This window comes from Pocillopora damicornis, chromosome 8, assembly GCF_964200805.1.
Source record: "Pocillopora damicornis chromosome 8, jaPocDami1.2, whole genome shotgun sequence".
Classification (NCBI taxonomy): Eukaryota; Metazoa; Cnidaria; class Anthozoa; order Scleractinia; family Pocilloporidae; genus Pocillopora; species Pocillopora damicornis.
In genome coordinates, this window is record NC_142677.1 from 10,695,561 (window position 1) to 10,916,269 (window position 220,709).

A 220,709-nucleotide genomic window follows, 5' to 3' on the forward strand; every position below is an offset into this window, starting at 1 on the left:
TGCTTTTCGACTTTAAGAAAGCATTCGGTCTTATCGACCACGCCATTCTTATGGCCAAGCTTGGGGATTATGAGCTCCCACCTTGGGTGTTGGACTGGATTGCGGACTTTCTTACTGACAGGAAGCAACGAGTGAAGCTCGCCCATGATTGCTACTCGGACTAGGGATCAGTCAGGGCAGGTGTACCGCAAGGGACCAAATTGGGGCCCTGGCTCTTCCTGGTCATGATAAATGACATCAATGTCAATGATGTCAACCTTTGGAAGTACGGCGATGACACATCGATGGCCGAGACAGGGTCAACCAAGTGGAATCCAAGTTGCCGTAAACGAACTGGTTAGGCAAGCCGAGACAGATAAGTTCCAATTGAATGAGACCGAGTGTAAAGAGTTGCAGATAAGTTTTTCAAGATCTGCAGATTCTTTCGAAGCAGTTACTATCAACAACAGACCAATAGAGGTTGTAACTAGCGTAAAACTTCTTGGTCCCCCATTTTTAAACAATCTTAAGTGGAACTCTCACATAGAGAATGTTATCAAAAAAGGATCCTCGAGGCTTTATCAGTTCTTTAGTTTTGGTTTTGGTTTTGTTTTGGTTTTGGTTTTGTTTTGGTTTTGGTTTTGGTTTTGGTTTTGGTTTTGGTTTTGGTTTTGGTTTTGGTTTTGGTTTTGGTTTTGGTTTTGGTTTTGGTTTTGGTTTTGGTTTTGGTTTTGGTTTTGGTTTTGGTTTTGGTTTTTGTTTTTGTTTTTTAGTTTTGGTTTTGGTTTTGGTTTTGGTTTTGGTTTTTGTTTTTGTTTTTAGTTTTGGTTTTGGTTTTGGTTTTGGTTTTTGTTTTTGTTTTTGTTTTTTAGTTTTGGTTTTGGTTTTGGTTTTGGTTGTGGTTTTGGTTTTGGTTTTTAGTTTTGGTTTTGGTTTTGGTTTTGGTTTTGGTTTTGGTTTTGGTTTTGGTTTTTGTTTTTAGTTTTGGTTTCGGTTTTGGTTTTGGTTTTAGTTTTAGTTTTTGTTTTTGTTTTTGTTTCTAGTTTTGCTTTTGGTTTTGGTTTTGGTTTTGGTTTTGGTTCTGGTTCTGGTTCTGGTTCTGGTTCTGGTTCTGGTTCTGGTTCTGGTTTTGTTTTGGTTTTGGTTTTGGTTTTGGTTTTGGTTTTGTTTTGTTTTTGTTTTTGTTTTTGTTTTTGTTTTTGTTTTTGTTTTGGTTCTGGTTCTGGTTCTGGTTCTGGTTCTGGTTCTGGTTTTGGTTTTGGTTTTGGTTTTGTTTTTGTTTTTCAAAGAAGAATTGAAAAAGAAGCGTCAACAAAGGAGGACAGCAAGTAACCTACATTAAAAGAAGTGGGAAAAAAAGAAACTGAACAGTAATAGTTCGCGTGAGGAAGTATGACATTCTGAATACGATTGATTATGAAGATAAACGAAAATTGGTGAAATTAGCCTCAGCTAAATCTTGTAAAATCAAGAACGTACGATGTGTTATGCGAGAAAATAAATTTTGAAATCACCTCCCGAAAAATTCACGTGGGCTTTTATAAAAACAAAAGCCTACGTGAATTTTTCTTTTAAACAACGTTTTATCAAAAATAAGCGTGCGCCTGTGAATAATCGGTTAACTTAATGATTGTGACACATTTTTTCCTGAAATTTCTTTCAGTCTTTTTTCAAACTTGCCCCTGCCAGTTTGAAATAACTCAACATGTATCGAAGAAGCTTCTCATAAAAAACAGTTATACCTTTAACACCTCGATGGCGCGACAAGAGAGTCGTTTAAGGGAATCGTTTAAGAGAATAACATTCACACCCACTTCAGAACTCACGAGTGAGACATTGTGAACCTGTGACAAATTCAAGTTGCCTTGAAATCAAGGTTGAGCAAAAACTGTTTTTTTTTTAATTCAGGATAAAATCAACCTTGATTTCGGGGTTAAAAATTCATGAGTTGCCATGAAATCAAAGTTGTTTTCAAAATGCGCCAGAATCTCCCTCTTATATCTACTCCTTGCATATTTTTAGCCACTCCAACTTTAGATTCCGATGTCTAGTCAACCAATCAGAATATCGAAAAATTCTGACACACTTTTGTTTATTGATGCCTTCTGAATGAGACTATGCAGCCATTTAATTGCTTGTGCTGCTGCATCCGATACCCGATAAATTCAATTGAAGACGGAACTCTTGGTCGTTTCACGCCTTACCGGCTCCTGACACCTCCTAAATAGAAAACTTGCTTAAGTTGTATTTTTATCAAAAACTGCATTTATTAAGCTTTCTTCTGATGTATAGTTTGCTGAGATTTTAGAGAAACTAGCGCGCGTACGAGTTTTTTCCCCGAAGGACACCAGCGAAGGTGAGAAGTAACCTTAAGAAGCTTCTATGAAAGAAACGAAACCTTTGGTTAACAAAACAGCTTTAAAATATGTTTAAGCTTTAGTATGAGGGTGTAATTTTCTTGGTATCTGATTAATATTTTAATTTTGAATATTCTGAGTTCAAGAACCAGGAAAATTTTGTTTTAATACCACTAATGATGAAAATCCATTGACTTTTATTCATCGCGCAATTTCAACTATATCTAGATATTAAAGCTAAAAATTAAAAAAACAAATTGACTAAGAACTATAGAAACCAAAAAGACATTCAAAAAATTTAAAAGCTTTTGCGAATACTGAACTAAGTCAACTAAATGCAGATTGATTGAAAAACTATAGGATTTATCTGTGAATCTATTCAACGAAGTCCATTATACCTCAAATGACCATGAAGAACCACCTAAGCTGTCTTCGCAAAAAGAAACAAAAGATGAAACTAAACAAGTCGCGCGATAGATATTCAGGTAAATACTTTATAATTGCCCAACGCCCTAAATTTGGCGAACCACTGATCCTTCTTGTCGTTAGGACACAAATCTCTGTAGAACTTCAGTCCAGATACTTGAATGAAGCCAGCAAGAATCTGTGACTCCTCGTCCAAAGGGAAGCCTTCAATGAAGGATAAAGCAGCAAGTAAATATATTTCGGAATGCATGACTACATGCATCCTTTTGCAGTTATTGCTCCTTAAAAAATGGAGACAGAATGCAGTTGGCTTACATTTCGGTAGTGCTGTATGCCAGATATCTCTTAGCTAACTATTTCTTAGGAAAATTGACCGTTAAATAAAGGAGTTTCTTATCGTCATTCGACTGAATAATTTTGCAAAAATTCAGGCCCATTTTACGACTTCGTAGCATGTTAACTCTATACTTTTATGAGCAGAGCGAATCTATTCAACCAAATCTTTAATACCTTAAACGGCTTTGAGGAAAAATACAGGCTGTCTACGCAGAATGGGAAACTAAACTAGTATTGTGAGGAAGATACTCAGGTTAACACACCTTACAATCTTGCTAAATTTGGCGAATGACCCTTCCCTCTGGCCAATCGGTAATTCTTTTTGCTTGACTAATCAACGGAACATGGAAATACTGACGTTCCATAACTATTCTATGTGACAGGGTCATGCTCGGTGTTAAGAAGCTTTTGTCTGCATGGCGCCAAGAAATGTTTTTTTCTTAAACTTAATCAGAAGCATATAAGCTTCCTGTCTAACACATTATGCACTTGGAAGTAAACTAAGGAGGCTTTAATCTAAATTCTTCAAAACTTTTTTAAGGCAGGTTGACAAGAATGGACTTACCATGCGACTTTCTATCAAGGACCAAACACACGTGGCATCCATTCTCACCACCTCTCGCATTAATTTCGGTAAGGCTTTTTTGGCTTGCATAGTCGATCATCGCTTCTAGGGCTTTAAACTTAGACTTATTATCCCTTGGTTCTTCCGACTTCTTGACTGCATATTCGACAAAATAGCAGACTTTTGAAGGTTGTATCCGGTGACTATCGACAAGGCTGATTCGACAACCTTAGGCTTGGCCTCACCGTCCAAATCATAGTAAGTTTTTATGGACTCATCGCGGGCCAAAATGCTTAAATAAGCTCTGAGAGTGTAGAGGTCGAACTCTACCCTGAACATATCGCATAACTTGTTTGCAGGAATCAAATCAAACTCCTTGGCCGTCTTCAGTCAGTTAAGTTGATCTTCTCTCAGATACTTCTTTCCCTTAAATACAGACACCTTTTGCCAGCGATTGCTTCAAAAAAATCTGAAAGACTATATAAAACGCACTCGATGATTTTATAGTATCGAAATTTTGAGGCAGTCTGAAGATTCTTGTTCCGTGTGGCCAAGTTTGATCCTACTAAATCAACCAATCAGGGAATTCTTTTTCCTCAGAAGTCAAGGAAACCTTTGGACGCCATAATCCCTGAGTGGGCCGACCTTTTCCCCGAAAATTCTTTTCTAGGAATTATCGAGTTGATGTTAGGTGTTTTCTTGGGCTGGTCTGTCAACAGATGATTTCATTTTTTTCATTTCTACTTTTATTTTTACTTCCTTTTATGTATCAATCCAATCTCGAGCCCAGGGTCATTTGGGCTCCTTGTCAGCGGTATGGTCGCCAAATAACGGACGACCATATCGCTCACAAGGAGCCCAAATGACCCTGGGCTCGAGATTGGTGTCAATCATAATCCTTAGCGACGTATGGTGTTATAAGTTTTGGATGGAAATCGCATTCAATTTCTCAGAAACGTCCTAACCCGGAACTAACGTTGATTGTGAGTTTATTTAGACTTCACGGAAAAAAATTATTGGCATTTAACTTTTAAATTAAAAATTTTCTTACAATCCTTAAACAACTTTAAACACTTCTTGTTTATTAGTATTGCAAATGATTTCACCTAAGTAAACGAAAAGCTGAAAGCAAATGGTCAGAGCATCGAGGTTCACGAAACGAGGTTTAATTTTGGCCGCTATTTTTGAAGATCAAGGGACTTCGAAAGTTCCTCATATGTGGGTTTTATTGAGCAATTTGATCTTCCTTTTAGTACTCTTGGTAGTTTCTCGAAAACTTAACGTTTAGGTGATATTTTCTTCTTGACTTAAGATTATACAGAGCGCAGTTTGGATGAATAAAGGCTACTTGAAAGTTGTTGTAATAGCCGGCCTTTAATGTCGCTACGTTAACAACAAAGATTTTTTCTAAGCTAATTCCATGTTTCCCTTGTTGTGGTTTTGCCTACACGTCCATATTCTAGTCGCCGTTAGGACTGAAGTTAATTTCTTACAAGGCAAATGTATCTTAATAAAAAAGGTTTAAAAGAGATTGCCTCTGTCAAACTCGCCTAATCCTATATCAGATAGTTTTGCGGCGAGTACTCTCATTCCAACTTTTGTAGTATTTTGAAGTCCAGAATACAAATCATCGTTTTCAGTAGCCTGCGTTAATGGCGGTCTGCGGTTTTAGGGGCGGGGAGAAAAACGAAAGACCTTTCATTTTTCAGTAAAAAAATTACACCTATCGTGGGCCGAATTGAGATCTAACAGAAAAAGTTTTGTTCGTTACCAACTGAAAATTCATATGAAGTCGTTTTCAGTGAGGGTCGAAAAACCAAAACCAAATCTGTCACAGCAACCAATCAGAAAAAAGATAAACACGATTACTAAATTGAAAACAAGCAAACCGCTTGAAACGCGGGAAAACACTAATGACTCGGTCGCATTTGTTTTTAATTTTGCATCTGATTGGTTTAAGAGTGTGGTGCGAGTTTTCGAAACCAATCACCAAGTGAAGAAAAGTAAAACCATTACAATTCTGGATTACCATTGACACTCAATTGAAAACAATTAGAAAGCGTTTAGACTCATAAACTATGCTGATAATCAACTATAATTGAGCAATATCCACTGAAAGTGTGGAAAATAATTGTTTTGCTATGGTTACTCAAATAATTATCAGATGGATAGTACTTTCTTTCTTTGTTATCATTTTCTCTTTATAAAACAAAGAAATTGCAGGGTGTTCAGTTTAAAAGGAGTCACCTTGTGTGAGCGAGCTTTTATCTGTGACCAATTAGAATGCACTCATCCCTTTATAGCATCATTTCTAATATATTCACCTCCATAGATAATTAGTTTTTCTTAAGATATCAAGCGACGAGTTGGTTGTCATTCGAGTATTTTAAGTCTTGTTCTTGAGGACCAGTCATTTTTGCTAATTACAGCATTTATAGCAGTGACTGAATATCAAGAATGACCTACAGAAGATTGAGCTCTAATAAATCTCATTTTTCACATTTATTTATTATTCACCTCAGCATTTTTGTTTTAAACCTTCAACCCCTGGGAGACTGGCTTCTAATTTCTCATTACAATATCACCCTTGGATCACACATTAAGGTCACAGGAATGAACAAAATGATCACAAACTAAACAACCTCTTGACTGTTAAACAGATTCACCTTATCAGCACTGTGGGAATGTGTGTGAACAATATCAAGAATATGCATACTGATGTTAGGGTGTGAAAGGCTAAATACATAAATTATACTTAACGGAAAAAAATAGTGTTTCATAAATTTAAAAAGCCATAAACCTCAGAAGAATTTATTGCTTTTGTGCTTTCTGGAGTGCAGCCAATCCTGCTTTCTTTAAAAAGGTACCATTTACTTCCAGTATATGCAGAAATGTGCCATAATGTGCAGAAACAAGTTTTCCATAAGTCCTTATCACTGCTAACAACATTTTTGCAAACTTAAGTGACTTTGAAAGGTGGCACGACTGTAGTTCTAACACTCCAGCAAAGACACCAAAAATATTGCCACTGAATTCTAGCTTTAAATCAACCATTGTCTGTACAACAGAGACAGTATTCTCTGACCATGTGAAAGGATGACCTTGACTATCTGTCCTGATTGCAAATGTTAGTTCCATCAAATGAATTCTTGTATCTTCAGTGAAACATTCCTTGACTATTTTACTGATAATATCTACTTGTGGAGTGTTTAAATCTGACTCCTGAATAAGTTTTACAGCAACACCATCACAAAATGCTCTTGAGTGTTTCTTTGAAAACAGGGTTACAGCCATTAAAAGACCTCTTGAGGCAGCTTGCTTTAATTCCTGTATTTTAGGAAGAAGACACTGAGAGGCAAAAACACATGCATTGCTAAAGCTTGGTTCTGCTTTCAAGTCAACAAATTTTGTACACAAAAAAATTGCAGTGGGTTCTTGCAGGCCTTTAATGTGTAACTGGTTACAGATGTATTCTACTTCAAGACTGCTGCATGTTGAAAACACATCAAGTTCATTGGAGGAATAGTTATCTTCTTTTACTTCCAGGCTAGTAAGAAAGTTTTTTAAAGCAGAAATATTTGGCTGAAGAGCATGATAGAGTTTAGATTCAGCTGTTGCTTCTTGGTCTGTGATCAAGAGTTCTGGAACATCCTCTGCCTCCATATTCCAGTGTTCCGGGGGTGGAGGCACCTTGAGGTGTGGATCTTTAGCTATTATATCTGTGCAGTGTTCAGGACTTTCATTGGTATCATTTATTTCAATATCATTGTCATAAAAATCATGAGGAGCTTCCAAACAAGTTTCAAGCAGTTTTGTGTCAAATTGTGAATCAACATCATCTGTACAAATGTTTGTAACATCAAGCATGTCAACATTGTCTTGATCAATAACTTTACCGTCTCTGTGTAAGGCAGGATGATTTTCTGACCAACTCTTGTTGCTTTTTCTTATCTCATGAACTTGCTGTTGGCTCAACCAAGGAATGCTTCGCGACGATTCAGCCATTTGGTTCTTCTTAATAAGCTCATCAAACCTAGATTTTGACTCTTCCGTGGTGCAATTTAAATAGAAAAAGTTAATGTCTTCTCTATCACCTTGGTCAGAGCGGTTGAGTTTTTCCCTTTGCACTTTCTTCAGATCATTCACTTTTGACTGGAGAATATTAACGTACGCAGCACGCCAATCTTTCAGCTCTTTTATTTCTTCTAGACTGACAATCAACTTTTCCAAAGATTCCGAAGGTAACACATTACTTTGTTGTAAAATAAACGCCAGAGTATTCCTTTGCATGTTCAATGGAAGAAGTAGAAGTTTTGGTTTGAAAAATAGTCTATTATCCAAAACCACAGGAAAATCGCTCGCGAGGTGATTAACGAAATCGGTCCAGTTCGGAGGAATGTCGGACAACCTGTTACTTGACAACTTTTTCTGAAGCCAAAATCGTGCTGCTCGAACTGGTGAGAATTCTGAATTTAAAGCTGCAAATATTCCACGCCATTCACTTGGAAATGATGAAATAAGTGTGTTTAGGAGGTTTACAGGGGGGAAATCACCGAATTCTGCTTCGTGGGCTAAGCAACTAGATTTGTCCGCCATCTTAAAATTGCTACAGTCGAAATAAGCTGGAACTAGCGCGCAATCGAGGTTGAGTTCCAGCTTCCTGTGGGAGGAGTGAAATGTTCACTTCCTGATCATTAGCGCTTGCATCGTCGACCACAATTTTGTCTGCGAACTCTCCCACATCTATTAACTAAATATGCCATCAAGAAGGTAATTAGTATAAGCATCGTACGATATATGTGTTAGTCGTACTTTTCTAACGGAATGGGGTGGTTTTTGCTCGTTATTGTAGATGGTTTCACTCTGACATATCGGGCTTCGATGCCGAGAAGTTGTTGCTTGAGCGAGGATTTGATGGCAGCTATCTTGTCCGGCCTAGTAAAAGCAATCCTGGCGATTTTACACTGTCAGTGCGGTACGTATTAATTTCTTAATGATAAAAAGGGACTTTGTATAAATTCGCGAGTAACCATAGATAAATTTCAGCCTTAAACAGAGTTGTGTCAGTGTGAAATAAAGACCCTATTGACGATTCGAGTTAGGAAGCTTAATGCTGTAGCCACATTTGAGATCACTTCCTTGCTATGCTAACACGACAAGGTACAAACGTTTGTCATTCGTTAGATGAATGATATCTCAATTTCTTATTTAAAGTAGATGTTTTTAGCAACGTTTTCAACAGAGATTATGCGTGCCCTAACACAAGAGTTTTGGGCGAATATTTTATTTCATTTGCATTTTGTAGACACGACCAAAAATTTGAATGTTAATAGTGTTCTATCAGATTACTATCTTACATTATAATTCGTGGTGTTATTTATATCATGTATTAAAAATTCATAAACGGAGCGTCAAATTATCTGATCCAACAGTTCTTGTGGTAAAACCTCGATCTGAAATTCAGCCCTCTTGAATAAGAGGTGAGTGGTGCGGCTGACAGCTCGAGAGATGGAAACATTAAATTTAGAAAACCCACGCATTTCTGCAGATGTCACACCGAGGAAATTTCAATTCGTCACGAACTGAGCAGGCAGCTGTTTTTGTTACAATTTAAAGTATTATCCTATCTTTAACTGCACTATTTGAAAACTGAAACAACCCTCGTGTAAGCAGATTATTGTTATACTGTCTAAAAACCAAGATCGTGTGAGCCATTTGTTTTTCTAAGGAAAAAGACGCATATTTTTCTTACGTTTCAAAAAAATATACCCCACGTACACAAGAAAGTGAAAGTAAAATTTAGTGAAAGTCGAAACATACCTTAATGTCGGAACATTTTGTCTGGAAGTCTCAAGTTATTCCATGGTTTGGAAGATGTAAACATGTTATTTTAATTGGCTTTGTGAAGAATCATTAAATCATTATGTAGATCTCCTTTGCACATTTGCTTTAAAGATAAGAACCGACAATTTTGAGGAGAATCTTAAGAGTTACCCTTCAGTTTGAATGAGGATAATGCCTCCCATACTGAACTTTGCCAGACAACTCTCAGAGGTCATAATAAGAGACTGTGTGAAAAATGCCATATTAACTTTGTTATGAACTTTGTATGTAGCTTTTCACTACTTGAGTCAGGAAAAAAATTCTAAGGGGGAGATACCATGTCAGTAGAATTATACAGCCTTAATTTTTCAGTGTGAAATTTTGTTTTCCTGGAAAGCATTCAAGGAATTGAAAAAGTTGGGTCGGGATTCCCATTTCCTGCTTTTTGTGATCTTATATTCCAGGGATATGAACTCCAGTATGGTACTTTTATTGTATGCATTTAGTAAATGATATCAGATACTGGGGATTCAGAAAATATAATGAAAGAATGACACAATTCCATGCCCAAAACAAAATGGCTCTAAGTTTGGAGAAAATTTTGTGGCATGTTTGTATGTTTCTGTGATAAGTTTGGATACAAGCCTCTCTAGAAATTTTCTTCTGACGAGCATTTCTGAAATGGATGATATTATTTCAGCTTGAAAAACTTTTAACATTTATTTATTTTTTTCTAATTTAAAAACTTGTTTATGCAATGGCACCACATCAGTATTCAAATTTCTTCCTATTGCTTTCAAGAAGCAATATATTCCAACATAATGGAATGATTCAATATTGTTTTCATATACCTTGTCAACTAAGCAAATGATGTATTGAATCACTTAGAATGCATGAACCAATCAAGCTCTCATTGCTTTAAGTTGAGGTAAAATGTACTGTATCTTCAAAAGGCTTTGTTGCTTAACATTCCTTGAAAATGTTTCATTATCAATTCATTTGACCATATGGTAATCAAATGTGATCAAGATTTAGAGTACTCTTGGAGAGGTGGTTTTTACTCCATTTGAAAATTTGTAGAGTGATGTAAATTGAAAATGCACAAATTTTGATTTTATTACAAAAAAATATATATATATTCCATGATTTTACATACTATATTACTATTAGTAGTAGCAGTTGAGTGATTGGAGTGGATTCCACATCAAGAGATCTAGCAGTAGATGTGAGCCCTGGCTAAAGCACTGTCTTTTTGAGCGAGATTGTTTACACTCAGAGTGCCTCTTCCACATGAGAAAGTTAATTCCAAAGATCGGATCATTAATTCTGCTCTCTAGCTACTACTCATTTCTATGTAAATTAGTTATGAAGAATTAGTGTTAGGTTAAGATAACAACTTTTATTTGATAAGTTTGTGTATTCTCATGAACTGTTTGCTGGATAATGTACATGTTTGGTTATTAAAGGGAGAAGTTACAGGTTAATCACTTGTGGGAGCTAAAGGGTTAATGGTAGCTATGAATTGGTGGGGAAACCTGATAAAACCCAGGGGAGGGGGGTGTGGGATAAGCTGTGAAGGTCTGGAATCCCATGCAGAGGTAGTAGCATTCGCATTATCACTAGTCACTGAGCATTACAGAAACTTGAATAAGCTGTAGCTAGATGAGTCATTAGACTCTTGAGCTGACTCGAGTACTTTTTTCCTTACCTTTGTATTGATATGCCAAATACTACCATCAGAAGCTCTGAAAGTTAATTTTTTGACTACAGGCGAGATGGTGAGGTGACGCACATAAAGATACAAAACACAGGAGATTTTTATGACTTGTATGGAGGGGAAAAGTTTGCCACCTTGTCAGAATTGATCCAGTTTTATACAGAAAACCCCGGGCAGCTGAAAGAAAAGAATGGTCTGGTCATTGAGATGAAATTTCCTCTCAACTCCACAGATCCAACAACAGAAAGGTTAGACTCATTGTTTATACTCAGAGTATTATTATAAATAGATTTAGGCAAGCCTAAAAGCAGAGCTTGCATTTTCTTTTTCCTGCACGTCTCTTCAACAAAACCAAAGCCCCTACTATGGATAAAGTGCATGGTAATATTAGTGGATTTTCATTCGCAACTTCTCCGTGTCTGTGTAGAGGACTGATTATAAGATAATGCCCATGGTGCAATTGGCTGTGCATGCTAAAAGTAGGACCTTGTACGGTTGGTCGTATGGTTGTACAGTTGTACTGTCGTACATCCAAATTTTTTCAGCTCGATGGGTTACTACTATTTTGTATAATTATGGGGCTACGCTCTGCGAGCTCCGCTATTAAAGTTATGTGCTGGTGCTGTTTTCATCTGTTCATGCTGGGATTTATAATTATAACTGGTAGAACAGGGGGATGGGAGTATTGTATAGATTCACACATTTTGTGTAAGTTCCACATTTTACATGTTACTAAAAGTACATTATGAAGTTCCAAGTAACTTGGGACCCAAAGAATATCAAGCACTGAAGTCATTTGCACCTGAATAAGAAACTTTATTTATAACATGAATCAAATACTTCTTCAACAGGTTTCACCAATTAGGATCACTATAAATAAGCTAAAATTGTTACTTAAATGTTTAATCAACCTTTCCATTACTGATAGCATTTTTACATCCAAAGTGCCAAAAAAAATGACTAGTAGTGAATAATTATGTCAATTTTTGGGTTTGTACAGATTCTCTTAATCTTGAAAAAATATTTACATTTATTAGAAAGATAGTTTTCAAGCCTTGGAGAAAGTAAGGAAAACAAAGAAAAATTATGGAAAACCAGCACAAACTTGAGGGGTTTTTAATTTTTTTTCTTTGTTTGGTTTTTTTTTTTTTTATTGTAGCATGCAAGAAGTCCTTAGTTATGGAGAGATGCCTCTCTGAAGGAGTGGAAAGTGATATGCAAATGAATTGTAGCAAAAATGTTCCATGAGCACAATAAATGATAATTTTCAATTTTGGGATAAACACTTGACAGAACTATTTTGCTCGGGCCATATGATTACTAATAATAATGTTGAGTCTGAAGGAAGCAAATAAAAATACTGAAAAAGTAGCAATAAACCATTAAATATTGTGTTAATCTGACAGCAGTTTTTGTTGTCTCCAGATGGTTCCATGGCCATATGTCTGGCAAAGAGGCAGAGACCATGATGTTAGACAAAGGAAAAAATGGAAGCTTTCTGGTTAGGGAAAGTCAGAGCAAGCCAGGAGACTTTGTTCTCACTGTCAGGTGAGTTACATGAGGAACTATCTGATTCTCTGAAAGTAGTTTATAGGGGCACTGTGGGCCATAGCCTATTAGGTTACAGGATTTTGTACCATTTTGATTAGTTAATTTGTACCATGAGGTACAAAATCCTGTAGCCTGATTGGCTACATTACTGCTCAAAAGTAAGCCGACAGTCTCAACTTGAAACTCAATCATCCATACCCAAAACTATTGAGGAATAAAGAATTGAGGATGGAGGATCATGGAACTCAAAGAAATATTTAAGGATCTTGATTTCTAGTGTCGAGAAAATATGTAATTTTTGCTGGATGTAGTGCTTGACATGCAGCTCCTCTTTAAACACACAGACTGCCTGCACACTGACAAATAATTTCATATCCTGCAAGACTCAAGCTTTAACCAAGCTCTGTTTTAGTGTCACTCATATTTACATCTAGAAAACCTATTAATTTCCAACACATGACCTTTAAGTGTATGGGTACCAGCAGCATTCTTCAGTTACAGAATAATCATTCAATGGATAAAAATCTAAACAAACATATCTCCACAGAAGCTACATGTATCGTGCTCCCTTACACTTCTTCTCATTGCAAAATTAAATTTTGAAAAACATTTTACATCATAAACAGACTGATAAAGATGGATAAATCTTTTTTCAGTTTTGTCATGCATTTACGATGTTGTAGATGGAAGCAATAAAAAAAAATATTCATTCCTATCATGACTGAAAAAGGAGATGGTGAGCTTGTTTTAGGTATCAGCAACTGAGGATAAATTTAAGGTTGGGCTAACTTTGCTGTTAAGTTGAGATGAAAGCAGAAGGTTATAATGAAGATGTCTGACAAGAATTAGGCCTGTTTGGTTATATTTGGTCCCAAACTTCTTATTAATAATAATTCATTGAAAGTGAGCAGTGGTTGAAACTTTGATAATCATAATTACTCTTAACCCTTTCCGCCTTAACATTTATTTATTATGCAAATTCTCCAAAATATTCTCCATAATTAAATAAAGATCACAAGAATAAAAGAAATGATCATTTCCTCACATTCTTGAAATGACTTCATGGTGACAATTTTTTTATACATAGACTGGAGGACAAAATCACTCATGTTATGATCCGTCATCATGTGGATGGAAAGTATGACGTGGGTGGAGGAGAGAAATTTGATGATTTGACTGATCTTGTGGAACACTATAAAAAAAACCCTATGGTGGAAAAATCTGGCACTGTTGTGCAGCTTAAAACAGTAAGAAGCTGTTTTATTTTTTTAATCTTTTTCTGTATCTATGTTAATGAATCCCTTTCAATCCTGTCTCCATGGAAGGCGTCCAATCTTATTTGTAGTTTTCCCCTCCAAGCTTCTCTTCTTTTCCTGGTAAATTGGCTTGAACAATTAACTAGTATGTAGCTTGTAAATTTGTGCAATAATTTTAATTTGATAGCTCATTCCATATTCCCCTTCTGCACACAATGAAGTCTCTCTATACAACATTTAAATTACTAGTAAAGTAAATGGTTTGAACCCAGGAGTATCAGTAGTTTGTGTAGTGTGATCGTTCGGGTGAGTGTAGTTCTGAAAAGAACTGTTGTTGGTGACTGACGTTTCGACTATCTGTGCGATAGTCATCTTCAGAGTCAAGTAATGAATAGTTGTCAGTCGATGATGTTATAAAGTCTGGTCTGTTGAACGTGATTGGTCTGTTTAGCCGTGATGTGATTGGCTGGAAGACTCGTGTAGAGTACACACGAGTCTTCCAGCCAATCACATCACGGCTAAACAGACCAATCACGTTCAACAGACCAGACTTTATAACATCATCGACTGACAACTATTCCTTACTTGACTCTGAAGATGACTATCGCACAGATAGTCGAAACGTCAGTCACCAACAACAGTTCTTTTCAGAACTACACTCACCCGGACGATCACACTACACAAACTAATTTAAATTACTATCAGTGTTGAAGATGTTATTGGATAATTGTTTCATGCATAAGCTAGGAATTTATCAAGGTACATGTAGGAAGCATTTGGTAAGTTTGGAGAGCATGTAATAAGACACATATAGTTGCTTTCAGCTGCACCTTGAGCAACTCTTGCTTTTTTCATGGCCTCTAACCTGCCTTTGAGCTTCATATCTCAATGAATGCATGCAGACGTATGCATCATGAATTGTTATTTAGTGCCATATAACACCCTCTAGGTGATAAGTTTGCATCCATAAAACACCTGTTCATTGGGTAATGTATTGATATTATGGGGAGGAAGTCACATGTTAAACATTTTGTGGAGTAACAAACCCTCCCTGGGTTATTTTAACCACTAAAAACTTTTTAGAGATTCATTCAATGTCATTGATGGGCTAATGCTTGTAATAATTATTGAATTTTAACCACAGTGGCTACAAACTTTGTAGAGATTTATGTAATGTCATTGATGGGCTAAGGCTTTTCATAATTGTTGAATTTCCAACTGGTACTTGTCAATTGTGGACTGAGACTGCAATCACAGAATTTCTACTCCAGTTCCCAGGTAGCAAACATCACTAGAGACAACAGAGATGTGCATCCTCCATTTGAATCATATGCATGTTTTAAATTTTGAATATGCTGTCTTTCAGCCATTTAACAACACAAGAATTAATGCTGCTGCAATTGAGGACCGTGTCAAAGTTTTACAAAAAGAGAACAAAAATGTGTCAGGAAAGGCTGGATTTTATGAAGAATTTGAGGTAAGCTTTTTCCCATGCTGATTATTTTTTAATTCTTGTTACTTGTGTACTTGATAAGGTAACAATACTGTGGGGAGAAATTGTATATTGATGATTTTTGTCCCTTCTCCACACAGGTTCTACAGAAGCAAGAGAGCAAACATCTGTATAGTAGAAAGGAAGGAGAAAGGCCTGAAAACAAGGCAAAGAACAGATATAAGAACATCCTACCATGTGAGTATTTGTGATAATGATAAGGATACTCAAGCCTTTCATTCCCAAGATCTCATTGATAATTCTCTGTACTTCTATTTTAAGTCTTATGATGTTAGTTTGGAGAATTTTGTCTCAGATGAAAGATCAGCCCCCTAATTGATATTAGACTTAAATCTCATTACTTGTCCACTTGATATTTTGTTGATATTGTAAGGAGAAATTCTCTCTTGGTCACTCATGGGAGTTTAAGGGATAAAACAGGATTTGGCTTCTTTTGAAAGGTTGTTGTAGTTCACTCACTTTGTAATTACATGGTGCTGTTAAAGTTATCCCCAATTTTTATTTTTGAATTCCCTTTACTGTCTGCTATGCATTTCTAGTCATGTTTGTTCTAAGTATTTGGTATTAACTCAAACATTATTTATCTATTGATATAATTCTCTAATACTCTGCACCTGTCTTCTTGATTGTGTACTGATATTTTAAGGGAAAAAAGGTTTTAAACTTGGTCAGTTCAGATAGGAAAGTTTTAAGAGTCCTCACACTGCCTTAGCTGTGTCTCTCCAGGGATTGGAAGGCAGAGAAAGTTAGATAAAGAACTTGTGCTTTGACAAAAAGAATCTCATCTTGAATTTCTGAATGATGGATTACTCAGGTTCGTTTGGGTTTAATTTTAACCTTGCAGTTGATCACAGTCGTGTTATTTTGGATAATGCTGAACCAAATACCATTGGATCAGACTATATCAATGCCAACTATGTTGGGGTAAGTTTCCTGCTTTAGCTGAGTTGTAAAAATAACCAGACTTTGTTTCATTCTTGGTGCATGAACATGCTTAGGTGTTCAACAAATCCTGCATTATCATTGGTTCTGAAAGTGGGAAGAATTTTCCTATCAGCTTACTCACTGTAGGCAGAATGGCCAGGTTGTTGACCTTTTGTGAATAAAATAGTGTTAATCACAAGGGATATATTCCCATTTTTTCAATCTTAAACTTTACACTTGATTTTAATTTAGCTACATCTTACCCTTTTAATCTGTAGCCCAGTGACTCAGAAGAAGCGTCAAAAAGATATATTGCTGCTCAGGGTTGCCTCCCCAGCACTGTGGAAGATTTCTGGCATATGGTTTACCAGGAGAGCAGCCGAATCATTGTCATGACAACAAAGGAAGTTGAAAGAGGAAGGGTAAGAAGCAGCAAATAACTTTTAATTAATAAATTACTTTTAAGTAAGGCTTTAAAGAGCTACCATGAAAATACTGTCTCTATGTATGAGATTTGTACTTTTTCTATCTTGTGCAAGAGACATGATTATGGACTTGGTGAAGCAAAACCTGAAAACAATCACAGATATGGATAAAAATGTTTAAGTACACTCTTTCTTTTGCTTACAAGCACAGAGTAAACAGGTTATGGCAAAAAAGGTTTTCTTTTATGAGACTTCAAAAGTTCTCATTTTTCAATAAAATTTCTCCTTACAGTATGGCCCTTGAATCAAAAGTTAAGTCCATGAGAAAAAGAAAATTATCACCAATTTTAAATGCTTGTGATTGTCAAACAAATTCTCATTTTCTGGTAACACAGGAAATGTACAGAGAACATAATGGAGAATATGGAGAATATGGATACTGATATCACAATAGGGTTTAGATACTAGAGAGCTTTTGTGCTGATACTTTTGCGTGCTATTGTATAAGTGTCCATTTGCAGTCCTTCATTACAGTGACTAATACAAGCCATAAATTTAAAATTTTCTCCTTGCTTTGGATGGTTTTGTTTCAGAATAAGTGCACTCGTTACTGGCCTGATGTAGATACCACAAAGGATGTTGGTCCCTATCACGTCAAGCACATGAAGGAGACAGAGTTTACCGACTACACTTTGAGAGAATTTGAAATTACTTCAGAAACCAATGTGAGTGCTACAACCAAAATCTTACATATGCTGGTTCTTACATTCTTTTACGATATGAAAAATGCTAAATTTGCTTTATTTTGGAGAACAACATGATCGACTCAATTGTTCCCAAAGACAATTTTTACAGTTTCTTTAGTCTAACATTAAAGTTTGTTTTAAGTAATTAACATTAAAACATCTGCAGCATTTTTTGCAACCAAAGCTGAGAGGAGGGATACATACTTTCTTTATCAAAAACATGTAGTTTTTAACTTAACTGAAGGATCATAATATCACTGTTGCTATGAAATTTTGTAAAATTTTGTATCATATCAGGGGTTTCAATAATGACCAGTACTGCTGGTATCCCCCCCCCCCCCATTTTGTAAGAGCTCTCACCACTGTCTGTTTTTCGGACACACCTGCCTGGTACACCATGGGCAGCTGCTTATGGAAAACCGAATTTGGGAATATCTTTAGTACACAAAGTTGTAGTCAGTTGAATGGAAAATAAAAGCAGTTTCTTTGATTAATTTTATTCTACAGCCCATACCCAGCACAATATATCAGTTCCATTACACAGGATGGCCTGATCATGGGGTACCAAAGGATCCAAGTCCTGTCTTACACATTCTCCATGAAGTCAACAGCAGGCAGCAGTCCATTCCAATGGCTGGGCCAATCATTGTGCACTGCAGGTAACACCTGTGGTCATTGATATATCAACTATCCTCCTCACTCTTCTCTAATTTTGTTTTGCCTTTAACCCTTTAGTGGGAGATGTGATGGCCTAATTGTAAGTGTCCTGGACTCTGAGTGGAGAGGTCTGGGTTCCAGACCCAGCCAAGTCATTGTGTTATGTTCTTGGGCTTTAACTCTCTACCCAGGAGTTTAAATGGGTACTGGCAAATTTTCAGGAAAGCCTGATGAAATGCTGGGGGTAGCCAAGCAATGGACTGGTCTTTGAAATCAAAGGGTTGACAGATTTTCTTTGAATTTGCTTTCTAGTGCTGGCATTGGAAGAACTGGTACATTTATTGTAATAGACAGTCTGGTAAACATGATCAAAGAGCAAGGTATTTATTTTTTTTTATTAATGAAGAGTGGCTCTAATTGTTAAGTCTCAGAGATGATTACAGCACAATTATACTTTGGTGATCTGTGGTAAATGGTGTGGACTTGCTGGGAAATGATCCATACTGTTTCTGTTTCTATTTCATCTCAATTGTCTATTTGAAGTATGGTGAAGTGGAAAAAATAACTATAGATATTAGACTGTTTTTGTGTGTATTAAAACTCAGAAAGTTTTGTTTTTTGTTTCACTCTCCATAGGTCTTGATTGTGAAATTGATATTTCCAAGAGTATTCAAAATGTCAGAGCACAGAGGTCAGGAATGGTGCAAACAGAGGTAGATGCAACCATTGCTTAATACTTCTTTGAATTTTTAGAGGCCTGAACTATTTTCACTGGTATTTTTATGTTGAAACTAGGATTTTTGGCTTGTAAGGAAAGGTTATTCTTTTTTCAAGTTCTCCCCATAGCAAGCTTGTCAGCAAAATTTTCCCATTTTTATTGCAGCTGTGAAAATTATTAAAAGCATAGTAATCTGACAAAAACATCTTGGTTTCACCCTACCTTGTTGCAAGACAGGATAACTAAGTGTCAGGGATTTACCACTGACAGTTGCATCAAAATCAATTATTAATGACATCAAGAACTTGCAAAGTACAGTTTAAAATGCACTTGGGGTTCATGCAATTTCATTTGTGTATGTGTATATATATATATATATACTGAATACTGAACTGTTCATGGTCAATAACTGATTGAGGTTTCTCTGATTCTGATTTTAGGCACAGTATGAGTTTATTTACAAAGCTATTCAACACTACATCAGCACAGAGACTGCAAGATTAAACAGTGACAATGTAAGAATAAACCATACCAGTTTCCCTGAAGTGTATCTGTCAACAGTCTTTCCTTTTACATGGAATTATTATTTAAATTACTTTTACTTTGAGGTTTGTGCCTTAGGTGGCTGAAATTTGTAGTCTTTTTTATTTTATTTGTTTGGCACTGCTTCTTTCGCCATATATAAACCAAAATTATCTTGTTATATTTCCCCACCGACGCAACACCACAGTTTCTGTAGAAACTTACCCATTATTCACATTTTCGCTCAGTTGGTAGTAGCGACCAACTCGTATCTAGGAAGTATGGGTTTGAATCATGTCAAAACCTTTTCGGGCTTCTTTTCTGAATTGCTAAATTGCAGTCCGCGTGCGAGGATAATTTCTTTGCTTGATATTTCTCTCTGGTGTTTAGCTACCTATATTTTATTATATTTATGACTGAATTATCGTGTCATGAAATTGTAATACTTCTTTGAAAAGCCAATAGAAACAATTTGAAATCATTTCATTACTGTGAATGTTTTTTTCTTTCAGCCGAATCTTGCTGTCTACGGGAATTTGGCAAACGTCAGAAAGGGAGGTGAAAGTGAAGCTCCCCCTCCGATTCCTGCCTATACTGTGGACAAACCCCAGCCAAGGTTAGCTCTTTTTGACGTGCATTCTGTCTTTCTATTTATTCGCTGCCCCTGTTAGCCGCTCCTCTCTTTTTTTCCGAACACATGTAAGGTTTGTAACTAGAATAAGGAAGATGGTAAGTTTGGGCTCGGTTAAGAAATAGATGCTTGGGACAAGACGAACATCTTTCCTAATTTCTTTACCGAGCTCAAAACTTACCATCTTCCATATTCTATTAACGAACATGCTGCTATCGACATCGCTGATCCAAGCAATGTGCAGGACGCGTGTCATATATGAACTTCGTAACGTTCACCTTAGTCTCTGTAGCTCGGTGGTAGAGCAACGGAGCGCGAAATCCGAAAGTCTGAGGTTCGATTCCTCATGGGGACTCAGAATTTTTTTCTTTGTCCCACGCTCGTGACAAGACAAAAAACATCTTTCTCATGTGTAAGGTTTGTTTCTAGTAAGCCACTGGACGAAGTTTTTTCTTCTGTGACTGGTTGATTGTAACTTGCACCTCTTTCTCAACTAAGTGGCTATAATACCGCAACAAATCGTGGTTTTCCTGGTCAAGGGATTTCTGCTTCAATTTCCTCTTAGATTATTTTTCTGTTTTCTTTTACTGAGATAGATGTATGGAATTACTGCATTACCTGATATAACATTTTTGCGTCCTACGACGTTGTTACTTTCGATCAACAACGCAACTTAAGTGAGAGACAAATCGCTTATGTAGACCGCAACTTCCTGGAAAGGCGTATCATTTTGAATGTTCTGTAACCCCTTACACCCTTAGATCAGTATGCATATTCTTCATACTGTTCTCTGTATATTTCCTAAGGTGCTGACAAGGAGAATTCATGTAACAATCAAGAGCTTCTTTAGTTGGCAATAATCATCTCCTTTATTCTCTTGACCTTAATGTGTGATACATGGGTGATACTGTTCGGAGAAATTAGATGCTGGTCACTTTCAGGAGTCAAAGGGTTAAATTGAACTAGTTGTCAGTCTCATATCAGATGGCTTATAATTGACTTCTGTGTTTATTTTACTTCATACAAATCAGTGTTCCTCTTCTGCCTCTTTCAAGTACTACTAATATTACAGTCGGTGTTATTTTAAAAAAATACAATGATTAAAACAGAGAAGTGTTAAAATTAGCATTAATTCTTTCTAACTTCGTTGTTGGTCACTCATTGACATAATTTTATTTTTGTTATAGACTTCCCGGCGAAGGTGCTCAATCCAATACGTCTCCACAACTTCCCCCTCGAGTAAGTGACGCATGGGTAGATATTGAATGAGTAAGATATCTTACTGAAAATTACTAGAAAGAGGTCGCTTGTAGAGGATTCACGGGAATAGGCATGAATTTTCACAGGATCAATTCAACCTTGTCTATCTCCCAGATACTGATTGACCGTCAGTATCATCTTGAAAATTTGCCACGCTATTAACATATTAGCCAAGGGAGCAATCGGTGTCCAAGGCCTAGGTGCTCATTTACCTTTGTTTCAGTCCTTTAAGGAAGTGAAGTTCTAAGATTTAATAGCACCCTGTGAAATACTTTCATAGAGAAGTGCACCGTGACCGTACAGCTAATGAAAGTTGAGAATTTTACATGCCATCCCTTGTGAATGTTCATTTGCTTTAACAGAAAGCTGCACAAGTAAGTTCTGAGAAAAACTTATGTTAATCTTGAACGACAATAATTGGGTTCCACAAAGTACAAAAAAGCGTCAATCGGCAAAATTTAACTTCGTATAACTTGTGAATTCGCAGAAGCTCCTAAAGACAAAGAAAATGACTTTAGCTTTTTTTCTCTGCCTGAAACTCGTGACAGGCAAAATCCAACTTCATATATTTTATTTCTTCCCTTTGTCTACATTCTTGCTGACATCATCGTGATATCTCTTTCATACGTGTATTTCAATTTCTCTGTTGATCTGAATGATTTTCTTCTCAGGACGGTGATGGAACTCCGCCTCCTCTGGCTCCTAGAAAGATGGCAAATGTGTAGTTTTAAAGAAGAAAATCAGCGCAATTTTTATACAAGAAAACAGTGATGAGTAATTTATACCTATTTGAATACTTGTAGCTCGACCGCAATGTCATGTCACTTTCCATTACTAGTTCGTCATGCAATCCTTCTTGTCACTAATGGAGTTATATTGCGTGTCGTGCGTAGTAACTGCAGGCGTGCTTTTACAGACTAGAAATTATTTGTTTGGCTTGGCGCTGGAACAACATGGGTAATGAAATCGATATCTGCAAATCTGGGAAATTATGACCTTCATAGATTGCAGGTGCACATTTCTGTGAAACTGAGGAACCCTTCCCAGCTCTCTCCACTGTTATGTTTGAGATAGTAACCATGTTAACGTACATGAGGACGAATACAATCTTTTTTCCTATTTTTTTTTTTTGCTCTGCTTTTATCTTTGCATTGATGGCAGTATTTTTAGTTATATAGATGATCAATAACATTTTTTCCACGAATTACGAGCTACCATTTTTATTAACCGTTAAACACCCAAGATCTGATTGTTAATTCTCCTCTCTAGCTACTAGATATTTCTTTGTAAATTAGATACGAGAATTTGGTGTTAGATCAAGATTACAATTTCTACCTGATAAGTTTGAGTATTCTCATTAACATGTTTGATGGATAATATATGGATATTATAGGGAGAAGTTGCATGTTAATCACTTCTGAGAATTAAAGGAAACATGATTGCATGTTAAATATACACAAATTGACGGGCTGGTATAGACATGTAGATAGCAGGTATTTTATAATGTAAATTGAATGCAGTTTACCCAATAATGCAGTTAGACTTGAATTACACTGATTTAATTAAATGAGGAATCTTTTCTCAAATAGTACTCGGATTTGGAAATGAAGCTCTATTGAATATTACCAATGATATAATTTGATGAAATTACAATTAGTTTAGCTAGAATAAAAGCTGCCAAAATGCAGTTACCAACTGATTTTATAATCAGCAAGCGTGTCTGTACAAAAATGTAGTCCTTAAATTACGTCCTAATCATTTTGTTCGGGTGTTTGCAGTTTGTTCCCATGGCATCGAAACGCTTTAAAGGTGCAGTTTGAGTAGTGTGTGAAACCATTATTGGTTACATGTCAGTAAATTTTCATGTTAATACCATATTTTAACTTGCGATTACATTGGCAGATCCAGGTTGGGGGGAGGGGGGAGGTATGAGGTACGAATCCCCCACCTTCCTTATCATACCCGCGCAGGTTTTTTTTACGTGAGTATCCACGTTACGACCCAATATGAAGTATTTAAAATTTGCTTTACTGGAAATATTTCTAAGCTTATTTCGGCTATAGTATTTCCAAAAGCAAAGTTTCTTCCTCCCCTCCCCTCTGGATCCGCCCTTAATAGTCAGAGTTACATGTTTTTTATAGACAAGCTCAAGTTTAGGGTACAATAGATTTTTAAATAAAGAATTGATGCACAGAAGCGTCATAATCAGTGAGTTAATTCTCTAAAGTGATGCTACACACTCTTCGTTATTAACCCTTTCGCGCACACTAGCGTCAGAATGCGTATTCTCTGTACTGTTGTCCATGCACTTCTAAGGGGGCTGGCATGAAGAATTTGTTTAACAATCGGGAGCTTCTTTACTTGGTGATCATTTTATTTATTCTAGTGACCTTAGTGTTTGACTCGGGGATGATAAGTAAACATTGAATGTATTATTAACTCTTCATATTGTAATCACCTCTCACGTCCAGCCTCAAACGTGCACTCGCAGGTTTAGGCAGGACAAGGGCCCGACATTTGAAGTCTGCGAACAAAAAAGAATACAATCCAAATTATGACCTCATCTCAGAACAAAGCATTACATTTTCCTTCTCCTTTCCGGACTTTGGCTCTGAAATCTTTACCCGTAAAAACATGAGATACTGTTGCATCACCAACACAGTATGATGATGCCATTGAAAACCATACACGATTTAAGACCATTATGTTCAAAATGTGTCCCTGTTTTAGAAAGCAGGTCAAACACCGTAGCATGTGGGGTGACATGTGTCTCCCACCCCCCTTGTGCCTTTAGGCGCCAACATAAGCGATGTAACGATAAAGTCTTCTATTTGTGAGCGCTAAGTAACACCAACGTCAGGGTCTATAGTTGACGTCAGGGAATAAGCCAAGAAGTATGAAGACAATGCAATCGGAACTTACAAAGTGAAGCATGTGCATGGCATTGACAGTTTTGTTTTGAAAAGCTTGTTGGTCACATTGTGCTTGAGCTATCATTCCTTATCGACTGCTTTCTTCAAACGCGTCCCAATAACTTCATAATCGTAGAAACTACTGGTCCCGAGGGCTAGAGAATTGTCTTAGTTGTGCCTGGGAAGTTGACAACATTTACCAAAAGCGCGGCAATAGGACAAAAGTTAAGGGAACAGATTACACACTCAAGGAATAGGTTGAAGCGAGTAAACGGCAAAGAAACTACTTTTCTGAACAGACTCAGTTGTAGTTGAAGTTTAAAAAGTTATTAATAAATTGGCAATAGAAACAGGTTTTCCGACTAATTTGAGAAAGTGAGGAAAGGGGAGGAACGCTTATTCGAGGGAGGCGCCTTTTTGACATTTTGGCCAAAAGGGTAGGTGTTTATTCGGGGAAGGACACTTTTTCTGGCGTGGGCAACTATTCGAGGAAACACGGTAAAATTTGTTAATCTACTATATGACGGCTACACCACAAATATTATGTGCCAAAATTGTACAGCGGTGATTAGAGCCCAGCTTCTTAGAGTGTAAGGAAAATCACTGAAGTCTTCATTGCGTAAGAAAGAAGCCGAAGTTTCCTATCCTTCAGTTGGGTTGTGGCATCATTTAGACGTTTTTTTAGCGTTTTATTGGAGTATTTCCTTGCTATGGATGATCCTGCAGTGTTGGGTGAGTATTTTAACGGAAATTACAAACGTATTGGGGCCTCGACATTTCCGGGAAGTAAAGTTTTCGAAATCATGTTTGTATTTGGTGTCATCGTAACACTTACAAAAAAGATTCACCAAAAGCCACTGTATTTGTTCGGAAAACAGTGGACAGTTTTTGTTTTTTTAACACAAACCAGGAGCCATGTACAATGTGACGATTGTTTTAAGCCTAAGTGATGCTTAAAAATCTGGGGTCAAAAACCTGTGACGTAACATTTTATTTCATTCACATTGTGTAAGTAAGATTAGGGGTACCTTAAGAGACAAAATATACAGTCCGTGTACAGAGTAAATTGTTTTTACGCGAGTTTCTGATAACCAGATAAACCACCCCTCTGGAATCAGCACAGGGACCGTGTGTTTTTCATCTCTGTGAGGATAGCGAAGACGAGTACTAATCCTGTTTTACTCATGAATTTTTAGAAAAATCCAGGCTTGATGTATACTTAAAACAGCATTTCATGTGTCGCAAGGTTAGAATGGAGAAGTTCAAATTTCTTTCCTTGTGTGTGAGGTTTCAGGAAATCTTAAGGTTTTCACAAAATGGAAGAAAAAATTCATTGATTACATCATACATTTCAGGGGGCAAATTATACCTCACACTGGTTCACAAATTCATAAATTTAAACATCACATATTTATTTTGGCCTTAATCAGACATCACATGTAATCGTTTGTCACCTTCCTCAGTGAGATGGAATATTCTAATATATGCCCTTCAGAGGGGACCTAATCAGACAACATGTGTTTACTGGAAAAAAAGAACCAAAATAGTAGATACACTTTTCCCTTACCAGTGATACTGTGGTTTATGCCTAAAGGTGAAGGATTCACACCCTTTTTTCCTTTTTTTTTTTTAGTATAATTGTAGAGATTGTACCAACTGGTTTCATCATTTTATTCTAACAACTCTGTTCACCTCTGGAGAAAAAAATTGTTCAAAACCCAACATATTTTCACAGTTATAAGAGTTAGTGACAAGCTAAAACTGCTAGCTTGTCGGCCATCTTTAGCCACTAACTTTAACTTCATTTTATCATAATTGCTAATTATGCAATTATTGAAAAACCATCAAAGAAATTTTTATCACAGCTATTCCCAAGTTTTTAATAACAGGTTTATATCTGTGAATTGACTCCATATTCAGATTGTGCCATTAGGTTTGCAAACTTTGCAAAATGTTTGAGATATTTTTACAGAACAGGTTCCAGTCTTGCATCCAATCTGACAAAACAACATAACATTTACAATGACCTACCTTCCTATTATTTCTTAGCCCTTTCTTTTTGAATTTGGTGTTAAATCAAACAATATCTGTGAATAGATAAGTTTCTCTTTTCTCATCAACCTTCTGCTTAAAACTGTATTGGAACTGTAAAGCAAAATTCTGTTTTGATCCACCCTGGGTGTGAAAGCCCTGTATTTTTTGGCACATTTAGTACTGATCACTCAAACATTTGTATTGTCAGCACTCACTCCCCATACTGTTGATGACCCTGAGTCAGCAGCTACCAAGCAGCTTGTAAACCCTGACCGTGTTCACAGACATGGTGATCCATATGACTTGGTGGTGTTAGCCCAAGAAGTACAAAAAGCAGATCAGTTTGTCAGGTGTGCTGCAAGTAATAAACTGATATTGATTGCAGAGCAGATCCGTCATCTTCAGGAACAAGTAAGGTTTCTACAGACTTACATTTTGGAATTTATTTTCTATTTGTCTTCTAGATTTTTCGACAAACTTAGCAGGGGATATCTCTTTAAACATGTTACTAGTAATCAAAAGTATGTAATGACCATAAATCCTTACTGACATGTATGGTTCATGCTTTTCTTCAGTTCTTTTATTTTTCTAACTCTCTTCCCCCCCTCCTCTTTCCTACTCCCTACAAACTTTATTTTGCACCAAATGAGTTTTACGTTGTTGCTATTGTTATAGAATGTCTGCATTGTTAGTGTACAATCATTAAGATATGGAAGACTTTTGAGGGCCAATTTTGATGATTTTTTTTTCATCTCAAGCTAAGCATTATTATTTTAACTATTGTTTCCAAGATACAGTTATCAAAGAGCAATGTGTGATGTTAAGAGTAGTATTTCTGGATGCTTCATTGAAACAAAAACAAAATGCAGTTGTGCTTGTATGGAATTTTTTTTTCATGGATTCCCTCAATCAAACAGTAAAAAATGTGCTAAACCTTTTTTTCAGGCAAGGAAAGTTTTAGAAGAAACAAAAAGGGATGCAGAACTTCACCATGCTGCTTGTAACTTCAAGAAAAGACCAGGCCAAATGTATTACTTGTATAGACGAAGTAATGGAACAACATACTTCTCCATTCTATCACCAAAGGTAACAAGACTACTTTACACTCTCAAAGGATTATGTGTAGGAAAACATAACTAAAGTATAGACATTCTTGTGAATTAAATTTCAATTCTGAATTTTTCTGGCACTAGATTATCCAACCACAACTCTAAGAATTTTTTTCCATGAGCCCAAAGCTAGTGTAGGCAAGGTTGCACTTAGGAGAGTGCTGGTCAGCTGTTTCCTGCATATTTGTGGAGTAGTTATATCCAATCTCTCTGTCAGAGGTCAAACAATCTTGTTCACTGTGCTGTCTTGTCTTGAGTTGCAGTGAAAGCCATTTGTTCCTCACCCCACCTTTCCTATGGCAAATTAGGGAATTGTTGGAGATTGCTTAACCCTTTGACACCAAGGAGTGACTTGCATCTATTTGTTTTGTATAATAAAGAATTAAAATATACAGAAAAAAAGTTTTAATGATGACCTCATCTATATGTCTGTCCTCCAATAGATCATAAGTGAGAACCAATCAGAATGTGTGCATAACTGAGCTTATTATATAATTTGTCCTGACAACATTGCTCCTGAATCAAAAAGCTGGTCACAAGAGTAAAGGAAATGATCATCTGATAAAGAAGTTCTTGATTTTTAACAAATTCTCCTTGTCAGAACCACAAGAAATGTATAGGGAACAGTATGGAGAATATGCATACTGTTGGTAAGGTGTAAAGGGTTATTGATCAATATGTTGAGGAAAGCACTGATATCTTAGTTAAGTAGCAAGTATATCATAAACTGTAGATGATTGTGGATTATTCCACATTAGATATTTGATTAACTGACTCCATGTTGCCATTGATCTGTTCAGTGTAAGATCACAAATGACATAAAAATTTGGTGAAAAATAATAAGTGACTCGCATGACACAGTGGATTGTATGGCTGATGCTCTTACCACACATTTAAGCCTTTTGTGATTTGTTACTGAATAGAGACATGGCAAATGGAAGCTATTTGTTGATATGATTTAGGAAAAGAAAATTATTAATGATGATGTTATCTGTGATACATATATCCTCAAATAGATCAGAATTAAGAACCAATCAAAATGCAGGTTCTATCAACCCCTAACTCCCTTTAGTGACCAAGACAGAATTTCTCCTTACAACATCAATACAATGTCAACCAGATAAGTGATAAGAATAAAGAGAAATATCCACTTGGGGATATTTAGTTGATCCAACACAAGATTCTCTGAACTGGGAGTTAAAGGGTAAACAAATTGATTTCATGTTGTTGTGCATCTGTTCAGTAGTAGATCACAAATAATATCAAAATGTGGTAAGAATTAAAAAACATTCATAATTGATCATTACAAGTTTTTTTTTCTTTTTTTTTACCACAGGAATGGGGCTCAAGCTGTCCACACGAGGCCTTGGGAGCCTATCGGCTTGAAGCAGACATGTCTTGGACAAAGGCTGAAGATGTAGAGCGACGCAGCAAAGACATTGCTATGGTTGATCATCTACTTTCACAAGAAGTTCCAGCAATTGAATATGTTTTACCTGCACATGACAACAATGGATTTTCAACCAAGCCAGCTATTAAACACAAGACTGTGATTGAAGATGTCAGCAACCAGGCAGATCCAATCGTGGAAGAACCACACTAAAGCACAGGTGGTATTTTGACAGAAGACATTTAATTACAAGCTTTTAAGGACATGGCAATGAAAGAAGGGCAGACACTTAGAGTAAGGATTTAATTTTTGACAATGATGACTATGCCTAGTAGAGCATAGGTGTGGAAGAGACTGGAAAAATATTCAGAAACATTTTAAGTGTGAGGTCCATTTTGAAATTACTCCTGAGTTCTTCAGCTGGGGGTCCTGTCTTCATCTGTGGAAGCTTCTGCAGTGGAAACTGCTATGTTATTTGCAAATATTTGGTAAACAAATTGATAGAAACCCATTAACCTGTTACAGAAGCAAAGAATGGCTCTGAAATTACTCCTGAGTTCTTCAGCTGGGGGTCCTGTCTTCATCTGTGGAAGCTTCTGCAGTGGAAACTGCTATGTTATTTGCAAATATTTGGTAAACAAATTGATAGAAACCCATTAACCTGTTACAGAAGCAAAGAATGGCTTAGGTGTCCAATCACGGGTATCTAACAAGTTTTCATTGACCAGCACAATGGTTATTTGCTACTTCAACAGCAGATATAATAAAAGTCATCAAATCAAGAATTTGATTATATACATAATTAATGCTTTTAGAATCCAATTGATGGTTTTCAGTTTGCTCTGAAGTCTAAATAAACAGAAGACCTTGATTGGATACTAAATGTAAATCGCCTGTTTACCCTTGGTCAGTTCACAGGATTAGCTGTGATTCACTGGAGGGCTTCCCCTTGTACTTTTTTCGGTAGCTCACAAGGAACTTATCCGTCAACAGTCTTATGTTTATCAGTCCGTAACATGCAGTAACAATTGTATTGAAGTAGAAACAGAAAATGGTGATACTTGTAGAAAATCTATTTTGTTTTTGACTTTTAAATTACAATTTATCTCTTTCTCTCCCCTCTTTCTATTATTTTTGTATTCGCGCGCGGGGCGCGTGATTTCACAAATTAGCTGATCACGTCAAAGAGCCGTAACCTTGACATTGAAAACTGACATGGACGTTTTACGCGTACTTTGCTGTTTATTTCACGGGGTTGATATAAGTCGTTCTGATCTTTCGTTCGCGAAAATTTATTACCCTTTTGTTTGGGATTTTAGGAAGTTCGGAAGATTTTGTTTCAACCAAATGTTGTGGTTTATTTAACAAGTTTAATACATATATTTTTACCGAGTTTGGAGTCAGGCATCTTTTTTCGTAAATGGAGTTTTAACATGGTGCTGTTTGCTCAACGAACGTACAACATTCAATAAGAAATAGTTCCGAAGAATAACTTGTTTTACTCATGGCCGAAGAAAAAAATATTTATTTTGTCAGAACCTTGTGCACGGTAACATTAGAATCCATATTCCCCATACACTTCTCCGGACATATCTTAAGGCTCTAACAAGGAGAATTTGTCCAACAATCAACGCATCCGAGATTGGCGATTATTTCCTTTATTCTCATGATCTTAATGATTAGTTCAGAAGTGTTGCTGTAAGAAGAAATTATATGCTGGTCACTCTTAGGATTTAAAGGGTTAGTGAACGCCTTCTTTTTTTTTTTTTTTTTTTTAGTTTTGTTTGTTTTTTTGTTTCTTTTGCTTTGTTTTGTTTTTGTTTGTTTTCTTGTTACTTTAATGTCGCGAGCTTCCTCTGTTTTCATTTCCCTGTCACTAAAGTGTCGCGCTCTCTTTGTTCCTGTTTTCTTGTTACTTAAGTATCTCGCACTCGTCTTGCATTTGATTCTCTTTTGATTGTTTTACGTTAGTGTCGAGCGCTCTCTTTGTTTTGCATCTGATTCTCTTTTTGCTCGACTTACGTCAGTGTCGCGCGCTATCTTTGTTCGTTTGAATGTTTCGTAAGTGTTGCGTGTTCTGTTTGTATTGCGTTTGATTGTTACGTTAGTGTCGCGCGCTCTCTTTGTTTTGCATTTGATTCTCTTTTGCTCGATTTACGTCAGTGTCGCGCGCTATCTTTGTTTCGTTTGAATGTTTTGTAAGTGTTGCGTGTTCTGTTTGTATTGTGTTTGATTGTTACGTTAGTTCCGCGCGCTTTCAGTATCACCCTTGGTTGTGTAGCACACTATGATTTGTGTTGGCATATTAATGTAGCGCACTTTCTGAATCATGTTTAACTGTTAAATGAGTGTTGTGCAGTCTGCTGTCGTTACGTTGGTGGTGTGCACTTCCTTTGTGTTTGATCGTCAACTTTCGCGATCTGTTTGTGCCTTGCTTGATTGAAACGGTGGTGATGCAAGCTTCCTTTGTTTCTCCTGTCGTAATGGCAGTGATGTGTTCTGTTTTTGTTTCATATTTGCCTGTTAGATTAGTGATGTGCCCTTTGTTCATTCTGCGGATTCTGTGGTTGATTGTTACGTTAGTGATGCGCGCTCTCTTAGTTATGTTTGATCGTTACCTTCCGGAGTTGCATGTGCGGTACTTTCGTGTTCTTAGTGATAAACGTCATATTGTTTGTCTTGGATTTCCGCGATGGTAAAGTGCGATCACCCGGCGCCGGCCTTTTATTCTCTTGCATTCCTTGACTCTTAGAACGTTTTACTATAGTTGTTACAGGTGGGTAGGGAGAGAACTGTTAGAGATCAAGGAAAACGTGATGCTCCGACTGAAAAAAAAGGCCATCCCCTTTTTTTCCGTTTAGCGTCGAATGCGTTTTCTGATATTGGGTCGGTCGGTCAGATTGAAAAAATAACCGAAAAAACGAAAGAAGTCTCTGAATAGGAGGCCTGGTACCCCAGCATCATTGCTGTGGAGCCTGGAAACAACAAGACATGAACCCAAACTCAATATGGCGGAAACGTTGGTAGGTGTTAATGTATTATAAAGACAACGTGGGAAAATTGATCAACCACCGAATCTCCTATGCGACATGCCATGGCGATGAGGATGACGTTTAAAGTTATCATTAATATCTCAGTGGATTAACATCGAGGATGACGATAAAAGTTAATATTTACGTACTTGGATTAACAAAATGCACAATATACTGTAAAAAATGTTCCTGTTTTTTTTCCTGTTTTTCTCTGAACTGTTGCTATGCTCATTTTTCAGATTTGAAGAATGATTTAAAGTGAAAAGTTGTTTAACTACGTCGTTACTTTTTTCTTTTTATTTTGAAAATCATATTTTGAAAATATCAAAAATTTGGGTCGGTCGGACGACACTAAACGGGGAAAATAAAGAGGATGGAAAAAGAAAGGAATCAAAGGAAGAGAGAAATTTTGAAAAAGAGAGAGACAAGGATTTAACATTTTTAAAAGCATTTAAAAAAACAGACAATTTTCCTGAGTATCGCAAAAATCAGGGTGATATAAAATATTTTCCTTCTTTTCTCTTCCTTATAATTTCAAAGAGATCTATTTAAGAGGTATGGGTAATAATTATGTGCTGCAAAGATAGGTAACATAGTAAATGAAACGATACCTGGTCATATCCAGAAGAAACATTAGCTAGTGGTGATCGGCACGAGATAAGAGAATTATGACTGACTTCACATGCATCTCACATGGTATTAAAAATCATCAGTTGTTCTGATGTACAGTACAATGTTTAACTTATAACCAGCGTAATTTTCTGATATTCTTGTTCAAACGAGGCAGAAGTCTTATTCAAACTTGATCCTACACTAGAAGTCAGAGTAAAACTACTCAGTTGATATTTTCCCGCTTCGTTGCACAAGCTACAGTCTAAAAGAATTTGATTGGTGTAACGCGGTCATTAAATACCTCCAGGTTAATAAATATTGATGTGATGTAACCACCCTTTTCAGCACTTGCTGTGCACATCCTAGTCTCAAGCGCCTGGTAATCACTGTAAAGAAACATGGCTGAACAAAAGTGAGTGAATATTTCTGTTTCTTTACTCGTTATTCCCGACGACATTTTCGTTAAAAGTTTCGACATTACTGTAAACTAATCGTGTTATGAGCCCGTGATCTTCAATAACTATCATCTCGTACTAAAATGGCATTCCATTCGCTCGACGTGGAGCTCTGAGTTCGAAGAGTCTAGCCCAAAGTTGCAAAATGTTAAGACATTGTCAAAATTCTCAACGTCTTTCTGTTCTCTCTTCTCATTTGCATCGCAGGGCAGACATAGCTTTGATCGGTTTGGCTGTTATGGTAAGTAAAATTATAGATTCTGAAGTTGTCTTGGTCAATATTTTGGCCAAACATGATTGTGCAAATTTCGACACAGCTAGTTGAACTCTGAGATTTTCTTCTTATCTTTTAGGGTCAAAACCTGATCCTAAACATGAACGATCATGGATTTGTGGTAAGTTTTACTTCTTAATTTGCTAAAAGTTTATGACTGCTCAAGTTTAAGTGAGTTTTGACAATTTAGGATTGCATGACATCAATTTATTCGTGTGCTTTTAATAATTATTTTTTCTTTGTTCTTAGTCTTTGTAATTTATTATAATATTTACGCTAAGCGCTAAACATTTATTCTTTCGATGTTTTGGAGTTATGTAGGTATGTCTTGCTCGTATTTGCAGGAGTTTCAAGTAAACTTTTAGTTCAAAATCTTCCATTTTAGAAAAACAGATCATTCTCGCTTCACTGGTTACACATCACTATCATTGCTTTTTTCCTTGTTCAACTTAGCTTTACGTCATGTTGCAATGAAAAGAACAAGGCAGTCTGACTCTTTGACCTGTGGTTTCCCTTAATATCAACATCAGTTGGAAAGATATATAGATAGCCAATCACATGATAGCAATCAATGGCACACTTTTCGAGCCATTGTTTTTTTTCCTTTGTTAGGTCCAATATTTTACACCTAGTTGAATTGAATATTTGCAGACAAGGAGGCTTTGCAAAATGACATAGTGAAAATTATTTGTTTGATTATTTGACATTTTGTGGTTTCTTCTTGTTACATATCAAACTAAAATTCATTCAGTGATATTAATAGATAATGATAGATAATGATATTCAATGATATGAATAGAAGAACTTGATAACTCCTTAACTGTATTTTCCCTGTATGACTAATTGAAAGCAAGTCAGTGACTATTCCCTCAGACTTGATCAGTTTTAACTATATAAACACAATAGATCTTGTCTGTGCAAAGTAGTCAAATTTAGTTACCATTGTATATTGGCATATCACGTTTAGGAACTTTTTGGGGCAGTTTGTTTTTGCATATAAATTACAGGGCTCTCTATGAATTTGAAATGATACAAAATACAGTCACCAATTTTCACGTGAAAGTCTAAACAGAATGCCTCTTTTAATTTTCTATCAACAAACCCTTAGGGAATTTTTTCCTTTTACATAGAAAGTCTTGGTGCTATTTATAAGTATTGAGTGAAAACCATGACATGCTTTGTCAATGTTAAAGGGTGGACATCATGCGACATTAGACAATTTCATTACCTATGACTCACAGAGGTCAACAAACATTCACAAAAAGCTGCCAAATAAACAAGGATGTTAAGCATTTACGTCAAAGAATAGACGATTGAAAGTAAACTCTGAATTCTTCATAATGATTCTATTCTCAGTTTGTAAATATTTGCAATCAGGTAGGAGAACTTAAATGTATGAAATTAAAACAGGCATGGATGGAGAATTAATGAAGATTAAAGCTTACTTAATTCATAAGGGTTAACTTGAAAAACATTTCCTTTCTTTTTCCAAGTTTATTTCAATTTGGATCACTCTTTGTCTAGTATCATTTTGTTTCTTGGAAGTCATCCTTGTTTATTTTAAATTTGTTAATTGGCAAAAAGAAGACAAACTTTGATTAATTTATGAACTATTTTGAATCCATAAATGTGTTTCTTGATAAACAGTAACCAAACAAAAAAGATTTTTTAACAATTTGAAGTAAGGTTATTTTCTTTTCCACAAACAAGTAACATCATTTTACTTTGAATTATACTCATGGAAGATTGATATTTTATTTATTTTCTTTTTTTTTTAAGGTCTGTGCCTTTAACAGAACTGTTGAAAAAGTTGACAGATTTTTAGCAAATGAAGCTAAAGGTAATGATTTGATGTAGACATAATCTTTGGAAAACATTGATTTCAATAGGCAGATGCCTTCAACAAAGATTTCTTATGTGCAAGTGAAATTCAGACCAAAGTGCATTTTACAATCATATGGCACTCACTTGATGCAGACATCAGGCATGTATCAGACAGCTACATTTGTGGGTTGGTGTACCTTATGGAAAAGAAAGTTCACCAGAACCTCATTTGATGAATGTTATTGTTTTTTTTTTCTCATGCATGCATGCATATAACTTAAACATTTCATTTAAGTATAGTTAAGTGGAAACTAGTACTTCTATCAATTGTAGATATTCAATTTGGTAGGATATAAGATATCAAGGATGCATCCAGAAATTTTTGGGAGATGCAGAGGCTTAATAATATGATAAGTTTACTGGACTCTGGGTCAATAGGTCCAGGTTCAAGACCTCGCCTGGTCATTGTACTTTATTTTTGCCAGCAAACTTTAGGGTAAGTGCGATGAAAATGGTGAACCTTGTGGCAGACAGGTATCCCATCCAGGGGGAGAAGTAGTACTCCTAGTTGCTTCATGCAACGGAAACTAAGATAATGCCACTTGGCTCAGGTACAGACTTTACCCTTCCCCTTAAAATTGACTGACCCACACCTGCAGAACCTCCTGTTGTATCTGCTTTGAAAATTTCTTTTATTTGAATTAATTCCCTTGTGTCCCATAACAAATCCTGTGGGATATTAGACTTGCTTCTAAACAACTATCATTTGCACACACCACACTCTCCAGGTACGAAAGTCATAGGTGCCAAGTCAATGGAAGATATGGTATCCAAGTTGAAGAAACCAAGACGGATCATGATGCTGGTTAAAGCTGGTTCTGCTGTGGATGATTTCATTGCACAGCTGGTAAGTTCAGCTGAGCAATAATCCAAGACTAGTTGATTTTCTTATTATTTCTTCACGGTTGTGAAAATACACGAGATAAAAGGGTTTTTTGTCAATTTGGTCTTTTTTTTTCTTTTCATCACCAAGGGTTTGATTTTAACCCTTTAACTCCAGATCAAATTTGTCATTCTCCTTACTGTCAACCATACAATTCTCATAATGTTAGTTCAGAGAATTAAATATTGGATCAACTAATTATCCGCAAATAGATATTTTTCTTTATTCTCATCACTTATTTGTTTGATATTGTATTGATATTGTAAGGAGAAATTCTGTCTGGTCACTCGTGGGAGTTTAAGGGTTGATAGTTTTTTTTTATATAAAGGTTCATTTTCCTTTAATTGTTTTCATCAAAACAGCATGAAGTTAGTCACTCTATTGAGGCAGGAATGCTACTGCAAATATTATACAACAGAAATTCACATCATGACATCTACTTCTATCTGAATAGGTTCCACTTCTGGAGCCAGGTGACATTATTATTGATGGAGGAAACTCAGAATACAGAGATTCAATTGTAAGTGTTGTTCAACAGACCAAAAAAAATGGACTGAATATAAATTCAGTGACCTTCATTTAATGGAAAAAAGGTTCTTAGCAGCATTTTACCTGTTTTAAAAATGGCACACTTTCTGAGGGCTTAGGTTAGGGAAAAGTACAAGCTTTGTGGAAGGAAAATGTATGAATGTATTTTTGGGCCATATAGAGGCTATGATGTTTTATATGCATCAAACATAAATGGTTGGGGGATATCAATCATTAGCATAGACAAAAACTGGTCTTACTTTTCAAAACTATTTGAAAAACAGAGACGCTGCAAGGAGCTAGAATCCAAAAAACTGTTGTTTGTTGGGAGTGGAGTGAGTGGTGGTGAAGATGGTGCCCGTTATGGTCCTTCTCTTATGCCAGGAGGATCAGATGCAGCATGGTATGTTGTGCACAATACTTGAAATGAACTGATCAAACATGTTATGTCTCATTTGCTAGAGACTTTCACATTGCACAAAAGTAGCTCCATCATGCTGTGACAAAGGGCTAACACTTGCAACATCAGCTCTAGAAACTCTTTACAGTGGCTAATTTACATTATTGACTCAGTTGTAAAAAATAAATTATCATGTAATATCCCCCCTGGAGACAAAGAACCACAATTTTTTTAGAAATTTACCCACCTAGCTTCAACAAAGTGGTGCATTTTGAGAGACTACATTTTTCAAGTTTGTGATATATATATATTATTTATATGATTCATGTCATTCTTCTCCATCCCTTGCCTATTCTACCCTATTTGACGTCCTTTTACACCAGGAAGCAATATTGTAGTTATAACCTTAACTACTTTACATCATTTGAAGAGCAATTTTATAACTCAAAATATCATGATTCATTAGTTCCCTTCAATTTTCTTTTCTTGCCAACAATTCTCCTGATAGTGTTAGCATAAGTTGGTTATAGAGGCCCTTCTGTATGCCAGTTATTAGATGCTCAATGAGTAGCATGTCTTCTGTTTGTCAGCCCTGAGTCAGGTCTGACGAGATGCTCTAGACAACCCTAAAATTTAGGGGTAAACCTCGAGTACATGCAAACCTTACAGGAAACCTGATAGAATGCTGGGGTAGAAGGCATATCAATTCTGCTGTTCTTAGATTCGATAGTAAGGCATAACACCTGAATTTGCCTCCTCCATTCTTTAACACAGATTACATTGTATTAGCAGTATTAATTATTACTATGATCTATAAATGTGATGGCACATTTTCATTTGTTATTTTGTGAAGATATGCAGCATTTTAACTCATCTTCCCATGGCCCAAGGTTGTTGCTAAGCCACATAAAGCTGATCAACCTGATGACTATATGTGTGTTTGGATATATTGTCCTGAGAATATTAACTGTCTACTGTTGTCTTTTGTGTTCATTAGGGCACACATCAAACCAATCTTTCAGTCAATAGCTGCTAAAGTTGGATCTGAGCCATGCTGTGACTGGGTAAGGGAAACATTTGGATTTTACTGCTTTTGAGTTACATGATACAAGATTATCTTGATGTGTTTTTGTATTTTTACGTTGCACAAACCTTAACTTTATCTAACAGTTGGATTGCTCTGATTTTTCCAAACCCCTTGTGTTTAGATGTGGCTATGTTAAAGTTCTCTAAGGCACTACAGCTGTAAGATAACTAATTGAATTACTTGTCTGATCAACCCACCAAAAAAATGGGGTGAAAAAATGTTTTTTTGTGTGTGTTTTCATTCTTTCAGGTTGGAGGAGATGGTGCTGGTCACTTTGTCAAAATGGTTCACAATGGCATTGAATATGGAGATATGCAGGTATGTGAAAATTATTATCTTTGTCATTTAGGTGTGTGGATTTTGGATGGCATAGATTCATATTTTTATGAACATAATTGTATTGCTTGTATTTTATCTCGTGTACTTTTTTCACAATATTGCTCCATATCCCATTGATATTTTATCAGGAGCTATTTAGTTGGGCTCTGGTTTCTGCTCTTGATTCACTCAGAGTGACAATTTTTAACAATTGACTCCCTTAAGTGAGCAACTAATTTTCTAAAAGGTCAAGAAATTGCCTCCAGTAGAAACCATTATGGTTGGAAAAGTGTTGCAAGTAACCACATACCACTTTGGGGTTTGGTTGTATTTCATGTAATAGAACACTTGCTTTATTTGTAACCTTGACTTAGTCTGTGGTCTGCAAAACCCTTTTGAAGCTTTTAATATTCCCTCAGGGTTAGGATGTCTTGATCCATTATTCTGCCCCTTTGATTTGCTTATTGTCAACATTGAAAAGCTTTCTATTATTTATTCATTCTTTTTTGTTTGCTTTTTGTAATCTGAAGCTGATCTGTGAAGCCTATCACCTCATGAAGAATGCCCTTGGCATGTCAACAGATGAAATGAGCAAGGTTTGTACATCACCTTATGTCAACCTTTTACACCATAATATCAGTATTCATATTCTCCATACTGGTCTCCATACATTTCCCAACATACTGATGAGAAGAATTTCTTAAACCAACAATCCAGAGCTTTTTCAGTAAGTGATCATTTCCTCTTAATCTTGTGACCTCAATATGTGATTCAGAGTTGATAATGTAAGGAGAAATTAGATGGCAGTCACAAGGATTCACGAATAAGTAGTCAACAACTGTTGAAGAGATGGATAAAGATTTTCTATTTATTTGAAAACAAACCACACAATGAAGCCACAACAATTAACATGTGCTGTTTGCATGACAGGTCTTTGTGGATTGGAATAAGGGAGAGCTAGACTCATTCTTGATTGAAATTACCAAAGACATTCTTGCCTACAAGGATTCTGACGGCTCCCCTCTGGTTGAAAAAATTAGAGATTCTGCTGGCCAGGTAAAGTGATATTGTTTTGGTACTTTTGTAGCTATTAGATGTGAATATGTGACTAGAATATCTGATCATGGTGACTAACAATAATTCTTTATTTATTCAGAAAGGAACTGGCAAATGGACAGCAATTTCAGCCTTAGAATATGGAATGCCAGTCACTCTCATTGGTAATAATAAGTTATTTCAAATTTAATTTATTCAGTGTTTCACCTATTTTAAAGAAGTGTTTTCTCTGTGTGTACTATAGGTGAGTCTGTGTTTGCTCGTTGCCTCTCCTCGCTACAGGCAGAGCGTGTTGAAGCCAGTTCACATCTCAAAGGACCTGCTACCTCAAAGTATACAGGAGATAAAAAGGAATTTATTGAACATATTAGAAAGGTAAATTAATAACAAGTGAACCACAGCTTAAAGACAGATGGGTTGTTCTGAGGTGTAAGCTTAACCCATTAATTCCCAAGATCTGATTGCCAATTCTTCCCTCTTGCTGCTACACATTTCTCCCTAAATAAGTTACAATAATTTGATATTAGATCAAGATAAAAACTTCCACCTGATAAGTTTGAGTATTCTCTAATACTGTAAGGAGAAATTAGATGCTAATCACTCTTAAGAGTCAAAGAGTTAAGTGATTCAAAGTATAGTAACATGACCTGAAGAGAAGGATATGGAAGGATAGCTCCCGGCCAGAAATAACAACACAAGAGGCATGAAGTTGATATTTTGTATGTACGATATACAAATACAAGCAGATACTTTCCTTTGCGCAAGAGTCAGCCACAACCACACACTTTACATTTTATTCACTCAAAACTTAGTACACCTTAGCAAGGTTCAGCAACTTGAGTGAAAAATAATCTAATTTCTGGTTGTAATGAATTTATTTAAATCCATTGAACAGGCTCTGTATGCATCGAAGATTGTGTCCTATGCTCAGGGCTTCATGTTGATGAGGGAGGCAGCCAAAGAGTTTAATTGGACATTGAATTATGGCGGTATTGCTCTCATGTGGAGGGGAGGCTGCATCATAAGGAGGTAAATCCGGCGGTGTGTTCTTGTTTATGAGTCTCTGCGGGTAAATTGATTACTTTTGATATCCTTGTCTTTTTCTGAACATTCGGCATTGGCAAAAGATTTGTTATAACTACTTAGAGCGCATTTCGATTGAGTATCGTATCCCATCAGAGCAAAGGAAATATTACAAAGAGCTGATGAGAACTTAAAGTATATGGAGCAAACTATCATTCAAGTGATTAAAGAGAGCAGAGATTGAAAAGGTGTCTCGTCAGCCATCATAGAGGCAACAAATTGAATTACATTATTCAGTTACAACCTTCAGAGTACTTAGCGTAGGGGAAGGCTCTCTTGTCAAGCAAATCCTTCGAGGTCGTCAAAGGTTTTGAACTGGATGGGGCGGGAGTCTTCGGTTTGCCATAGATAGATGGTAAAGCTCTTACACCAACAAAACCTGAAACCATCACGAATTTGATTTTTTTTTTTTTTGTATCCGCCAGGAGTTGTTGGACTTGCGGAGTAAGATTATCGTAGAGCTTCATGTTCACTAAAGTGCAATCGGCTGGTAAACCTATTAAAGAAGCTTATCGTTCATGTTGATGTTACTTCCTTCTCAACAAGTGGTACTAAGAAATCTCCCATTTTACCTCGTCACTGTTCATAACCTTTTCAAATTCTCTCTCTTTCGTTTATTTGCAGTGTTTTCCTGGGTAACATCAAGGAGGCATTTATCAAGAATCCTTCTCTTCAGAATCTGTTGTTAGACGATTTCTTCAAAGATGCCATTCACAATTGCCAGGTAAGCCATGCACAGCTTCGTTTTTAAATATTCCTTTGACAGCCAATCCGAAAGAAGGACATTTTCGAAAGAGCCAATGAAATCTTTCCGTTGAAACTCGTAACCGGCCTTGAGTGCATGAAAGCGAGAGTGAAAAAAGTTCCATCTGATTGGTTGAGAAGTTGGCGACAGCATTTTAAAGCAGTCTTAGAGCTCATTTGGTCTTACGTAAGCAAAACCATCACATTAACGAATTTCTTTCCCATTTTAAACGTTGCCATCGTTCTAATAAAGACTTAGAACAAATGTTTGAACAATCAAATTTCAAATTTGATGTATTTGAATGTTATAATTCGAATATATGAAGTGTGGCAAGAGATGTGATCAAGGTGACGTGGTTTTTTCTTTGGCTAATTTCTTGATTGCATTTCTTTCATTTTTGTAGGATTCTTGGCGAAAAGTGGTTGCTGCTGCTGTGACTCTTGGGATACCTACTCCAGCATTCAGCACAGCACTTGCCTTTTACGATGGCTATAGGTAACTTAATTTCTATTCTTATGAATTATAAAGATGATGTGAAGTTAACTTAAGTGATCACCCTTGCTAAATGAAACGTTACTCCTCTTAGATTTAAATCAGTGAAATGCATAAATATTTAGGAACAGAATAAGAAAATCCACAGATAAATATTTTTATGTTTTCATTCTGTTTGCAGATCGGCCCGCCTTCCAGCCAATCTTATTCAGGTAAAGGCTAAATTCTGTGCTAATAGCATTTTATTTTTACGACTTTGTAACGCAAGCAACAAACACATACAATTTTGAACAAGATCACTCAAGTAGACTCACTGATTAAAGAAACACGAAAAACAATGCTAGTAAAAAGTTCGATAACTGAGATCAAACGTTAGAATCATCAAACCCTACACACTCCAGTGGTTAAAACTAAAGAAATTTAATGCCACAAGGACTCTCGTACATCCATGGCGATAGGAAATCGTCAAAATTCTCTCTCATTTCCGCTTGCGTTGTAATTCCGCTGATTGTAAAGAAGTTCGTGTTTATTTGTTATCGCAGGCGCAACGTGACTATTTTGGTGCCCATACTTACGAGTTGCTAAGCAAACCCGGTCATTTTGTGCACACCAACTGGACTGGGCATGGAGGCTCCGTATCCTCAACCACCTACCAGGCCTAATCAGCGAGGGACTCAAAACACGGAGAATGATGAGCGACAAATGGTTTTAATTGTAGCGCCGTAATTTGTCTTTGTTGCAGTCCAGTGAATCATCACTCTCCCATACGTAATTCAGTATTTCAATGTTAGCTATGAAAAAAAATTTGCAACAGTAGTGTTTTAGAAGTAATTCGCAGCAAGGAATTAAACAGGAGGCTAAAACACCATCAACTGTTAAAGGAAATTAAACATTTGGTTTTCTAAAGGGTGTAATTTATTTGATTTATTAGCATGGCTGATGTTCTTCCGATTTTAAAGTTAGAGTTCACAAAGTACGGAAATAAGGTGAAGGAAAAAAGAAAAAAGAAAAAGAAAACACTGTTGACGTTTCAAAGTCTTGCTTCTTTCTTCGTTACCTCCGTTGGAAATCTTCTTTACAAGCTCTTTGTCAAACCGTCACCATAGGAACGAGTACTATTTAAAAATTATTCTTGTTACGAATCGCTGATAAATGTTCCAAAATCAATTTATCCGTTCCAAAATACTCCTTTTCTTTTCTTGAAGGTGCTCTTCCATGATTTGTGGCTTGTTCTCGAGCCATGAATTAAAGAAGGAATCGACACCCACTGTGATTTCGACGGCCATCGAAAGTTTGATAAAGCTTTTCGCAAGCGCTCCGTGAACAATTTCAGTGTTCTGTATAGCCAAACCAACCCCTATTCGCAAGTAAACCAATTACAAGTGACTCAGCAGGAATCGTTTCCATGGTTTTTTGCGAGCGACTCGAAAAGAATGTTCTGAGGTTTTTCACAAAGTGGACTGAATGTCGTTAAATCTCTTTAGTAATGCAAATTAGATCGACTCTCTTTGCCGGTGCAGAGAAAGACAGAGATCTAGTCACTTATACTTGCCCATGAAAATGGTTAATAAATACCATTTTCTAGGGATTTCACTGCAACTTTTTGTTCTATTCTTTTTATATCGGCTTTTCTTCGTAAAGGAAACTGTTATTGTTCATAGCTCAGTGTCGGGAAAGTTTTCCAATCCCCAGACGTTTAAAAGTGACAAAAAATTGCGACAGCGGACGGTGGATTTTACCTGGAATAATATACCACGGAGATCTCGGCCCCCTGAAGATGAAATGCACGAGAAGTGGATTGTTCTTACCACTGTAAACCCACCCACGGCAGATGTGAAGAAGTTAGCGGGCATGAAAGACTGGAAGGTTGTAGTAGTCGGTGACACAAAAACACCTACGGATTGGAGGTATGTTGTTAATATTTTGTTACTTGGATGATCTGTTCATTTTAAGATTTGTATATTACAATTTTAAACAACAACAACAACAGAGTCAACAGGTGTCTCTAAAGCTAAAAAGACTCGGGGGAAAAAATGGTGTTTTTCGTGATAAAATCGGAGTTTGTTGTTCAAATAGGATTTTGTTTCGAAATTAAGAGATCCTCGCAACTAAGAACACTATTGAACTAGTAGTCAATAATTGGACCTGAAAAAAATTCAGGCCTGTACGGGATTTGAACCCAGGACCTCTGCGATACTGGTGCAGCGCTCTACCAACTAAGCTAACGAGCCAACTGGGAGCTGGTCACTGTGTTGGGTCCAAATAAACCATCCAAGTGATGAATGATGATTTTAGATGTTTTGTGGAAATCTTAACTTTCTTGTTTTGTTAATATATTTTATTTTGTTGTCAAAATCCGTATATTTTTCTTGTACAAAAAAAAACTCTTGATTTCTTTATGAACTGTATCAGCCCTTTTTAACTCGTGAATTGCGCGCATGCGCAAGAGCGAGTTATAGATACGATGTTGGGAATAGCATTCGCTCGCTCGCTCGCTCGCTCGCTCGATTGGTCGATTCCTGTAAACTTTTTTTAGATTTTAGGCTTTTGAGTACATTTGATAGTTTTTGGCGAGCAATAAACAGACGAAATGGCGACCTTTGTTACTAAGAATAGTGGTGGGGTGAAAAAGAAGCCAATGATAATCTTAAAAGAGTTTTTTTTTTCGTTTTAGTTTCAACAAGCGGCGCCAGCGACTGGCAAGCATTCAAGGATTCACACTGAAATAACAACAACCTTCGTTTTTCATAAAATTGTAATTTACAATCCTTGAACTTGAAAACAATCCGAAGATTCATTGAAAATATCACTTACTGCGAAGCGCTCGGAGTTTACAGATGTTCAAAAGCTTTTTCTGTTATAGCGTGAGATTGAGGACAAAATTGATCATTACGTTTCGTCGCGTGTGCTTTTCCTGTGTGAAGCAACAAAAGATGCCGGCGACTGACTAAATAACAAGTTAACACGAAAATCAAATAACACTTAGACAAACAATTTTAGCTACCGATTTTCAGTGAATTTTTAAAGAACAATTTTCTTGTAAGTTTCAAGACAGTTTGAAGATTCAACATACATACAACGTACTAAAATGCGAAAGTTACACACCACAAAATTGATAAATAGGCCTGAAATGAAATTCTATCTTGTTATTGATTATACGTTGCCTAGCACGTGACTTAAATCTACCCAGGCGGAGATCTAAAATGACGGTGGCAGGCTTGGCTTAGTTATATCACTCAAAACTCGTTCCCGTTTGTCTCATTTGATAAAGAGGGAATCGTTAATGTTTTCATTAAGACAGTATTGCCTTGATTTTCTAATATTTACAACGAAAGACAGTAAATTTCACTTTTCACCCACATTTACTTCCAACCTTTTCTTTTGAACCAGAAACAAAAATGATAGACGTTTGCATATCATATTTGCATATCCACAGTCGAGGCTGACTGTAGGAGCTTGGGTATCCTGTGGTTGGACGTCAAGGTAGATAAAAAAATATATATATTTCCTCCTAAAATTATCTTCATTTTAGCTGGAAACGAACTTTCAATAAGCATCAAGGTCTTTTTGTTTTTAATTTATTTGACTTCTTTTCTTTTACAAAAAAAGTATGGGGTTCAGCAGATTCCGGGGGTTCCGCGGTTTACTGATTGGCAATTTAGTAACACTCACGATCAAGTCACAGTTGGTTTTACTTTGGCGTCTGATTGGTTAAGTGCATAGAGTGAGTTTTCTAGACCAATCACAGACCAGAGTAAAGCAAACTCGAAGCAATCCTTGACTTCTTTCTCCACTCAGTTGATTGTGACGTTTCTTTTTTCTATTTTTACAGTTATCCCAATTGTGTTTTCCTCAGCATTGAAAAACAAAAGACTTTAGGGTATCGCATTCATGATTTGCTGCCCTATAACAGTTATGGTCGTAAAAACATCGGCTATCTGTATGCCATCCAACATGGAGCAAAAATCATTTATGAAACAGATGATGACAACTCGCCAGCAAGTGAAGATATTGCTTTCCACCATCAGCTGGAAACCGGTGATTTCTATGTGTACAAAACGGATTCTACGGTGGTAAATCCTTATGAACACTTTGGACAGACTACTATTTGGCCTAGAGGGTACCCATTGGAGCACATTGCTGATCGCTCATCACACAACTTCCTCAAATGCAGAGGGGCGGACACATCCATACAACAGGGCGTAGTTAATGGTGACCCGGATGTGGACGCCATATTTCGTTTAACAAGAAAAGACAAAGGTGTAGACTTGAAAGTAGAGTTTGATGCTGACGCACCTCCTGTTGTTCTTCCTCCAAACACGATGGCTCCATTTAACTCACAAAACACGCTGTTCTTTTACAAAGCCTTATGGGGCATGTTGCTGCCAATCACCGTGTCATTTCGAGTATGTGATATCTGGCGTGGTTACTGGGCACAGCGGTTGCTATGGGATGTTGGATCGCAGCTGTCGTTTTTCCCGCCAAACGCTGTTCAGTTTCGAAATGCTCACAATTATCTTGATGATTTCATCGAAGAGAAACTGCTCTACCATGATGCTGGGCGCTTGGTAGAATTTCTGGTAAAATGGAGATCTGACGAAAACGATTTCTTCAGCAGAGTTCTAGATCTGAGCATAGCAATGGTTCAAGAGGGCTTTTGGAAGACTGATGACGCCTTCTTGACAGAAGCTTGGCTCGCTGATCTGATTAGCGTTGGGTATGAAATGCCAATTTTAAAAAATTCTCATGAGCCATGTCAAGAAATTGTAGGCGAGATTGAGCTTCCACCGAAAGAACAACCGTCCTCGTATTTACGAGAGGGTGATGATCTGAAACTTTTATAATCAGGCGGAATTCTTATATTGAAGAACAGAGATCTAGTTTCGTCTCACGAGTGAAATCAGAAAAGCAGTCATTTTTGAGCTCAAGAGCAGCTCATTCCCGTAAATTACCCTCAGCTTCCTTTATTTCTTAGCTTGAGCCCAAAGGATGCAAAATTATTACGGGATAGATGCTAAGGAGCGAAGGAACGACTGTTGCCCTCAGAAAGTCAATGTGTTTTTCATTTAAAGTGTTCCGTGCAATGAACTTTGCAAAATAAGGAGCTGAGAACAGTCGATGCTGTTGAAAAATGCATGAAGTTACCTTTTTTGATGGAAAACAGAGGAATTTTTTTATTGCATTTGACTATTATTTTACATGGGAATGATCTTGTCAATCATTAAAGAAAGTCTTGTTATAAAATGGCACGATGTTATATTTGGAAATACTGCGATTAGGTTAGTCAGAGATCAAAGGAATCTGACATTTAGAAGTAATGTTTAACGGGTTTTTATGCCCAATAGTCTCCTTTGCAGCCTTTCCTTTCAGTGCTACGTAACGGAGGGCGAGTTTTCTTGTCCAGTTACGTTTCCCATTCAAAGGCTTTTTAATTCCTATCATAAAATGCAAACCTTGTGCTTTGTTGTCAGTAGTCCAGTTCAAACTTGAAGATTCAACATATTCTTAGAGGCTCTTTCTGGTATTCTTCTTTCGCACCATAATATTATTACAGATGCATACGATAGCCTCCTTAAATGATTATAAGCGATAACACGGCTGTGGAATAAAGGTAAGGATGCCTACACGTTATAATTCTCGCTTTTACTATCCATTTTTTTCTTCAACTTTTATATTATTTTTCTTTCTCTCTCTTTTTTTTATTTATTTATTATTATTTTTTTTTTACGGCACACGCCTACGCTTATGATAATGATCTTTAGGGACCGGTCATTATTTATCGCCTGGGGGGGGGTCGGAGTATTTTTGTTGTCACATCGGAGCATTTACCTGATCCCCCCGTAGAGTATCTAGTTTTTTAGAGATCCCCCCTTATCGGTAGTGGAAAGTTTCATGATCCCCCCCCCCTTTTCTCCCAGTCACCGCCAAATAACTTTTTGAATATGCAAGTGATATTCTAATAGTGGTACTTACGTCTCATGGACCTTGAACCACAACGGTAAATATTTGCTCGTCAGATACGAACTGAATTGTCGAGGAAGTGCCAATCTCAGGCTGTTCATCCAAATCCACGAAAACATAGTCATCGTCGCTCTCTGCCTCTCCACTTTCGGATTCTTCATCCTCGGATTCCACGTCATCTTCATCACTCGACAGTTCTTCTGTTATCACAGTCTCTTTATTCTGTCGGTAATAGTGACATCGAATGGCCTTCACTTTGTCAAGTTTCCGACCCACAGTCATCAAACCATGCTTGTTGAGATACAGGTCTAGTTCTCTTACCCGCAACTTTTCAACTTTGCCACCCTCGATGAGGTTATCCCATTGAAAGTCCTTGTACGTTCGTTCGGCCTCTTGCCTTCTTCGCTCCTGAGCTGCTCTTGTTCTGATGTCCTTTCGGATCTCAATATCCTTCAAATGATTAACATATGCAATGACGTGCTTCTCTTCCACATTACATTTTGAGCAGAAGCTCTTCATGGTATCCTGATCGTTTCTGATACTGTCAGAATGTTCCTCGTACAGATCTTTAATACATTTTCTTGGAAGGTAATCATCTGGTGTCCTGCCCGTCGATTCCGTCTGATAGATATCCATGAAATGTCCAGGATTGTTTGAATCTGGTACAGGTTGCGGAATTCTTTCCGTTTCTGGACCGACCCATCTATTGTTAGAACACCAGGAACAGAGATTGGAACTTTCTTCTCTTGACTCTTTACAGGCATCACGACAGAATTCCATAAAAAGTTCTCCACGAATATAGTGGTCTTCCATAAACGATTCGATCTTTCGGAAGTATGCTGCACCGGGCGCTTGCTCTTTGTTTCGTTCTGATGCACCCCGATAGTTGTCGAGGTAAACAGACCTAAAATTCCTTTTTTTTTGGTCTGATCCCCCCCATTATGCTTGTCAATTACGGCTGATCCCCCCTATAGGTCTTCAAAAAACCATGTGATCCCCCCCTAAATACTCCGACCCCCCCCAGGCGATAAATAATGACCGGTCCCTTAGACCCCTGACACGCAGAGTAGGCTGTGCCTACTGTGCGCGAGATAAAACAGCCCGTGATCAAATGCAGTCTGAGTTACCCTGAGTATGGTTCGCAAGCGAAAAATGGCGTAGCCTGCGTGTACATGTACCCCTCCCTCCCCCTTCAAGGATTAACGGGGGAGGGTACGGCTACACGTTGCCTAAATATAGCGGGACTCTCTCACCCCCTCCGGAAAACTGATCTTCAGCAATCTTGTCAAGGGGTGCGCCGCCTTAATTGGCTATATCGTTATTCTTTCCTTATTCGTTTCCACACCTTCGTAGTGAAATTTCAAAAGTACGGGAAATCCATAGAGAACCAGGCTAGAAACTCACAGAAAGAAACCAAGTTTGTATTAGAAAACAAAAAAAATAAAATAATAAACCTTGCAATTAGCCTCGACCTGATGTACTCGACCCAGTACTAACAAACAGGGTAGGCAGAATGAGAGCTTAGCGTCTAAACAGCACAACTACAAGACCGATCTCTGAGCTAACAATTTGTGATGTCTAGGGCTTGGATTACCTTTATCACGGCATTTGCCGTTGTACTGCTACTTGTTGTATCTTATACACTCATTCGCAAGAATACTACGACTCCTCTCATATCTGCTTCAAAGGATTACCTTGTAAATTGGAACGAACGGCAACGATTGTCGAAGTCTTCAAATAACACCAACTCCGCTGATTCGTTTGTGGAGATAAATTTGAAAGAAGTCAATTGGAAAGAAATCCCTCGATTGCCATCGCCTCCGAAAGGAGAAATGCACGAAAAATGGATAGTTCTGACCACAATAAATACTCCTACAGCAGATGTGAAGAAGTTGGCTGGTATAGAAGGCTGGAAAGTTGTAGTTGTGGGTGATACTAAAACGCCGGCAGATTGGAGGTAAACTATGTTGCTCTTACTTTCCCTTGTAGAGAGATTATATTTATGAATGCAAGCCTTGACGTAACGAATTTAAACTAAAAACTGGGTGTCAGTGTGCGCATTGAAGTGGGACAATTTAATGAACATAGCGTTCCGCGAGGCAATAGACGGTAAAATTTTCGCACAGCCCCATACTACATTATGCATTCAGTTCTGGGATAGAGAAAACAATTACAAAAACAATACATTGCCATTGGGAAAACAGATTTGTTTACATTAGTAGTATGGGGCTGTGCGGAAATTTTACCCAAAAGACAATTTGTGCGATCATAATGGACTTAAATAAGAAAATGCAAAACGGCTGTTTGCAACATGAAATTAAGATTCCTAATACGGCTAAACTTCAGAATACCCCGCAACTTTGGTCCGCCTCACTTACATGTGTCGGGAGGCTTTGAAGATCGAGGCATAACACAATAGACGCTATTCTTATTCAATGACATGTAAATGAGTTGCGGGGTATTCTGAAGTTGCTCCAGTTAAACTGCAAAAGTTGCTAAGAGATTTTGGTTTTCTCTGTGAACTTCAAACCATTATTTATTAAAACTGAAGCAGAGGAAAAATAAGTCAGATACATACTTCAGTTTCAAGTGGCCAAAAGGCTTGTTGTTTCTTCTTGTACAATCAATCGCATGCAGATGCTTTAAATTTTAATGCAATAATTCAAGATTTAGAAATGATGGTAAAACCTAGCAGTAAAGAAAACTTAGTTTTTATGGAAGGATTACTGTTGTTGAAACACTTGACCACTCAAAACTGTGTTTGTTACACATGAGCATAATCTTTGAAAATAAACTAACTGATTTTCAATAATATTTGGGATGGTAATCCAGCAAATGTGAGGTGGTGGTCTTAAAATGTGACTTTTCTATAATGGAAAGAATGTTAAAAAATGCTTGGGTCAATAAGATACAAAACACTTCCAACGCCTCATGGAAAACCATTGCAACCTTTGCCTTTCTAACTAAATGTAATCATAAAATGAAACTGCTTAACCTACAAAAAACCTTGTCCCTTTTTTACCCAGTGATTTAGCAATACAGGCAAGAATTTTATAAGTTTAAACCCTTCAGAGGGAAACAGAACTAATTATGAACCTGAAATTATATTGATCAACAGGCAAATTGTAATCAATAAAAAATCAGTTTTTCTTAAAAAAAAATGATTCTTGAATGACATCTTACATTTGTGTAACTTAATGAATACATGTGGGGAATTCTTCTCATTTTGATAATTCAGACCAAAGTTCCTAATGAATGTACCCTTTTCTACTCACCATGGTTAAATCAATACCATCCCATGCAAATGGAAATCTTTTGTCAAAAAAATGGTCTGACTGAGGTCCAAAATGTGATGCATAACAAGAGCTTTTTTGTGAGGCATATTTATTCTAGAATTCTAAAAACTATTTTGGAACCACCATCAGTTGGAGATAAAATCTTTAGACATGGCTTTTCAAAACTCAATGTACACAAAATATACTTCTTACTTTTTATTATCACAAAAGATGTATGCTGATGATGCTTGTATACAGAATTCATAACATACTTCCTATCACAAACCTGTTTTGGTACAGAATCAGACAATGTCTTCTGCTCTTTGGGCAAAACTGAAAAGAAACCTTAGACTACTTGTTACTTCAATGTGGCATCACAGCAACCTTTTTGGTATAATTTGAAGATTTGTGGCATAGACATAAAACCAAAAGCTTTCCAAATGCTTGACATTTGCTTAGCATTTTATTTAGTGTTTACTAGGCATCTTTTCAAATAAAAGAATGCAAGAACATTAGGACTTATACTAATGAAAACTCTGTGTTGCAGTTTTTACTTAAATTACCTTTCTATATTTCTGTAAAGCTACAAGAAAAATTTTATTATAAACTGAAAAATATCAAAAGTTACCTTTTTTTGTTTTCTTTTACAGTCATCCAAACTGCATTTTCTTGAGTGTTGAAAAACAAAAGTCATTGGGATATTATATTCATGATTTACTGCCTTATAAGAGTTATGCCCGTAAAAACATAGGTTACCTTTATGCCATCCAACATGGAGCAAAAATAATATATGAAACAGATGATGACAACTCACCAACAAGTGGAAAAATAACTTTCCATCAGCAAGAAACTGGTGATTTCCTTGTGTACAGGACTGATTCTGTTGTGGTTAATCCTTACGAGCACTTTGGACAGAGTACTATTTGGCCTAGAGGGTACCCATTGGAACACATTGCTGATCCACCATCACACCAGTTTGTCAAATGCCCTGGGGTGGACACAGCCATACAGCAGGGTGTTGTTAATGGGGACCCAGATGTGGATGCCATCTTTCGTTTAACAAGAAAGGACCAGGGAGTGGACTTAAAAGTCGAGTTTGATGCTGACGCACCACCTGTTGTTCTTCCACCACACACAATGGCTCCTTTTAACTCACAAAACACACTGTTCTTGAACAAAGCCTTATGGGGCATGTTGCTACCAATCACAGTGGCATTTCGAGTCTGTGATATCTGGCGTGGGTACTGGGCACAGCGGTTGTTGTGGGATGTTGGATCGCAGCTGTCGTTTTTCCCACCAAACGCTGTTCAGTTTCGAAATGCTCACAACTATCTTGATGATTTCATAGATGAGAAAATGCTCTATCATGATGCTGGGCGTTTAGTGGAATTTCTGGTGAAATGGAGATCTGACAAAAACAATTTCTTCAGCAGAGTTTTAGATCTTAGCATAGCAATGGTCCAAGAAGGCTTCTGGGAGATGAAGGATGCCATGTTAACAGAAGCTTGGCTAACTGATTTAATAAGGGTTGGGTATGAAATGCCATTCATTCCAACTGAACCAAAGCCATGCTTGAGACATACAGTGGGTGGGGAAACAGTACTGTACTTCAAAGAAAAGCCTTCCTCGTATTTGAGGGCAGGTAAAGAGTTAAAGTATATATTAGAGCAAAAAGCAGGATCAGCTTTTTTCTATAGGGAAAAGAGGGGATGATATGTTTGGGGAATCTTTCAAGTTAATGCCTCCACAGATCTAATACTTTTATGATTATAATTATAGATAACATCCTCCTCATAGTTGTTATCAATTCTCTCCATTTTCATCAGTGTTTATGCTGTTCCAAGTTTGGTGGACTGTTTTGCACATCCAAGAATAATTATTTACACTGTATTGGATAAGGTTGAGTATGATATCTTGAATTATCAAGATCTCATACTCAACTTGGCTGTGGCGGGTAACTTAGACACAAGCTTCTTTGATTCATAATATGTGAAAACCAAATTCAACAATTGCTTTGTCATACTTTTTTAAACAGTCTGCAAAAGAAGACAAATTCCAGTACCAAAGACCATTTGGATTCTAGGTATTAAGTCTATTGTAAAGTAATATTTGAAATGCCCAGCTTGGCACACAAGAGTTTTGCAATTTTCAAGGTTGTTCTGAATGTGCCAATTAAAGATAAGATGACAATTGCCATTATTGTTATTATTATTTTCGTTGTTATATTATCAGTCAAATGTTAAGTCTCATAGCGAGTGACTATAAGGTATCCATTCCAGTCTGTAAAGTAAGAAGGACCTTTTGGCCATGATTGAACCAATGCAAGCTTGACATGTGAATCCCATAAAATTTCTGGTTTTGAAGTTTGGTTTTCCATTTTTTGAGTCCAAATCCTGAAAAGCTGTTATCTCTAAAGGCATGGCAGGGGGTATGCTGGGTAGGCCAGCATATCAACATTTGATGGCAACTTTAAGTAATGCGATCACATTTCAACTACACAGAGTCCCAAGAAATTTGGTATTGTAAGTCCAGGGTGGTTGAATGCCATGCTAGAAAATTAGCATCCTCTGTCACCCCGTTCACCTTGCTATTAAAAAATTGATTAAAAAAGTGAAAAGTTAAGTGGATTGAAAACAATTTCTGGGGACAAGTAATTTAATTTTCTTCTTGAGGTGGATTGAGCTGGGATAGAGAGGTAGGTGGAGATCTAACTCCATTATAGACAGAAATCCATTAAATTACAAGGAATGAAAGTGTTTTACGCCAGCAATGAAAATGTTTTTAAACCATTGTATTTGACCAAGAGAATATCAACAATTCTCTTGAGTTAACTGTTCTTTGTCAAGTATTTAGTATTTGATTACAATGAAATTAAATTCTGAGATATATTGTCTGTGGAGAACAGCTTGGGGTAACCTGCATGGCAGATTTTATAGTGAAAGTAATGAAATTACTTATGGTCGTTGGGCAGATTTTAGGCCGTTTAACTTAGCTTTAGTTCGTTGGTATCCAGTCGTTTTGTACCCACAGTCGTTTCGTTTCAATTCTCAATTGAGAGCGAAGAAGATGAACGAAACTCGGCAAAAACTATTTCCTGATTGTAGGAGATTCGTTGTTACTAAAACAAGGGATGCCCTTAAATGAGAAAAAAAAATGACCTAAAATTATCTTGAGTGGTTTCTGAAATGACCCAAAATGGCCTTAAGTGATTTCTAAAATGACCTAAAGTAACCTTGACTGATGTCTAGACCTAAATGATCGAAAATAACCTTCACTGACTAAAATGACGTTTAAACTTTACTGGAACAATTTGAAATAGTAATTGCCAGCGATATACAACAGAACAACAGAACTGAATGCGCGAGCTGAGAGCTTACCTTCTCGGTTTCACCTAATAGTATGCCACTTTAGATCACTTAGAACAACCTTAGATCATTGTGCTACAACCAGCTACTATTGTGGATCTCTCTAGCTAGACTTAAACGTCATTTTTAGTTATTTTAGACATCAATCAAGGTTATTTTCATTTCTGACCATCTTAGACACCATCAAAATTATTTTAGGTTTTTTATTTTTATTTTAGTTTACTGTGCAAATCACTCGAGGTCATTTTAGGTCATTCCTTGCTTCAGTAATTACGGTCGGAGATTACAGTATCTAGTGATGGCGTAGCTCAGTATCTAGTCTTCTATAGCTCAGGGGCAATGTATTGAGGTGCGAATAGAAATTCAGAATTTTTCCTCTATAACACTCTCGTGACAACAACGACCCAATAATGAAATTACCTAAGGTTAATGTATCGCTGGCAGCATCCGTGGGCAATATGAAGGGAATCATGTGTTCTGATTGGCAGTCCAAGTGGGAAACATAGGCCAAACTTGTCAATATATATTTACTTCCTCTCGGTCCATAAAAACGAAAGAAAAAAACTTGGCCAATATCCAGCCATCTTCAGCCTCACGCTTGGTCAATAACGCATACACAGTAGATCCTCGAAGATTCTTTCTCTTTTAAAACAGAATCGAAGTTAAGGTTGTTGTCAAGAAAATCTGGTCAAAATGTTAAGAAATAGGAATCTTCATCAAACGTCAAAAACAGAGAAAAAGTCGCGAGGGAGCCCGAGCAGCGTGAGGCTTTTACGAAATTCGAAATATTTCTCTCGCGAAGTCCCGGAGCGTGACAACAACCGAGGTATTTTCTATGTTAGCTTATTATCTGCTGAATGATACTCTCCAGTTTCTATGTAGGTCCGCGGTAATGCGGAGGCTTCTCAGTTTTGCGTTTAGAGCTTGCTTGCGCCTTAAGAAAACAAAACCTGAGAAGAATTTTGCTGTTTTCATAAGTTTAACTTTATAAGCTTTACATTTATAAACAGTTTTTTATGGTTTCTGTAGTAGTGCACATAGGACGATTTTTCCGAAAGGCACCTTATTTTGTTGACAGTAACCTTGAGCAGCTGTATGGGAAATGAGCCCGCGTTCCTTCGCCCATACTTGAGCAGTATGTATGGGAAATGAGCCCGCGTTCCTTCGCCCGCGGGTAAGTTTTGGAAAGTTCCAAGTCCGCAACTGAGGAAACAAGGGAAGGCGAACAACAATGTTACTCTGGGATTAAGTAATCACACGATAAGAAAATTTTGGTCAAGCCATGTCTAAATCGTGGGTTTTAATCGCGTTGTTCATTCAATTAATCATCTTAGTTTTCGTGTATCGACTGTTTAAAAATGATTCCGCTCATACTGAACAAGGGAAGATTATTGGTGCGCAGATGGACTCCACTCACACGCGGGAGTTGACAAACTCAGCTTTGAGACAAATAGAAGCCATTGAAATCGACTGGAGTAAAATACCACAAAAACAGACGCCTCCGAAGGGAGATATGCACGACAAATGGATAGTTCTGACTACAATTAATGCGCCGACATCAGATGTGAAGAAGTTGGCCGGTATTGAAGGCTGGAAGGTTGTAGTTGTAGGTGATACGAAAACACCGGCAGACTGGAGGTACACCATATTTATATGTTTATTTATGGTAATAACTCTTTGAGGGCTTCGATATTTTTCTGCGGAAGGAAAAGCTGCCGAATTTAATGAAACTAGTGAGATTTCACGTCTTTTCTTTCAGAAGCAAACAATAATTTGCATTTGTTCAGGTGTGATATGCCACAAGGAATCGAAACAAAAGCTTTAGCCCCAGTGATGCGTAACGCAGAATTATGGTATATTCTTAGAACGTCCTTGATTTTTTAGTTAATGAAGAAATGATTCGATTCACTCTTTCTCAAGGAAATTCGAAAGTTAGGATTCTACTGAAGTTTTGGATGTGACAAGATCAATATCAACCCGACTTTATATTATTTTGACCGCGTGCAACACGTCATCGCCAGATTAGCACGAAATTACCATAGCGCTAGGTGATAGTTATTTCCCGCATTTGGTTTTTTAAGGGCAACAAATACTCACAAAAAATATGCAACAGTAGCCGCCGACTTATATTTCGTTAATTTGCATTAATTAACTAGCAGGAAGATGTACTATTTTCCACAACACGGGCGCACGTAAACTTTGTTTCGTCTTAGAAAGAAATCAGTGTAAATTTTTTGTCTGTTCGACATTCGAAAAATCGAATACATGGTTTGCCATAGTTTTATCCACGTAAATTGGCGCTCGATATCAAGCTGGATAAAATTTGTGAAATGATCGTGACAATAATATGAGTTGCAGAGGATTGTTTTGGAGATAACTAAACATGAAGGGATTTGTCCAAAGGACCTGTCGCATCAGCTTGTTACATGGTAACACAATTTTGTTCACATGTATCCAGTGAAAACGATCACCGAAAACACGTCTTCTCTAAAATGCATTCCAGAGGAGAGGTTTTTAAAAGCGCCATTTTGCCGTGCTCGTGTGGACAGTTAAAACCATGACGGAGGTTTCTGAAAATATATTACTTCATGATTTATTCGGTCGGGCCGCGCATGAAAAAAGACTAAGCAACATGGCGGACGGATGCAAGCTGTTTGTTTCACTCCTAATTGGGCTACTTGCACTATTTGCAAGCATCAAGGCTTGTTTTCAGCTGCATTTTTTATGTCAGTTGTGCCAGGCGATTACGTAGGAAGACGACGCAACATAATCACGCTTCTTTCTGCAGTGGTCTCTAAAACAGGTGGCAAAAGATGATCAATTGAAAATCGAATACATGGTGGCATACCTTTGAATACCAACTAGTCATCGCAAAAGACTGGAGGGAGAATTTGCTATCTCCATATTTTTTTAGCGTAAGATATTAGTGAGTACGCATGCTCATATCAAAGGTGGTTCGGTTTTTGGTCACTGTTTCGTTGGTGTGCGAGCTGGCAAGAACGATTGAAAAACGCAATGTGTAGATTGGAGATTTATTAGTCGAAGGAAAATCCTTGTATTAATTCAAAAACGAATACGTGTAGACGGGACTTGAGAGCTATAAACGCAGGTAACAACAAAGGTCGAGAGGGTCTGGGTATAGGGAAGAGTTGGGAACGGTCATAATAAAGAGCTTGACCATATTTTGCTTTGTTCATTTCTACAGCCATCCCAATTGCGTTTTCCTGAGTGTTGAAAAACAAAAATCTCTGGGATATCGCATCCACGACTTGCTTCCGTACAAAAGTTATGCGCGGAAAAACATCGGGTACCTTTATGCCATTCAACATGGGGCTAAAATTATCTACGAAACAGATGACGATAACTCACCAACAAGTGGGAAAATAACCTTTCACCAGTCAGAGCTGGGTGACTTCAACGTCTACAAGACGGAATCGATGGTAGTTAATCCTTACGAACACTTTGGACAGAGTACTATTTGGCCTAGAGGGTACCCATTGGAACACATCGCTGATCCCCCGTCACACAAGTTTGTTAAATGTCAAGGGGTGGACACATCCATACAGCAGGGCGTAGTAAATGGTGACCCAGATGTGGACGCTGTCTTTCGTCTAACAAGAAAAGACAAAGGTGTGGACTTAAAAGTAGAGTTTGCTGCTGACGCACTACCAGTTGTTCTTCCTCCAAACACGATGGCTCCTTTTAACTCCCAAAACACGCTGTTCTTGAACAAAGCCTTGTGGGGCATGTTGATACCAATCACAGTGGCATTTCGAGTCTGTGATATCTGGCGTGGTTACTGGGCACAGCGGTTGCTATGGGATGTTGGCTCGCAGCTGTCATTTTTCCCGCCAAATGCTGTTCAGTTTCGAAATGCTCACAACTATCTTGATGATTTCATCGATGAAAAAATGTTTTACCATAATGCTGGGCGTTTCGTCGAGTTCTTGATTAAATGGAAATCTGACAAAAGGGATTTCTTCAGCAGAGTTCTAGGTCTGAGCATAGCAATGGTTCGAGAAGGCTTCTGGGAGATCAAGGATGCCATGTTAACAAAAGCATGGTTAGAAGATTTAGTTAGCGTTGGGTATCAGATGCCAGCTTTAAACCCTGCTCATCAGTCATGCGCAAAGACGATAGGAGCAGAAACTGAACTGCGCACGAAAGAGAAACCATCGTCATACCTACGCGCGGGGAGCAAACTACAAAATTTAGAATTATAATAAGGTTATAATTACTAATGTCGAATCAAAAGGTGTAAGAATTTAAATGAATAAATTGGTTCGCTTTTGTAGTCACCGTTGTGACTGCTCCTCCAGTTTTCCAGTCAAGGCAGTACATAGCCCGACATCAGTATGCATATTTTCTACACTATTCACCCATTTCCTATATATATCGTTAAAAAAGGGGGATTTATGAAACAATCAAAAGCTTCTTTACTTGGCGATCATTTCCTCAATTTTCATGTCCTTAAAGTTTGATTTGAGTAATACTGTTTGTGATACTGTAATCACTGTAGCATGTGTAGGGACAATTATAGACACTACATAAATTGGAAGGGCTGTTTATGTTAATGTGATAGAATAGGTCGTATGGTTACATTTTGTATTGTTCCAATTTTTGAGGATAAATTTTTAATAAAAGTCATGAGCAAACTTGTTTTAGTATTTGGTGTATCGATTTATCTTAAAACTCACCGATATTAACGTTAAGCTCACAACTCCCTTGAGTGGCTAAGACAATTTCTCTTCACAATATCAATGCAGCATCAAGCAGACAAATGATGAGAATAAAGAAACATAGCGATCGGGGGTTTATTTGTTGATCCATTTTAAATTCTCCGGACTGACACATTAGAATTGTATGACACACGGTGAGGAGAATTACTAGTGAAAACCTGGGAGGGGAGGGTCAAGGAGAGATTCTTATGAATACTGAACGGTTCCGGTGGAGGCATTTGTGAGAGGGTCTCAGAGGGATGATGGCTTTTACGCTTAACAATTAAGATTTCGGCCACTTTACGGGTAACGGTTGACTTCTTTCCATTTTTTTTCAAATGATAATTTTTACGGTTAACTTTTTTTTACGACCAACGGTTCAAACTCGTCCGTTATTACGCCTTACGGCTAATTTTTTTGTGCCGTCTTATGGCTAACGGTTAACCCTATTTTGATCATCTTGAGAATGTAGTTCATGTGAAAAATTATGTAGGTGCAACGAAGGATAAGGAAACAACACAAAAACACGCTGGCTTTCTTGTTCCTCGGTCCAAATTCAAAAAATTGCGAACGGAATATTTGAAATTTATCTAAATCAAAAAGAAATTAAAACTACTGAAAGTAACCACTGATAGCTTGAGGCAAAAGAGAGGTTCATTCTGATGTTAAATGCAAACAGAAAAACTCAAACTTGACCGTTAGTTTTTCTCAGTCGTGCGTACGCTGGAACGGAAAGTGAATAGGAAATTTTCTGCTTTTTTCCAATAAAGTATAGGTTTAAGGATAGGAAAGTTAACTCAAAGATCATTTTTGCGGTAAGTGGATAACGGAGTAATATGTCTGGCACAGTCTAGAGAGTCTACGCCTCTATCTGCTTCGGTATACATACTGTAAGAATCAGAAAAAGCAAGGACTTATTGTAACAATTTCAATAGTGCGAATGCAGTAATTCGTTCGCATTTAATTCTTGCGCATACTGAACGACTCGCTATAATAAATGCGGCAGAATTGGAACGAAATGGCTGATTTTCTTTATCTTAATTACGGAATTTTGAGTTGTGATTGAAAAGAACATCGACAAAAAGCTTGCCAATAGAATTAGTTTCCAAATATGATATGAATGACGCTTCAAAGGATATTTTGTTAGGGTAGTCCAATCCTGCGAAGAGGGATCCATACCCGCTAGCGGATTTGGACGGGGGGGGGGGGGGTACAAATCAGCGGGGGTCCTAACCGCTGTGACACCGGTAACTAACGGCGTGATTTCATTCAGTCTGTATATATACATACTTTAAGATTTTACGCCGTTAACAAACGGCTTAATCTGGCTCAGTCGGTAAATATATATATACTGTAAGATTTAACGCCGTTAGTTAAAGGTGTAATTTCTTACAGTGGGTAATATATATACTGTAAGATTTTACGCCTTTAATTAATGGCGTAATTTCTTCAAGTCGGTGACACATGATATAACTACTGCAAGATTTTCCGCCGTTAACTAACGGCGTAATTTCATCCAGTCGGTTATGTATATACTGTAAATTTTACGCCGTTAATATAATTTAATTACATATCAATTTATCATAATTAATGTACCGACGCAGATAGTAGGGTAAAAACGTGCAGTCTCTAGACTGTGTTAGTCACACTTTGCGCCGTTAGGCCATCCTTTTTTTCTCCGTTTAGTGTCGTCCGACAGACCCAAATTTTTAGCATTTAAAAAAAAAAAAGAAAAGGCAGTGACGAACTAAGTTAAACCATTTTTCACTGTAAATAATTATTTTAATCTGAGTAATGAGCATTAGAACAGCATAGAGAAAGACAGGGACAAAATCAGGAACTTTTTTTGACAATATATTGTGCATTTTGTTCATCCAAATACGTAAATAATAACTTTAAACGTCATCCTCACTGCCATGGTATGTCGCATAGGAGTTTCGGTGGTTGATCCTTTTTCCCAAGTTGTCTTAATTAATATTCCACGCTCCACGGCAATGATGCTGGGGTACCAGGCCTCCTATTTAGAGACTTGTCTTTTTGTAACTTTTTTTTTTCCCATGCTTTTTCTTTTCAATCCGACCGACCGACCCAATATCAGGAAACGCATTTGATGCTTAATCTTTATTCCCGCAGCCCTCTTCCTTCCTTTTCGATTTAAGTTCAGTAGAAGCTCCTTCCTCTCTTGGTTTATTCTAACACAGGCGGCCCAAGCTCCATCTGTGAGATGATCATCTCGCGAAATAAGAGTCGTGGCAAAGTTATAAGAGTTTGTATGAGAATATTTACGACCGCTTTCAGAATTTAAAAAATACAGTCAAATTCTCACAAAAAGTACCTCACCTTACTTCCGCAGTGCATCGCTTGTTATTTAACCGCTTACTATGTTGAAAAGAACCCATTTTAGCGAGTTATCCATTTCTTGGTTTACTACTTAATTCCCATGTCCCTAAAGTTTGAAGTAGGAGTAATACTGTGATACTGTAATCACGGCAGCATGTCGGGACAATTCATTACTGCGCTCAGCTGGACTGTGAATAGTTTGCAGTTCTGTCGTTTGAAATCCTCTTATACCCTCACGTGAGCTTTATTACGGTAGTTTCGGTTGAAACCTCAACGAGTAGAAAGGATTGTTTTCAGTAACTATTTCGCAAGAAACAAGACAATTTTTTAAAATAAAACCATTAACTCCTTCATTCTTCATCTTGGTAGATATCATTATAAGGTCCGCATTCCTCTAGCTTCCTCCAGCCTCTCAGTCAGGGAAGACAAACGTAAAAATCGGCTGGGCTATAAGAAGGAGTAGCGCGAATCTCTTAGTCTCCTCACTCTTCCCCCCCCCCCCTCGCGCTTTTTCCCTCGCTCACTCTACTCTTTTGCTCTTTTAAACTGAGTCCCTAGACCAAAACAGCTTTTTTTTTATTATACTTTTTATAAAGCAACATCGCGTGATAAAAACAATCACATGTCAGGTAATGTTAAAGCAGCATGGACAGCATTTCGTGACGCCTCTAGATCAACTCTTCCAGGCTTGGATATCGACTTTAAGTGAAAGGGTTGGGATTAATTCGCAAAACAAAACAAACCAACACGCTGTAGTTCTAGATTGCGTCCAAAAGTTCAAATCTACCCATATCCAAAGTCTACATATAAAATTGATCAAAGGTCACGTCATAACTTATTTACAGACTGGCTCCAAGTACGCCTGGGCCTGCACTAAAATTTTGTATTTGAAACGAAGCAAAATGTATAATTTCTAGATTTAAGTACCATGTGCAAAGTTCAATCCTCTTGATTCCAGTCATTCAATCCATCGAGTTTCCTACTTCATGTGTCTCAAAAAGTTCGTGCCCAGAATGAAGGTTATAGCTCTTTCTAAATCGACGGGGTTCAATAATCGTAAGAATGAAGATGCTCCTTGCCACTAAATCGAAAATCCCACCAGCCTCACAGCAGATTTTCTCACTAACTTCCACTCCACGTATTTCATTTTTCTGTTCTTTGTGCTTTTTCTTGCCAGGACCAAACATAGGAGACTAAAACATGAGTACAGCACCAGCGCGAAGGCCGACCATTTACTAACAAGTCCATTCGCAATTGCGAGCCACAGTACGACGATTGTGCCACAGCTGAGAGCTACAGTGTTTATAATTAGCCTGAGAAGGGGAGCAATTCCCAGAAGAATGAATACTACCTTCAAGATTGGCGGCATTTTGAACGAACACAATTCACATTTGTTGGCTCGTGAGCATTTTGTCGTATTACTAGTTTTGATTCCCAGTGTATCCTAAGTGGGTCAGCGGCTAACGTCACGTGATCTCTTCGCACATGCCGCCAAAAGGGAACAATATGGCGTCCTTCTCTTCTACGACCACAACATTTCGTTTGAGAATACGAAAGATGAAACGAGAAAGTAGTTAGGAAAAATATGATATGAAGGGAAATTAACCCTGTTAAACGGATTTTACGATGATGTTCCAGCAGGCCCCCCAACAATCGCTTAAGATTGTCCCAAAGCCTGCAACAACGTCGACAGCTCAACCTGCTACTGCCTCTGCCGAGTCTCAAGATGACAATCGGTTTCGGCAGCCCATTACTTTTGATGGAAAACGGATGAGAAAGGCTGTTATGCGAAAAACTGTTGATTATAACTCCTCTGTTGTTAAACTAATCGAGGTACGACAACTTTTTCTCGCCGTAAAACGGTTGAGTCAGTTGAAATCAGTCCACTTCACAGTGTCATGCTTGCATGACGTTGTGAGCTCTGAACATTTCTTTGTGTTGCTAAAGAACTCACTTTATATTGTCACTACAAAGAAAGTCCTTAATGTGAATCAGATCATAACTCAATCTTAAATAGTTTCTCACGTATACGCAAGTTAAATGTACTGAACGGGCAGAGATCCTTAGTAAATGTGCAACATCATTTACTAGACTTCGATTACACTGATTTCGTGAAAAGGTCAAAATTCAAGGTTACCACGATCTTTGAGTCATCCACGATAAAAGAGAAACTTGCTCTTACCTTTACTGTCATTTGATTTTTAATTTTTTCAAAGGGTTGTTGCAAATTTTTTTGTAGCCAAAATTTCAGAATTCTATTTATTCACAAAAGGCTATTGTTTCCTTTTTTAGAACAGAAAATGGTTCAAAGATTTAAGCAAGAGGAGTGGAATGCAGCCAGATGATAGCTTCTCTTCTGATGTAAATATTGACTCTGACTCCTGAGATTGTCAAGGGAATTCTCCTTACTGTGTGCCATACATTTTGAATTATTTTATAGTTGAGTAATTTATATGAGCTCTTTAACTCCCTTGGGTGACCAACATAGAACATGTCCTTATAGTATCAAACAAGCATGTGATGAGAATGAATAGAAATATCAATTAGTAGATTATTAGTTGATCCAATACCAATTCTCCAATCACAAGAACTATATGGTAGAACTGTATGGAGAATTACTACTGAGATCTTGGGAGTATCTCCTTTTCTTTATCCTGATTTACCATCTGCTTAGCAAACTTGTGATAAGCAAATAAATTTCTCATTCCTTGGAGAGAAAGGGTTTTCTGAGAAAGATTATAATTCAATCGATGTAAACTTCAGAAATAGTTGCTACCAAAATTGAACACCTTTTTCAAGTGTTGTGTAATTACAAAAAAAGGCTAAAGATAGAAATATCTACAAGAGCCATAGCAAACTTAAATTAAAATACAGTTGATCTCAAGCTGGGGAAATTGATTGTCATAAGGGTTGTTAGTGTTGCTCAAAAATGGCTAAGCAAACCACAGAAATTTAAATTTACTCAACTCACTTTGCTAGTAATCATCAAATAGCTTTGTGGTTGGTTTTGTCGGGTGTTTTGATTTATCGTTTACATTTTGGCAGATTACAGTGTTTTCTCTCTTCTTTAGGTGTTCCCACCAGCTTGCCTCATGGAGAATCCCATCAATGCCGTTACCACAAAGTTTGTGCGAACGTCAACCAATAAACTGAGATGTCCAATATTTTGTGTTGCTGTATGTAGCACATTGTTCAAATACTTACTTTTAGCTAAATGTAGTTATCATAGAGTGTATACTTGTAAGCGTAGTTCATTTGCTGTTTTTCTCATGAGCCAATATGAATTATAATGTGAAATGACAAATTAAATTCTGATTTGCTGAGACATATATCTCAGTTTTGGTTAAGCTGAGAATGGTGGCTTTTTATCTGATATATTTTCTAAATATCATTTGAACTGAATGAAATGCACTAATGAAGGGGATGAGTAAGAATCTTCTCATCCAGGCTCTTTCTCTAAGTCCAAGCCTCTTTCAAAGAGTTATGAACTTTGTTTGCTGACCCCAAATTTGTCTCTCAAAAGTTGGAATTTTTCCGGTTTTTAAACAAAATCCCCTATTCTCTTTAGCTTTTTGTCCATTTTTTTGTTTCCTGAGTTATGTTATTAATTCCAAACAGGGTTTTTTAGGATTGGACACTCACACTGGTGGAAGCTTACTTTTTAAAGAATGAGATAAAATGAATATGACCATGAATTTGTGTTGTTTAAGTTGAAATTCAAGCTCTTTTTACACAATTTTTTACTTAAAAATCATGCATTATGATTCAATTTCTAAAGTGTCGTGTCACTTTTTCTTTGGATTTAAATTTCAGTGGACTCCAGAAGGAAGGAGACTGGTAACTGGGGCCTCCAGTGGAGAGTTTACCCTCTGGAATGGATTGACATTTAATTTTGAAACAATTTTGCAAGTATGTAACCAGCAATGAAATGCATATTATAATTTTGAATGAAAGTTAAGATATGGGAATGGTTGGCTGATTGAAACGATTATTTCAGTGACGGCATCCCAGAGAGTGGTGAAACACTGAAGATCATTTGTGAGACATGATATATGTACCTAAGGAAGGTGCAGTAACTAGTTTTTTAAAGTGAAAAAGGGTTGAAAATTTGAAGAAAAATATTAATTGAGGGATTCTTAGTTGATCCAACATGAAATTCTCCAAACTAACATCTTAAGGATTGTATGGTAAACAATAAGGAGAATTACTCAGGAGATCTGTGGATTGAAAGGGTTAAAGGGGTTTTGGGTCCTTACAAGATCTACCTGTAATACTGATTCAACCTGTAAAACCTTTGGCTGATGGAATACTGGTCTTACATGACAGGCAATAGCTTCAGGAAGAAAAAGCATACAGAGGTTTGACTGTAGTGCATGTGGGTGTTAAGATTATGTGCACTGAATTGGATTGCAGAATTTTCAAGTTTCTTTTTTTTTCCCAATACTGTTTGTATTACCAGTGCATGTATGCTTTGTTTGTCAATTTTTCCTATAGGCTCATGACAGCCCTGTACGTTCAATGGTGTGGAGCCATGCAGATAACTGGTTGCTATCATCAGATCATGGTGGATTTATCAAGTACTGGCAGTCCAACATGAATAATGTGAAAATGTATGAGGCACACAAAGAACCCATAAGAGGATTAAGGTTAGACATCAACTCCAGGAACGTGATGGACAGTTTTTAAGAGCTGTTCTTTTCTGTATAGTACAAATTATAAAAGTTTTTGAGAGCTAGATGAAATATCTTTTCCCCCTGCAATAATCTCTGAGAGTACAGAGGTGAAATTATTAAAGGGTAATAAAGAGTATTGCAGGACATTGTTTGAATAAATATTTCTCAGTGATTTTGATTTTAAAAAAAATTGCATACACTGTTTTTACCAATTTTTTAAAATTATCAATTGGTTTATTTAGCTGGGATTTTGCAAACAGTGTCCTGCAGGATATACTACAGTAAATAACAATTTTGGTGGTGTCATCATATTTTTAGAGATGCTTAAGCTACATTAAAAGAGGAGTATGGCTTAAGCATAATTATTTTTGTTTAGGTTATTAGTATTTGATAAATAAAGAAATAAATACATCTGATTTGAATAAAGAAAGTGCAGCTCACAAGATAATTCATTTCGAGAGAAAATAAAAGCAATCAATAAATTTACTGCTATACAAGATCCTTAAACCTTAGATTTTGAAACAGTTATAATCACAAATAGGAATCACAAGAGTTTTAAAGCTGTCAACTTTGATCATCAACATGTTTTTGACATGTTACTAATAGCTTGATCAGATTAGTATGCTTTGTACTGGTTGACCATTCATCCAGTTCGAGCTAACAATCAGCATTCCCACAACTTCCTGCTGAATCCTTTAATAGTGAAATGATGTATATTTGTTGTCAGCAGCTCATTCCTAACAATAACCCCACCAGGAAAACCCTCGCCTAGAAAACCACACTATTGATTTTCAAAATTGTAGCTGTGAGTTCAAGTACAATATTATCACATCAGAATCTCTATCTGGTTAGGCATTTTCAGCCAGGTCTACTACCATTTGAGAAACATAAAATTTCCAAGGCTGCTTTTTTTCCCTTTGTGAAATTTTTTTCTTTGAAATGATTAAGCTCGTTGAGGCTCTGATATTCTCACTTTATGAAAGGTTTGTCTGCAAAAATGAAATTTTCTCAACAAAATTATTAAAACAAGAACCAAGGATTAATTTCCAATACTTGATGAAAAGTTTTAATGTACACTTTTCTGACATATTAGATGAAAATCAAGATATCCCATGCACCTCTGTTTTTAGTATTGTCTCTAAATGAGGAAGCCAAAACAAACCTATCATTGCAAAATTTGAGGTAAGATGGCACTTTCACTTTCCATCTTTGGAAGCCTTTATGGTTGTGCACTGGTTAGCCATTCCAAGTGTAAAAAATAACTTGTAATTTTGTGATGAGTGTGGACTTGATTATCCAGACCTCAATTACCCAGATTTTTCCATGATTGGGGCTTGCTCCACTGTTCCTATTTTAATACAGATACTTGAAATCCATTACAATTCTTTTCCATCAGACAAAGCACTTTTTGAATGTTTAGCTAGTGTTCAACATGGATGGAAAGAAAAAAACCATGTTGAGGCTTTTCAACTAATGCAGCCTCAAAGGATGATGGCGTTAGTGATGCACACTTGCTGTAGCAGTTTGAAACAAACTTATTTATGTCAACATGCTAGGTAGATGTTGAAGGTGGTCATTTTTCCTTTGCCCTCCAACTGATTTGAAAGGTTTCTTGTCATCAGTGTGGAACATGATTCTGTATGTGGTTTTATCAAACTTTGATTTGTCGTCAACTTGCTTGCATTGCTTTTCACAGTTAACAACATGCATGTGATTTGAAAATGCAAGAGATTCGGAGAGTCTTTTTTTAACACAATGGTAAAAAATTACTATCAGAATTGTCAGTTGTTAAAAAAAAAATTAGAATGCACTATCTTTGATGTTTTCCTTACTTTGTCCTCACCACATATCTGTCAGAAGTTGCATTTTTGTGTGTGTTATGTTGGCCACCAGCAAATAGTGCAAAATTGACTGCAAATTTGTTTCTGTGGACAAGCACTAAGTAGAGGAAATTACTGGAGTATAGAGAATATACAGTTTGCCCTGAGAAAATTAGAGAATAAAGCCTTACCTGGCACTTGTTGGTTTCTGCCCCCCATAACTGATTTTTTGGCTCTATAAAAATATTGTTATAAAAAGCTTGATTAACTTTAAGACTGGTCAATGGTCAGGAACCATGCAGATATGTAGAGCTTAATTTAAACTCTCTACCATACAAACTCTGTAAACACAGAGTTTTATGGAAGTTTAACAGGATTTGGTAAGGCAGCCACAAGTAGAAATGGTACTTATGGCTGTGTCTCAGTAAACGTAAGCTCCCATCATAGCCCAGAACTTGGTTGTTGGAAGGGTTGATAATGCTATTTGCTGAACAAATCTCCATCTGGTGAATGGCACAGGATATTTATTTACACTTAAATCTGCTGGATAGTGATTTATCCCTTGAGTAAGCATTATCCCCCTTTTCACAACTGTGTTTGGTTTGTTAGATTTAAGGTAAGTGCAGGTTGATGGATCACCTATTGTTAGATAACGCAAGTTTTTTTAATTTTTCATCAAAATTAAGCTACACTTTATTTCACTTACCCCTGTTAATGGTCAAGAAAACTTACTCAAACTCTCTACTAGTTGCACGCAAAATTCAAATTGATGCTTTGCTCACATCTTTCCACACTACTGGGTATTTCTACCAAGGAATTAAAGGTCACTGACTTTCAGACTTGGATAGGGATCAACAGTGCAAGCAATCATTTGACAATGTGCTATCAACCTATCCCTGTTCAGATTTGTCTTGACCTGGAATATCAGTGCAGCATGAATTTCCTTAAAGCAGGATAAGAAAGAGTACATTAGATCATTCATTGGTTGGTGCATGGAGCATGTAGTGTTTTATACCATCAAGGATGGCTCTCCATGTTCCCCACCCATTTTCAACAGCTCCAAGGGACTGGGAAGGTTAGACAGCTTAAACCAAACTTCCAATCCAATCATCAATGAAAGAACAATTTTGCTTGAAAGTAATACCATCTAAAGGAGTCTGAGAAGATTTTCATAGTATAGTGTTGGGGATTCGGTGAAGCATCATAGGGGAGTGTCTAATGCACTGAACATGCAATCTGTGAGACTGAGTCAAAGTCCTATTCCCTTCTTTTAAATGGCATTGGTACCCAGCCTGCCTCCTGGTGAATTATTTGGGTTTTTATTTTTTGGTTAACACTCAAGTAGGAATTAGTTAATTGGAATAACTTAATTGGTCACTTTCCAAATCTGGTCCAGGGCTCAGTTTAAGTCTGGAACTTGTCCCAGAGAAATTTCCTTTGAAAGTGGACCTTGTTTTGAACCTTGTCCCCAGTTTTTCTGGAAAGAAAACATTTCATCTTGATTTCATACTCTCTACACCTATGAACTCCAGTGAAGAGCTAGTGCTACTCCCCACTAACAGTTCAGACTGGTGTCTTTTCCTCATCTAGGGGGGGAGAGGGATTGAAAAATTTAGTTATCCATAATCTGTGCTGTTACGACCAGAGCAGTATGAATCAATGACATAGAAATTTGCCCAGGTGTCAAAGGTGTATCTGCCTGGTGTGGATCTGGAGAATTGATAATTTCCTTAAAACAACTTGTGATATTCCTCATTCAGAACAAATGTATGCTATGCTGCTGTGTTTGATTTTGTACAAAAGAGTGGAGAATTGTGTTTGGAGTTACTTTACAGTTACAAATGAAACAAGGACAGAGGAAAGGGCTAGGTTTTTTTTTTAACTTTTTTACACCAATTCTAAAAATCACGGATATTCAGTTGTCAATCCACTGCCACCCTTTTCCTTTTTGCTCAGTACTTAACAAAAGTTTTTTCCATCTGCACAGGAGAAAAGTATGCATATGAGAATATAACTTAAGACCATTAGATTCCACCATTTTTTCCCCTAAATTAATCTTTGCTTGTGGATGAAAGTTGCTATGTCCTGTTGAGTTGCAAATTTCAATTTAATGTTGTCCTGTAAAGTGATGCCTTCTTTTCCATCCCAGATGTATTACCTTTTCCTTTCCTAATTTTTTCATTACAACATTGATCAAGACACTGTAACATGAGTAAACCTTTGGTCAGCATCTTATTGGAATTTAAGAGCATACCAGGGTGTATTTCATTCAAAATTCATCTTAAACCAGTTGCATGCACTCAAGACTATCCCTTCTTAATTGTGGCCTACACCCCTTGAAATAAGAATCCAGTTTCCTTTCAACTTGCTTTTCTATTGAGTTTAGAGAACTAAACGGAATACGTAGTGGTTAATGCCTTGTATCTCTCAGTTCTCTGATCAGGTTTTCCCTGCAGTAAACTTGTGTAAGCATTTTCTTATTCTTCATCATAAGAACATGTTTATTGAAGGAAAAAATATTTTATTAATTTTTTTTGAGTGTGTGTTACTTCTCAGTCCTGTACATAATGCTAGCTGATTGTTGCGTGGAGTTCCTAGTTTTCAAACTTTAGATTTAAAAGCAAAAAAAGACAAAGGAGAAGTATGCTCAAAGGACCATATGATGGCTGGATAAAGGCTCTCTTTTTTTGCATATTTATGGACTAAGACAAAATTGCGATCAGTATAAAGACAAAAAAAGGACAAAGTTAATGTCCAACCATCTTGACCCGGACAAGCTTGGTCAGCAGAGGATTTATTGTACTGCAAAAAGATTTGGTTTATTGAGAGTGAGGAATGACTTGTCTATTTGTGAGCTCTGTGAAGCTATATAATAAAACTTAATATTGACTTAAAGGTTATACTGATATTTTCCTTCTTACTGCATTTTGAGTGCCAATAGTAGCTAAGCTAACTCCCTGAAAAATCATTTGCAAATGTGCTTTTATCTAGACCTTGAACACTGACATGAAAACAACTGAGAAACCTTTCTGATCATGCACCAAATGATGGAAACCAAAGCTGGTAGTTCAGAAACATCTGCTGCTTTGGTTACTGTAAATTCTTATATTTTTTTAGATAAAAAATGCTTTTAATATACAGTAGCTCTTAACTGTGCAAACATTGCTAGAGGTGTGAGACTTCTCAACATTGCCGATAAGCAGCCAAGGTACAAGGCAGCATATAAAATCACAACATATCGAGTAGAAATTTTGAATAGAATGAAAGACAAGCTTTTAAAGGTTGGATTACTCTTTTGAATCTGAAAATGCTAGTTGTATGATAATTTCACACAAACTTTGTAAGGCAGAGATATGTAGTTTCTGGATGATACTTTTTCTTTAATAATTGCATCTTAGCATAAAATGAGAATAGCCTCTTAAAGTGTAGCTAGTGTTATTTTTATTTTCCATCTTAATCATAAGAATTACAATTTCCTCAATTGTGATTTATTTGAAAAACTCCTATTTTCCACTTATTGGACAATTTGTTATTGCACATTTTGTTATCAGACGGTTCAATAAGCTAATCACATTCAAAGTTGTAGTTTAAATCAACCAATCACATTCAAAGTTGTATTTAAAAGACTCCTATTTCTGCATCCTTTGTCAGTCTTCTGATGCAAATTTCCTCTTTCTGTTATAACTTGGCTATTCTTCTTTTCTCAGAAATTGTAATTTTATGATCAATTGATAATAAGACTTTTTGACGTCTAATTCAGTCTGTAATCATACTTGCTGCAAACAAATCAGACTCCCCCTTTACAGTCGTCCTATTTTGTTATCACTTGTATCATTACAGACAGAATTGGACTCCAATTATTCCTCTTACCATTACATGTTTGCTGTCATGTCATTCATACATGTTCCTATGTGAGGTTGACTGATTTGCTCCCCTTTCAGCTTCTCTCCAACTGATCAGAAGTTTGCCTCATGTTCAGATGATGGTTTAGTGAAGATATGGGATTTTTACCGCTGTTCAGAAGAAAGAGTACTGAGAGGTAACATTCTCAAGGATGTTTTGTCCTAATCTTGTACTCCCTAAACTCCTAGATGTGATTAATAGGTAACTTCCCCCCTATGATATCCATACATTATCCAGCAAAAAATTAATGAGAATGTTCAAACTTATCGATATCTGCAGGTTGGAGTTGTTATCTTGATCTAGCACCACATTCTGGTAACTAATTAACATGCAAATGTGTAGCAGCTAGATGGGAGAATTAACAATCAGATCTTTGAAATTAAAGAGCTAAGGAGGTTGAGTCAATGTATAGGTTGAAGTATGGAATTACAGAGGTTTTCAGAAGGGGTGGTGGTGGAAATCACACTGTAGGAGCTTGAGATCTCAATTTGAAAAGGTGCTACTGTCCCTTAAAAAAAAACTAAACAAACCTGAGAGAGTGCAAGTAAATAAAATTATTATACTTCTCAGATTCTTCACTAGTAGCTTTTATTTTTTGGTAAGAGGAGACGTGTTCAAACCTTGTTTTTTACAGCTGATCATTTTTTCCAATTATGAACTTCAAGAAATACTCCAGATATATTATAACTTTCCCCTCATTTTTCCCCACACCAGGGCCATATGGCAACCTTTTTTTTCCTCTAATGTTAGCTTGATAAAACTGTCAACAAGAATCTTAACCCTTTACACCCTAAAATCAGTATGTATATTCTTCATACTGTTCTCTCTGCATTTCCTATAGTGCTGACAATGACACTTGTTTCAATAATCAAGAGCTTCTTTAGTTGATAATCATCTCCTTTATTATAATGACCTCAGTAGATATTTGATTTGGCTGATATTGTAAGGAGAAATTAGATTCTAGTCACTCCTAGAAGACAGTGGGTTAACCAGTAGTAATGTTCAACATATCAACCATTTCTTCAGGACATGGAGCTGATGTTAAATGTGTAGACTGGCATCCAACCAAGAGTCTTGTAGTGTCTGGCAGTAAGGACAGTCAGCAGCCAATCAAATTGTGGGACCCCCGCACTGGATATGCACTGACAACTCTGTAAGTTTGATCAATTGCAAAAGACAAGGCTCAAGCAAAACAAGGGTACTGATACTCTTTTTGTGATCCTTAGAGTTACCAATTTATGGTAATTTTTTCTTCGAACAGAGGCATGTAGGGATGTTCCCAACAGAAACTCAACATAGACCAGAATTAAGCATCATGGAAAATTGCCAAGTAGTTAAAAGATTATCAGTTAAATACCCTATTAAACTTTACATTTTTTCTTGTATATGCTATGTAACTTTCCTCTGATGATTTTGGGTAATTTTTTCCCAAGACATGCTCACAAGAGTACAGTAATGCAAATCAGATGGAATCAGAATGGCAACTGGTTATTAACTGCTTCGCGCGATCATCTCTTAAAGTTGTTTGACATTCGAATGATGAAAGAAATGCAAACATTCAGAGGCCACAAGAGGGAAGCCACAGGTAGAAATAATGTGACCTTTGAAATAATTCATTTTATGTTTTTTAAGCATTTCTCTGGGACATTGGACCAGTCTAGGTTGATCCATAGGGGGAAAAGACTGTGGTCTTGGTCTTGAGTACTGTTGTTTTTTTTCCATACAGACCTCCTGCTATCTTTTGTTATTTCATGCTTGTCCAGAAGGCATCCAAACCCCTTTCCCTACACAGTGATTTTTTGGTAACATTTGAAATAGAATAAAGATGAATATTGATTAGGGGATTATTACTTGATCCAGTACCAAATTCTCAGACTAAAATCTTAAGGATTGTATGGCAAATGGTAACATGAATCACAAATTAGATCTTGAGAATGAATGGCCTAAAGGAGTTGCAGACACACTTGTACAGAACATGTTGTAAAGAGTTTGTGGAAGTATTGTGAATACAAGTAGGATTTAATTTATCATTTAAACAATGTAATCAATATAAATAATTCTCGCACCCACTCTGAAAATGAACCACTCTGGTGTAATGAGAGCTGCAATTGCCATTCACCTCTCACTGTTGAAAGGTACCAAGTTATGGGTCTAATGTGTGCTTTGAAATAATTTGAAAATCTAGAAGTTGCTATTTGCAAGATTCCAAGTCTTTACCCTCCTACTTCTAGTGTTCCTTCATTAATTTCCCAGGTGAATGAGAGCAGTATCACATGTTTTAGATTCTCAATAACAAGATAATTTCATCTTTTGTAGCAATCAGCTGGCATCCTGTTCATGAATCTCTGTTTGTCAGTGGTGGTTCTGATGGTTCAATGATGTTTTGGGTTGTTGGGTAAGTTGGCTTGAAACTGGAAAGAGGACCACCTTCAGGGATGGATGTAGTGGAGGGATCTGGGGGTGCACATCCCCCACCCTCTCTGAGAGGACCTTTGGCTTTTTGATATAACCAATATTTTGCCAAAGAAAAAATAATTTTTGGTTTATTTGTGTTGAAGTAAAACATGAGACAAGGTTGGCAAATTTATGCTAACCAAAATGGTATGTTTACAATAAACATTGTGCAGTCTGCTTCAAGGTTATACAAAATCTATGGTATGGTTTGCTATGTATTCCTAGCATTACACAATATGTTACTGCCTTGTTACAAACCTTGTTGGTTGTTTGCTTTTAAAATTTGTTTTGCAACTCATCAATTTTGTTGTTCCATAGAGGTGCACCCTCTCCAGAGAAAAATCCTGGGTCTGTCCCTGAACATATTAACCTTCTCTTTTCATTCAGTGCCTTTACCCTGATTTTGATATTTCCTACTTTTTTAAGTATAGATTTGAAACAATTGGAGATTGTCATTGTTTGATTTAGGGCTGAGAAAGATGTTGGAAACATGGAGATGGCTCATGAGGGAATGGTGTGGAGTTTAGCATGGCACCCATTGGGACACATCCTGTGTTCAGGATCTAATGATCACTCCAGGTAAGACAAGGTGGAGTGTAACAAATTTCAAGCCAGTTGAATGTTGACATCTTGAGATGTAGAGGACTGGGAAGGGCTCTTGTGGAATTAAAGTCTCCATTTGGCTATAGTTGAAGCTGACTCTGTATCTCTGTTAATTTGTTCTTCATGAAGACACGAAGACAGTATAAATAGAGATTTTTCTTTTCCTCCCTTCCCTCAGGCTCCCATTGTTTTCTGTTGCTTGTATTGAATATTAATCTCTATTAACCCTTTCACTCCCAAGATCTAATTAGTAATTCTCCATACTATCTGCCATACAATTCTTATGATGTTAGTTCAGAGAATTTGGTATTGGATCAACTAATAATCCCATAATTGATATTCTTCTCTATTCTCATCACCTACCTGCTTGATATTGTATTGATATTGTAAGGAGAAATTTTGTCTTGGTCACTTGTGGGAGTGAAAGGGTTAATATGAATCTAGACATTGATAACTGAGAGGTCTGGACTGGGTACAGGCAGGGTACATATTAGACTTTTCCTTAAGATTGAGCAATTTGTTCAGCAAGCAATTAAAAAACTTGGATAGTGTTAATGGCTCTGCACCACCCTTGTGCATTTTAATTGCAAAATTACTTAGTATAATACAGCTTAGGTATCTGTACACATGTTATTAGTAATCAAGTAAGCAAGCAAGCAACAAGTTATTTCTAGCTTCTAAGAAAGTTTTAGTTTCCCTCCCACTCACACCATCAACAGTTTTGATTGTTTCTTAATTTCATTTGTGTTTTTAATTTATTTATGATTACTAGACTGTTGATTTAGTGTATTCATCAAATATCCTTTTTGTAATAGTCTTATGTGAAATTTGCGTAGGAAATATACATTAAATAAACTGTATGGTCCCAAAACAAGCCTCTGTCTGTTGTGGTGTTTAGGCAGTTCTTAATATCTTGTCTGAAATTCAGCCTAGCATTACTTTTGGGATGGTTGTAATTGGGGAAACTAGAAAAAACAATAATGTAAAACTAAAAGTGCTATTTTGATTACTCTGATCATCAAGAAATTGAAGCATCTTTGTTATGTCCAAAACACTAAAAATTAATTTTGTGAGATAACCTCAACTCACTCTTCATTTATCTTGTATCACCCCATAGTAAATTCTGGACACGCAATCGACTTGGTGACAAAATGAGAGACAAATACAATCTAAACATTGTGGACGCTGAAGATGATGTTGGTGAGTTCAATGTATTTGTCTGTTTGTTTTAAGCAACAACATTAGAAATGGCCAAAAAAACTGGAAATGTAAATTATTTGCACTTTACTCATTTGTGTTTAATTGAAAGAGATGACAAATAAAGGTTCATTGTGATATTTCATGCCCCTTTTTTAACATTTGTCCTAATTGCAGGCAATTCTCTTTTCTTGTTCTCATTGATGTGTGTGTATATTCTGGTTGGTGTGTTATTTAGCTTTCTTTATCCCTTCATCTGGGGTTTTCATAAATGACTACTCACAAATTTACAAAGTGGACCTTTCTAATTCTTAGTCTTTCACTACAAAGATCTTAATAATAATTCTCCTTACTGTCTGCCATACAATTCTTGTGATGTCATTTTGGAGGTTTGTTATTGGATCAACTACATTTAACTACCCCCTTATTGATATTTTTTAAAATTTGTTGTTACTTGTCTACTTGATATTGTATTTATATTGTGAGAAGAAATTCTGTTGTGATCACTCCTGTGTGCTAAAGGGTTAACTACATAGTACATTCCACTACTTCTTGGTGTGCATGTTAAAATCTTATGACCTAAAATATTTGAAAGCAAAACTACTGACAAATTTAACAGGCTAATTCTGTCTTGCAATAATTCAAATTTCTCCTCTGTAGAATTCAACATTTATTTGGCTTAGAAATGCACAAAAATATAAACTCAGATTTATGAGTTAGGGAGAAGGTCAGATCAAATATTTCTTACTGTCAAACATTCTTTCTGAAAAAAATAGACTAATATTTCTATGATATTATCTCCACAGATGGAGACCACCCAGGTATTACAACTACAGCCATTCCAGGAATGGACACAGCATTGAACCCAACTGAGGATGTTCCAGATATTGACCGATACAATTTGGGAGAAAAAGGTTGGTTATTAAGGGTGGTGCACATGTGTTCTCTTCTTCGGAAGACATCAAAGTTCCACTGAGAGTATTAAGTAACTGGCTACTTTAGTATCTATCATGGAGGTATTGTAAAAATGTTGAGTATGTCAAGGGTCATCCTTGGACTTAAAACTGTTCTGACAGGAAAGAGAAAAATTGATACTCTGGCAAGTCTAATGCCACCACCTTACTTTTTGATATACGCCACTTATTCACTATTTTTCAATTGGCTAATGATAGAAGATAAATATATTGATTAAATTTAATGATTTAATCAATCTATTTATCTTCTATCATTAGCCAATTGAAAAATATCATCAGGTCATCACCTATCACTTACCTGCAGAATTTCCTTATAGTATTGTTTTTTTTTTCCTGTTGCAGGTCCTTCATTCGGCCCTGGTAATTCACTAACAAACAGGGCCACGCCTACCCGACCACGGCAGGTAGAATCACAGAATCCCGGGTTCACTTTACCAAACTTCAAAAATAGTCCAGGAATTCCAGGCCTGGGAGAAATAACCCCAGCTGTTGAAAATGGAAATTCATCTTTAAGGCCAGATGCGCCGGCTTTCAAGCCTGCAAGGCCTGGAGAAAGGAACCACATGGGGCCATTTGAACCGCCGGCTCCCCAAAGACATTTGCAACTCAACAACTTCCAACCAGAGAAAGATCCAAGACCAATTGATGGACCTCAAGGGAATCATTCGCAGTTTCCTCCTGGTAGACCCAGAGGGGACTTTGATGTTGGGAAACCTGGAAGAGAGTCTTGGGAAGAGCCCAGAGGTGCTCCTGATTGGCGTGAGCAGGGCCCTAATGATTTTGGACACCATGGTAGGGACTTCAGGCCCGATGAGGGTGGACCAAATTTTAGAGGGCCTCCTGGCGACAGGTTTCACAGTCCAATGCCTGACAGGCAAGGACTCCTAGGATCACCTCCTAAGAATCTTGAGATAGACTCAAGGCCTGGATTACTTGGAGCTCCACCACCACAGCAGCCCAAACCACTCCTGCAGGGGCCTAATGGACCTCCAGCAGGCACAGCAGGACCAACAGGAAATGACTTCCCACGTCTAGGTACATTGGCAGGATTGTTCCTTTCGCGGAAAAGTAGCAGTTCTTCGTAGATAATAAATTGGTGTAGCAGAGCAATCTATAGTTTTGAATTTTGTTGGGCACAACTAAAAATTTTGTCCTATTCTCGATGCGAGCATGGGAATCAACCAGTTTTTGAGCCATCAAGAGTTAATCATCCACGGGTCGTGGCAAATACTTCCAAATGTGGTATCTTGAGCGCAGACATGCTGAGCGTACAAGCGTGACGTGACCATTTCTCATCCATGCATGCAATCACACAAAAAACTCCATAGAGCGCTTTTGAAAGGATGAATTAATTGCATTTGTGTGGTCTATGCAGTAGTCTCGTGATTAATTTGGTAATCCTCCACATTCATGTATTTGTCATTGACTCTTCAAAGACAAACAATAACGCTAACAGCACACTTGCTAAGGCAATGGATTTACCATCGAATGATTACATCGTTTCTGTTTATTTATTTTGTTCCTTTTAAATGGGTACAGGTCCTGGACCCAACAAGGACCCCAGACAAGACCAAGGATCTTGGCGACCACACCCTAATGAACGTGAAGGAGACAGAAACGAGCTGTCACCGAGATTTGATATGAGTGATCCACGCAGGCCTCATCCACATGACATCAGTTCGAGGGGCTTCAGGAGAGGTGCTCAGCGAGGACGGGGGCATGACTCGCCACCTCGTCATGGCTCTGATATGGAAGGGTCAAATCAAAAAAGCTTCCCTCATCCACAAAGTCATCCATTCCTTAGCAAACTTAGTTCAAGAGGTTTTAAGAGCGGTGTTCAAGGAATGCACGAAAATAGGGATCCCAGATGGGCAGCCCCTTCAGATGAGCCCCCACAGGGAAGGGGCCCTGATGAGCCACCTGGTTAGAAGTGTTTCTGACTGTTATAATGTTTAGTGACTGAGTTTTTGTCTTTGAATCTGCAACGAGTGCAAGGTTCATTTACAACAGAAAGTCGTTGATAAAATCAGCGTCTGGTTCCTGTACTGAGTAGGTGGTTGGATGGACGAGTTTGAAAAAATGGGCCAAATCAGATAACAGAGTAGAAGCTCCCTTCCCTACCCTTCGGAGCTTATCCAGGTTTCAGTGGATGAAGCGACCGGTAGAAGTGTCTCTCGAGTGTGTGCGAATTCTTACTTTTCAACCATACCTATGTTCGTAATGTTAGTTGTGAATTTAACGCTTTTTCCTTTAGGTCTTTTTAGCCGACGAGATAGCTGGGGATCCCCGCACGACCCCCGTGTACAACAGCGAGATGAGCCTCGGGATCCCCGCATGATGAGGGGACCAGGAGGGCCCCCATCAAGACCAGATCAAAACCCCTCTAACGCAAATGAGAATAAACCAGCCATACGGCCGCTGATGAGTCTCAGTCCTCCGCCTTTGCCTCTCGGACAGCAGGGATTTGATTTCGATCTTGGTCTTGGGGAAGACTCGTGGAAAGGACCTCCAGACAGACGGGGCAGGAAGCGGTCCCTGGACCAAGAAGGATTCAGGGACGATCGTGATAGAGGACCTCCCAAGGCCTTGCGACCGGAGGACGAGTGGAGAAGGGGCCCGGGTGAGAGATCATCGGTCTCACAACTCGTGTTGATTTTTTAGTGCTTTGGCTTGCTGTTTTGGCGAAGGGTTATGTTGGTTCTGAGTAGTTAAAGATGTTTAGGGTGATTCATTCGAGTTGCGTTTCGTTTATGTGTTCAGCAGCTGGCTTTTAAAGCGCGTTTAAACTTAATGTGGAAAGTAAACCGGCATTGCATTTTGTTGGCGTAAACTCGCTTAGGGTGGTCTCGAACTGAATATTTTCATGAGGTCTCGGCATTCTGGGAGGACTTTACTAACAGTACTTAATTTTTTTCGAATTAGATGGATATCTAAAAGCTGGAACCATATTTAAATAATTATTGAATAACCAAAAGGAAGAAAAGCGAAAAGGCGGGGGATCATTTCATTAATTACTGACTTGACAATTGAGGTTTTTTTCTCGACTACCGCGTCGTTCGTGGCACGCCGTGTATAGTTAGTGATTTACGTTTCAACGTAAGGAGTGCCGTTTTGCACTGAGTCATTTTCGGATAAGCTGATCCCATACATCAAGGGTATAGCCCTCGCCTGGTGTTTCAAGTTGCTTTAATAAATTTGCATTTTATTTCTGAGACACAAGAGTTTAATTGGCTAGACATTCTATAGTGGTTTGTTACGATACGTGTCAAAGTGATCTGAAGACAAACATGTCGAACCTCAGCTTGCGTCTTAATTGACATAATTTTTTTGTCTCGCTTACTTGACATTTGTAATCTGAAACGTACCTTGCTTTGCTAGAGTGCTTTTCTTTCTTAGAAAAGATAGGAAATGTTCTTTTCTTCTTCTATAGATCAAGGTCCACCGGACGGTTGGAGAGGACCAGATGAACGTATGGACGATGGACCCTGGGGCGATTTTGGATCCGAAGCCGATGGTTCTATGAGAGGGAGAGGAAAGCCACGAGGAGGGAGGAGAGGGCGGGGAGGAAGAAGATAGCAGCTGCTACCAGCCATTACCGTTTGAGTACGTCATGTATGCGTACTCAGTTTTGCCAGGAGGTCTTGTCTCTTTTCAAAAACATTTTACACAGGCTGTGGTGTCGAAGCTTGTAGTGTACATCGTAATACCAGCACCGTTTTTTCATACTCCTCATGTCATAAAGGCAAGCCAACTGACAAGAAGTTACTGCTGAACCTGTGCGACTTAGTGATGAGGCAGACGGTGAACATAACGTTGTTTGCCATATGAGAAAGATCAGTATTCCCGGTATTGTTTTAACTGGATCGTTGTTTTACGGAGCAAATATTGTTTGTTCATCTGCTGTTTGCTAGTAGTTTACTTTTCCTTGGACAGTTTTTTGCGTTAGAAACTGCTTGTTTACTTGTTAAATACGTGATTTAACATTCAATATAACTGAAAACGCCCACAGCAATACAAAACAAAATTCGAAAACATCACCAACTCAAACTGCCTCCAACGGTTTTGAATGGGATATTTAGTAATCGATGTATATGACCACATCACTGGAAACACTGTTCTGATAATATTATAAATTCTCACAGCTAACTTAACAGAAAATATAAGAAATATAGTTGAGAGAATTACTGTTGCAGTCTAGATTACTTAAACGTTTGTCTTCTTAACTTTAGTAAAGCTATAAAATAAACATACCTGAAAGTATCTAGGTGTTTTTTTTAACCTTCGGACGTTCTAAAATATTTCGTAGGAAACACGAAAGTTAATGTACAAGAGAGAACGAAAAGTGACCTCCCTTGCCCCGGTTGTTCGAAGGACGGATAACGCTATCCACTGAATAAGTCGCCATCCGGTGGATAGCTCAATAATATATGTTAACAATTATCCGCTAGTGATGTAGTGATTCTCCGTTGGATAGCTTTGAACTACAGTAGTGGCGGACTTGAGTGAGCTCTGTTTGGAAATAACAGCATGCTTTGGTAGAAGACCTGGAAATGAAGGGCACCTAAACATCTCTAGTCTTTGAAACATATCTACCATCGTTTGATGATATATAGACGAAAGATGGATGGAAACGGAGGTCGTGAAACAAATGAAAGGGAACGCGTTCCTCAGGGGGATATTGAGATGAATGGTTCAATCATCAAGAGGTATGTGAGAAACTCCTAAAAAACTGCGCTGATTTTCGGGTGATAATCTTTTCCTTGTGTTTGATATTTTTTTAGCTAGCTTAGCAACTTGTTAATGTGAATTGTCCCAATAATTTGAAAGGAGGTTTCTTGGAAAGATCTACTTAAGGATACCTTAGGGCAAGAGGATGTCTTGATTTGAACAAAGAAAAAGGGACATTGTACCTGCGGCACCATGCAAATTCGCGCTCATGAAATGATAGTTGCACTACATGACGGGTAGCATGCAGAAAGTCTCTGTTGCTAGCATTATTGACCGATTATATTTTCTATGGATGAACTGGTTGCTGGGCTATCTGTAAGACGGATTGACGGAGTATCTAACCAAGCACGGACTGATTGACTTTCTGACCGACTGAGCGACTGATCGACTGACCGACTGACTGACTGTTTGACTAGACACTTTCGTCTTATTGCGGACCCTTGCGTCCCTGTTTTGAAAAGTTCCTCCACCTATTTCACTCTCCTTTCTTCGTCCAATTTTTGGATACCAGCGTCAGGTTTTAGACGGCTTCGTTCCATTTTGGAAATTTGCATCCGTTGTTGTCTAGGACTCCAGCTCTCCTTGTGGGTTGTTCCTTCCGGGTTTTTGGCGAAAGGAGACTGGTGATGAACGAGAGAATACAAAATGGCAGTATCCCTCATAGAGGAAAGAGACTGGAGGGCGTTATCGATTTTACTTTAGGTTCATATAATCTACAAGATCGATCATGACTGCTAAAAACCCCTTTGTCTTGCTGTTCTTGACTTTAAAAGGACGCGTTTCCTCGCTTCGGTTATATTTGCATGGAAGGAGAGTGCCAACGGAGAGCTCATCCCTACACGAGGAGTAGCTAACGTTCATGTGAACTACATCCATTTTGGCCTTCATCACGCGTCACGTGTAAACCCATTGCCACTCTCATAGAGCTTGAAGCATTTACTATCATTGTTGGGTAAAATAGTTTCGCAATTAGTCATTGATTTAGGACTGCATAACTTATCAATTAGGTAAAAAGTATTTGATAAATGGTCATCTTGGAGCGTGTGACAGATTTCACAACAAATTCCACCAATTTCAACCAGAGAATTGGTTCACCGAAGCGATCGCATTTTGGAGCACTGAAAACGGGAAATATTGGTTTGAAATACGTAGAAGCCTTAAATTTTGTAGACAAAAATGGCTACGAGCCACAACCCTCACCCTTTACCCCGCCGACCCTTCTCACCCCACCTCTGTAGTTACCTACCAGACCCTATGAGGGGGGGGGGGGGGGAGCGGTTTCCTCAAGGCGAAATGATAGGCAACTACAAACCTTTTTCAAATGTTTATAAATAGTAATCCTGTCAAAAATATGGAACCCTCGGAACTTGTTGAACAATTTTTTAAATATCTCCTCAAGCAATAACTCTTCCTTCCTTCACTTTCAAATGTAATCCTACCAAAATGTCTTGGGGAAGATATGAAACCCTCGGAACTTGTTGTGATTGATTTATTCAGGGAGCAAAGGGCGAGATGAAAACTGTCTGTGAAAATTAATTATTCATTCATGTTTGTCTCACACCTTCGGTCAGTGTGACATGTGGTTTTAAGGAATTATACAGTGTTTTGCTTCTTTGAACAGAATCTTGACATATTCTGCAGGATTCTGCGCGCGACTACTTCTAAAAGTATGATTTCTACTACGACTGTTTCCTTAACTCTGGTTAAGAGGCCCAAATATGGAGATACTAGCGGGCTTCTGTAAAATACCAGTAGCTTCACATGAGGTGAGAAAGAAATTCGTCATGTGGTGACCTCTTCGAAGGTCTCGTCCAAACACGTCTCTCAAATGAATCATTTGCAGAATTTTCATAGGTTATTTACTTGTCGTTGTGTTTAATTCTAGTACTTTTCTTTTTTACTTATTCTCAAATGTTGTTTCAATCAAATCTTTGGAAAGTTACATGAAAAACTTCTTCATTAAAATTTATCTCGTCTTAAAATTGTTTGTCCTTCACAGTTTAGCAATACATGTATCTTGCGTCTTTGTGCTCTGGACTTATTTAGTTATCTAACAAGTAAATAACTGTTCCTCTTGCAATTGAGTTTTGTTTTCACAGCTTTATGGTAAGAGCTTCGGTGCTCTTAGTTTCAGAGTGTAACACAGCTTATAAAAATTACATAAGAATAACTAACTTAAACCGACAAATGAATACAGCTTCTCATTCCCTATTCTGAATATATATTTTTTGGTTAATGTCTATAGGACTGCGGAAGAGGGAATCACGTGGACTGTAAACTCTGCGAAGTCAAACATGGATTCAAATATCCGCTCAATTGCAAAAACATTGACAACCAAAAGGGGTAAGCAATGAACAATGAGACCCACAATATTTTCATAATTAGTATTTGGATCTAAAAAGCGTCGTAGAACAAATATAAGTCATTTTTTCATGAATCACGCCAAAACAAAAGATAAGTTACTGTATTTTGAGAGTAGTTTTAAGCACTGTACAGCTCCTTAACACCATCTCAACATAAGTAATATACTTTTTGAACAAGAACAATAATTTTTCAAGAGATTTTAGTCTGATGGTTGGGATAAGGGAAGCTCTGAAAAGAATTGTTGCTAGTAAAAAGACGGACGTTTCGAGAACTTGACGGCGACAGTCTTCTTCAGATTTATTGAGGAAGTTACTTTTATTGGAATGTTGTTAGTCTGGCTACTTTTGTTGAGTATCTCTAACGAGACCACCAATGACACTTTAGAAAACACTGACCTATTCCAACAGACGACTTCTCGAATAATCCTTCCAGCCGACGCCATATAAAGACCCTAACACCCAAACAAGACTAGTAGTACAAGTTTGCAACATACCAGGCAGCTTATCTCCCGAAAAAGAAAAAGAAATAGATAAACGAACTCTTGATGGCGTTTTTTTTCTTTGTTTCTTTCTTATTTGTTTGTTTTCGGTTTATTTGGCTTGTCATGTCGATAATCAACATCTTTATCGGATTTGCAGAATAGAGAGACGGAAATGGAAACTGTTACGTAATAAAAGGACTGGAAACAGGGACTAGGAAATGAATGAAGTGAAGTAAAGAAATCAGTTAAATGTGAGTTGTTCAATTTGTTGTTTTGTTGGTAAATAAAGGCAATCCGTTGCAATGTCATGCGCCGGTCAATTCGAAGCTTCGACATCCCCCTGGGTAAACCCTGGGTATTTGACTGTCGCATGTGCCCGGGGGTGAGAAGTTTAAACCTTGCCTGACTGGGGTAAGGAATAAGAATCGGAAGTGTCAAGTCTCTCCAGCAAAACACACGTTTTTCAGGTGTTTAAAGGTAAAGAGTTCACTTTTGCGAGCGAATGGCTCAGAACAAAAGCGTCAATCCGTCTTACAGATAGCCCAGCAACCAGTTCATCCATAGAAAATATAATCGGTCAATAATGCAAGTTTGAAAGCTTGGTGAATGAGTAGAGTCATGGTCGCTAATTTTGCCTTTTAGGAAAAAATTGACCCTCAAATCCCGCCCTTATGTGTTGGATTTGAAGACAATTGTGGCCCCGGAGGGGGGGGGGGTTGAACGAACAAATCTTCAAAAGTTCAAATGCCTGGGGGCTTGCCAGGGGAAATATTGAAGCTCCGAATTGATCGACGGATAGATCAAGGAAATCCATTACAATGTGACTTGGAGAACCTGGCCAAAATTTTCTACGAATTCTACCATAGGTTCAACTATTACAAATTATTAAGTTGGTGTAAAGACATTAGTTGCCTTTTTACCTCTCATTGCTAAGCTCCAGGAATATTGCAGATTGTTGCAAAAGTTTCAAGACTGAAAAATTAAAAACCATTGTAAATTCCGATTTTCTTACGGTAGAAAAATTTTCAAACAAATAAACTGCAGTGTCGAAGAAATTTGAAAAGTTACTTTGCATAATGGCATGGAAATTTCGTAAAGCAATCGAAAGGTTGGCTTAGAATTACTCAGATGTAACTCAAATATGTGGTAGAATCAAATGTAAACATAAATTTCATCTGAAATGAGCTCATAGACGTGGTAAATTGCTAAATTTCGTGGACGTTTTTAACCAATCAAACATTGATGACAACTAATATCGTTTAAAACCAAATTATATACCGTTTAAACCTTGAAAAGGATTTTTTCGAGATCGTGCAATGCGAGTGTTTTGGGAAGGGCATGTTTCTGGGAGAAAGAAAAACATTTTTAAGCGAAAACGGAAATGTGATATTCTTCAACTTTGTAAGGAAAATCGAGGATATCCTGTAGACAAGTAATTTACTGTTGAGCCATAAATAGTTTTTGGAAATTAATTAGACAAATCGTAATTTCTTTAAATCTTCAGTTTCACAATGAGGCATCTAGTATTTTCAAATAACGGATACATCGATGACGAATTAAAAAATTTAAAACTTCGGGAATGTTTTTGGTGAGGAAAAGGAATTTGTTGGAAAGCTGACAAGTCTTCAGTATTTCTTAGAGAACAAACTAATTTTCCCTTTTTCTGTCTACTTTTCGTGCGGCGCAAGAAAACTTTCGTTAGAAATACAAATACCGTAAACTGCCACTTTTAAGCCCTCCTTCCTTCATTTATAAATTAGCCAATATGTTTATATTCTATGCCTGTCCTTAAAACGGTTTCGGCCAAATAAAAAAATCCATGAATAAACTTTTGAGCTGAGACTGCGATTTTAATCGTTTTGTGTTTATTATTCCGTCCTCCGACTAACACTGCAGCTACACTACAAATCCCTTTCCTTTAATTAAACAAGAATAAAATGACAGATTCTAGAACGACTTTTCAATCACACTCTTACTGACTTTTAAATTGCATCACTAGAGCTAGACTTTGTCAGATTTTGAACAACTTTTATTAGTACCGATAATGCAAGACTTTCAAAGACGAATTTGTAATTTCACTACTGCTTTTAGACTTTTCCAGAATTCTTTACAACTTTTTATTAGTTCCACGACTGCAAAACTTAAATAGATTTGTGAGCAATATTTTACTAGTAATACTATTATTGCAAGACTGGGACAGATTTCTAAATAACATTTCATTTACACTACTACTAGAAGACTGACAGATTTTTAAGCGACGTTTCAATTTCACTACTTCTGTTAAACTTTGACAGATTTATGAACAACTCTTTATTAGTTCTACTACTGCATGATTTTGACAGATTTCAAGCGACATTTTATTTGCACTACTGCTTTTAAATGTTTACAGATTTTTAAATGACTTTTTATTAGTACTACTACTGCAAGACTGACAGATTTTTTAACAACTTGTTATTAGTTCGACTATTATTGCAAGAATGTAACAATTAAACGACTTTTTGTCAGCACTTTACTGCAAGAGTGTGACAGATTTTTGCACTGCTCTTATTAGTTCTACTACTACTGCAAGACTATGATAGATTTTTGAACAACTACAAGACTGACAGGTTTTTGAAAAACTTGTTATTAGTTCTACTATTATTACAAAACTGACAGATTTCTAAACGACTCTTTATTTGCACTACTATTACTGCGAGACAGATTTTTAAACGACCTTTTATAAGCACTACTATTACTGCAAGACTGACAGATTTTTAAACAACTTTTTAACAGTTCTACGACAGCAAGACTGAAAGATTTTTAGACGACTTTTTGTTAGCACTATTATTTTTGCAAGACTGACAGATTTTCTAAACAACTATTATTAGTTCTACTACTAGCGAAAGACTATGATAGATTTTTGAACAACTTTCTATTAGTGCTACTACTGCAAGACTTTAAGATCTTTGAACGACTTTTCATTTGCACTACTATCATTGCTACTGCAAGACTGACAGATTTCTAAATGACTTCTTGTTAGCACTTCTGTAACTGCAAGACTGACAGATTTTTTAATGACTTTTTATTAACACAACTGCAAGACTGCGACAGATTTTTGAACAACCTTTCAGTAGTACTACTTCTACAAGACTGACAGATGTTTGGAACAACTCTTTACTAGAACCACTACTAAAAGACTTTGACAGATTTTTTTAATGACCTTTTATTAGTACTACTGCTGAAACATTTTTTAAATTTTTCTTTAATCGCACATCTGCTTCTATACTTTAACAGATTTTAAAATAATTCTATAGTTGAGCTACTATTAGAACTAAACTGATCTTTGAAAGACTTTTAATTCGCACTTTTACTTGTATTCTTCGACAGATTCAACAAAATGTTTTCACTTGCACTCCTTCAGGTTTGTGAACGAATTTTTATTCGTTCTACTTCTGCTAGGCTTTAATATTTCAGTCTTGAATGACTTTTCACTGGCACTAATGCTGTAGGACTGACATATTTGTGAAGGACTGTTCATTTGCACTTTTATTATAAATTTACCAACTTCTCTAAACAACAAATTTTTTAGAAAGGTTTACTTTCTCCACTAGAATCATATTTCAATACTTTACGTGACAATTCTTGCTATTGACTCAAATAGACAGAGACTTTGAAACTTTCTCTCATTTCTTTCTTCAAGAATGAAATCCAAGCAACCTGTGAAAAAAAAATTACAAGAATGCAAGGTGAACAGAATAGAACTACAAGTCTCAAGAGGGTGATGACAGTTAGAATCAAACACAATTCACAACGTATTGTTCCTATTAACAATGGGAACCAACCTACTTCTAAGGTAATTTTGCTGGATTTTCTTACCAAAAGCCTCTGTGGTCTTGCGGTAGTGCACGTTTAACAACTCAAATTAATCGACGGCCGCCGTCGTTTAATTTAAGTTGTAAAGCAACTCCAAGGGGTCATGGCCCCGTTGGTCGATTTTCTTTTTCCTTTTAATCTTTAAAGAAGCAGAAAATATTTAATTTTAAAGTAAATAAACTTCCGCTCCTTTTAATATTAACCTCGGAGTTACTATATTAAGTTTAAGTTACAACTTAGATTTAAATGACGATAGGAAGATATGGTTGTCGAGCGAGCCATTCAGGCAGTGTGCATTACCGCAAGGCCAAAATGCGAATAGAAAGTAAAGTAAGCATATCATAAAAGAAAAGTGTTTTGAAGAAATGACAAAATGATTGAAATGTGAAAAAAATCATCGTAAGACATCAGACATTCGGAGCATTTCCTCTTTCTAAGGTATTCACAACTTTTTCTTGGAGAGGTTTTGTTTGCTTAAAATTTCTTTGATGACAAACAATTTTGTTCAACGTTGTCTATAGTTGGAGTTTTAACTCCAAATTTAAAAATTTCATCCTCACGAAATTAGACAATTTCAAAAGGACAATTTCAAATTTATTTCAAAAGCGACTAGTTTGAAATTGAACAGTTCTAATAACTTCTTGAAGTTTGTTTTGTGAGTGCTGAGAAATAGGTTAAAATTTTCACAGAAAACTTATTGTCCAAAACTGTTCAAGGATTCCTTTTATTTCTTGAATTTCTCATTGAAGAAAAAAATTCGGCCTTCTTTTAGTTTCAGTTGTTCCATTATCTAGTTCTCATGATCTCTTTGTATTAGTAAGATACAAAATGTGTTTTTCAAATGTCCTTTGAGGCAAATTAAAGTATTTTATTTTTTTTGCATCAAATTTTCACTTGAAAGGACCCTTAAAAATTCGTGCACAAGAACTATTTAGTTAAAAACTATTTTTTGTGAGTAATATTTCATTTCCCATTTGAATTTTCCATTCAACTCGGGAAATATCCTTCTCCATTTAAAAACCTGTTTCTTTCAAATGAAAAAAAACCACCTTTATTAAACAAAGTCTGTTGATCTAGTAATTTATGTTTCAACACATTGCTGTGACGTGACGACCTGAAGTAGGAGAAGAGAACCTTGACTTTGCAGCACAATTTTAATTATTGGCATCCACTGTTAGTGTCGATGCACAGCTTAGGGACGAAAAGAATCATGTGCCACGAGAAGACTACTTTGGAAACCATAGAAACGGGGTAGAAGGTATCCCTAACACTGTCTTAGTTAGTACGAGTTTGCTGCAAGAGATCACGTTCTCGCTCGTCAACTCTTTAGTTGATCTATTTTTTATGTAGCAGACGTAAGGTAAATTTCGGTAATATTTTGGCTTTTCCTAAATGTAATGTGATGAAAAAATTAACTTTTGAAGGACCTTACTTGACAGGCAAAAAAGTTGTTATTCCAACAAATGTTTTTTGCTTTCTGAATTAAAGAAAAGGAGGACCCTCATGGATTTCATTTGCAAATAAATCACGATAGAAAGAAAACATCCAAAAAGCTCCTTCCTTTTATTCAGTGCACTTCTATGATTTTCTCCAAAATTTCTCGTTCGTTTAAAAAATCTTTGATAATGGATACATTATTTGAATCATAAGCTACCTAAGAATGATAATTTTATATATTATCTGTAAATGTACAAGTTGCCTCTAATAGTTTTTGACCCTATTTGTTTGTTGGATTCGAGTTTGTCCGGGATTAGAAACAATAACGAAATTGATTATTTGTCTCTTGCGTCACGTGTTTCTCTTCAAAAGACTTTGCTATGATTTGTTCAGCGACAGTTTTGAGTTACAACTGTTTGAACGTATAACATTTAAAATGACGAGTACTTTCCATGTTTAGAAATCCCAACAGTAAAGTTGTTCTATCTTAACTGAAGTAGCAGGCTTGCAGACACGAATGAGTTAAATACTTTAGGTCCTTCCTAGATGGGTATCTGGAAAGATGACACCTTTCATGAGTGTTAGAGATTTATGGGAACGCATCAGTAATCTCCACAAAATGTCCCTATACTTTCAGGAAAAATAGAGAAGGAAATAAGAAAAATCCTGAAAAATACGGATATTGATCACATTCCTTCGCTTTATTCAGTGCTGCAAGATTTTTCACTTTTTTCTTTGATAACGAATACATCACTTGACACATTAGCTGCCTTATGATGAATTTTTTTTTAAATAAATCAACTATGCAAAATTTCTCCACTTATAGCTCGAAAGTATCGTTCCACTTCCTTGCCACAGTCTCTCGCTCTGCAATATTACCGTAGATTGCATCTTTTGTATTGAAATTTTCTCTTTAAAGGTTTTTTATTTCATTTGTTCAACAACAGTTTGGGGTGATAAGTATGCTCCTTTTCCTAATTGAAAATCTTAGTTTTATTCATAAAAACAAATACTGCCAAGTTGTTGGAAGAGATCAACCCCAAAGGGACGCCGAAGAGAGAAACTCGAGTAAACATATTTGTCATTTCTGCAGCAGCTTTTTCTAACTTTAGGATATAAGGAGACTAATCAAGGATCGTTCGCTAGCAAATCCTCCAATCGATTAAATTACTTCGCTTTACTAAATTCATTTGAAACTTTTCCTTCGACGCTTTTTACGTAAATATACGTTACGTTGCGTAAATCTTTATTCACTTCTTAAAACAGTTTTTTAGAGCGAGTTTCTATCGCTTAGAAATTTGATATTGTTCAAATGATGTCGTTGATATATGAACTTTGTATCAAAATTCGCACCATGCAATCTTGTTTCTGATTTTTAAGTAAAAATAGTTAGCGTTGTAATTTTTATATTTGTGGATTAAAATGCAAATCTTTATCATCAAGATAACTCGCAAATGAAATTGTCTGCTATTTAAATTCAGAACCTGTCCTTCTTGATTAAGAAGTTTTATCAAAAAAGTGAAATTTGGTTTAACGATTGATTAATGCTAAACAAAATCTTCGCTCTAATTAAATGTGCGCACAATGTTCACTCGTTTTTAAAAAAAAAAAAAAAAAAAAACCTGTTTGCTCGATTGAAAGAAAGAGTTATAAATTTCCACCTGGAAAGCATTTCTCTCAAAGGGAAACCAATCAAAAATTTCCTTTTCAGTAAGTTATCATTGGCAACATCAAACATCAATATCAAAATAATTTTCCGATGAACATATAAAGCTACCACCAGAGAAAATAACGTGTGGTTATCTATCTCAATAAAAGTGCAAAACGATATTTTCAGGAAATACACAGCCTTCCTCGTCCAACAATGACTCACTTACTGTTCCTCTTTGTTGTACTGTAGCATATTCACAGAGGCATTTCTTCGCAATGTTTTAAGCTTCTTTTCGGCAGAGGGTGGTTGGAAAACTGTATTCCCTTGGTTATGCTTTATAGAGAGAATTAGGATGCATATCTATGGCAATAGTTTCGTAATAACAACGTCTACTTGTTCTTAAAAAATTGAATTGCTGATTTGTGCATTCATACATTCATTCATTCATTCTTCGTTCCGAGGCATTTAGTTTGCCTAAAAAGTTTTATCTGATGATGGATGCATTTAATGAAAGACAAGATCCATCGAAGAGAAGAGAGAATAACTGAAGTGTAATTCATAAAACAAAAAAAACTGTCATGGTTATGAAGTTAATTTTTTTAAGTTGGTAAATCTTTTGGTGGTTCTCATTACCTTTTTAGAACTATTGAATAATTTTAAATATTTATGTTTAGTATACTATTTGTCACTTGAAAAGGCTTCATTTGTATAGGTAGACACATGATGCTTACTCGTGTAATTTGTGATAAATCAGGAAAAGTAGATTTTTGAAAGGTTAGCGAGCCCTACGAGCCCGTAGGGCGAGTGCAATTTGTTGTCTTCAAATTGAGAAATCATATACCAACACAAAAAAACAAGAAAAGAAAAAAACGATGGTATCATCGGAATATCGAGTATTTTGGCGACATTTTAAATTTTCATTAACATTGCTTTGAATTATGAGGAAAACAAAAATTCAAACAACTCACGCTTAGCCGGGTTCTCCGTCATGTTTCTGTTAGTCTCCCAGTCCATTTATCCAGTGCTCTTTGAATCCCTCTTTTCATCCTCTTCTTTCGACTCTACAATTCCATAATTGATAAATAACATAAAACACATACAGAAAATATCTGAATAGAAATGGCACAAAATACTTGTGTCACGATGAACTGATACAACTACAACATATTTGTATATTTTTGCCTTTTTTTATGTTTCTAGGAAGCCTAATGAAAAAAGGTTTTCGTAATAATTTCAATGAATATGGCAGTTTTATATCTAATGTAAATTGCAGCTATCTGTTAAGGATAGAGCACTGTTAGTAGTGGAGCAGTCGTGTTAGTAAAGCAGTATTGTAACGGAATGTACTTCTGTGTCGGTAATCTATCATTGTACTGAAATGAGTTTGTCGAATCTGTCTCCAGACCTGACACTCTCAACAAATTTGACCCACCACCTCCTCCTCCCTCGCTCTACCTCTTTTAGTTTATTCGTTGTCGGGAATTACGACAAGCAAAAAAACTAAGTGAACAACTAACCTTTGGCTGATTTCTCCGTCATCTCTCTGTTCGCTTCCCACTCCAGGTTTTTCATTCAACTTTCATTCCCTTCTCTGACTCTGCAAATCGAATATGAGGTTTATAAATAACATATCGCACGCCATTAACACTTTAACTCCCAAGATCTTGATGTTAATTCTCCCCTTTAGTTGCTACACATTTCCTCTTAAGTTAGTTATACGAATTTGGTGTCAGATCAAGATGACAACTACTACCTGATAAGTTTGAGTATTATCATTACCTGTTTGCTGGATAATGTGAGGATATGATAAACAGAAGTCACTTCCGGGAGTTAAAGGGTTAAAGGCAGATAGGTGTATAGCAACAACAAACAAGAACGTATAGCAAACGTTCCTCAAAAGACGTTATATCGACCAAATGATTCTGAATAGTCCAAAATAATGGCAACCTCAGTTGAGTATTTGGGCGACGTTCAATAAATTCCCTATTTCAAGGATTGCTTTATATTACAAGCAAAACAGTAAAATACTTAGTTCTCTTACATTACTCTGATTGTATTTTATTCCATTATTGTAACCTTGCAATCCTTCTTATCCAGCGCAGTTTTTATTTCTTCCATTCGACTCTGAAAATAAAATAAATACATGGATTGATAACTTCAAAAGTAAACTTCATCTTCGTCAAATAAGCTTATACCTTTTTCAAGATCAGTGTTCTCTCAAAACATATCAAAATTGGGGGAATATTTAATAGGCTATCAGCGACCAAGAGAGAATTTCTTCGTACAATATTGATACAATATCAAGCGGACAAGTGATGAGAAGTAAAACACACATATCAACAAGGGGGGATTAAGTGCTCCAAGCAGATCAGACGCACAAGTGCAGTTACTCAATTCCTGATAAAAAATTGATTTACTGACCATGTTAAACGTCTCCCAGTTTCTCTTTCCTTCCTCGAATTTGTTGTTTTAAGATGTTATCATTCTGTGTTCGACGTTATGCTGAAGAGAGAACCAAAATAGAAGATATGTACTTTGAATCGATTTCGAATACTTGTATACCTTTCTTTAAGTAAGTACATGTAGTTCATTTTACTGTGAATAATGCTCTACAATTTGAAATTATTTGCAAGGAAAACCGTGAGTCACTGTTCTTGTATTAAATAAAAACTTACACTTTAGTTATGTACCTCAAGAAAATTCGAGACAGAATGACTCTCATCAATCCTCGACGTCGAATTTGAGTCACCCTGCTTAGCAACTTCGAACGAAGAGAGAAACATACGCTGGACTTAAAAGGACGGACCATACTGTATCTAAGGTTGTAAAGTGGAAGTGATGTGTTTTGTGGCCCCAGAAAAGCTGCAAACGACGCTGAAATTTCTTGAACTTCTTTCGCTCTTTCCACGTGCAAGATTGATCGCAAATATGAATATTAACTTTTAAAAATTATTTGTTATTCAAATGAGTTTACGAACTTTTAAAGACCTACCGACAAGTATCGGAGAGCTCCTCGGTCACCGTCGTTCAATCATAGGCAGACTACAACCATGTGTTCGTGGTTAATAATTGTTGACATGCGATGAACGGCGGGCTCAGGAGTTCTTCGGTCTGATCCGTTCAATTATAAAACGAAGCGGTATGCTTTGTATTAAATTTATTTTCAACTTAAATATCGAAGGTCCATAGAGAGCTGCACATAGTGAGTTGAAATAAGTTAAATAACAGTTTGTTTTATGATTGTTTTTCTATGAAGCACATTTTTCTAATGAGCTAGTTCTGACGGAAAAAAATCACATCAAGCCGTGTGAAGAATGACGGTATATCAAATGAAGTGTACTGGTATGTATGTCCGTCAAACCTTTATTTCTCAAAAGTGATTAACATGTAACTTCTCCCAATAATATCTATACATTGTTCAGCAAACAGGTAATGAGAATACTCAAACTTATCAGGTTGAAGTTGTTTCCTTGATCTAACACCAAATTCTTGTAAATAAGTTTCAAGGAAATATGTAGCTGCTAGAGAAGAGAATTAACAACGACATCTTGGTAGTGAAAGGGTTAACTTTTTAAAAACTCATGGTTTTCTCAACGATCGATTGTTTTTCAAAATGGCTCTAAAAGATCCCATCACAAAGTAAACCAATTTTACAAGTCTGTTAGTTTGAGTTGCCTTCCTTGTAATAACCCGTCACTGTGTTGCATTTCGTGTACTACATGACACGCTAAAATTGATTGCTTTGTTTTCTGCTACTGAAATTAAAATCTTGATCAGGAAATTACGTTTCCAATCGTCTAGTATTGTTATTGATTTCCAGAACCATTAAAATTGGAGATTGGAAACAGTGAAATGATTTCCATATTCGCAACATTTTTTCCGAGAGTATGAAGGCCCTAATTTTCTATGCTTGCAGGGCGATTTTATAAAAAAAAATGATGTATCTATGTTAGCGTCGTTCATAAAAGGGAGGTCGCAAACAGCAGCCATAAATCGGAGCCTTCGAATTTTTCAGTCTTGATCAGCTTTCTCACTGGGAAAGTCTGATCAGCACACATCTCTGGGCACGAAATTGGCAATCATCTTGTTAGTGATAAAGTTCTCGCATCTTTCTGAAGAAAGTGATGTCTTGGAGTGTTTCAGAAAATTCTCCGACAATGAACGATACAGCCGTGGAACACGCCAATAGTACAACGAGAGGGAAATCATTTTTCGCGATCGACTTGCAAATGCTTTGTTGGTTGTCCATGGGAGCCCTTGTCCTCGGCATAGGAATCGTTGGAAACGTTCTCTTCCTCTTGATGATCAAGAGAACGCAAGCACTTTACAATCATTTCAAAATAGTTTGCTAGCAAATTTAGCGGCCGCTGATATTACCAGTCTCCTGTTTTGTTGTTTTCTCTCGCTCTCGTGTTGACAGTCCTTCCAGACGGATTCACCGGAACTCTTCTCTGTGTTTTTTCGTCGGCTTCAACACTCCCTTCACGGCCAACATTGCCTCCGTATTCACACTCACGATCCTAGCGTTATAACGCAGTTGAAAGACCCGTAAGTCAGACTGCTCGAGCCATAGGTTTAATACTTCTTTTTGTAAGTTCGCTGGTTAACCCTTTCGCTTTCCACAGCTCAAATTATCGGCACGCTTTCGCGTTATAGAAAATGTAAATAGATGTTCTTCAACAAAAACCTGGATTAGTCATTACCAAAAAAGGTTTATCTAGTTCTATCGGAGAGTACCCTAGTCTTGAAACTCCTAAGACGAGTTAATAACTCACAAAAAATTTAATTATGATTGATCCATGTGTGTTACTGTTATCGGCACCACGCTTTTCCAGCTGCGGTAACAGATCATCGAAGATAAAAAATTTGAAGATTCCTAAAAAAAAAACGATAAACTGGTTAAATGAATGGCCAAACCAAAGAATCATTGCTTCAGGTGGCTAAAGGCACTTGTATCTCATGACCATGTGAAACATAGCAATAATAATTACAATAATAATAAACATTATGGATTACCAGGAAAACCCTGGTAGAATCTTAGAGTTATTTGCTTTAAAACGCTTACTTCTCCTCTGAAGTGCTTGTGCTACTGGATGACCCGAGAAATTTAGCATTTATCGCTAAGAAATTCACAATCTTGTAAACCAGGTTGTTTTCCCTGTTTTGACAGGTTAGTAAAATATCAAAGAATCATGGAATTGAGTAAGAAAGGGGAATTAGCTCAAATGGTAGAGCGCCCGCTTAGCATGCGGGAGGTACCGGGATCGATACCCGGATTCTCCAGTGAAATAGATGATCTATTTTAGATTCTTGTTTTAGTCTCACCAAGAACTTGTCAAGGACTTTGCAGGTTTCCCTCAGCATGCCGTTCTGTTTTAAGGAGGGTAGTCTCTAACTCATCCAATGGCGTACTCCAATGTCAGTGGCCTCTTTCTTACACAACTTCGAAAGAACCTTGAAAGTTACGCAAGTTAACACTTCCAGTTTTAAAACTAGCTTTTAACTCTCTTTTCAAATTTTATTCTGAAGTCCTCTGGTTCATATGATTTTCATTTTTGTTTGTGCCAGTTCTTTCACAGGCGGCCCAAGCTCACGTCTCGAGAAAAAGCCAACGATGAATTCATGAACGCGTCACGCGTTGTGTGACTCGGTGTTAAGTTACGGGAGGAACCGTTGAAAATTTGAACACGTTATAAAGCATAGTATGGGGAACGACATATGGTCGATTTACAACGATAAATATTTCGAAATCTGAATATTTTACACGTAAAATCAATAAAAACTTACTCATGCCCTGTGTATCCGTCGTAGTTTCTAGCGATTTCTGCTGTTTTAAGCTTGCTTTACCATCACTGTTATCCATGTCAAAAGACATGTCTTTTGACATGGATAACAGTGATGGTAAAGCAAGCTTAAAACAGCAGAAATCGCTAGAAACTACGACGGATACACAGGGCATGAGTAAGTTTTTATTGATTTTACGTGTAAAATATTCAGATTTCGAAATATTTATCGTTATAAATCGACCATATTTCGTTCCCCATACTATGCCTTATAACGTGTTCAAATTTTCAACGGTTCCTCCCGTAACTTAACACCGAGTCACACAACGCGTGACGCGTTCATGAATTCATCGTTGGCTTTTTCTCGAGACGTGAGCTTGGGCCGCCTATGGTTCTTTTTTCCTTTTTTCATACGCATTGCGCGTATCTTTCTTTCTAGACCTATACAATTCTTTGCATCACTCGAATGCAAGAAGAGGCATTACTTTACAAGATCCAAGGGTGGCCAGCTAAACGAAACTTCATTATTTTTCCTCAACGCACTTAAGGGTATGCAAACGCTGCCGGAGTGAGAGTCCTATCATTTAGGAAGAGCGTTCAAAGGAAAAATTGATTTCGCACTTGCCTTAGCTCGTGTGAAAGAAACGCAAAAAAATTGAATTCGCTTGTTCCGCAGCCCTTTCCTAAGTTAACCTTTGTTGGTAAGCTGATTGCTTAAGCCTATCCCAATCTTCGGCTCCATCATCGCACAGAGAATTTTACATAAGTAATCCATGTGCGTGAGAGGATAGAGCGCCCGCTTCGCATAAGGAAGTAATCGTGATTGATAGCCGAATTCTCCAATGTATTTAAAAATTTGCATCTTATGCATGAGGCTATACACTGAGAATGCAAACGGTTAATGAACAGAACGTACAAGAGAACCTTTAAGAGAGTGAAAAGGAAACGTAGAAACAGTAGATAAATGGAAAGGAACTGAAAAAGAAGACGCAAAGGAAACACTACAGTCAGAAACCTTTGACCAGAGCAAGAACAAAAACAGTTCATATTACAGTTCATATTACACTCCATATAAGGGGATAAAAAGAAGACTTTATTTCCAGCAGCAGCATTGATGTAACCTTTATTGGATCAAAGCCAGTTTTCCATTTCATTTCTACAAGGCGCACGAGATTTGACTTTCAAGTACAACGGTTAAGTCAAAATAACATTAAAAATAGTAATAAATCATATGGGGAAACGCACGCCAGCTGCTGCCACTTTACGTTACTGATAAGAACTGTAAGAATAGCGACTGAAGCGATCATCTCTACATCAATCCAAACAAATCACGTCTGGATCTTTGTCGCTTTTTTCTCCAGCCTTCGTCGTTTGCTTCTGGTCGGATTCCTCTGCAGCCTGGGGAGCAGTTTGCTTCGGTCCGGGAGAAGCGCGTGTTTCCGTTGCCGAGGGGGAGCTGGGATTAGACGAAGATATCAGACCCATAGCAGATGCCTCTCTACGTATAATAGAAGTAATTTGATTTTCTACGAGTGTAGTTGCTTTCTTACTAAGCATTTTTCCTATACCAGCCCCGATGGCAGACGAGGGAGGAGTAGAGCTGCGTTGCGCTTCCGTTCCAGTTTTCCCTGTGCTTAGACTGTAGACACTATTAATGACGGGAGTCAGAGGAGGAGTTGAACTCACAGCACCTGATATTGGCTGAGGCACCGTTGACACCGCTGCACTACCCGCCGGTTTAGTGATGAGGGTAGTGACATACTGCGTCGGTGTAGGAGAGTTCACGTGATGACTTATCAGAGGAGAACTGGGTTTCGGCACTGACTGCACCAATCCGGACTTCACCGTTGTTGTGGGGGCAGGAAGCAGCAGGGTGGTAGGGGGAGGGGGACGAACTGTTAGGGTGGCACTGCCACTTGACATTGCGGATGGGTAATACAATGGTGGTACATTGAACCGGAAAGGAGGTCTTCCCTTAACACCTGGAGCAGGAGGTATGACAGGTCCTCCGGCAAGTACCAGCGGCTGCACCTTGGGTTGGATAGGAATTGAAGCCGCTGAGGTAGGGATGGGGGCAGGCTGCATTGGATTTCCAGATACCGTGACATTGGGTGGTGGCCCTTCACGTTTCGTTAGGCGGCTAAGGATTCCTCTCTCGGACATGTTAAGTCGAGCTGTGACCGGTGGCATTCGGACTAGAGCCGAAGGTAGCCGATTGACATCCGACTTCATATCGGACAGCAACTCCTCCAGCTGGTTAAGCACTGTAAAGTAAGTATAACTTTGGTAAATAATAAAACTAAACAGTACAAGGTCTACTTTGTACTCGAACCCATTCCTTGAAACGTTTTCATCAATTTTTAAATTACCGTCAAACGAAGTTACAAACCTCTATGCAATTTGCTGTACCTCTAAGATTAATTTATTGAAAGCAATGAAGCGATGGCATTTTGGGAGATATATCGAGAACTGAATGCAATTCATTTGAAAGATATCCTCCATATCTTCCTAATATTTTGACGCTAATTCTCACTAGTTCCCATCCACTCCTTCTTCCAACCTCTTGGCGTTCATGATTAACTCCGAATCTACTCTCGCAAGAGTTGTTCCTTTTTGTATTCCAGGAAACTTTACTTCAAATTGTGTTAGTTATGTTGATTCGGATGATAAGTTTGCTAGCGCCGAAATCACCTTCAACTTCAAGCCCCTTAGGACGCGCCTCTAAGTCGACTATCTATCACTTCAAGAAGTATTTACTAGAGTAATGTTTGAGCTGTGAAAATGTATTGAGAATAATCTCCATTCTGCACCACACATAAACAATGGCGCAAACTCTTTGTAACAGGTACACTAACCTTTATGTAATACAGCATTAGCCGGCTTGTTTCCTGCTAAAGACTCTTTAGAAAGATGTTGATGACTCTCTGCCAGACATTCCAACTCCGCAAACCTGTACAAGGATCCAAACACTAGTCATTACTGCGTTATTTCTATAGAATCAATGCAGCATAATTGCAACTGCATGAAGAGAGGTGAAGAGAAAAGGAAGCAGAATATACAATAATGATAAAAAAAGATAAGAAAAATGTCCGCGAGGATGGAAAGAGCTGAATTCTTGTAAAGTGCACAGAGAACAAACTCTGACTACCAGAAAAAAAGCAAGGATCTATTTACTCCACTTATTCCAGTTCACTTTAAATTTGAACGCAGACTGGTACCGGACTTCTTGACTTCACCCTCTCCTTTCTTGATCCCTTGACAAAATGGTCAGTAATACTCTATATAGTGGACGCTCGGCGGGAACGCGGGTAACACACGCGTGTGGGTCAGACTTGCTAAACTTCGCGCTCGTTACTTCTCGCTCTAACCTCAGAAATCAATGCATCAGATAGATTTTTGCCATATTGCTTACCGTGCATTGAGAGCCATGGCTGGGTGGTTGGCGTCTTGTCTGAGCTTCATGGATTCTGCTCTCCTCAACTGTTCTTCAATCACCAGAGCCTGCTCTAATAACTAAAAATCAAATAGAAGCCGAAGGTTAGACGATTTTCTGTGCTTTGAGAAATCTCTAGCACCAGCAATAGCTTTAAGGTATAATAGGCGAAAAACAAATCAATTCAATCAATTTTATGCCGAAGTGAACTTCCGTTTCACACTGGAACCACGTCGCAACTTCGCTGTTACATTAACTAATAAGGTACTACGAGTGAACATGAGGTGTATAACTAGCGGACTTAACGACACAATAATAATACTTAACGATGATAGGGACAACAGGAATACACATTTCCCCAACGTTACCTTAAAGCGGCGGGCAATAAACCGGTTCTTATATTCCAGAGTGACTGAAACACAAACAATACCAAATGTTAGTAGAAAAAAATATATCAGTAACATGAACAACAGAATTCTGTCGGTTTTGGTCGGACAATGCAGAGAAGTTTCGTGCCCTGTGTCACAAGACCAAGTAGTTGCAATGGAATCTCCAACATCTTAACAGCGCTTGTGAAACTAAAACAACAAGCATTTCTTAAAGTGCTTCTACATGTTTCCCTTTTCGGCCCTGGGACTATGTAAATTGCTATGCTAAGGCAAGCAGATGCAGGCTTTTAGGAAGCTTACCGTTCTTAAAAGGCTCGTTTATCACAGAAAACTTGCGATCATTCGCAATGTCCTGCCATCGACCATATCCGTGTCTAGAGGCAGCAATTCAGTCAAGGAAACCGTATACCAGAAGTCCTGAAGCGAGTCGTTATTAAAAACAAGATATAACTGACAGCGGATCTAAACGTTTAAAACGCAAGTGTAATTGCATGAAAACTTCCTTGAATTTGAATGGCGAGGAGAGTGCGTCTCCACATATTATAATCAGCTCATCTCACTACACAGAAAAAATAAACGACTCTTTCATGTAATAAAAAATGTATGAAAGTTTTCGACTTTAGAGCGTTCAAGTGAGAAGACAGCGAGAAAGGGTGAATAGAAATATTTGTTTTTCAAAGTTAAAGATAAACTATGTGAGAAATAATTAGGATACGTAACAACGCCAGCCAGTAGCCAGTAATCATGGCATCTCCACCAGATATCATCACATTTCCTCTTCTCCTCTACTTCCCACAGAGTGTGCAGCTCAGTAAATCCTCCATCTGCAATATTGAACATAAAGCGACGCTGATCACCAAGCGCGCCTCCTGCCTTGCCAGACACGGCAGATTTTTCAGTGGACTTCTCCTGCTTCACTGTCGCTGCTGCTGCCTCTGGTTTCACAGCAGTTTCTTCTGTTTTCACGGCAGCTTCAGACTTTTCCGAGACTTTTTCTGTTGTTTTCTGGTCTGGTTCAGCAGCACCGTTGGCTTTCATTTCCTCTTTAGCCGAGTCGGCTTCATCTGAAGGTTTGTCGCCATTGTCGTCCAAATGAGGTTTTTCTGATTTCTTCTCGCCCTCTTCAGCTGCCTCTGATGGCTTCTTTGTTACGTCGTCGGGCTCCTTTTCCTCAGCTGGCTTTTCCGTGTCTTGGGGTGATTCTGACGGTTTGTCATCGTCCACTTTGTCTGACGAATCCTTCTCACCTTCAGCTTTAGACTCTTCCAATTCTGTTTTGGGCTCATCGACATTTCCGTTATTTTCACCATTCTTGTGATCAGAATCAACATTTTTGTCGTCATTTTGTTCACAGTTAGAATTTTCTTCTGCCATAACTTTATCCGAATAAACAGTGTTATCGTCTTTTTCGTCATTATCCCCGCTCATGTCCTTTTCTTCCAAAGACTTCTCGTCTTTTTGTTGTTCAATCTCCATAGGCTCTGTTTTGTCTGACGAATCTTCCTTGACCTGATCTTTCCCAGAAGCCACCTTCGGGCTAGGTGCGTCCACCTCCATCTTTGATTCCTCCTTCGTGTTAGATTCGCCTGTCACGTAACATTGCAAAAGTTAGCATACAAGAAAATGGCGCACAAGCCAAGTAACCCGTGGCAATGTATTTCATCCACGTTTCGGTCGCTGCAAGCAACTAAGATCATTGCTTATCTTCTTGCACAAGACACTGATCCATCGCAAGGTACCATACAGCATTTCCTATGGAAACCTTACTTTGTGGTTATATGGTTAACGGCGACTTTCTCTCGCATACTTTGGCATATTTTTTTAAGGGCCTAAATGGAGAAACCAGACATCTCCATCTTAAGTCAAGTACTCCAAGCAGTTCATTGCCACCTCTGACTGTTACAGATTTAAAGAAGAGAAAAATAGCTTCTTTTGTATGGCTGCTGCATATGGGCGGGGTTCAACCCGAAAAATATATGATGTTCAATGTTACATGCCATCAGGAAAGAAGTATCATGGGGAGGTACAACTGTGTTAGAATTCAACTCAAAATTAGAGCTTTAAAGATGTAAGTAAAACTCACTGTAATGCTTTTCAATCTTGATAAATTTAAAACTAACCTTCATCCGCTTTGTTCTGTTTGTCTCCTTCATTTTTGCTGTCTTTACCTTCGTCTTCGGTGGGGCTGGATGAATCCTCACTTTCCTGTTTCACCCCATCTTTCTTTTCGTCTTCAGTTGTTTTAACTGAAAAGATAGCAGTTAAATGTTTCAAGTGAGACAAAGAAACCGGCTCTACCTAATTTTCCAGAAATTCTTCACCTGCCACAAATCTCAAATCGAAAACTTTCTCTGCTCTGTCGGAATTAAAATAAAGCCGCAAACTAAGAGTGAGTCTTCACAATGAAAAAGGTACTGGATTGAGTTCAGAACACGTTGTGCAAACTGTCAATTTATGACTGCAGGGAGCTACGAAATCGTTCCTCATAGTTTTGCATGCTCAGCGACGTATCCGGATGCAACTACTGCTCTTCCGACAGTAATTGACATCTGATATTTCACGAGCGCGCAATAAGTGAATATTAACCAATGGTAACTCTTCTAAAAATAATGAAAAGCGAAACGAAGAGGAGTGAAAGTTGCAGTAAAATTGAGCAGGAAAGTCTGGTAATCGGTGAGAAGAGGTGGCTTGAAGTAGTTTTTAAGACAAAGTTTGATTTCATACCCGGTTCATCTTTATCAACCTCCATGGCTGCAGGCTTGCTTTCAGCAGCCTCATCTTCTTTTTTTTCTGTCTTTGCCTCTTTCGCCTCCGTTTTAACTTCCGCCTCAGTCTTCTTGCTGTCGACTTCCCCTATAGGTGTGGAGACCCTTGATGAGGTCTTACTTGACGACTTATCGGTTGTGTTTTCTTCATCCGGGTAAGCTTCCCAACCATTAATATGAGCAAACTCTTCCACCTGATGACATAAGGGTATGATGCAAATGATTATTAATAACATAATTTTGCGAAAGATGGTTAAGACCGAAAAGTGAACAATTCTCATTGACCACACAAAGTCAGATATACAAAAACTTCTCTATCCAGGTCGGGAAATTTTACTGCATAACGAACGGTTATTATAGCCGTGCAAGGCAGCTGTTGTCCCTGACACTGAGTCAGTACCTACCTTCTTTCTTATCAAGCTCATGATGCCTATCCTGGTCAGCACTTGTGTTCTTTGTAGCCCTTCACGGGGCACTCCATCGTTAAACGTCTCTCTATTGTCTGTGCCCGGCTCACACAAGTGGCGCAGAAACATTGACACGTACGCCCTGCGGGTCGAGAAATCGCAGAAAATGTTTGGCATCTACTACGTAAACTAATGCCAAGGCTCTTTCGTAAAGATCGGCAGTCATATACAGTCTACTAAGTCGTGAGGATAAACGTCGTAAGACGAGATAGGTCGTTATATATAAATCCAAAGAAACGAACTTGTTGAAAAGAGAACAAATAAAACAATTTTACTCACTGAAAAGCTTTATCTGATTTACCGCGTAGATCCCTTGCAAACCTTAAAAAGAGCCAAAGAGATTAACCTTAATCCTTAAACCTTTAAGAGAGATAAAAAGCTAATTTTTCCCACAGTATCAACCCTGAATCAAACATTAACGTTGTGAGAATGAAAGAAGTGATCGCAGACTCACGAAGATCTTGATTGTCAGACAAATTCTCCTTAAAGTACTATAGGAAATTTATAGAGAAAAGTGGAACTTGCTAACTGATGTTAGCGTGTTCAGGGTTGATAAGGAAGAACTGGTAATAATAGACAAGTAAACAAGGTTTAATACTACAAGAATAAGGTAGTCTCACCATTGGGACCTAGGAGAACCTTTAGGTGAAGGCAAACCATATCTCATGATAGCATTCAGGAACGCCTTTCGCTGCCGTAAATTGAAACCATACACCTAAAACCAAACGATGACAACCAAATGATGTTGATGATGCATTTGTCGAGCGCATTCCCCATGTTAATATGCTCTGATGCATTTACAACATATGGCGGGGGACTTTGGCCAGACTTCATTCAGCAGTTTACAGTCTCTTTTCTAAGGAAATTTCACAGGTGCCCACAATTTGAGAAATTGGAAAACGCTTAGCTGTAAAACACACTTCACAAACGAAATTGGAGCCTCGAAAACAATTTAATTGTGAAAAGATATCTTTGTTCATCGTTGTTTTGATAATTAAAAAATCGTTCAATCGTTTGACATTCACGATTTAAAAAAGAGTCAAGCTACCAATTGAAGATGGCTAGGCACTACGTAAAAAATCACCATGAACTCCACCTCTAAAATGCAGTAAGAATATTTGTTAAGAAAGCTTATTCTCCAAAAATATTAAGTGGATGGACAGAAATCCAAACCCCAACTGATTCAACGTCTCTTGTACCTCTAAGTTTCCTTGAACTTTGGCCAAGAGAGGTGGAGTAACATCTTTATCTGAGGCACCGCGGGCGGCTCTTCGCTGACGGCCTATAGTGGACAAGACACGGTCAAACTACCAACGGCAAAAAAGAAAAAAAAAGAGAGAGACAAAAATATGTATTTGAGAATGCTCGTTACCTTCAGATTTTTGGTTGAATTCCTCATCTGATTCTTCCTCCTCGACGTCACTGTATTCCCCGTCGTCGTAGTCTGACAGATTGTTGGTCCAAGCTAAAAAGGCAAAGAGTTAGATGAATGAAAAGCCAGAAAAAAAAAAAAAGCCAGATTTAAATCTGCCTATGAATTATCATGATAACTGAGTGCTTCAAGATGCACATTTTATTTCCACATAAAAATGAGCAGGAGCCAGGAAAAAAAAAATACAAAAAGTATACCTGATTCCTCTTGATCTTCCATGCCTCCGTCCACATAACTGACCTATGAAAGAAAGATTTTTGAGTCAAAGAGACATTTCTTTGCACCCTTTCGTCAGTGTGCATGTAGGATTTAAAGCGCTTGTTAATTTTTATTTATTTATTCGTCCTTCAGTTTTTCAAACCTCCTCGTTAGTGTTTTTTGTTAAGTATGTTAACGTTTTTTACGTGAGCTACACCTTTTATACACGGTTCTCATAATGCGCGTAATTTCGCAGTTCTCTGGTATTTAAAGCCGGTTTCTTTAACGCATAATCAATTTTCAAGTCAGTTACCTTAAGTCACGCTTGGCGTAGTTTTCTATCTAGAAGTCTTCTTCAACTTGAAACTTATTCGCTATTGCAGCAGTTAGAGATTAGGCTTCGTTCATGTTCATTTTTGTTTCTAATTCGTTTATCTTAATCAACTTAACTTTTATCGATGTTTTTAGTTTCAACCTGGTGCTGCTGTGTATTAGCTGTGTAATGAAAATTCGGAGTTGAAAAGATAACGCTTTCGCTGTTACAGTGCACACTCTACATAATGTCCTCTATAAGTTTCCTTTGGTACTGACAAGAAAAATTTGTTTACAGTCAAAAGCTCCGTTGCATGGCGATCGTATATTTTATTCTTATGACCTTAATATTTGGTTCGGCATTGAAACTGCATGTAAAGAGAAAAAAGCCGCAAGTCGATCTTCACATAAGCCACAAGACGAGGAGCACTGCATAACAACCCTGCCAGTGCTACATTCTATTTAACTCTACCTGTTTTCTTATCCTCTTTCCCTTTCCAAGATGCCTTGCCTCATCTTCTTGGAACTGTTCATAGTGGTGGCGCAGGAGTTTTTCCCAGTAATCAGGGTCGGCAGCCTCTGCATCTTGCTGTTAACAAACATAGTCAACATACACGATTACAAACCTGGGTGCTTCCTTCCAAAATCATACTTTAAAGTAGCCAAAAACAAACAAACAAAAAAAAGACAGCGGTTATGGATGTCACGGATATTTCCTTTGGTTAAACAACGAGACGGCTACCCTATCTGTCCATCACAAGAAAAATGTAACTGAAACTACATCGAAAGAAACACATTTTCCATTCGAATTAGTGTTGCTACACAACGATTAACACTCGATTCTGAAACAATGTATTTGATGGATAGCAAGAAAAGAACATTTGAACGAGTTGTCCGTTACAAACTCCCAAGGCATAATGTCATACCTTGAGAACTTCGACATCTTCGTCCTTTTGCTTCACGACATAACTTGCCACCTTAAGGGAAAAAAATTAGGACTCTTGTCAAGGTTTGCAAAGGAGGAAAATTTTAAAAAACTAAGTAAACATTTATACTAAATCTACCAAAATCTTTCGATGAATAAAACTGGTTAACAGTTCTTTAATGTTAGTAATAGAGTAGTACTGATCCTAGACTGAAACGACTCGTTGCTTCTTATGCTCTTATCTCTGGTTGTTGACTTTTTATGTATCTGTACTAAAGCATTTTTCAATTGAGTATCGAAAGTAATCCGGGAGTGTTTTGGTTTTGCTTTACTTCGCTCTGTGATTGGTCCAAAAAACTTGCAAGTCGTGACTGGGTTACCCGCGTTTTCCCGCGCTTTAGGCGGTTTGTTGTTTTTACTTTGGTTCTCATTGGCTCTTAAAGGTATTTACTTTCATCTGATTGGCCATTGTGATTACTATGGTTTTGTTTTGACGACACTCAATCGAAAAGCGCTTCAAGAGTCAAGGTAGGAATCTTTATCATTACTGACAATTGGAAGATGAGTAGGTGGCTGCTGATCAGTAACTATGTGAACATATACTACCACACAGTCTAACAGTAAGGCTGCAGGCCATGCCGGTTCACTTATACTGGTTTTATGTTTGCATGTCTCAACGAAGTATCTGTTTAACTTGAAAAGACACCAAAAATAATAGAACCATGCATTACTTGTAGAATATTTATTCTACAGTACTGTGGAAGTGATATACTACCCTGAAAGTCTAATGCTAAGGCTACAGGCCCTGATAACTTCCTTTTTATGTCGCATGTCAAAGCGGTGAGTTTGTAATCATGGAGATATGGATACAAACACTTGGGGCTAAAGAAGTCCTCACAAGAAAACAGCCATAGAAATTGCCATTCTCTTGAGACTTCTCATTTGACATGCGTGCTACGTGTAAGTTATTATACAACAACGATGGCCGCGAGTATGTCAAACTTAAGTTACAAATAGGCCGAGTGTTGAGAGAATTTATGAACTAGTTATAATGGTATTGTTAGATTTGTTAGAGTTGTAAGGTTGGTTGGTAAATTGAAAAAGACGGTTAGTTTCATTAAATGTCAATAGCACTGCTTGGATTCACTCTCTTCTATACTTCAAACCTTCGACGCAGTAACAATAACACTCTTACAGTTTATCACACTTCAGCCGTCAAAATAATTGGCAGTTAAAATTGTTAATCAACTAATTGAGAGTAACATATTTTTTTGAAGACCCCGACTTCCTCTCTTACCTTGAATGAAGCAAGGTATTCATTAGCCATATCTTTGTCTTCATCAGGAGGTGCCTCTGATCCATGATTGCCGGTTCGATCCAGCAGTGAAAGAACAGCTTTCTCATCGTAATCGATACGTCCAGAGTCACCGGAGTCTAAATCAAAGCGTTTGAAAACCGGTTCAAAAAATAGCCTTTAAAATGTAACTCAGCTATTTCAAAGTAAACTCGTTCGCACTCAGAAGTAACAAAACTGCATCTTCTCTTTACAGTTTCGAAGTAATGTCAAGTACATAGATGGCAATAATTCAAAAACCAAAAACAGTTCTCCCAACAAGAGCATATTCGCAAACAAGTTACATTTCGGAGGCGAAAGGTTATCCTCGTGTCCGATATCGTTAAGTGTTTCAAAGGAGCCTACAAAAATCAGTCATAACAGCTCAACGTTACCAAACAAGACGGAAGGAAATTGTTCTCTAACTTTATTTCCAACAATTTTGCTAACAATGAATTTCACCCTACTCCCTCAAAAGTATTTTAACAATAAATTTCGAGTGAGTCAAATACACAAGTCTTACCTCCATCCTTAGCATTATCATCTTTAAAGAGCTCTTGGGTGCCAAATTTGAGAATGTCGTTAAGTTCGGTCTTGGACATCACCGCTGCTTTGTTTGATCCTAGGCCAGGTCTCACAACCAGATGCGTCAGCATCATTTTTTTCTTAGCAACCTAGCAGGTAATTCATACATAAAGATTTAGTTGTTCGGGCCAAGAGAAATGGTACACCTATCAACACTACAGTAGGAAAAAGGTGGACACAATGTTTCCAAACACGTGTTTTCTTTTTTGTTCACTTGTTTCATTTTGTTTTACTAGCTGTCTCATGTAGCATCAGTGCTTCTCTATGAAATGTTGAACAATCGCCGTAAAAAGGAAAAGTTTTTTCCTGTTTGACAGAGGCTTAAAAACATATAACGTTGTAAGTCCAATACACACTCAGCCACAATACTCAGTCCCCATATATTTTGACAAATTTCCTTAGTTTGTCCCCATAAAAAAGTTACCTGAGTGATACGTTCCTCAACACTGGCTCTCGTGACAAAACGATAAATCATAACCTATGGGAAGAGGGAGAAAAACACTCGATAAAACGCAAGCAAATAAGGAAAAGAAAAAAAAATATATATATACATCTTTAAGTGCTTTGTTTATAAGCAAGGCAAGAGGTATTTACTCATTGGTTATCAATGGTAATCATATTTTTCAACGACCAATGAGTAGTTCTGATTCTAATCAACAAAGATAACTAAATAAATTTCAGACTTATGACTCCTCAAAAAATCAAAAAACGTTTGCAGTTATGTGAATTCTACACAGTGATCAAAAGAATTGCTTTGCTGAGATGTCACGTGCGTGTCCCAACCAAATATTTGAAAAATATTTCATTAAGACTATGTCATTGTAAGTTTTAGTATCATTTTGAAGAAAGCTTTCTCTCAAGTAACAGACTGGTAAACATTTATACATATAACTGAGGTTAAAATGTACCTTATTGTTCTGACCAATTCTATGAGCTCTACTGAATGCCTGATAAAAAATGGAACAAACAAAACAGTCAGCTAACCAACAACAAAATGAGAAACCACATGCCCGTCTTTGCTTTTCACACACAAAGAGATCGATGAAAGAGGGTCATGAATTTCGTCTGAGTACAAACCTGAATATCATTGTGAGGATTCCAGTCGGAGTCATAAATGAACACTGTGTCAGCTGTAGCCAGATTAATACCCAGGCCTCCCGCCCGAGTAGACAGCAGGAAACAGAATGTCTGAGCACCAGGAGCTAAACAAAATTAAACAAACGCAAAAGAAATATAGGATAGTGACAAGCTGCTGGCTTCAGCACTTCTCTCATGCCAAGCTGCACAACAGGAATCATACTTTGCGCTTTTTTGTGTGCGGAGGAAAGCGTGAGGAAGGGGGGAGGGTTACTGTCTGGTTGAATGCCATGAAAACCACTTGGAGAATTCTAATATTGTAGTTGTGCAATGAAGTGCTGTTTTCGTATCGTAGATTGCGCACTTTTAGTTGTCAACCACTCTCTCTCTCTCTCTCTTTAAGGAGAAAGATAAATCATTTCACACTTATAATAAGAGGTAGGCTAAAAGTCTGTAAAGCTCACCGTTAAACCTGTCAATACACTCCTGTCTCGCTGATCCATTGACTGTTCCATCAATTCTCTCATATTTGTAGCCATGTCCTTCGAGGAAATCTTCCAAGAGATCAAGCATTCTCGTCATCTGTGTACGAGAAAAAAATTTCTGTTAAGTATTAATTTTCAGTTACGCAGGTCAATCTGGAAAATCTAAATTATTCAGAGTGAAGAGATGCAGAACCAATGCAATCCAGGTCAGATTACTTTAGAAACTAACTTGTAATCACTCTCTCAAGAAAACCGACATTGACAGTAAAATACATTTTGCATTATACAATTAGTATTTCTGAGCTGCAAGATTAAAGGGGTACTTCATACTATCAATATAATTTCATGTCCGTTTTGATCCAGCAATTCTCTACATTTGAGAAATTGTCACAGACGACCATCTCTTTTTCCCACCTGAGAAAAGATAAGAACCCTGTGTCCTTCTTCTTGTAATTTCTTCAACATCTTTTCCAACAGCACCAGTTTGCCAGAGGCACGTGTCAGAGCTGCTGCATCAAAGTTACCACTGGCTCCACGAGGGGCTTCCTGATGAAAAAGAAAATCAACAATCCTTTTAACCCTGTCACTCCCAAGATCTCATTAGAAATTATATTTACTGTCTGTCATGCAATTCTTATGATTTAATTTTGGAGTTTGGTATTGCATCAACTAATAATCCCCTAGTCCAATATTTTCCTTTATTTTCATCATGTGGCTACTTGAAGTTGTATTGATATTCTATGGAAAAATTCTGTCTTGGTCATTCATGGTAGTTTGAGGGGTGATAAATCATTGTGAAAAACAATACCCTTCCTCTATCAGTCAACACTCAGTAGATGCATGAGCAACAGATTATCAACCGGCTACTGGCAGCCTGCTGAAAGCCTATATGCAGTTTCCCTATTTTTGGTCTTCACTGATGGTAAGCCTTATTGAAACCTTTTCCCAAGCAGGGCTGTCACTAAGTTTCAAAGATGCTGGTACATTGGCGATATCACTTGTAGCAGCCAAGTGTAACATAACAGCAATCGACATCTTCATCTGCAACTTTGAGTGAGCTCAGCCATAACAGTTGTTATAAATAATGGCTCCTGTTGACAGCTCTGACAAGTGTAACACCCAATAAGTATCTTAGCAGCTGTTTTTCATTTTTATCTACATTTATAAAAGTTTCAGTTTTTCTCTATACATGGTGAAGGAACATACCAATGCAGCAGAAGAAAACAAGTATGGATGATTGCAGCATTTCTTTAACTCCATCATTACATTCAACAGAGACACTTGGTGAGAGCCCTTAGTATTGAGAGCTTCAAAGTTTCTTGTTAAAATATACTTGTAGTATTTCCTGTTAAAAAACAGAGTACATGTATACATGTATTGAAAATCACTACTTGCCTAAATAACAGAGGAACAAAAAGGAATTAAAAACTATGACTGAATGAAAGAAAAAACAGAAACACAGTTCTATGGAACACAGAAACCATTTCATGAAAACCAAATAACTGAACTAAGAAAAATGAGGAAGAACTTTCACTCCCTAACAAATATATTCTTGATTTGAAATCAAAAGGTAATGCTGTGATTGCCACAATGTAAAATCACATCTCACTTAAACTTACTTTTGCACAGGGCTCAGTTCCACTCTGACAATGAGCTCACTCTTGGAGGGAATACCCTTCAAGACATCTCCCTTCAGACGTCGCAACATGTGAGGACCAAGAATATCATGGAGCTTCTTGATTTGGTCTTCTTTAGCTACATCCTCAAATTCAGTAAGGAAAGTGTTCTGGTTCCTAGAGAAGACAAACAACAAAAAAAATTCTTACAACAAAACAAAAGACAGTAAAAATTCAGAACAATCATGGATTTATTACACTACTTGACATTGATAATAGAATAAAAATATAAACACTTTTTAACAATATGAGTAATATGATCAGGGATTTAGTTATATGTGAGGCAGAGTTTAAAATGGTATATACCTAAATTCTTTAGGATCCAAAAAGTTAAGAAGGTTCCATAACTCTTCCAAGTTGTTCTGCAGAGGTGTTCCTGTTAGAAGCAGCTTGTAATCAATAGAGTACTCACTCAGAATCTTGAAAAACTGGAAAAAAAAAAAAAAGAGAAACACATTATTCATTAATTATAAGCACAACAGCTAATGGCTGGTTTTAGAAATAGAAGCCTTTGAATGGAGACTAAACAAAAGAGAGTTATGGAAATCAAACCTATTGTGGTACATGAAAGTAAAACACACATGGAAATTACAAATGGCAATGCTTTATGTATTTGAACATTTCTTGTTCATGATGATGAGAAGAAAAGAGACCCGCATTGAGGGGCAGCCACTACCCATATTTAGCTTACACAGAGCTGTGCACCTTACTGAGAAGTGCTTCATGTTGTAGAACTAGCTTATGTAAGGAGTCCTGTCATTCACAAAACATTAATGATGGTATAATTAAAGCTGGACAATTTTTATGATCTTTATTAAGTTCCCTGCTACCCATCAAATCTCATTGCAAACTGTAGTTATCTAATGACAAAACAGAGTCCTGCATATCATTTGTGGTATCACCTTAGATTGCTTGTTCTTCAGTCTGTGCGCCTCGTCCACCACTAACACAGCCCAGTCAATGGACTGCAGTGTAGTCATATCAATGGACACCAGTTCATATGATGTCAACAGCACTTGAAACTTCACTGGATGATCTTTCTACAAAACACAACATATCATCTTAGATTTCCTCCACATTAAAGGAACTTATGAGTTAATCTCTTAAGAAAATCCAAATCAGGGGTTTTGAGAACTCTTCTCATAATTGGCTGCAAGAAGTGGAAAAAGCAGCTGTGATAACCACAGGGGCCTAACACTAACCTTCAATTTATGTGGTTTCAGTCCTGTTTTAACAGAATCTTCATCAAATGAAAAATCATGATTCCTGTAAAAAAAATTCAACACCTCAATAAGCAATATTCAGGAAACTAAGGACCTTGCTCAGTTGATGAATGAAACATTACATAAAATCTAATTTTACTCTCAAATACACTTGTTACAGAAAGCTTCAAGTGGATTTTTTTTCATGACAGCTGTGGTGAAGACAGGATGTTCCTACATCAGGACCCCAGTTATAGAACATCTATCTTAAAGGGAAATAAATGTTTGTCCTAATTAGAAAAATATTTTTCAAACCTCCCCATCTGTTACCTCCACTAAACAGATTCTACCATTCCAGGACTCATTTTTCTACCTTAGTGAAGGCTTGTAAAAAAGATGACATTTTGTCATTTCATCGATAAATTGGCACCAACCTGATTGTTGCTCTGCAGACTTTATCACCAGCATAGGTTACACAATACATATCAGGAGCCCAAAATTCAAACTCTCTTTCCCAGTTGATAATTGTAGACAAGGGAGCACTAATCAAAAATGGACCTGGTGAGTGACCCTAAAAGGGATCAAAGAGAGATGTAATAACAGATAAATTAATTTAGTTAGTTAGGAATATAAGTCTGCCAGTATCATGGAAGGCTATGGCTAGTTTAAGTATATTCATGACAGGATTCAAACCTTAAATCTAGCAAATCTGTACATAAGATGGGTTGGAAAATTCAGTGATTATATGCTAAGTCTGCTGAACTTAGGGTCAAAAGGTCTAGGTTAAAACCCTAGCTATATGCTGGGCTATATGAGTGAATCCTCCAGGACCACTGTGCACACCCACAGCAAGGCTCAAACCCTAAGCTTTTCAAGCTGCTATCTAGTGCCTTGGCTATCAGGGCAGTCTGTCTCCAGTAATCTTGACTGTACAGACTTGAAGTAGTTAGAAACAAGGAAACCACTGATTACAATCATTAAGTATAAAAAGTATGATTGTAATGAACTTACCTCTTTCCAGATGGAGTACAGGAATGCAATAGTCTGAATAGTTTTACCAAGACCCATCTCATCTGCCAGGATAGTGTTAGTGCCCTGTGCCCAGGAAAACCGTAACCAGTTTAATCCCTCCAGTTGGTAATCATGCAGCTTGCCAGCATTTGCTGCAATGAAGTCTGGCTGCTCTTCATACTTGTCACGAGGCTGTTTAGTTAAGCAACAAAAATGGTTGTTGACAAAAGCATGTTAAAATTGTCTAGCAGTCACTTTGAAGTGTGCTCACAATGTCATTATATTCATTTGTTAGTTTGAAACTTTTTAAATTGTAGCAAGATTTAAGGCAGGCCAGGCCACAAATTGTATTTTCTTTTAATGTCTGTCAACATTTAGAAAAAATTTAGACCAAAAATAATTATGTTACTGCAACTAACTTTGTGCTTGTCTTAAGAAGCTGGATTAGTACACTAAACTCAGTTTGTTGGAGTTCTCCAAGAGAACAACATTTCAAAAGGAAAGATTATATTTACTAGCTGGAATTTAAGTGTTATGCAGGTTTATTAACTTTTAAACTTCCTCTATCTAATATAAAAATTTAATTTAATCATTGCTAACAAATCTTTTTTTTTTTGCTCACAGAAGAGAGCAAGCGATCATATATGAATTAATTTTTTTTTGTTTCTACCCAAAACCACATTTCTAAAATTTGGTGTCAGTTGCCAGTATTTCATATTATATTCTATATTATTATCAACTTATTAAGTAAAATGTTCCCTTTTAAACAAATGCCTCTTACATCATTGTCAGGTTTATCAGCATTATCAACTTTGGAGCAATCTGAATCTGAAGTAGGTTCCTCATCCTACACATGTAATACAAGTGATATTAGCAGAAAAAAATCTCATGATGGTGATGATGAATGCTGCTAATTAAGTAAGGAACTAGGTACTTTAAAGTAATATTTAATCATGGAAGTTACGATTTCACAGAGACGAAGCTTTCCTTAAAAATTCTTATGACATCATGTTCCAATGGAAAATAAACATCTGTAGGGTAGAATATTTATTTTGTATCTTTATCAGTCAACAGAAACAGTATGGCCTTCTTAGAATGCTTATCTAAAAAATTACTAGACATTTAAAAAGTAATTGTAAACAATTTGTTGTGCACCAGGATTACACTCTTAAATTTGCAAGTTAAAGAGTAATTAGGATCAATACATACTTCTAATATTTTGCACAATTAGTACAGTAATAGAGTTTAACATTTTAAATTTTTAGAGCCACTTAGGCTACTAACTTTGCTCTGACAAAGGGTTGACACTTGAAACATCAGCTTTACAAACTCTACATTGGCCAAAATACATTATCAATTCAGTTAATAAAACTAAACTTTTTTCGTTATACTCCACCTCCAACACAGCACCACAATTTCTTAAGAAACTGTCCCCATTCATAAAAGTATCACTGATTGAAATTAAATATTGCTGTCTGCATGCCAGAATGAGTAATGCTGTTATCTGATTATGGCATGCAGACCGATTCCTTAACAATCATTCAATCTATATTATCTTTACTGTCAAAATTACACAAAAACAGAAATAAAATAAAACGAAGCAAAGTCAAATTTTTAAATTCTAAAATCAGTTCTGAACTCACATCACCAGTTGGAGCTGGTTTCTTCACTTTCTTTTGTTTCTGGGCCTTCTTCTTGCCAATGCCAAACTTTTTCTCATAAACATCTCTGTAAAAAAATCACTTAGAAATGTAAAAATGCAGGGATATTTCCATGGCAAAACAGCTTAACACCTTGCAGGCGTTCCTAAGATCCTAACGAGGAGAATCTGTCTATTGATCAAGAGCTTCTTAAGTAGGTAGTTTAAAAATTTAGCTCCCTAGCTGTAGATAAAATATCCAAAATTTAAGAACTTTACAGGTAAACACGAAGTATCTCACCTGAGTTCCTTGTACTTGGTAATGTGGTCCTTGAAATCACTTCACAACAAAGATTAATTGAAAGACAAGAAAGAAAATATAACCATTTTTAAAAAACAATGTTGCTCTGTTAGATCTACCAACTGTAGTTAATTCAGCTTATATCCAAACTACAGTTTACTTCCAAGGCAGTGATAAGAATATGAAGAGAAACTCCCTTCTATGTAGATTATTCAAATTCTCCATACTGTTCTATTTAAATTTATTTAGGTGCTGACAAGGAGGATTTGTCTAACAATCAACAGCTTCTTTAGTTCATGATATTTTCCTCTCTTCAAGACCTTGATGTGTGACTCAGGAGAGATATTGTTTGGAGAAATTAGATGCTAGGCACTCTTTAGGGGTCAATGGGTTAAAACCATTTAAAAGAGAACTAACAAACCTGATTTGTGAGTTAATAGGATCATCTGGGTCTTCCCAAGTGCTCAAGTTATATGGAACATCTCGCCACTTTACGAAGTACATTTCTTTGGATTGCTTGTTAGCTCTGGATTATAGAATTGAATTACATATTTTAATTCTGGAATGATCAGTTCAATCACCTCTAATAGGCTGACTTCTCCAGTAAGATATTAGCTTGACAAAATATTTCCAAAACCTATAATAATTTGTTCACTTTTGAACATCTAAAACTTTTCAAATTCAAATTTTACGGTAAAAACTGACAAAAAATGGTTTGTATATCCAATAAGGAAATAACAAGAGAACTACATGTGAAACCAGAATGGCCTTGTGGGAGGGATCATTACAAAGGTGTTGGGGTGAGGGTCAGGCAAACACACAAAATTGTTTCCCAGTAATTTATTAGGAGAAAAACTTCACACAGAAAAACACAAACACCAACAAAATGAAAAACTCTTACAACTTACAACATCCCCATTCTCCCATAACTTGTTTACTAGTGCATCCCCTAGACATCTTAAATAGGCAAAATACTGAGTTTTCTTACCAATACAATATATTAGACAATGATCAAACCAGTATTTTATGGCTGATAGTGATTACATCATTTTGTTAGTAAGTGTTCAGCAATGTAACAAAAAGAAATTAGCCAAAATGCATGCCTTCCCTTTGATCTTTACTAACCTGTGTCTAAGGATACGATGAATTTGTAGCCAGTCTGGTCGCACTCCATATCTATAAAACCTTGCTTCAAGATTACTTTCATCTTCTGCTTTACTGTTTTGTATCACATGTGCTGGGGTTTCCTTGTCCTCATCACCATCATCAATGGGTGGAGGTTCTTCCATATCATTTTTGCGAAAATAGGCACGGTACATACTGGGATGGTAGATCTCCAGCTGAAGTTTGTGAGAATCAAAGCACATGTTCAAGACCATTTAATCAAAGCTAATTCCATTATCACTTAGGATATCATCCATGATATTTGACATATTAATCACAGGATATTAGTGATTGATGCACACAGCTCAACAAAAGAGAATGATATTCTATTTGGGGACCCAAGAAAACACATTTTTCTTCTTTGGGGGGTTAGAAGCTCCATAATCCTTGCCTAAATGACAGAAAAACCTCATCATCAAATCATGTTACTTTACAAGTAAGAGGGTAGATATAAACAAGATACTTAGATTGAATTTAATTTTTGTGATAAAGGGAGTATTATACACACTTTTGTGATGGGGAGAGAACAGAATTCCTTTGGAAATACCCATGTATTATATGAATGTATAGCATCATCAGCAAAGTTCTAGAATACCTCTTATCAAAGATTAAACTGACATGGACATCAAAACCCAAACCTGAAGTTCTGTGATCCATGAGCAATGCCAATAGGACATGTCAATCCACTTAACAAAGAATTCCCTAGTTTCATAGGTCTGCAAATAGATAATGAATATCCACCAAGATAAACTGAATATGTGTTGTAATTTAATCTTACCATTCATTTGAATTGTTATATTGACATTGAGAGAAGTCCTGAAGAGGCAAAAGTTACTGACAAACAAGCTAAGTGGCTGTCATCATCAGAATCATTCTCAGTTGATTCTCAGTGTAAATGTCAGAAGTTTAATTTACAAAGAGTGATCAGTTTTTCAGTAATGGAAATGGCTGTAGGCCAAATATAGTATACATCAGTTGCAAGTGACCAGTTTTGATTCATCAGTTAAGTTGAGTACAGTTTTAGAACAATCAGTTTTAGAGGAAATTCCAGCAGTGAAAGATAATTGATGTTTATAAATTAAATCTAACTATTTATAATATCATACCTCAGGTTCAGTAAATGCTTGTGGGTCACCTGGAACAAGCAATGTATCTGGAAAGTCAATAGACAAAGTCATGAAGAGTTAGGCAGACTTCACAGGAGTATAACCATTCAATATTAACTTCTACCCTGAGAATGAAAGGTGTAAATAGTGTAATTATAGAGTTGTACCTTCAATTGGTAGGTTTACATAACGCCAATGGAGAATTCTCTCTACTTTGCCCTTAAGTGGCTCACTCTGAAAGTAAAAAATAACTTTAATATAGGAAACCAAAACTGACAAAAAAAGAGGTTAAGAATGATATTAATGTGCTAATCAGCAGGAGGTGACAATTAAGAATTTTATTGCCTGCTTTCAGTTGTGTACACACTTCAGGGAGAATAATCCCTTTTACCACTTAAACGAGAGTTTTCCAATTGTACTTTTTCTGTCAGTTTGATTTATGGAAAAGAAAAGCAATGCAAAACATGGGTTCATCCATGGGTGATATTGATTTAGTCCACACACATTACCTTGCACCTGGGACACCTCCAGTCTCCACCAGGAATTTTCTTCATTGGTGGAATCAGACAATGCAAGTGATATGCTGATGGGCAGCTATCACAACAAAGTAATTGTCCACCATCTTTACAAACTCTACAATAATCGCTGTGCATGTCTTCACTGGAATCACTAGTATTTTCATCTTCCTATATACCAGTACAAATTAAGAGGAAAAAACTCTAAAAATCATTAGGATCACATCAAAAAGTTTCCTCACATGTAACTTATAATATTTAAAAAAAAAAACCAACCAAACAAACAAACAGAACCCTTCCTATGCTGGCTCATTTTTACAGGTAGTTTAAAATAAGGAAATTGTTTGACCTCATTTTTGTTAGAGGTTTTATAAAAATAAAAAAAAAATTAAAAAAAAAAAAAAGGCCTCAAGCCTGTTGCTCATGGTTCTTAAAAAAAAAAGACCTACAAGGTCAAAAATCTACTGCAGGGCTATGTTCCAAAAACCCCTCAATTCCACACATTACAAAAATACAACAAACAGCCCACTGAGGACTGAACAATAATGTGACAACTTACACAAACAGGACAACTCCAGCGTCCCTGTGGTGGCTCATCCAGGGGTGGATCAAGACAACGCAAGTGAAATGACAGTGTACAGGTGTCACACAACAACAGGTCTCCACCCTCTTCACATTCCTCACAGTAATCTTGATGCTCATCCTTCAAAAAAAAACACACCTCATTCTTTCATTGTAGTTATACACCTAAGTATAGATAATAACATGATTTTGAGAACAATTTGGTATTAATAAGCACAAGTAAATTTTACAAAGACAACAAAATTGCATAGGGCAAGTGCACTTTGAAGTGTAGTATTTGAATAATTTACAAGTGCTTATTACACCAAATTGCATGATTTTAATAATGCACATGAAAAAAAAAGTCACTGAAAGTCAAGACAGAGGAAATTTTGAAAGCGTGTGGGTGCTATTTGTAATTTGCATTTGTGTTACAACTTTGCACTTATTTTACATGAAAATGTACTCATTTTCAGCCAATCAGAAGCCTGTAATTTTGTCATGTACATCATTAATTAGGTAATATTTTATTACATAATTTTTCTACCAGTAGTCTTCCTGAACAATTCTACAGAAAAGGTGTCTTCTTTGCCTAATTTACAGTAGGAGTAGCATGGATAACAGGCAAAATTTGAGAGATGAGGAGAAATAATGTGAAGAAAAGGGATTGAAAAGAAGGGTGACGATGCCCAGCTTTAACCCTTCACACCTTAACATCGTATTCCCTATACTGTTCTCTGTACATTTATTAAGGTGCTGACGAGGAGAATGTGTCTAACAATCAAGTTTCTTCAGTTGATGATCATTTCCTTTATTCTCATGACATTAATGTGTTATTCAGCGGTGATATTGTAAGAAGAAATTGTATGCTTATTACTCTTAAGGGTTAAAAATGCCTAATTGCTGACATTTGTGGCCACTAGCCCTAAACTCTGTGTAAGTAAAACTAATTCCTCCCCCCCCCACAATAGGGGGGTAAAATTAGTTTTTGGATACCTAAATGCACCCCAAGAAAAAAGATTGAGTTTACTTGATCAGGTAGACAAAATGTAGGCTACAACTTACCACACTCATCACATTGTCATCATCATTTCCTGTAAGAGAGAAACCAACTGGTTAAAATGGTCTGAAAGCAAACAAATACCACACTTATATCATATGTCAGAGAACAAATTATAAATGAAATTTCACCTGCACTTTTCTTTCTCTCCTTTCTTTTCTTGCTTATTATCACCTTTTCCCTTTTCATCTTTGGTGTATTCTTAGTTTTTTTCTTGTTATTCTTTCCACTAGCCTGGCTTGTATCACTGTCCCCATCAACTCCATCATCAAGCTTTTTCCTGTTTGACTTACTTTTGCCACTCTTTGTACTATTACCCTTTTTTGATCTGCTACCAGAGCTGGCTTCACTGCCACGATCACTGTCATCATCCAAGACTTTTATTTTCTTATCTCCTGTAAAAATGGAACAAAAAGAGAAATGTATTTACTGGTACATAGTTTCCGTACCATTTAATGACACTGGTTTCGTTTCACAGATTCATTAATAAAACCAGTCTTAAATGAACTACTTCAACAAAATATTCTAGCAAAGAGGAAAGACAGCTGAAATGCACCAGACTAACCTTTACTACCCTTTGATTTTGGTTTAAACAGCATTTTAATCTTGGTTCTAGATTTAGAAGGATCACTTTTTTCACTGAGGACTACATCGTCATCATCATCATCGTCATCTTCTTCCTCAACAGCAGAAACAGGACCAGAGTCCTCATCGTCTGATATGTCAACAACTTCCTTCTGCACAGAAAATATTGACACCCAAATCAAGAGATATACCCACACAGTCATCTAAATTCATTTAAGTACATTACACACTTTTTGTTAAGCTTTGAGAGTGACTATCTTTATTGAAGTTTAATCTTTCCACACACTGTTAAAAGCCAGGCTTGGCAGGTAAGTTGGTGAGTTTCTGAATTATACCCAAGTCACACATGGGAGGTTTGAAAGCTTTTTCAGATCCTTTAACTGGATCTCTTTCATCCACTCAACAGAAACAGTACATATTAATTTCCAAAACAACCTAAGTCTAGTTACAACATACACCATTACCCCTTTCACTCCCAAGATCTCAAAACTAATTCTCCTTACTGTATGCCACACAATTCATATGATGTTAGGTAGCTGATTCAAAGAATTTGGTATTAGATCAATTAATAATTAATAAATAATAAATGTGTGTCTGCTTGATTTTGTTTTGATATTGTAAGGAGACATTCTGTTTCGGTACCTCATGGGAGTTTAAGAATTAAGAAGGCAGTTGGCAATTACTGATATCTTCCTGCTGATATTTTGACTATTGACCATTTCACTTTCAAGACAGACCAAGGAGGAACATCTCTTTACAGGATTGACACATTTTTAAGCAAAAGAGTAATGCAAACAAAACAAAATTTCTACTAAGCTGACCAAATTCTCAGTTAAAAAAATTTTGTGAAAGGTATGGTAGACAGTGAAAATTGGTACTTTGATATTTGGAGTGGAAGGGTCAATAGTGAAATATGATTTTGCAACCTGATGTTTGTCAGATGTAATACAAGATGGCATCAGCTCCAGTTCATGCACTTAACATTTACAAAAGCACCACACAAACAAGACTGATGCTAAATCCTTTTGTACAATTTACTTAAGTATCAGTAAGATACATGGGCTTATCATACAACTTGTCTTACACTAGTCTTGTTATAACATTTTTGTTTTAAACCAAACTGCATATCTACAGTACCCACCATTGACTTTTGCCTTACACTAAGATAAAACCTCTCAAAATTTAAATATAACAAGCTCAGAACAGACAAAGCTGTACATTCAGACAGGTACTCTATACTTACAGCTCGTTTAGCTGGCTTTGTTGACTTGCGAGTAGTTTTCTGCTTTTTAGCTTTGCTTCCACCTTTAGGACTTGCAGTACTTGAGGAATGAAGGTTCATTCCTTTCTTCCTCTTGTAGTCACTCCAAATGGCACCAAGAAGGGAGTTCACCTTGGTATGTGCTGTTCCAGGATTGGCTTCTACAATCAGGGGTCTTATCAGTTTGTTAAACTTCAGATAAGTCATTCCTTGTTCATCCTCTTCTGACAGATTCACTTCAACATTGTTAAGAGAAAAATGTTTTGCGACTGCCTCCGCCTTGGATGGTTCCTCCTGAAAGATAAGCAACATTATGAGCTGATCAGGATACACTTCAAACTCTCTTAAGCAGCTTTCCTGGAACAAAATTAACTAACTCTCCAAGAGAAGGCCAGGAAAGTTTTGAAAAGAGCCAGCAGAGAGGAGAAGCAGAAAGCCAGTGTGGTTACAATTTTAGATGCTTCATATGAAACCTGGAAGTCCTGGATATAAATCTCCCATTACACCACTCCATTAAATTTGTTTCTTACTAGTACTGAGTTCAACTTTTAAACATGTAAATTGTGACTCTTAACCAGATATATTTTTTTTGTATTTACAGTATCCTCAGTAAACTTCCTTTAATACTTTCTGTAAATAGTTACCTGTCATTATCAGGGTATGGATGGGTATAGCCTTTATGGCCAAAGGGTGAATATTCAAAATTAAGCATGAAACTCTGTTTCACTTAACAGTACCATGAAGTAAATTGGCAGAGCACAATATTTGTTTCAAACTTATGCTTTGATAACACCACAACTGATGATTTAATTCAAATCTTGATGATAATTTTTATGTTAAGAGGACTGACTCTCAGACACCTGGTGCTCTCAAATCTAAAAATATCTCATAGAAACACAGTTATACTAATCTCCCTAATCTCTCTTCGTTTTTTCTTGGTTCAGATTTCTTCAAACATAATTTGATTTTTAATTCCTCTTTGTCTGTTATTCATTCAATAATCTAATATAACAATAAAACTAGTTTGAACAGATTTAAAGCAAGGATATCAAACAAGAACATGCATAATAGTAATCTTCACTTTGGCAGCTCACTTACATCCTTGTTATTGCGATCATTGGCATTTGTGTCTCCAGACAAAGGCTCTTTGTCTGGGGCTGCACTTGTCTTTATCACCGACTTCTCTTCATCTGAGACTTTCCCATCATCCTGTAGAGTATTTTAACCTTTTCATTAGGGTCAACCTCAAGAAAATTTAGAATATGACTAAATTGTTATGTCATTAGAGGAATAAATGTAATCAAGATAAACTGGGTGTTTTACAAGATACAAGATGTAACATTCATCATAGACACTCACATACCTCATTTTCTTCCTCTCTCTTACACTTCTTTCCATTTTGAGTCCCTTTTGCTGATCCAGGGTCCTCAGTTCTTCTCTTCTTTGCTTGTGGTTTCTCAACATCCCCATCTATTAAGACATGAAATACACACATGCTCAGGTGATATCAAAAAAGGCCAAAAAGGTCACTTCAACCCTTTAACTGCTAGCATCTGATTGTTAATTCTCCCCTCTAGTTCCTACACATTTCCTTGTAAATAAGTTACGAGAATTTGGTGTCAGATTGAGATAACAACTCTGACCTGATTTAGTTTGAAAATTCTCATGACCTGTTTGCATGATAATTTTTGCATATTAAAGAAAGAAGTTATTTGTTAATCTCTCCTGGGAGTTAAAGGGTTAAAGCAAAGTAAATGTTAGCATCCATGGCCCACAATAAAAGAGCTTAGTCTGGTTTCCATGTCAATACTCTTCTTGTTGCTTTAATGAAACTGAAATTAAGATAAGATATTACCATATTTATTTGGCTATAAGCCGAGACCCCAAACTTTGTACGTGTAGACTCGGCATAACAAGAACCAAAAATAAATAAAAAACACCCCGTTATAAGCCAAGATCTATTCATTACTACAAGACTGAATTGTTAACTAAGGGAAAACCTAACATTTTCTGAAAAAGTCACATTAATTGTCATAAATGAGGCTTAGACAATGGTGATTTATGGTGATTTAATATGCAAAGGACAAAAAAGGTAGATATTCAATTGAAAACATTTTTTTTTTATGATGTGCACATCTTTCCAGATTATTCATAGGCAATATCCATATAATCCACACAATCACTTCAAAGTTTTGTCCTACAACGATCACCCGTTTTCATCATAAACTTATATCAACTTCAGAAATTTAGGAGGTAAAAAGAGAATCCCTCCAACCCTTACAGTAAAAAAAAAAAAAAAAAAAAGGGCTAGCATCGTCACATTGAAGGGTGTTATTTATCCGGAAAATGAATCCTCTAAAAACTATACCTCAAACCTCCCATTTAAGAGGAATACTCCCTTTAAAGGAGTTCCTCGATAGAACCTAACATTCTAATTTTGCGGAATAAACAACATTAAGCGATTATCAACAAAATCAGTTTAATAGCGGTGAACGCGTGGACTGTCGGAGTAAAAAATGACCTTTTTTCAAATAAACAATATTTACTTGAAGTTTTTTTCAACACGTAAAGGGGTTTATGTCGATTCAAGGTTTTTAAAGCGTAAGGAATAGCCGTTCTTTCCCAAATCCCGCACGGTTTTCAAGTCCCGGCGAGCTCCAGATCTCGAATACCGCGAACTTTTAAATTTACGATACGAAGTTAAAGAAAAAAGCACTTCGCAGCGAACATAAAGCTACAACTCTTCAATTTTGAGAAGATAGGTATTGTACGAAGTTGCTCTTGTAAAACTGCTCTAAGATGAGCGAAAGGCGACTAATCTTATCGTCACAAAACATGTGTCATGTACTCTCATCAGTAAACTAGAGATGAACGCGCCAATTCTCAAAACAAAACATCATCACACTGGAAACATAGCCATTCTCTCTTATATATTTCACTTCATGTTAAAGGTGGAAAAAGAACAGACTTTCCTGTTCACTTAAACGCCTTAAAAAATCTAACATAAGAAAGAAACGCAACAAAAATGACAATTTCTCTTCAAATGGTATTCACGCAACACATGCAAATCACGGAAATTACGGTACCTACCGTTGGAGCCTTCGGCGGATGATTGTAACTCTTTCTTTCTGCTGTTTGCCGAGGACATTTTCAGTCGTCACATTTAGGAAGAAAATTTAGGATATTAAGCCAAAGAAATTACGTTAAGGGGCAAAGACATGAGGAAAAGTCGGACTCTGAAAGATGGCGACTGCGCGATAAATGCAGCTGCTTTGTCTCTTACTAAAAAGTCGGTCTCCTTGGGAGAAAATAACATATTGATCACCAAGGAATCGCGAAAAGACCGAAATACTTCGCTTGCTGTCAGAAAAATTATGAAATTTTTACGATTGATGTGCAGAAAGTACAGATATGTTGACGGAATTCTCGATCTGTTGAGAAAAAATGGACAGCTTGGGGAGAAATTGATTTGTAACAGATGATAAATGATGTTTTCTCCTTACAATCACTCACGTGACATTAAAGTTACCTATTCACGGAGATTTTGTTGTACCCCGGAACAGAACACCATTCCTTTCCACATGGTAACCAATAAAGAACGCATAAGTCGTTAAAAAAATTGGAGATCTTAAGAGTAGTTTCAGAAAAATTCAACACACTTCTTCCTTGAATAAAGGAAGAAAGTAAAGAAGCTTCTAACTTTATTTTCAATGATGATCAATTTACGAATTCTCCTAAGCCGGACCTCCTCAACTTGGGCAAATGTTAGATAACCCATAATAATCTTGCGCTCTTTGATTGGCTGAATGATCTATTGATTGACAGAATCCTACACTATGCCACATTACTCTTCCTTTAGCTTTCCCCCCTTACAAACTGAATAATGGTGCATACTAGGGTACCAAGATAAAGGAAAAAAATATTAGTTATTGTTTTTCATGGCTTTGTTTGATGTGATGGGATTATTACCAAATTCCTTTATCAATAGATTTAGGTTATTCACTTTCTGTTGGTTGCTAACCAATTTTTAAGGAAAAAGGTTCTTGAATAATATTGCCCCCTCCCCCTCCCCTCCATCATTATACATATTGATATCCATGTATGTGAATAATTCAGCAACCTTCTTATGCTTTCCTGTGTAAGAGTGCCCTCTTTAATTCTCTTTTTTCTGGAAAAATGTTCCTGAAAAACCAACATAACTATTCAATTACTAAGATTAGTAATGCCTCACGAACTTTATTTGTCACAGATCTTACTTTGACTGTAAGTAGTATATTTCACTATTAACTTTTAAAAAAATTACACAGCAAAGGGAAATTTTTGAACATGCTGAAAATTTAAATCTCTGTTCATAAGATTTTTTTTAAGTTTTATCTTTTCTTTCAGTTTCATGTGAACAGTATGGCAATCATACCAACCACACTATCACAGCAAAACCTCACTTTCGAATGGTTATTTTTTTTTCTGTAGAAAGTGTGAAACATGTTCCAGCCACTAGGCAGGTGTGAAACAACAACATCATCTTCTTACTGATCCTTGGGGCTATTGATAATAGCAATAAGTTTCTCATTGTTAAATATACAGTTAAGGGTCCATACAGCTAATTTTGCATAATTTAAAGTACTTGGAAAAAGAAATTTTCTTTTTCACAGCCAACAAATGCAAAAATTAATTATGTGGAGATTAAGCATTTCCTCAAATTTAAATTTTTCCAAGGAAAGTCCTGAGGTTCATTCATTATAATCATGGTAAGACCAAAGCATTAGCCATGTCTTTTTGTTTGGCAAAACACCCCTCAAGTACATCTGCACTATCTGAAAAATTCCCTCATAAACTCAACAGTTTATTGCATCCTTCAAAATGAGTCTTGTCTGTAAGAAATGCTGATTCCCTTGTACAGATTGCTTGAACTCTGCAAGGAGTTTGATGCTCTCCACTTGTGGAAAATTAAAGGGTCATGGAAGCATGAAAATGACAAATCTTTGAAAATAAATAATTCTTTAAGTTCTGTGATACAATCTGTTACAACACAATTAAAGAGCAAGGAAAATGAGATCTAATGCTGTAGGATACTATAGGATTCTTCTTTGAAGTAGTAATAGCTTGAAATTTACACACAGGAATGTGGTGCAGTGATGATGGATGACTGAGAATGTTATTTACCAATGATGAAGGACAACCTTGGGTGCCTGCTTCCCTCTACCTTAAGTGCCACAGACATGATAGAATGAGAAGAGAAATTTTCCCAAAGTTAAGCAATCAGGTGGTGCATCTTTAGAGTCTTAATGCATCTTCCCCTCATAAAATATGCTGAACTACTTTGCTGTTTGGAAAAATAGGATCAGTACCTGGATGGCATCACAATTGGCAAGCTTTGCCTCCTAATGTAGACAGCAAATTAGATTCCTTGATTTTGTCCCGTGTAAGAAAAAGGAGACAGTTTCTCAAATGTCCAGGTAACTTACTGGGCCCAAAAAGCTGTTCTGTTTTCATTCAAGATAAGGGTTTTAAGTCTTGAAAATTATACAATAAAACTTTCAGCTAAATAAACAAAATGGACTAGTCAGGGAACCAGAACCTGCTTCTCTATTCTTTAAACTTTGATTCTAAAATATAGCTTCAGGCTATTGGTTTAGTAGGACTTTAAGAAATGGGCCCCAAATCACTTAAGACGTAAAAATGTGGTAAGCACATCACTGACACTTTTTTTGGGCCTAAAATGACACATTTTCATCATATTACACCGAAGCATAATTTGCTTTAAATTTCCACGTGGCTTACATTTGTCAAGTACAGAACTTACTTGAAAATAAAACAAGAAATGTATCAATAAAAAGAATTATTGAAGCTTGGTTCACACAAGTGATGAAAAGGAGAACATGACAAGGAAATAAATGTAGTAAAGCACACAATAACTGGGGTAACTAAACATTTATTCAAATTAATAAATGGAAATCAGCTGAGCCACAATAATCCATCTGTTTCTTAGGAGGATGATCCAGTAGACAGCAGAGCAAGGACACCACCAGCTATGGATGTGGAGAGTAGGTAGTTTCTTAAAGACTGTTAAAGAATTACCTTAAAAGTGAGCTGCAAAGTGAAGTACAGCTGACATTTACTATTAACTCCCAGATAGAAAAACCTAGATTTTTCAAAGACTGGTTTGACAAGTTTATCCTTTTTAGGGTTGTCAATAATAGTTCAGTCTAATAAGGTTTCTTAATTTCTACCAACTTTTAGGTAACTTTGAATTTCTTGAAGTCTGCAATCATGAGCAACATAAACATAGGAAACACTTGATTACCTTCCCAGGGTAATATTGGATGGAAGTCACTAGAACTTTTGTCACCAGGCAGCTAACGTTTTACACTCCATTTACCACTACTTATTTATCAAGTTCACCCTTCAACCCTCAAAAGTGTCTGGTCTCTAATTTCTCCTAAACATAATCACCCTTGATTCAAATGTAAAGGTCATAAGAATAAAGGAAATGACCATCATTTTATGGAGCTCCTGATGGTCAAACATGTTCTCCTTGTCAGTGCCATACACAATGTTAAGAAAACAGGGCCGGGTTGGTCAAATCTGGGTTAAGATAACCCAGGGTTAGTGGAAATTTTGATGTAAGATCTGAAAGCTTAAAAAGAAAATTTGGCTTAACTCTTTTTGTCTTCAATTTAATGATTGAATGCTCCCAAAACAAATGGAGAAAATTACCCTTTTGAACATAGAAGTATAGAAACCTGAATTAAAATTTAACCCTGGGTTAGTGCTGATCGGCCTTTGAACAATTGGGCCCAGAGTGGTAAACATGAGGGGGCTAAGGGTTAGGTAATGCAAAACAAAACCAAACAAAAAAGGGAAAAAAGTGTCTTCAACAACAAAACCAGGATTTGAACTTAATGCAAAGATTATGACTCTCAAACTACAAGAAGAGTTATAAAGGATACGCAGCAGGATTAAATGTCCGCAGAACATAAAATGAAGCTATCAGGACCAAAAAAAGGTACAAGGCATTGTTGTAAAATATGGAGAAGGTAATGGCTTCGGTTTCAGCAACCTTGTTCTTTTTCCAAAGGATTCTGAAAAGACAAAAAAAAATCCAATTTATGATGGTATGAGATGCAGACTCCTTTGAAAACTACACTTTGAGCATAACTGACTTCTGAATCAACAAATCAAGGTCAAACGTTGTATTTTGCTAGCTAAACAAATGACACAATATGAAAATATAAAGAAAACAAAAAGCCCCATGTCACAACACAGTTGATTAATGGTACCATCCTCATTGTTCTGGTTTCCTAAAATTCAAAACTTTTATATTGTTGAATTAAAAATATTTTTCTAGGAAAATATTAAATGTAGCTTCAGTTTCTTTAAACAAGTACACTGAAACCTCTGTTAAGCAGACATCCTCGGAACCTTCTCAAGTGTCTGCCTAATAGAGAGTATCCCCTTAATAGAGGTTTGTAAAAATTGTGCAATAATTGTTCATGATTAACATTTCCCTCTAGCAATGTTTGTCATATGGTGGTCCCAGAAATCTTTGTGCAAATGCAACGATCCACTTATGGGCAACTCATTCATTAGGGGGTCTGCTTAATAGAAGTTTCACTGTATGTGTGTTGTAGTTGAAATAATTTATTTTTGGACTAATTTTTAATTCCCACTTAGAGTATGAAAATTAGTACAAAGTAGAGGAAAAAAGCTATTTAGCCAATCACAAACCCTATGATGTGAACTCTGTATAATACTGAATAAAATACAAGTATATTTAAATCAATTTAATATAAACCTTTCATCCTTTTCTTGGCGGGTCAGCTTCTTATTAGAATCCAGCTCCATGCTGACTTCTTTGGTAACTGAGGCATCTCTTCGTTGGGCAATCCTAAAAAATAAATGCAGACATCTTAGTTAAAAAGTAATGATATAATGAAACAAAATGTAATAAAAACATGAATGTGACAGTCAAAACTGATAAGATTTTTGTATATCCCCATACTATTCTAAAATAATTCCAGAGTCCCTGAGGTAATCAATTGTTTTGCTGTTGTCTTCTTTTATCCAATACTATATGCATAATATAGGATAGGCCTATACAAAAATCTCTATAGTTTATGGCACTTCATTGGGCTTCTATCAATTATTGGATTTACTTGTAGCTTTATTGAAAATGGATAGATAGATAGACTGTGTTTTATTAAAATTACATTGCAGATAAAACTGAATTGCGTAACTTCACATTAATTAATTGTACAAACTGTTTCTGCGACACATATTTATGAAACTTGTTGCTGCTCTGTCGGTCTTACAACGATTAAGATTGAAATTCCTCTGTTTCCTAAAATTGTAATTAGCCTGATAACTTTTTGGGATTAAAGAATGAATTTTGTTGTTTTTGTTTTCTAAAACTGATCGGAAAAGTGTCGATGTCAACTGTTCTTGGTGGGTTCTCAAGCTTGGGGTGTTTGCTTGATCGAGGGCTTCTTTGTATGATGCTCCAGGGAAGATGCATGCGGAATAACTGCATGAATAACCAAGATGGAATAACCTTTTCTAAATGATCTTAATGTGTGCACAATTTGATTTACCTCAAACTTCTCACAATTGACTTTGCTTTTCTCTGAGATGAGGGGGGTGAGGGGGTTGATGCGTTATATGGGATAAAGCTTTTTTAATTTTGGTGATCAGTGAAAATACAAAACAGTAAATTTTTTGCTTCTCATGATACATGAACCTTACAGTTGTATAAACAAGTTTTAGTAACACATCATTTGTAACTTTTGATGTATGTGAATCATGAGCAGGACCCCCTCCCCCCCTTATACTCTCCTTACTCTTAAGCAGCACTTACCTCATTTGAAATTACTAGATTAATGAACACATGTTTGATAAAACATTTATCTAAACCAAACTAGTTTGAAATTTGTAAAGCAACTCGCAACATCACTAGAGTTTGATCCATATTTTGACTAATACAAAAACCCACTCATGCCTTCATTCACCACTGACCAATAAAAATTTGAAACGTATACACACAAATCGTATAGTATTACAGCGGACTTACTTATGTTTCAACTGAAACTTCACGTTCTTGTAGGCAAAAGCCACTAGCCACGTACTGGCGAGAGTCATAACGACGAACATGATGCCAGATGAATAAGGATCCATTTGGTGAATCCTCCAAAACAACCCTAACATAAGATTAAAATCACTTTAAAAATACATTTTCGTATTAAGAGACATTCCGATTCAAACAAAGAGCGCATGCGATAATATTTAAGAGCGAAGTACATGTTGAATTGGTAGGGCTTACAGAGAGGAATGGCTGAGACGAAGAATGCATTGGCATAGAATAATGCTGAAGATTTAGTTGAAACGGTTCTGCTGAAATTTTGCAGCAAAATTTCGTCTTCTTTTGTGAGTTTCTTGCCGCCCGCCATATTGAATGAGTTGGCACGGAAAAAGAAAGTGGTCGGGGAAGACTGAGCACTAAGTAGTGAAGTACTTGTTTTTAGTCTCCCTCTGATATTTCAAAACGCCTGGTGGTAATCTGCAACTCACTCTCGATCGATTCGCGCCGTTTTGGCAAAACAGTACGTAAGCTCGAACTATTTCATTACAACTATGTCCGCTCAGAAAGAAGCCTGGCAAACAGAACGACCGACTATTAGATCAAGAAGCAAATTTATGTTTAACAACGAGCTCCTCAGCGATGTTAGTTTCGTCGTTCCGGTGCAACTCGATGAAATTAGCAGCAAGAAATGCTGGAAGGCTATTTCAGCACACAAGTTCGTCCTCGCGATAAGCAGCCCTGTGTTTTTTGCCATGTTCTATGGTGACCTTGCCGAGAAGTCAGATTCTATCAGGCTTCCTGATTGTGAGTACGAGAGTCTGTTAGAACTGTTTCGCTTTGTGTATTGCGATGAAGCGAGGCTTACTCCTGACAACGTCATGCAAGTGCTGTATTTGGCTAAGAAGTACATCTTGCCCTCACTTGTTGAGAGATGCACTGAATATCTGCTCGAAGTCCTGAATGTTTCTAATGTATTTTGCGTCTTGTCTCACGCCCTAAATTACGGAGAGAAAAAGCTTGTGAGTCACTGCTGGAAAGTTATCGACAAGGAGGCTGAAGAAGCCGTGAAAACAGAAGGATTTGAAACGATAGATAGATCCCTGTTGGAAGACCTTGTCAAGAGAGATTCTCTAAACATCAAAGAGGTAGACTTATTCAGAGCAATCGATACGTGGGCAGTAGAAGAATGTAAACGTCTTGATATGGCAGCCAATGGTGCATCCAAAAGGTTGGTTCTCGGGGACAAGGTTGTGAACGCAATACGTTTTCCAGTCATGAAACGGAATGAATTCAGTAATTCTGTTCTTGATTGCAACATATTAACTTCACACGAGGCCATCATCATGGAGGATTACTTCAACACCCCAATTTTTAGCCCACCAAACTATTTCTCAAAAGCTCCAAGAACTGGCCTACGCCAGAGATGTTGTCGATTTAAATCTGTTGTTCTTGAAACTGGGTTAATGTACGGTTCTTACCACAGTGACTATCTTTATTTTTCAGTAAACAGGGACATTGTCTTGTATGGAATTTGTTTGTTTGGAAGTGAAAATCGCAAATACCAGGCTACAGTAACAGTTAGAAAAGCATCTAATGGTTTGTTTAAGGCCACTAAGATAGGAAAATATTCTTCTATACCCATGGAATTAGAGGAAGAAGAAGGTAGTTTTTATGCCTTTGATGTTCTGTTTGATAAGCCAGTGTCTCTGAAAAAGAACACTTGGTATTATGTGAAAGCTGCTATGTCTGGTCCCATTATTTGGCATGGAAAGGGAGGAGTGAAGTCCATCCATTGTCCTGGGGTACAATTCAGCTTTAAGGACCATCCAAAAAATAATAAAAGAACCAACATTGCAGATGGACAGTTTCCTCAGTTCCTCTTTAGTTTGGAGTAAGTTCCACCCTCAACTTTGAAAATTATCTTTAAGTTTGTGTGGTTTAGCTCAACAATATACAAATGTGCAACCCCAAATGTGCAAGGGTTGGATTTGTGTAAATGAAGCCATACCTCACAGTCAGGTTTTTGGTCAACCTTTGGGATCTTAATCCTGAAATGAGTGGTATTTTCAACAACAAAAACTTTTATTCATACTGTACAATTACAAATTATTATAGACTTTGTGTTTTAGATTTCAAAATATTTTTAACAACGATCGTTAACTTGAGGAAACATAAACAGAGTCGCCAGTCCTTTCAACAACCATTTAAAAAATGTCTGCATCTTATTATAATGACCCCTATTCTGTTATCTGAGCATCATATAGTTATACATTTTTGTGAGGTAACCTTTGTTCTAGGTTAGCGCAAAGAAAAATATTTGACATGGTAATATTATCAAATCAAGTCAAATCAAATATTAATTAATATAAAATTCCAGAGACTGTAAAGACTGGAAATAATGATGGAATGTTTTTGTTTTTCAAAGGAATAGCTAATTAGGTGTCAGAAAACTAAATGGCAGACAGTAGGTGAAGTCTGCACCCTTGTCAAGTAGCCCTGTCAGCTGTAATTCATTCCAGTTTTTGCAGCATTAATCAACTAGTATTACTACCCCCTCTGGGTGGCTGCTATCCACCACAAAGTTCCCCAGCATTTGATCAGGCTTCTCAGACAATTTGACAGTTGCCTTTTATGCTCCCAGTTGGGGAGAGGCAGTGTGACAATAAAGTGTCTCGCCATGTCTGCACTCAGACCTCTGGAGCTAGAGTCCAGCACTTTAACTGTTGACACTAGGTGTCTCTACCAAATGGCAGACAGTAACAATATTATTTTTTAAATAGAATAAGAGAGATGGTAAGCTTGGTAAAGAAATAGAGAAAGATGTTTTTTTGTCTTGTCACAAGCGTGAGACACAGAACAAATTCTGAGTCCCCATGAGGAATTTAACCTCAGACCTTCAGATTGTGGTTATTATTTTGTGGTTTTGAGGTTTGCTTACAAGTGTTGAGCTTAATTTTGGTCAGCACACAGAATCAAATCAAAATATTTATGGTTTTCTGAATTTTACAATAATTACATCATTGTCATGCTGTTATGTTGTACATAATTATTTCTGAGAAACTGTAAGTAAATGAATGATATTATTGATGTCATCAGCAAATGATGGGTTAAGTTAAGTCTTTCTCGCAGAAACGATATGAAAGATATTGTTCTAATTATTACTGATAAAGTATACCTGACAGATTATTGAAAAAACAAAAGGTATGTTTGTTGACTTATTGGTTGAGTAAAGTTTGTAATGTGACACGTTTTCACCAGTTTTCATACTGTTTCAAACTGAGTCGTTACATATCGTTTTCCTCATTAAACAAAAAATATGAAAGCTATTTTAGAACATGAAAAATAAAAAACTTTTGAAATTGAAGTAAAAACGAGATCAAATTTTTTTTCGGTTATTTGTTGTTGTTTTTTTTAAAATCTTTTTTCTAGGGTAATTCCAAAGTTAAAAAAAATGTTTAAGTCAGTCACTTAACAAAAAGCATCACTGACGTGATATGTTCCACCTGAGCATTTGAGAAAATAAGTTATTGCCATTTTCACCATACTAAGAGAAAAGTTCTCTTGTAGTTGCTGTCACACAAAGTGAAATACCATACGAATAACAACTGTATCTCCAAGCGGAACATCAAAGCCGTCGTATCTTGTAGCGATTTGTTCTTGATTGTGATGGAGGAAAATTTCCTTTCCTATGTGCAGGATTGGAGACAGTACAGGTAGGAACAGCTCAACCATGAGAAAGTAGATACCTGAAAACTTTCAAAGTGACTCTATGCACTTTCCAAAGGGGGCAAGTGTTTGATTGGAATCTGAATCATAAAGCCAATCAAACACTTGCCAAAGAGGGCAAGTGTTTGATTGGCAAAGGTTACTTGCGTAACGATAATAAAAGAAATAAACCAAAAAAGAAAAAACAACGACAAAGACAGTGCGAATCACTGATGTGGCAGACAAAAACGAGGGAAGGCAGCAATAATGCAACAAGAAAGAGCGCGCGCATCACTAACGTAACAGTCAACAAGAGCAAAGGGAGCGCGTATCACTGACGTAGCGGTTTAACAAGCAAACGAAGAGAGCGCGCATTATTGACGCAACAGTAAAAAACACAGATCGCGCACATCACTGACGTAACAATCAGAAACGAACTAATTCAGTGCGCGTAACTGACATAACATTCAATTTTAAAACTTAGAGGAAGCTCACCACAAACCCAAGAATAAAACGAGCAAAGCGCACATCACTACTAACCTACAGTCAGACACAAACAAAAGAAGCGCACATTACAAAGCGCGCATCCCTAACATAACAGGAGACGTTTTAGATACGTGGACGGCAATCGGAAGAGGAACTGAACTTATTCTAGAGCGCTCTGACGCGGGTGGATCAACTAGAAAGTCATCGTTTCAATATTTGAAGTACAGCGGAACTGACCGGCTGTTAGCCGCTTGTCAAAAACGTTTGTGCCCCCTCTACAGTCGAATAAAAAACAACGAGGACGCGCCTCTGGAAAGTAACAATCAAACAAAAATCAAAGAGAGTGCGTCCATTAGCTAAATAATAAAGAAGAAAGAGAACGCGCATCATTAACGTGAAAGCCAAACATGAACAGAGAATGACGCAACCATCCAACACATATCAAAGACTGCACATTCTCTGCACATTACTAACGCGATAATCAGAACGAATAGAGCGTCACTGACGTCACAAAGTGTGTATGCATCATTAGACTGAAGTGAGTGTGCAGTAAGTGATGACGCCTGGAACATCTGTGATTAATCAGCCAAGCACGAAACGGTAGTGAAGAATGCTAAATGAAAAATTGAAGAATTAACCTCAAAACTGATTAAATGAGGCGGATATCGTAGAAAATATTCCTCAAATGGAGCTATTTTCTTTTCTTTTCTTGGTGTCTGAGTGAAACACGTCATGATCAAACTGAACAAAATTGCAATCAAAAATTATTTTATTCTTTTTTTTTTATTTCAGTGATAATTAGCTGATGAAAGTACAAGCTGTACGACAAGAAAATAATTTAACTATATCTTTGAAGTCCACTCCTTGTTTGAGGTCAATATAAATAAATCCATCATTGACTGAACTATCGTGTGAGGTTACAGACAGTTCTAGCGGTGTACAGTAAAAAAAAAAAAATACTCACAGTGGTAAAACAATTGCACAAAATTGTGCCGATGAAATACACTTGAGACAGTTTTAGGAAGTAAACGATAAGTTTTCTCCATTCAATCCCCGTGTAATAACGCAATCAAGTCGTACACCCATATTTTTAGCACAATTTTCACATATATGTCGCAAAGTAAAGCAAAGCTCTTCACTCCCAAAGGAGGAAAACAAAAACAAATACTGAAAATGGAAACCTTTACACGAAATAGTAATCGAGATGAATAGCTAATCATATTTTAACTGTTTCAAGTAAAGCACCCTGTACTATTCAAGATCAAGATTGAATGCAGATTCGTCACAGCTGGAAAAACCTATGAATTACAAAATCAGTAAAATTATTATTCCTTGAAACAACTTCTGCATTCCATTTCCCTTCACCCTTGAAGAGAGACTTGTTCACTGTTGTTTAAGCCGTTTGTATGTATATATATATATTTTAACAATCTGGATCACCTTCAGGATTGCAATTGAGTCTATCAAGTGAACAATTTGTGAAAAAAATATCAAATTGTCAACTTCTTTTGTCTTTTCAGTTTGTGGTTTCACATTAAAAATATACAGATTAAAAATAACTGATTCCAGTTTGAAAGATGTGGGCTGCATAAATAGTATTTGTAAATTAATTAAAGATGCTTGTTTTCTCTGTGACTAGGTGATCAAAAAATTCCCAAAACATAGCACAAATGACTATATTTTCACTTAAGCAAGGCATGTAAAGGTGAGACAGATGACCAACTCCTAAGTGGTTGTCTTGCAAGCACATTTAAACACTGTACTGTTTATTTTGCTAATGAAACTAATGCTGTTTGATCAACACTTCTTTCACCAGCCTTAAATTTAATGTCTGTCTCTGCTTCTAAATTCATCTAAGTTAAATGACAACCTTCTGGAGAGCTGGCTTGGAAGCAAACCATTTGTTTGTCTATAGCTTCATAATGATATTACTCAATTAAATACAAAATTGTTTAAAGCTATTTACACTTATATTATAGACTGAATAAAATATCACTGTTTGTACAAATACTCAATATCTAATAGAAAGCTACTGTGTGAAGCAAATTTCTTTTCCATTTCTTTTCTAGTTTAGGAATAGCTTCATCAATTTCATTTTCTAAGTCATCTAGGCCTTCAATCTGAATGAAAAAAGATTAAATAACACTTTTATCAGCAGGAGTAACCGGTTGGAAGTACTAAAAGCCCTGAAATATGTATATAACTCTTAAAAGGGTGGCAAAGGGTTGTACATAAACATGAACATGATGTGTGATGTGTGAATTTTATAGAAAGGCAAGATGAGGTGAGATTTGAAGTTTCCTCTCTTAAATTTGTGCTCCATGAAATACTTTTTGCAGTATATGTGGTGTGGATTTTCTCAAACTTGTGTGTGAAACAAGATCAACACTCCCCCTTTGCATCCCTCTCTAGAAAGATGGTTATCTTCCAAACTGAGTGGCAAAATCAAGGGTGTTTATATTTTTTCTTCTATGGACATTATATCAAAATTATCACAAAAAATCCTTTAGAAATATATAATATAAGCTCTGGTTAAAGGAGGCAGGAAATAACCACTCCCAGAAGGGAATAACATTTAATGCAATACAACTTTTTTCAACAAAAACAGTTTGCACAGGGGCAGATATTGTTAGGGAAAAGTTGTGGCACCTAACCCTTTTAATATCTGGATATTGCTTTACTTTTCATGTTTCACCTCCTTCATCTACACTGTACAGTTCCACAGTTTCAACACTTTTAATACTTACAGCTTGACACATTTCACATATAAGGAATGCTCCTAATGTAGCTTCTTCATGGTTATCCTGAATATCAAGGTTTATGACATGGACTGGCGAGTAGCTTTGAGCGCCACGTGATTCAAGATCTGAAAGAATAATCATTGTCAAAATACTGCATTAGAGTCAGAGCTTGAACTGTTGTAACTGTTCACATAAAACATATCAGCAATGCAAGATCTGTGATTTTAGCATTAGCCAAGTGTAAAAGTTTAAGCTTGTATGGACAAATATTTTCAATTGCATTAGGGTAACCCTCCAACTTGTCACAAAAATGCTTACCATAAAAGCAGCCAGCTCAATCAATGTAGTTGGATAGTTCATCCCTTCATCCATTCCTTTCATTACCATAAATTAATTAATTCATTCATTCATTCACTCACTTAATTACTCAATTAATTAATCATAACATATGATTCAACCACTCTACATGAAAAAGACATTTATGTAATGTCAAAGACACATTGCTTAAAAATGGAAAAAAAAAAAAAAAAAAAAAAAAGACGAGGAAAATTTAACATTTTAATAAAATAGTTCAAATTTTCCCTCTGAGCATGCAGTTCTAAGACAGTACATGTCACTTTGTATAATTTCCACACCACAGCTCATACACATGTAGATAACAGCATAAATACATCACCTCACAACTAATCCCTTAATCTATCTAGCAGGCGAAAGGATACTCACACTCGATAACTTGATCATACACCCTTTCTTCCACTGTAACCACCAGGTCAAATTCTTCTTCAGTTTCTTGGAATCTCTCAGGATGTGCTTTTATTCTCCTGTTTCTATCCAGCATGTGAAGAATTCCATTTTGCTTGTAGCTAATAAGCTGAATCAAGGAATTTTTTCCAATTTTGTAAATTACTATAAATGTTACAGTCAATAATTTACCCATGAAAAAATGGAATTTTCAGCTGAAAACAACAATACCCATGTGGTACATGATATAAAATTATAAAAGCAGAGTATGACTGCTAAAAAGTTTTGTGATGTATGTCAAGGTTGGTCCTCATGATAACTAAACAAGACCCTGTACTTAATTCCTGCAATCGCTACCCACCAGTCCCAGGAATTCTCCATGATGGGTAGTCAAAGTTGGTTATTTAACCTCAGTTTGCGATTCACTAATTTCTTACAGCCTATTCAGACCACTTGATTTACACTAGCCACAACAGATCTAGGTTGACTTTGCTGAATCTAGCTGGATGAACTGATTCCAACAGTGATCTTGGTTCTATAATGCACATTTCAACTCCATGTCAAAATAATATTTTTACTCCCATAATGAATCAATATACAACTTCTCCTCTAAAACCAATGCACTTTAAAACAAAGAAGTGGTGAATGCAAACAAAATGTATGAACTGGAGGGCACTAGATTATTACAACACTACACTCTCTTAGTTAATTAGGTAGGAAATATACATCAGCTAGAGAGCAGAATTCAAGAGTTCAAAGTACATTCTGAATTATCTGTGCAACAGTTCATTTCATTTGTGAAGTTTGGCATATATATTTAAGTTACAACAGAACCATTATTACCAGACCATTTGTGCCAATTTCAAATTCATTCAGCCCACCTACTTCATTATTTCAAAGGAACATATCTGATGCCACTCATCTACAGTGCCTATGTCAGGCTTGACTTCATTGTGAAGATCACACAACCTTCAATAGACAGTAACAACATTTTGGCTCACATAAATATTTCACCAAGGGCAGATCCCTGATTTTTCTTAGGACTGGGTGCACCACTGAGGAATGATTGGGGTAGGGGGGTTGCATACCTACCACACCCCTCTCCTAGATCCATCCCAACCATGGGGTCTCAGGTTGACCTCATCACCAGAGTCATCCTGTTCCCTCTACTAAACTGGGCTACAACCTTGATTTTAGGGTAAGAGGGATGAGCAAATGAGCCAAATAGATGGAAAATTGTACCTTAAACATAATTTGGTCTTCAGATTAAAATCTCTAAATTTTTGAAAACCCTAACTCTTGATGAGTCACTTGAAATAACAATTATAAGAAAGTTAAGCTGCTTTAAGTTGCAATTCCTTTGTTTTTCTTGGTTTTCTGGGCAAAGACAACATGGACCTATTTCACAGTACAAAGTAAGCATTTCTCAGCAATGCTTGAAGTACACTATAAGATTGTTTGGCTAGCAACTAAATCAATTGAACATTCCAACACAACATGGGTAGTACTTGGCCCCTCCCTTTGCAGGAGAAAAGCCAAGAGGGAATTTGGTTGAGAATTAGGCTCTACACTGAATGACACGCTGGAAACACTGCACATTTGGGAAAAGGCCAGCTTCAGTTCAGTTAGTCTGACAATCATGAAAATGCTGTTGTTGTTGTTGTTTTTTTTTTAAGGGGTCACTTGTAATTTTCCAAAGCCAAAATGGAGAAAGCTTGGATGTTTGGTGTCAGTTCATTCTTGCAAGCTGTAGGGCTCTACTCTGAGTAATCTTGTTCATCAACTCCTGACTTCTTCCTCACAAGAAACGCTTTTTGCCATTGACTGAGAGGCTAGGAACATCACATCTTAGACCCTCCACACAGTGAATTTCAACCCGCGTATTCTTGACTTGTTACTTAATCAGGACAGATCTTCTTCACCCAAAACCTTTGAAAAGATCAGGGAAGATGTATCCTAACTGCAATACCAATTACAAAATAATTTCCTAGAAATTACTTCACTAAAACTTGGAATCCTCTCTATCCACCTTATTCAGCCCAGTTCTGTAGTCCATATCGTCTTCCAGTCTATTGTGCTCGTTTCTAAATTTCAACTTGCCAAATTCCTTCCATACTGACATTTCAAGCTCATGCAGGCAATCACACCACAACTCTGCTGAGGCACACTCTCAGTTTAATACCCCTAAGAAACTTCAAAATTACAATCCACAATCCACCTAGAAATGTTACTCATGAGAATCAACATCTCAACTGCATTTTCTCTACAGTACAGTAAGAAACACACCCACCCTACTTCAGAGCAAAGATAAGCTACATGACAATTAATGGCTATCAAATTAGTTTCAGCTCAAATAAAGTGACTTTCCAATAATTTGTCACCATTAGAACTCTTTGGACTGACTTGTTTATTTGAATCACTACTATTCAACACCCCAAGAAGTAGAAAGTGATGATAGGTTGCAATAACAGAACGCCATCTGATCAAAAATTATATTTTGGTAATGGCTGTTGTCAAATTATGCTTCACAGCATTGACTGCAATAATATTAAGCGCCAAGACAACATGTAAAAGTGCATATCTCTTACTAGCCACATAAATCCCAAATTCATTAATTTGGAAAACATTTTCAACAAGTCAACCTATATTTAAAATATTCTTAATGATTGGAGACTTTCATTCATGTGAAATGTCATGTGGGGTAGCTTTTAGACTTCACTGTTTGATTAGTCTGGCAAACACCTGCAACTTAGTCCCATGTTTCCCACACCTCTTACTCCTACAACTCGTGTTTTCTTTGGGTTCTCATTGGCCCCTTGCAAATCTCCTTTATTGTTGTTGTTTTTTTTAAAACTTGTTGAAAAGCTCTCTAATTGTTAGATAGACCAACGACTTCAACAATCTAGATCACAACAAAAAATTAAAAGCTAATTTAATTCTACTGTGCTCTATTTCAGAGGGAGAAATTTGATTGCATCATTAACATCTGTATAGCACTAAATTTGCATGTGTAAATATTACAAATTTCAAGTAAAATCACTTTCTAAAGGCGAACTTATCATTTCCCTTTAGTTCAAGAAACCTTCTTTTTAGACTATACTGCAGAATGCCACTAAGTTCATTGCACCAAAGGATATAGAGCATTTACTGTTTGAACTAGTAACATTGTTCAATGCATCAAGGGTGGGCACCTTCATGACCTAGTATTTCACTACTATAACCATCTTATACTACCAGGTGGCAACCATGATCACATATAACACCAAAACCTGACCAATTAAGGCAAACCATCAGACCTTTCTTCAGCATAATCTTTCAGGAATAATTTGGATACATTTCAAATTGTACCCCAAGTTAGAATCCATCAAGAAAGAACACGATTTCAGAGAGAAAAGTCAAAAACAGAATCTTGCCACAGGAGGCTTTACATAACTTGTGATCCGTTTAGGCCCAATAACTGGAAAGGTTTTTCCACACTGATATGGATTAAGTCTAAACTCAGGTTGAATTGCTCGAAACTTTCAAAGAGTAATTGTTGCAATGCATAGTTGTCTTCTAAAATAGACATCTTCTTAACTCAGGTCAACCTCTCCATCTAGGAAACCAATGAGGGAGTAGCTGAATGGCTATGAATGTGCCAAATAACCAGAAAAATTGACAATTCATCATTTGTGATTGCTTAGTAATACAAGGCTTTGAATGAGGTTATTCTTCCATTAGTAATCTAGTTCTCACTGAGTTATTCACTTCTTTCTTTGCCTTGCCATGTAGGTAAAATACAACCTAACATCTCCTTGTAGAAAGGCCCGAATATCAGCTGGCATGATTCAGGTATAAGTATAGAATTCAGTCACTATACACTATTCATTAAAGCAATTCCATTACCTTGGGAATCTTCAACTAGGGAATTTTGATAATATGAGGATTTTTAATTCTCATCACACTGATTGCAAGTCAGACTCTTAGCTCACAGAGACAACACAGCTAGCAGACACGAATTTGACCACTAAACTGTAGATAACCTAATGGTCACTCGTCTTCTCATGAACAACGCTAGGATGTAACATCAAAATTTGAACAATACTAAATTTTGCTGGAAATGGTTACATTCAAAAGACATTCTTTAACTTCTGAATGACACTGAAAGAATGATAACCAATTTGACATATGGCGTTTAAAATGTAACATTGTTTTGATGCTACCTTTTTAAAGCAGGTGCATCTCAAGTAGGTTCATCTACCCTAGTAAAATAAGCCAAGGCACAACCACACACTGCATCACCAGCTTGTAACAAGCCAAATGGTACAGATATCAGCCTAAAGCAGTATCATCACTGCCAACATTGCTATCGTAGTGAGGTTCCTTTGCTTCAAAACAGGCCCTTGTTCATATAAAGCCTCCTCATATAATCTATAAAACCACAAGGACTCAAACCGATTGCTGTCGTACTCAACTGTTCTAAATAATCACCCAAGAAAATCTGCATCTATACTCAATTTAAGTGCATGCATGCCTCAGACTCAAGATGGCCTATTGATCACTTTGATGAGGACATATAAAGATAGCTAACAAAAATTGTTTACTTCTTAAGGTAGAGATCTGAATGACATTTGCATATTATAGTAATTTCTAAGGAAAGGCTTCTCCTGCAAAGATCAATCACCAAAAGCAAAGGGTATTTATCCAGACTTTTTAAGCATCTGCCAGTAGAACTTTGCTTTTCCAAGGTCAGTGCTAAATAACGTCCTTTGGTATGACAGCCAAAAGGTGTAGTGTATCATTTCCTATTTGCTGTCTGCATAGAATCTTCTGCATTTACAGCACTCCACTCACTCACTGTAAGTTAGTGTTATGTAATTGCCAATTTCAAATCACTCTCCCTTCTTCCATCTCATCAGGATCAGAAATATGCTCAAATGTTTTATCTTGCTTGTTGATTAGAACTGTTAGAAGGGTGGTTTGACATCTTTGTGGTCACTTTCTCTAATTCTCTCAATGACCTCTCTCTCAAGATTAGAATGTCAGGGTCCACCTTGAAGATACTCCCATTTGAATTATGGTCCCATTTTAGTCACAAGCCAAATTAGGTCTCGGGTGTGGTGCATGTTCACAGTAGTAACTCTTTCACACGAAAAACTTATTTAGGTGGAAAAGTCTGGAAGCTTTTGGAGCCCTTGGTAGATATGTCCAAATGTATCCAAGGAAACTTATCTTTTTTCTGAGAAAATAACTGAAGTGGAGATATATTCATGGTGCCATTCAGTGGTAAGAGGCTGATAGAGGAATCAAACTGATGCAGATTAATCTTGTTCAAGATTCGCTTGTGCAATTGCCAGAATTACCATCTGAAGGTTCCATTTCCTACAACACCTTAATTTTCTGAAATCTGATCACTCTTTGTCCTGGAAGTTCTATATCTTTTCAGGTGATCAATTTTCCCTTCAAGAATGGTCTTGGTTAGGACCACAAGGTTGTTTTTAAAATGTAATACAAGGGCAACTTTCTCACATCAACAAAGGGGATGTCTAAGTCAGCTCATCAAGCTTACAGTTCTAATAGTTAATGGATTTGCGCTTGCTTTCGAAGCCCAGAAAAGAAAAGATTTGTATGAAAGGATGAAGGGAGTAGTGGGGTGATGATTTGATAGGTTATTTCAGTAGTAACACAGTGATTCATACTGATACATTTATTCACCCAAATGCTTTGATAAAGCAAAATTTCACACAAAAATGTGTCTCAGGAAACAGGATATTACCTTTGCCACAATCTGGTCCATTTCTTCTTTCATCCCTGTCAACCTTTGTTGATGTCTGCCTCAATTACACAAAGCACTGTGTCCCTCACTAACATTAAAATTTAACTATTTTCACAAAGTATGGTAAATCAACTCGCATTAGTCACACAGGCTTTCCATTTTGAGTGCCGAGACATTCTGGTCCACTTCTCATGAGCTGCAAAGAAATGATATTGAATTTCCCGGTGGCAAACAACGCTTCTACGTCATTTGATATTTGCCAACCCAATTTACTTACGTTCGCACATGCTTTAACCGCCTGTTAACCTAAAAGGCAAGATCTAACTAAAACTATCTTTTCTGTTAGTCAGTAGAAAATTTCCCATTACGTTCCATTTCCTGGATACTAAAAATAGGGAATGATACAACCAAAAAGGGGCTCAATTAGCGACATTACGTGATGGAATGCAAGTAGAATCTGAGCAAATTTCCATTACCAGATTACCGCCTTTGTTTGCTACTCTTGAATAGCAACAACGCTAAAACTTCGAAAATCGACTGGATACAGTTGAGGGTCTTTTTTCAGTAAATCTCGGTACATTTCATCGTAGGTTGTATCAAATGAATAAATGTTTGGTCGATCCGGAGCTGGGCCGGGCAACTTCACTTGAACTCCTGAACCAAATGACTTCACATTGAAACCGCGCTTGCTGAAACAAAAGAAACGAAAAAACACATTCCTAACGCAATTCTTCCCTCAAAAAGCAAACCGACCATGGCCAATCGTTGGCCTAACAAACAACTACATAAAAGTGTCCCTTTAGAAACTTTTCTGGACGTGAAACGCTTTACCTTAAGAAATTATGAGCTTCCATACTGCGGTTTTGGTTACTGGAGCAAACGACGGCGATTCTTAACTTTAGAACCATGTTTGACAGGTTCAGTGGCATTAAATTTTAAATAAGAGACAAACAAGGAAAACTTAGGATTACTAAGAAAAAATTGATGGTATTATCCAAGAGAAAAACCTTTCGAAGACAACGATGAAACGGATTTTCCTTCAGACCCTTTATCACGAAACTATCCAAGATGGACTCCTTGAAAAAAGCTTCAACGCAATAGGATTTACGTCATAAAAAGATGATTGGTCAATTGAAACATCCTGGCAACCGCCCTTGAACATACGGGAAGTCTCCTACTTAGTCCTTACCAGACGTAGAGGAAAACATGGCGGACGGAGTGGAAGAGGCGACAGATGTGGTAACATCTATATTCATTTTGCGACAATATTTCCAGCAAGGGTCTTTTTGCATTTAAGTAATATCTTATCTTATTTTGCATAATATGCAGCTTCTTGAGGAAAAAAAGGAATCAAGCCCATCGTCTAATGTGGTATGTTTCCCAGACACTGGTTCTTAGTCGTAGAATGGACAAACTCGATTACAATCTTTGCTCTACTTTAATATCAATGGTATTTTTTCTTTTTAATCAATGCGAAATACTTCTTTTGAGTATTTTGAATTTTACGTATCTCTAATTTGTGATTTTGTGGCAATTTAGCTCATTGCCCCTACTGACAAGTGAATGGTTACAAAAAAAACAAAAACTTAAAACCCATCAAAGTTCACCCTGCTATACATCAGGCTTTGTTTAAATTGTTGGTTTTGAGCATTAAATTTATGGTATTTCAAGATTGTAATTTGAAAGTTTTGAAACGCAAGCTCTGAAATATCAGGAAACAAAACAGACTGAAACGGTTTTCGAAGTAGGACGTATGCTCTCATGCCCTAGAATTAGATTTCAAAATGTTACTTCAGGCTGGTAAAGAAACCAGGCGTTTTGATAATCAGGCCCCATGTGCAGGAGTTGAACCCAGGCCACATCAGGGGGAGACAAGGGTTATTACCACTGTAGGGCCATCCCTGTTCCTCCTACAGGGGTGTAGGATTAACATTGTAGATAGGCTATCTTTACTTAGTATGCCAAAAATATTTTTGAAGTAAGCTTTGCTGTATGACAATCTCACTATAGTACTGTGCCATTTCTCTTTAATTAGGAGACAGAATTTAATGGTGACAACCCAGAAAAAAGTGAAAAAAGGAAACTCTTAGAGTCATGGCTTAACAAGATCATGAGAATAAAGATCTCTGATGGAAGAACATTAATTGGTTCCTTCCTATGCACTGATCAAGATAGGAATATAATTTTAGGATCATGTCAGGAGTTTGTTGGTTCTTCAGGTACTGAAACTTTTCATTAATTTATTGGTAAAGTGGTTCACCATTCATCCATTCATGGTGCTTATCTCTGATTCTGGCTACCTATGATTGGTGGCATACCACAATTCCCAAGTGGGATGTGAGTCACCCACAGGTACCCCTCCCTCCCCTCCAGTGTTTTGTTAAGCTTTTCCTTGCAGTCATTTGTATTCCTGGGTGGAGAGGAGTAGTGTTAATGTAAATTTTCTTCCCTTATGTGAACATGGCATTTGTATGGGATGACATAAGCTGGAGAGTGAGTTAAGTTAAGTTAGACATTTGTCTATTTAGAAAGTCATTCCATTCATTTTACACTCGATTCCTGCAACACTATACCAACTGTCTTGATAGAACAAACCCAAAGCTACCATGTGATAATTTGGTTTTATCAACTGAGTTGATGATGTAGAGCTACTCTGTCTTTCTCCCATCCTCACCTTAACTCCCGGACATGATTGACACGTAACTTCTCCCTTAAATATTCATTCATTATCCAGCAAACAGGTTAAGAGAGTAGTCAAACTTATCAGGTAGAAGTTGTCATCTTGATCTAACACCAAATTCTCATCACCAGTTTATAAGGAAATGTGTAGCAGCTAAAGGAGAGAATTGAAAATCACATCTTTGGGAGTTAAAGGGTTAACTACTTGTCCTTTCTTTTTTTAATGTTCATGCAGATGAGAAAGAAGAGCCACGGATTCTTGGTTTAGCCATGGTGCCAGGAAAACACATTGTTTCTATTGAAGTTGATGTGGAGTGATGTTGATGTACATTATCAGTGAAAATGAGGCAAGCAGAGACACAGCTGTACCTTTCCTTAGCATGGGAAAGCTTGAATCAGGACTTGGAAAAGAAGTAAACATTTGTGGAGTGCACACCTTTCTCAGTGCAATTGTAGAGCCACTCTTATGGGAAGCTACAATTTACACAATCCCTGGTGGCAGAATATGGTTGATCTGGTTGACTGACAACCTGAGGTTGGTTGAAACCAAGGAAGCCTCTCTGAAGTTGAAAGTTATTCAAGCAGAATGACCATTCAGACATTTTGTTGACAGCACAGTCAAAGGGAATGAGGTTCTCTGGTGTCTCACTACCAACTAATAATTTTCTTGAACTTAAGCAAGTTATTTCAATTTGCAGAAATGATGGTCTTATAAGAAGGTTTATCCTTTAATTTTCCTTTTTCTGAAAGGGCCAAACTTGTTTTTTAAGATCAACTGTTAGACTTTTTATGCCTAAGATCTACACATCAATTCTTTCCAGTACCTGCCATAAATGTCTTAAAATTTTAGTAGCAAGAATTTGGCTTTAAATGCCAATCAATATCCCTAAGCTCATATATTTCTCCACATCAGCTTTCTGCTCAAAAAAGGTGCTGGTGACCATTGCAATTCCTGTTCATAGTAGGAACTTTAGTACACTAAATAAATCAAGATTTTTTTTATTCATTTGTCAAAGTGCGTGTTATCTTGAAAATTTACTTAAAACATTCTATTTGAAACTACACACAAATTCAAAAGTGAACTTATCTTTCCAACCCTCTCACACCCAAGTTCTCTCTAGTAATTCTCCTTGCCATCTGCCATACAATTCTTATGGTGTTAGAGCAGAGAATTTTGAATTGGATCAACCAGTTATCCCCTAATTGATACTTTCTTTTATTCTCATCTCTTGTCAGCTTGATATTTTTGTGATAATGTTATGCAATGGTCTGCCTCGACCTTGGTCACACATGGGAGTTAAAGGGTTAAATCAATACACCCTTTGTTATAATATACCACAAAAAGAAAACCAACAAACAAACTAAATCACCAAAAAAAATTGTTTCATATTCTATCAAAACCTTTTTCTCTGAACAACAGTCAACCATGGCATTACAAACTTCCATAATTTTTGAACAATGATTGATTTATTCATTGCTATTTTTATACTCTGCCATTCTATGTCAAGCCATAAACTCCCAGCTGGTGATAGTTATAATCTGCGAAAACTTTAAAATTATTGTACAATTGAAAGCATCTAACAGATATTCTGTTCAGGTAGCAACCAAACAGGAATTTTGTGTACTGCTGCAAACTTGCTTTAACCATAATAAACCTATGAAAATCTCAGTGCTTTATTGCTTTAGTAAAGGAACAGGAGGCTCTTTTTCTTCTTCAGAAACATTTGCACCAATGTTCAGCCCCAACCAGCGGGACGGGTAATCACTTTATCAGCTCACATGGTGAAGAAGTTTCATCAGAAGAAGGAAAGTTCAGTCCCTTTACAACTGACTAATGCTTTATTCTTACCCTGAGACAAGACTTTTCTATACAACCTTTTAGAAAACAAATCACTTACACTAATTTCTAAAAACAGTCCAAACAAGTTAAGGAAACTTCTTCCATGACAATCAAGCTGGTGCTGAATTTCAAAGTCAGAGACTGTGTTCCTTGACACTGCAGACACAATGAATTTCTGACAACTATTCCCAGTTAACAATGAAGTAGTTAATTATAATAACATAACCATTGATAATACATTGTCCTCATTCACAAAGTCAGCTTCTACTTGTTAGTAACCACACAGGTCTCATAGTTCAGTTGTCAAAGGCCGTGCTGGCCTATAATCTAGTTCAGCTGTCATCTTCTGAACACGGATTGCGTTGCAGTCTTGACATAGAAGGTGATTGTCCAAAGGATAACAGCCAGAGCCACCCTTCTCTGCTGATAAAGGGGCACTGCAGTCCTAAAACAACCAAAAACTAGATGGTAACTAATGTGGGAAAGTAACTATAAATGTGTTTATGATAGCAGGTGTCTAAATACCTCTTATTAGCCAAGTTAGCGGTCCACACTATAAGTTATAGACCAAATATTTTCTGGTCAAATTTATGGCCTATGCATGAAGTGTGAAAGCTATTAAATCAGAGCAGAAAGAAATGAGTTTCTGTAACTTACAGTACAAACAGAGAAAACGAGGTTAGCAGGATGTTCATGATATCTTTGGGTTCAAATAGAGGAAAAAGATTTCCATTCACAAACTTTTGACTTCAGTTGGCCGTACAGTCAAATACAGCAAGCTTAATAGCGTACATGTATACTAACTGTGAGGTATAATAATATACAATAATTTTTAAGACAGTGCAGTTTTTTTCATCTGATTGATAACAATTTTTGATGACCTTAACCCTTTAACTCCCTGATCAAATTTGTAATTCTTTTGACTGTTAACCATACAATTCTTATAATGTCAGTTCAGAGAATTTAGTATTGGATCAACTTATTAACCCCAAATTGATATTTTTTTATTCTCATCACTTATCTGATTGATATTGTATTGATATTGTAAGGAGAAATTCTGTCTTGGTCACTCATGGGAGTTAAAGGGTTAAATTATAGGAACTAAAGATACTGCGATGGGGCTTCTTGAACCATTTAACTCCCATAATCTATATGGTAATTCCCCCTTCTGGCTGCTTAACATTTCCCTACTAGTTTGTCAGGATAATTTGGTATGAACCTCCAGCTGACAAGTTTGCAAAAATTATTCTCTTTGCAAGATTATGTAAACTATTCAATTTGTGAAAGAACCTTTAAGTATCACTTGTGATATTTGAAGAGTTAAAAGTCACAAAATTCTTGTGAGTCTTTAAAAACAGACTTACTTAAGGTCTCCAATTCAATAATTAAAAAGGTTTTGTATATCTAACCTCACAAACATAGCACTTGACATGAAAATCCTTATTCATTGAGACAATACGAACAGTTTCTTCTTGACCCTGAAAGAACATTGAACAACATTAATTTGAGTGTAAAATAGAATACAGGAAAATATATGTTTTATTACATATTCTAGCATGTAATATTGATGACTAGTTTTGCAAGTTGTGTGGTATTTTGATGGGCCTGTAAGGTGGGTCAAAATACAAACAAAAACTTTAGGCACTTTTTGAGAAGGTGGGAAAGTAAAGAAGATACAGAAGCAGAGCATGCACAGCCAACAAGTCTTTTTTCAGAGAAAAATAACCAACTGCCTTAATATTGCATGATATTTGTATTCATATTGCATGTAATTTGTACTTGTCATTACTCAGTGCAGTTGGATATTATGTTGCAGTATGAAACAGCAAACATGCAGTGAGGTCACAAAATTACACACTTTTCAAGTGACATGTAATAATGACCATGGTTAATGGTATATCATTTTGAACAAAGATGTGAGAAACATATTTTACGTTAGAATAATTTTTTGGGGGGGAAATGTAAAATGTGATAATCAGATTTTCATTTGTTTTACACACATTAATTATTGACATGCATAAAGGAACTACCAGATTTTTAAGGTAATGCATTAGAAAAAGTGAGAACAATCTTTAAATAATATTATTTAGTCTTGATATCCAAGGGTTTTTATGTAGCTGGCTAAAATGCACTACTAAATAGAAAATTATTTACCTCTTCAGGGACTATAAGCTGATTGCAAGCTGCACATCTTGGAGAGTATTTCCTGTAATAAGAAAGAATGAAACACTTAGTTTCTGAAATATTGGCGGTCAAAATATTGACACATCAAGAAATAACAAATTTCCAGTGGAAACTTTGATTTTCTCTATTTTATTGCATTATATTAATTAGGTATGTTACACCTGGGGAAGGTAAAAACACTTATTGATTAACATACTGTTAGCCTACTTGTAGAACTTTGTAGAAGAAATTTACCCTTCAAATCTTTAGTCAGATTTTGGTAAATTTACCTATACTTTATAATTTTGTTTTATAAGCTAAAAATCATGTTCCAGTTTTCAGCCAAAAAATCAAATTAACTGAAATCAGATTGGTGTTTTTCTTTTCCAACTTTTATTGAATAAGTACAATAAATGTAATGATGATCATGATTATCAGTACTGTCATTACAATTAGAATTCTAATAGTAATCATTATTACAATCAAAAACTTGTCATAACATAAATACCTATAGTAGTCCTCAATGCAATGGATTATATTAAAGTTGTCCACTGTGAACTGTATTCCATCAAGTTTTTTACTACAAACTTCACACACAAAACAGTCTGGATGAAAACATTTCCCAGTGGCCCGTAGAATCTGATAACAGAATTTGGTACTGTAAATAAAATGGCATTAGCACTTCACCCCATAAATAAAGTAAACATCTTAAAACTGAATAGATCTGTAGGAAATGACCCAAGAGTGGAATAGAGGGTATTACACCCTGCCCCTCACCCCACCCCCCTCACACCTCATCCTGCCCACCTTCCCCTGCCCCCATACCCCTGCAAAAGAGACTGAAAATCACAATTTTTCATACAATACAAGAAGTGAATGAAAATAACTCTGTATACTTTATCTCGCTCCTCCAAAGCTAACTAAAAATGAATGTGAAAAAATTACAATTCTTTAGGCCTCAGTTCCCTTTTAAAGTTAAAATTTAATTTTTGGGATTCAACCTTCAGTTTTCAAGCTTTAACTAATAATTTCACTCGTAGTTGAAAGAATTTCTCCCTTTTTTTAAGAGAGCACCCTTCAGCTAATAAGTTTTCTGATAATGAGAAATTACATGTTAATGAGTTTTAGGAACCATGGGATTAATTAGTCAAGATGTACCAGTACCTTCAGATTTGAATGTACATAATATATAGATTTAGCCAAGCCCAAAAGCGGAGCTTGCATTTTTTTTTTCCCGCACGTCTCAAGGGCACAACACCTTGCCCTGGCCAGGACCAGAACCCAGGTTATCTGACTTGGAGCCCAGTGCACTGACCACTGGACTACTAGACAAAGCCATGGTATTGACATGCCCGCCGTACAGTTGACCATGCATAGCACCTCGTACGGACACCCGTATGGTCATAAGTCCAAATTTTTTCAGCTTGATGGGTTACCACTACCATTTTGTACAATTATGGGGCTACACTCTGCAAGCTCCGCTATTACTGAGTGCTACCCAGACTAGAATGCTTCTATCAGCACCCTAATGCATTAGTCCCCAGTAAGTACATGATGCTGTGCAGTGAATCAATCTCTCTCTCTCTCTCTCTTTTTTATCAGGTGTGAAACACCTTCTGGAGCATCAAACTTCATAAGATGGCATTTTATCTGTTCTTTTGATCACTCAAACAAGGCTAGTTCAATTCAATTGAAATTTTATAATAAATGTTATGAGTTCCTTACCCTTTCTGTAATACGTTTGTTACAAGCCCAACAGGTCTCCAGTGTATCCTGTAAATAAACAGCTTAAGGTAAATTTTAAATTTAAATTTTGATTTATTGTGCAAATATATGGTAGATTATTGTACACCATTAATCTCTCAAATCACTCCTACAAAATTGGTGTTATTCCTCTCTAGAAGGTTTACCTTCCATGTTGTTTTCAGTTTGGAAGCTTGAGGAAAAGTTGAGTTTTGCTAGATAGCTAAGCAAATACAATGACAAAGCTGGTGAAAGTCAGGTTTTAAGCCATAAATAGCCAAAATTTCAAACATTCTGTCTATACATCTTGATATGTTTACCTGTCTCTGTTTGAGCAACATATTTAATTAGAAAATATTTTCCAAAATAACACTCACTAGATAGTCTGCCTCACAAAACACTTCCTCTTCCACTTTGTAGAACACCTTGCCAGTCAGCTGACATCCTATGAAAACAGGTATGAACTATAGTCAGCTAAGTGGAGTAGAAAATAACAGGAAATAAAACTCTGAAGAAAAATCCTGCTTGACCAGAAACCTATCAAAGGTAAAATAGTATAGACCATAGTATGAATTTCCAGCCAGACTTAATACTAACACAAGGGCCATGCACACAGCATGAGATTCTGGGGCAATTTGCATTTCACTTTGGGAAAATTAATAAAAATTGCTCTTCTGAAGGCTTAAAAGAGCTGGGCTCCTCAGTTTCCCAAAGAAAAACCTTTGAGAACCTTGAGATCCTTCTAAAACTGTGCCTGCAAGGATCTTCCACATTGGAAATTTTAAGGCTGATAAGGACAGGAGCCACTGGGCAACTGAACATACTCAAAGAGGACACAAATCAGAGCCTGAAAAACATGCTCTCCCCCAAGCTCCTTTGAGCCCATAACAGATTTTGGTACTCTGCTTAGGAAGAGTGCTGAGACTGGTCATCTGGACGGGAAATGTCCCCAAGACCTGTGTGTATGTCTGTTGACACGCATGCAGGACCACTTTATGTTATCTTGTTAACACGCATGCAGGACCACTTTATATTATCTTGTTAACATCTTCAGAATCTTCAGGTTGCTCTTATTTTATCTGTTCCTGAAAGGTTAGGTTTTGGAAACCAGTCAAAGTGTCTTATACTAGATACACCCTAACCCGAACAGCTCAATGGACATCAAGATCAACTGAACCACAGGAATATCAATAAATACTGAAAATCTGCTCACCACATTTGTCACAAAGGAAACACTTGATGTGGAATAATTTTTCCATGGCAGTACAACCCGTCCCCTCTCCTGAGACTTTCTGCCCACATTTACTGCACATTCCTATGAAAAAAATAAACAAACAAACACATATTAATCATAAAAAATAAAAAAGTCGTCCCCTTACTGTTCATGATATCTTGATTATTTTGGTCCACTTTCAAATTCAAATAAATGACAAGTGTGTTTTCTGCCACTAAATATTCTAGGTAAAGCCTCACTTGACCCTTAAAAACCTAGATCTGATTGTCAATTCTGGTGGTTATTGTGGGGAAAAGTTACATGTTTATCACTTTTGAGAGTTAAAAGGAAAATGTTACCTCTGGGTCTAGAAAACATTTCATCTTATATTTAGGTGTTGTAACTATGTTCTCTCTAAGCTAATGTAAACAGAGCACAAATAAGTATTCCTGAAAAACTTTTGACAGAATATCTACCGTATTCTAAATGTCTTTTGAATATCAAAAAAAAATTATACTCAATGCAAGTAGAAATTCTTGTTTGTCTATGTCTTGAATGGTTGGGCAAAATCAAGGAATTGTGTGACATGTTGTGTAAAAAGAGAAGCCACTAGCAACAGTTCTGTAATTAATCACTGGCCAATTGAAATGATCAGAGATATTCAAGATGTTAAGTTTTGAATTCAAAAGTCAGCTAAATCTTGGAAAATGGTGAATTTCCTGTTCATAGAGAGTTCACTTAAAAAAAAAAAAACAATTTGTTCCCCATATCATATCTAGCTACCTAATTTAAATATTGAAGTAATGCCATCCTAACAGATGTTGTGACCTAGGACAATTGACATGACAAACTGACATAACTATGTTGCAAATATGGAAATTGTCAGCTGAGTTAACTTTCGAAGTTAAACATTTGGTAGCTGAATGATGCAACAGCAGTAGATGAGTAGCACACTGGAGCAATTCCTAACAGGACATTTCTATAAGTTCCTAGACACCGTGACACCCAAGAAAGGAATGTGAAAGATTTTAACAATTTCAGTTTTCTGCAAGCAAGGATCAATAAATTATTCATTCAATTTCTTAATTCCACGCTAATACTGTAAAAGTAACAGCATAACAGCTTTAATTTTTTTTAAAGGAACATTAACTGGTATACAGTTTTAAGCTACGCTATGTTTTTTACTTTTAAGCTAGAATACGATTGGACAGCACAAAAAAATTTTCTTTCCATTTTTTGGCAAATTACGTGTCTAAGGAAAGATCATCTATTTAGAGTATATCGGGCTTTACAGTAAATTTGCGACGTCATTTCTAAAGCTGGTTAAGTGCTCTTACATTAGTGAGACTAAAACTGAAACTTTAAGAATCAAGCGATGTTTGATCCGCTGTAAGGAAAGGAAAGTCAGTGTTACCAATTTTCTGACCCACTGTGTGCTTTGATACAACACTCAAATCGAAAAGTAAACAGCGTCTGTTCATTGCACAGGATTAATAAAACATAACCATGTAAATCCAGTCGAGGAAAAAGCCTAGATGAGTTGAGTATTATAAACAGATTTACCCAAAACCCAAACAATGCCTAGACAGAACTGCAAAAGAAGCCCTCGCACAAGACGCGATGCAAAACAGAACAAGTAAACATCAACAATGCAACACAGCGCAGTGCCTTACCGAAAAAGTCTGGATCGCCTGTATTCTCCAAATTCTTCACAAGAAGATCAGTTAGTGCGTCAAGTTCTTCTTCAGTGCTTTTCATTCCACCTGAAGACTGAAGCGATGGTGGTGGCGGTCTGGGATTCGCTTTCGTTAACCGTGTGGCTGTCATTCTGACAGGCTTCGGCGAAACAGGCGGTGGAATCTTTTTGCCTGTTACTGGGTCTAAGCGAACTGGAGTCCTAGAGGCCATTGTTATCAGCTAACACAAGATCAGTCAACCGCTAAGTTGTATTGTACTCCTGACAAAGTGAACTGTGGCTCTGTAATGTGGGCTTGCCTTGTTTGGAACGACTAAGTAATGTAACGGAATGAGAAGAATTCGGACATCCTTAGGGTGGGGAGGGGATCACATCCGATAAGTGAGGAGGGCCAGTGACGGGATAGGTCTTCCCTAAAAATATATCCCAAAAATGTTGTTTAAATGCCTTCTTAATAAAACTTTTCAGGTAACTCAATTTCGCGACAAATTAATCGTCGGCGTATTTTGCGAGGCAGAAAAACTGTGTTTAAGCAATAAAAAGGACCCATGTTTTTATTTATATCCGCACCATCTGACCTTGAAATCAATTGAACTTCGATATAGTTCGAGGTGATAGTTAATTCATCTTTTTATCCATCAAACGGTTATCTTTTGACGTATTTTAATTCGTATCTTATTATTAAAATAATAGATGTACGTCCTGTTACATCAGAATACGCTTGCGGCTAAGCTCTTCCTGTTCATTATTTGTGGGGAATTTGAATAGTAACGAAATTAACATCATGATCGTTTTTGACAAACACAATGCTTTGACAACTATGTAACAGTAAAGATTTTATGCATGAGCTATCAAGTTCCCAGTGGATAATTTTCATGTTATTTCTATTTTTGCGAAATTTATAACCTATAGGCTATCAAATATCAAGTTCATGAGAATAAAGGTCTCTTAACTTTTAGACATATTCTTCAGAATTTGCTTACAGATGTTAGGGTGTAGGGGGAACCAAGCACAACAAAAACAACTTTTAAGACAACATAGATGCATTTTTTTCTATCAAGATGATCAGGTTTGATCAGTTCCTGAACGTTACGACAATTCTGGCATGTGCGTGAGGATTGTTTCTCAAAAATAGCAGGGAATTAAAAACAGTACTCAAGCATGCCAATAAAGCTATAGGTATTCCTGACTGATATCTTCAACAGTTCTAAATATTATATTATTTCTTAGACATTCCGTAAACTTCTGTATATCCCCCGAAAATATCCGGACACTCATAAAAGGCCTGGATCGGATTTTGTCATCGTCAAATAGATCAAGCAGCAAAGAGGCACCTGTGGTATTTCCGCCAGACGATATATGGGTACCTTGCATAGTGAATTTCTTTAAACCCTTACTGATAATGAAATCGGAAATCAGGCAGAAGTACTGAATGTTTCCATGCGCTTGGAATAACTTCGGAATTTTATTTTACACGAAAAAAATGAATTTGATTGTGGTCCTCGTTTTTACTGTAACTCTAGGTATTAATATTCCTTTACTTAAAACCCTCTTAAAACGTTTTTTTTTTTTTGTAATAAATTGGATTAATCATTCCGTTACAACCCTATGAAATGGATAGAAAATTCAAAATTATTCGAATATCCAGAATGCTTTGACGGTCGGACATAAGGCTTCTTATGGTCATTATTTTACCCTAGAAATGAGAAACCTACATTTTCAGTCGAGAGGACCTCCTGAGGAATCAACTCACTAGGAGTTTTTAAGGCAAAATCATCCACCACATTGAGTCTAATCGCGACTGAATTAACATAAGCTACGTAATTTTTATACAACATAGCTTACATTTGATGCATTAAAATATCAAAATATTTAAGAACACAATGCAATTGGTACAAAAATATTTAATTCGATCAACAGGTGTATCGCTTTTCAATAGGAGTTAAAACCAGACGCTTTCTTGGGGCCATTTTGGCAAAAACTAAACCTACTTATTCCTGCTATAAATACTTTTTTACACTTAAATAACAATTTGCGTCAACTACACTTGTAAGGCTGGTTTGTCCATTACCTATATCTACTAAAAGCCCAATGTGCAAAAAGGAATGGCAACGCTGGAAAAGTCATAGCAAATTTGTTATCCTCGGTAAGAATTTATGATGAAGAGATTAAATTTTGGGGCAAAAGGTTTTGACACAAAGATGGGGAGTGAATTGACTCGTGTGAGTTGAATACATATTGTTGGGAAAACAGCCCAGCAACTGGATATGCAGGAACTAAGGAACTTGTTTACGCGGTTTTTCAACCAAGAAGGGTAAGTAAGAATTTTCAAACAACGAACCCGTTCTGTAATCGACGCCGTTCCTGCAGCAGCACTAAACTTTCTCTGCGTGACCTGAGCCTAATACTCAACCCTTTCATCCCAAAGAGTGACTAGCATCTAATTTCTCCTTACCATATCATCCCTGAATCACACATTAAGGTCACGAGAGTAAGGGAAATGATCACCAACTAGAGGAGCTCTTGATTGTTAAACAAATTCTCCTAGTCGGCACCTTAGGAAACTTCTGGAGAACAGTACTGAGAAAATGCATACTGACAATAGAGTGTAAAGGGTTAAACGTTGTGTTCCTCTACAAGAAGTTTTGCACCGATACGGTTTAAAATTCATCTCATGGAGTTCTGTGCTTTTCTTCAATGATTAACAATAAGCTGATTCACTCTTAACGTATTGCAATGTTTGCCTATTTACACGTTGCTTTTTACAATTACCTTTGAGTGAGTATAAGTCTGGCATAAACAGAGCTCACAGTATGCTCTCGTCTATCCTTTTTTCTTACGTTATTCTTTCTCTTTTTCTACGTTTCCAGCTGTACCGTTTCGTAGGCAAGAGAAATTTTGCAAAAGAAAAAACCGAACATAATGGAAAAAAAGAGTGAAAAAGCGAATGTAAAGGTTGAAGGCTACTTCTTCATCTCAACTTTCAACCTTACATTCTAGCGTAGCCATCACATGGTTCAAAGAGCTTTCTTAGTTGGTAGGTCTGTGGCAAGTGATTTGGACTTATTTGAATCAGTGGTTTGTTTGACATTGTGCAGTATCATCAGTCCATGATCTGCCATGCGCCAAGCATCTCGGTCTGCAGACTCATTTCTGATGTGGATTAACACTTCATCCAAGCCAAGCTCGGCAATTTCGTCCCTAAGTGAAAGAAAAAAAGAAAAAAATTATTTAAGAGAAAAAAATCAGAGCAAGTGCTTCACCTTGAGTTTAATAATGAGACATCGAACATTTATTAACCCTGTAATTCCCATGAGTGACCAAGAGAGAATTTCTCCTCACAATATCTCCTCTGAATCACACATAAAGGTCACGAGAATAAAGAAAATGATCACCAACTAAAGACGTTGTTGATTGCTAAACAAATCCTCTTTGTCAGCACCTTTGGAAATGTGTGGAGAACAATGAGCATGGAGAATATGCATACTACAGTTGAGCTGCATCCTTCATCAGTTCTCGGATTACGTTCTTCCTTTGAAGATTTGACACTTTCTTAAACTAAAACTTTAAAGATTACCCAATATCAAAGGGGATGAAAATAAAATTTTCGTGCTAAATTTTTTTTTGGAAAAAAGTCCGATTACCATGGAAGAATGTATCACACAAATTATCAGGCACACACTTACTTGTTCTCGTGTGAGTCTATCATAGCCAGAATAATCTTGGCCACTACATTCTGCAGCAAAGGATCCAAGCTGTATGCTAACTCCATTAGACAGAACTTCAAGTTCTCAGCCTCCACAAGTTTCTGACAAGCCTGAAATTAGGGATAGACAGGACATAGTTTGTTAGTTAATTGTAAAGGCGCTACCTCTTCAGAATTTGTAATAACTTTAACCGCTTAGAGTGACTAGTATCTAATTTCTCCTTACAAAATCTCCCCTGAATGACACAGTAAGGTCATGAGAATAAAGGAAATCACTATCAACTTGAGAAGCTCTTGATTGTTCGACAAATTCTCCTTGTCAGCGTCTTAGGAAATGTATAGAGAACAGTACAGAGTATATGCAAACTGATGATAAGATATAAAGGGTCAAAAGAAAAGTTCGTTGAACATTTTGTTCGTTACTATTGCAAAGAAGCTTAGTAATAAGAAACACAGCTCACATATACAAGAGTAGTCCATTTTCAAACGAAACGTTAAAAAAAAGCTATCCTTGATAGGTAAACTTATTGTCTATTGCACCGGTTTACCCACAGAAAATATTCGCCTCTTGTCCCCCAATATCCAAAGATGAATATTTCTCCGGTAAACCGATAGAAAGTGCGCTCTAATCATTTTGAGCGTGTGGAATTTTTCTAGATTTTTACTGAAACGTTAACCGAATCTGTGAATTTCAATATTACCTTTCGCTCAACATACGTGTTGTATCTCTGTTACTTACCAGCTCACTTTCAGCGTAATAAAGAATGATCTTTCCTGCCAGCAAGAACAGCTGTTCATCGTCTGTCAGATTGGGAAGAGACAGCAGCAACTCCAGCAAGGAATCCTGGGATGAATTAAAATTATTAGAAACGAAAAATTTAATGGCGACATTCTTTCTCTACCCTACAGTACAGTTGTCTTATTGGGGAGAGCGAGTTACCGTTTTAAGCTCGTGATCGTCCACCCAGCTTCCATGTTTGTTCCAGGGTAAAAGTGGCCGGAGAGAGGAGTGGGCGGGCTCCTTCCCCCTTCCCCTCGGTTTCCTCTACCCAACGACCACCCCCTCGGTAGAAATTTCTACCGAGGGTCCAAACTTCCAAAGCTCGTTCTCCAAAAATACGAGGTTTTCCTTTTTCAGGCAACAAGAATACCTTTTATTTGTACACGATAAAGGTAAAATCTAATACTTGTTTATGAGACTAACAAAAGGATGGAATAAAACTACTCCAAGCTGATCACAATAATCAGTATTTTTATGAAAGCGTAAGAAGTTCGTCCTACACTCCTTTACTCCAACTCACTTTCAAGGAACCGATTTGCTAGTATTTAAATTAAATACGTAAAAATTGGAAAACCAGGATGCGCAACCTACATGTGTAATAATGACATCAGAATTCTCTATGGCCAATAGCTCCAGTGTTTGAAGAGCAAGTCGCTGCGTTTCTGCATCTCGAAGTTTGCACAGATGCACAAGAGAAGTAGCTACAGAAAGAAGAAGGCTATTATGTCACTGATTAGAAGATTCAATGATAAAAAAAAGTACTTGGCATGGGTTTTAATTTAACAAAAACGGCGTGGACTACACAAAAATTTTATGCGTCAAGCTTTTCAATTATGAATCAAACACTCAAGGAAATGAATAGAGAGCAGTATATATGGAGAATGTGAATACTGACGTTGGGGTGTAAAGGGGTTAATGTCATACCAGGCGCACTCTGTTGGGAAAGCATGACTCGTATCTCTGCCGTAAACACAAGTTCAAGGAAGATTGCTGCAAGGATTCGAGAAGCTGGGACTTGAACTGAAACAGAAAAAAGAAAGAGTATTAGTCTAATTTGTAAAACTGCTTTCAAAACTCCCTATTTACCTTTTGACCCAAAAGAGTTACTAGTACCTAATTTCTCCCTACAATATCATTACCTGAACGTAACATCTTTCAGGTAAATTTTTTAGGATGCATAATCTTTGACATTTCACACTTTTGAGCCGCTGAGAGTGAACCTCCTTAGGCAAATTTTGTTACTTGCTCAGTTGCATGTTAAAACTGGCAACCTTAATTCTTTACGAAATCATTCTAACTTATACCAGGTGCGGAGCTCGTGCTTATGCTAATTACATAGTTGAGCGTGCTGTTGTGCATTTCTGTGAAAACGTTTATGTTTTCTCTTATGCTAATTGTTAATGTCTAAAAAACCGCTAGATGCCAATCTACTCAATACCCGATATAGAACAATCTTTTGCAAAAAAGTGAGTGTGCAGAAGTTCTCGAATTGCAATTGTCTTTTTTTAGGGGGAGAAAGTCCAAAAGTAGATATCAAAAATAAGACTTGTTGAATCTTTCAAGTAAATAATAAATCAGATACTGCCAGTATCGATACACTTACTTCGTTCAGCAGCATAGCACAAATCCTCCAAGCTGTAAATGGAAAAGAGGAATTGCAATAATTTAATTCACAGCTTCTTCGTGAAACATAAATAAGAGCTACGCCGTTTTAAAAGAAGCCTTGGCTCAGTGGTGTCAGTTTTTACCTGATCTTCTTAATAAAAACATACAAAACCCACAATTCCTCCACTTGCTCTGACGAAGGACTAACGCTCGAAATGTCAGCTTTGCAATTCTCACGTCAACAACTCAGTTGATAATACTATATTACCCTTTAAGGGTAGCCTCACAGTACAACTAACCCTCCCCTCCCTTCCCTTCCACCATATGAATCTCTCACAATCCACCATGCTTCATATGGCCAGCAAGACCCTTTTATATGCTCCGTGATCGAATGGAGCTTGCCCCACCGCCTCGTGCATCTACATTTTACCTAAGCTCTGAATGAGTTGTATCGAAAGACTGTACAAGTTATGTGGAATTTTACAACATGTGTAACTGGAGGTTATTAGCTGTACAGCCGCCCCTTACCCACAAAAAAAATCGGAAAGGGCCCATTGCCCGTTTTTGTCTTTGAGGGTAAGGGCGGCTGTAAAGTGACTTAGCAGCCAGGTTTAATAGGAATCATGAAGAAAAACTTAAAAATCGTTCGGGAAGAGCATAAATAGCTCAAAGCGTGGTTGTGGGCTTTCTTCGCACTACTCTCGAATTTTTAACAACCATTCTACCTCCTTTCCCTCTTTTGTAGGCCAGATTCATATACTCCTTGTTATCTTTAAGAAAATATCTTGATTCACCTCTCTATTTCACTTGTCAACTTACAACAGCAATGTTTTAAAATACGTGAACGGCAAATATATATAGCACTGATTTATATTTCTTTTGGTTCTTACCCGTTTTCTCCGATGACCACCTGCCTGTTAGCTTCACTGTCAGACACTATATACGACAGGGCTGTCACAGCTTCATTCACCACACGATTCTCCTTGGAGTGCAACAGAGCACACATGGTGCGAACTCCACCCAGTTCCACAAACTGGTCCTTAAAACGATCAAAGTTTCACAGTTGTTAACTCGTGGGTACATTGTTTAAAGAGAATGGAGGACTTAGTTTGCAGCCTTAAAAGCGTGACATACAAAGTAAACTACAAAATTTGTGTTACCGATGTTACAGTGTAAAAAAAGCTACATAATTCTGTCAGAGAGAGTCGTTGTCTAGTGAGACATAACACTGAAAACAGAAAAATAACTTCAAACCTGAATAACAGGAACAGTGAGTAGTTCTGATATTGCCTCTATTGCATATTCTTGAGTGGCCTGAGGAAATCAGATGAAAAAAATACTTTCACCATCAAGGTTAATTAAGTAAAAGAAAGACATTCTGGGTAAAGATTAGCTAAGGGCATCAAGTTCAGGGCATAAGAGTCAAACCAGAGAGTTCTGCGTAATAGCTGGAAATTCAAGTGTCTCAGATGCTTGAAGGGAACACCCTGCACCATCACAGCCATGTGCATACACAGTTTATGTCATAAAACTGAAGCTAAAAAGCTGTTAGGTGAATACCTAATGCCATACAAATATTAAAATTTTGGAAATATTTATCAGCAGACTTATGAAAGAATTTTTACCTGATCTTGTGACAGGCATAAATTCATCAAGGCTGGTAGTCTGAAAAAAAAAAAGGGTGATGGACAGTTACTTTTGAGAGGGTCACAGTTTCAAATAACAGTTCAATACATCTACCATCAACTTAATATTTCCAAAAATGTTAAGCCTTGATGGATAAACTATTAATTTTAGGCTTGGAGTGTTTCCAAAAAGGACTTTTTTTGAAATATTTCTTGGTGATTAGTGTAAAAAAAAATTTGAACTGGCTGGGGTTTGTTTAAGTGAAAACAAGCTACTTGATTGTATTTTGCTTGATTGTAAATTTAAAGTGCTGAAATTCATTGCACTAAGAACATTTAATATGTATGAACCACCTGCTCTTCCGACAGCTTAAAAAATGACAGGGATCAAAGCAATGGTTTCCAAGTTATGACTGATAGAAAGACTGGGACATTGAAATTTTGGCTCAAGAGATTTTTCTCTCCATTTAAACAGCTGGAGCTAAATATTCAGACCTACCCCCCCTCTTGTACAATCCTAGATTTTGTGTCATCTCCTGTGGCCGCTAAACTGGCAAGTTCAAATGCAGCACCTCTTCGTTCTTTCATACTTCCTGTCTTGGCACTTTTCATAACTTTATCAATGTCCCTGATCTGTACCAGATGTGTCTCAATCAGGTCACCCACCTGTAAAATGGGTTTTTTAATCAGCTTTTTAACTACAAGTTAACATTTAACTAAGGTATATCATATACAGATTCAATAATGGTGATAAAAAAATTATGACTTCAGAAAAATTCAAGAAAGGCTCACAAGAGCAAACAAACTAATTTTAGAATCAAAAGACCCAGGTTTGAGTCCTGATCAGGTCATTGTGTTGCATTATAAGGCAAAACACTTTCTTGCAGTACCTCTCTAAAGCCAGGAGTACAAAAAGGAGCCTGTAAACATTCAGGGATGCCTGATGATACGTGTGGTAGTGGCTTTACATCATGAAATGTAGTACAGGATTAAAAAGCGTGAGGAGAGTATTTCTCATTGTCTAAATGAAAAGTAGCTCAGGCCTTAAAATAGTGGTAGGAGAATTCTCTGATCTTCAATTCCTGGTACATGTGTTGAGGAACGGGAAGGGGGGGTTTACTTTTGATAACATTCCAAATGACAGGGGCAAAGTTGCTTCTAATATCTTCTTGCTCAAGAGAAGAGGATACTCCCCCTCCCCCCCTTCATCCCCACAGAAAATTGACAAAACAAAACCTTCAAACTGATACCTTACCTCTGTTTTGAAGTTATGAAACAAAATGGCACAAATCAACACACTGCATACCAGGAAAAATGCCTGGCCAAGGTAAAAGGTTACTGAAAAATCACAAAGAAATATAATTAGTTATTAAAACAAATACATATCTCTAATAGTAAGCAAAATTTCTTGTTTGAATAAATTATGTTAAATTCCCTCATTCTAACAATATATTGCATCTCTTTTGCATATATTTAATTTCTTTACTTTGGTTGCCATTTTCCATCAATTTGTGTTCATGTAACCCTTTAACTTTCATGAGTGACTGAGAGAGAATTTCTCCTTACCATATCAACACAGCACAGGAAGAATTACTCTAATAAAATCTTAGGAGTGAAAGGGTTAAGCTGCATTACTTTAAAACACCTTAGCGAATACCAGCCATTGCTAACTAGAAATTTATACTACTGACTTTTCTAGAACATTTAATTTGGCACCTACTTGACCAATACATCTGTTCTTTCTTCCGCAAACAGGTGCTCTCCTCATTATCACATTCAAATGCCTAAAAAATTCAAATGATGAGTAAATTACTCAAGTTTATTAATTCAACCAACTAATGGCAACCTTAAAAGAAGCCCTTAGGTGCCAAACTCATCCCATAGTTTGCACTCATTCATAAAATTGTTCCATTTTGGGGATTTAGCAGTGGACATTCCAGGAGATGACTTGTGGAGCCAGGAAAACAGGATGACCTGGAGAAAAACTCTTAGAGCAAGGATGAGAACCAACTACAAACTCAACCCACACAAATCAAACCTGAGCCAAGGTGGAAGGAGACAAGTGCTCTCACCACTGCACTAATTCCCTACTCCCTGCATCCCCTCCCTATTAGCAAGCCTTGCAGCTTATGAATTAAAGACTCACCATCAGTTCAAAAATGACATAGATTCCCATCAACAAAGATGCTGTTACATTCATGATGCCACCACCAGCAAAAGCAATTACAAAAGTATTTTTGCTTGAAAAAGAAACAAAAAATAAATCAACTCTTTATAATTTCCAACCATGCTACAAAATCTGTCAAGTGGACACACTTCAAACCTAAATGTTCAGCTTTTGGCCATTTTGTCAAATTCCTACAGTGCCTGCTAAAAATACTTTATGTAAGTGAAAGCACTAAATCAACTTTTGGACAACATATAGTTGTTCATTTTTTGTGCATTTATCTGTTCAAAATATTACATGGTAGCAACATGTAGATGTAGATGACTAGATATCATTAACTTTACTATTAATAGCCTTCACCATCCTCACTTTCACCAAATTATGAAAACTGTCATCGTGGTTGCAAAATTAATGTAATTCAAAATATCCAACACTGCTTGAACTGTTGTAACCATCATAGTTCTAAATACCGCTATCACAAAAATTGCCATAATCTGTATAACTCTTGTGAGACTTACAAAATGGTGACTAAAATTTGTAGATCAAATGAATCTTACTTCATCCCATGCTTTCCTACAAAACCACCAAGTCTTGTGTAATTTGGGCAATATAAGAAACCAAACAACATCAAAGCACCTGCAAAAAAATAAACAGAATTGTCAAAAATTGTGTAATGAAGCAAACCTACAAACAAAGATTAGCATATTTTGTATTTACCTGTCCAAAATGAGGAAAACCAATAAATGGTTGTGAAGGATAAAACTGTAGCCAGAAAATGAATCCATAGTAGGACCTGCAAAGAGTAAAAAAGGAAATCTGTAAGTTCATTTCTTTAAAGTTTCCAACAGGTAATTCAGCGAGTCTATCCTTTCAGTCAGGTAGCCAGCCTACCAATCAATCAGTCAGTCAGTCCCTCTGAGGCAGTCATCCAGTCAATCAGCCTTTATCAGTCAAATACTCAATCATTCAGTCGGTCAGCCTATGTGTGGTCAGTCACAGTCAATCAGCCTGTGTCAGTTAATCAGTCAGAGATAAAGGGGGTATGTTTCTAAAGAAACTATGGTGCTGCATTGGTAGGAGAGTATAACAGGGTAATTAAGTATTATTAACTGAGTTGAGTGTCAGCCTTTTGTCAAAGCGAATGACAGAGGGCTAACACTTAAAAAGTCAGTTTTAAAACTCTTTACAGTGGCCAATTTATATTATCAACTCAATTGATAATACTTAAATACCCTGTGTGTTAAAGAGTCAGCCTATATGTCAATCAATCATTTGGCAGTCTGGATGTTAGTTAGTCAGTAAATCTCCAATGTTTTAAGGCATCAAGCTCAACTTTTTTCAACATCCTCATTCAGTGAGGAAGCTGACCATAATTTTCAAAGATTCAAGCAATACATCTGGGCGTAATACTCAGATAGACTATAAGTTTCCAGTTTAAAAATCATGCAACTTAACAGTATATCCTATAAGTTACTCAGTTTGTCTGAAAGTTGGTTTGGTGAAATATTCAGTCACTTAATCAGTTAGCAAGTCACTAGCTCATTTTAAAATATCCAGAGTTAGTTGCTCAGTCTGTCAGTTTAGTAATCAATCAATTGGTCACTATTAGGTATCAAATACTCTCTCCTACATAATAAACTTAACAACCAAAATAATAACCTTAAAATTGCCCAGAAATGTCTCTCTTCGTTCAAAAATGTTAATTTCTTTTCGCAATGCCTTCTGTACATCATCTAATTCCTCTTGTCCTAGGAGGATTGCTCGTGAACTGAACACATGTTCATCTGCACCAGCCACATCTTGAGTGGACTGCTCTTGCCCAAATACAGTTGCATAAGACTAAAACAAGAAAAAGCACTCATCTTAAAAAATTCCATTGAATTCACAAAAAGGGTAAATCAACAAAGTTTGACCTTTCCTGCATTAACCCATTTCACCCTAACATCAGTATGCACATTCTCCAAACTGTTCTATATACATTTCATAAGGCACTAACCAGGAGAATTTGTTTGACAGTCAAGAGCTGATTCAGTTGATGTTTGTTTCCTTTATTCTTCTGACCTTAATATGTGAATTGAGGGTGATTTTGTCAAGTGAAATTAAATGCTGATGATTCTTTGGGGTCAAAGGGTTATTAGAGTACTCTGAACCCAGTTTTACACTATGCACAGGTCCTGAAAATCACCTGAGGATTGGAAGGCTGGTCAAAGAAGATAAGAAAAGAGAAGAGGAAAGAGGTTTGAAAATCCCTCAGTATGCATGCTTTAAGACAAAAAGTAATTCAGCTGTGGCAGGGAAGTTTTAGGAACACTTTCCTAACAGATAAATATAGGCCGACACATAACTGAGGAAGGAAATATTCTTATACAATTACCATACAATACAATGATCATTTTTTAAACATCAATTACACAATTAACACTACAATTAAGATTGACCTGGTTCACATCATAAAAGAGAAAAAAAACACAACAGCAACACAGTAGACACTAACCCCTCTTTTTCTTTTACTCATTGGAACCATTTTGATCACTGAATTATCCTGAATCCTGTAGTCCTAATAAATGCAATAAAATTGTTACAATAAAAATATATGATACTCGTTGAAGTATGTGGAACCATGATGATTACCAACTTATTAAGTAAATAAAGGATTTCTTTCACCAAATCTAATGAAGAACAAGGTGACAGTGTATTGGTATTTGTATTTGTATTTGAATTAACAATCAGATATTGGGAGTCAAAGGGTCAGAAGCACATTGAATTATTTCTTGCATTTGTTTACCTCAAAGGTATAGCCATCTCTCAGATATTCTCCTTTGAATCTGAATCGAAACTGGTGCTCTGCTCTTCCAAGCTCAAATAAAATATGAAGCATCTGTGCTCTTGCTCTTGCAACTGTCTCATGTGGGTTACACACCAGGGTGAATGTCTTGCTCTGTAAATAACACAAAACCCATATCAAATATAAATAGGGCAACAATGCCTCTCTCAGGGGATTGTTGTGTCATCTAATATGATACTACCAAAACTTTGGACTGTTTTAAGAATGAAAACTCATTGTTTGTGGAAAAAGGGGGGAAGTTTGTAAAGAAACTTTGGTGCTGTGTTGATAGGGGGTTATGCTAGATAATCTGGTCCTATCAACTCAGTGAATATGTTAATTTGCCACTGTAATGCTGATGTTTCAAGCATAATAGCCCTTCATCAGAGCAAAAGTAGAAACACTTGAAATGTCTGCTTTAGAAACTCTCCATAGTGACAAATTTATATATTAATCAACTAAGTTCATGAAATCAAACTATCACTGTGTGTAACACTGCTACCTTTGGCACTACAATTTGATTTATTAATAAAAGTGATTAAACTGTAACCTCACTGACTCAATTTGTCCAAGTCAAACTTCCCACTAACTTAGCTTTAAGACCTTCCTTTTGAGGTGCAATTTTCAGTTGTTTATTGTCATCTGAGGTGATTCCAAAGCAGAGTTAAGGCAGAGAGAGAATAGCTAATCACACCCAGGAAAATAAGCATGCTTGTCAAGGACTACTTACCACCTTACAAAACCATTCCTTAAATTATATTCACAGTTTGAGCTATTAAGATCCAACTTTACCCATAAATTTTTATGATTTAAAGGGCATGTTGTTAAGTAACCCTTCTCTAGTTTTTATTCAAACTCTGATAAAACTCTGAAACAAATACAAACTTTCAAGAAGAACAATTTAGCCCCCTTCTAGTGTCTTTGTGCAAATAGGCTACACTTTTCTGAGCTGGACAATTTGGGGCTGACAGAGGGTTCAACGGTAACAGATTGTTACAGATATTCTACTTGTTACAGAAATGATCCTGACAGGTGGACTGCATGTTTGAGAGGATTCAAACCTGTGCCTCCCAGATATGAGTTGGGTGCTGCTACCAACTGAGCTATGAAGCCTCTGAGAGCAAGGAAATTTATAGAGTGTTATTCTTTTCCCATACAGGAATTTGAAAACAGCTTGTAAAGAAATATATTTCAGTTGACCTTAGGGTGAAAACCAAAGCAAAGAAAACGAACCTCAAAGGTGGACTGCAATTTTAGTTAAACAGTCAAGTCAGCTTTTCGTCTATGAGGTAAGTATAGTCCAACTGATGGCTATCCAAATGATGAGTTTCAGTTATGAGGAATTTAGGGGTTTTCTCATCGCCAACTTGTGCAAAGATTTCGAATCAAAGAGTCACAAGTGTTTCTTGGTGACAATCTTACAATTTACAGTCTATGTATGTTTGACAAAAATTTGAAGTCCAAAAAAAACAACGGAAAAAAGTTCTGCCAACTCTTCCAAGAATAGATACGCAGAAAAATTTATAAAGAAAAAGGAATTGAGCAACAGTTGTTGCCTGTGAGGAAATGGCAGATAAAATTGAATACACATCTATATCTCACCATGCCCTAACTGTCTCCAAGTTACCAACAAACGAAACAACATGAAAACACTGCTCTAGTCTTCCCCGAAAAGCGCATAGGCATTGCTCTTAACTTACCGGAAAAGCTTTGCTCTCCACGTATATCAGCATGATTGTAAGTTTCAACCCCAAGAATTCATGCAAATCACAGTTTCAGTTCATTTCTTAGCGAGAAAGGAATCTACTACGTCCGCCATGATTGTATCGATTGACGTCAAAGCTGAAAAGCCACTTAGTATACTCCCCTGAGTAATGTTCGTACCCAGCTGTGTTCACTATCTCTCTCTCGCTCTCTTTCTCTCTCTCCTGAATGTGTAGAAAATGGTATAAGTTTCTGGACGCAACAATACCTTGGAAACTAGCATGAATTGAATCAAAAACGGTCAAAATTTATCTCAATTGTTACCAAGAGAGAAAAGGATGAATGAATATATAAAAGAGTATCCTTAAAGCGTTGTGCTAATTCCGTTTAGCTTCCGTGAGAAGCGCAAGAATGGCGGGGTTTGCGCATATCCAAACATGATGATCCTGGCCCAATGAGTAACGGCGAATTAGAAATGCTGAATGACCTGATCAGAACATTAATACTAGAGAAGCTCAAATCCTCGAACAAGAGGCTTTTCTTGGAGTCAAACGAGACTTGACGGTAGCCTGCGACGCCCTCAACGAGAGAAAAATTGCTTGCTCCCATTTACAAACCTGCGCAAGTTTAAGTGAGTCTTTTTCGTGTGCAAACACAGTAAAGTTGGTGTGGTGGGCAATTAATTTACACAGAAAACGTAAACACCAGCCAAACTGAAAGATTGCCTTTTTTAGGAAGTGAAATGACGAACTGAGAAGAAAGAAACACAGTTTGCTGTTGATAGGTGTCGAACTACTAACTTCTCGGATTAATATTTCGGGTGCTTTATATATTACTGAACTGTAGAAACTTCATGGTATTCGCAGTGGATATTAAACTTGATTCATGTCACGAACATATCACTACTAGTATTTAATATCGATATGCTGCCATTGCCATGTGCCAGAAAGGAAGCGGAGATGATCGGTAAACTTCTTAGCGTAACACCTTTAATTGAAGACCGTGCAACAAAGCAGGCGAAATTTGACGAAATTTCACAATGGGCCCCATCTCTGTTAAATGGCGACAACGCGAAGTTTGACTTTGGAAATTGGCCGGGATCAATAACACCCGAAGAGCCATAAGTAAAATAGACTTACTTCAACGAAATGTAAAGGACTGAAACAAGCTATAAACTCTCCATCGTCTCCCTTCAGTGGGAGGACGCCAGTTACGGAGGAAGAGACTAATACAGACTGCAAAACATTTCTGTAAAAAGCTCATCTGGCATTTACTTGTAAAGATCTGAAGTCGTAGAGTTGATAATTTACTCTAGGCAACTTAAGCATTTAAAAACATTCAAAAGCCTCTTTTTTATCAGAAGAGGGTAGTTCGGCAATCAAGCGTAGAAAATTTTGGTTGATTTTGTCTTGAGCGATTTGTCAATTAGCTTGAAGAATTTCAGGTACCTTTCTTCAAGAGTATTTATCTAGTCAAACCAAATGATTTTCAAGCAATTTTTTTTCAAGAAACTCTTCGCTAAGTCTATTGTATACAAAGCAAGAGCTAGATTTTTCAAGACCGGAATTACTTACTTATCCCTTGCATTTACATAGTCATGCATAGTGAATCTTCATGCTAAATGTTTACAGCCACTTCGTTGACACTGATAGTTTTCACTTTAATTTGATTACCCTGATGATAGTTTATCGCCATGGGCAAGAGAGAGTTAAGTTACAATAACGTTCATGAAGAAAACAAGTTGCAGGACTACACCCGTAAAAGGGGTGGCTTGCAATTTTTTTTCATTTTTAGCAGTTACCAAAGATAGTCAAGCAGATTTCTCATCGGATTTATTTTCGTTTACACGACTCTTGAGTTTATTTTATAAAGGGAACTAGGCAGTAAAATTCACTTTAACTAATCAGTCTTATAGAGAAGGGCCAAGACATGCCAAGCATTTATATGATTTGATGAAGCATAAGCATCAATGTTGTCTGTTACTATAAATTCTCATGATGATGATCATCCGCCCATGAAACCCCATCTTAGCGCTCAAAGTAGCCTGCAAGCAGCCTCTCATTGGCGCTGAGACACTGGCGGCGAAGCCTGCGCGTTTCGAGTCGGCGACGACGACTTCGCATAAACCCTTCACATTCAGCTCCCGCTTAGTTAGCCATCAAGAATCTTGCACGCCTGGTTGCTCATGCTGTAGTGTTTATGGAAGCTCTTGCAAGCTACGTTCAGAGCAGTTTTTACCTGTTGTTCAAACAACTTTCATCAAAGTCCTAAAACAGCACAGAGTTCTCGATCTTGTCGTATGCCACTACAAAATGAAAATTTGTTTTATTTGGCGAGATTACCAAAGACCAGCATTACGTCGGTTTTTCCTTTCTATGTAAATCTGTTATACAAAATACTTACAGCAATAACTTGTTCAATAATTTAAAAATACAGTTATAAATGTATAAAAGTAATATTACTATATAATACCATTTGAAGATACTGTCAATAGCGGCCATGATAATAAATTAACAATTCTATACAAGAAATATATTAATCCTCGCGAACACATTAGTTAACTTCGTAATTCACTCCAAGAGACCGACACAAGTTTAGACGATCTCTAGGTCTAAGTATCATTAAAAATGTTTTCAAAACTGCGTTAAAAAGTATTGCGAATTCTTCAGTGACTATCTAAGAAGCTGTGGTTATTTCTATAAATTACGATTCCAGACTTAAATATTCACAATTAGGGTTTTCAATGTTCAGTAAAGTAAAAATAACCAACTTAAAAAGAGGGGGTTCTCGTAAAATTGTTCAGGAGTTTGCAATACTCTTTCTTTTGTGACTACAAATTTCTACTTTCGTCCACATTTAACAATTAGTTCACAGTTTGTGTGGTTCTCGGACAGCTTTCGCACCGAATGTAATTTTAAAACGAAGAAAATGCAATAAGTTAAGCGAACCCTTTGTCAAACAAACAAACAAACAAAAAAACTAGTCAGCGATCCTTTTTCCCGTTCATCCTTATCTCAGTCAGTTTGGTGGTTGCAGGATGTATCAAGAGACAAGACTGAATGGTTCATAAATAATCGCTCTCAATTTCTAGGTGCAAGTAATAGGCTTGAGATCACTCTCCGGTCATTTCAACAATCTCCTTATCAACAGATGGTGTAAACTGTAACAGTAGCACTCCAAAAATGAGAAAACCAAATAAGGATAGCTTCCTATTTGGGTAGCGGTTATATTTTCACTCCTTTTTCGCCAGTATCAGTCGATGATCTCTTTCCATCTAAGGACTGTTGTTTTCACAAAATAAAACAAATACAACAATATTTGTTTTTGTTATAAAGGAACTCCGCTCTTGACGTACGCATGCAGGATTGTTCACAGAAGCGTCCACAGTATGTGCGCACAAGGTACCCAATGTATCATTGTACTGTGCTATTCATCTGTCCCGGCCGATATGAACCGTTGAAAGAACCATTCAGTGCGTTACCTGCCATGGTTCTTTCTGGGGACCTGTGCTCAGGGGAGTACAAGTCAGGAGAGCTCGATGAAAAGGACCTCTCCAGTGTATCCACCTGATTCAGACGCGCCAAAGCGCTCTGAAGTGCTTGAGAGTCAATGGGTCCTGATGCTTTGGGGCTTGTATATGAACTTGATAGAAGAGCCTAGAATTGATTCAGAATGTTTCCATTGAGAGGGAAAAAAAATAACTAGTTTCAGAATTAAAATGAACTACCACAGATACCTTTCGGAACAACAACTGACAAGAAATGAAAACGTGTCAATTTAGCCCAGTTTCACCTTCGATGGAAACGAGAGAGCTATGACAACAGTCACGAACACTTACCCCCTCAGCAAAAGTACTAGCTTAGACAGGTTACCAGCGACGTGACCTGCAGCCTTGTTAACATGCTGCTACTAGTTACGAAATACATTTTTAAATTTAAGTCTACGCACAAAATTTTGATACCAAATGAACTGGCGGCGCCGCATTGACTGACTGACTAACCTTGGTTTTCTCAAGTTCTCTTGATATGGTACTCTTTTCTTGCACTAGCAAGTTAACTTTGTCGTGGAGTTCAGAATTCTCTTTTTCCAACGCGTTCAGTGCAGCCTCCCTTTGGCGTAAACTTCTCAGATGTTCTCGGATAACCTCCTCGCTGTCCGTTAATCTGTTTGAATAAAACGAAAACCTAGAGTTTACTATCGTGTCCCTGGTAATACTCTACCGGAATGACCGGCTTTAGGACACGAATACATGTTCACTTCAGAGAGAATAGAATAGTCAAAGTTGAGAAGTCCGCTAGGTTTCACTGTTCGGTTGCAAGGGAGGCAGTGTGGTAGACTGGAGAGTGGACTGGACTCTTAATTCAGAGGTTCCAGGTTCTAGTCCCGCTCTGACAAACAGATTGATTTGTTTCTCAGTAGTCCCAGATCCAGCTCCACGCCCGCTGCCAGCTGACATTTTTAAAGATGTCGCGTTTGATTTAGATTTGTTTGAGGATATCGAACTGGGAATATGGGTTTATCAATATTCCTGCTATTGTAAAATGATACCCTATTAATATCAATTATGGACCGACTCCTCCGTGATTTCCACTTTTCATCTGATCCACGTTAACTCTAATCTGATGTTAGAAAAGCGGAGAATCCTCAGCCTTTGTTTACTCTTGTTTGATGAGAATAAACGCAGAGCGATTGACTCACTTCGCAAGTAGCTCTCGTTTCTCTCCCATGAGCTGCTTTTGAACGGCCTGTGTTGTGCCCTTAAGTTCTTCCTCCTTGTTCATTCTCTCCTGAGTCAGCTCCAAACTGCTTTGTAAGGACAACACTGTGGATTCGAGGTTTCTCTTTTCACGTGCAAATCTATCCCTGAAATCAGGAAAATTCTACTTTGGAGTAATTTCCAACTGAATGTCGAGAATAATCCGGGAATGCATTCATTTCATTACACTTCGCTCTATGATTGGTCGAGAAATTTGCCTCACTCTCTCAACTAATTAGATAGGAAAGTAACCCAACTGCGACTTCAATTTCCCAAACGCCAAGGTTACTGACATAAATTTACTGTCGCTTCCTATTGACCCCTTAGGTAATAATTCTTCGGTTTGTGTTCTGATTGACCGTCGTCATTACTTTGGTGTTAGTTTTCTGATACTCCAACGAAAAGCACCGAGATTTATGCTTATTTTGTTCCACCGTAAACTCCGTCTAAACAAACTTTACCCCATAAGAATCAGGAACATTACCTCGCTCGTAATGTTCGACTGTTGAAATGTGACTAGATTGAGCAGGTTTCTTCCACTGTATACAAGTGACCTCAAAACGCCACTTGTTGCATGGCATCAATACAACCAGAAATAATGCAAAAGAGGCGCTAGAATATTTATCAAACAAAGTTAGGAATATAATGCTTTCTACGCTTTTGCCCATTGTGACAGAATGAAAGAGATAACTGAACTAAACATCGCGTAGAAAGTTTAAGACTCACTTAAGTGATCTGATTGTGGCATGAGCCTTGGTTTTTCTCTCGTCGTTTTTCCTCTGTAGTTGATCAATTCTTTCCGCAGCGTTAACTAACTCTCCCTGTAAGTACTCCACTTCTTGTTGGAACTCGTTCACTCTTTCTGTCAGAGACTTTGCATCATCTTCCTTTTGCTTATGCTATCAAGAAATAATCAAGACAAAACAAGTTTGGATGTGCTTCATTTAGTTTCTCTAGTATATTATTGGATAGTCTAGCCCGCAGAACAGTCATAGTTTGTTCTTAGTTTGCCTTCTTCAGCTGGTCATTCTTTCTCTCACGCGTGACTCGCGTGACTAACTTGTCCATCGCGTTCCACTCGCGCTTAACCCTGAATAGCGAAAAAAAAACGCAGCCTTTTCTACCAGCTGAACTTGACAGGACCAGAAGCAATTTATGACTGATTTTTACGGACAATGAAGATCTACCAGATGAAAAACTCCCTCCTCGGGGGTAATATATAGATGTGCACGCAGGCTAAGTGTAACTGGTGAGGCGTCATATATACTGCGTGAGACGAAAGAAATCTGACCCCTAGTTGTCATTTCCTGTGCATCATGACAAAAACGAAGAAAACGAAGCATTGGAATAATATGCACGTTGACCACGAGAGTAAATGAGCTGCAGAGAGATAAACTACCTTATCTCCAGTATTCTTGACTTTTTGTTTCAACGCCTCTATCTTTGCCTCTTGTTCTTTGACTGTGTATTGAAGCTGAGCATCTCTATCACGAAGAAGTTCGACTTGTTTTTCTAGTTCTTGAACAGTTTGATGTTGTATTCCCCTAAAAAGACAAGGGAGGATCTCAAATCCTTGCACAAGACAGGGTTCTAAGATAACCATATCACCTTGCCCCAATCAATACATAAATTAGCCCGGTCAATCCCCTTTTCAGCTGAACCTTATTGAGCCTTAAAATTCCTAGAACATCCGGTGATGTTCTATGCGACTATCAGAACGAAAAATTTAACAGCTACTTAATTCAAACGGACAACATAAGACAAGCTTGTTTTCTAACAAGATACTGACTTCATCCCACTTTTCCTTTCATTGAACGTTTTAAGGGCTCTAAAGAACTAAAAACTAACATTTCATTTGCAGATGACCTCAGGACTAAAAGGAGTATTTTTCTTACATCGACGTCAGCTCAAAAAGAAATCTTTCCAGTATTGGCCTTTCAACCAATTACACGGTTAAACGCACTAAATTTGGCATTATGCTGACGAATAGAACTGTTATCTTGTTCTGCTTTTCTCTGTGCTATAAATGTAACCTCGCTTTTACGATAAATTCAAATAGAGTTATTTTTTAAGTCCAGTATTCTCAGCAATTAAAGGCATTTAGTCATTAAAGAGAAGAAAAAGAATATAAAACATAAAAGTGGTTAAGATCATTATTCGCTAACATTAGTAATAACGATATACTAACATTGTTATCTTTACCTGAGCATCTCCTCGAGTTCTATAACAACACAAGCGAGTCTGGCAAGGTTTAGGTATATAGGTTGGAAAACATCACACCAGTTATGTTCAGATTTCAGTGCAACATAAAGACAACGTTTAACAGTTATAACACTCTTTTTTACACGAAAGAGTCGATTATTTTTTTCTTTACGTTACAGATAACTTAAGGAGTTTTAAATAAATAGTGTTACAGTCTGGTGAATTACATAATACGAGTATTTCATTGTGATGCGTTTAATCTTAAATTTTACATTTTAGTTATTCTTTTATTGCAAAAATGTGGCGCATAAGTTTATAACGTGTCAGGGCTTTTAGTTTTACTTTTGTGTTCTTTGCTAGGCCAACATGTATTGTTACTTTAGTTTGCAGTATCATCTTTTTAACTTTTTCGTTTTCATTTAAATATTTTACTTAATTCATTGAACAAAATCAAGGTTTTTTTTACAAGACAGGTTTTGTCAAATAAAAGAGAATTTATAACAAATCAATTTTAAACAGAACTCAACGATTTATGGGCATTTATGGAATGAAATCATCACGTTCCATTAGTTAATTTCGTAATAACAAGTGTCATTGATTAAATTTTCGCAATAGTATTAAGCATATAACTGGGTTCCAAATGGCGTAAGACTGCCCATAACGTTACAGGCACGTAGTACAATAATATTTATAAATGTCAGAGGGCTAATTTTTAATCTACATCTAATGATCTCGCAAAAAAATCATGCTGGTTCTCTTTTGATGGGTGCCGAGCATTTTTCAAATTTTGTGAACGACAACCATAACATTATTTGAAGATTTCACTCATTTTGTTTTTTAAGGCGACACTTTTTCAGAGAATTGTTGCTCGTTTGGTTTTTGAAGGAGACAGTTGTTCAAAGAATTATCTCGCGTCACCTCTAAAGTTGTAATGTACACTCCTTATAAACATGTCATCGAATTAGGGAGTAATTCTCACGCCAATTACTCACTTGTTAACCTCTTCCTCTTCCAGATGAACTCTTAGAGTGTTGTTTTCTTCAGAAGTTAGCTTCATTTCAGCCAGTTGCTCATTTGCAAGCCTCAGTTCTGATTGTGTGAGCTCCAACTTTTCACTGATTCCCTCGAACTCGTGCCTTAAAACTGCCAACTTAATACCAAAAAGTAAAAAATAAAATAAAATACACGTATCTACTACATACACTCATGTGCTGCTGTCAAAAACCAGTTTGTATCCCTTTAACCCTTTACACCCTAACATCAGTGTACATATTCTCCATACTGTTCTCTATACATTTCTCAAGGTGACAACAAGGAGAATTGTACAGCAATCAAGAGCTTCATTAGTTGATGATCATTTCCTTTATTCTCAAGACCTTAATGTTTGATTCAGGGGTGATACTGTTAAGAGAAATTAGAAGCTAGTCACTTTAAGGGGTCAAAAGGTTAATGATGTTACAAATCGCTTAAAGGGCATGTAAACCCAAAAATACATGTTTTTCCTATACTATGTAAAAAGTGGCGTAGAAAACGAATTTGAAATTAGTTTTGTCCAATTCGACTTATTTTAGGAGAAAATCGGCATTTTCAACTGAAATTCCATTTCCGGTAAAAACAATAGCGAGAAGTCGTGACGTAAGCGGTGGAACCAAAATATTGCGCAACACATATTCCCCAGTAGAACTGGTGTGGGAGTTCGTGTAAGTAGCGGTAGTTCGGAAGATGTTTTTTCAGAAGATAGCGACCCGAATGCCTTAAGCTTAGTACATGACAGCGCTGGGGATAATCCAGAATCTTCAGGAGAGTCTGGGCCACGTCCCTAACAATATGAGCCGCGTAGGGTTCACCGAAGCGATCCGCACGAAGACAGTACAGAACATGTCGACAGCGATGCGACCGTCTCGGAAACTCAGACTGGTATTTAATTTACTTTGTGATTTATTTGTATTTAACATGAAAATGCAATAAAGCGAGGGTACAATCTAAAGGAATGCAACAGAATTTTTTAAACTTGAGCTTCTGAGAGTGTTTTATATAAAATTATCAAAGGTGCGAGTGTGGAACTTGTTAACCAATGCCGACAACTCATGAAAGTGTTTGTTGTACGGAAATCGGGCAATTGTGGCAAAATGGCCTGAAACCTAGATAAGTTGTATCACTGAGCATCCAGGTTTTCAGTCAATTTGCCTCGATTTCTGGGTGCTGGAGACGGCCAAGTACGCTTACAGGCAGCAGCAAAGCACAGATAATCACACCGGAAACGACTGAGCTAAATATTTTCTGTTTCATCTGTTTTGTTACATTTTGAGATCGATTTACTTGAGTTGTTTCTGCCATTGATTTAATAAAACAGTACTAGAGCTAGTTGTTTTTCGCTTCTTTCCTGGCAGGAAATTTCGCTTAATTTGCTACAGATAGCTTGTTCGTTGGTGTTGGGGATATCACGGCAAACACTTTAGGGTCGCTGTGCTATCTTGTGCGGTAAACAATATCCTTCATCTCAGAAGCATTTCCATCGATAAACAAGTTGTATCATGTACATTTCCTTGTGTGGCCTTCATAATTATCCAACCCTGTTTGTGTTTGCTTCGATTTGAAATATTGAAAAGATAGTTTTGCAAGCTGAAATCAGGATCTTTTAAGTTGTACTCAAAATCATGAATATTGTCCTATTGACCTTTGAATGTATTTTCACTGCTGTGAAAACCGCGACACAAATTCTTCTGCTGTTTCTCTGCAGGGTTTCTCAAAGGAAGCACTAAGTGGGGCTGGCATGGATTTTCTTATAGAACATAAGGGTTGATTATGGGATCCTGTATAGAATTCTTTGTATAGAACCGACAAAATTCCAGATCACGTTATTACACACTGATATCAACGAATTGAATTCTCTTTCTTTGATACGTGTTTCGAATTCAGGCAAAGGTTCAGACATGTCAGTGTCTTTTACGGGCTCAGCGCTGGCTCCCAAACAACTGGCTTCCCCATAATCTTTCATTAGATGAGAAAAAAGATGTTTTTAGAGAACCAATAAAGCTATTGTTGTTTAATTAACGAAACGTTCTCATGTAAATCGATTTTGTACTTTCTCTGTTGACCTCTAACTTTTGAAGAGCTCAACTTCTTTCTCAGTTTGGTCAGCCACTTCCGAATCCTCGTCGTCTGCCGACTGTATGGGTTGTTTTTCGTCTTCCGAATAATTTGCTTCTGGTGAGGCCTGAATCGTCGGTACAGCACCAGGAAGAAAAATGACTGCTACAAACAACAGAACGTTCGAACGGCTCGACGAAATCGGCTATTTTCACTTGAACAAATTTCACAAATTGTCGCTTCATTTTGCGTCATTTCCAAATTTGCGTCATTTGGAAATATTTGCATTGTATGCCCAGTTTTGTTTGAATCAGTACAAAACTGGACGGTACAACGCTTCACCATTACGAAAAATTGATTATATTGAAGCAAACTGTAAGTAAAAAAATCATGACGAGACCAGCAAACAACGGCTGTAGAAAAGACTCCTTCGTGCCTCACGCGATTATAAAACGAGACTTTTAAGGGTCCACCCGTGACGTCACAGGAAAGATGGCGCCATTCAAGATGGCGCCATTCAAGATGGCGCCATTCAAGATGGCGCCATTCAAGATGGCGAATGTTTCGAATTTGGAAGAGCTTTTACAAAGTGAAAATGGACTTTTGAGAATAAACGAATGGTACCTTTGGTGTACTTGATATATTTACTAAACATCTATGTGAAAAGAAAATGAACGTTTTTTGGGTTTACATGCCCTTTAAGGAAGTCAAGGAGGAAATGAATGAACAGAACTGGCAAAGATGGGAATAGACTGAAAGAGTAGAAGAAATTGAAAATATAGCGAAATAAACAAATAACTACAGGAGACTGAATAAAAATGCAAGACATTCCACCTTAGTCTCAGCCTGCTCTGCTTGTTGTTGAGCAGTATCCTTAGCAACTAGAACTGCAGTGTGTTCCGCTTGTCTCCTATGAAGTGTACTTTCTGTTTGACGCAGCTGCTGCATTTTCTGTTGGAAATAAACAAGTATTAGGATCAATAAATTTATCAGTGTTGGAAATAGCGAAGGTTCGATTCCAAAAGAATAAACGACACTGCAAAAGATGAGCTTAAATTACTACCATGATTATGACACGTTGAAGTTTTTAAAAGTACATTTGTGAAGAACATACATTTTTCTGGGTCCCACGTTGGTGACGAAATGAAGAACAGCTATTTATAAGCAGCTACTTTTAATGACAAATTTATTGTATTCCTGGCATTTGTCGCCACAATTTACTGAAGAGTCAGCACCTAAGTTTACTAACTGCAGTTTGATTTGCATCACTATATTCATTCTTCAGAGTTATTCACCCAATTGGTTTTCAGATATCTTCTTTAACCTTAAACACATTAAAATCAGTATGTATATTGTTCATAGTGTTCTCTAAACATTTCCTATGGTACTGACAAAGAGGATGTGTTTAACAGTCAACAGCTTCTCTACCTGGTGATCATTTTCTTGATTCTTATCACCTTAATATTTGATTCAGCTGTGACATTGTAGGGAGAAATAAGATGTTAAAAAAACTCTTAGGGTTAATTCATCTCCTCAAAAGGAAGTGGAAATCTGACCGTTGACTCTCATCATGTGTCGAAGTGAGTTGGTTGTGAACAGGTCAAAAGAAGCAATACCTTATCCAGTTCAATTTCTAGGTGCCTCTTTGTTGTCTCCAACGTGGATCCCTTCTCAGACAATTCCTTAATTTGTTCCCAGGCCTTACTGAGCTCATTCTCTAGTTGCGCTGTCCTGTTTTCCAGGCTTCCTCTCATTTTGCTCTCAAATTCCAGAGCTGTAGAAGCCTTGGTTCCAGTGTGACTAGCGTTGGTGAGCTCTGCACGAAGGGCAATAAGCTCCTACAAGAAAATAAATGCAAGGTTCTGAGTCAGTTACCCTTGTGTTGTTCCTCGTCTCAGTTTGGAAAATAAAATGAATAGGGCTTTGTCACTCCTGAGATCGAAAAAGGGTTAAAGAAAGAAGTTAAGAAACCTTTCCTAATCAGAGTAAGAGCATTACCTCATCTCTTTCTCGTAAAAGTGCACTTAAATCTTTACTTTCCCGGGTTGCTTGCTCTAACTGACTCGCCAAGGAGTGACGCTCTGCGGAGGATTTCTCTCGTTCACGCTCGATCTCATTGCGCATGTCCACAATTAGCCTCTCATACTTGGCCTATAAACACGAACATTCACAAGGACAATTAAAACCACATAATTTACTTCAACTTGTAGACATTTGTTGTTTTATCCAACATAACATAATGAAAACCGTTCATGACATCCGATTCTCTATCGTATTGTTTCCATCAGTTGACGACCTCGCATCATGAAACTAACTTTTAGGGTCGAATTGCCACTAATTCTCTCGTTTCTTTCTATCCAGCTGCGGCCAGTTTTAACGTCATAACTTTTTCAAGATTATCTTAGATATCAGTACTAAAATGAAGTGAAAAAGTAAAATCTTGGTATGAAGTTGAATGACTGCCTCGCCTTCGAGAGGCAATCCTTCAGAGACTTTTAGCACGAGTTGTAAAAAAATTATGTGATAAAGTAAATACTACGCACTTGACTATCCAAGGAAGCATTGTGCTGTCTAAGAAGTTGTGCAGACATCACTTTCACTTCCTCTTTAAGCTGATCTACTTCTTGTTTAGCAGAGCTGCTGCTCTCTTGAGTGAATTCGTATCGTGTGCTTAACTCTGAACATAAAACAAAAGAAAATGTTGACACCACGATTTCGAAACAGCTTTGAAAGGAACAAGACCTTTCCCATAGACAATTAAGAGAGTCATTAGCTTTCTTTTCAACTGACTAACTTGGGGACCTCGGTCCCCTAGTAAGCACATCTAGGGGGAGGAGGGCGTGGATCAGCTGAACTTGACTACGAGCAGTGCCTCCTTTTCGGCGAAGTCCGTTGCGCGAGTAAAAAAGAAGAAAAACAATTTTGATGTAAGCGCACGCGCGGAAACTCTGAGAGTGAGGCGCATGAACCCAAAGTTTAGCGTGGCGTGCTAACATCAATTTTTTTTGTTTCTAATTTTTTTTGCCTCGCGCGAGGCACTTCGCCGTAAAGGAGGGACTGCTTGTAGTCTACAGCTGACCTGACATCGTTAGACTTGCCTAGATCTTCAATGAACTAATAACACTTTCCAGTAAGCCAATAACTATTTATGGCACAAAAAGACAGACTAAAAGAGGTTTTCAACTGGGTTGCAATCTATCCTTTGAATAATCTAGCTGGGACAGGCTGCATTTGTTTGAAGGGTGAACAACATAAAAATATCCAGTGAATAGGAGTCCACAAAAAAACTACACCATTCCTAGGATTGTGACTTATCCGTTAGAAGGTGTTATGCACCCTTCGAATAACAAGATCATAGTGAAAAACTGTCACCATATCTGGTGCATGTGGCATCCTACCTAAAGTTCTGTTCTGTTCTTTTTGCAGTTGCTCTTCAAACTCAGCACACTTCTCATCCATTTTCTCCAGCTGAAAAAAAAAGAGGAGGAAAGAAAAAGCTCAATGTCAATGCAACTGAAAACGCATTTATACAAACAATTTTAACTACAAAGAAATTTTCGCCCATGTTTGCACAAAAATTTTGTACTTAGTTTTGTTGGTACCATAAACAGTTCAAAACACAGTACCACGTAAGCAAAGACAAGACCAATAGATATGCAGCTGTGTATAAACGGTTTATTGTGCATAAATTAATACAAAAGTGATGTTAGAATCCAAAACCAAAGGAAACACCGACTGTAACAGGGACTATGAAACCTAGTAAGAACACAAAGCGCATACAGTTGTTATCACTATTTTGAAACCTCTCTACCATTGACCCTCCACTGACTCAAACCAACATCAATTTCCCTAACTTCAACCCAGGCAACTTGAACATCAATAACTTGATCCTCGCGTTGACTGGAAGCCGCAATTTTCGCTGCTCTTCAAGTTACTACCATTAAATTTTACCTTGATTACCCTAGACATGGTTGTACAAAAGTGACAAGTCAAAACAAGGTACTGACATTACAAGGATCGATAGACATAGAGTCCAGTTGAAGCTTCGCTAACTAAAGTACAGTCACCCATAGTAATAAAGAGCTTTGTTTTTATCCCTCAAACATTCCATTCTTTCTGGTCAGCACGATACCACAGGTGACACTTATGTGAAAGGTACTGCACCGCTCAAAAGTAGGTTGACAGATCATCGAAATTCGATCCTCGATTCTCAAAAACTTCGAGGATCGAGGATCGTGGCTCGTGTCGAGTTTCGAGACGCTCGAAACGAAGAAACAAAGAAATGTTTCCCCTTACTATCGTTTATATTTGATCTCAACTCTTAATAACTCAAACTTAAACCTTTCCCAGTTTCTCTCGTGGGTCAAAGCTACTAGGAATGCATGGCATACAAAATGTATTTTGAGCCATGCTCTTGAAACCCTGAGGGATTTCTTAATAGGTCTCCATCGATATCACTTATCCTCTCATCTCCCTCATGGCAACCACTATCTAACTAAAGATGTCCTGTACCTTAATATTGAGATCACTAATCTGTCTTTCTTGTGTGGACACAACAGCGTGAAGGGAAGTCTTTTCATTTTCCATTGATTGTAACTGTACAGTTAGCTCATCAGTTTTCTTTGACTGAAACAAGGAAACAGTATGTACATATCAGTTAATTTAATCGTGTCTTTCTTCATCTTAGCTATCAGTAATGATCTGAAATTAAATTGTGTACTTAAAGTGATCTATAAATACAAGAACCTTTACAGAAAACAAAGGGCCCAGTAACATTTGCCTCAGGCTCAACAAATGGCTATGTAGCTTAGATGGGTCACAAACTACTTGTCACAACTGAAGTTATCTATTCCACAGGTCAAAACATCATATATTTCCCATTCACAACATGCTTAAGGACACCGTTGGCTTATAAGGTAACTTTCAAACCTTTCATCTGTTGCTCATGGCATTTCCAACCTACTGTTCTGACGTTACACAGTACAATCAAGGTCAGACAGAACCAAAGCCACCCTTAACCTTTAAACTATACTCTCACATTAAACAATGCCATAAGAAACTTGCTTTCAACAAGCTAAATACAGTTTAACCAAAAATTGACCATCAAATAATCAAAGAATAATTCTGAATCTCTATTTTCCCTATCACTGAATCATTGTACAGCTGAAAAATGAAGGGGCAAACTTACTATTAACAAAAAACATGAAAAAATACAATATATAAATAGTGCTTAAGACAAACTGCACAGAATCAGGGCTGTAAAAAAGATTCTGGACGGAAATACTTAGTAGGTGGCACAAAGTCATGCTTCCAGGCTGAAGATTAAGCCACAAGCATTCAAAATAGCTGGCACCTTTGACAACCCTAATAAAATGGATTAAACACTTATGCTTTCCAAAAATAACTTAAAACTTCTAACGATATACAACTCATGTACCTTGTCCTTTTCCTTATTAATATAAGAGGCAAGTTCTCTTGCTAGATTTTCCTTCTCTTTTTCCAAAGCTGCAGTCTGTTCCATGGTTTCTTTCTCTCTGCTCATACTAGCTGCCAATGATGCTTCAAGATCCTGTTGTTTTATCAATTGAAAATGCATTGCATAATTCATATACCAAATAATGTAACATAAAGGTGCCAGTGTACTATGTAAGGTCATACATCACCAGTATTGGTCAAAGAAAGATTTGAAGGCATTTTAAGGACAAAATCTTGACTCCTTAAGAAACAGAACATAATTTACTTGTTCAAACAACTGGTTTCAATAAGTACAATGGAACCAATTTGACCAAAAAATCGTAATAGAAAGCTAGAATTCATTTAGTAGTGCCAGTAACAATTTTAAATTTCTAAAATTGCATGTACCAACAAGAACATACAACTTTCTGATTAGATAGTGCCTTTACATTCCTGTTTCACCAAGCTCTTACAAAACCTTATACCTTGATATCTGGTGGAAGTTTTTCTTCAAGACAGTCATCTTCCCCCAACATTGTGCCACAAAAAAAGTCCAAATCAGTTCTAAATGCTCTCAAATAGCTCAGTAGGGGGGATCAGTCATAATGAAGTGTTGAAAGATCTTGTATGTATTGTTTTGTTGATAGAGTAATGACTTCAGTTCACTATTGTTGCATTGTGAGCCACTTTTCATTAGAAAAGAAAACTAAACAAAGCTTAGTTAAACAAAAATTGAGATCAGCTTTTATGTTAAAGCACAGTCCTGTCATAAAAATTTACAAAGGGATTGAGTATTAACAAAAAGTAATGCCTTTTTACCAAATTTCCCAGCAAATGTCTTATGACACAAATTGGTTTTAAACTATACTTTATACTTGGCAAGCTACTTGCAAGTTACTCATTCCAATTACAATTTAAAGAGTAAATAGCAGAGATTACAGGTCATTTGGATCACCAGTTTTTAACAAAACTTTGAACAACTCTAAAGCCAATATTAAGGTGAATTTTGAAAAGCATCTGTTTGATAAGTGCTTCAATGGGCAGAAGAATTTTAATTAGTCCCTGATTATGTGTGTTAAAGGAGAAATGGTTACAGCCCCTTGGAAACAGAATCACACAAAACATATTACAAGTTAGAAGTGATATCCCACACAGCTATGGCCAAGAAAGTAAAAAACTACTATGTAATGTAGTCCCATCAACACGAAGCTGTAAATGTCATTTTAGATTGTTTCATGCATTTTGGAGTACATACATGATGCAAAAATTAAGTGCTTTAAGTTGGTAATTAGAACTTCATAATTGTTCCCTCATTTGAGGTTAAAAATGAGATGTATTTTATCACTGTTTACAGAGAAACTGTCATGACTCTAAATGAAGTAAATTTTGAACAAATTTCCCCCTTTCATTGAACCATCTTAATACTGAAATGTAAGACAATGCATACAGGAACATTGGTTTGTTTAGTTCAAGATTGAGTCAAAATTTCAAAAGGTTAAGTTGATATGTTATGCATTAACCTTTCTCAAGTCAACAATCTGTTCACGCAATAGTTCCTTCTCTTCTTCAGCACTCTTGCTGCGGCCAGACTCTGCCATTAGCTTTTCCTGATAACTGATTTCATTAGTCTTGTGGTCAGACATAATCTACAAGCCATAAAACACATGTGTCAGGGAATGCAAAAATGTAAATAACTGGAATACAAAATCTTATTATTAAAGGAAATGATATTAGCTTAAGACTTGCACAGGACAAATATCAGAGAAAAATGATGTTATAGTGTTATTGTTATTCAAAACTACATAGACTCCAATGTTGTTACCCCAAAGCAGTGATATGTTTAATTTTCAGAGATTAATTTTTAGCTGGTTATCTGCAGTAATCTAATTTCTTCATACACACTTTCAAATTGGTAGTGCTGGAAGGCAAATATACTGTATATTACATGGTTATGAACTTGGCTTTCTACAACAAGGATAAATGTATTTGGTAATGAAGTCAATATTTCTAAACCAATAAGTTGGTAGTAACAAGATCTAATTTGCAAAATGGTTAAAACATATCTGCTTCATGTCTTTTGTATGACTTTTACAAAATAAAAAACTCTAAATACTGGTATATAATTTTTTTCTTACATATACCATCTTATACTTAAATACTGGCAGGGTAGATTGTGATAAAAATTACTTCTGTACAGTATAGGCCAGAGAGATTGCAACATATACACTTTTGTAAAATGCATGCAATGCTAATGTCAAGTGAGCATCATGTAAAGTAAATAGACATTGACTGGGTCACTGTGAAGAGTCAGTGATAAGTGTTCCCATACTGCACACACAATCAAGTAAAAGTGTGTTTTTGTTAAAAATTACACCCTTTACCTTTCAAAATTTTCTTTTCTTGCCTGGTTAAATACATAATTATTGTGCTTGATATGTGATACACTTTTAATGTTTCTTTTTCTTATATACTTTGTATGTAGCCTGCAGCTCATAAGAATACTTGATAATAATTATATGTATTTCCACTGTCATGGTAAAGACTGTAACCACATTTATGACAGCAAAATTTCTTGACTGTGATTCATATACTGACCTTGTTAAGTCTTTGCTTTGTTTCAGACAGTTCCTCTTTCAAAGTGGTTGCTTCACTTGTGGTTCTGACTAGTTTTGCCTTCAGTGTGTTGAGCTAATACATTAAAATAGAAGTAAACAAATCAATAATTCAGCAACAGGGAGATCTTTAATACTTGCTTCCATTGTTAATGTGAGGCAAATAGGTTTGTTTTACAAATCATGAAAGACTGACAGTTCAGAGAGGTACATTACTTTAAATCTCAGACATTTAATCTAAAATATCACAGTTAAGGATTTGTACAAATAAAAGAACTATATGTTCAGCTGCAATTGCAATCAGTATTTTATGCAGTCATTACTAAGAGGCTGAAAATTGTTACCAGCTGCACTATGATGCTTAATACTGACACCACCAGTTAGCTGTTTAATCATTCATTCATTATCAAATTAGCCTCAAGGAGATAGATGGACATTAAGTTAATTCAAAGATGGGACTGGGGAGTCTCAAAGTTGAAAAACCCACAGTAATATATACAAAGCTTTACTTGCACATTCCAAATAATTTATAAGATGGAAATTTTGGTTACTTCCAGGAAAAAAAATGAAAATCCTCTAAAAATCTCAAGATCTGAAAGTGAATCAACAAACAAATAATAACACAATTCTCTGTAAGCTAGTGCAGAGCTTTTGGAGTTGCTCAGAAAGATGATTCCCTCTATTGCAATCATTACTGAAAATGTATAATTCAGTTCCCTAATATAGGAACAATCTATAAAAGGCTTTCACTTTTAATACAGTTATAATTATTACCTCATCTTTAGATGATTTGTCTAAAGACTCCATATCTTCTTCTTTCTCTGCAAGATTCCTCTCTGCCTCTCCAAGCTGTAAGGTTAGATTTTCAATCTGTTTCATCTGTCGTTCAATGGTATCATCTGCTGTCTGAAGTCGTTCTTTCAGACTGCTATTTTCATCACCAAGTTGTTGTATTCTAATTTGTTGCCTAAATGAGGAAAGCAGTATGCTGTAAATGATGCACTGGTAAGATTAAGCCAAAATCAAAATTTCATCTTTAATAAGAGGGCCCTGACTGTTCTAAATAAATATCAAATTGTATTCATTACAGTTAGTATTTCAATCAAATCAGAGCAAGTTGAAACCAAGTTATAAAGTAGTATAATTCAATGAATCCTACACATAAATTATTAGAAACACATTGGAATTTCCATATAAGGTTGTTCAAGTTTTTTATCACCTTCCCAGCATTCAATCAAGAAAATACTCTTTTTTTCCTTTGTGGATAAAACAATGATTTATATCAAGTTTAATAGCTGCAAGACAAAGAAAAATAATATTGACCCTCTAAGGATAAACAGAATTAGGTAATTAGAGTTCAAAACATACTTTTGAGTTGAAGATTTAGCTTCAGTCAAAACATTGTCCTGAAGGAAAGATGAAATACACATCAAATTAACCTAATCATCCACTTAAAATTTACAGATAGGAGCCCAAAAACTACTTTATCAAGGAGGTAAATTTTTTTTCAATTGTGCAACTTCCCACAGTTGATAATAGCATCACTAAACCAGTAATAATAACGACCAAAAAGTTCTAGAAATATAATGATACATTACACAAGCCAGAGCTTGCAACAAAACCACTTGATCAGGAGTCTTGCATGTAAGCCACTAATCCACTGAGTTTCACATGGCATTGTGTATATACTGTCATGTAATTCAGCTGAAAAGTGGCAAGATTAATTGCCTCACAGTAATCAGGTGAAGTGAAGAGTTCCCTACACTACCTTCTCACTGGAGAGTTTTGCTTCCCGATCACGGATGGTTGTAAGGTCTTTTTGTGCCACCTGTAGCCGAGTTTCAATGGTCCTCTTTTCCTCTTCAATTGTTTTGAGTTTTACCTGGAGTGTTATTAAGAAGAATTCAGAGTATATCAAAAATCATAGTTTCAAAAGAATTTTACAATTAAGTAAAGAATTGAAACACCATAATTGAAATTGTTTTAGTAGTATTGTTATCTTTTCACATATTCTTCAATATTTAAACAACTTTACTACTGGTGAACAGTAATATTATTTGGAACTTTATATGTGTATAAATTTCTCAAATTTATTTGAAGGCTTGGGTAAATATAATTGTTCATTCTGACAGCAAGATTTTCTTGAACACTAACTTTTAAATGGTTATTCATTTTAATGAATAACCATTTAAAAGTGCTGAATTTTAAAAATTCATAATGCACACTATTAAATTTTTCATTGATTCTTACATATTAAAAGGAGTGTTCCCCACGAGTCAATTCACTGACAAACCTCTTTGCCTTGAAGGGGGAATCCCAAAGGAAATTCCTGGCCCCTAGCTCCTGAGAAACTGTGAGAGCCCTGAATGATTTAAGGCTTGCCATGGGAAAATACAAGTTTGCTTTGGGAGCAAGACTTTTTCTGGACAATAATCTCCCTGCCATTCTTCTTTAAACTTCAAAACACACACTAAACTTAATTTTTCATTGTTCCCCAACAACTGAAAATAGTGTTAAACAATCCAAAATTGAATAGGGTGTAATTGATTAAAATTCATTTAAATCATCAAGTTACATCTGACAAACCTCTGTCTCTTGGAGCTTTTGCTTAGTGCCAGATAGTTCTGTTTTGAGTTTCTTGATTGAAGCTTCTTGAGATGCTTTTGTCTTACTAATTTCTTCCTTTTCTTTATCAATTTCCTCTTCCAGTGACTGTACCTGTGTATCAAATAAAGGTACATGTAACATTGAAGTCTAACTTAAGAACAGGTCTTACCATATTAAAAGGACAGAGTTACCACAAAATTGTACCACAAACACAACATCACCTATACTTACTAGATAACTTTCACAGTCTGGTTGGACTAGAAAGATCTCATTTTACACTTTTATTATAAAATGTAAAGAATCTTACATTTATGCTGTATATCAACACCATATCTCATATAAATTAATGTTCTAACAATAGGAATATTAAAACAATTTTTTAAGTACAAGCTGTTGGTAACAATTCACTTTTTCTGTGGTTAAAATATTGAACTATCATGATTTCATCCTTTTCAACAGTATTGTAGGAATCAGTACAAGTGAACCCTTGCAAGGTTTGAGTATTGTGGTAGGGTACTAGGAATGTTTCATGAGCATATCATGGAGTAAACAACCAAACTAGCATTTATTTGCTTTAAATTTGCTCCATTTGTGCAAAGAAATCCCAGTGTGATACAGCTAAAATGAGTCAAAGAATGTCTACAGAGCAGATCCTTCTTGAAAGATTTTTATGAGGATTTGCAACTTTATTGACAAATAATCAAGGGAAAGAGATAGGTGAATTTGGACCATGATGGTGATTAAGTAGAGAAGGGGAAAGTCACTGGAAATTATTAACATTCTTGGAAGGAAATTCCCAAAATTTCAGAAATATGACATTTGCTTGACATTTTGATTTGTGGTTTGTAAGAGTTTCAGGTATTTGTTTAAGAGCCATCACATTTGTGGCTTGTACTAAGGATAATAAAGGTTTTCTCAGAAACTTGTTACTTTAAAAGGGTAATTCACAAAAAGACACAATGTATTACAGTTCATTCAGGCAACTGCCTATTAAAAGTAATTTTTTTTGGTTTTTACTTACTGTGGCTTGAAGAGATGTTTTCTCAAGTTCAATGGATTTCATTTTCCCTTTCAGCTCCTCAACTTCTGCCATTACTCTATCAGTCTTGCCTGCATGAGCAGTAGTTTTTTCTTTCTCTTGGTCTCTTTCCTCCAGCAATTTCAATTTTTCTCCTAAATATAGTTTGAACAATACATAAGCATGAAATTAATATTATTGTTTTGAATTAATAAAATGGTAAACAGATAATAAAAAAAAATATTTAAAAACTTCTTTCTACAAGCAGTACTGGTCCACTAAAATAATATTCATTTTTTCATCAGAAATGGAAGTGAAAAAAAAATTCTGGTTGCACACCTACATGTAACAAGGGCTAACCAAGGTATACTCAATCACATTTTAAGAAAGTTTTATAATCATGGTTACATGAGAAGAAGGAACAATCTCAATTTGGGAAATTTCAGTACAAACAGAAAAGAAACATTAAATTCTGTTGTAATGAATAATAAATGAACTTGCCCCTACACATTATTGTGTTTTGTAAGAACAAACCTTGATGTCTGTTAATTAGTTCTTTCAAGTCCTCACTATGCTGTTTTTCAACTTTATCCAGCTGGGCTCTCAAGCTATCATTCTCATCCGTAACTTTTTTTACTTCTTGTTCATGAATCTTCCTTTCTTCCTGTTTCACTTGCTTCATCATTTCACGCATTCTATTCATCTCCTCTTCCATGTCTTTCCTCTCTTCCTCCATAATTTTCATTAGCCGCTTATCTGACTGCTCTGAGTTTGAATTATTCTTGAGTGTTTCATTATCAAGTTCAAGCCTTTTCACTTTCTCTGACAGTGAAGCTCTTTCCTTTATCAAGTAATTCACCTGTTCCTTAACTGGATTAGTGTCTCTTCCAATTTGCGTCAAGCCAGACTCAGTTAACAAGTCACATATATCCTCTGAGACATAAGCTCCTGCCTCTTTTTCAACTTTCATTTGCTCAAGTTCTGCCTTAAGCTGCTCGTTTTCAGTCTCCAGTTCTTGAGTCAATGCTTCTCTTTCATCTGACAGTTGTCTTATGTGTGCAACATAGTTCTCCACCTCAATCATTTCTTCTCCATGCTGTTTACGCAGCTGCTCAACACTCTCCAGAGAGGATTTAAGACTGGTTTCAGATCGAAGAAACTGTCTCCAAAAATAGCGAAGTTTGTGCTCAACTGGAAGATTTGTTCTGTAGCCATCTTTCTGGAGTCTGTCATCAATGTCACCCAGTTCCCCTGCATCCTGAGTAATAAAAGGAGGCAAAAATTTATACAGAGCTTGCAGAAATAGCAACAATAGCCAATTGCTATTGACCACACAACTGTTGTACTAATCTTAAAACAATTTACAATACTCTACCAAGGTCCTAAAATCTGGAACTCTCTCCCAATATCAATCACCGGTGTCATTAACTTTTTTACTTTTAAAAGAAAGATGATTGATTTTTTGATAAAATGAGTCTGAATTGGGCAAGCTGCACATCCACATCCACATCCACAACTTAATTGCAAACATATTGGAGGTCTCCTCACCCTACCATACTGTCAAACCTGTATAAATATTATTTTATTATTATTTTAACTGGCTAATAAATAAATGATGATGATCATGAATAAGGTATCAATATTTTCAGAGCCACAGTTTGTTCTGTTTTTCAAAAGTGTTAAATACTTCTCTTGATAATCAATTTGAAATGTCCATTAGCAGGGCTCAAAACAAGTTTTAAAGGAAAAGACAATCTCTAAGCAATAATACGAAGCCAAGTTATCAAGGACACCATGTTGTTTTCTCAGATTACACATAATACAAGGAACCATCCACTTAACCCTTTGACTTGTAAGAGTAATAAGCATCCGTTTTCCTCTTACAATGTCCCCTGAATCAAACATGAAGGTCACAAGAATAAAGGAATGATCACCGAGAAGAGGGTCTTGATTGTTGAACAAATTCTCCTTGTCAGCACCTTATGACATGTGTAGAGAACAGTATGGAGAATATACAAACTGATGTTAGGATGTAAAGGGATTATGTCCCTAGTATTCCAGCAAGGTTGCACCAACCTTCCAGCAAATTCTGAATGTGGAATTGATTCATCTATACCTCGTAAGTTTAGTGTTTAATTTGACTAACACCTGAAAATGCCGACTGTATACATTTGTTCAAAAGTGTTTCAAAACTTCCACTATTTTTCATCAACATTTTTAATAAATTCAGCTGAAAGCAGGTAGCTTAGCATTTAATTTGACTAGCACTTGAAAATACAACTGTACACATTTGTTCAACAGTGTTTCAGAACTTGCCCCATTTTTGATCAAAATTTTTAGTAAATTCAGGTAAAAGCAGGTAGCTTCATGTAAAAATGCTGGCATTGTTGGCATTTCTGGTCAGCTACCAGCTCCCTATATTAGGAGGAATAAAAATTAGACTTTAAATTGAATGGATGAATATTTCAAACCATAGGAATAAAATAAAAATGTTTTGGCAAAGGCTACATGTATAATACATGCACATTTAGGAAGCATTGAATCTGTGTTTTTCTCATTGAATTTATCTTTCAAGCTGATCACCAGGCCAGCTAATTCCTTCAAAGAACTACATTAAGTGTCAGGCAATACCTCAGCCATAATTATAAATTAGAGTTTTAAACTTGTAATATTCCAATACTGAACCCCTTTTTCATCTTTCATCTGTTATCCTATCAGTGAAATCTCAGTTTTCCCTCTGCTGTACTTCAGTTGATGAAAATAGTAACAGATATTGTATCAGGAAGACATAAGAAAGACAATAAAAATTACACTAGAGGGTCATTGACACCAGCAGGAGTCTGTTTATTATTTGATATTGAATAACTATTCAACTTTATACTATTGAATAATATTGAATAATATATTGAATAACATATTGTTTACAGCTTTGCTCGATTTCTTTCACAACCGATGACGAACTCAGTAAATAACAATACTTAGGTGCAGAAGTATATCTAAAAAAGATAAGTTGAAAACAAAAATCTCAACAACTTAAATTCGATGCTGATAACTCTATATTCCATCTCCATGGGAAAAAAAAATCGATCTATCATTAGGATATTATCTTACTCTACTGCTTGAAATTATTGTGCGGAGTATCATAGAGATAACTTCCTCTCTACTAGATGACACTTAAATAAACATGCAACCAAACAACGGTCTAGCGATTTATGTTGAAGCTTACAGCAAAAAGTTCGATTAACCTTCGAAAAATTTTACCAGCATCATGTTTGGCAGCACCTTAAATAATTTAGTAATCAAAATGCGGGTGTGAAATTTAACAGCGTAAAACATCAACTGCGTTCGTGAGTTGTAAATTACGATGTAAATACAAGATATAGCAAACCGAAATGGACGAGATAAAGAATGTCAATAAAATTAAATCATAAAGTTCATAAACGAAGTATCCTGGTCAACTCACCGACTCCAATATTACGAGACTTGACATATTGACTGCCCTGTTTAGCGTCGATTGTGTACCCACATTACCATCTTAAGCACCTTTTTAAAGACTTTCGATCTACCAAACCAAAGTAGACTTTTCTCTTAAATGAACTGTAAAAGGTGGCTGCAGAAGACTGCAGTTTGTGTCAACAAAAGAACAACCAACCTCAAACTGCAAAGTTCAGGACGCGGAACCGTCGTCATGAGACTGGGCAGTATTACTATTGTTATCCCATCATGCATTACGACGGACTCCGGTAAAAGAGAAAGATCGAGTTCCTTTGCGTCTTTGGCCCAAGTTCCACATAAAAGTAATGTTTTGATACTTCAAAACGCAGCTTAATGAAAAGTGAATTGAAGACCGTTGTACTCCTTGAGGACCTCTATTAAAGCCGAGGCTGCTCGCACCTGTAGAAGTGAGAGCAAAACCCTTGGAATCCTTAGGTCGATTTAATAAACGCAGCCTCGGCCTCTACTTATCTTTATCATCTCTTCAGACGTTGCAAGTTCCTGTTAGTGATTTATAGGAGCTCGCGCACGGAGCGTGCGCTTTTATGACGACTTCCTTGTTTCAAATTTTGTAGAAAAATGCGCGCGCATGAAGTAGCACAATATGGTATGTGAACGTTCAGGATGCTCTCAGATCTCTGAGGCATTAGATCATTATCACAAATTTTGGGAACAGGGACCTACTGAACTATAAGTTGTTTACTGGTAAAGTAGGGCTGAGAAGGTGAAATAGTGTTGAGGTAAATGGAATGGTATGTAGTGCTCCCAGATGAAACTCTCTAAAGGAGAAGAATGCCGTTAGAGACAAGATTGTCAATAAGATGAAGTCTCGTAACACTGATCGATATTCTTTATAAGTAAATGAGACTATTACAAACTCCATCAACACTGTAACAAAATCAAACTGACCAAAATTTCTCGTATCTTTAGATTCATAGAAGGCCCAAAATGATTAAATGGTCCCCGATAACATTATTTAAATCCAAATCTCTCGGAAACACAGCATATTCTAACTGCAAGATTGAAGAAAATGGTCCAGTGTACAAAAATAACTGCAAAAAATGTACAATTTCGAACCAAAGGCATTATTTGATAAACTACAGTGCGTTGATAGTTCTAACGAGAAAGTCTGAGCTTGAATATAATCACGCATACTGATGCATAAATAAGGCTTGCGGCTTAAAATTCTGGCGAATCGGAAAGCATGCGTCCGTCAGCGTTTCTCAAAGTTATCGCCTCTTCCGGCAAACTTGTATCGCTGCTGTCTGAAAGCCTTAGTTCTTTCTGTATATTTGCGATGTCATCGTCAATTTCTTCTATTTCATCTTGAAGGTTTTCTGATGAAAAAAAATGTACTACATTATAAAGGAATCAGGCTAGACTGTTCTTGATCATTGGGGTCTCCATTAAAAATAGGAGTCAGTTTAGCTTAGTGAAGCACGATTCCCATGAAATATTGTTGATTCATTTTAGCTAATTTTCAAACTACAAAGGCATAATATGCCTTAAAGTAAATTTGACGAGTCAAAAGGTCTAAGTCCTTACCTGACGAGATGTCGTTGGCTCGTCCGTGCCTCCCGTCATCTTTCTTCTCCCTCTTTGACGTCGGATTCGCCAAGCTAGAATCTTTACAATGAGCCTTCCTCTTCAGTTCCTGTTCTTTCTTGGGTTCAACATCCTTCTTGGAAGCTACGGAATGTGCAACGCTTTTATCTGATATTTTCCCTACTCCAAACTCTTTGTGGTTGCTTTCAGGCAGTGAAACTGCAGGGCTAACAAAGTGGGGCTTTAAAAGCTTGGGCATCTTTGGAATTTTGCTAGTATTACCATCTTTGGACGCCATGGGAGGTTTAAAAGCAGTCTTTATCAACTTAGGGAGGCATTTCTTTCGAACTGAACCATTCTCACCGCTAGCTACTCTAACATTTGTGCTTGAGGCTGTTTTTTTATGCATGAATTCAGGTTTTTCGGGAAATTTTGGATTCTGTTTAGATTCCCAATTTTGATCTAGGACCTCTGAACTAGGGGAACGTGACACTTCTTCCTTGATGCTTGCCGACTCGTTACTTTCTCGCTCATGGGTACGTTGTTCACTTGTTGAACTTGACTGATCCCTCCCATCAGACGGATCTTTTCTTTTATGTGGCTTTTCATCACTAACATGTAATTTTGATGCGGAGCTATTAGCCTCCTGGCTTGAAGTTTCGTTATTAGTTGGGTTTCCTTTCACTAAAACATCTCTGGAACTGATTATAGATTTTCGCTTCTTAGTTTTGTCTCCTGGAAGAGTTTTTCCATGCGTTGAAACATTTGACTCCCTCGCTACATCCTTTCCAAGGGAAGAAATATCTTTTGAAATCATTTCATCCATCTCGTCACTTTGATTTGGCTGTTTATCCTGTTCAGATAAATTATTCTCCTCGTCTCTTGATTTTGACGACACTGATTTGGTAAAAACGACGGTGTTTTTATTCTCCTCCACCTGTTCTTGCTCAGATTCTTTGGAGAATTTTTTGACAATGTTTTCTATGACATTCTTACTTTTCTTTCGTTTCTTTGTTCCCTGTATTTCGTCTGAGATTTGCCTCTTCTTATTGACTTTCGTGACTTTAGTTCTACTCGCAGTTGGAACTCCAACGGTTTCTTTACACGGTTTCATGTTGGCTCCATTTGCACTGTTCTCTCGCTCACCGAGCGTTTCATCCAAATTACTGTCGGTGTTTGAGACAATGTGGACTGTTGGTTGAAGTTTCACGATAGCCATAGTATGTTCCTGCTGTCTAAGGGTGTTTCTTGATTCGTCGGTAGGTTCACACATTTCAGAACTTTCACTCGAGGCGACACTATTCACGGTTGAATCTCCTGAGGATAAAGTTCACTTAGTCAAACAATTATACAAAATTACCAATTAACTATTTATTCTCTTCGTTCTGCTGTAAGACCATGAATTAAAGATATGTCAGGAAAAACAGTTATAGGGATAAGTCAAAGCCTTATCCTACGAAACATGTTAGTAAGAAAAACATGGGCTTATTGCAAATACGGGTACGCCGTATTCTTTAGTACTCGATTTCAGAACATAACATGCTAAAAATCTGGTAACATACACCCTTAAAAGACACTGATTATGTACACAAACAAATTAGGTGCCGCTATATAGTCATCGAACTGTTACGACTGAAAATAGCCTTCAGTTTTCTTTTTATTACCAAATAAGTGAAGATATAAGTTAACCGTTAAAACGTGGTAATTAAGTACTCCAGTGAAAACCATCAGAAAGTGCGTGCAACTGACCTTCATTGGGATTGGTTGTACCAGAGCCCTTCGAGACGATAAATGCCTGAGTCTTTTGCTTCTTTTTCTTCCTGTGTTTTTTCTTTGGGCTACAAGAATTTCTTACTTTAGTGCTGGTCTTGCTTTCCGTTTGCTTTCTTACAGCGTTCTTTATCCAAGTTTTAGACTTTGGAGGGGTTTCTTGATCGTTTTCTTCGGGACTGCTGAAAGACCCGTAGCTTTGCCCACTGCTGCAATTTTCCTGGCTGGATGAGCCTGTAACTAAAAAAAAATAGCCGACTGTCACCAAAATCTTAATTCAGCTGGTTAAAAAAAGGAACCAAACCGAAACAAGATTTGGCAGGGACATTATAGTTCACAATAATTTGCATTACTTGAGTATTGCAGCTTATTGTGTTTGACTGTGCGGATGTTAGGATTCTTGCAGGCCTTTCCGCTCCCACACCCGCGCACTCTCTTAGAATCTCCGTTTTCTTCATCTCGATACTCTGTTTTGATTGTCTTGATAACTCCCTCGGTAACTTTTGTGTTCTGTGGGCGCTAATACGACAATTAGCAAGACCCTTTTAGATAATGAAGCTTTCAACTATCTCACCTGAATCGTCCAACTCTCCTTTCTTTAGACTCGCTGAGCGCGCCTTCTCTTCTGCTTTGTCTCCGATGGTGCCTTTATAGCGCGCTTTAAAACCATATTCGGACAATCGACTCTGCAGGAAGAAAGTTTTAAAAGGTTCCTATTTTTAACTGTTTTCCTATAGCAATCAAACAGTTACAAGCTGTCTTAATTATTCTGAAATCATAAGAGATTGGACTGCTTGAAGAAGAGGAGAATCCAAGAGATAAAGGAAGTACCTGCAGTGACATTTTTGCTGCTCTCCGCGCTTCTCGTGTGGCAGCTGTAAGTTGTCTTCTGTAGTTCTTTCCTTTAACGCTCACCTGAAGAAAGAAAGAGTCAAGGAAATTCAACACCATTAACCCTATAACTCCCAGAAGTGATTAGCATGTAACTTCTCCCTATTATATCCATATAAAGTATTTAGCAAACATGTAATGATAATACTCAATCTTATCCGGTAGAAGTTGTTATCTTGATCTAACACCAAATTTTTGTAACCAATTTAATAGGAAATGTGTAGCAGCGAAAGGAGAGAATTAACAATCAGATTTTGGGAGTTAAAGGGTTAAGATAATTTCATAAGGTCAAGACAAACATGTAATGTCAATGGGGTTAAAAGCTCCTCTTTAGAAATACATGCACCAAGGCTGAAGTTTTTGCGGAAGAAGGAAACCGGAGAGGAAACCGGAGAGCCCGCTCAAAAGCCCTCGGAGCAAGAGCGGGAACGACCCAATTGCGTGTGACACTAAGTCCGGAAATGGAACCTAGGCTACAACAAACACCAATGGCGTTCTATGCAGATCAACATCATAGTGAGGAGTTACCGAACAAACCTTTCCCAAATCCTCCGGGTCATCATCACAAGAAAAGTTACGGATGCAAGCAGTGTTCACCCATGACCTTGACACTTGTTTGTCAAAGAACACCACATGGAACGACACCTGAAATTTACATATTGCCTCAGAGTGAATATAGATCATGCATTTTTATTTCCGTTGAAAACAGTTTTCTTCTTTAGGGTAAGATAGTTTTCATATTGATTACCGGTGTCAAATTATCTTCTCCAGTTTCACAATAGTAACCGTAATCTGGGTCGTTCTCCATCATTGCTGGCCACCTTTTGATTAACAAAGAAATGAAGACAATTAGTGCGAGCCACACTCCACACAAGAAAAGGATGAAGGACTTCAAGAAAGGAAAAAAGCATCCAAGGTTATCGAATCACACTGTTGTCAATCTAGTACACTGTTTCAGCTGTAAACAAAGCTTGATTTCGGAAGTTGTCATGCGCTGACATCGCTTTAAGGGAAACTTTGTCAGTCGATCCATTTAAAGGACGTTGAATTCGACGTTTTTAGAATTATAGGGTTCAAACGTATTGTATTTCACGGAAACTAGCCCGATTAAAATAAATAAATATAAAATAAATTGAGTAAGTACTTTTTCTTTAAGGATTTCTTAAAAATCTTATCTTACCATGGGTAACCAGTCATCTTAGCCCACACAATAGCCCCACTTGGATAAGGTGTATACATTACTTCCAAATTCCCCTCTTGACTATCAAACGTTTCTTGTGAAATACTACATGAATTGTAGCAATCATCTGCAAAGACATCACTCTGAATGAGTAATGTGATGTGTGAGTAACTTTAACAAAGGAAATCATAGGCATGGTTAGTTGAAGATATATAGGCTTTGGGCCTTTCCCCACTTGCGACAAAGTTGTTTATTTAGAAAAATTTTCTGTCATCACCAACATTTTACAAGTGCGGATGGTTTGTCGCGACTTGACAAATTTTGGCCGAAGCCGACAAATCTTCAGACGCACCGCCGACAAAATTTGTCCATGCTAAAAATTGGGAAAAATCGACTACATAACAAAACCGCGATAAACTTGTCAATCATTCGTATGAGCTACGACAAGCGTGTCGTCGAACCGAAACCAGTTTACTAGAAAGGCAAAAATTGTGTTTTGCTGCGAAACTCGGGGATTCTAAAATTTTAAATCGACTCAAGCCAAATCCTGGAAATTGGAGGCGGAATCCTTTGGCAAGTATGCTGGCCGTTCTTAAAGATAGATCAGGCGCTGACGGAATTTGACGGCTTTGAAATCGTTAATGCGGATGCAACAGACGAAACAAAGATGTGTCATGACAAAATTTGTCCTTTGATTTTTTCAGGGCAGTTCTAGTTTTGTCCGCTAGTGGGGAAAGGCCTCTAGTCAAGGATCGTTATCTTACTTTCGTTCAAAGAACACACCCATCTTTCTGGTATCTCCTGAGGATCTATGTTAGTTTGAAGAAACCTCCATTTACCGCAACTAGGGATGCTACACTGTGCCCATGTACCCTGTTTTCCAGTCCCTTGATACATACGTTGCAGCTCAAAATTCTATGAAAAAAAGTAACTAGAGGCGATTAAAAAGCTATTGACTCCAATATGTGCACAAAGAAACCTAAAAAGTGTTGACTTACCATTCCTGATGTATCTGGAACATCATTACCATCCTGTTTTTTTCTAACCTTTCTAGGTTTTGCCAATTTCCTCTTTCGTCTGACGACATTTGTAATGCTTTGGCTGCCTGAATTTGATGCTTGGGAATTATCCTAAAGTTGTTGTAACACAGTAAAAAATGTCAGAAATGACTAAGAGAGTGTCTCTTTTGTCCAAATTTCATGACCTAAATAATTGCAGCTTATCAATGAATAGATTGTCAGAAAAATAGACAGTTGTTTTAATAAGGGTCTGGTACAAACAAGTTTAGTTCAGCTGGGTAGTTTTGAAGGCCTGAAATTCTTGTTCAGGAGATTTAAAAAAAAGAAATTTTGAAGTTCTTGACTCTTACAGTTGCATTTCCATTAAACTTTGGGCTCTATTCAAATTTATGATGCTTTCTTGTTCTTCAAATGTAACCAGTTAGAACAAATTTGAAGAGAATTACATGAATGTGAAGTGTACAATGAAATCTGTTTTAAGATTACAAGTGGGTGGCCAGTGTATTCCAAGCAGTTTAGATCTATGCACCATCTGGCTGCTTTTGAAACCCTTGTACAGAAAATGAGAGGTACATGCCTATATCACCCACTATGAGTAAAAAGCAATAACAGTAAGCAATAAAGATCATGTCATGGCCATTAAGTAACCTCCTATTTGATAAGGATAACTATGTAGTTTGTATGTGATTTGGCATTACCCTGCTTGGAGGACTAGCTACAATATAAAAAAATCCCTATAGACAATCTGCAATGTTCTTATTCTTTGAAATAAAGTTACTTTGATGTAGTAAAATAAAAGGCTCTGTATTTTTTTTGACTGCCCAAAATCTGGATGCAAACATGGCATGCTTTCAAAGTGCCAACATGCGAAACAAACATAGCAGCTTGATATGATTGCACGATTGTTATCTAGAAAGGTGTCTTCAAACAATGCAGTTTTTATACAATGGACTCTAAGGTTTCCAGTAACTATACCCATAATATCCATAGGCCTAATCTGTGCCTGAAAAAGTGAGAAGTGAGATTTATTAAGTTTTCTTTGGTAAAACTTTTTGAAAATTGACTGACTCCTTGCCACATACAATTCCTATCAAATAGCCTATTTCTGTTTCAGTATGTCAGAGCTAATGGAATACAGTAAGAAAAATGAAAAATTAGAGAATATTGGCAGATCCACCTAAGCAACCTCAAGTTTTTACCATTTCAAAAGGTCAAGCAATATCATTCCCCTAACGTGTACTAATGTGGCTAGAATGAGGACATTTTTCTGAGGGAAAGTAAAGATATTACGGTATCAAGGCCAAAAACTGGAATACATCTGTCTGTTACAAGAGATGACCTTGCCATGATAATGTCATTAGTCTAAAATTGAATACCAAAACAGAACCATTATTATATTGTCGACCCAACTGGTAAATCTCCTGAGGGAAAACTTTGAGATAAATAAACTAAGTTTTCTTTCATAACTTACACTTTGAAGGAACATTTTATTAGTAAATACTCTAAAGGACCTCATCTCTTTAAATTTTATTGCAGGATATGAGATCTAATGGCTGAAGTGAGGATTTGAATATACCTGTTGACTTGTGCTCTCTTGAGAAAGATTGTCATCACAAGTAGTTGGAACACACTGCACATTCTCTACATGGTTATAGTGATCCAGAGAAACTAAACACAGACAAAAAATAAAATGTTTAATAGAAATTAGCATTAACTGGATGAGAGTATACTTTAATTGGAGGATTTCATTCAAGTGCATTTTCAGTAACTCATATTATTTAGGTAAATTGCAAACAGCTCCTGCTTGGTCTACTTCTAAAGAAAATAGAAAAAGCAGTGGCTTATTTTCCAACCCATGATGATCCAACCCATGATGTATATTAAGGGTAATAGGATAAGAAGAGATGTTAAAGTTAGTATGACCTGAGGAAATAAAAATGGAATTTCTGGCGACAGGCATCAGGAAATGGTTGTCACTCTAACTTATACATAGTAGTAGAGAGTCCTCAACAAAGGAATGAGATGGAAAAATACAATAGTGTAAACCTTCCCTCCTGACAAGCTGTTCTGTGTCACCTTCTTGCATTTCTAATGAGTCTGACAGTTCAGGATAAAGGTCTGGGACAGAATCGTAGTATTCAATCTCCCAAGCTGGTTCTGGTGCAGTGATAACTGAGGATTTGGGGCTGGTTTGCTCTGAGGAATTTTTTTGCTGTGCAAAGTATGTCAAAAAAAGTACAAGTCAACACAGATGCTAATTCCCTTCTTTTTCTCTTAGGCAAAGTTTATGAATTGATTTAAAACTCAAGCTTTCTCTATTTTATCACTAGGATGATATTCTGGTAGAATTAAGTAATGTTGATGAAATTATAGACACAAAGATTAAAACATGCTAATTTACTGGAATCATCCTAATTAATCCCAAGCAGTGGTACTTTGCAGGAAACATCCTAATTAATCCCAATCAGTGAAGAAGACAAAAGTTTAATGCCTAAAATTGAAAAAGACCCCTAAAATTGGAAATGAAGAGTAGTACATTACCGGAATTCATATGATGTAAAAATTGATGTGGAAATTTGTAAGATGAAATTTGCCCTTAGACTTGTTTAGGTCTTAGAATAATTTACACTTTCCTCTTCATTTCAAACTGCACCAGAAATCATTCAACAACCAAAAAATTTTTCTTCATGCGTACATTCAGAACTACCTATTGGGGAGAGATACGCCTTCTTGAACTGAAAAGTCACCATCTAGGCGCTGCCAAAACTCCCTTGTGTGAACCTACCTTACACAGTTTTCTATTCTTCGGGCAAGTATTGGATTTCAAGGTCTCCACTTTCGGTCCAGGTTTAATCTTTTTTTGTTTTCCTAAGGAAAAATATCATTCTTCAGTGATTTAGTTCACAGTAGATGAACAAACTTATGCACGCTCTCAGCTTGTCATTCTTTATGCAATTTCGAGCTTCGATGAAAACTATATAACTTTTTGTCTGATTTAACATTTACCGTATTTATAGCAATAGTATCAACGAACTTCAAGGTAAACTTATTCGAAAGGGTTGCTGTATATTACTAACAGATATCATAGAGAATGACAAGGAAAAGTGACCAACAGCAAACTTCATGTAAATATTGCGGTTTTCTGTTGGGGGAGTGTATGTTACCCAAACTGAAATCAGTGCTCCCACCCTAGGTGTTATGAAAGCAGTTTATTGCAAGCCTCTTACCTTTAGGACGCTTTTTAGATGTGTCCGTCTCGCCAAGTGACTGAGAGAGGGTCGCCATTTCTTTTTTCACATCACAGTTTCCCGCCGAATCTGTTTGGCAGCCGCGCCAGTGTAAGGTCACGTGGATTTAAAGGGCCATAAGTTGATGGTGAAGCTAGCAAATTGAGGCTGTTGTGGATTGACAACTTTACTCAGTTGTTAACTGTGCTTGAAGGTCGTCATAGATGAATATTTCGTCATAGTCCAGGAATAGCACGCGCAGTTTATCAAAATTTTTAATCCGCGCGCTAGATGGTTAAACGTTTTAGCTCCGCATGGGTTTATTGGTGACAGAACTCCCATCTACCGGCGCCGTAAAGAAAGATAGGTTGTCGACCACGTTCGCAAACAAGGGCGTGGTAAATAGGGGTTGTTTTAAAATTAATTTGATCGCTTTTAAGAGTTATGGCCCGAGGTGGTAGAAATGGAACAATATTTGAAAAAGAAATCGTATTTCATCGAATTTCTTTAGAGATCCTGTGGCGACCTGAAATAGAGGTAGGCGCTTACTGCAAAGAATGCTGAAAATGGTCTAGTAATAAATATAGGATACCATTGTGAGAGAAAGAGATTGGATTTCTCAAAACCAAACTGTCAACGTAACGCAAACATGCTAACGAGTCGAGCTGATTTTTCTCGAAACGTCTAGCTAAAGGTTAGAGGGAGAGGAGTATCTGCTTCCAGTATAATAAACGAGAAGCATAAGACTTTTGAAAAAACATAGGAACAAAATCACTTATGGTGGCGGAGGAACTCTTTCCTTACCCTTTATACTCAAACATCAGTATGCATATTCTCCATACTGTTCGCCTTACATTTTCCATAATGCTGTCAAGGAGAATTTGTATAACAATCAAGAGCTTCTTTGGATGACAATCAATTCCTTTACTCTCGTGACCTTTAATGGTTTGATTCAGGTTGATATTGTAAAGAGAAACCCGTCTTAAAGGACAAAACAGACAGTTCATTCTTTAAAACAAGCAACCAGAAAGATATTGTAAATATTTCAGCTCAGGATAACACAAGGCTTCCCTTTAATGTTGATTTTATTAACTTCAATTCTACAGCAATCAGCTGAGGCCTGAGCAAACAAGGAAGACATGTTTCAGGGGTGTAGGGTGCTCGATCTCCTTGCAGCTGGTGATAAGACTTCCGGACTGGAACTGTCATTTGTGTGAAACAATTCTTTTGCAGTAAAATATGTTTGCATTGCAATTGGTTTGAATTGTATGTTTTGAATGGGGAGGGGGAGGGGGGAAAAGACAAAAACACCCAGGGTTTGAATTAAATGTCGCATCGCTCTGAAAATTACCCTTGGATTGTTTATGATTCTAGGTTAGTGGAGACGGAAGACAGAGCGAGTGACAAACGGTAGTTGTGGTCGTCATAGCCCGTTCCAGGCTCTCAGCAAAACGGAGCGAAATAGTAAACGGCGCAATAGTAGCAGACGAGCGAAAATGAAGGAGGTTTGGGTCGGATCGCGTAATTCATTACGGGACGCTAGTCAACCTCCCTTACTTTTCCATTCCTTGGCTTCTATCAGGCCGTTTAAGATCGCGCTTCATTTTATTTGTTGAATCCCTGGAACAGGTTATAGTTGCCAGAGAACCGCAGTTTTTCTTTGTATGACTAACAATCTAACACGTTCCAAGCAGTAAACAGGTGGAGTGACAGTCTGCACTAACAACTCTTCCCTACTACATGTCCCCCTCGAGTGCCTCGGCCTTAACACCCAAGATTAAACGTTTTGTTTCTTCTATGCTGTAAGAAATACAATTTTAGTCTGACGAGAGCGTAGCCTGTGAACACTTACGTATTTCCAGTTGTCCCCATTGTCTGCCCATTGAATAGACAAGCGACAACCGGAAACTGGTCTTCGTACACAGGCCAAAGACAGCTAGACCTGAGCAAAGTGCTGAATTACAAATCAGATACCTGCACTAAGATTTGGTACAAACGGTACAACGCTAACGAAATGTCTGTATAGTTACAGCTACAAAAGTAAATCCGTTTCACTAATAACCAAGGTAAAAAACAGCATAATATCACTTCCAGTAAGGGGAGTTTCCGAGTGACCAGATATCCCCCAGGCCACCAACCCTAGGAGTGTCCCAGAGGGGGAGAGGGGCGAGAGGAATGCTGACATTTCAGACTAACTAGGACAAAACTTGAGAGCTGAGCCTTTTTAAACGAGTTTCCTTAAAGAAGCGTTTCTTACCTATTTTCCTATTTATGTTCATATAATGAAAATTGAACAATAAAAAAACCAAAAATTAAAAGCAAAAGAAAAATTCATGTGCGCCCTATTCTACATTACCAAATTTGCAAAATGGTTAGAAATAAAACGGAATTTACTTTACCTAAATTCCAGTCTATTATCTGTTGTTCCTATTTCCTCTCCCCTTGCTGTTTAAAAAATACTGTCCATCTATTTTTACAATTTAGCCTAAAGATGGGATCCCACAAAATGTTTGATTTTGTCAAATGATTTTCCTTTTCTTTTATTCTTATTTCTCATTTGTTGTTTTTTTTAATCTCATTCTTGGTTCCTTTTTCCTTTAAGTTTTTTTTTTTGTGCGTGTATAAGCCCTTACTACAAAGCTGGAACGGGTAGTTGCTAATAGCAAAGTGGCTCGGTGGCTCTTGTTGGTAAATCGTACCTTACACCTTGTAGACTACTGCATGGTATTTTTGCATGTTTTGTTTAAGGCAGATTTTGAGGATTAGCTTCGACTCTAACTTCATTTTTAAGCTTTGTGCTTTCCTACCAGCGATTTTGAAAAACAAATGAAAACGGCAGGTACTTGCAAATGAAACTGGTATACTTTTCCCGATTTTGTCACCATTGCTGGAAGAAATCTTCAAATCTTCGTTTGTTTCTTTCCTTCCTTCGTGGTTTTTTGTTTTCTTTTGTTGTTTTTTGTTGTTATTTTTTCTATTGTCGATTTTTCGTTTTGAAGAAGTTTTCAAGACGTTGTGCCGACTACTTGTAAACGTTTTAGAAATTAAAACTACCAAATTATTATTTCATTGGGAAATTTGGTATTATCAACTGAGTTGAAACCGTAAATTGGCCTCCGTAAAGAATTTCAAAGCTCACGTTTCGAGGTTAGCCCCTCGTCAGAGCGAAACCATTCGCTCTGACGAAGGGTTAACGCTCGAAACATCAGCTTTGCAACTCTTTACAATGGCCAATTTACGTCATCAACTCAGTTGATAATTCCAAATTACCTTGTTATACCCTCCCACCAACGCAGCACCACGGTTTCTTTAGAAACTCAGCCCATTTATTAATGTTATTTCATTACTTGGATTGTAATTTCTTATTTCTTCTACTTTACTTTTTTCCACCTTCAAAGGAATTTTCCAAAATTTCATGGACTACTCGTAAACATATCAAAAGTTAAAACTATCAAATTGTTATCTCTTCTTATTTAGAGAGGAATGTATCCTCTTCGACGATACGGTACCTATCTGTTGAGTGTTTAAAACTATCATTAAAATAAACAAAAACCATTTCAAAAAACATTATGAAAATAAAGAACTTGAATTAATTTATCAACGTATGCTGAGAACAGCACATTTTCACTATGTTGGTATATAACTCTCACACCAAAGTATTTTATGTTTCTTCGCTGTATCGTCGATATGTTACGTTACGTTACAGTTCGTTCTGTTACGTTAGGTCACGTTACCATCCATTCGGCAGCTACAAGACGTGCCAATTCGTTACGTTTCGTTACGTTACTGTTTCATCACGGTAAATACAAAGTTAACAAATCACGTGTAAGTGATCAAAAACTCAGGATAGGACTGCCCATTTTCAAACACAACAAACAATGCAGGATTCGCTGTGTTGTCACAACAGGAGTCATACAACACATGGGGATTGGATGAATCTTTAGGGGGAGGCCTTGTAAGAGATTTGTCTCCAGCTGTAAAAGAACCCACCAGAACCTTAGCCAAGAACATCTGCTTAGCGCCACGAGTAAAATCGCGATTGGAATAACAGTGAGAATAATTAGCATTAGAAGCAAAATAACTTCCCTTGCCATAAGCTGTACCATTTTTCCCGCACATTCGCCAGTCGAATCCCTGTTGGCAGATTGCTTTGACAGTGTTGGGGTTTGTTCCATGGAAGAGTTGGCGTTCTTCGGGTTCTTTGCCGCTTTTCTTAGTCATGCGGACCTTCTTCCTACAAATTACGAAGGAAAAAAGAGGATGTAAAACACGTTCAGCAATCTTGTGTAAGATACTTGTTACCACCTTTCTGAGCTTTTGTCTCTCTAACTTTCCACAAAATCTTAACCCATATGATTAAGATTTCGATTGGTCATCATTAATTGCATTTTACTTTTTCATCATATAAAACGAATAGATTCAATGTTGCTGTGGGTGTGTTCAGTAATAGATCACAGAAGACGTAAAAAATTTTGTCCTTAGCACATTTTGACGTCATCTGTGATATATTACTGAACGGACGTACGTAACGTAACATGGAGCCTACTTGTTTAAAGATCGTTCTGTCATATCACCTAAGATCGCCGCAAGACTGAAAACGAGCTAAACGGTTCCCTTCAACGAAAAACTATCAAATGGCGGCAACGGAAATAGGCGAACCACTTAACCCTTTACACTGTAGCATCAGTATGCATGTTCTCCTTACTGTTCTCTACGCATTTCCTGAGTTGCTGACGAGGAGAATTTGTTGAACAATCAAGAGCTTCTTTAGTAGGTGATCATCTTCTTAATTCTCGTCCCCTTCATGTTTGATTTAAGGGTGATATTGTAAGGAGAAATTAAATGTCAGTCAATTTTAGGAGCCAAAGGGTAACACGACAGAAGCCATGAAGTCTATCCCAACTTCAACTCGTAACTTACTGTTTGAATAGAACCCACAGATCCGGGTTCTGCACTCGCTCTATGGAGACAATTTTGTGGCTCTCATCCATTGAATCTTTGAATCTCTTCTCCGTCTTCTTGTATTCTTCGGTGATTGTTGACAAACGTTCACACGAGTACTCCTCGCCTACAGGAACAGAAGACCAGTGAGATGGCACCCCGTCCGCTTCTGTGGAAAATGAACTTGATGGTCGGGCCGTACCAGCAGCTTTACGCCTGATAAAAAAGCAAAAAACACCAACTTTACCCTGGAACAGACTTATTGGACATACACTATGTGAAGGAGGGAAAAATTGTGTTAATTTAATTGAGCTGTTTCAAGAAAGGTTGTCGGAATAAAGGACAAAAGCGCACGGGACGATCTCGAAAGGTAATCTGGGTATCCGGTAGTCAATAAATTTTAATAATTCTAATAAATGGATAGATACATCAAACCCGCTATGCCTCGTCCTTTCAGTGACGTTTTCTCGGATTTCCCTGAGATCCTGCGGTCAAGGAACGGTGATCTGAAAACTACCCAAGCCTCGCGTGCACTTTTACAGCTTTTTTTCCGACAAACTTTCTCGAAACAGCTCTATATTCATATCATGGTTGGGCTGCTTCACATGTTAACTGCCTGGTGAAACATTTTTCTCTTTAATTAAACCGGTAACGAAAAAGGCAAATCAAACCCTTCACTTCACCTGAAGTACAGAGAGGGTTCCAAACTGAAATAATTTATTCGCAGGCTAATTCTAAACCAACCCCAGTTCAAAGATGTTTACTAACCTTTATTATATCTTTAAAGTACCCCCCATTCCCCCAACCCTGTGTTTTCAAACATCATGTAGATTAATCATCTCTAAGCGATCATCTTTTTGTCATATCTTAAAAATTTTGCTCTTTGAAAGTACGCGCCCCCACCCCCACATTGTGCTTTCAAACATCACAACATCGTAGAGTAATCACCTCTGAGCAATAATCTCTTTGTCATATCTTTGAAGTTTGCTCTTCAAAAGTACACCCCCTTCCCACACTGTGCTTTCAAACATCACAACATTGTGGAGTAATAACCTCTGAGCAATTATCTCTATGTCATATCTCCAAAGTTTTGCTCTTTAAAAGTACCCCCAACTCGTGCTTTTAAACATCACAACATTGTAATCACCTCTGAATGATAATCTCTTTGTCATATCTTAAGTTTTGCTCTTTAAAAGTATGCCTTTCCCCAACACTGTGCTTTCAAACATCATAACATTGTAGAGTAATCACCTCTGAGCGATAATCTCTATCATATCTTCAAAGTTTTGCTCTTTAAAAGAATGCCCCCCCCCCCCACACACACATGCACTGTGCTTTCAAACATCACAACACTGTAGAATAATCACCTCTGAGGGATAATCTCTTTGTCATACCTTTAAAGTTTTGCTTTTTAAAGTACACCCCCTCCCCCCTCTCCCCCCCCCCCACCACCCTGTGCTTTCAAACATCACAACATTGTAATATAATCACCTTTGAGCAGCAATCTCAGCCATATTCTGTTTGGACACAAACTCAGCTGGTCTCCTTCTTACAGGCCTTTCTGTTGTATACTTATCATTTTTCTGGCACCATTTTTTAAAGTCCAATGTATATTGGTGATGAGAAGCACTAAAAGGGTGAGTGTCCTTCCCTAAAAAAGCCAACAACAAACAAACAAGCAAAATTGAACCCATTTACTCCTAAGATCTGATTTTTAATTCTCCCCTCAAGCTGCTACACATTTACTTGGAAACTAGTTACAAGAATTTGGTTTTACATTGTAGATCAAGACTTCAACCTGGTAAGTTTGAGTATTCTTATTACCTGTTTGCTGAATAAAGTACATATATTATAAGGAGAAGTTACAATTTAATCATTTCTGATAGTTACAAGGTTAATATATGGCTAAAAGAGATTAAATTTTGAATACTTTGCTCCATGGCAAAGTAAGCTAACAAGTTGCAAGACTTCTAAGCCTCATCCTGCCAAAGGTTATTCCAGTCTCAGTAACATGAGGAAATAGCAACTATAACTAGTTTCCCCTTCATGGGGGATCCTACACTATTCTTGGGTAATCCCCCACCAAGTTTTTTCAAACATTTTGCTGGTACCCATTATTTACATTCCTAGGTAGAAAGGGGTATTGTGAGAGAAAAGTGTCTTGTTCAAGAACAGAGAGAGACTGTAGCTAAGCTACCCTGACTCCACCCTACCTGCCCATATCCTCTTGGATTCCTTCCTTATTACATAGTAACCAAGCTTACCAGAAAGTCCCTTCTTAACCATATACATGTATGAGGACAGAAGGGTGAACCACAATTCAAATCTAAATCAATGTGTTTTACTGAGTTGAAAAGGAAGACTACTGCCATCATAGCTATGGCATCAATAGCTGTGAAAAGAGTACATTTTCTTCCACTTCCATAAAGCATATAGTCATTCACTTCTACCTTACCTGCCAGATACTCTCTTTCAAGACACTGACTGCTGGTTGTGTTCACAGCATGTCCATCACCAGGAGTATCATATGACTGCCACTTGTTGTTCTCATCTTTCCAGTACCACTCCCATCTGGTGCTGAACACATGGCCTGCTGCAGCAGCCACTGATGACACAGTAGAAAGTCTTCGAACCTTTACCACAGTCCCAGTGGTCATAAACACTTACAGAGAACAAGAATAAAAATTGTAAGCCTCAACTGTAGTCAAAACGGGGGTTTACCTATTATTCTTCTGTTCCATTTGTGAATGGTGAAGTCTTAAAATGATTGTTTCACCACAGAAGAAGGTCATGCCTATTCCCCTCTTTTCTTAAAGCTAAAAGCTGTGTCCTTCATTATGGATTTCAAATAACTACTAACTACTAACTACTACCTACTAACTGCTAACTGCTAACTACTAACTACTACTACTAACTACTACTTCTAACTACTAATTACTAACTACTAACTACTAACTACTAACTATTAACTACAAACTACAAACTACAAACTACAGACTACTAGCTACTACTACTACTACTAACTACCAACTACCAACTACCAGCTACCAGCTACCAGCTACCAGCTACCAACTACCAACTACCAACTACCAGCTACTAGCTACTAGCTACTAGCTACTAACTACTAACTACGAACTACTAACTACTAGCTACTAGCTACTAGCTACTAACTACTACTACTACTACTACTACGACTACTACTACTACTACTACTACTACTACTACTGTTAATAGTAATAATAATAATAAAAGAATGGTCAGATCATGCAATTTATGAGTAAATTCGTGCACCAATAATAGGAGATTGGCATCTCTTTGCATTTCATGTGGTTGGTCCTAACAATCTTCAAATGTTTTAATTTTGAGAAAAAATGAAGCTGGTGGGACAGGAAACACCTGCCTTTATAAATACTAGGTCTTCTCTAGCTAGCTAGGACCCACTTTCCATTTCATCATCTTTTTTTCATCCCAACATGGACCAGAAGGTAGCTTTGGTACTTTCCTTAAAAAATGTTTGTTTTGGTCATAATTGTCTATTACTGCATATTTGAATGTCACAAAAATAAACCTACTTTTCGCCATCAATGTCCACATCTTAGGCGTAGCACCTGAAAATGATCTTGGAACAGCAGTCATATCCTGGAAGTTAACAAGATAAAGAGATCCCTTTATTGTTACATGACTAGAGCTTTCATTTTTGACATCACAGTAACAATTCTCAAGGATTGCATTCACTTCATTTGAAAAACTTTCCCACTGGTCATCACCCTGTGCAGCAAATTGCCATAAATAGGGTAAATCTGTGTGGTGATGGATACACTTGTCACCATAGTTACACTTGCCACGCATGTGGAATCCACAAATCTCAGTATCTTTGCCTTTGTCATCTTGACTGGGGTTTACAGCACTTAAGTTGACAGTCAAAGACTTCTCAACACTGGAACTTGCACTTCCTGTTCGTTTCTTCACTCTTGCTTGTAAGTGTTCAAGGATTTTGAGGTCACTGAAATTGGCAATGTCATGTTGTTTCAAGACTCTTCTATTATGGAAAGAGGAGAAGCTGTGTTCGTGCCTACAAGCCTCACCAAATTTGCAGTCAGCACTGATGAAATGCTCACATACGTGAAGGCAAGGACACCCATCACCTTTTATGCATTTTGTTTTACTGTTGTAGAATTTACAGATTTCTGGTATGGAGCGACTGCCTACTCCTTGCTGCACAGGAATATGTGGTATGGTTGGGCTAGCACTATCCATTCTCATCACTGGTTGGTATCTTGATAATTGCACACTCTCTTCTAAAAATTAAGCAACAAGTCAACCATCTCTCATCCACACAAGCTGAGTAAACAGCTAACAAATATATCACTTTATTTTTATTGAGTGCTTGGAAAGTTTAAAAATTTTGCATACTGCATAAAGCATACATGTGAGCAAGTGCTACCTGTGTTATGGGAAGAGTTTAATGAAATTAAAAATTCATCAGTAAACTTGAATGACTGTAGAAAACTCTGTTACACTTTATTGCCCACAAATACAACTTTTTAAGGCACTTGTTTAGTTGTTTAAGTGTCAGCATGATTTTTGTCCATCCGTGATTCATATCTCACAAAAAGCTACAACATCAATATTACAATACAATGTTTGTTCATAATACCCCAACTATCCATATTTCCTGTTGTACAAGTTTGTCTGAAAGTTGTTTCACACGTTTCAGAAGGCAGAATTCATGTGAAATGTGGTGTAAGTTGATCGCACATGATAGTAGTAAGCTTACATCCTAAATAAATGTCTACACTAACTCCTTCCTTTTTAATGAGAAAACTTTGTTGTAGAAGTTACTCTACACAGTTGTTAATTATTAACTATGCGGATCTTACCGTCAGAACTTGCGCTAACAGTTCGCTTTCTTTCCCTGCCCTTCAGTCGTTGAAGCACTTTATGGATACTGATGCGCTCCATATCATACTGCTGTAGAACTCTTCTATTATGGGAATCAGAGAAGTCGTGGTTTCTTTTGCATCCTCCTCCGAATTTACAATCGCCATCGACGAAGTGCTCACACACGTGAAGACAAGGACAATTTTCTTCTTTCTTGCAACCGCTCTTGTTGTTGTAGAATTTACAGATGTCTGGTAAAGAGCGACCAGCAGCCGTTCGCTGGATCTCACTCTCATCAACAATCATTTTCAGTATGTCTTGAAGAAGATTAAGGTCAAGAAAGCGAAGGCGGAAGTGTTGCAGAATGCGCATCGTATGTTCGTCTTGATACTCGTGAGACCTTTTGCACTTGTCACCAAATTTGCAGGTTTCTTTGACAAAGAAAGGGCACAAATGAAGACGAAAACACCTCATATCAGTACATCCACCTTTTTCCCCCGCTTGAGGACAGAACTCGAGAGGAACGTCCAACCTCAACATTACTTTCGATTTCGTTCGCCTGGTCTGGAAAAGTTGTGGAAACTTATTGACAAACTCTTGCGCCCCAAAATCTGACACAACTTTACGATTTGCTCGGGAAAGTTGTAGAATTGCATTTCCGAGTACTACTTCCCTCCGATTGTTCAATAAAATTTGAATCAACTCTTCCAGGCTATCTCCCACGCTCGACAATTTAGAGGACATGGCGTGTTTTGACTTGTAAGGATTTTCGTACCAACTTCCGGATTTTTTGAGCCCACAAGCTTGCTGCACCTCAGCATCTCGATTTCATGGGAATGTAATCAACATATTCTATCCTCAGGCTTTTTTCTTATGGGTCTCGAGGGAATCTAAACGAAAAAGTTTTCACAGCCGCCAATCATATAGTTTAAATACAAAAGGAGTCGGCAATAGCAACAGTATTACAAAATAACCCAATGTGAAACCCTTCACTCCATTAGGAATATAAGCATCTGATTTCTCCTGATGGTATCACCCCTGAGAAAAAAGGAAATTATTTTGAACTCAAGAAGCTCTTGATTGTTAGAAAAATTATCCTTGTAAGAATACCAGGAAATGCATAGAGAACAGTATGGAGAATTTTAACACTAATGTTAGCATGTAAATAGGTGAAACAACTTCACCTACATAGATGATCAGTTGTTGTAACAAATAAGTATGTATAGGTATGTAAGGGGTCATAGGTCACTCTTTCTTATATGCAGGACTCTAAAGCCTCCTCAAAAAAAAAAAAAACATGAAAAAGTAACCTTTTAACTGAGCTTTCCCCCATGCATATGTGTATTTAAAGTGATAGCCTGACCATTCCCCCATGCATATGTGTATTTAAAGTGATAGCCTGACCATTCCCCTAAATTTGAAAAAAAAAACCAAAATGACTTGGTTGAAACAAACTACAACAGGGGCAAACTGTGGTTAAAGCAGAGGAGAGAAGACCCATTATGCAAGAACAAGGTTGCCACACACTGAGCCTCTAGTATCACGAGAAGAGAGGTTAGGTCTTAATGAAGTTGCCTACATAAGTAAGAGCATATTGGGAAGGTTGGCTTGAGCAGACATGAGACAAACAAGTCTATAATTATGTAGTTTGTAGTTGTGTAGTATTTTAGTGTGATTAGTTTGTGCTATAGAACAATTACCTGTCAACAATGGAAAAACAATAAACTAGCTCATACACTTAAAGAGACAGATGCAGAATTTAGACATAAGTTAAATGTTTATGCACTCACATTGAAATTTATGCATGTTTCATGCATGTTTTTTGGTTAATATATTTCTCAGCAGCACTGTACATGTAAGTAAAGGGTGTCAACTAATGAAAAAATAAACTATCACACTTACTCTGGAATTTTCAGGTTTGAAAAACTCATTTTACTTCCAAAAATTTTAACTTAGAGACAATCCTTAAGGCAGTTGTACAAGTAAAAACAACCAAACAAAAAAATCCAAAATTTTCAAACACACTCTTAGATATATAGCAACAATCTATTGCATCAATGAAAAGAAAGTTTTATTCTCTACTTTTCAAGTTTGTGGCTGTATATGAGGTTAGTCAAAAGAATGTCACTAATTCCATTGACTCAAGGAATATGCAAGACAACTACATTTTGTGATTTCCACTCGCTATGCCATTATAATATAGATGACATATTTATTGAATTCTACTAAATTTCTTCCAAAGGTTCCCCTTGCTTATCAGCAGCTTTTGTGAGAAGATACAGAGGCCTCTGGAGCCCTAAGAATAGAAAAGAAACATGCAACATGTTTTATTGCATTTAGCTCAAGAACAGTATAGCCCTCTTCCATTGGACTATTAATCTATCACACATTACCCATACCTTTTTTTCTAAGAATTTTCCTAACACCTTGCTGGTACTGGTACCAGTTTTCACTTCTGGGCAAGGAAAAGCACTAAGACATAAAGGTGTCTTGCTCAAGAACAAATCAAAACTACCAATAAAGTTTGTTTTGCTTGTTTATGCTAAAATATTGAGCATTAAGAGTATATCTCCTACACCTTGCACATGCCTACTAACAGTGGCAGATTCAGAGGGAAGGGTCCAGAGGGGGCCAAACCCTTCCCCCACCCATCAGACCTGGAGGTAAATTTTAATGCTTGTTCGCTAACAAAATTCTTGAAATGGAAGCATAGCATGTTGCTACTTATTATGAAGTATCTAACACTTACCTTTATTTCTGAACTTATTTAGGCTATAGCATTAAAAATTTATGTTTTCTGAATGAAAAGTTTAAAAATTCCTGGATTTGCCCCTAGCTAACCACTAGGCTACTATGTTTCCAAAAAATTATTTTCAAAGTATTCATAAAATGCTATAATATTTCTTTAAAAACTTGGATGATCAACTGTGCACTTAAATACTCTCACCAGAGGCTTTGTGTTGTTGAATCTCAAGAACTTCAAAAGTAGCAAATCCCACCATGTCTGATAGAAGGTAGTCAATAAAGTGTTCAGGTTGAAAGAGAATGGCATCATAATTTGCACCGATTTTTTCCTGGAAAGAATGTTGTTGATAGTGATAAAAATATTAGATGCAATGGTTTAATTCCTAATTATGATTATATAAAAAATATTGAATTATTATTTAAAAAAATTTATAGAAAAGACTTAATGGTGGATATGGATGGTTAATTTGAGGCTTATTTTCTACAAAAATGTCTTCATTGATGTTAAAATTAAATCAGGTTTCTCCATAGAGAAAAAATAAAAGAATGAAATTAGTTTCTTAAAGCAATACCGTTGTAGAAGTTGCTAATAATACTGAATTGAGATTGTTTTTGCCTTGGGTGATACAGAAGAAAATGAAGTTTTAAAACGAGGGACCTACACTATTGCATTCATAGTCAATAAAGGAAAAAGCTAGCACCTGATGGTAAATAACAGGGTTCTTTCTAAGCGCTGGTTGCCGGTGAGATTCAGCAGATGAAAAGTAGTGATTGCTGCTTAGATTTTTGGCTAGTGATTGCTTGGTGGAGCACAAGATGCACCTCTGACGTTATGCACATAAAATCATTCAATTTGTGAGCTGCCTCACTGGAAATTTCAACTGACAGCTTAATTTCTTAGCTACAACCTTGAAATAATCACTTACTGTCAAATTTTTCTTCTTTTTGTGTAAGGACAATGGCTGACGCTCAAGGATAAGTCATCCACCAGGACATAAATTGAGGAATATTCTCTTAAACATGAGTTTGAGTCCCTAATCTCCCCAGTTCAAATGGATCCACTTTGTCAAACACAAAATCATATCATACATAGGCTTTTGTTTGGAAAGTACCTCACTACTGCAACAAACGTAGTTTTCCTACAAATTTCAAAAGAAAATTTCAGTAACTTTTTTACTTGCATGTTTCTGAAAAAGGAAAACAAATAAATCAAAGAGCTCTGTCATTTCAGGTTCACACAGCAATAGTTGTACTCTTCAACTTTTGATAATCATCACAATGATTCACAAGTGCAAAAAATCCCTTAAAAAATGGAAAGGTATCTGCATAATATTCAAAATTAATCATGAAATGCTGATTATGCCTTTTTAGCTGGGAGCTCCTGCTGTTGTGTTTTTGACAAGCCCCCAGTTTTTTCAAAAATCCTACAAAAAGGATGAACTCTTCAATTTTTACTCTAATCCATTTCTTCAAACAATCCTTGAATATTTTCAGAGACATGTTGGGACTTGTGATTACTTTAGGTATATTTTTTACAATTTCTTCTTCATTTCAAACTACACTAGAAATCATTCAACAACCTTCAAATTTTTTCTTTATGCCAACATTAGGAACTACCTATTAAGGAGAGATCAGCCTTCTTAAACTGAAATTTTACTACCTAGGCGCTGCCAAAACTCCCTTGTGTGAACTCACCTCACATAACTTTCTATTCTTCGGGCAAGTGTCTCCACTTTCAGTTCAGCTTTAATCTTTTTTTGTTTTCCTAAGGAAAATATTACTCCACAGTGATTTAGTTCACTGTAGATGAACAAACTTATGCACTCTCTAAGCTAGTCGTTCTCATGCAATTTCGAGCTTCGATGAGAACTGAATAACTATCTGACTTAAAATTTACCGTCTATATAGCAATAGTATCGACGAACTCCAAGGTAAACTTATTCGAAAGGGTTACAGTAGATGGAAAAATTTCCGCACAGCCCCATACTTAATTATGCATGTACATCTTACTGGTGATACACTGAAAAATAAAGCCCCATATATGGATGTATAATGATGTATGGGGCTGTGCGGAAATTTTGCCCAGTAGATTACTTACAGATATCATAGAGAATATAAACATTGTGGTTTTCTGTTGTGGGAGTGTATGTCACCCAAATTCAAATCAGTGCTACCCACCCTAGGTGTTAGGAAAGCAGTTTATTACAAGCCTCTTACCTTTACGACGCTTTTTTAGATGTGTCCGTCTCGCCAAGTAAGAGATGG

The 220,709-nt window shown here is 37.0% G+C and overlaps 18 protein-coding genes, 4 long non-coding RNA genes and 1 other non-coding gene across 27 annotated transcripts; 12 read left to right on the forward strand and 11 right to left on the reverse strand.

The window, feature by feature from the left end:
• Window positions 1–6,152: 6,152 nt before the first annotated feature.
• On the reverse strand, window positions 6,153–8,271 carry LOC113672192 (uncharacterized). Its single transcript, XM_027188470.2, has one exon. It carries the CDS (start codon window positions 8,257–8,259, stop codon window positions 6,475–6,477), a length of 1,785 nt encoding a protein of 594 aa, XP_027044271.2. The 5' UTR covers window positions 8,260–8,271; the 3' UTR covers window positions 6,153–6,474.
• A 33-nt stretch (window positions 8,272–8,304) lies between these two features.
• Window positions 8,305–23,599, forward strand: LOC113672176 (tyrosine-protein phosphatase non-receptor type 11). Its single transcript, XM_027188453.2, has 17 exons — window positions 8,305–8,433; window positions 8,516–8,638; window positions 11,257–11,451; window positions 12,629–12,751; window positions 13,842–14,001; window positions 15,377–15,487; window positions 15,604–15,700; window positions 16,368–16,447; window positions 16,726–16,869; window positions 17,466–17,597; window positions 18,126–18,277; window positions 18,588–18,655; window positions 18,912–18,988; window positions 19,434–19,508; window positions 20,028–20,131; window positions 21,334–21,385; window positions 22,078–23,599. The coding sequence occupies exons 1-17, from the start codon at window positions 8,420–8,422 to the stop codon at window positions 22,129–22,131; spliced, it is 1,761 nt and encodes a 586-aa protein (XP_027044254.2). The 5' UTR covers window positions 8,305–8,419; the 3' UTR covers window positions 22,132–23,599.
• Window positions 23,600–24,865: 1,266 nt separating this feature from the next.
• LOC113672182 (uncharacterized protein C1orf50 homolog) lies at window positions 24,866–29,734 on the forward strand. The gene is made up of 4 exons (XM_027188461.2): window positions 24,866–25,050; window positions 26,561–26,763; window positions 27,298–27,438; window positions 28,798–29,734. The coding sequence occupies exons 1-4, from the start codon at window positions 25,029–25,031 to the stop codon at window positions 29,062–29,064; spliced, it is 633 nt and encodes a 210-aa protein (XP_027044262.1). The 5' UTR covers window positions 24,866–25,028; the 3' UTR covers window positions 29,065–29,734.
• Window positions 29,735–31,850: 2,116 nt separating this feature from the next.
• Window positions 31,851–42,606, forward strand: LOC113672178 (6-phosphogluconate dehydrogenase, decarboxylating). Its single transcript, XM_027188455.2, has 18 exons — window positions 31,851–32,907; window positions 33,158–33,191; window positions 33,304–33,345; window positions 35,004–35,064; window positions 35,837–35,955; window positions 36,446–36,511; window positions 36,804–36,922; window positions 37,917–37,983; window positions 38,256–38,324; window positions 38,855–38,920; window positions 39,255–39,380; window positions 39,481–39,544; window positions 39,625–39,755; window positions 40,276–40,409; window positions 41,088–41,187; window positions 41,612–41,703; window positions 41,882–41,912; window positions 42,243–42,606. Exons 1-18 carry the CDS (start codon window positions 32,894–32,896, stop codon window positions 42,360–42,362), a joined length of 1,455 nt encoding a protein of 484 aa, XP_027044256.2. The 5' UTR covers window positions 31,851–32,893; the 3' UTR covers window positions 42,363–42,606.
• A 515-nt stretch (window positions 42,607–43,121) lies between these two features.
• Window positions 43,122–47,209, forward strand: LOC113672181 (uncharacterized). Of its 2 annotated transcripts, XM_089181052.1 has the most exons (3): window positions 43,122–43,607; window positions 45,091–45,183; window positions 45,533–47,209. In XM_089181052.1, the coding sequence occupies exons 1-3, from the start codon at window positions 43,255–43,257 to the stop codon at window positions 46,542–46,544; spliced, it is 1,458 nt and encodes a 485-aa protein (XP_089037178.1). In that variant the 5' UTR covers window positions 43,122–43,254; the 3' UTR covers window positions 46,545–47,209. The 2 variants fall into 2 exon arrangements, with proteins under 2 accessions (XP_089037178.1, XP_027044261.2); XM_027188460.2 differs by lacking the exon at window positions 45,091–45,183.
• Window positions 47,210–49,141: 1,932 nt separating this feature from the next.
• Window positions 49,142–53,838, forward strand: LOC113672179 (uncharacterized). Its single transcript, XM_027188456.2, has 2 exons — window positions 49,142–49,618; window positions 51,587–53,838. Exons 1-2 carry the CDS (start codon window positions 49,236–49,238, stop codon window positions 52,647–52,649), a joined length of 1,446 nt encoding a protein of 481 aa, XP_027044257.2. The 5' UTR covers window positions 49,142–49,235; the 3' UTR covers window positions 52,650–53,838.
• A 1,668-nt stretch (window positions 53,839–55,506) lies between these two features.
• LOC113672180 (uncharacterized) lies at window positions 55,507–58,956 on the forward strand. The gene is made up of 2 exons (XM_027188457.2): window positions 55,507–55,939; window positions 57,507–58,956. The coding sequence occupies exons 1-2, from the start codon at window positions 55,584–55,586 to the stop codon at window positions 58,522–58,524; spliced, it is 1,374 nt and encodes a 457-aa protein (XP_027044258.2). The 5' UTR covers window positions 55,507–55,583; the 3' UTR covers window positions 58,525–58,956.
• A 3,240-nt stretch (window positions 58,957–62,196) lies between these two features.
• On the forward strand, window positions 62,197–81,243 carry LOC113672194 (uncharacterized). Its single transcript, XM_027188472.2, has 16 exons — window positions 62,197–63,192; window positions 63,652–63,720; window positions 64,431–64,535; window positions 65,173–65,268; window positions 65,854–66,005; window positions 71,794–71,891; window positions 72,782–72,908; window positions 73,189–73,340; window positions 74,072–74,150; window positions 74,678–74,788; window positions 75,930–76,012; window positions 76,816–76,923; window positions 77,326–78,018; window positions 78,523–78,906; window positions 79,238–79,603; window positions 80,414–81,243. The coding sequence occupies exons 1-16, from the start codon at window positions 62,986–62,988 to the stop codon at window positions 80,557–80,559; spliced, it is 2,976 nt and encodes a 991-aa protein (XP_027044273.2). The 5' UTR covers window positions 62,197–62,985; the 3' UTR covers window positions 80,560–81,243.
• Window positions 81,244–81,563: 320 nt separating this feature from the next.
• Window positions 81,564–84,901, forward strand: LOC113672195 (uncharacterized). The gene is made up of 4 exons (XR_003446310.2): window positions 81,564–81,689; window positions 83,333–83,477; window positions 83,957–84,054; window positions 84,714–84,901. It is a non-coding gene; the product is annotated as an uncharacterized LOC113672195 (long non-coding RNA).
• A 6,735-nt stretch (window positions 84,902–91,636) lies between these two features.
• On the reverse strand, window positions 91,637–94,337 carry LOC149041345 (uncharacterized). Its single transcript, XR_016179385.1, has 6 exons — window positions 94,172–94,337; window positions 93,918–93,998; window positions 93,538–93,620; window positions 93,014–93,093; window positions 92,465–92,557; window positions 91,637–91,829 (listed from the first exon to the last, which is right to left on the reverse strand). It is a non-coding gene; the product is annotated as an uncharacterized LOC149041345 (long non-coding RNA).
• Window positions 94,338–96,706: 2,369 nt separating this feature from the next.
• Window positions 96,707–96,779, forward strand: Trnaa-agc (transfer RNA alanine (anticodon AGC)). The gene has a single exon. It is a non-coding gene; the product is annotated as a tRNA-Ala (tRNA).
• Window positions 96,780–98,371: 1,592 nt separating this feature from the next.
• Window positions 98,372–126,206, reverse strand: LOC113672175 (ATP-dependent chromatin remodeler CHD4). Of its 2 annotated transcripts, XM_027188452.2 has the most exons (47): window positions 125,852–126,206; window positions 124,125–124,231; window positions 123,860–123,970; window positions 122,744–123,055; window positions 121,481–121,652; window positions 121,047–121,310; window positions 120,921–120,949; window positions 119,854–119,997; window positions 119,289–119,465; window positions 118,947–119,013; window positions 118,780–118,826; window positions 118,312–118,389; window positions 117,635–117,849; window positions 116,931–117,035; window positions 116,510–116,548; window positions 116,213–116,297; window positions 115,351–115,416; window positions 114,570–114,761; window positions 113,993–114,129; window positions 113,559–113,622; window positions 113,259–113,396; window positions 112,663–112,784; window positions 112,300–112,473; window positions 111,887–112,025; window positions 111,095–111,226; window positions 110,660–110,777; window positions 110,196–110,320; window positions 110,027–110,065; window positions 109,543–109,596; window positions 109,057–109,207; window positions 108,498–108,634; window positions 107,202–107,252; window positions 106,748–106,864; window positions 105,963–106,005; window positions 105,706–105,798; window positions 105,533–105,615; window positions 104,954–105,048; window positions 104,613–104,654; window positions 104,271–104,415; window positions 103,826–104,060; window positions 103,222–103,347; window positions 101,817–102,687; window positions 101,402–101,475; window positions 101,081–101,124; window positions 100,692–100,792; window positions 100,135–100,229; window positions 98,372–99,543 (listed from the first exon to the last, which is right to left on the reverse strand). In XM_027188452.2, the coding sequence occupies exons 1-47, from the start codon at window positions 125,907–125,909 to the stop codon at window positions 98,594–98,596; spliced, it is 6,963 nt and encodes a 2,320-aa protein (XP_027044253.2). In that variant the 5' UTR covers window positions 125,910–126,206; the 3' UTR covers window positions 98,372–98,593. The 2 variants fall into 2 exon arrangements, with proteins under 2 accessions (XP_027044253.2, XP_089037180.1); XM_089181054.1 differs by lacking the exon at window positions 115,351–115,416.
• A 2,471-nt stretch (window positions 126,207–128,677) lies between these two features.
• LOC113672217 (translocon-associated protein subunit gamma) lies at window positions 128,678–132,262 on the reverse strand. The gene is made up of 5 exons (XM_027188502.2): window positions 132,078–132,262; window positions 131,829–131,955; window positions 130,557–130,649; window positions 129,712–129,843; window positions 128,678–128,816 (listed from the first exon to the last, which is right to left on the reverse strand). Exons 1-5 carry the CDS (start codon window positions 132,202–132,204, stop codon window positions 128,747–128,749), a joined length of 549 nt encoding a protein of 182 aa, XP_027044303.1. The 5' UTR covers window positions 132,205–132,262; the 3' UTR covers window positions 128,678–128,746.
• Window positions 132,263–132,305: 43 nt separating this feature from the next.
• On the forward strand, window positions 132,306–135,208 carry LOC113672216 (BTB/POZ domain-containing protein 6-B). Its single transcript, XM_027188501.2, has one exon. The coding sequence runs from the start codon at window positions 132,389–132,391 to the stop codon at window positions 133,730–133,732; it is 1,344 nt and encodes a 447-aa protein (XP_027044302.2). The 5' UTR covers window positions 132,306–132,388; the 3' UTR covers window positions 133,733–135,208.
• Window positions 135,209–136,779: 1,571 nt separating this feature from the next.
• On the reverse strand, window positions 136,780–146,386 carry LOC113672208 (RNA polymerase II subunit A C-terminal domain phosphatase SSU72). The gene is made up of 5 exons (XM_027188491.2): window positions 146,097–146,386; window positions 145,811–145,954; window positions 139,493–139,632; window positions 138,776–138,894; window positions 136,780–138,148 (listed from the first exon to the last, which is right to left on the reverse strand). Exons 1-5 carry the CDS (start codon window positions 146,192–146,194, stop codon window positions 138,047–138,049), a joined length of 603 nt encoding a protein of 200 aa, XP_027044292.1. The 5' UTR covers window positions 146,195–146,386; the 3' UTR covers window positions 136,780–138,046.
• Window positions 146,387–146,397: 11 nt separating this feature from the next.
• LOC113672209 (N-alpha-acetyltransferase 38, NatC auxiliary subunit) lies at window positions 146,398–148,950 on the forward strand. Its single transcript, XM_027188492.2, has 4 exons — window positions 146,398–146,504; window positions 146,595–146,636; window positions 147,301–147,484; window positions 148,180–148,950. Exons 1-4 carry the CDS (start codon window positions 146,472–146,474, stop codon window positions 148,260–148,262), a joined length of 342 nt encoding a protein of 113 aa, XP_027044293.1. The 5' UTR covers window positions 146,398–146,471; the 3' UTR covers window positions 148,263–148,950.
• LOC113672207 (lipoma-preferred partner homolog) lies at window positions 148,928–156,982 on the reverse strand. The gene is made up of 8 exons (XM_027188490.2): window positions 156,577–156,982; window positions 154,904–155,005; window positions 154,068–154,135; window positions 153,673–153,720; window positions 152,456–152,586; window positions 151,939–151,990; window positions 151,194–151,262; window positions 148,928–150,229 (listed from the first exon to the last, which is right to left on the reverse strand). Exons 1-8 carry the CDS (start codon window positions 156,809–156,811, stop codon window positions 150,074–150,076), a joined length of 861 nt encoding a protein of 286 aa, XP_027044291.2. The 5' UTR covers window positions 156,812–156,982; the 3' UTR covers window positions 148,928–150,073.
• Window positions 156,983–158,488: 1,506 nt separating this feature from the next.
• On the reverse strand, window positions 158,489–171,168 carry LOC113672205 (uncharacterized). The gene is made up of 19 exons (XM_027188485.2): window positions 171,008–171,168; window positions 169,269–169,421; window positions 168,978–169,040; window positions 168,143–168,322; window positions 167,201–167,276; window positions 167,041–167,119; window positions 166,463–166,556; window positions 166,037–166,100; window positions 165,572–165,654; window positions 164,816–164,982; window positions 164,317–164,356; window positions 163,946–164,005; window positions 163,582–163,730; window positions 162,690–162,721; window positions 162,011–162,106; window positions 161,678–161,787; window positions 161,045–161,149; window positions 160,286–160,416; window positions 158,489–159,800 (listed from the first exon to the last, which is right to left on the reverse strand). Exons 1-19 carry the CDS (start codon window positions 171,038–171,040, stop codon window positions 159,617–159,619), a joined length of 1,899 nt encoding a protein of 632 aa, XP_027044286.2. The 5' UTR covers window positions 171,041–171,168; the 3' UTR covers window positions 158,489–159,616.
• A 1,659-nt stretch (window positions 171,169–172,827) lies between these two features.
• On the reverse strand, window positions 172,828–196,475 carry LOC113672196 (uncharacterized). The gene is made up of 22 exons (XM_027188473.2): window positions 196,214–196,475; window positions 193,285–194,008; window positions 192,754–192,905; window positions 191,712–191,843; window positions 190,894–191,007; window positions 190,494–190,531; window positions 189,900–190,092; window positions 189,109–189,201; window positions 188,034–188,159; window positions 186,497–186,628; window positions 185,572–185,685; window positions 184,458–184,527; window positions 183,603–183,736; window positions 183,058–183,210; window positions 182,676–182,897; window positions 181,894–182,010; window positions 178,962–179,119; window positions 177,167–177,311; window positions 176,494–176,666; window positions 175,710–175,874; window positions 175,012–175,174; window positions 172,828–174,667 (listed from the first exon to the last, which is right to left on the reverse strand). Exons 1-22 carry the CDS (start codon window positions 196,238–196,240, stop codon window positions 174,425–174,427), a joined length of 3,588 nt encoding a protein of 1,195 aa, XP_027044274.2. The 5' UTR covers window positions 196,241–196,475; the 3' UTR covers window positions 172,828–174,424.
• Window positions 179,646–181,023, forward strand: LOC149041347 (uncharacterized). The gene is made up of 2 exons (XR_016179386.1): window positions 179,646–179,886; window positions 180,710–181,023. It is a non-coding gene; the product is annotated as an uncharacterized LOC149041347 (long non-coding RNA).
• Window positions 196,476–197,072: 597 nt separating the features above from the next.
• LOC113672197 (uncharacterized) lies at window positions 197,073–206,077 on the reverse strand. Of its 2 annotated transcripts, none has more exons than XM_089181057.1 (14): window positions 205,878–206,077; window positions 205,436–205,518; window positions 204,727–204,862; window positions 204,227–204,318; window positions 202,630–202,761; window positions 202,396–202,546; window positions 201,632–201,758; window positions 201,200–201,272; window positions 200,989–201,096; window positions 200,392–200,475; window positions 200,135–200,246; window positions 199,540–199,800; window positions 197,791–199,107; window positions 197,073–197,582 (listed from the first exon to the last, which is right to left on the reverse strand). In XM_089181057.1, the coding sequence occupies exons 1-14, from the start codon at window positions 205,933–205,935 to the stop codon at window positions 197,425–197,427; spliced, it is 2,892 nt and encodes a 963-aa protein (XP_089037183.1). In that variant the 5' UTR covers window positions 205,936–206,077; the 3' UTR covers window positions 197,073–197,424. The 2 variants fall into 2 exon arrangements, with proteins under 2 accessions (XP_089037183.1, XP_027044275.2); XM_027188474.2 differs by having other exon boundaries at window positions 204,697–204,862.
• Window positions 206,078–206,944: 867 nt separating this feature from the next.
• On the reverse strand, window positions 206,945–217,438 carry LOC113672203 (protein mono-ADP-ribosyltransferase PARP12). 2 transcript variants are annotated; one of them, XM_089181058.1, is made up of 6 exons: window positions 215,699–217,438; window positions 214,391–215,116; window positions 213,274–213,480; window positions 212,310–212,469; window positions 210,798–211,034; window positions 206,945–210,111 (listed from the first exon to the last, which is right to left on the reverse strand). In XM_089181058.1, exons 1-6 carry the CDS (start codon window positions 216,441–216,443, stop codon window positions 209,697–209,699), a joined length of 2,490 nt encoding a protein of 829 aa, XP_089037184.1. In that variant the 5' UTR covers window positions 216,444–217,438; the 3' UTR covers window positions 206,945–209,696. The 2 variants fall into 2 exon arrangements, with proteins under 2 accessions (XP_089037184.1, XP_089037185.1); XM_089181059.1 differs by having other exon boundaries at window positions 209,976–210,107; window positions 210,794–211,034.
• A 170-nt stretch (window positions 217,439–217,608) lies between these two features.
• On the reverse strand, window positions 217,609–219,583 carry LOC149041348 (uncharacterized). Its single transcript, XR_016179387.1, has 3 exons — window positions 219,371–219,583; window positions 218,647–218,773; window positions 217,609–217,995 (listed from the first exon to the last, which is right to left on the reverse strand). It is a non-coding gene; the product is annotated as an uncharacterized LOC149041348 (long non-coding RNA).
• Between the last annotated feature and the right edge of the window lie 1,126 nt (window positions 219,584–220,709).

What these genes read in the sequence shown, in the direction of transcription:
- LOC113672182 (XM_027188461.2), top strand. Translation starts at nt 25,029, where the DNA reads ATGGATGATCCTGCAGTGTTGG. An exon ending in GGATGATCCTGCAGTGTTGG is followed by an intron (nt 25,051 to 26,560) that starts GTGAGTATTTTA and finishes TTGTATTGTCAG; the next exon opens with CACTCACTCCCCATACTGTT. An exon ending in TCTCCATTCTATCACCAAAG is followed by an intron (nt 27,439 to 28,797) that starts GTAACAAGACTA and finishes TTTTTACCACAG; the next exon opens with GAATGGGGCTCAAGCTGTCC.
- LOC113672192 (XM_027188470.2), bottom strand. Translation starts at nt 8,259, where the DNA reads ATGGCGGACAAATCTAGTTGCTTAGCCCACGAAGCAGAATTCGGTGAT.
- LOC113672196 (XM_027188473.2), bottom strand. Translation starts at nt 196,240, where the DNA reads ATGTCAAGTCTCGTAATATTGGAGTCG. An exon ending in GCTAAATCTTCAACTCAAAA is followed by an intron (nt 190,093 to 190,493) that starts GTATGTTTTGAA and finishes TTCCTCATTTAG; the next exon opens with GCAACAAATTAGAATACAAC. An exon ending in CAAAGCAAAGACTTAACAAG is followed by an intron (nt 188,160 to 189,108) that starts GTCAGTATATGA and finishes TATGGCTTGTAG; the next exon opens with ATTATGTCTGACCACAAGAC.
- LOC113672178 (XM_027188455.2), top strand. An exon ending in GCCTTTTACGATGGCTATAG is followed by an intron (nt 41,704 to 41,881) that starts GTAACTTAATTT and finishes TTCTGTTTGCAG; the next exon opens with ATCGGCCCGCCTTCCAGCCA. An exon ending in TTCCAGCCAATCTTATTCAG is followed by an intron (nt 41,913 to 42,242) that starts GTAAAGGCTAAA and finishes TTGTTATCGCAG; the next exon opens with GCGCAACGTGACTATTTTGG.
- LOC113672181 (XM_089181052.1), top strand. Translation starts at nt 43,255, where the DNA reads ATGAAAATGGTTAATAAATACCATTTTCTAGGGATTTCACTGCAACTT. An exon ending in AAAACACCTACGGATTGGAG is followed by an intron (nt 43,608 to 45,090) that starts GTATGTTGTTAA and finishes CTTTTGAACCAG; the next exon opens with AAACAAAAATGATAGACGTT. An exon ending in TCCTGTGGTTGGACGTCAAG is followed by an intron (nt 45,184 to 45,532) that starts GTAGATAAAAAA and finishes CTATTTTTACAG; the next exon opens with TTATCCCAATTGTGTTTTCC.
- LOC113672197 (XM_027188474.2), bottom strand. Translation starts at nt 205,935, where the DNA reads ATGGCGACCCTCTCTCAGTCACTTGGCGAGACGGACACATCTAAAAAG. An exon ending in ATCTAAAAAGCGTCCTAAAG is followed by an intron (nt 205,519 to 205,877) that starts GTAAGAGGCTTG and finishes ATTTTTCCTTAG; the next exon opens with GAAAACAAAAAAAGATTAAA. An exon ending in AGGAGAGTTGGACGATTCAG is followed by an intron (nt 199,801 to 200,134) that starts GTGAGATAGTTG and finishes ATTTTTTTTTAG; the next exon opens with TTACAGGCTCATCCAGCCAG.
- LOC113672207 (XM_027188490.2), bottom strand. Translation starts at nt 156,811, where the DNA reads ATGGCCTCTAGGACTCCAGTTCGCTTAGACCCAGTAACAGGCAAAAAG. An exon ending in TGCATTGAGGACTACTATAG is followed by an intron (nt 151,991 to 152,455) that starts GTATTTATGTTA and finishes TTCTTATTACAG; the next exon opens with GAAATACTCTCCAAGATGTG. An exon ending in TCAAGTGCTATGTTTGTGAG is followed by an intron (nt 150,230 to 151,193) that starts GTTAGATATACA and finishes TGGTTGTTTTAG; the next exon opens with GACTGCAGTGCCCCTTTATC.
- LOC113672209 (XM_027188492.2), top strand. Translation starts at nt 146,472, where the DNA reads ATGGCGGACGGAGTGGAAGAGGCGACAGATGTG. An exon ending in CAAGCCCATCGTCTAATGTG is followed by an intron (nt 146,637 to 147,300) that starts GTATGTTTCCCA and finishes CTCTTTAATTAG; the next exon opens with GAGACAGAATTTAATGGTGA. An exon ending in GGAGTTTGTTGGTTCTTCAG is followed by an intron (nt 147,485 to 148,179) that starts GTACTGAAACTT and finishes ATGTTCATGCAG; the next exon opens with ATGAGAAAGAAGAGCCACGG.
- LOC113672216 (XM_027188501.2), top strand. Translation starts at nt 132,389, where the DNA reads ATGTCCGCTCAGAAAGAAGCCTGGCAAACAGAACGACCGACTATTAGA.
- LOC113672208 (XM_027188491.2), bottom strand. Translation starts at nt 146,194, where the DNA reads ATGCCACTGAACCTGTCAAACATGGTTCTAAAGTTAAGAATCGCCGTC. An exon ending in CTGAAAAAAGACCCTCAACT is followed by an intron (nt 139,633 to 145,810) that starts GTATCCAGTCGA and finishes TCAGCTTATTAG; the next exon opens with CTACAAGCAAAATGGAATTC. An exon ending in GTATGATCAAGTTATCGAGT is followed by an intron (nt 138,895 to 139,492) that starts GTGAGTATCCTT and finishes TTATTCTTTCAG; the next exon opens with ATCTTGAATCACGTGGCGCT.
- LOC113672179 (XM_027188456.2), top strand. Translation starts at nt 49,236, where the DNA reads ATGTCTAGGGCTTGGATTACCTTTATCACGGCATTTGCCGTTGTACTG. An exon ending in AAAACGCCGGCAGATTGGAG is followed by an intron (nt 49,619 to 51,586) that starts GTAAACTATGTT and finishes TTTCTTTTACAG; the next exon opens with TCATCCAAACTGCATTTTCT.
- LOC113672217 (XM_027188502.2), bottom strand. Translation starts at nt 132,204, where the DNA reads ATGGCGGGCGGCAAGAAACTCACAAAAGAAGACGAAATTTTGCTGCAA. An exon ending in AAGTTTCAGTTGAAACATAA is followed by an intron (nt 130,650 to 131,828) that starts GTAAGTCCGCTG and finishes TTTATTTTTTAG; the next exon opens with GATTGCCCAACGAAGAGATG. An exon ending in CGCCAAGAAAAGGATGAAAG is followed by an intron (nt 129,844 to 130,556) that starts GTTTATATTAAA and finishes TTGTCTTTTCAG; the next exon opens with AATCCTTTGGAAAAAGAACA.
- LOC113672176 (XM_027188453.2), top strand. An exon ending in TCAATGCCAACTATGTTGGG is followed by an intron (nt 16,448 to 16,725) that starts GTAAGTTTCCTG and finishes TTTAATCTGTAG; the next exon opens with CCCAGTGACTCAGAAGAAGC. An exon ending in CCAATCATTGTGCACTGCAG is followed by an intron (nt 18,278 to 18,587) that starts GTAACACCTGTG and finishes TTTGCTTTCTAG; the next exon opens with TGCTGGCATTGGAAGAACTG.
- LOC113672205 (XM_027188485.2), bottom strand. Translation starts at nt 171,040, where the DNA reads ATGCTGATATACGTGGAGAGCAAAGCTTTTCCG. An exon ending in TGGAGAGCAAAGCTTTTCCG is followed by an intron (nt 169,422 to 171,007) that starts GTAAGTTAAGAG and finishes TGTTATTTACAG; the next exon opens with AGCAAGACATTCACCCTGGT. An exon ending in AGAACAGATGTATTGGTCAA is followed by an intron (nt 165,655 to 166,036) that starts GTAGGTGCCAAA and finishes GTGATTTTTCAG; the next exon opens with TAACCTTTTACCTTGGCCAG.
- LOC113672180 (XM_027188457.2), top strand. Translation starts at nt 55,584, where the DNA reads ATGTCTAAATCGTGGGTTTTAATCGCGTTGTTCATTCAATTAATCATC. An exon ending in AAAACACCGGCAGACTGGAG is followed by an intron (nt 55,940 to 57,506) that starts GTACACCATATT and finishes TCATTTCTACAG; the next exon opens with CCATCCCAATTGCGTTTTCC.
- LOC113672203 (XM_089181058.1), bottom strand. Translation starts at nt 216,443, where the DNA reads ATGTCCTCTAAATTGTCGAGCGTGGGAGATAGCCTGGAAGAGTTGATT. An exon ending in TGTTAGCGCAAGTTCTGACG is followed by an intron (nt 215,117 to 215,698) that starts GTAAGATCCGCA and finishes CTTAATTTTTAG; the next exon opens with AAGAGAGTGTGCAATTATCA. An exon ending in TGAAAGAGAGTATCTGGCAG is followed by an intron (nt 212,470 to 213,273) that starts GTAAGGTAGAAG and finishes TGGCTTTTTTAG; the next exon opens with GGAAGGACACTCACCCTTTT.
- LOC113672175 (XM_027188452.2), bottom strand. Translation starts at nt 125,909, where the DNA reads ATGTCCTCGGCAAACAGCAGAAAGAAAGAGTTACAATCATCCGCCGAA. An exon ending in GTCTGCAGAGCAACAATCAG is followed by an intron (nt 113,623 to 113,992) that starts GTTGGTGCCAAT and finishes TTTTTTTTACAG; the next exon opens with GAATCATGATTTTTCATTTG. An exon ending in GGAAGATCAAGAGGAATCAG is followed by an intron (nt 105,799 to 105,962) that starts GTATACTTTTTG and finishes TTGCCTTTTTAG; the next exon opens with CTTGGACCAACAATCTGTCA.
- LOC113672194 (XM_027188472.2), top strand. Translation starts at nt 62,986, where the DNA reads ATGATGTTCCAGCAGGCCCCCCAACAATCGCTTAAGATTGTCCCAAAG. An exon ending in AGAAGAAAGAGTACTGAGAG is followed by an intron (nt 71,892 to 72,781) that starts GTAACATTCTCA and finishes CCATTTCTTCAG; the next exon opens with GACATGGAGCTGATGTTAAA. An exon ending in GGGCCCTGATGAGCCACCTG is followed by an intron (nt 78,907 to 79,237) that starts GTTAGAAGTGTT and finishes TTTTTCCTTTAG; the next exon opens with GTCTTTTTAGCCGACGAGAT.